The following is a 225,825-nucleotide window of genomic DNA, read 5'->3' on the forward strand; positions in this document are numbered from 1 at the left end:
TGCAGTGCATTCTATGTTCTATCAAAGATTCAGCAAAAGTAGGCTGCTAACCAGTATACACTTTCAGAATCTATAATATCACCTTTTCCATTCTAGGTGCTTTCCAGATGTGTGCACTTCAACACCCAGAATATCCTAGCCAGTAGGGCCATTGCTGAGATTTTTAAGGCTTAGAAAAGTACTTTTTTAATCTGTTCAATTGTGTCCAATTCTCGGAGAATGCCTGGACAAATCCCTGCAGTTTTCTTGGCAAGGTTTTTTCAGAAGTGGCTTGCCATTGCCTCCTTCCCAGGGCTGAGAGAGAGTGACTGGCCCAAGGTCACCCAGCTGGCTTTGTGCCTAAGGCGGGACTAGAACTCACAGTCTCCCGGTTTCTAGCCTGATGCCATAACCATTATACCAAACTGACTATCAAGAGGAGTACATAGCTGGATGCATTCTGGTTGGGAAATCTTTATTATATCAACATGGAAAGACCAAGATTGGTTGCCAGATCAAGGATTTAAAGTTCTAAACAGCATAGAGCTGAATAGTCCAAGGGAACCCTGTATCACAATCAAACTGTTCAATTATTAATATCCACAGATCCTTCAGCCCCTCAGAGAGAACTGCTTACCAAGCAAATGGGGAAAGGTTTTCTATTTTGTCATTCCTAACTTGTGGGACACACTCATTTCAGAGTCACAGATAGATTCTACTCTCTTGAATTTTAGAAAAGTACTTAAATGTCTTTTCAACCTTGCTTTTTAAATTATTTTCAGTGTTTCAATATCTTTAGGTTAGTTTTTTACTGGCTTTTATAATTTATTCTTGTTTTTTAAAACTTGTAGAATACCATATTGGTAGTTGCTTAAAAATCTGACTAAATCTTCTTTGCAAACATTCAAATGTATATTCTATGCTTTCCCTTGGTTTTTAATATTTTTCCAAGTATTCTTAAAGCACATATATACAATACCTGTAGCTCATAGACCATAGCTCTTAGACGCTCAGAAACAAAACCTGACTCATTCAAAGAATCAACATTACCTTTATGGATGCTTTCTATATTTTTGGTTTACAGGTAATCCTCGCTTAGGAACCACAACTGGGACTGGCAACTCTGCCACTAAGTACCACTAAGTCAGTAAGTGGAAAATCATGTGACTATGATGGGCTTAAAATCTCACTTCCCCTTCAGTCGTTAATTGAAACATCATGTGACCACAACTTATGATTTTACTTCTACCTTCTCTATTAACTCTGCTTGTTGCAAGCCAGTTGCGAAGCCCACAAATGGTGATCATGTGACCACAGGATGCTGCAATGGTCATAAATATGCGCCGATTGCAAAGTGCCCAAATGGCTTAAAACATTTAACCAATAGAGAAAAAGAAAATGGAAGGATAACAGAAATCTTGCGGAGATTTTTCCAAAGTCTAAGTTAGCTCTACAGGTTAAAAATGTTAAGCCAAACATGGTTTAGCATGTTAGGCCAACTCTACCTCTGGATGTTGCAACAAAGATTCTTAGGATCTCCTGATCTCTTTCGTGTCCTGATGGGTCAGAAATAGGCAATTTTAACTTTCCACACAGATACTTCAGCTCCTTTTCAGTGGCCTCTGGAGCCACTGAATTATGTGGCAAACCATGATGGAGTGATTTTGATTTCTTCTTTCACAAATAGACATTACAACAGATGGGTTAAATATTGAAGGGGTTTACTGTGCCTGTTTCACTGTGCTGGATATCCCAAAGTGAAAAAGAGCAGTTGAAAACATCCTAACTTCTTTATAACTTTGTATAAGCTATATTTAACTCAGATTGTTAGGTAATTGACTCTTCTGTTAAGAATTATTCTTAGGAAGAATGGCATATTTTCATATCACCTTGAATTTTAAAAAGTTATTAGTTGAGTTTTGCCATCATCAGCTCTTTCTATTGCCATGAAACTACCAGATAGACAATTCTGATAATTTTCAGCTAATTACAGGAGCATGTTATTCCCAGTGACTGACTATACACAAGAATTAGCTAAGCAGGCTAAACTTCCTCTTAAAATTACGTTTTCTCCTAATAGCCATATGTCAGAGTCACGGAATTTATTTAATAGAGATCCGTAAGATAGTGAATTAATTGGTATGTTTGCACAACACACTTTAACCAGATCAGTTAAAGACTTAATGGTTCTATTAACATAAAGCAATAATCTTGTGTAGTTTTAATATTTTAGTTTTTCTACTGGCATTGTATTAACCTAGCCTATTTGGTTAGTTTTGGATTTACTGTATTGTTTGAACCCAGATTGTCTTTTCCCCATAACCAGATTAAGTACAGTTGTAATTGAAATTATTCAACCCCCATTGCAAATCAGGTTGATAGTCAAAATGTACAGACTTTCAGCTGTTTGCAATGATCAAATCAAACAAAAGCAATTGAAATAGCTCAACACAACAAATGCTTCAAGTGGTGTCCCCGAAGTCAACTGAAAATGCAACTTATAATGACTTCTCCAGTCTCAAAATTATTCAACCCCTTCATGGCAAGCATCTTCTGTTACTTAGTAGAGCACCTTTTTGCTGTTATGACCTGCTGCAAATGAAATGCATAGCCAGACACCAGCTTCTGGCAACGTTCCTGAGGAATCTTAGCCCATTCCTCATGAGCAATGGCCTCCAGTTCAGTAATATTCTTGGGTTTGTGTGCTGCAACTGCCTTCTTCAAATCCCACCAGAGATTTTCTATGGGGTTCAAGTCAGGTGACTGTGATGGCCACTGTAGAATCTTCCAGGACTACTTCTGCATCCAAGCCTTAGTGGAATTACGCCACGGGTGTGATCTATCAAATTTTTAAAAAGCAATAAAATGCTTCTTTTTATGGGCCTTTGTGAAGTTGATTTAAATATAAGTTATTTTTGCAGAGTAATACTGTTATTTAGATAATAGATTTTAACAGTTGTTTTAAATGTTATAAGTCATTTGGGGTACTGAGGCTGTATATTTTAGATATGATCTTCAGTTGGATTGTAATATGTTACTGTATTTATTTCTTGGTGCTGTATTTTAAGTTGTATTGTACCTCGTTATAGATGCATGAAAAGTCAGACTACTACTACTACTACTATTTGTGGCAATGTTAGCCACAAACACTTGAAGCCATAATCTTATGCACATTTGGAGTAAGACACAATCTGATGTATTTCAGAGACACTGGTTTAGGGTTTTATCTTTCGCTTATTCCAGTGGAAGTGTGTCATATGTCGTGCTAGACATCCCTCATAAAGTCTAACCCAGTAAGAATATGAAAAAGCAGCTGTCTAGCCATCCCACTTGTTCACTTGTTAAACATCAGGACTTTTATTTCAAAGTTCTTTTTAAAATAATTGGTCAAGAATAATCTTTGTTAGGGAGATTATTTGCTAATAGTCCAGCATGGCTGATTAATAGAAACTTAAAAGCTGATGATTGGATATCCAAAGTGTGTTAACTATCAATGTATGGAGAAAGTTGCATTCTCTCTGCTGCGGATGGGGGAAGTTGGCAACCATTTCTGCAATGTGAGAAAAGAGAAAAAACTGTGAGCCTACCTTGAAGACACCATCTCTGGGGGAAAAAAATGAGATTGTACTTTGCATGGAGAACTAGCTATTGTTTACTTCTGTGTGTTACCTGTTTACATGTGTATAAATCAAATATAGTCAACCCCCCTAAGCTGTCACTATTTCCCAAAAGTAGCCAAATTTGTGTTTTACTACCTGAAATCTCCTAGCCACTTGAAAGGAGGCATGCAATAATTAATGCTGATCCTAGAACTGGCCTTGGTGGCTAGTAATTATAATTGTTAATATGATAGGAAATGGAAAGTAAATAACAATTGGGATGTAATCATATTTAATCTAACATAATTGCAATTAAATTAGATAAAATCAAATTTAGGGCTTGGCCCAGCTCTGCCCACTTTCATCCTGGGTATCCCTCTAGCTTGCTATAAAAGGCAAAAGGCAATCCTAAACCTGGAAAAAAAATAGTTCTACTCTGGCACATCTAAAGGGCTGTTCTTATATGAGCAATGTTTCTTAACTTAATCACAAGGTTAAGTTTTCTGTCTTTTCTGTCTTTCAAAGAAATCCCATAAAAATTCAGTTGGAAAGACTATGCTTCATGGAAGCTAACACCTCAGTCTCTGTGATGCAGCACCTTCAGAGTTTGTTGCAGAAGGGTTTGATGGTGTCTTCCTTCTACTGCAATCCTCTCCAGGGAAAGAGATCATTACAGATAGCATCCAAAGGTCATCTTGGCATAGGACAAGACAGACTACTAATCGGGACAAAGCTACTGAATAATAATCATTATTTACTGTCTACCATACTGTCTACCATCAGTCATAGGTACCTTCCTTTTCCCCAAAATAGAAGTGAATGTTTCTCTTTTTATTTTTATTTTGGTGGGGGAGATCTTTTGGTGCTTTAGTTTTGTTTGGGTTTTTGTATTTCTTGAATAATTAAAGGATTGGCAACATGGAGAACAAAGAAGCACAAGGGAGTTTATTTTTTAAAAAAGCAGTGTACAGTATGTTGTATAGTTTGGACTGCATATTTTGGCATAGATCATCCATACATTTACAGGATATTAAGTATTTATCTTTTTTCTAAATAGCAAAGAGCAACGTTTGGATTCTTGATGACAGTAATTTGACCTTCTTACATATGCTCCCTGTGGAAAAATCTTAACTTTTCAGTCTGTGTGCCCATCTGTTAAAATCAATTTGTGGGCCTGCTTAGCAGGCTTAGCATAAGTGCCTATGAACTTAGGAAATGCGTGCAATGTTAAAAGAGTTCAGGCCAATCTTATGTGCTATTTAAAAAACTTAAACAGATCCTGCCTTGTTCTCCAATTGGATTAAGAGGGATGTTGGGGAGAGGCAAGTTAACCTATTCTCCTGCACTGGACATTTCCACAGCTTCACCTCTAAATCCCTGTTACAAACTGGGAGGAGAATATATATTAACCTCATTGGTAGACCCCTTCTTCCATGGGACCTCTTCCACCAAGTAAAAATTTCTACATGTAAAAAACAGTTTATGGGGAAATGGAAAATATGGGAAAGGGAAAGTAACCATTACATGCAGATATAAAATTCTAAATCAAATTGGTATAGCACGACTGCGATTTGCAACTTTCTTCCGTTTTCCCCATTGACTTTGCTTGTCAAAAGCTGGCTGTGAAGATCGTAAATGGTGATCACATGACCACAGGATGCTTTGACCATCGTAAATGTGCACCGGTTCCCAAGCGCCTGAACTGCGATCAGCTGCAACGGCCGCAACTTCAAGGACCAATCATAAGTCTCATTATTCAGCACCATTGTAACTTCGAACAGTTGCTGAACAACTGTGGTTGGTAAGCAAGGGCTACCTGTATTTACAACTTTATTATCCTGAGAGATAACATCTCTGATCTATGCTCTGATTTCCAGAAAGGAGGATGCGTGGCTACATCAAGATGCTTCTGAAACTTAAATCCACTTCTCAACCTGCAATTTCTTCCTTAGATTTCCTGTTTATATGTGTTCTCATTCAGTATTCCTTAATGATAGGGGAAAAGGTGGAGGAGGGGAGGGGAGCATTCCTTCCAATATTTACTGAGATATAATAGTATTGCAGGACTGTTATAGTCATTCTCTGCTTCTGGACTTCTCAAAGGCATGATTTGGCCATTGTGTGACACAGAATGCTTGCCAAGATTGCCTTTGGTCTGATCCAACAGATTCTTTCTGTGTCCACCTGTTCTGACCAAGCAGACTGAATACAGAAGAGGTATTAATGGGTTTTATTTAATACAAATTAATGTGCAACTGCAGTGGCTGAAGTGTGTGAGCAGGAATTCAGCCAGTGTGGCTGGAGTCAAGGACTGGCGTTGTTTGAGACCAGACAGGGAGCTAGGCTGGACTGACAGACCGAGTCACCAGTGCAGGATGGTTGAAACAGCTGGACTGGAACTGACTTGCACAGCAGCAAAGCAATGGCAAGACTGAACTGGTTGGCTGGAATCACCAACAGCAAGGCAGGAGTATAACCAGACTGGAGGATTGAACTCACTCAGCAGCCAGGCAAGGAGCAGAGACAAATCAGATCGTTGGCAACAAGTAGCTCCGGAGACAGCAGCAGCGCAGTGACAGCCAGCAACTCCAGAAGCAGGAGCAGCGCAGCAGCACAGCAGGAGACGAAGTTGCTCTACCCAGCTGATGAGAGTGGATCCAGGACCAGCGGCAGCGCAGCAGCAAAGCAGGAAGCAGGAGATGTGGCTGAGAGAGATTCCGGGGAAGTGGCAGCTCGGCGGCAAGGCAGGAAGCAGGAGGTGCAGCAGAGACAGAATTCTGAGGAGAAAAGTTTTCACAGAAGGTAGGGAGGTCGGCTGAAGCAGCCTGATCTGGGAACTTGGCTGGGAGAAGAGAATGGGTGTCACCAACAACCCGTTCTCTGTGTGGGCGCCTTTTAAGGCTTGACTTTCCTGCCATTTTCAGCAGGGAGCCAATCACCTTTTGAGCTCTCTTTGCCACTCTCCACTGTCAAGCGCTGATTGGCTGCTGAGTCTCTTCATCAGAGACTCCACCAATCAGCAGCTCTGAAGGCTCTGGTTTTCGCCCCCTCACCAACTGTCATCCAGTTCTCCTCCTCCACTCCGTCTTTGGAGTCCTCAGACTCCATCTTTACACCACCTCTCTATAAAGCTAAAAGTTGGAAAGGCAGAAAAAAATCCTTATTTCCAGCTGACCAAAATAAACCTTCCTTTGTTGCCACACCATCACTGTTGGGATCAGGCATTCAATATGTAGACGACTTTCTCAAGTCTCAGCCACTGCAGCTGAAAATCCTCCATCTCTGGTACCCACTGGCTATATTTTTGACCATGAAGTTGTTACCTGGAATTGTTAGGCTTCATTATTAGCTTTTAAGAAAAGGTGATACTGGCATTTCTAACATGGCAGTCTAGGCCTCTTTTCTAACTTTAGGACAACATTTTTTCATCTGGGCCAAGGCCATTTCTTCTGGTATGTGAGAACTTGCCTTTTCAGCAACTACAAGAGGGAGAGTATTCTGGAAGTCCTTGAATACACTTGCAAGTTTTAAAAGATACAAATCCTGCTGGGAAAGGGACTAATGTAACTTGTAAATTTGCCACTTGTGGAATGTTACCTAGAATCCATGTTTTCTATTGTTCAATTCTCACATGTAATCAGTGTCTTTCATTGTTTGATTACTTGCTTTATGATGTATCACATGTACTGAATGTATCATTTGTTTCTGCACCCTATAAAAGGTCTTCACCCCTCTTAATAAATGCTTTTTGCTTTTGCCTGAATTGCTGTGTGATTCCTGTTTTCAGGTAGGCAGAAAGCCACCTTTGCAAAGGTTAAGTTGTTTCTCTCCCAAATTCAGGGAATAGGTCTTCAGCTCCACACCAAACTTGGGGTGCCTGAGTTTACGGGCAACAAAGTGACTTGAAGATTGTGAATTAAATCAGACAAGTTTTTTTCTCAGATATTCTAATCTAATCGGTACTCATGTAAGTATTACTGATCTTACAGAAACCCACATAAATTGAATTAATTGCTAGGCTGGAAAAAGAGTTTTATTGAAATAGTCTAACCCCAACCTATTCAAGTTTGAGTTACCAAAGCCAGCACTTTGAATTGTGCCCAGAAGCAACTAGTTGGTACTCATACGTAGAAGACCACTCTTCATACTTTCCTGCTGCCCACTAGCAGATGGTTGACATAAAAACCTTGTTGGATCAGGCCACAGGTCCAACTAGCCCACCATTCTGTATTACCCAGAAGTCAACTGATACACTTGAAAAGTTCATATACAGAATGGAAAGCAACAGACCTCTTCCCAAGAGCCAATATTTAAGGCATGTTGCCTAAAGTAGTAGATAGATATCTATATTAATAGTCATTGGTACTGTGATTCTCCAGGAATCTGTCCTGTCCTCTTCTAAAACTATTACTACAGCTCCTGGCAGGAAATCCCTTAGTATAATTTTTTGCTGTGTAAGAGAGACAGAAGTTCCTTCTTTTGATCTTAAATCTTTATTTCATTTCAGTAGACAATCCTGAATTGCACAAGAAAAAATAGATCTTTCATGATCTTTTTCTGCAGGCTTCATTTCCTGGCTCCCTTGAACAAGTGAAATCATAGCTCTTTATAGTTTTCTAAAAACATTAAGGAATCATTGCACAGATCAAGGAGTGCCATTCTTCCCTTCCCATTAATGTGTGTATTATCTGGTCAAAACTGGTTGTTGCAATCACTGATAGTTACAAATCAATTCTCTATATTAAGAGTGTTACCCTCCCTTAAATCTCAGCCTTCATGCTTGAAACCTGTACAATCCAGGCATCATGTACTCTTTGTGGGGGGGGGGTGTACATTTTGAACAATGTCCTTCTTTGGGGCTTCACCTTTCAGGGCCCAGAATGCCCTTCAAGTCAAGATGCTGTCGTCCCCAGTGTTACAACCCTGAGGATATGTATGTTGTATATACTACAAACATAAAATTATTGTATTGTTATGGTTTCCTCTGGGTGGAAATAATTGCCAAATGAATGTCAGTTTCTAGATTCTTTTAGTGTACGGGTAGGTAACCTGCTGGTCTAAAACTGCACATGGCCTCGCAAACAAAGAAATAAGAACTCTTGCAAAAACCCTTTCCCCTTTCCAGGAAGGGAAGCAAATGCAGGTTTGGGTGGGGAGAGAGACAGAGTGTGGTAGATGCTAGGAAGGGTTTTTCATTCTGTCCATACATGATAGAATCCGAACAGATTATTCTTACAAAAAGTGGCTCTTGACAAGGGAGAGGATGCTTGCTCCAGCAATATAGAATATTGTGTTTAGGGATTACAAATAAGGTTTCCCAGTCTTGTTACTATGCAAAATATCACCTCCCATTCTATGTGCAGGTTCTCCCCAATTCATCTTCAAGCAGATTTGCACAAAACATGGGCACTCACCAATACAAACCAGTACTGGAATAATATGGAACACAATTATTGCTTGCTTTTTTAATGATAATTTTCCTTTCAATATCAAATATATCAATATTTGCAGAGAGAACTTTCTCTGTCAGAGGGGGCAGAGGCATTTGCAGAATCCAGTGCAACATTATGCTCCACATGTACAACAATGGTTGAGCTTGGGTCACATCAGTGCAACCCTGCTTTCATCATTTGCTCCCCTCCAGATGCAACTTGACATTTAATTTGTTGGATTTCTACATTTCAAACAACTGATAAAAGCACAGATTTCAGCAATCCTTGTAAGAAGCAATTATAGAGGTAATTATTTACAGTAGTCTTCTCCATCTGTATCAGACTAAAAGGTCTCCCTTGATTCTCATGTCTTCATGGACATATCCATGTAGTTTTCTTGGCAAAATTATGGAAGTACTTTGCCACTATCTTATTGTGAGATTTAAAAAAAAAAATCTTGCAGAGTGCTGGAAAGCATTTGGCCCACACCAGGCATTTCTATAAAAATAAAATTTATTTACAGAAAACACAAAAACATATTTACAGGCTTGTGCATTCACACACATGCTCAGAAAGAACTGAGCTGCTTACTTGGCTGCAAGGCTAAAAACTAAAACAAAAGTCCTGCAAGCTGCCTTCCCCTCAGGCAATGCAACTATTAACACCTAAACTGAGACCAATTAAATTCGATCTCTTCACCCGGCCAATGCTTAAGGAAGTACTTAATTACCATGGTAGCCAAGAGTAGAAAAAAATGCCAACACTCCCCCTTTTTTTATGCTAATGAGTAAGACACAAACCAATTTTCTTTGTCAACTCTGTATGTCTTGGTAGAGCAAGAGGTTTGGTTAAAATATCAGCAATCATGTCTTTTGATTCACAATATTTTAATATTATTTCCCCTTTGGCTATCATGTCTTTGATATAGTGATATCTAATATCTACTTGTTTTGTCTTTCTTCACATATACACATGGATCTGCTTTTCCTTTTACAAAACCAAAATTCTGCAGTTTTTCATCTAATTTTTGGTTCCAAGATCTAGCAGCCTGTTTTAACCCATAGATTGACTTCTGCAGTTCACAGACCAGATTCTCCCCTTTTTCATAGCCAGGGGGTTGCTGCATGTATAATTTGTGGTCTAAATCACCATAGAGAAATGCAGTTTGAATGTCATAGTGGTGAACTGACATTCCTTTGAGTGCGATTTTTAACAGTAATCTAATTGATTCACCTTTAGTAACTGGTGCAAAAGTCTTGTCAAAGTCTAAATCTTTCCTTTGAGTGAACCCTTTTGCAACCAACCTTGCTTTATATTTTTGGATTTTGCCATCAGCATCCCTTTTCAGTTTGAAAACCCACCTACAACCTAAACAGCGTTCATTGTGAGGTAGATTTACCAGTTTCCATGTTTTATTTTCTTTCAGGGATGCTAAATCCTGTTGTGTGGCAGAATGCCAATTTTGTGCAATCTCAGGTGGTAAAGCATTCAGTTATTCTAAGGACTCAGGTTCTGTGAATATGTGAAAAGCCTTTACTGTTTCAGCCTGAAAACATGATGGAGGAACACCTTTATTACTCCTCTGAGATCTGCGAGGTAATACAGGGCTTAAATTTTGACTCCTATCTCTTTCCTAAGAAGCATCTGTCTCATTAGACAGATCTTCAGTTTACTTTTCTGGTTTAATGTCCTCATCAGGCAAAAGATTATTATCAGCAAGTCCTTGCTGTTCTGTTCTTGTCATTAAATCAACTGGAGAGCTAGAATTTAATCTCCCCCAGTTTTGTTCAGCAAAAGCAGCGCTTTTGCTAATTATTAATTTCTTGCCCACTATGAACCTGTAGCTCCTCTGGCTTTGTTCATAGCCAACAAAGATGGCTTTCTTTGTAGTGGGGCCTCCTTTCCTTCTCTGATGGTTTGGAATATGAACCCATGCAGTGCTACCAAACACTCTAAGATGGTTTACCTTTGGTTTCACACCATAAAACAAATGGAATGGAGTGTCCTGAATCACAGAGTTATACAGTCTGTTTTGCACATAACAGGCAGTGAACATTGCTTCTCCCCAGTACTTAAAAGATAAATGAGAATCTTTCAGCATGCATAATGTTCCATTTTGCAAAGTTCTGCCCTTTCTTTCAGCAACTCCATTTTGCTGAGCGGTGTAAAGGTTAGAAAGAATTTGTTCTATCCCCTTTTCAGCTAAGAACCTTTTGAATTTGTGAGAAAGGTACTCTCCTCCTCTATCACATTGGAGTGCAGATACAGGCCTTGGGAATTTTCCATTTGCCCATGTCACAAAACTTTTAAATTTCTCAAATGCTTCATATTTATACTTTTAAGATGTAAATAAATGTGTATCTTGAGAAATCATCAATGATGGTCATTGCATACCTTGCTTGTCCAAGACTTGGAGCAAAAGGACCAATAATGTCAGAGTGTACAATTTCCAAAGGTCTAGTTTTAACTCTGTCACTGTGCTTACTCACAGGAGCTTTTAGTGTTTTGCATTCTTTGCAAACTACACAGTCTAAGTATTTATCACAGGGTTTTATCTTTAGGTCAGCACACAGCTGTGGCATTTGTGCTATATACTTGAAATTAGCATGACCAAATCTCCTGTGCATCAGGTGTACACATTGGTCATGATATGGAGTGTTGCCAACTGCAGCCTTGCAGCTTGGCTTCCCTGCATTTTGCACAATGTACAAGGAGTCTTTGAAAATACCAGTAGCAGACAATTTCCCATTTTTATGTATCTCACAACCATTTTTCTTAAATGTTGTGATATACCCTAGTGCAGCTAATTGTGCCACAGATAAAAGGTTTGACTGTAAATTTGGCACATACAACACACCTTTCACAGTTTCTCCCAAGCAGGATAAATACAAGTCACCTTGTCCCATAATTTTGGTCACAGACCCATCAGCCAAAGATACACTTTGTCTTTCAGTTTTAGACAGTGACATAAAAGAGCTTTTACAATTACATAAATGACAATTGGCCCCAGAATCTAACACCCATACATCAGAATTACCCTTCTCAGCAACCTGTGCAATTTGGGTTGTCTGAAGAGCCTTCTTCTGTGTTGCCCTTGTGTTCTTCTTCTCTGTCTTTCTACTCTTGGGTCTCAAGGCACAGTCTTTCTGCAGATGTCCAACTGAACCACAGGTGACGCATTGCTGGCTGGCTAGTGCTGTGGCCTCAGCTTCCTTTCCCTTTTTTCCCCTTGTTTTCTGGTACTGCAGCTTTCCAGAAGAGATGGGGGGGGATCTTTCCTCTCTCTTCTCCCATTCAGCGAGTAAGCGCTGTGTAACATACGATGGGGTGAGTCCTGCTTCAGGCATAGCCTCCAGGGTACAAATCAGTGTGTCCCACATTTCATTCAATGAGGACAGCAGTATATATGATTTTGTGAGAGGTGTAAATTCCATTCCTCTCTCCTGCAACTCGAACAAACAGCTGCTGAATATCATGCAGGTGCTCAGGAAGGCTATCTCCTTCTGCAAGGTAGGCTTTGTACAGCTTTTTTGTCAGGGTAACTTTACTCCCTGTTGTTGCCTTTACATACAAGTCTCTCAAAGCGTCCCAAAGTTGCTTAGCAGACTGCATGCCTCTCACTTGCACTAGCTGATTATCCTCAACTCCCAGGATAATGGTGGCTCTAGCTCACTCATCCTGTCTAAGCCATTCAGCACTGGGATTTTGGGGGGTTTGCTCACCAATTGGCAGCCAAAGATTCTCTCTGCAAAGATACATTTCCATCTTCAGGGCCCAATTCAAATAGTTGGTCTCTGATAGGCACTCAAGAGGCATCGCTGAGGGCTGGGAGGTAGCCATGGCTTCTTCCTTCTTTTGCAAGTCACCTCAGCTGGCTTCTTTGTCCTGTAGACCGGTAGTTGCTGGAAAATCTCCAGGTGGCTCCAAAGAAAAATCTTCACAGGTCTTTGCTATCTGCCTTTAAATCGTGCATGAGGTGTGGAGCTGATCCTGAGAGTCCTATTGGGAACACTTTAAAATAGTTGTGTCTTTTCCTAGGCTTTCATGGCTGCACTCCACAGTCAGTTCATGATTCCAGAAAAAGACACATTTGGTTGAACATGTTCCCAACTAGTGCTATGTGCATATCCATGTAAGTTCTGAATCATACTTTGCCCTTAAAATCCAGTTTTCTGCATAGCCCTAACACATATCAACTAATAAGTTCCATTATTGGGTTGCTGTTACCTTTCTTTAAAGAAAACTCCCATCTTTCTGAAGAATATACTAAAAGAAGTTTACAACAGGAAATGAATAAAATTGTAATAGCACTTGGCAGAATGTTTGTTCAGAAGGCTTACTGATAAACAGGAGAGAATGTTGCCTGGTGTTTGTTCAACACAAGCAAATGGAGATGGCTGGGAAATCTGTATGCTTGAATGAGCAAGGTACACACCACTGATTCTGTTGAAAAGTATTGTGTTAGGGTGAGTTTGGCTGCCAGGTAGCTTTTGGGGGCAATTCAAGATGGTCATCATATTTGAAGCCCTACAAGATTGTCTGCTCTGAGATCAGTCTAATCTGGTGAGATCAGGAAGAGAAAGACCCACTGCCAAGGAAATGTCATCTTCAAGGCTTCCCCATTGAGCCTTCTTGGTAATGCCCTCACTACTCTGGAACTACCTTTCCCCAGAAATCCAGACTGCCCCTCCCTATTACGTTTTTAAAGAGCTTTGAAAACCTAGCTCTTCCAGAGAGCATTTGGGAACAAGATGGAAAGTCATGCTGCAGGTGTAGAAACATTGTGTGATGTTATGAGAACAGTTATGGATTTAGTTGTTCTGGTACTTATTGTTTTAAACTCTATTTTGAAGATAACATGTTGTAAGCCACTCAGATTCTTTGGGCTGAAGCAGCATATGAACCAGAATAAATGAATAAATAGAAGTCAGAAATGACTTGCTGTCCAAAGAAAGTTTTTGTCCAGGTTGTCACCTGAGCAAATGCTGTTTGCTCAAATCTGATGATTTGGTCATGCATGTGGGAAAACAGCTCTTAGTTTGGAAATGGAAAGTTGCTTTCTGGATTTCAAGAGTTAGATATTTAGATGATATTCTGCTTTTCTGAATTTGTGGGGGAGGGTTTTTTATATAAGTTGCATGCAGAAGGTTGAAGGTTCCATTCCTGAATTGCTTATAAGAAAGGTCAAGACCTTCTCTGCCAAAGACCAATGAGACTAGAAAATTGTTGTTGTTATTTGCTGGGCTATATGGACAAATATTTGGAGTGGTATAAAGTAGCTTCCAATGAATGGCCTATGGGACTTTCCGAATATGATGTAATGTAAAATAATGGATGCCCACTCTTGGCAAGGTTGAGGATGCCTTTATATTACTACAGAAATACACAAGAGGGTGCTCTCGAGTCATTATTAAGCAAGACATATCCATGTCTAAGCTGCCTCAATTTACATGAGCTTTTAAGAGTCAGATGCATTTACATTCCTGCATGTACATAGCATGAGACAAATGAAGGATTCCACTTAGCATATTCTTACAAGTTAAATACTATTAGTTTGACATTTGTCAAAATGAAAATCAGCTACTTTTTAGAATTTGCTTTTCTGAAGGTTTAATAGGCTCTCATTATATGAGGTTGTTGAGACATCATGGTAACTTCACAGGAGTAAAGTTCATTTATCTATCTATCTATCATATTTTTATCACCACCCATCTCCCCCACACAGGGGACCCTATTGCATTTCCTGCAGGGAAGGCATGAAAAGTACCCACCTCTTTATAGTAAAGGAGGGCGTAACTTTTTGGTAGCACCCTTAGAGTGCTCGGCTGCATGCCATGCTTCAGAAAGTGGGTTGCAGCGAGGAGAAAATGTAGTTACAGATGGTCCTTGTTTAGCAACCACATTTGGGACTGGCAATGCGGTCCTTAAGCAAAGCATTCGCTAAGTGAAACCACAGCTGTGCTTATGATCTTACCACAGATTTCCTTTGCTTTACAGACCTGTGAAGGTTGTCAATGCAAAGATTGGTCACAAAGTTTTTCATCACCGTCATAACTGTGAACGGTCGCTAAATAAGGCAGTTGCTCTAGTTGTATGTCATCTAGAGTTGTGATGGTGAATAAAGGAGCTTATAAATGATTAGATCAATAAATTAAACCACAAGTTCTTTCTTCTAGACCTGGTAGCTCTTAATATTGCATCTCTTAAGTACAGCATCATCCAACCTTCTTCCCATTTTAATGAGCTTGGCAGCTACAGACAATGGCCTTTTGAAATTTGCCAATTTGTGAATGAATTCTCCATATTTCTCCAAGGGAACAAGAATTCTCCAACCATTTCTGCACCCTTAGAGGGGCAGGAGTTCATGATGACATGTTGCAACCTGCCTCAACTTCATGCAGATTAAGCCAATCACCATGCAGAGAGAGAGATCTGTTGTCTCCATAGATGCCTGAACATCTTTAATCCTGCTGTAACTTGTCTTGTAATTAGAGTCCTTTGTATATTTTGTTGCACAACTTAGGATCCTGATCCTGCACTGCCAGTGGCCTGAAAAAGGCTTTAAAAAAACAGAAAAGGAACCTACAATGCCAGAGGCTATACAACAAATGAGTTTCCATATTCTGCTACGCCACATTTTTTTAAACTACAGTTTGAAATGTTGTACCATCTAGAGATGCACAAGGAGAGATCCACAAGCACAACAGAACTTGCTCCAAGGAGCATCACAGGTCATATAACAAGCTGTTTTTCAGACTCAAGATGGGGATGGGAGTTACAATGCAGAGCTCCCATTGCTCGTCCCAGCTTCTGCACACCAAGCAGTTCAAAAACATGCAAATGTGAGTAGATTAATTGGTACCGCTTCGGCGGGAAGGTAACGGCGTTCCGTGAGTCATGCTGGCCACATGACCCGGAAGTGTCCTATGGACAACGCCGGCTCCAAGGCTTTGAAACGGAGATGAGCACCGCCCCCTAGAGTCGGACACGACTGGACTTTACATCAAGGGAAACCTTTACCTTTACCTTTTATTGTAAACCATCATCTATGATCTCTACAAGAGGTTGCCTTCAGAAAATGATTGGAAACTGCAGTTTGCATAGTTGACTGCTTGGAGAATCCTGCCCTAATTTTACAATTTCACACTGATACTGAATTTGTATGAGGATCAAGTTAAAGTGCTGATACTGACATTTTAAATACCTAAATGTCCAAGGGAGCAGATTCTTGAAAAATATAGCTCTTTCTGTATGAGCCAAGGCCAGTGAAGACATCTTCCACTTTGAAACTGGCACACAGGTCATGGCATTTTCTCAGCCATTGTACCAACGATCTGCCCCTCCCTGCTTAGGAATCTATGCCACTGCAATATAGTGATTAAGAGCAGTAGATTAGGACTGGGTAGATGCAGATTTAAATCCCCACTTATTAATCACACTGAGTCAATCTGATCCACACATTTCAACCTGAGGCAAGGATTGTTTGCCAGGATATAATGGCTTCTTGGATTTATTTATTTATTTTATTTATAGGCTGCCCCAATCAGTACAATCCTAGGTGGCTTACAGGATACAACAATGAAGAATGAATGAATGGATGGATGAATACAACAGAAGATATCATTCACAAAGAAAATCTGGAGAAAAAACAACTATCAGTTAAACAACTGGCGCATCCTACAAGGGTTCTACCACTCATTCTAACCCAGGGCTCACTTAAACAGGGCTTGGGGAGGGCACACTTTCTTAAATAATGGTTTCTGCCTGGCTTGAAGGAAACTTGAACATTGATTGACTGATTGATTTCAAATGGATAGGTGGAAAATAACAGCTAGAAGTGCACTGTGAACGGTATTAGAGGTTTTATGGAAGCTAAAGACATTCTAATGTATTAAGGCAAAGGTGCTCAACTCAGGTCTCAGGTTCACATGTGGCCCTTAGAAAGACTTGGAAGCAGACCAGTAGAGACCTCCAAAATGGTTACCCAACTCTAATTCTAAGGAGACAATAGTGGGAAAAGTAAATACATACTGTGAGAATAATCATACCAGTTATATTTTGTCCTGACCCCAACCACTATTTTTTGTTTTAGATGGCCCAAGCATACCTTCAGTCTAGAAAAACATCGAAACAATTGTACAAAGGGATTTGGTGGGGTTGAAGCCTCGGACATCAAGCAGGAGGATCTATGGCTACTTTAATTCTGGGCTGGAGTAAAAAGGGAACAGGACATATGAAAGAGGAGACTGAAAAAAACTGCAAGTACGTGAATTAATAAAGTGGATTTTCCAATGGGAAAAAGAAGGGGAAGACAGGAAAAGAACAAAAAGCAGACTGAAAGAGGTGCAAGGGGCTAAGGACAATGGAACTGTGTGTGTGCTTTCGAGTCACTGTTGACTCTTAGAGACTGCCTGGACATGTCCCTGCAGTTTTCTTGACAAGATTTTGGAAGTGGTTTGCCATTGCCTGCTTCCTAAGGCTGAGAGAGCATGACTGGCCCAAGTTCACCCAGCTGGCTTCTTGCCTAAGGCGGGATTAGAACTCACAGTCTCCCAGTTTCTAGCCTGGTGCCCACTGCACCAGACTGGCTCTCTAAAGACAATGGAAGTGACAGAGGTGAAATCAGACAAGGACTTGGGATATGCAGTCAAGCTTTCAGCTGCTGATCTGTACTAATGCAGCTGTGGGTTTAATATTTTTCAAAGTCACATTCTTTTGAACTCAATACTTGTATTGCATGGAAGTTGATCACTGAACAATAAAAATAGATTATCTGTGCCCCTCTTATTGATGAGAAATTAGTCTTCAGCTGTGGAAAGATATGGCCCCAATTATTCAGTGGATTGAAGACCTGATATAACTTGCAACTTACAAATAGGCTGCTTGTAGATGTAGATTTCAGATATCCATGAAATATGGATGTCCTTTATTGAAACTGTTGTGTAAAATTTCACTTACATATATGCATATGAGAAGCCTTTTTATACATACATGTTATTGTTGTTGTTTTTCTTCTTTTTCTTTTTTAGCAATTTTATCTGTTTTATTAAATAAATAAAGGCAAAAATGTAGCTGCAGTGGCAAATGATACTGATCTAGTAACATGTTGGAATATTAGATACTCAATCTCGCCTCTTGGGTGCTTGTTCTCCATGTTATTGTTGTGGTGTTACATTTACTCGTTTTTAGAGTTCTGTGGCTGGAGTTGTCTTGGTGCTATTCTAGGGATAGACAAATGTGTCACAGAGAAAACCCAAGCATAAAAAGGAAAGGAAGAAGTCATATCCAGACAGAATACCAAGGTTCCTGGAGAACCTCCGCCATCACCACAGAACTAGGTCTCTCTAGGTCTCTGTCCTTGCTTGACTTTAGTTGGCTTCCCCTTATACCCAGTAGACTAACCTGGTGCCCTGTAATTTATCTGGAGGGCATCAAATTGGAGAAGGGAAATGAACATACATACTCATATGAGTTTAATAAAGTACAACTTAGGTGTATGTCTGTATTTAAGTGACCTATTTTGTCCTGATACTTTAACCATAAAAGACACAACTTTGTGTATATGGATATGTGCACTTGCTGAAGTAGTTGCTTCTGTTGCTAATTATGGAAAAAATAGCTAGATTTATACCATGGTTCCTAAAGCTGATTTTTCACTATAGAGATTCACAAGCTGGTAAACTGCTGGTTGGAATACTGTAATAGTGTCTACATGGAGCTGCTCAGACATTTCAACTAGTTTAAAACTGGACAATTGATTTCTAACTGTGTTTTATAGATGGAGCCACACTGCACTGATCTTGCATGAATTATTTTGCCTGCCAGCCCAGTTCAAGGTGCTGTTGCTCATTTTTAGAAACTATAAATCAGTAAATACCTCAAGTTGTGCCTTGGCCCATACCTTCATCCTGAAGCATTATGATCTTCAGATGAATCCCCTTTCAAGTAGCATTAACTGCGGATCTAAAATTAGGCATATCAAAGGAAAGAACCCTTTCTTTGGTGTTCCACTAAAGTTGAAGTAGATCTAACACTACAGTCTTTTTGGTGCCAAGTCAAGACATTTTATCTGCCTCAAAATTTTAAATTCACTTTCTTCCTTCTGTTCTTCCCTGTAGCTATCCGGTTTTGCTACTTTCAACCTTATTGTTATTGATGCTTGATATATTGCCCTATTTTTGTATAGTACGTTTACTTACTTACTTTCTACCTTGGAATCCACCATAATGAAGGCTGAGTAAACACTTCTATAATGAATAAATAATAAACATGAACTGATGATATTCTATTCAAATGGGTGAGACATACATTCATAAATAAATAAAATATTCTAAAGCTGTTTTCACACAACACATTAAACCATGGTTTACTGAATAAATTTGGCTGCATTATAGATCATGCTAAATGATAACCCATAGTTTACAAATGGCAGAAGTTGAGTTCACAAAGCACATTAAGGCCCAAACAAGCCACATACCTTAGTATGTTGTGTGAACCCATACAAATAATACATAAAAGGTAGAGGGTCAGTTGACTCCAAGTCCTCCTGACTTTAACCCATGCTTGTAGGCAGAAATTAACCATCAACACTTAAAGATGGGTTAGAGAAAGTAAGTGACATGCATGTCGAAGATTCAGCATCCCTGACCCTCTTTTTTTCTTTGTGAATGGGCCTGTTTGATGTTCTGACAGAGGACTGCTGTCCTTCACATGTGTTGTGGCCTTGAAGTTCCTTTGAATGAGAGAGACCAGAGACCTTTGCATTTTTTTCTTTCTTTGTAAACATACAAGCAAAAACACAACAGATGCAAATTGACTCTTATAGCAGACAGCAAAGTTGCTGACAAAGCAATAGATTTCCAGATCAGCAATACAAGTCCTCTGTTGCCTTATATCAAGAAGTCCCTAAGGCATAATAGATAATGCGCAAGGCCAGAATGACAAGACTAGAGTTACTATATCTAGGCTACAAAATTCCAGGCAATCACAAATGGCAGCAAAGAGACACAGAAAGCTGTAACTCTTTTCCGTCATGTAGTGGTCATCTGGAATTTTGCAGTCCAGATATAATAGACCTAAACAATACTTTGGAAAGCTGTAAGTAAGTGATTTGGTCTAATAATGTTTATGATGGAGTAGAAGGATTTAAATAGAAGTGCCTTAGTCTGGAGCTTGGTACTTTTCCTCCTTTTTCTTTATTTCCTAGAAACTTGACTCTTGATCATTGGAGGTCCCAGCTTTGTTCAAAAGTCTGATCGACTCAGGTTCCTGAACCTGGGCCTGTAACCTGTATTGCTACCCCGGTGTTGGTAATACATCTGTTCTGGCTGGCACTTTCTCATCTAGGTTTAGATTAAGTTGCTGCAATTCAAAATGGAGATCATGGCTTTTCCATAGCAATCCATTCTACCACTAATCCCAAGTAAAAACATTGATTACTGATTTAGAAGGTGTCCAAATTCATACTGCAGAACTCCCTTCTTTTTCACCACACCTGCAGTGTGAAGAAAATAATTCTCACCTTATCTAGATAGCAGATTGATCATGAAAGAATACATCTTATACACAAGCCTTCAATGAGGAGGTACCAATATTTCCTAGAATAGAGGTATACAACCTTCTAATAGCAATGCTTTTGAGGCAGCTAAAAAGTACAAAGTAGGCATACATGTGGGTGCAATCGGATTGATGGGAAGATTGGCTGTTTTTTTTCTTTTTATTGTGCTATGTCAATTTCCTTCAGCAAAGGATCATTACCTTGTGCTGGAGCTTGAGCACCTCAATGATGCCATGAGCTAAACCGTGAAAGGCCACCCAAGGTGGGAAGGTCATGACAGAGAGGTCAGACTAAATGCGATCCCTGGGGAAGGTAATGGCAACCCACCCCAGTATTCTTGCCGTGAAAACTAAATGGATCAGTACAACCAGAGATATGTCGGTATACCATCGGAAGATGAGACCCCCCAGGTCGGAAGATGGTCAAAATGCTACTGGGGAGGAACAGAGAATGAGTTCAACTAGCCCCAGACATGATGATGCAGCTAGCTCAAAGCCGAAAGGACAGCTAGCAGCCGACAGTGCTGGTGGTGAACGGCGAATCCGATGTTCTAAGGATCAACACACCATTGGAACCTGGAATGTAAGATCTATGAGCCAGGGCAAATTGGCTGTAGTTATTGGTGAGATGTCAAGATTAAAGATAGACATTTTGGGCGTCAGTGAACTGAAATGGACTGGAATGAGCCACTTCACATCAAATGACCACCAGATCTACTACTGTGGACAAGAGGACCACAGAAGAAATGGAGCAGCCTTCATAATTAATAGTAAAGTGGCTAAAGCAGTGCTTGGATACAATCCAAAAAATGATAGAATGATCTCAGTTCGAATTCAGGGCAAGCCAACTAACATCACAGTGATCCAAATATACGCCCCAACCACAGATGCTGAAGAAGCTGAAGTAGAGCGGTTCTATGAGGATCCGCAGCACCTACTGGACAACACGCCTAAAAGAGATGTTATTTTCATCACGGGAGACTGGAATGCTAAGGTGGGCAGTCAAATGACACCTGGAATTACAGGTAAGCATGGGCTGGGAGAACAAAACGAAGCAGGACATAGGCTGATAGAATTTTGCAAAGACAACTCACTCTGCATAACAAACACTCTCTTCCAACAGCCTAAGAGACAGCTTTATACATGGACTTCACCAGATGGACAACACCAAAATCAGATTGACTACATCCTTTGCAGCCAAAGGTGGCGGACATCTATACAGTCGGTAAAAACAAGACCTGGAGCTGACTGTAGTTCAGATCACGAACTTCTTCTTGCACAATTTAGGATCAGACTAAAGAGATTAGGGAAGACCCACAGATCAGCTAGATATGAGCTCACTAATATTCCTAAGGAATATGCAGTGGGAGTGAAGAATAGATTTAAAGGACTGGACTTAGTAGATAGGGTCCCAGAAGAACTCTGGACAGAAGTTCGCAACATGGTTCAGGAGGCGGCAACAAAATACATCCCAAAGAAAGAGAAAACCAAGAAGGCAAAATGGCTGTCTGCTGAGACACTAGAAGTAGCCCAAGAAAGAAGGAAAGCAAAAGGCAACAGCAATAGGGGGAGATATGCCCAATTAAATGCAAAATTCCAGAGGCTAGCCAGAAGAAATAAGGAATTATTTTTAAACAAGCAATGCATGGAAGTGGAAGAAGACAATAGAATAGGAAGGACGAGAGACCTCTTCCAGAAAATTAGAAACATTGGAGGTAAATTCCAGGCCAAAATGGGTATGATCAAAAACAAAGATGGCAAGGACCTAACAGAAGAAGAAGAGATCAAGAAAAGGTGGCAAGAATATACAGAAGACCTGTATAGGTAGGATAACAATATCGGGGATAGCTTTGATGGTGTAGTCAGTGAGCTAGAGCCAGACATCCTGAAGAGTGAGGTTGAATGGGCCTTAAGAAGCATTGCTAACAACCAGGCAGCAGGAGGCGACGGTATCCCAGCTGAACTGTTCAAAATCTTGCAAGATGATGCTGTCAAGGTAATGCATGCTATATGCCAGCAAATTTGGAAAACACAAGAATGGCCATCAGACTGGAAAAAATCAACTTATATCCCCATACCAAAAAAGGGGAACACTAAAGAATATTCAAACTATCGAACAGTGGCACTCATTTCACCTGCCAGTAAGGTAATGCTCAAGATCCTGCAAGGTAGACTTCAGCAATTCATGGAGCGAGAATTGCCAGATGTACAAGCTGGGTTTAGAAAAGGCAAAGGAACTAGAGACCAAATTGCCAATATCCGCTGGATAATGGAAAAGGTCAGGGAGTTTCAGAAAAACATCTATTTCTGTTTTCTTGACTATTCTAAAGCCTTTGACTGTGTGGACCATAACAAATTGTGGCAAGTTCTTAGCAGTATGGGGATACCAAGTCATCTTGTCTGCCTCCTGAGGAATCTGTATAACGACCAAGTAGCAACGGTAAGAACAGACCACGGAACAACGGACTGGTTTAAGATTGTGAAAGGAGTATGTCAGGGCTGTATACTCTCACCCTACCTATTCAACTTGTACGCAGAACACATCATGCGACAAGCTGGGCTTGAGGAATCCAAGGCTGGAGTTAAAATCACTGGAAGAAACATTAACAATCTCAGATATGCAGATGATACCACTTTGATGGCTGAAAGCGAGGAGGAAATGAGGAGCCTCAAGACGAAGGTGAAAGAAGAAAGTGCAAAAGCTGGCTTGCAGCCAAACCTCAAAAAAACCAAGATTATGGCAACCAGCTTGATTGATAACTGGCAAATAGAGGGAGAAAATGTAGAAGCAGTGAAAGACTTTGTATTTCTAGGTGCGAAGATTACTGCAGATGCTGACTGCAGTCAGGAAATCAGAAGATGTTAAATTCTTGGGAGGAGAGCAATGACAAATCTCGATAAAATAGTTAAGAGCAGAGACATCACACTGACAACAAAGGTCCGCATAGTTAAAGCAATGGTGTTCCCTGTAGTAACATATGGCTGCGAGAGCTGGACCATAAGGAAGGCTGAGAGAAGGAAGATCGATGCTTTTGAACTGTGGTGTTGGAGGAAAATTCTGAGAATGCCTGGGACTGCAAGAAGATCAAACCAGTCCATCCTCCAGGAAATAAAGCCAGACTGCTCACTTGCGGGAATGATATTAAAGGCAAAACTGAAATACTTTGGCCACATAATGAGAAGACAGGACACCCTGGAGAAGATGCTGATGCTAGGGAGAGTGGAAGGCAAAAGGAAGAGGGATCAACCAAGGGCAAGATGGATGGATGATATTCTAGAGGTGATGGATTCGTCCCTGGGGGAGCTGGGAGTGGCGACGACCAACAGGAAGCTCTGGCGTGGGCTGGTCCATGAAGTCATGAGTCAGAAGCGACTGAACGAATAAACAACAACATATCTATTTCAGGGCTAGAGTTTTCATTTTTTTTTCTACCTTTCCTACCTCAAAACAGCAGGAATTGGTGCTTTCAGTTTTCAGCAATCATGATCAGAGGTGTCTCCAAGAGTTACAAAGAAAGATTTGTGGGGGCTGCATGTTGCCACCCTTGTCTTGGAACCTTATAAAGCACACCTGGGACATGCAACAAAATATTGCTGTGTTGAATAGTCCCATTACATGCAACTCCATTCCACTTGATCTCCTGTAATATATAGTTAACATCCACTTGGATTAGTTTTAAGGAAACATCTTATACCCCTTCAGGCTTTTGTTTTCTTAAATATTTCTGTATTTTTGCAAAACTTGGGATTTTCCCAGCCTTGTTCTTGTGCATGGATGTAGCTGTTTTGGCCACATAATTAACACCTCTCATTTAGAACACTGGAGGGAGAGGCAATTCTGGCCATTGATAAAACATGTAGCATTTCAGAGTTTTTAACCCAATTCCCATATGTTACTTAGTAAAGGTAAAGGTTTCCCTTGACATTAAGTCCAGTCGTGTCCGACTCTAGGGGGCGGTGCTCATCTCCGTTTCAAGCCAAAGAGCCGGCGTTTGTCCGTAGACCCTTCCGTGGCCGGCATGACTGAATGGAATGCCGTTACCTGCCCACCGAAGTGGTACCTATTAATCTACTCACATTTGCATGTTTTCGAACTGCTAGGTTGACAGGAGCTGAGACTAGCAACGGGAGCTCACCCCGTCACGTGGATTTGAACCGCCGACCTTCCGATCAGCAAGCTCAGCAGCTCAGCGGTTTAACCCGCAGCGCCACCGCGTCCCACTCATATGTTACTTGGTCATCCTTAAAACTATCTTAGTTGGTCAATATTTCCTCGTTCCCATTGCCTAAGTAAAGGGAGAAGCTGCCTTCCTGACCTATTTTGGATATGGTACAGAGCTCATTCTTCCTCTAGCCACCACCATGCAGTAGCACTCTGGCAAACTGAAGGCTTGTTGTAAAGGTAATTTAGAAACATATCTAGTTTTTGTATTTTTCTTGGTGTGCAGAGAGAGTCAGTGTGAATGTTGCCTAATTTGTGTCAGAGTAAATCAGAATCTGTAGGACCATGTGCAGTTCTGCTGCCTCCTTATGTCATCATACCTTGAATGGCTCCTTGTATTCCCTTGAATGGTTCTGCTCAGCTGGTAATTTCAGTGGAATGCTGAAACATCTTCCTGAAAGCTCATATGTGCCAGACAGAGTATCAGGTCCTATGGCTTCCTAGAGATGACAAGGTTAGTGTCTCATCTGATATAATGGGACAGATTTTTTTTAAAGCAAACAGTATTAGCTTGGCCTTCACTGACAGCTTTTCAGACCTTGGATAAATTATTTCTTTATTGTTTCAGTGAGTCACTGAGTCATTTCCTGTCAATATTTACTAGTTTCCTTTCAATGCATTACAGAGTCTCCTCATTCATGTCAACTGCTGGCAGCCAAAGATTCTGCCCTGTTCATTATGGTCAGTGATTTGAGTCATGAGCATGATCTGGCATTCAGTGGCCAATATTCTATCAGAGTGCAGCTAGCAGAGTGCATCAGCAACTCTACTTAAAAATCAAATAAAATTGTATCCATTCCTAACACTGTTTAAACAAAAGTGTGTCATGATTTTCCCTATGCTGAATTCACAGCCAATCACATTCCTCCCTGAAATCTCTATAGTAACATGAGAAAAGCTCTGCTGGACCAAGGATCCACCTAGTGTAGCATCCTCTCTCCCATAGTAGCGAAACAGATGCTCCTGAGAAACGCATCCAGTGAATATTATTGACGAAAATTCTGCTTCTGGACAAGATGGTTCCATATAGCCATTAGACAGATAGGATACTCTGGTTATCCATTAATTTTTAAAACCTCCTTTCAAAGCCATTTATTGCTAATTCTACATTTTTTGAGCAATTTTCCTAAGTTGATTATGCATTGTGAGACAAAGGAATTCCTTGTGCATAGTCCAAATTCACTGCCAGCTAGTTAGAAGCAGGAACATATTCCTATCCACACTATGCACGCATCTCCCCAGTCATTGTCTTCTTTCCTCCCACAGCTTGAAATGCTCCCAAAACTTTAGGATCAAACCAGAACCTATGCTTGTTCAGTAAACACAGGCTTGTTGGTTTGCCTATCAAGTATGCATGTAGGTGGGTGTGCTTTAAAACACAAAAAGATGGAAGCAGCAGTACTTGCTCTCAGTACTACTGCACATACTTTGTATGTCGACAGTTCTAGACCAAATTTCCAGCATCTTTTAAATCAGGTCAGGAAATACTCCACTGTAAATCCCCAGAGAACTGCTGCTAATCCATGTTGACAGCACTGAGCTAAAGTAACCCAATGATCAGCAACTTACTTTCAGATTTTATTCCAGGGCAATAAGCCACCTTTTTTATCTGGTTCTGACTTCATAGCCAAACTGAATTTGTCTCCCTTCAGAGGGCTATGAAGGTAGGGAAGAACAGAGAAAGAATGCTCAATATTCGGAGGAGGTGCCATTACCCAGTCTCCACTTGTGAGCTAACCTTGCTTCAAAGAATATGAATCAATTATTCATTAAGTGAAAATGCAGACTTTTATTATACCAGATGTTTCTCAGGATGTTTGATGCTGCCCATTAACTCACCCTTTGGATTTAATTGCTTTAACTGATGGTTATACTCAAGGTTAAATGACTTCAAATCTTTTCTTATGTCAACACGGATCAAGGACCCACCTGATATAAGGATGAAGATCAAAGTATTGTGCTGAAGGTTTGTGGCTGAATATTGGTCAATGTCTTTCTTTTAAAAAGGAACTGTTGGAGGACAATTTAGATCAGGACCACGGCATGGTTGAATTCACACAATGCAGTATATCCTAATGCCAGGTTGAGAAAATACAACTGCTGTGTTCACATAAAGTCCGAGACTATGTTTAAGTTTCCACAACATGTTGAACTACAAACCACTTGGACCCATTTCAACCTAGTTCTGCAAATCCAGCCCATATGGAGAGATATTAAACTTTGACTCCCAAAGCCATGCCCTGATGCAAATGGAGATGTTTTCAATCAAATCTTTATTACGGTCAAAGACCAGCATACAAAGAGAGATGAAAGCCCCCTCTGTGACTTAGCATAACTGAGAGGTAGGGTGCATCATTGGAGAATCAATGTAAGATACACTTGGCCTTTGGAGGACTGTAGTTGACTGGTACAGCATCTGCCATTTATTTGCAGAAAGTTCCACATTTAATTGCAGGCATATTCAGAAAAGTCTGGAAAAGATTTCTATCACTAATTGTAGAAAAAAAAAATGCACATTTTGGGGATCAGTGCAACAATTGGCCTTTAAATGATATGCTGGGGGGGCACATTTGACTAAGTATATTTCATTTGATTGATAAATGCAGTTAATATCATATTCCATATAATTTAATCATTTCCTTTGGGGTCCTGGGGAAGTCCTGGGGTCCAAGGCTGTGAGGAGGGGACTTCAAGTTGTACATTTCAAGTGTAGTTAACATAGCCCTATTTAAAATCACTCAATCCATTTCGGGGAAGGTGGGTGCAGTGACCCACCTACAGGGCTGTGCAGAGGAGTTTTCGGAGCATCTGCAAGACAAAATCGCTTGGATCCGCTCCACGCTAGACTCCAAACTTGAGGCAGGGTCTGTGGAGATACCAAGGGATCATACTTACCATGTTATCTGGGAAGAGTTTGATCCTGTTGGACCTGAGGAAGTGGACAGGATCCTCCAGACAGTAAATGCTACCACTTGCCAATTAGATCCATGTCCCTCCTGGCTGGTGAAAGCAGCTCGGGAGGTGACATGTGGTTGGGTCCAGGCAATGGTTAATACATCCTTGAGGGAGGGGGTGTTTCCAGCTGCCTTTAAGGAGGCACTGTACAACCCCTCCTCAAGAAACCATCATTGGACCCTACTGTACTGAATAATTTTCATCCAGTCTCCCACCTCCCCTTTTTGGGGAAAGTGGTTGAGGAAGTGGTGGCATTATAACTCCAGAGGATTCTGGAGGAAACGGATTATCTAGATCCCTTTCAGTCAGGTTTCAGTCAGGCCTGGATATGGGACAGAAACGGCATTGGTCGCACTTATGGATGATCTCTGGCGGGAGTGGGATGGAGGCAGTGCATCCATCCTCACTCTTCTTGACCTCTCCGTGACTTTCAACACCATCAACCATGGTATCCTTTTGGGTTGGCTCAGGGAGTTGGGGGTGGGCGGCGTAGTTTTGTACTGGTTCACCTCCTTCCTCCAGGGCCAGTCCCAGTCGGTGGTGATAGGGAGCGAGAGATCCGACCCTTGACCTCTCCTTTGTGGGGTGCCGCAGGGTTCGGTCTTCTCTCCTTTTTAACATCTACATGAAACCGCTGGGCAAGATCATCCGTCACCACGGGATGAGGTATCATCAGTATGCCAATGATACTCAATTGTATATCTCCATCCCAGGTGAGGTAAGTGATGCTGTGACTGCCCTCTCTCGGTGCCTGGGGGCTGTGGGGGTCTGGATGGGGAACAACAGGCTTCGGCTGAACCCTAGTAAGGTGGAGTGGCTGTGGGTTAAGGGTTCCTCCGTATCCGGGACTTTGTCATCTTTAGTTCTGGATGGGGTTGCACTGCCCCAGACAGACCTGGTGCGTAATCTGGGGGTCCTCATGGACTCATGGCTCCTGCTCGAAGAGCAGGTGGCAGCTATGGCCGGAAGGGCCTTTGCACAGCTTCGTGTTGTGCACCAGTTGTGCCCTTTCCTGGATCGGGAAGCCCTTTGGACGGTCATTCATGCCCTTGTTATCTCCCATATAGACTACTGCAATGCGCTGTACATGGGGCTACCCTTGAAGAGTATCCAGAAGCTTCAGCTGGTCCAGAATGCGGCCGCGCGGGCTATTTTTGGCACCCCTAGAAGGTCGCACATAACAGCTTTGCTATGTGAGCTGCATTGGGTACCAGTTTGCTTCCGGGTCCAATTCAAAGTGTTGGTTATCACCTTTAAAGCCCTTCATGGCATGGGACCGGGTTACCTGATGGACCGCCTCTTCCCTATATCATCAGCCCGTCCCACCTGCCCATGCAGAGAGGGCACGCTGCGGACCACGTCAATAAGAGAATTCCATCTGGCGGGGTCCAAGAGGCAGGCCTTCTCAGCAGTAGCACCCGCCTTTTGGAACATCTTGCCCCCGGAGGTGAGATTAGCCCCATCGCTCCTAGCCTTCTGGAGGAAGTTGAAGACCTGGCTTGGGGCAGGGAGGAGAATAGTCATACTTGGGGCTGGCTAGTGCCTTGAAGTGCCCCTCCTACGCAGCCATCAGGATTTTATTATATTTGGTAGTTTTTAAAATTGTTTTAGTTTTAATGGGATTTTATTAGAATTTTATCGTATATTTATTCAAATATTTATTCTATATTGTAAATCGCCCCGGGGTCCCTCCGGTCGGAGGAGATGGGCGGTGACAAATTTGATAAATATATAAATAGTGAAAAATGAAACCAATGGTCTGATTGAATTAGTTCAACCACATCACCATCCATTCCATTTGCAGATCATTCCCAACAAAAAAAGCTTTCATTTTATTGTGGTGCTATTCTAGAAAGCCTTTCAAAGTATATTATCCCAATAATTCCTAATATTGTACCAAACCAGCAGAGCTGTGCTCAAGGACTTTTTGATGCTGAGCTGTGAGAAATGGAGCTTGGAAGACAGGGGCATGGCAAGCAGTTTGTCCAATGAAAAAGCAAACACCTGCAAACACAGGGTGGGTTTGTTAGGACATGAGTTTTATCTGTACCTGAGGCACAAGAGGGGATAAGAATGGCTTTCAAAAATGGCAAGGAATCCAGTTTTAGGATTTTGTGACATGTTAACGCTATTTTGCTGCCAAAGCTATGCATATAACAGCAGAGGGACAGTAAAATTGATGTATGATAAAACTCAGTACAAGACAATGCCCTATCTCTCCTTTCCAGCTGAGGCCTTGCATGTTAAGATATTCAATCATCTTGGACTTCCTGAGATGTTCAGTGTATCTACCAAACCAAGTTGAGCCTTTGCTAGATCATGCCTATGTCATGTGTTCTTCCTCTTGAGTTGTAATGTGTATACAGTCAAGGGAAAGAGACAAGAGCAGGATATTTATTTATTTATTTGTCAAATTTTGCCACCGCCCATCTCCCCCCAGAGGAGGGACTCTGGGTGGTTTACAATAAAAGTAAAAGATGTAAAATACTATAAAACCATAAATAATACATAAAATATAAATAAAATAAAATAAAATCCAGATGGCAATGAAAGTTCTAATTCAGTTTGTGAGTATATGAGGGCCATTTTAGGGCACCAGCCACCCCCAAGAATGACTACTCCCCTTCTACCCCGAGATGGCAGAGCCAGGTCTTCAACTCTTTACATATCATGCTGTAATAGGTGCACAGCAAGGGGGAAGAGACTACAGCAGTAAAATGTCCATGTTGCTGAAACTAGTCAGCAAGATGGACATGAAAATATTCATGTTAGGAGAGGGGATGTCCCAAAACACCATATCATATCAACTGCAATATGTAATCCAACCCCTACATTTTTAGCTCACTTACTTTCAAAGGCCCTTGTTAAATAATATTTAAAAGCTGAAAATATCTAAAACTAAATAAAATTGACAGGAAATAAAAGAGGCAAATATTTAAATTCTTCTTAATTCCTCTAGACTAGAGCCTCACTAACAAATCAAACCTCTAATGACACACCACTGCCCCTGCAATTCATCACTTTTAAATATTTTAGACTTCAGAACAATGCCCAGGCCCAAATGTGGGCAGATCTCTAGGGCAAAGACGTTCTGGAGCAACAGGAACTTCTCTCTGCTTGCATGGGGTAGCCTGGCTCAAAGCATATTAGTAAAAAAAGTGCTCTTCTGCTGCAGATTCATGTCAAAGATTTACACAATCTCCCTTACTATCTTGTGATCATGGCCAAGCTCTCAGATTGTCTGGGTGGTTTAGATTTGCAGGGTTTTTTTTACTTCTGTTTTGCATGTAGGCGTTAGGTGCGTGGATCTCCAGCCCTGAGGAGGGCTCCAAGTAGGAAAGAAGTATTTGAACAGAAGGCTGTGTTGTGGTCGTTTTTATTCTGTAAGGTATTCTTTTCACCAGAGACGCTCACTTTTTAGATCAGCATTTCAGATCTGTCTGTCCACTTTTTTGCATTCATTTCCGCAGTGACAAAAAAATTCTAGCTATGCTGTTTCTTAGATGCAACATCTTTTAATCTGACAGTGCATTGGTTCAAGAAAATGAACATCAATTGGTTTAGATGTGTAGTGTAGCTGGTTTTCTTTTCCAGGTGAACATGCATTCAATAATGTTTTGATTTTATTTTTATAATGTGTAATTTGCTTCAAGTATTCTGTAGATAGAAAATAAAGCAACCTACATCCCGAAGCTGTGTGCAACTAGTGCCATAAAAGTTGCTGCTGCATTGCATTTTCTTAAAAGACAGAAGAAAATTATTATACATATGGAGAGTAATCACATTCATCAAGGAAAGGACTTCCTTTGCACATAGCCTATAGGCGTTTTAGTTTGCCTTTCTGCTGCTACATTGGACTTTTTAAGTCTCCCGCTTATGCACCTTTCAGTGGCTGACCCATAGATGACTTGCTGCAAAACTACAGGGCAAATTGTGCCTATTGTTACCCCAACACCTTGTAGGCCTAGCCCACCGTGACTGATTTCCTAATGAGGTTCAAAACCACAAAAATAAATAGAAGTCTTAGTAAGAACAGCTTTAAGTGCAAGATGCCAAATAGCACATGAAGCCCAGTTAAGTCATAAAAGAAAAAAAGATCATGATACAAAGGAAACAAATAGCAGTATGTTACTCCCAAACGTTGCTTTGTTTAAGGATAAACACATCTTCAAGATGCCCCTTTGGTCTCAACCTGCACAACAGAAAAGTGATTCAGATTATGTATAAGGAAATGAAATTTATGCATTCTGAAAGGAAGTGCAGCTCACTGAATTTATGCCGCTTGTCCTTGTGCTACTTTACACATCAGTTTATGAACAAGTATTTACACCAAAGATGGACAATATATGTTACTGCTGAACTTTAAGAATACTGTATATACTCATGATATAACAAAGCAAACTGAGAAATGGCTCTATTGTGTGGCAAGTGAAGAGTTTTAATTATAATCTAAATCCAAGGTCTACCTTATGAATGTTGGCCTGAATCATGGCTTCTCATGTCCAGTGAATCAGGGAGCATGCATGTAAAATGCCACTTTGCTTCACTTTCTGGCTCACCCAGGTGGCAGAAGCAGGTATACAAGCCAAGCCACTTCTGCAAGCAGAGGCTTTGCTGCTCTTAGTTGTCTTTCATCTTCTACAGGCACTGGGGGCAGGGGAGGCTAGGTTTAGCCCATCCTACCCTATATGAAGCAGCTGCGATCCCAGTTAGGATACCAGGCATCTTGTTTTCTTTAACAAAAATGCCCAGCAGCCAGCCTTACCAAGGCTGCTGGTAATATTCTGCCATGTCATCTGGCACAACAGCTATGATTAAGTCTCTTAACAATGATTAACACTACAGATTCCTTGGTGCGTTGCATCAATGCTCCCCTGACTCATGAATTCTAGCAAACAAAATCAATGGTGAAGAATGATGTGAATTGAAATTCTGCAATTGTTTTTGTTCCCTCTGTAGGCAGGTTCTCTAGCCAGATGTTCGTAGCAGCTGCCTGGCCTAGCTTGGCTTGAGCTCAGAAATTAAGCAGGTTGGGCCTGTTTAGTACTTGGATAGGAGACCACCAGTTAATTTCAGGGCAATTGGCTTGTCTTGGAAATCGGAAACATTCCAGAAGGAAGCAATGGCAAACGTCTTCCATATTCTTGCCAAAATCTTTGCAAATATGTCACTGGGAGTGCAGCTTAACACTAGGCCATATTTTTCTTTTTAAAAGAGCTGCTGCAGCTTTTTCACTCATTGCTGCCACTTCTTGGATCATTTCCACAATAGAAAATTATAGCAGAACCCATTCCTTATAATGGCAAGAGAAAGAGTTGTTGGCATCATGATGTATTGTCTCATGCTCTTTGCTCTCTGCATTTTGTGGCTATTTGGGTAATAGAGAAAACAGAATAAGGGTATGTAAATCATGGGTCAGGGAGTAAAACTGGGGTTGCCAGACTGTTCCACCAACGCCATAAAAAATAATGAAGAAAGGCTCTTGCTTGCTCCCTTTTTATAGCATTGAGATTCCTCATAAGCAGCAAAGAGGGATAGGGAATTAATTGCAAGAGAGAGGGAGTTTACCTGATTCTTGATTCACTTCTACTGCCAAATCAGTCAGTGCATTCCAGATGTATCCCACATCTAAACAAGTCCACACTGCTGTTGGCTTGTAGACTCGTCCAGCAGAACCCTGGATGTCAAAGAAGATATGCAATTCCTGTGCTTGTCATGACTGTGCTTCATGTTGTGATGTATTTGTGTGTATGTGACAGAATGACTTACTGTTTATTAGATTTGTCTCTGGACTTTCCTCCAAGAGTTCAAGATGACTTAATGGAGGTTCCCTTCGTTTGATCCCCACAACAGCAACCTTGTGAAGCAGGTTGACTGGCTTCTGTGGCTGAGGGTGAGTCTGAATTGGATGAGTAATCATTATGACTTGGTCTATAGATTATCTTCTTTTTCTCCTTGGTGTATTTGGTCCCTTCCCAGTTTAACTTTGGCGTATCATTGGAGGAATGTTATCATTCACCACTGTAAATCCAGAGTCCATTGAAGTTGGGTGGCTATTAACAAATATGAATGAATGAATGAATGAACAAACCATAGCTGCTGGAAAAGCATGTGATTTTTCTGTTCTGTCTTTGTCTCCTTTTAAATAGCTCACAAAAGGAGTGAGTCTGAGCCTGATACTTACTCTCCTCCTTGGCCTAAACTGAGCCATACACTCAGCTAGTAACTTTGGTAACTTCTCGATTAATGCATTGACTGAAGCATTTTATTATTTATTCCAAGAGCTGGAATTAAGGGCGCTTGCCCAGCCACTATTTCACCCCTTTCCTATTTGGCAGCAGAGTTGTGCTGCTGCACTCGTCTCCTCCGCTGTCAAGGACCACCAGCATTCCTTCCAGCTGGCCAGTGGAGGGCCCAAAGAGCAGCAGCCAGCTGGCACTCTGTCCCTGCCCTTGTTCCTCTTTACCAGGTTTGCTTTTCACAGCAAAGAAACAGGGGGGAACAGCCACTGTGGGGGAGAGTGGCAAACGCATCCTTTAAAGCACCTGGGAAATAATGGCTGGAATTCCCGGTAATAGAAAACCACTTGCCCTGCAGTTCTGGAGGAAACTCTCTTCAACAGCTTTTCCTCTGGGAAGGAGCTGAACTGACAATTAATTAGCTCCTGAGTTTCCTATCGTGCCCATTGTGGGGACAAGGGGGATGGTTGAGGCAGTGCCAATCTGAGATCTGCACAGCTTATGGAAGGGGCCTAACAGGGTAGAGCTACCTTGGTGCATAGCACATGATTTTGCCACCGTAGTTCTGACAGAACAAGTTTGCTAATCTTTTGAAGTGCAAATCTGCAACTGCAAGACTTGATGACCAGAAATACAAAAGCAGGACAAGCCAAACAGGAGATGACTATTATTCTTGCATTGCTTGAAAGCTACTTCTGTCTCTTGCTTCATGCAGAACGAAGAGAAATGCAATTTCACTGCCCCAACTCACAATGCAACAATTGTACATAGATGTTTCATATTAGTGCTGAATAAAAGTAAGTGGATATATCTGGGTAGGGTAAACATGTATGTTCCTGTCTATCCCTTATATAATTAAGAGAGTCAATAAAAGCTGGGTTCACGGATCACGCTAAGCCATTGTTTGTTTTAGATATGGTTTTTTGAGTAAGCTACAATGGCTGTGATCATATGATATGCTTACCCATAATTAATCAGACTATGATCCATTAATTCAGTCCAGGTTTCTGGGTCTGTATGGCACTAAGTCATGGTAACTGTATGTGCTGTGTTCACACAACACTTGAGGCTAAATATGTCTAGTTTGCAGTTCAAGGTGTCAAGTAAACACAGTAGAAAGCTGAGTTCACAGATTATTTCACCTTATGAAGTGGAATGTAAATGTAGCAAATACATAATAAAGCTGAACAAGACATGCTGTAGCTTAATGTAGTATGTGGACTCATATCTTGCGTAGAAAGTTTGCACCTAGAAAGATGATCTTAGTGGATGCCTCCTGCCTGTAGAATTCTCTGCCCAAGAAATAAAGCAGTCCTCACAGCATCTAGTTGTAACCTTTTTTTACTGCATCCTTAAGCCAGGCTTAATGCAATATTAATTGCTTAATGCAATATTAAGATTACTCATGGAATCTCCCACTAATATTGCATAATTTCTTCTTCACTATTGTTCATACCTTTAAACAGTTTTTTGTTATTAACAGATTTTCATGATAAGAAGTGGAGCTATGCATTTAAAGTACTGCAAAGCCATGGTGCTCTCAGAAAGTTTCCAGTATTGTTGAAAATTGTGTTTTTCAAAGATTTTCCAACGGATGTTATAAAAGAAAAACTTGTCTGTTGATTTGCTATATGGCCCTGGTTTAGACTAGTCCTGTTCTTCTGTACATCACAGTTCAGTTAAAAGTTGATTGGCCAGGTAGTGTCCTGACGTCATCGTATTTACTACCTGACCCCTAATTAAATAGGATCACCCATATGGATAATTTAGAAACCTGGCCAAAATTGTCAACTTTTTGCATAAACAACCAAACTGGAAAATGTCCAGCAGATTTCTAATTTTAACTAAATTAATCAAAATAACACAGGAATGTGGCCAAAACCTTTGGGCATCCTACAGATGCTTGAACAAATAAGTTGGTATTATGTTCATATTTAGCTTCTACCCTATTTAATACCAAGCACCCACCTAACCCATATAACTCTTTTTGGAATATCAGATTTCTGGGTACAGATCTAAGCATTTGACTCTTTGTTTTTGAGCTCATTCTTTCCATCACAGGGTCCAAAGGAATGCAATCTGTCCAGATGCCAGCACTTCTTGGAAACAGGAATAGGGCAGCTTAAAGAGCTTATTCATTAAAGAGAGAGCTAGGAAGAAGTAGGAAAACAGAGGGGATCCTTAAGGCTGGCTTGGTAGGATCACATGGGTAGTGAAAATAGAAAACTACCTTATACAAGGCCAGACTATTTGTCTATCAAAGATACCGTTGGCTTCTCTGATTAGCAATGGATCTTCAGATCTTCAGGAGAGATTGTTCCTATCACAAGAACTCTAGTCCATTTTAATTGAAAATGTTGAGAAAAGAACCTGGATGTTTCACGTGCAAAAAATGAACAAAAGGCAGGATATGTCAATCTGTGACACAGATTATGCCTGCAACTGAGTTACTCCCCTTCCCTTTACTGTATATTCTATTCTTCTGCAACCTGGTACCCTCCAGATGAGTTACGACTGCAGTGCTGGCTGGGAATTTTAGGAGTTGCTGTCTTAACACATCTGGAGGGTGTCAGGTTGAGGAAAAAGACTTGCACCAATTCTAATGGCCCCAATGTAAGAGGGCTGAACTCATATCATCTACTTTTCCCCTCCTACTTCCAGACATATATTACCTTGGTAAGTATGGCAAGTACTCTGCTTTAATATATGAACTAGACCAAAATTCAATAGGTAATACAATCTTGTGGATGTGTATGACCCATTAAATTAAGGGTTTAGGACAGTAGCTTGAATCTGAGCAAGAGATGTGTGCAAAACAATATAGTCTCATAACAAGGTTAAAGTTACCACCCCTAAGAAAGCTCATCTGAAAAAAAGCTCACTAAAAACTCAATTTAAATGTTGAAGTACATTTCAGAAATTTCACTTCTATTAAAAAAGAAAGCTCCTTCACTGATTTCATCTAGACCTTTTCCCTCTCTCCTCTGCCCCAGTGGAAGAATTCCGTACTCTGTTTAATCTAAAGTCTCCTTCCAGATGTTAAAGCTTTTGAATTGTTGCTCAGCATTCCCACAAAAGCAGTTGAATTTATATCAATTTAGCTTACAGAGCATTTTCCAAATAGGTCAGAAGTGTTCAGCGTTTTCATCCTTCCCTTTTAAAAGATGCCCTAGCTATATAATTATTAAACTCCTGAAACATCTTGGCATTGAGCTAAGTACCCGACCAGAAATTTATCCTAGGTGAGTACATTGCTGTAGAGCAGTATTAAATAAGGAACGTAATAGAATATTTTGAAAAACACTTTTCTGTAAAGCAGCTCAGAACCATGTTGATTACTCCCCTCCCACCACTTTATCCTCAAAACAATCTTGCAAGATAGGTAGAAAAGAAAGAACAAGTGATCCAAAATCACACAGTGAACTTTATTTTTTGGCAGGGGACCTGTTGATCTAAGTCCCATTGTTCTTTCAAGCACTTCAGTTCCCTTTTGTAATTTTCTATAACTTGATCAAAATGTATGGACGCAAAGGTAAAACAATGATTAAAAAGGCAATATGACAATTGTGATAGGAAAATAAGTACAGTAGAGAAATTATCGGCATTAAGGCAAAGAAAAATAGGTTGGACTTGAAAGAGACAGAGGTCACTGAAAAAGAGGATTTAAGTAGAGAAGTAATTGTGGATTCATACGTTGTGCTAAGCTATACATCATAGTTAACAGACTACAGTAACTAGTCTCACAATATACTAAGCCATAAATGAAAGTGTATGTTTAATTATCAATAAAAGGGCTAAATGTATGTCAGAAAGTATGAATCAGTGTTATGTAAGTTGTTGTGGGTGTGAATGAAAGCAGAAATCTATAGTTTGGTGATAGTTGCATGTTACCCTCCAGTGAATGATGGTTAGAGAAGGACGAGAAATGAGTTTTGAGAAAATTGTGAATGCTGGGGGAGGAAAACAGAAGAGAAGGTACAGAAAGCATGTTTAAGCTATTTGGTGATCCAAGAATGAATGAGAATGGTGACTATTTGGTGAACATCTGCTTAGAAAATGTGTTTTTTTTTTTAAATTACAGTGCTTGATGCATAAATCTATTCATATGTACCCATGACAAAAGAATGAATATAAATCTGGAAAAAAATGATTGATTTGTTTATGATGAAAAAATGATAGAATTAGTGAAATATATAAAGATGATGAGAGGTTCTGAATATGGGATAGATCATTTTTTGGTAGTGTCAAGAATGGTAGAGATTAACAGAGGCAGAAAAAAAATGCAGAGTGATTTTGAAGGAAACATTGTTTTGGAACTGGATGAAGAAGGCTAAACAAGGTCCCTTCAGCAAAGTGAACTTAATTAAAAACAAAAATGGTAAATGATTTGGGATTTTAGAGATGTATATAAAATGTTACTGTTATATTAATGTAATGAAATGAATGCTGTAACTACCCAAACAAAAATGATGAAAGGGATAACATAAATGCTGTGAGAATCATGAAAAAGGGTAAGGCTGCAGGTAGATGATGTTGACTGAAGGAATGTTAAAATATAGATGTGATTTGCTTGCAAGGGCTCCCTTTTCTCGTTCTCCTAAGCAAAGGATTGAATGCAAAAACAAAGGGGGATTAAATTTGTAAGTGTGCCTGGATGGCTATTTAGTATAATTTTGATAGGAAAGATATGAGGGGGACAATGGACAACTTTTGGAAACTGCACTGTACCTTTATGCTAGATAAGGAGTGTAAAGACCAGATTTTTTTCTCTTTAGCAGGTGACTGAGAAATGTATAAATTGGGAAATAAAGTTCATTGCACTTTGCTGGTTTCCAGAACTTGTATGACAAAATGAACAGCCTTGAATTATTGAATTAAACACAGAAATTGGCTATTGAATTTGATAAGAGGTATATGATGGAAGTAAAGCAAGTCAAGGAATAAATAGAATGCTTAGCAATCAACACTGAGTAGGAAGTAAGGCAAGGATATGTGACATTCCTTTGGCTGTATTTTGGATATACATAAAAGAACTGCTAGAAATGTATGGTTGACAATGTAAATGTGGGTGTACTTCTATATGCAGATAATGTCTTGTCGGCTAAGTATTTGAATTATTTGCAGCAAATTTTAGAAACATTATATGATGCAATAAAGTGCATGAAGATGAAAATTAATGCATCTAAACCCAAGATAATTGTGTTTGAGAAGAAAAATTGAGTAACATTATTGCAAGTTATATGTAGAAGGCAGAAAACTAGAGAAAGTAGATGAATGTGTGAATATTGGTAAAATGTTGCCTGAAGATAATAGATGCAGAAATGTTATGACATGCACATTCTGGTAGAAAATGGGAAGCACGTGGTCTATTGGAAGGAAGGTTTGTCAAAATAAGTTTGGTCTAGTGGTTAAGGTTCCAGGCTAGAAACCAGGAGAGGGTGAGTTCTAGTCCTGCCTTAGGCATGAAAGCCGGCTGGAGGACCTTGGGCCAGTCACTCTCTCTCAGCCCAACTCACCTCACAGGGTTGCTGTTGTGGGGAAAATAGGAGGAGGAAGGAGTATTAGGTATGTTCCCCACCTTGAGTTATTTGTAAAATTAATAAAGGCAGGATAATTTTTTTTTAAAAAAATTAAAATTTTTAAAAATGGCACTTCTGCCCTGTCATATGGAAATGAGATATCAGGAAAAACATAAAAGTTGTGTTTCTGTGGGAATGGATTGCTTGAGAAGTGCATGTGGTAAGACAGGGGCATGAATGAATGGTTGTGGACCTAATACAAAAGAATGCGACCCGCAGAAGAGAAATGTATGGAGCTGCTTTGGTCAGAAAGAGAGAACGAATGAATATCAAATTGGAAAACTAATATAAGAAGGAAGAGGAGGTGGGTTGAAAGAATAAGACTAAGAAAGTCGTGGATGGAATCAATGAAATCCTGAAAAAGAGTTTAAAGAACAAAAGGCAATGTGGGAAGCAATTACAAACATAGCTAAGAGTGGTTTCAAAGACAGGAAGGTAGGAGAGATATTGAATGATGTTAGTGTCAACTAGATGTACAGTAGCTCTCTTTTTCCCCTTTTACATGCTTTGGTTACCATGTCTTATTCCTTTCCTGTATTTGCAATGCTGCTTACTCTAAAATGGCAGGAGTGAAATGCGAACATGTGTATGTATAAGCCACAGGTAATAGTCTATAGTGACTGGGTTGCCACATCCAAATGAACCACATTTTGGCTCAAAATATTGTATGACCTTGGCCATTCAATTGGCATTAACCATCATCCAACTACATACCCAGCAAACATGTGTCAGACTGTGGGTTGCCCAGCCCCACTTCTCCTTCCTTGGTATCTCAGGAATTTTGATGGGAAGTAGACTGGCCATCAGTTGGTGCAAGAGGGGACACCTTGTAGACCACAGAAAAGCTCACATTTCCAATTGAGTCAGAGGATCTGCGTGGGAAGAGGGTAGGCTATCTTCTCCCACTCTCACCATGTTCGTGTTTCAGCATCTTCACTGGGATGAGAGGACTGGGAGAAGTAGAGATATTGCTGCAGGGGCAGGTAAGTTTTGCGGCCACATGTGCACTCTGTGTATTTTGAGGAAGGATTTATGTCTCCCTAACCATAGGGAGCTCTAAGTCTGAGTTCACTTGATATGCAAAAGCAGAGTTAAATTGAACTAAGCAACCCACAGTTACAGATTATGTGGTGAAAGATGAAAGGTCCCCTGTGCAAGCACCAAGTCATGTCTGACACTTTGATGGGGGGACACCGCTTTCACGTTTTCTTGGCAGACTATATTATACAGATTATACAGATTACAGCCAAGGCAAAATACCTTTCTTATAATCTGGGCTTTTATCCGAGTGCAGAGAACATGCTAAAACAAACCAAAACAAGGCTTAGCATAACACAGGAAGCGAATCAGTGGCTGAGCTTATTTATCATGCTAAATCCTAAAACAAAAATAAAAAAAACCATGGCACTGTGGATTCACACATCCATCAAAGTCTAAATCAAATATACCACACTATGGTTTGATGCAACATGCGAAACCTGTCATGTTAGGAAACCTGCAAGAGAGGTAGAGAACTTGAAATAATGTAAAGGAATCCAACCATAATGCAAACAAGCTCCCTGTGACGCTGCTGCATTTTGGCAGTGCAGTGAGACTAAACTGAATTATCATATGGCAGCCTAACAACTGTTTGCAAAGAACAGATCATCAATAGAAGACAGACTTGGAGGAAAGGAAAGGAACTCACTCTTTAGTTTGAGTCACAAATTGAAGTTGCTTGATGAACCAGAGGAAGCTACTGGAGGAGGCACCCAGCAGAGGGCAACAGCAGGAGGCTTAGCGTGAATGCAAGCAGGTGGCTTAAATGCTAGTTTTCCACCAATGACCCTTTAGCCTTTGGAAGTGCTGTCAGTCCTGGCCAGCATAAATTGTTTTTGGCTAGGAATCTGCTGCTACATCAGATTTTCCTCCTATTACTAGTGCCAGCCTTTTCTTACAGAGATACAGCAGAAGCTGTCACTTTGAAGCACATAAATGGCCAAGAATGTTAATGGCCTTCTTTGTTATTTTGTTCAAACCAGGTTGGCAAGTCTTAATTTTCTAGGGCAAATCACTCTGAAAGGACACAAGTGCCAGATGTGTGTACAGAAGTGTGCAGCTGTGCTAAAGAAGTGGTATAAAAGCAAAGATTTTGGGCATGGTGGGGGAGAATTACAATAAACAAATTGTCTGGCTTAAAACAGGGCTAACAAATATTTTGAATGTGGGATGAAAGGAGCTTGTTAGTAGCTTGAGGACACCTTTGCCTGGCTGTAATGCTGAGAATGGCCAAGTTCTCAGGATTTGGGGGCAGTGCCTGCCTGTCCTGCTATTCTGAGCTTGTAAAAAACCATTTTTATGCTTCCTGAGCCTAAAGCGAAGCAGGCAGCACTTAGCTCTAGACCTTACTTCGGCACAGATCACTTTTGGATGAAATGACATTGCAATAAAATAGCAGCTACATTGAATGTGTAGAGTGCTTCTTTCCTCAGCACTGAACTATTACAAGGAGTTCTATCTTATGGTTCCACGAGATATCATCACCTTGTGCCCAGCACCTGGTGACTGTGTGGGCAAATGCTCACCATTTCAACCAGTGAATTGTGACTTTTCCAGGCGCTTTCTGATGATTTCCTTGATCCCATTCATCTGCCTTGCCCATTATTTCAGTAATGTTTCTTGAACAAGCAAACCAGAAGCGGTGGTGGTGGTGGTGGACAGCTTTATCAATTCTGTGGCCCATAAGGATGCTAGTTTTACTTAGCTCTCTTGTAGCTTCTATGGAGAGCTACCCAGCCTTAACTCAGGAAGGCTTGGAGGACTGGATTATACAAGTCACAAGGAAAACAGAACAGTTTTTTTTTCCCTAAGGCAAATCCTGTAGTACAGAGGACAATTAGCAGCGGATGAAGTTTAACCCTCCTGCCCTCATGTATATCCATTCTGCTGTTCTCCTGCAAACCAGTTTTAGTCATTTTCTGGGGCATATTCCTTAGACTTTTTACCACACAGATGATTAGCCAGGAGCCAAGTGACTGTGATGGATGTGATCCAAACTCCTATCACATGGGGACCACTTTCACACATTAAATCATAACACAGCTTGACTGACTTAGCTCTGTGTGTGACTCAGCTGTGTGACTTGTAAAGCATGGTTCATGGCTCAAAAGTATTGCATCAACTCTGGCAATTGTGGCTAAACCCCATTACTGATTGAACAGCATCCAAGTGTAAGTTTCCATATACATGTGCAGAGAATTTTCTCATAAGCATTCACAGAATGCTCATGAAGCAGAGCATTAGAGTAGTTTTGCTCATGTAACAAGCCCTAGCAATGTTCAAAATTGTTGATGTCTGCACACTGAATAAAGGCCACTTCATACATTCTTAGCATGTTTCAAGTGACCATCTGTAACCATGTACAACACATAGGTAACCGAGCAGGCATCTGTGACTGGCTGCAGATTTCTGAAGCATGTGTACTGTATGCAGGACAAATTCATACTTGCTTCTGTATAATGTGTGAAAGGCTTACCTTTCCTATCTACCTGAAGCTAAGAGTTTGTTGATGTTAACCTTTGAAGTCCTAAGAGGTTTGAAATCAGTCCAATTTAGGAAGCAGCTTCAGTCTCCATGTCCTCCTCAGCTCTAGCTGATGTATCCACAGATAAAACTGATTACTTCAGGAGCATGAGATGCAGAAATTTCTTAGTGATGACCCCACAATTCTGGAACTGGTTTTTTTTTGTAAGCTTGACTTACATTTAGCCTTTCCAAACAACCTTGAAAACTGATCTCTTTACTTGCAACATTTTCCTTAGTTTGGGCAACTCAAAACTGTTTTCTTCTGCTTGCCTCTTGTACTGAATCTTCTATATCATTTCTCTGTAAACATCATTTTTGAAGGCTTCATTCTGAATATAAATATTTTGAAATAAATAAAAGGACTTCATTTATAACTCTAGTGTGTTTTATTCAGTAAAGACAGTTCTAATCACGATTGTCACATTTTTTCCTTTTTTAAAAAAGCACATAACACACAATTTAAAAAAAAAGGAACAAAACCACACAGAAACTAGACATTAAAGAAAGTTTGTCAAAGTCATTCTTTTTATGCGATTGTCAAACCTAGCCTAAAATACAGCATAGAACCAACAATGAGAGGGTAAGGGTAATAATTCACTATAAAACAGTGAAAGAACTTTTTTTAATAAAATATAGTTCAATCCAATAGCTTTTCTACATACTATACACTATAAAAACTCTCCCACAAAAATTAGTGTCTTTAAATATACATATTTGAATCTGAACTGCACCAAGATTAAAAGCAATTTAAAATAACAGATTTTTTTTCTTTCAAACATTAACTTCACAGTATTGGTTTGAAGTAGAAGACAAATTCAGTGTTTTAAGTAAAGCCGTATTAAGGTAAAATCCTGACTCCAATGAATAAAATCAAAATGGAGCCCCAAAGTTTCCAGTTATGCTCTCTGCAAACCAGAGCAGCAGCAGCTGCATATTAAGGAACAAACCTAAGTGTACAGTGCTTGGTAATTTTCTGTGGAGTAAAGAACTGTAAAAAACAAAGAAAACATGCTCAGAACTATTGCAACGATTTAAAAAAAATCCAAAAAATGAAAAAGATCTTTAAATAAAAGTGCAATCTTTCAAAAAACAAAAGAAGTGATCAACCCAGAAATTTTGGGAAAGAGGAATAAAAGGACAACACTTCAACAAATCCCTTAGCTGGATGCATCTGCTACCTGTTCATTTTTAACTGCAGCAGAGAACATGCCTCTTTCAAAAAATTAAACTTATCTAAAAAAAACCCCCTCAAATCCAACCCACTGGTGTCCTATGGCACTTAATTTTTAAATCCTTCAACAAGTACCAAGAGAAGAGGCAAATAAGGGTCCCAATTCAGAGACCTAGGTACGTAAGTCCTTCCTTGTACTGCCCCTTTCACTGCCCCCCCAAAGCATGGCTTGCAGCACCACCGCCCTCCCCTGCAATCAAGAGAGGGGAGCTCTCGGAAGCAATCAAAACTCCATGTTGGGATGGGAATTCTTCCGCCACTCCACCCAGCGTGGGATCAGCCTAAAAAGAGCACTACATTCTGTGCACTGGTTCACGTGTTCACACATTCACTTTGTAAAACATATACAGAAATAAAATTAAAGTCACAGATTTCACACTTGTTATTCTGAAAAAAGCTCCACAGCAAGCATTCCTTAATTTAAAAAAAAATCTAATAAATACTATATCAAGTATCATCAGGAGGAAAATATATATATATATATAGATATATAACTTAAAATTTAAAAAAAGAAATAACTTAACTTGAAGGTTTTGTTCAGTGCTATTTCCAATCTGGGCCAAGGGGTGGGGTAAGGATATGAAGAAAGGACATAGTACAGTTGTCACGTGTCTTAGGAATATGGTACTTTACCATGCCTTGTTAGTAAGAATGCTTATACAGTCACCAATTATTTAGAATCAAACATTCCATAAACATCAAATTTCACACACCACAGCCACCATCAATTAAAAGAGGAATAAAAAAAGAAGCTTGCAACGTAAGTTTTTATCTGAATAAAAAGGAGTCACTTAGAACATCTCCCTCTCCAAAACAGCACTGCTATATTGCAGTTGACGTAGCAGTTATGCTTTTTCATAGCACTATTTCCTAAATATTTTGGCTATGACTCAAAGGGGAAATGCATAAAATCAGGAAGGAAAAAAAATTAAAACAGACACAACTTTGCATTAACCCTAGAGATGAAGAGGTAAGTTACTGTTTACATGCCTTTTCAGCAGTGGGATGTATTATTGCAAAAAACAAAACAAAACCTAACAATCCACAATCACAATTTTGGCTGAGCACATAAAAATCCCCTGTGGCAACATATCCAACCTCCCTTTCTGGGAATTCTAATAATCAAAGGGAAGTGCTGGACAATATTTTCTTCTGCAGTATTAATATCACCTGCCTTTCCAGAAAAACCATTTCAGTGCATCCATATTTGTTTAAAAATTCAAGAAAGGTTTTCACTTTAAGCAGCATCCAGAATTACCATAAATTTGTTTTGGCAATCCTTCTCTAGTCCCATTCACTGAACACCAACTTCTCAGAAATCTAATCAGATACACTAATTTTTTGTAAGATTTCACTTATGTAAAAATATACTTTGTGGATATCAGAAGGCGTGTTTAATAACATGACACGCAACGGAATGCCGGAATTAGGCAGAAATAAGTGAACATCCCAAATTTGTTCCAATGGTACAGCATTTCAACCTGTTTTAATCTCTCCAAAACATCACACAGCCCAAAGCATGTGGTAATGCTTTGCTTGTAGGAGTTAATCATGCAAACCAGTATCAAGTATTTGCCATTTATAAATCAGTAGCATTTTACAAGATTTGATCTATGAAAATGAACTGATATTATCAGTAAGAACAGAAAGTGTTCTAGAGCAGAGGAAGCCATTGGGCGGACTTCAGAGTGAAATTGTGAGTTTCCCTGCTGGCAGATCTGCTTCCAAGAGAACAGTTCCTGCTCCCCTTGCAGTCCTATGGAATAACTCCAGAGTTATTCCAAAAATCCACAAACCCTAGGGAATAGGTTTTGCATTATATGTGGCTGGGATAGAGCAAAGCACTTGTATGATTTTCGATTTCATGCTTAGTACAGCAAAAATTCTTAATTTAGCCTAAATAATGTTCAGTGCCAGGGAACAGCTACACTTTCTGAAGCACAACAGACTTCCCAATAATTTGAAATGCAGAAGAGATGGTTTTTGAAGCAGTAAAAAAAAAAGCTGTGTGTATATTATAACAAAGTATTTTTTTCCCTCTGAAATTATGCAGTAATAAGACTGCCATCTGGCACCTACACTTGCTCATCTGATCCTCTCGTAACTTTCTTGAGGCCCCATTCATCTGAACCCACTTTTCTTCTTCAAACCCTAGCCTGCCTCCATCAGCTGTTCCAGCCAGATGTGCTCTCTTTATGGGGTGGGCAAAGCCCAACTCCTCAGAGTTTCCAAGACACAGCACCCCTCCCCCCATCAATTGACTTCCTGCAGCAGCCACCGGCTTGCAGATGCTTTTAGAGATACCTGTGATTGGTGTCAATGGGAATAAAGTGTGTGAATGTATAAGGAAGAATATTCACCCTTAACACACAAATTATGTGTTATGTACGAATAGAAGGAAGGGCACACCAGCAACTATGCGTACTTCAGTACATTGAGAAATATGTGTTCACTGGCCTGGCTCAAATATAACCAGGCCTGTGAGGCTCAACCTGAATTATTTTGCTGGCCACTGGGGGTGGGGGAAGAGTCTAGTCTGATCCTGCACTTTTAGCAGAACTCTCACATAGGGAAGTCAGCCTAGGCATCACCACATCCTAATGACTGCAAGTCAAACTACAGCAGTAAGGGGAGGATTAATCAGAGCTGCCAATCTAAGACCAAAGTAAATAATTTTTCCACATAACTGTACTGTTGACGGTAAGTGAACACAAGTGAGGGCTCTCACATGAAACAAAGTAAGGACTAGAAAAGCAGCAGGGCTTCAAATACTACCTGTTTCCATTGACAAAGCTATTACAATATGTTTCCACCACTGAATGAAGGGTCTGCAGTACCATGTTGACTGTGAAATCTGCCTCCCATCCTAAACACCATGCCTGTCAAGTAAGTTGGAGGAGGAAGGGATCTTTTTGGAATTAGTGACTTTGAACAGTCTCAACGGGCAAAGAAAAATTCATTTCTCAAGGTCCAATCTTTAGAAAAAAAAGTGCTTTTGTTAGAAGCAAAACTAGAGGACTACACTAATAGGTACGAACATGTGGTGCTGAGTTATAATGCTTGCATGTTGCTAAGCATTCTTTCCTATGCTTCCTTCAACATGAATCCAAGTATGCACAGGTAAGCTCCTTTCACTTCATCCCTGTGATCCATTTCACAGCAAATAATTCACATCAGGGGGTTGGGGGAGCGCTTTAGCCTCAGTATACAAAAGCCAAAGTTCACATCCAAAGTTCTACACATGACAGCCAAGATGGAAGAAAATTACACACAACCAGGGCCACCAGTGAATCAGATCTGAAAGAACACAAAGGTGGAGAACAAGTATTTCTCTGCAATTCACAAGAAGTACAAGTTCAGAGACCAATTCCAAAGTACTGGCAAAGGCAAATGAATAGCAGCACTGGTGAGGCTGATGATTTGCAGGAAGAGTTTCAAAAGAACAAAACTATCACCTGCTGATAAAAGTAAGGGGAATTTTCAGCCCCACCCTACATTGATTTCAAGGCCTCTTCAAATTATAGTAAGAATTCTAGACGGTCCCCATAAGCCACATGAAATCAGATTTCTCAGACACACTTCATAAATAAAAAGTCCATCCCCGCCCCACCCCCTCTGAATTTTTTCTTGTCTGGAACAGATTAAAAACACTGACAAAAAAAAAAGCTACATCCAAAACAGGAAAGGAACTGGGGCCATTAGAACTCTGAAATTGCCTACTTGAGGCATCTGCACTGCAGATATGAGTGCTAAACTGGAGGGAAGGGAGGAGCTGTTATGCAGGCACTCTAGTCCATCTCACCCAAGGAACAGTTTTGATCAAGGTTTCTATTTTCCTCACATTTCCAACTCGGCAAGAGCACATCCACCAAGTCAGAAGCACCCCAATTAAATCAAAGAGATTAAATCAGCTTCTCTCCAAGGATTCAGATCAAGATTCACCTTACCTGTTACTCCAAAACGAACAGAACATTAAGGGTAATTGCAGGCCTACAGTAGGCCAAGGGACGTGAAGAGAATGAAGCCACTGAAGCCTTCCCTCTATGAAATGTAGAATTACATTCTCCCACCCCCTCACAATATTAATTTGCCCAAAGTGAATCAACAGAGTAAAAAAGTCCAGTAAATGGTGCATTTTCGTAGGACAACTTCTCTCAAACCACCAGTGACTTTACAAGGCCGCAGTGAAATTTACGGATGTGTCTGTACAAATCGCCTGACTGAGTGAATCGTCTCTCACACCACTTGCAGCCATGGGGCTTCTCCCTCGTGTGCACCACTGCGTGGCGGCTCAGGTTGTGAGAATACTGGAAGCTCTTCCCACACTGACCGCAGGTGTATGGTTTCTCACCCGAGTGAGTCCTCTCGTGCCTTTTCAAGGTGTACATACAGGAGAAAGTCTTGCCACAAAGCGTACAAGTAGGCACTGAACCATCGGGGGAAAGCCTGGTTCTTGAAACATCTTTATCGCGGAAATGAGAGCTGAGATGCAGCTGGAGGACATGTGGGCTAGGAAAGACTTTGCTGCAGAGCGGGCAAATACAGATGTGACCAGGAGGCATCAAGACCCCCAAGGATGGAATGTCAGAGGAATCCATGTCATCTTCACTCACCTCCCGCTCATGATCTAAGTCTTCCTCTGGCCCTTGGGAATTGCCATTCCCTGCAAACATGCTTCCCAATCCCGTCATCAGGCTCTTGGCAGAATTCCCCAAATGCTGACTTTCTAGGCACCTTGCCTCACCATCTTCTCCGTTTGACAAAGACTCTGGCTCATCCTTAATCAGGGGCTTGCTACTCTGCTGCTGGCCATTGGAAGCCAGCTGTCCAAAAACATAGGAAGGGTGGAAAGAATCCTTCCCAGCCACAGATTTGAAAGACAGGTCTAAAGCACATTCTACGCCAGATGAAGCCAAGGAGTGGTTAAGAGATCTTTGGGACAAAGGTCCCGCTGAACTACAGACATTGGCTCTTGTTTTCTCAGCTGCCGCAGCGTCCAATCCTGCTTCTGCTAATGCAGAGTTGATACTTACAAGATCAGAGGACCAGCCCAGATAACCGCTGTCCTTTTCTTTTCCAGCTGATCTTTCATATTCTGTAGCAATTAATTTTTGTTTATTCCCCGGGCTGAGCTCCCGCCCCAAGGGCACTCCTTCACTGAGGACCAGCGTGTCTTTTTCCAGAGGGATCCCACTGCCATTCATCTTTTCATCCCCGCACAACTCCTTATCTTTCAGCTTGCCCTTGCAGACTTTCACAATGTCGTACATGTGAAGGTAGCTGGCTGCAGCCAGCACATCTTCAACCGGGAGGCTGTTGAACTCCAGCTTGCCTTCGTACATGAATTCAAGCAGCAAGCCAAAGGCTGGGGCTGTCACAATGTCACTGTTCAGATGCACAATGTCCCTTTTGTCTAGCTGGTCCCTGTAGAAAAGATGGAAGTACATGCTGCAAGAAGCGAGAACAGCTCTGTGGGCTCGGAACTGAGCGTCTCCAACTAAAACAGTACAGTCACACAGGAAGCCCTGGTGACGCTGCTGACTCAGACACTGCAGCAACTGCCGGCTATGGTCTGGGAACTCCATTCTTCCTTCATAACCTGTTCAAAACAGGAAAAACTTGAATGCTACTCTAAACCACAGGGCTTCAAACCAGCTATTAATAAACAAACAGACTGGCTGGGGAGGGGCTAACTGGAACCTTGGGGATAACAGTTCACCTGTTAACTGATTGCAAATTTTATTTTATTTATTTTTTTCAAAAATGCCTCCCCACACTAGAACACCTGCTTCAAAAACAGGAAAAACTTGACTCTTAAGTAAACCAAAGCTTCTAAGGAAGTAACGCCTCCAACCTCTGCCACTCAAGGCTTTAAAAAAAGGGGGGGGGGGAGACTGACTTCAGAGTTTTATGCATTCCTGGAAGTCTTAACTCCAAGGGATCATCATAACTGCTTGATTTTAAAAAATGCATTTTACACCCCCCCACACACAAAAAATGTCATTAACTCAAGAAAGAGCGTAATTACACTGGCTTTGTTTAAACCATCACTTGCCCTTCAAAATAGAAATCATACTAACAGGAAGCATGCTTAACAATAAAATAAAACAAGAGATAAATCTGAAAGTTATTAAAAGCAAAAACACATTTTAAAAACACCCAGACCCCCCAATACTTTGCACTTCCTCCTCCACTACCTGTATTTGAGGCTCCTCTAAGGAGGGCATAATATTTCAGGGACCTTACCTTGAATAGTTGAGGAATACAGAGTGAAGGATTCATAGGGAGGAAATTAACCCCCCCCCCAAAGTTCTAGAACAGCCCAAGCTTTTTGCTTCGGGTATCCCCTCCCCCCATCACCCAAATGTTTGGGAAGAGAAGAGGCTTTCCCTAGCCAGTAACGGAAGAATGCTTGTGTGTGTGTGTGAAAAAAAGGGGGGAGAGGGGGAAAAAAGAAAGGAAAGAGCGTCTGGGAGGGAGGAGAGAGATGGGAGGAGTGCTCCGTTTGCTAATTACACCGCAAGCTGGAGAGTCAGCTGCTCTGACTTCACTGCGATGGAAATGCTACCTCCAGCTGTGCCCCTTTTAATGCCATATGTTACTTCAAATCTAGCTACCAGCCAACCACAGCTTGCTGCCTTTTAAAGTTCCAGCAACAACCCCCCCATTTATAGCCATCTATTAAATCTCAAACTTAAACCGAGCCCTTCCCTCATTCTAAATCCTGCCGCCGCGGCCCCCCTCCCTCCCTCCCTCCCACACCACCCCAGGAAAGTTGCTTAAATAACCTTATTACTAGTTACTCTTAATGGAGGACACAGCTTGACCTTTGGAGAGGTGCGCGGAGCAGCAGCAGAAGGGGGAGAGCGAAAAACAAAGTTCAGGATTCGCTGTTTGCAAACTTTTTAGGATTCTTCTTCTCTCCCCCCATTTTAAAAAGCACATTGGCCCCTAAGTCTAAGATGCCTTTGGATGCTCTTCCCCGCGATCACTCTCATACGCTCTAAAGCAGCAATAACACACACACGACCAGTTCTTTCTAACTTTGTAAGGCAATCCGTTCAGCTCCCCTTTGTGCTCAGAGGAGCCAAACGCATCCAGCAAACGGCCCAAAATAGCGCGGAAGCCGAACTCTCCGGAGGCAGCGAGCGGGATCTCAGCCGGGGAACCGAAAGGCCTCTCCCCCAGCCCCGCGAAGCCACGGCGAGGGATGGGGAAACCTGCAGCTCCTAAAACGCCGCTCGGCTACTCACCAGCCTGGCCGGGCGCTGCTCAGAGGTGCCGTTGGAGCACGGCATGTGCTCGAGTCTTTTTTCCTCCACTTCCCTGTCTCAAACTCTACGCCTTCCCCAGATGTGCTTCCCCCCTCCCTCGGCTGCTCCGTGTGCTGCTCCTTGTTGCTGGTAACCCAGCGGTAGCGCTCCTGTGTGTGTTGCGAAGCAGGTTGTTAGCCAGGGCGCTCTCGCGATACTTTCCGGGCGGGGGGGGGGTGCGCGCGCTTTCTTTTCGCTTCTCGGTCCGCACACAATAGCGATCCCAGCCGAGCTCTCGGCGCTGGTGGTGGGGAGCTGCTCGTGACGCGCCTGCGGCCGGTGTGTGCGACTCGTCAGGCTGCTCCTGGCAACCCCCCCTTTAAAAAAAAAAAAAAGAAATGTCCCCCCCTTCCCCGGCCAGCCACCCAGGGCTTCTGTTCTGGGCAGCGGCAGCTGCTGCTGTGGGTCCTCAGCTGCTTCTTTGCATTTGTAAATCCTCGTTTTTTTCCTCTTAACTCCCCCCTCCGTCCCAGTCCTAACTGGCTGCTTAAAGGGCTACAAGGAGGAAGATGTTTGTGGCCAGGGTTTTTTGCGCTCGAGGAAGCGCTATAGTTTTGTAAAAAGGACCAATTCTGAGCAACCGGGGGGGAAAAAAAGGCTGTCTATGAAAAAAAGAATCTTGCACGCATCTGCACACAGTAATGCTGCACTCAAGATTTCGGAAAGAAATGGGCTGCGTTTGTTTTCAGACGCGAAAGAGTAGGACGGCGTGGAGATGAATTCTCTCTCCTCGCCCCCCCATCCCCCCGCGCGGGGAAAGGCAAGGAAGGCGCCGCGAGAGGCAGAGAAACAAACTTAACCCAAGGAGCCTATGCTGGATTCGGGCTTGTGGTTTTCGTGTACTTTTCTCGCCGTTGCCGCTTGGCAGCTGTTGAAACTCGCGATCCGTGCGGTGTCTCAACTCGAGACCCGCCTCGTTATTGGGCCGCCCGACAACACTGGAGTCCTCTCCGCGCTTTTACGCAAGAGCCCATTGACAGACCCGTGCAAAGTCGCGCGGGCTGATCTTTATTGAGCCTTCCCAGACGAGTGCGTAGAGTGAAAGTGCAAGTGCGCGGAGTAAAGCTATCGCCCGTCGTTACTATGGCCGCTAATACGGATCTTCAAAAATCAGATGTATTGCTCAGCACCGCGACAGAGTTTTGTTCAGGGGTAAATCTAACTGAAACCAGTGAGATGAAGGCTACAATCCTATATCCTAAGAAGAATCCTCAGTGAAAACACTGGGTGATGGTTCCGAGCACGCTTACTGAGGCATCGCGCTGCAATGTTGAACGTGTGATTGCTGAAAAGAAAGCCGTCCAATTTGCTGTAATTTACACACACAATTCGGCTGCATGGATGGGATTTCATACATGATGGTGCAACCCGATATGGCGCGTGTTAACTACAATGAACAGTAATGCTACCTTGGTAAAGAATTGCTTGGAATTAAGGAACGATTCTGAGCGCAATCCCTGAGCACTTAATAGTTGGGTAACTTTTGAGTTACATGCATAGAATGGACGGATTACAATTGAGCACACAAAACACCAACCTTTCAATAATCCCTACATTTTTTTATTCTGGTTTATGAAACAGTGTTGCTTAAAAATGGCAAAACTTGTTTCTCCAAATTCTAAATTAATAATTACCTTAAGTCGCGACTTCCACGGGAATTTTAAACAAAATTAGTGTATACCTTACTTCCCATTGTCTACAGGAGCTTGACAATTGCTCCTGAAATGAACGTAAATGTCCAATCCTATCTACACGGCCAAGGGCTAGGTCCACTTACTTGGGAAGGAATGAGCCCTCTCAATTCAAATTTCGAAACACTTGATGGGGTTTTTCCCTAAAATTGCTGAGGTTCACTTGCACCTTTACTGGAGCTTGGCTGTATGCTTGCGGACGTTTATTAGAGCGTTTAAAGCACTGAATTAAGATTTACATATCCCTAAACCAGCATGTTTTCAATCTAGCAGCGAATGTGCCATTTGCAATGAACCTCGCAGGAATCTTAGTGGGCACTTCTGCTTCTAAATAGGTTCAGAATGGCTTGAGATAACTTGCGTCCTAAACGGCTTTCTTCTTCCACCACCATTACCACATAGGATGTTTTAGTGTGTTATAACCCAGGGTTATATAAATCCAAAAGCTCTGCGTGTATAATCGCGCAACTGATAAACCGAAAGGATTCTGAACTTCCCCGCCTGCAACAACTTTTACACGTGCCCATTTTGGTCCGTTTGCCCGGGAGGGTGGAGCCACTGGCGAACTAGCGCTACCATTGGCGCCTTTCAAAACGCTCGCTTGCAAATGTCTTCGTTGGTCTCCCGTAGAGGAGAGGAAACCAAGGGCGCTTCTGCCGGAAAGAGGCGCACACGCGAGTTTGCAAGGCGGACCACGTGGTTGGCATTCGGCCATGTGACTGTCATCGAGTAGGGTTAACTGACCAGTGAGTTGTGGGTTTGAGAATGATTGGTGGGGGGTGGTTGGTTTGTTTGCATAGTTATTTGTTTATTATTTCCATTTATATAGCGGCCCATATCAAATTCATAAAAAACAGCAGAAAAGCAGCATCAAGGTAAAAGCAAACTCGTCAATCACAAACTAGCATAGCCAATGCACGACTCAGCACACCTCCCGGGCCCGGTGACATCTATTTATTTACCCCACTCTTTCCTGCATGAATGTTGTAGGTTAGTTTCCGATATCCTCCCTTTCCCACTTTTTAAAATACGTATGTTTATTTTACATTACCTTGAGCATTGCTTATATTATTTGTATTTTAATTGTTCTATTGTCAAACCATTTTGAAATAGCAATAGAGTAGTAGTACTGTGTACAATTATACAGTAATAATAATTACTAAGCAGGTTTGTTTGGGTGCTGAGAATGTCTGCAAACGTTCTGATGCCGTAACCTGCCAGGTCTCTTAAATGATCAGAACAATGTTGGGACTACAAGACAGGAATTACATCCATTCTCCATCTTACCTCTTGTTCTGTAGTTAATCACCTGGATGTAAATGCTCTTTCTTTTTGCATAGAATAAAAATAAAAGGAAATAAAAACCTGCCATGTGTGGCTCAGTTTTTTCTTTTCTTTTTTTGTGCCTTCGAGTCAGTGCTGACTCCTGGAGACTGCCTTGACAAGTTCCTGCAGTTTTCTTGGCACGGTTTTTCAGAAGTGGTTTGCTGTTGCCTCCTTCCTAGGGCTGAAAGAGAGTGACTAGCCCAAAATCACCCAGCTGGCTTCGTGCCCAAGGTGGGACTAGAACTCCTGTGCCTCTGGTTTCCAGTCTGACACCTTAACCACTGCACCAAACTGGCTCTTTTTTCTGTTGTTATATCTCCGTATTAGGGAAAAGCTGCATTTGTTGAATTTCTGCCTTCTCTGCAATTTTTAAAGCTACAGTTGCCTTACCAGAAATAAAAAGATGGGAGCTTCCTTTCAAATGCAGCAAACTTGTTTTTGTCCAGTAGAACTTCCAAGATGGGAACTGGGGAGTCATCAATAGCAGATCAGGAGGGCACCAGATTGGGAATGATGCTTTACAGCAGTCCTGCACCATACCATGTTTTAGGTAGAGGATTATGCTTGGCTCTGTGGTTATGCGTGTACATGTGGAATGGCACACTTCAAAAGTTGTCAGGGTGAGTACAAAAACTACACTGATATTATATGTGTCTCTCTCCTGCGTGCTTCAAAGCAACATTGGGGCTTCAAATATGAAGTGCTGCACCCACCCCACCCCCATTAAACAATGCTATGCTGATATCTGTCTTGCAATTTCTTAAAGGTTTGCTTCCCCTGAAAAAAAAAAAAAAGGCTTGCATTTTTCTACCTTGTTTTCAGAACATTTGACATTTTCTCAAATGTGTCTTGATGGTATTTTGGGGGGAGGGTAAATAGCTCCCCACATGTCCTAATGTGAAAAAATCCAATGAGATCCCTTGTTAAGGGCCCCCTTGGGTTATAATAAATGTGGTGTAAGCCAGGGAGGTTGTAATCTGCTATAGAGATGATTGGACAGCCACACATAGTTTTTCTTCTATGAGAATTTTATTAAGTTTCAAGCAAAGATAAAAGCTACAGAAAAACAAAATACTACAAAGAAAAAAAAGAAAAAACTAAAAAAGTGTGGAAACAGGAGAATTTTTTTTTAATTACAAAAAGAGGTGACTTCCAACTTTTAACAGCCAGGATATACAACAATTTTCCATAATCAATCCCTTACTCTATATTAAACCAAAATCACATTATTTCTATAAATCATTTCCACTGGCACATCATAAAAATCACTAAATATAATTGCTTCCTCCCCTTATATTAAAAGAAAAAATATATAAGCCTCCTAATCAACTTCCCCCCCCAAAGATAACATTTATTTAATTATTTCCTTCCTACTACTACTCAGGACAGCCACACACAGTTTTGTCTACCTGAAAACTAAATAAAGGCAAAACACCACTCTTTTAAAAGAAATGTTGAACAAATTCATCACGTTGGACCAGAACTGTAAGAGATAAATCAGGACAATTTTTCTGTACACCTAGAGCAGTCTTTCTCAACCTTAGCAGCTTTAAGATGGGTGGACTTCAACTCCCAGAATTCTCCAGCCAGCCATGGAATTCTTGGAGTTGAAGTCCACACATCTGAAAGTTGCTAAGGTTGAGGAACTCTGACTTAGTAGATACAGTAACTCACCTGCGTACTCCGGTTACTCTTCAGACTGTATAAATCTTTCCCCTTTTACCTGCACTGGAATGTCAAGAGGCACATCCGTGCAGATGCTGTGGGATTCCAGCAGGAGGGAGAGAAGTCACGTGATTAGTTTTGCATGAAGAACTGGATTGGAATATCCTGAGTGCAAATTATATACTATGCCACTGAGCTACGTCCCCAATTTAAACAAGACCCTGCTCACTGAAGCATCTTTTTATTAGGTTCCCATGTACCACTACTGTTCTTAATCCATTTATTAACTGCCTACTGTACATAAAGAATTTGCTCACCATGATTTCTCTCTAGGGAAAAATGTAAGCATAGGGCTGTGAATAGGTTAAAAATCTTTTAGGTTGATTTTGAACTTGGGACATTTTACAGTATTTGTGGTTTCATTGCAAGTTTTTTTATTCAACATTTCTAGGCTCATATGGTATTATCTTTTACAAGTAGCTACAGCTTTCTGGTATCTTAAGCACCAGGAGATGTCAGAAATCTGACTAGGGACTTAAACTATGCTATGATCTTTATATTATAGCTGCAATTATATAGGGATTGAGACCAATTGTCTATAATAGGTTGAGTGAATTCATGCATTGCACTAAGCTATAATGAGGTTTGTTTGATTCTGTCCTAGCTTCTTGTGTGAATCCAATCATACCTTATGGCTTAGCAAAATGTGTGAATCTAGCCCACACAAGGGACGCAGTGGCGCTGCGGGTTAAACCGCTGAGCTGCTGAGCTTGCCGATCAGAATCCACGTGATGGGGCGAGCTCCCGTTGCTAGTCCCAGCTCCTGCCAACCTAGCAGTTCGAAAGCATGCAAATGTGAGTAGATGAACAGGTACCACTTCGGCGGGCAGGTAACAGCGTTCCGTGTAGTCATGCCGGCTGCATGACCATGGAACTGTCTATGGACAAATGCCGGCTCTTCGGCTTTGAAACAGAGATGAGCACCGCCCCCTAGAGTCAGACACGACTGGACTTAATGTCAAGGGAAACCTTTACCTTTACCTAGCCCACTCTAACTTATTCAACATTCTGTAGTTAACAAAACCAAGATTTGTAGCAGAATGCATGAAACACATTGTTATGTCTGACTAGAGATAATTAAGAGGGACTAAAAGGTGATCAGAGCCTCTTCATTATGATTTAACTTGTTTCTAGTAGCTATAAGCAGGACCCTTTATTTTGGGGGTACAGTGGTCAGAAACCGCCTTGGAGCATTCTGAAGTTTTCATTATGGTGAAGGGCTATCAGATGATTTTAATTCAAAAGAAAACTTAAATGCTTCAGATAATGTGAACAAAATATACCTCTAATCTTCTGTAAGAAAATGAAGAATATAGAATGCAATCATTGATGGGAACTTGGAAAGGGAGAATAGATTTCTCCACAGTTAGGGTAAGCCCTCAGATTTAACAGACCTTTGCTTAGCAGACTTATGCTGCAACAGACAAAATCTGTCACATACTGTATTCTACACATGCATAAAATCCTATTCAACGTTCTGCTTTAATGGGTGCCCTTTCCCCCATGAGTCAATTAAATTGAGGGTTTACTCTGCTAACATGCTGTAGAGAACCTTTTGGTGGTGAGCTGATGTAACTCCAATGTTGGAAAATAAGTCCTGCTTGAATAACAATTTCTTTAAAAATGTAAAGTACCTAATTAAAATCTGAATTAAAACACAACAGATGCTAAAACCCCACTTTGCCTGCTGGCTTTATTCCAGCTACCAAATCTCATCCCAGATTAAAAATATAAAACAAAAATCTCATAGCCCTGCTGAAACTATTTAGGCTCATGCTTTGGCAGCTCTCCAGAGAGAGATGGCTGGGTCATAAGGCATCTCTGAAGTTCTGGTTTCTGGGAGATGACTAAGAGGTCCAATGCATAGAAAACAAATTTTGGGCAAAGTTAAAACTTTAAGACAGAAAGTATTCTGTTCGTTGTGTCTAATGTGTGGTGTGCACCCGGCTAGTTACTTAGTTGGACAACACAGGAGCCATGGATAAAATTTGTTAAGGCGCTCATCCTAAATCATAATTGAACTCATGGTCTGGCTTAATGGGTAGGATAAATCATGTTTCTGTCCTGGACCTGGACCTGGACCTGGACCTGGACATTACAGTAAGAGATTCTAGCTCTAGATTGTAGAAAAGTCCACCTGAGTGTGACTAGTAGGTTTTGTTTTTGTTTTTTTAGAAAAATTCTCATGAAAAGGTGTGCTGAAAATCAGTGGCTTGTACAGCATGCTATTATGTGGAGCCTGTTCCCGTTTATATATGCTGAGCTAAAATGGTTCTTTTGCATTATAGCCTGAACCAGAAACAACCCAATCCCACTTTAGCTTCACACATTGCACAAGCTCCACTGGGTTCATCCCGCAAGTCATGGTGAATTCAGCCAAGCAATTTGCTTGTTAATTGCTTGCTATGTTTGTGAATCTAGCCAGGTGAGGCTTATTTACAAACCCATTGTTAAACACCCCAACCCTTAATAAGATGTATAAATGCAGTCTGAATTTATAATATCCTAGCTAGGATCTCAGAGTGACATGTGGGATTTCTTTCCCTCTTTTGCATTATATCCTCTCAACAACCCTGTAAAATAGGTTAGGGTGAAAGAAACTGACTTGCTTCAAACTTTGAATTAAACTACTATAGAACGCTTAGCCCATACACAGTTACTTAGGTTTTTCGCATCTCAGAAACCTACCCATGTCAACAGTGTGCTAACTGGATTGTTTCTGAAGCTTCCATCTTCCCCATCTCCCCACACAGTTTTCTTTCCTTTGTTATTGTACACAAGATTGGTTTAATAATTGCCATTGAAAGTTATAGGATGGGTATTCTACAAACACGTTAACATTCGATTGATTTATCAGTTTTAAGGTCCACCTGTTGGAAGCTGGGTTTTTGTTTGTTTACCCTTCGTCATGGAATTTAAGTTAAAGAAATAGTTAAAGAAGAAATAAAAGTGCTTTAACACCAGGGAACAACGCAAATGAATAGATAATAAAGTGTATTGATAACCTGAACAAACCCTAATGAATGAATCGTGCACATCTGTTTCTGAGAGCTCTGAAAAACCAACCAACCAAAACACAACATACTTGGACTCCAACCAATCTGAGAGCTGAGTAATCAAAAAGTGGCTACTCCAAAACTAGTGTCAATAGCAATTACAGCATCATTTTAGGAACATCTTTGCTATGTGGCTTACTCAACACATCATACTAACCCACTGTTTTACATAGCTGACTGGTTATATCTCAACTGGCTTGGATGACACATTAAACTATAGTTTTGATTATGTGCCATTAAATCAGTGTCAAATCTTAGCAACCACATAGATAGACCTCCAGGTTGATTTGTCCCCAATCTGGCCCTTCGCGTCTTCCAACAGTGGACCTATCACTGCTGTAATCAAGTCCATCCAGCTTGCTGTTAGTCATCTTCTTTTCCTTCCCATCTTGCCCAGCATTATAGACTTCTCAAAGGAGCTGGGGCTTTATATAAAATAGAAGAATTTGAACCTGGTTGTTTGTGTCTCAAGTGAAAATTCTAGATTGGTTTGTTCTATGATCCATTTATCGTCTTGGCTGTCCATGGAATTCTCAGGAGTCTTCTCCAACACTAAAGTTCAAAATCATCAATACTCTTTCCTACCTGCTTCTTCAAAGTCTCACTTTTCCTTCCAGGAAAAAATATTGCCTTCACAATTCTGATCTTAGTAGGTATAGACACATCCCAGCATCTGAATATCTTTTCCAAGGACTTAATTGCTACCCTACCAAGTGTTAGTCTGTAGCATATTTCTTGACTGTCAATAATTGATCTAAATGATAGAAGCTATCCACCACTTAAGTATTCTTCATTGTCAATTATAAGGCTAAATGCTGTACCTGTTGTCATTAGTTTGATCTTCTTTATACTTAACTTTAGTCCCCTTTATCACTGTGCCCCTTGATTTTCATTACAAGAATTTGCATATAATTTGTATTTTCAGCTCTCAGAATGGTGCAGTTTATTGATGTTTCTTCCTCCAGTTTTAAACCCACAGTTGCTTTCTTCCCATCCTGCCTCCCTCAATATATATTCAGCATATAGGTTGAATAAGAGATCCAGTTTGGTGTAGTGGTTAAAGGCACTGGACTAGAGTCTCCATCAGCAATCATATACTGCTGACACGTGGCAGTAAGCATTTACTGTATCATCTGACCATGGCCAGTCATTGGCTTCAAAAGTTTTTTTTAAGAATTGTAATGGTCTGTGGGAATGACCTTGAGAGACTGGGCCCAGAGATGCTGCCTAGGGAGTGGTCAGATAAGAGACAGCTGGATAGTGGGCAGGGCAAGAGGCTCAGAAGAGACCCTCCCTAATTTCTCTGGGATAAAGGAGACAATGGGAGAATTTTACTTTCAGACTTGCAAGATTCTGTTAATGTAGCTTTACAATAAAGTAGAATTAGCTCATCTGGTTGTGTTTCCTATCTGGTCTACCTGGTAAGGCTGACAAGAATCCAGTTCCAATTTCCAGAGAGAGGGAGAGAGAGCATATATATATATATATACTATTAAAGCATCATTTTTAAAAACTTACCTATTGGGTGGGTGTGCAAAAAGAAAAAAAAAAGACCCACTGGACTGTAGCAGCTGAAGCAGCTTTGTTTTTGCAGAGCCTATTGGTGCCTCAAGCCGGCACAGAGGATTAATCTCTCCTCTGGGTCTGAGTGTTAAGGGTAATCGTTTGTCACAGTTTAATTTGAGGATTCTTGGATTAAGGTGAACTCTTCATAGCTGTGGTCCCCAGGTTCCTCCCCTCTCACCCCATCTCCCCCAAATGCACCAGACTGGCCATTCTAGGCAGGTTTCTCATTTTCTGGAAGTAGATCTTTCAGAGTAGAAGTAGGTTCATTTGTTGTATTCATGTGAACTCTTTTTGGGGGGGGGGGACTTTAGTCTTTCTTTCATGGAATGTCATCAAGGTCTCATGGAACTGTAGAATTTCATGAAGCACATTTTGAAAAACTCTGCTCTATATCACCCTTTTAAAACCCCTCCTTTTCTGTCAGTCTGGAACCATCCGAATCTCCAGGCAGCAGCTGAGGTATTGTCACTTGGATAAACTTTTTGGAGGGGAAAATTCCTCACAATTAGAAAAATTGTGTTTCCTCTCAGCAATGCTACTTTTCTACTTCCAGGGATATGTTGTTATTTTAGGAGAGAAATATGAAACTGTAACTTTCCAATTGCAATATTAAAAAATTTAGTCCATGCTCAGGTGCTTGCCAACTCATACTGTATCATGTAGATCTACAGCTGTATTTTATATATTTTTCAGAGCAGGCCATTTGGCAAGTATATTGAGGAAGAACATTTCCATTTACAGATACTGCAAAAGTCATGATAATGTAATCCACCGTTATATATCCATCTGAACTAGCTGTTCCAGTCAAAGAATTCATGTAATCCTAGAGCAAAGGCATCTACAGGATCCAGCACTTTTGTCAAAATAGGAAAGGCCGTGCTGTGCCATTGTGATACAACTCCACCCCTTTCGTCACATGCCCTCCTATGCCAAGGCAAAAGAGAAACGGTGGGACCAGAGTGCTAATGTACTTCCTTTACCTCCCAGTGGTCACTTCTGAAGATCATTTTTCTATATGGGGTGGCCAACTGGTAGGCTGTGTACAGCCCATTTTATTTATTTATTTACCTATCTATCAAACTTTATCACTGCCCATCTCCCTTCCAAGGAGGGACTCTGAGCGGTTTACAGTAAAAACATTTTATGTCCTGCCACTGAATTGCAAACATTTAGCAGCAAATTGCAGATTTTCGGTAGTGTGCTTTTAATTATTTTTTAAATGAAGTAAGGCCTTAAAGAGATGTCTTCAGATTTTCTGTGTTCTTTGTATTCATAATGCTAATCTACATCATAATGGATGTTCAGCATTAGCCATAAGGGTTAGGACCTTTTCAGTGCTGGCATTTATAGTTGCATCATTTCTGTAGTTTGATAGCTTAGTCGTCACAATTCTTTTGGGTTTATTAGTTGACAGAATGGTTGCATGGAAAACAAGCATTAGAACATTTTAGTTTCCCATTTTTAGTTTCTTAATGTCCTTATTCACGAGTAAGTCTAATAGTGACTTCTTTCTGAGTAAATAGATACAGGATTGAATGGCTAGGAGACTAATGAATTTGTATGGCAAGAGAATCAAGTGGTAGAAAGTGAATTATTTCTTCAGCCCTTTTTCTTCTACGTTAACTTCCCCACAAACTTCTTTTTCCACAACACAGCTTCTATCACAGTTTTGAAGTGAGAAAATTATTTGTGCACATATCTTTAAAATATTTCTCCTCTGCCTTTCCATCATTTAGTTTTCAAGGTGACTGGGTAGATTTACAGTGCAATTGACAGATGTCTGTTTCATTGAATTCAGTTGGCTTAGTCATGCTGGCTGGGGATAATGAAAATTGCAGCCCAACTCATCTGCCGGGCACCTTGTTGGAAAAACTTCCTTTGGCAATAAAATGCAGAGGTATATGCCAGAAAGTAGCTCTACAAGCCCTATAACAGAGATTACAGTAATCTACATGAGTGGTGATAAGGGTATGAGTTACTGTTAGCCAAGGCTTCTGTGTTCAGGTAGGGTTGCAAAATCCCCTCCATCATGGCTTCTACCAGCTGTTCAAGCAGGAGCCGTGTCCAAGAGGAGTCCCAAGTTACAGACTTGGGATAGCACCCCCATCCAGAGTTAATACAGAGATCATCTCAGAGTCAGAGTTTTCCTAGACAGACACCTTGATACTTTTCCGAAAGTCCTTGAAGACATGGTTCTGTCAGCAGGCCTGGGATCCCCCTGCCAGGTTGAGACGGAATCAATTGAGTGGCTGATTTGATTGTGTTTATAGCCGCAAGGGGTAGGGGGTTGATGGGTTTTTTATATTGCGGATTTGAATTTTGTCAGCTGACCAGAGTCACTGTGTGTGAGTTGGGTGGCCATATACATTTATTAAATAAACCCTGTTTTGCTGATATTTATTTGAACTTGTTTCTAGCCTTCAAGAGCCTCACAGCATCCAGACTCCATGTTAGGACTTCCACAGCATCTCCAGCATAGCCTGGGCTAACAAAGTATAGTTGAGTATCATCAGCTTATGGATGATACCTCACCCCAGATGACCTCTCCTAAGAGCTTCATACGAACATTATAGAGCAGTAGGGGGAGAGCTTGATCAGACAGTGACCTGATCATGGCAGAAGACTGGTGGCAATGTTCTCATGTTCAATGTATGTGCTGTTTGCTTCACAAACAGCACATCCACAAGTCTAGGTCTGGCATGTGACCACCAATATAAGCAGAACCAAGACAACCTGTTTGCCATGGAGACTATGAAGATCTAAACTGCACATGACCCCATCCACAAGACTGGGAAGTTGAAGTCCTGCAGTACTATAAGCCTATGGGACTCTCCTATAAGCATAGCAATAAGACCCAAGAGCTCAAGAAGGGGTGCTGCTGGGCAAGATGTTGGACAGTACACCAGCAGGAGCCCTAGTCTGCCCATAGAACAAGCCACTGTCATATAACAGCATTCAGTGGCTAGGCACCAACAGAATGGCACAACTGGTCACCACCAAGATGTCACATACAACTTATCATAAGTTTGGGTAGTCTTGGAGAAATCCATTTTTAAAAAGTATGTACTGTATGTGGTCTCCAAGGACCACAGGGATGATGTGATGAGGCCAAAAATGGCTAAAAGTTTTAGGCCTGTTTTTTCACCTTTGGTTTAAACGTAGTAGTAGATTACTGTTGCCTCACTGATGCTAAAAATTGCAGGGCATCCCCACTTGTTAACCATATTGTGCAAATGCAACAACTGGCTTGGTAGGTATATATTGGTAAGCCATGATTTGTTGAATGACTGGCTTCATACATTAGACTAAGCTAAAATCAAATGTTGTGAACGAATCCTCTCTGTCTATGTTGTCTAATATTGTTTGCTCCAATTTCCATAATTCAATCCTTTACTCTGACCCTAAAAAATAAGTCACAGAACTGGAATGCCAAGGGTTGGACTTGGGACTTCCTGCATGCAAAGCCTCTGTTTTATTACTGAGCAAGAGTCCTTCCCTCTGTGGGTAAAGTATACAAAGTATTGAAAACAGAGGAGTGGTCATACAATGTTCCTCCTCTTGAGAACCACCTACCAGGAACTAAGTTCTCTTCCTTGTTGTTTACTGTGCTGGTGATGAATTTCTGTTAGACTGAGCTTTTTAACTGGGTGTTACTGTATCTTCTCCTGGACTGCCCTGCTTTTGTTTTGGTTATTTAGTTGTTTGGTTTCAAAGATTTAAAAAGCACAAACCCCTTAGAGAAGTAAATACTAGCTAGAAAGGCAGGTATCAGATTTTCCAAGGTCAAACTTAACAAGGAACCAATCACTTTTTCCCGTTGGCTTTGTGTTTTTGAAGTCAACCTGACAGTTATTTAATGGGGGAGGAGATAAAGTAGTGTGTATAAATGTTCCTGTTTTTGTCTCTGGTATGAGAAAGAGAAAACCAAAGCTGAAACCGTTTGCAGCATCATGGTAATACTGGCTATATTTATACCAGACACAAATACAAAGCCCGTATGCCTTAATGAATTCAGGAATACATTATTAAACAAACCATATTTTAGTGTAATATATATTGTGCTTTTACCTTTAAATAAGATTAACATTTAATTCTAAAAATAATATGGTTTGAAAATGATATTTTTATTTTATTTTATTTTTACTTTGCTATAGAACAATTGTAGTGTAATGAAAAATGGGTAACACATTTTATAAAAAAATAAACAATAGTCTGCAAGCAATAGTTGGGAAGCCATTGCAGGAAAATAATTTCAGTCAGTTGGTATTCAGATGACTCACCTGCAGTTTATTTATTTATTTATGCATTTATATGGCCACCCAACTCATACTATGTGACAAAAAAAGCATCAATACTTAGTACAAAGTAACATAACACATTAAAACATCCTAAACAATGAAATGGCCAACAGAACTACAAAATTCTACAATTTACCCACTCAGGGTGATGTATTTATATAACCCAGCTGTGGGGTTCACACAACACACTAGATAACAAGCTAACTGCATAGGCTGAGTTCACACAATATTCCAGGCTAAAATGGGATTGGTGAGTTTGTCAGCATAGCCTTAATGTACTTCCAAAATGGCATCAGTCACCTCTGTACAATCTTGGTTAATATATCAGCTGAGAGAATTCACGCCCATTTCATGGGCATTTTCAGTTCTACCTAATATAAGATAGCTCTGTTCACTGACTGATGACTTTTTTCCTTTTGGCTTTGCTAGGTTCTAATAGCAAGTCAAAGGATGAGTTCACTCAACACACCCAACTAAACTGTGTGTGGCTAGGTATGAGGCCCAGTGTTTCATGCAAACCCAGCCACTATGTTTAGATTACGATTCAGTGTATTGTATGAATCCAGGCAGCTGCCTTGAGTAAAATAAACTTCAGTCAGCCATGAGTAATCCATGTGAAAACAACCAGCTACTGCCATCTAATAAATCAGGAGGGATATAACCAATATGAAAGGGCTATTTCATTCTTTTTAGTGATTTAGTCTCCTGCCCTAAAATCAAATAACAATATACTGTATGTTATTGAAAGTTGAAAGTGGGCAACATGGATAGGGCAGAAACTCAATGCACTCCACCAGAGCTGCCTACAAAATATCCTTGGCATCAGCTACTCTGTTCATATTACCGATGATGAGATCCTATAAAGAAGTGAGGCCAATTAGTGGACAGCTAGGACCAATTGAACTGGAGCAGAGCTTAACACAGTGGAGGAGCTGTGCACACAGAAAAAGAATATTATCTAAATAGCTTCAAGCAGCATGTCAGAGAAACACAGGTTATTGATCTTACACACTCAGCCCTCCCAAGCATAAAGAATCACACGCTTAGACATAGCAGGTTTAAAAGTAAAGTAAAAAGAGTCTTACTGACTTTTATTCTTGGTTCGATTACATACATCTCTGGTGGAAAAATGATGTTTCTTCTGTTCTTTAACTATACTTAGTGATCTCTTAGCCCTATAGCTGCCAAGAGCTGCATGGAAGAAAGGGCTAGGCACATGGCTTTAGGCCCAAGATGGAGACAAAGGAGAGCAGCATGCTTGCTGCCTCCTCAGTAGGTGGAAGAAGGAGGAGAGAGAGAGAGAGGAAGTGGGAGTGGCAAAAAACAGTTTCCTCAATAGCACAGAGAGTTTGCATCCTAGGGCAACCATCCATATGCTAATGAGGCATGCTGGATTTGCCAGGACTTCCAACAAGAAGGAGCCCATGCAAGCTACTGGGCTTGTGATGGAGTGAAGGGTATGATTCTGGTCACATTCTGCATCTGCCAAACAGATGCCCTCCCAAGGCAGCTATGTACTGGATGCCACCTGGAGGGAAGAGAAAGGGAAGCAGACCATTCAAGACCAGATACAAAACATTTGACGAAGACCTGCAAAGCATGGGAATTACATGGGAAGAAACAAACTGCCACAGCTGATTAAAGTTTGCGGAGAGCAATAGTTGCCAATGTGCTGTGCAGACAGGCAGGCCTAAGCTAAGTCTAAGATCTAGGGCAGGTTATAAATATGGTAATTAAATGATTGTTAAACCATGTTACTTCTAAAGTAGCCATGTTACTATCAAGTGGATTTACTAACTATATAAAATGGATCTACTGTATAAGTTTCTTTGAGGGAAAAAAGAATGGGGTGGAGGGGGAGAACTGTCAATGAATTCACAAAATAAAAAAATGAACTACAGATTCCCTGAGATTCTGAATACAAAAACTGGTATTTGACTACCCTTACCCAGTAAAGCCAACTGTAAGATGTTGTGCCCTTTCTACTTATTTTTCTCCCATAGCAATTTTCATGCTTAGATGTTCATTTGTTTGCTGTTTGTGGTACCAAGATAACTGCACCTTCCCCCCTTGGAAGGCACATGCTTAGATAAGACATGGGAATTAGGAGAATTTCTAACTGTTGTCTGCTGCCCAAAGAACCACGCTATACTCAATTTGAGTAATACTAGAACTACACCAGCAGCAGGGCCATAGCATCCAGCCTACCAGGGGAAGGAACACACATACCCACCCACATGAATGAACAAGTATTAGACATGATCCTAAACATACTAGTCAGGAATTGTGCTATTATCTACTGTATGCTCAGGTGCCACCATGAAGAAGACCAAGGAAATCACACTCTTTCATCAACATCATGTACACAGGATGGCACCACCACAGCTCCTCTCTCTGTTTAGTTCCAGTTGCACAATCAGTTGTCAGTCCCAAGATACCTTCCACCTTCCCTACACTGGCTTAGAGCAAAATACATGAAGAAGAATAAGGAGCCTTTTTATAACTGAGAACTGACTTAGGAGCAGCAGGAGACCTGAGGATGGCACTTACAGCCTTCTTTGATGGGTATTCAAACCCCACTTAGATAAAGACACATTTTGCTAAGCAGCCGTTGAGAGAGCCCAAAACAGAGAACAAGGACAGCCACAACACAGTCTAGGTGTTTTCACACATTGCTATAAGTCCTGGTTTGTTGAATAAAGTAGAACTGACCAGGTTTACAAATAATGCAAAATCATAACCTATAGTTTCCAACGCACAGTGGCCAAATTCACACTTCATACCAAATTCACACTTCATAGATCAAACGCCAACAAACCACATTATAGCTTAATGCAAGATGAACAACCTGTGATGTCAAGATGGATATAGTCCCCAAACCTGTCCTGACTAAGCAAAGACCACACCGAGATGAGGAGAAAGTCTCTAGTGTTTTATTACTGCTATTGTAGACAGGAAATCCTACCAAACTGAAGAAGCGTGGGAAAACCCAGACAGATAACCCCAAAACTCAAGGCGGGTCTGTTCTGGGTTTCTTTGAATGACAGCTCAAAGTCTCCAAACTACGCATGCGTTTTCCCCCCTGGATAGGGGCCCCCTCCTGCTCACCATCTGTACTCATGACAAAACCCTTTTCCTCAGAGTCTCTTTCTACCATCTTGCCAAATGCCCCCAAATTGCAGCATTCCTTCGCAGCATTTTGAAGCTTGAGATACATAAACATTGCAGCTTAAGCCCTAAAATATGCATGATGTACTTAAAAAGAAGCAAAACAAAGAAAAACTCCATTCCCCCCCCCTCAGGAAAATCCAGGCCCCATTTTTGAGCATACAGTAATTGGCCCTGCCTGCTTTGCACCAACATCCCCTGTTTTGCAGGCCTCACCCATCCCTTCTGACTCCTCGCCCTTGACATCACTGCAGAAGGCATGGACTCAGAATATCGGAAATGGGAGGCCATGGGGATCCAAGATGGCAGGTGTGACTGCAACCGCCCAGAGTCCCCCGATGGGAGGAGATGTGCGGGGGACAAATAAATAAATAAATGATCGAAGTACACCCCTTTTTTATGTGTGTCACCAATTGCATGGTCGCAACTGCCATCATGAATTTTTTGACCCCTGATGTCCCTGCCAGGAGATAAGGTGTAAGGTCATGACTCATTTTTTGATCCCTGGAGAGAAAAATAAGTCATGGACAAAAGCTGAGGAGCTGTCAGGACTGAAGTCCTCACTGCAAGTGAGGCAGCGCTCGAAGCACTAGCTGCAGCAACTAAGTGCAGGTGAATATTTAAAAAAGAAGGTTGAATATAGAAACCATCAATGCAGAGGAAATAGGTACCATATCAGCTGGGGAACAGCTGATGATACAAAATCAAAAGACAAACAATCAACCAAACGATCAAGCAGAAAACAAAACTCTAATCAAAGAACTACCAAAGAGAAAACCACACCCCCACCGACACCGGCAGGGCAAGCTACTGTATATAAAGAGAGGGCAAAGCACTGATGACGCTACCTAGTCAGGTAATGAAACATCTGCAAGCAAACAACCAAGCTCAGAGAACACCAAGGACTCCACAAGAGTGAAGTTTGCCAGTTGTTTATATATAATAGCTTGCCCTGACAGTCTTGGTTGGGGTGTGGCTTCTTTCTTGATAGATCCTTGATTAAGGAATTCTTTCTTCCTTGATTGTTTATCTATGTGGTTTCTTGCTTATCTGGGTTTTGGCTGCTAGGGAGGATGTGGCTGGGCTGTTTGTTTCCTTCCTTGACCTTTGGTTATAGCGTTTAAATGGTATGTGGATGGTGTCTATCTCTCTGTGTCTGTTGATGGGTGATTTGTTGGAATGCCAAGCTTCTAGGAATTCCCTGGCACCTTGGGATTAGTCTTGATCTAAAATGTCAACCTTCAGCAAAGGATCGTTACCTTGTCGTGGTGCTGGAGCTTGAGCACCTCAATGATGCCATGAGCTAAACCGTGAAGGGCCACCCAAGATGGGAAGGTCATGACAGAGAGGTCAGACTAAATGCGATTCCTGGGGAAGGTAATGGCAACCCACCCCAGTATTCTTGCCGTGAAAACTAAATGGATCAGTACAACCAGAGATAGGTCAGTATACCATCGGAAGATGAGATTCCCAGGTCGGAAGATGGTCAAAAGGCTACTGGGGAGGAACAGAGGATGAGCTCAACTAGCCCCAGACGTGATGACGCAGCTAGCTCAAAGCCGGAAGGACGGCTAGCGGCCGACAGTGCTGGTGGTGAACGGCGAATCCGATGTTGTAAGGATCAACACACCATTGGAACCTGGAATGTAAGATCTATGAGCCAGGGCAAATTGGATGTGGTTATTGGTGAGATGTCAAGATTCAGGATAGACATTTTGGGCGTCAGTGAACTGCAATGGACTGGAATGGGCCACTTCACATCAAATGACCACCAGATCTACTACTGTGGACAAGAGGACCACAGAAGAAATGGAGTAGCCTTCATAATTAATAGTAAAGTGGCTAAAGCAGTGCTTGGATACAATCCAAAAAACGATAGAATGATCTCAATTCGAATTCAGGGCAAGCCATCTAACATCACAGTGATCCAAATATACGCCCCAACCACAGATGCTGAAGAAGCTGAAGTAGAGCAGTTCTATGAGGATCTGCAGCACCTACTGGACGACACGCCTAAAAGAGATGTTATTTTCATCACGGGAGACTGGAATGCTAAGGTGGGCAGTCAAATGACACCTGGAATTACAGGTAAGCATGGCCTGGGAGAACAAAACGAAGCAGGACACAGGTTGATAGAATTTTGCCAAGACAACTCAATGTGCATAACAAACACCCTCTTCCAGCAACCTAAGAGACGGCTTCCCCAGATGGACAACACTGAAATCAGATTGACTACATCCTTTGCAGCCAAAGGTGGTGGACATCTATACAGTCGGTAAAAACAAGACCTGGAGCTGACTGTAGTTCAGATCACGAACTTCTTCTTGCACAATTTAGGATCAGACTAAAGAGATTAGGGAAGACCCACAGATCAGCTAGATTGTTGTTGTTTATTTGTTTAGTCGCTTCCGACTCTTCGTGACTTCATGGACCAGCCCACGCCAGAGCTTCCTGTCGGTCGTCAACACCCCCAGCTCCCCCAGGGACAAGTCCGTCACCTCTAGAATATCATCCATCCACCTTGCCCTTGGTCGGCCCCTCTTCCTTTTGCCCTCCACTCTCCCTAGCATCAGTATCTTCTCCAGGGTGTCCTGTCTTCTCATTATGTGGCCAAAGTATTTCAGTTTGGCCTTTAATATCATTCCCTCAAGTGAGTAGTCTGGCTTTATTTCCTGGAGGATGGACTGGTTTGATCTTCTTGCAGTCCAAGGCACTCTCAGAATTTTCCTCCAACACCACAGTTCAAAAGCATCGATCTTCCTTCTCTCAGCCTTCCTTATGGTCCATCTCTCGCAGCCATATGTTACTACAGGGAACACCATTGCTTTAACTATGCGGGCCTTTGTTGTCAGTGTGATGTCTCTGCTCTTAACTATTTTATCGAGATTTGTCATTGCTCTCCTCCCAAGAATTTAACATCTTCTGATTTCCTGACTGCAGTCAGCATCTGCAGTAATCTTTGCACCTAGGAATACAAAGTCTTTCACTGCTTCTACATTTTCTCCCTCTATTTGCCAGTTATCAATCAAGCTGGTTGCCATAAACTTGGTTTTTTTGAGGTTTAGCTGCAAGCCAGCTTTTGCACTTTCTTCTTTCACCTTCATCATAAGGCTCCTCAGTTCCTCTTCACTTTCAGCCATCATCAGCTAGATAGGAGCTCACTAATATTCCTAAGGAATATGCAGTGGAGGTGAAGAATAGATTTAAAGGACTGGACTTAGTAGATAGGGTCCCGGAAGAACTCTGGACGGAAGTCCGCAACATTGTTCAGGAGGCGGCAACAAAATACATCCCAAAGAAAGAGAAAACCAAGAAGGCAAAATGGCTGTCTGCTGAGACACTAGAAGTAGCCCAAGAAAGAAGGAAAGCAAAAGGCAACAGTGATAGGGGGAGATATGCCCAATTAAATGCAAAATTCCAGAGGTTAGCCAGAAGAGATAAGGAATTATTTTTAAACAAGCAATGCGCGAAAGTGGAGGAAGACAATAGAATAGGAAGGACAAGAGACCTCTTCCAGACAATTAGAAACATCGGAGGTAAATTCCAGGCAAAAATGGGTATGATCAAAAACAAAGATGGCAAGGACCTAACAGAAGAAGAAGAGCTCAAGAAAAGGTGGCAAGAATATACAGAAGACTTGTATAGGAAAGATAACAATATCGGGGATAGCTTTGATGGTGTGGTCAGTGAGCTAGAGCCAGACATCCTGAAGAGTGAGGTTGAATGGGCCTTAAGAAGCATTGCTAATAACAAGGCAGCAGGAGACAACGGCATCCCAGCTGAACTGTTCAAAATCTTGCAAGATGATGCTGTCAAGGTAATGCATGCTATATGCCAGCAAATTTGGAAAACACAAGAATGGCCATCAGATTAGAAAAAATCAGCTTATATCCCCATACCAAAAAAGGGAAACACTAAAGAATGTTCAAACTATCGAACAGTGGCACTCATTTCACATGCCAGTAAGGTAATGCTCAAGATCCTGCAAGGTAGACTCCAGCAATTCATGGAGCGACAATTGCCAGATGTACAAGCTGGGTTTAGAAAAGGCAGAGGAACTAGGGACCAAATTGCCAATTTCTGCTGGATAATGGAAAAGGCCAGGGAGTTTCAGAAAAACATCTATTTCTGTTTTATTGACTATTCTAAAGCCTTTGACTGTGTGGACCATAACAAATTGTGGCAAGTTCTTAGCGGTATGGGGATACCAAGTCATCTTGTCTGCCTCCTGAGGAATCTGTATAACGACCAAGTAGCAACGGTAAGAACAGACCACGGAACAACGGACTGGTTTAAGATTGGGAAAGGAGTACGGCAGGGCTGTATACTCTCACCCTACCTATTCAACTTGTACGCAGAACACATCATGCGACATGCTGGGCTTGAGGAATCCAAGGCTGGAGTTAAAATCGCTGGAAGAAACATTAACAATCTCAGATATGCAGATGATACCACTTTGATGGCTGAAAGCGAAGAGGAACTGAGGAGCCTTATGATGAAGGTGAAAGAAGAAAGTGCAAAAGCTGGCTTGCAGCTAAACCTCAAAAAAACCAAGATTATGGCAACCAGCTTGATTGATAACTGGCAAATAGAGGGAGAAAATGTAGAAGCAGTGAAAGACTTTGTATTTCTAGGTGCGAAGATTACTGCAGATGCTGACTGCAGTCAGGAAATCAGAAGACGCTTAATCCTTGGGAGAAGAGCAATGACAAATCTCGATAAAATAGTTAAGAGCAGAGACATCAGACTGACAACAAAGGTCCGCATAGCTAAAGCAATGGCATTCCCCGTAGTAACATATGGCTGTGAGAGCTGGACCATAAGGAAGGCTGAGAGAAGGAAGATCGATGCTTTTGAACTGTGGTGTTGGAGGAAAATTCTGAGAGTGCCTTGGACTGCAAGAAGATCAAACCAGTCCATCCTCCAGGAAATTAAGCCAGACTGCTCACTTGAGGGAATGATATTAAAGGCAAAACTGAAATACTTTGGCCACATAATGAGAAGACAGGACACCCTGGAGAAGATGCTGATGCTAGGGAGAGTGGAGGGCAAAAGGAAGAGGGGCCGACCAAGGGCAAGGTGGATGGATGATATTCTAGAGGTGACAGACTCGTCCCTGGGGGAGCTGGGGGAGTTGACGACCGACAGGAAGCTCTGGCGTGGGCTGGTCCATGAAGTCACGAAGAGTCGGAAGTGACTGAATGAATAAACAACAACAAAAATGTCAACAGATTCCCAGTTGAAATTGTGGTTGAATTTGTATATGTGTTAAGAGAATAAGGAATTTCCATCCTGTCTTCTGACTGCCAGTTGATGTTTGTGGATGCATTCTGCCAATTTTCCACCTGTCTGCCCTACATAGTGACTGTTACAGTCTTTGCATTGTATGCTGTAGATGACTCCTGTTTTTTCTTCTTTGTTTACTGGGTCTTTGACTTTGCTTAGGAAGTTCAAGAGGGGTGTTGGTTTGTGTTCTACACTGATGTCAGGAGTGTGTTTTTGCTTGTCTGAATAATGTTCTTATGGAGCTGCTCTTGTGACAGTTGTTCTGTTCATTTGGTAGTGAAGCACTTGATTAGTGTGGGTTGTTTTTTGATAAACTTGGGTTTCCCATCTGCCATTGTTTCTTCTGCTGATGAAGATATCCAGGAATGATTGTTTATTTGTTTTCTTTTCCTCTTACAAATGTTATTCCTTTAAGTTGTTGTTGGCTGTCTCATGTGTCTCCTCTAACTCTTCTTTTTATTATGATGCATATCATAATATCATCTATGTAATGGATCCATATTTTTGGCTATATGTGTGGGAGTGTTATTCATCTAGGTGTTGCATCACAATCTCAGCTATAAATCTTAAGATGGGTAACCCCATGGGCATTCCTCTGATCTGTCTGTATGTTTGTCCACTGAACTGTAAGTGGTCAGGCAAAGGTAAGTCTCATAAGTTTGAATATTTCAATTTCTGTATGTTGGGTTTAGTGTGTATAGTAGTGCTGCAGTGGAGTCTTTGATATCCTTCATATCCATAGATTCATATCTGGATCTATGGATATGAAGAGTGCTGTAGCATCAAATGAAGTAATCATTTCATCTTTTTTCCCCTAATCTGCTCTTAATTTATTTTATTATTTTATATTATTAATGTACACAATTAACAACACAATCTTTAAATTTAAAGGAAAAAAATAACAGAAACCAAACCAAACCAAAAACCCAATCCCAAAGAAAGAAGAAAAAAGGGGGAAAACCTGCCTTATATTTTATATTTATTAATAGTCACTGGTTTACTAATAAATAAACTACTATAATATAATCAGTACAAAATAGTATAGTAAAGTATCACAAAATCTCTGCCATAGTAACACATATTGCTACATCCTTTGATAGGTAGCAAATATTGCCTTTTCCAAAACAGATACTGTAGATCACACGTTTCCAATTGCCATTCCTTAACATCTGGGATAATATCACTTTCCCAATTTCTCAATAAGATTCTTTTAGCCACCCTCCATGCTTGATACAACCATAATTCTTGATAAACAGTCAGATTCCCAAGCTTTGGTATGTAATTTAACATCACACTGACATCTTTAACATTTAAAAATTTTCCCATAAATCTACTTATGTACATTAACGCACTATTCCAAAAACATATCAGATGATCACATGACCATATTATATGGGTCGGTGAACCCTCAAATTTTTTACACCTCCAACATAAGAAAATCTGATGTCCATCCTTTCAAATATATTATTTTGTGAGTCTAATATTGTCATGAGTACTGGTGGTGAGCAGGAGGGGGCCCCTATCCAGGGGGGAAAACGCATGCGTAGTACTGAGGAGTTAAGCAGCCATTCAAAGAGACACAGATCAGACACGCCTTAACTTTTGGGGTTTATCTGTCTGGATTTTTCCCACGCTTCTTCAGTTTGTTAGGATTTTCTGTCTAATGTAGCAGTAATAAACACTAGAGACCTATTCCTTGTCTCAGCGTGGTTCCTGGCTGTTAGGACAAATATACCCCAAATACAATTTTTGATGAATCAATTTTAATCTCAGATCTGCAGAAACATTTAAACATTTTTAAGGGCATAAATCCATTGATGAGCATTATTGGCGATTCCAGTTCTTTAGTCCATATTTGTAATATCCCAGAAATGTCTACTTTTAAAATATTCTTGAACTTTGAATAGAGAGATGTTATATGTTTTACTTCTATGGAGTCCTTGGTGCTCTCTGAGCTTTGTTGTTTTCTTGCAGATGTTTCATTGCCAGGCTAGGCAACATCTTCAGTGTTTTACTTCTGTCATGGATTCCATCAAATAAGAAAGCATCTCAGGTGCTTTTGTGGTGGCCAAAGCATCTGGCCCATATTGATTTGTTACAACATGCTTAAGTTGAAGATACCACCACTGTTAAAAACTGGGAAGACCAAATTCAATTTGAAGTTGGGAAAAATCCTTAAAACAGTCATTACATAACAACTGATTTAAAGTTATGATCCTGGCTTCTGCCCAAACTTTCCAATAGAACATTTAATAATTTCATCATCATAATTAATTTATAACTTCATTTTCTTTAATTGTTAGGTCTTTCATTTTCTGAAGGCACTATAATGGTTAATTGATAGAAGGTTCACTCTTACCCATGAGATGCCCAAGTTTTTGGTGAGGTTTTTGGCTATATTGTATGTTGTGTCCCCAGTAGCAATACAGTTGGAAAGAGTGGTACATTGGTTCCTGCATTTTAGGGTATCCATAGAAGCTTGGAGGACAGGTCCATAGCATTTGGTCAGTTATTGTTCTTTTTTCTGGTTTGTTCTTTCTTGGCTAGATTGTTGAACGTTTTCTTGATTCAGTTGTCCACTTTCTATATACGGTTGGTGTTTATGGGTTTATAGATTTCTTTGTCCTTCAGAAATTAGTTTTCTCTATGTATTGTGTTCCTTAGTGGAGGTTTGCCTGCATGCAAATTCCTCCCCTGCCTTCTGAAGCATTTGATACCCATAGGTGGTTCCAATAGTGGAGAATATATGGAGGTCAGAGTTGAACTGTTAGGTTCTTGGTGTTCTCTGAGCTTGGCTGTTTTGCTACAGACATTTTACTACCTGACTAACATCATCAGGACATGGGAGAGTGAAGTTCACTGTTTTTTTACATATAGTAGCATGCCCTGCCAATCTTGGTGGAGGTGTGGTTTCTTCCTTGATAGTTCCTTGATCAGAGTGTTGTTTTTTCCCTGAGTTTTTATCTGACTCTGTTTCCCACTTATTCTAGGTTTGGTTGCTAGGAAGGATGTGCTCTGGGATGCTTAATTGTAATGTGTCATGGATTAATTCGGCAACCAAGGTAAATTGCTGTGCACTCCCAGTCATATGCTCTCAGACAAACCTACTTTCTAGGGTTGTTGTGGGGAAGATTTAAAAGGAAGAAGTGCAATGTATGCCATTTTGAGCTTCTGGAGGAAATGTAGGATATAAAAATAACAAAGCAAGTATTAAAGAGGTGGCAGATAACAGCCTCTCTCCTTCCTCTGGTTTTCCTTTCTCAGATCTGATAACTTTCATATTCTGATAATTGACTGCCAATGCTGAGCCATTAATCTTTTCTTTCCTAACAAAGGATATGATTGGGCCAGCAGGTTCAGCATTCATCTGACACCACATTAAGAGTAGATTAGAATAAAGAGCTTGTTACTACCCATATAAAGGCAGACAGAGGAAATACAAGCAAATGTCACAGTCTTGGTGCCTACTGTTAGGAATACCCTGTCTGATACTTATCCACCTGATCTCACATATGGAAATTATAATAAATTAGTATAATGCTATGGTTGAGAAGCCTCACTCTGGAGATTGCTATCCTGTCTTCAGGATTTATATTGTGAACCATTCCCTATGTATAATCAAAGATTATGCGCAGCAAAACATTGCAGAACTAAGAGAAAATTGTAAACGATTTCCAACAATGGCTGCATTTATATGACATTTCAGTTATGGCATTGTTCTAGCATCTAAACAGCTTGTTGTTAATGGCTTTTTAGAAAAATACCCAGAAATCTGAATTCATATGACAAAGCTATAGCAAGAAATCATATTTCAAATCCATGAAAGTGTAGCTTCTTTACCAACATCTCCTGGGTTTTCATGTGTTACATAAATTTATCCTGGATGATAAAATTTTCATTCTTGTCTCACTGCTTTCAGAGACATTTGAAAATGTATTTCAGGAAAACTCTGAATCAAGATGGCAAAAGTGTCTGCATTGGTATTAGCAGAAACGCAGGTGAGGTGCTCATGAGAAATTTCTCTCTCTCTTTCTAACTCTCTCAATCACCTTCAGGGAGGCACTTTTAGGCACTGAATGATTTATCTGACATTAAAATTAACTTCAGAATGGACACATGTTGTGACCTTGTTGGAGAATCAAGGCAATATTCCAGAGAATGCAACAGCCAGATGGACAGAGTCCTAAGTTTCTGCCTGTGGGAACATGGCACTCCATCTATTCCAGAACTGCTGTGGAGTCATTCCATGACTGTTTCTGCAAATCTTGGCACGGCAGTTGCCACATCTCTACTTTTCAAAATTGGTATGTTGTTCTTGTTGTTGGACTTAGAGCTTTGGGGCATAAAAAGTTCTTCTGATTATCTTTAATGGCAAAGAAGAAAACAACTTTGCTGTCATCACTGAAGACTTGGAGGAAGCCTGACCATAGTCAAAGCTGTTTCATTTATATGACAAGCCCTGCAAACATCTGGTAGAATATCTGATAACATGATTCCAGCTCCAGTGGAATTGAGCTGAAGCATCTGTTTGGGGGAAAAAGAAGTGAAAGGGATGTTTAATATAATTAAGTGTAATACATTTGTTATCCCAAATATGCTGCCCAGAGTCACTGGGAGTCAGGCAGCATATAAATTTAATACATTATTCTTAGTAGTAGTAGTAGTAGTAGTAATCTACTAAAACCCAACAGAAATAAAAATAAATAGCATGAAAGAGGATTGATAGCAAAAGCTTATACATGTCTTTTCAAAAGTACTACTAGTACTATGGTCTTAACCGTATTCCCAGACAGTGCATAATAATTCAGCACAAACAATAGAATCTTAGAACTACAGGATTCTGGTAAATGTTCACTTACAGTCTTGACAATGAAGAATGTCAAGACTCTTCATAGACTCCTAGGGCTAGAAGCAGCCTCAGCACGTAGAACACTCAGTAGTATACAGTATTCTTACTGATAATAGTATTAAAGGTAAAGGTAAAGGTTTCCCTTGACATTAAGTCCAGTCGTGTCTGACTCTAGGGGGCGGTGCTCATCTCCGTTTCAAAGCCAAAGAGCTGGCGTTTGTCCATAGACACTTCCGTGGTCATGTGGCTGGCATGACTACACGGAACGCTGTTACCTGCCCGCCAAAGCGGTACCTATTAATCTACTCACATTTGCATGTTTTCGAACTGCTAGGTTGGCAGGAACTGGGACTAGCAACGGGAGCTCACCCCGTCACGCCAATTCAAACCGCCAATCTTCTGATTGGCAAGCTCAGCAGCTCAGTGGTTTAACCCACAGCACCACCGCGTCCCTATAGTATTAAAGACAGTACTTAAATATCTCTAACAAAGCAACCCCTCTCTTCTGAGGCAGTTCCACTGTTGAAATAAATTATACTATTACTATTATTTATTGTTCAGTTTATAAGCTGCCTCAATCATCGAAATGACTCTAAGTGATATACAACATATTAAAACATTAAAACAAGAAGAAAACAGTAATAACAACAAAATAATCTATCTACAGGTAGTCTTTGACTTACGACCATTTGTTCAGCGGCCGTTCGAAGTTCCATCGGTGCTGACCGAAGGGACTTATGACCGCTCCCCAAGGTTACAGCCATTACAGCACCCCCGTGGTCACATGATCACGATCCGGGTGCTTGGCAACCTGTTCACACTCACGACCAGTTGCCAAGCACCCTGCTATCACGTGATTGCCATTTGTAACCTTCCCTGCCAGCTTTCCTAGGAAGTCAATGGGGAAGCTGGCAGGGAAGGTCGCAAGTTGCTACTGTAAGTCTCCCCCACCTGCACACCCTTTCCAACCTGCACGGCACCCCCGCGCACCCTCCCCGACCTGCATGGCACCTCTCGCGCACCCTTTCCAACCTGCGCCACACCCGACCCATGCCGCATCCCCTTTATGACCTGCACAGCTCCTCCTGTGCACCCCTTCTCACCCTCATGCACCCTCCCTGCACCCCATCACTCCCCCAATTGATCCAATTCTCTACCCTTTTATGATCATTTTGAATCCCCTTTCTGTTTTAATCATGGCTTGCCATTTGATGCCATTTGCTCCAGGGAAAAGGACTTCACAGTACTTGTCACACCCTGATAGTGAAAGCTGAATTGCTGGTAGCCCATTTCATGGCTGCCCAGTTTAAGGCTGCTGCTTTGCAACTGATTCTGGGTGGTGTTTGGATGCACTTTTTTGAGGTAAGGGCTTCATTTAATTTTTGAGAAATGTACTGTACTCTAAAAAGTAAATAGGGTCAGGACAAGTATTGTAAGTGTAAGAAATTAATCACAGTAAATCTGCTCTCTCCCTATATGTTTAATAACTTGCCTGTTCTACCACTTTAAAAAAATAGAGCAATAAATTGGGAGGAGCTCGGAAGAATGCATCCCACACTTCCAAAAGTCACATGTAACCTTGAGATCTCAGTTTCATTCTGCCAGGAATTTGCACAATTTCATTCATTAGCAATTCCAACAGATCAAACGGCTATAAAAAGTGCAGCTAAGTCATTTTTTTTGGAAAATGTGTGGTGTGTTCTCCTCAGCTTTTCCCAATGTAGCTCTAATTTTTTAAAGTGGTAGAAGATATTGGGTTCACACATGAGTTACTGGATTAGAGTGACAAAGATGTGAATGAAAAACATTCTAGATTAGAACATGAAATACAAAAAATATTTTGGAAGATGTTACTGAGGGAATTGTTTAACAAATGACTATGCAATTATTTACTTCTAGAATATAAGATAGCTTCTGAATGCCTTTTAACTAACTTATTATCAAGGTTAACAAGTGACTAGGAAAAAACACCCTGTTTAGACTGCTCTTTTTTATTATCCAAACTTATTGAATAATCAGAAAATAACAGGCAGAACAGCTGACTAACAGTTAAATTGGTCTACACCTTAATTTTAATTAGCAGCAATAATTCTAAAGTATCTAACTCAGGGTTTCTCAACCAGGGTTCCATGAAGCCCTAGGGTTCCGCAAGAGGTCACTAGGGGTTCCCTGGGAGATCACAATTTATTTAAAGAATTATTTCAAATTTGGGCAACTTGACAAGAGGCAAGTTTCATTCTTTATTTTTAGTTTAAGAACACATATATACAGGCCTACGCATGAAACAAATACCATAATTTTGTAACTTCTGGCCTCTGTTTGAGCCTGAATGTGCAGGGGTTCCCTGAGGCCTGAAAAATATTTCAACGGTTCCTTCAGGGTCAAAATGGAGAAAGGCTGATCTAAATGGTATCCTTAGCCATTTGATGGCGGGGCTGGAAATTGTATTATTTCATGATAATTATGCCTGAATTCAAACATTGTGCTAAACTTACGTTGGTTGGTTTTGTTTTGGCTTAGTGAGTTGTAAGAATCCAACCATTTATGGTTTATTCAATAAATTTTAAATAAACATGGTTGATGATGTGTGAACCCAGCCAATCTGCACATCACATTAAGCCATAAAGCATGGTTTACAGAACAGAATGCTAAGCATGCTAAGCCAAAATCAAGCCCATGAAGACGTAGGGAGTTATGTAAGTTCAACCAATATTCTTTTAGGAACTTTGGAAGAGGAGGAGAAACTTCCTCAGAAAATCTCCAAAGAAGTATTTTCAAAGAAAAAAGATATTAAATTACATGTTTCTGCTTAAGCTATGAAGCAGGCAGAGAAACTCAACTGATGCAGTTTTAATTATTGTGATGGGGAAAAGTTCTATTTTATTTATTTGATTCCACCTTTCATCTGAGTACTGTATTTCAAATAATTATACAGCTACAGATAATACGCAGACTCTCTGCCAGAAAAAATAAACAATACTTCCATGTCAACAGCCATTTGGTGTCAATGCTTCAAGCATAACTGTCCCGGAAGTTTGGTTTGTTTTAAATTTTTTACTGATTTCAAAAAACAGTTTCTCAGGTCTGCTTCAGTTAGCTACTGGCAGGCAAATCACTTGTTATGGAGTTACCACTTTAGGAGGTTTGGTTTTCTCAACACTTGGGGGGAAAAAAAGACTAGAATGCTGAGTAGCTTTTAAAGATAATACAGGAAGGGCAGTAGAAAATTCCCAAGAACTACATAAATCAAGAGGACTAATTCAGCAGAACTCAGAGTTATGATTCACCAGCTGATGAAGGAGATGCTTTTGGAATCCTACAAGAGATATACTATTTTGTTTCTGCCAGGAGGAGGTTTCGGATTTTAATTATTGTTTTTGTTATTGGTACAGACTTGTTCTGATTGGCTGTTCTACAGTGGATGCCTAAAGAGAAATCCATCACGATTTGACCAAAGGGGTGTCTCACTAGTGATCAAAAATCTTGACCCAGCCTGGCTTTACAATCTGCTGAAAACAGCTGGATTCCTAGAACAACACCTTTATTATTTTCAAGGGCAACGTATCAGGTAGGCCTGGAAACAGAGAAAATGATGGAGTGTAAGATGAGTTGGGAGAATGAGAACAACCTTGTATTACTTAGCTAGCACTCGCCTTTTAATCAAAGATCTGCTGTTGGCACAGGGACATGTGGCTGAGGTGGAACCTGGGATGGGGGAAGAGGGAGAGAAAACCAGCGATGTCATCCATAACTATGTTATATTGAATAAAGCCATAAATGAGTGGACTGACATATTCTGCTAAGTCATAGACCACTGTTTATAAACTGTAACAGCTGAGTTTTCACAACAGGCTATGCTAAAACCAAGCAAGTCACATAGTTTAATGTGGCTTGAGCACCAGTTCTTGCATTGTTTGAAAAACAAATGGATCCAGCTGAGGCAACTTGGGCTTTTCCTACCTCATTGCACCACACATTTGGTGTGTTGGGAGAAGCCAGCAAAAGGAAGATCAAGTCTGAAAATGGATTGGATCTAGCCAGAGCTGTGAAGAAAAATCATCTAGAAAAAATTCCCTTCCCAGTGGGAGAAGGGGTTGGGTAGTGACTCAGAATGTTGTCAACTGCTGTATTCTAAGCTCCCTTCCTCCAGATTGTGTAGCCCAGAGGGCATAATATGCTGCCTCCCTATGGATCCCAGTATACACATACAGACGAAAACAGAAACAGAAACAATATGAGGAGAGAGAAGACTCTCCCCAAGCAATGCATCCATCCTAATTCAAACTTCATGTACACGTACACACCCAGGAGTGACATATATATACAGTATATACTAGCCTTATTAGACTCTCATAGACAGACACAATACATAACAGAGGCAGCACACCCATGTATACATATGCACACAGACACATATTATTTCATTATACAGAATAAACTACAAATGCCTCCTATGACCCCTGCTGGTAAGAGTATTGGAAAGAATTCCAAAAGCCATGCTCTCCATGATTTCCCTACCATATTCTTGTCTAAGACAATCTGCCTCGACCTGATGTTCCTCACATCAGCTCCCAAAAGTTGTGATCTTAACCCAGAAGTCCCTAAACTTTTTTCGAGCCAGTGGGCACATAGCAATCCTGATACCTTGTTGTTCAACTTATGGACGGAATGGCTGCCTTCAGATGGCGGCTTTGCAAGTTGACCGGTTGCTCTGTACCTGTTCATCAGGGAGCAAACTGGTAAACATGTGCTCTGCTACCTTCTCAAGTTTTCCTATCAACCTGAGGTTTTCTTTATCTTTTCCTAAACAGGTAGACTTGTTAACCAAGCTAGCTATGTACCATTTCTATTTTCTAAGTTGTCTGTAGTCCCTATATGACTTTAAATGGCATTTCTGGAAATAAAAGATAATTCTGGAGGTTTGTGCTTTGCTTTGTAGTATGCCCCCCTTTCGTTTAAAGTATAATATTTTTAAAAAATCAAGCTGAGAGCAGATCAGGGGCCCTGATGGTGCCAAGTGAGTTCATGGTCATATTCTATGCATGGTTGCCACAGTGAGGATCTCGTTTCTAAAATTTCTGGAGGATACTAGGTTGAAAAAGGTTAAAGGAGAGAGAAGACAACACCTCTAATGCATGGAAATGAATTGTGCCCATTTTTCAGTACAGCAAGGCAAGAATTTTGAAAGCAGGAGACTAGTGAAAGCGTTGGCCATCTTTGTCAGTACTATTTACTCTTACTGGCAATGGTTCTCCAAGAGCTTGGGAAGAAATTTTCCCTATCAGTTATTGAAGTCTAGGTGTTGTCATCAGTGTTGATCTGGATGAATAAATTTTATTTATCAAATTTTGTCACCGCCTATCTCCCTCAAAAGAGGGTCACTGGGCAGTTTAACAATAAAGCTAAAAGATTGTTGTTGTTTATTCATTCAGTCACTTCCAACTCTTTGTGACTTCATGGACCAGCACTCGCCAGAGCTTCCTGTTGGTCGTCACCACCCCAGCTCCCCCAAGGACAAGTCCGTCACCTCTAGAATATCATCCATCCATCGTGCCCTTGGTCGGCCCCTCTTCCTTTTGCCTTCCACTCTCCCTAGCATCAGCATCTTCTCCAGGGTGTCCTGTATTTTCATTATGTGGCCAATATACTTCAGTTTTGCCTTTAATATCATTCCCTCAAGTGAGCAGTCTGGCTTTATTTCCTGGAGTACGGACTGGTTTGATCTTCTTGCAGTCCAAGGCACTCTCAGAATTTTCCTCCAACACCACAGTTCCAAAGCATCGATCTTCCTTCTCTCAGCCTTCCCTATGGTCCAGCTCTCAGAGCCATATGTTACTACTGGAATACCATTGCTTTAACTCTGCGGACCTTTGTTGTCAGTGTGATGTCTCTGCTCTTAACTATTTTATTGAGATTTGTCATTGCTCTCCTCCCAAGAATTTAACATCTTCTAATTTCCTGGCTGCAGTCAGCATCTGCAGTAATCTTCGCACCTAGAAATACAAAGTCTGTCACTGCCTCTGTTTTCTCCCTCTATTTGCCAGTTATCAGTCAAGCTGGTTGCCATAATCTTAGTTTTTTTGAGGTTTAGCTGCAAGCCAGCTTTTGCACTTCCTTCTTTCACCTTCATCATAAGGCTGCTCAGTTCCTCCTTACTTTCAGCCATCAAAGCTAAAAGATTAAAATACAATACAAACCAGATATATTACATATCGTATAAATATAAATATAAAATAGTATCCAAGATGGCGATTAAAAGTTCTGATTCAGATTTATAAATACATGGGGACCACTTTAAGGCACTAGCCACCCCCAGGATTGACTACCTCCCTTCCCGCCCCAAGCAAGATGGCAGAGCCAGGTCTTTAAATTTTTCCAGAAGGCCAGGAGAGAGGGGGCTTGCCTCACCTCTGAGGGAAGAGTGTTCCAAAGGGCGGGGGCCATGGCAGAGAAGGCCCCCTTCCTGGACCCCGCCAATCAACATTCCCTCATGGACGGTGTCTGTAACATGCCCTCTCTGCATGACCAGGTGGGACGGGTTGATGTAAGGGGAATGAAATGGTCCCTCAGGTAACCTGGCCCCATGTCATGTAGGGCTTTAAAGGTCATAACCAACACCTTGAATTGGACCCAGAAGCAGACTGGCACCCAATGCAGCTCTCACAGCAAAGGTGTTATGTACGCCATCCTTGGGACACCCAAGACTGCCTGCATAGCCGCATTTTGAACCAGCTGTAGCTTCCGAATACTCTTCAAGGGTAGCCCCATGCATTGCAGTAGTCTATATGGGAGATGACTAGGGCATGAGTGACTGACCGGAGGGCCTCTCGATCCAGGAAAGGGCGTAACTGGCGCACAACACAAAGTTGAGCAAAAGCCCTCCTGGCCACAACTGCCACCTGCTCTTTGAGCAGGAATTGTGAGTCCAGGAGGACCCCCAGATTCCACACTGGGTCTGTCTGGGGCAGTGCAACCCCATCCAGAACTAGAGATGGTAAATTCCCAGATACAGAGGAGCCCCCAATCCACAGCCACTCCATCTTACCAGGGTTCAGCTGAAGCCTGTTGTTCCCCATCCAGACCCCCACAGCCTCCAGGCAGCGAGAGAGGGTGGTCACAGTGTCATTTACATCACCCAGGACAGAGATGTATAGTTGGGTATCATCAGCATATTGATGATACCTCATCCCGTGGTGACGGATGATCTCGCCCAGTGGTTTCATGTAGATGTTAAAAAGGAGTGAGGAGAGTACCGAACCCTGCGGCACCCCACAAAGGAGGAGCTGTGGGCCGGAACTCTTGCTCCCTATCACCACCGATTGGGACTGGCCCTGGAGGAAGCAGGTGAACCAGTGCAAAACCATGCCGCCCACCCCCCACTCCCTGAGCCAACCCAAAAGGATACCATGGTCGATGATATCGAAAGCTGCTGAGAAGTCAAGAAGAGCAAGGATAGATGCACTGCCCCCATCCCGCTCCTGCCACAGATCATCCATAAGTGCAACCAATGCTGTTTCCATCCCATATCTGGGCCTGAAATCTGACTGGAAGGGGTCTAGATAATCTGTTTCATCCAGAATCCTCTGGAGTTGAAACGGGACCACTTGCTCAACCACCTTCTTTAAAAAGGGAAGGTGGGAGACCAAATGGAAATTGTCCAGCACGTTAGGGTCCAGCAATGGTTTCTTGAGGACGGCCACCAGTGCCTATTAAAAGCAGCCGGAAACACCCCCTCTCCCAAGGATGAATTCGCCATTGCCTGGACCCAACCACACGTCACCTCCTGAGCTGCCTTCACCAGCCAGGAGGGGCATGGATCTAATTGACAGGTGGTGGCATTTACAGTCTAGAGGACCCTGTCCACTTCCTTGGGACCAACAGGATCGAACTGTTCCCAGATAATCAGGTAAGTACATTCCCCAGGAATCTCCACAGACCATGTCTCATGCTTGGGGTCCAACTTGGGATGGATCTAAGCAATTTTATCCTGCAGATGCCCAGAAACCTCCTCTGCATGGCCCTGAAGGTGGGTCACTGGGGCCACCTTTCCCAAAAGGGTTTGAGTGACCTTAAACAGGGCTGCTGGGTGGCATTCTGTGGATACAATAAGAGTGGAGAAATATTGACGTTTCGCCGCTCTTACAGCCACAAGGTAGGCCTTAATAGCAGCTCTAGCTTGTGTTCGGTCAGGTTCGGTCCTTGTTTTCCTCCAGCGGTGCTCTAGACATCTCTTAATCCTCTTCAGAACCCTCAGCTCCTTCATAAACCACGGTGAGTATCGGGTTCGATGGGGCAAGAAAGTTTGCATGGGTGCAATCCTGTCCAAGGCCCCAGTTGCCTCCCTGTTCCAGGTGGCAGCCAGGTACTCCACTGGACCATGCAGCAGCTCCTTGGGTATAGCCCTCAGCTCCCTTTGGAACCCCATTGGGTCCATCATTCATCAGGGGTGGACCAATTGAATGGGTCCTGCCTCCCTGCAGAGGGGGCAGTATAGGAGAAACTCAAGGCCACCAGGGTGTGATCTGACCATGACAGAGGGGACAGATGTAACTCTTGCTTCAGATCACATTGCCACTGCTCTGACAAGAAAACCAAGTCCAGAGTGTGGCTACTGTCCCAAGTTGGGTGCCGAATAATCTGGGACAGGCCCATGGCCACCATGGTAGCTATGAACTCCTGAGCCACCTCTGAGGCATGCCCTAGGGATGGCAGATTGAAGTCCCCCAGAACCATAAGTCTGGGGAACTCCACCACCAACCCCGAGACGGCCTCCAGTAGCTCAGGCAGGATGATTGCTACACAACAGGGAGGCTGGTACAGCAGCAACACTCCCAACTGTTCTCAGGAGCCCAACTTGAGAAACAGGGTCTCACAACCAGCCACTTGTGGAGCAGTGCCCCTGAAGGCCACTAGAGATTCCCAGATGACAACAGCCAAACCCTCCTCCCCTGGCCTGGGGTCTCGGCTGGTGCCATACCGTAAATTATTTCGCTAAGCAATGTGTTACCAAGAATTAATTAATTTTTTTTTTAAATTACCCCAATTGTTAGGATTCTCAGCAGTGGACAGCAAACCAAACACAGAAGAATAACTTAATATAACATCATCATTAAAACAAACATAAAATAAGCTGTGGTTGCCCAACAACCATACTACAGGCCAAAGCCACATTGGAATAATACATTTGGAACAAAGTGACAGCTTTTTCTTTTAGTATTACAGGCTGAGAATTCTGGAATTCTAGTCCAAACATCTGGAGGAGCTGACCTTTTTCAAAAAAATAAACAATCTGTACCCCTTGCCTTTAACAGCAGCCTGTCATGCAGATGGTAAACAGGCTGTATGCACATAAAGGAACACAATAATGGGCAGCCTCTGGTGGTCCTGATGATGCTGAACTGCAGTTCCCCAGAGCCCCAGCCAGCATGCCCAGGGTGGGAGATGCTGAAAGTTGATAGATGAAAACATCTGGAAGGTCATCCGTTTCCCACCCATCTGGCTGAAAATGTTATGGGAGCTGAAGCCCGGCCTGTCTGCAGCATACTAGGTTGGGAGACGCTCTTCTGATGAGAAGCAGCTTTATTTGGCTTATCACATGCAGTGATTGTACCTGGCCTGGATGGGATTTTTATAGACACAAACAGCGTTTTGTTCTGTTACATGCAGGGTCACCATGAGTTGTAAACAACTCGAAGGCAACTAACAACAGTAACAAAATTTCAATAACAACAAAATACAAAGAATAATGATTTATAAAATGTATTTTAAAAGACCTAGGGTCACATATACTAGGAAATTATTGGATATTTTTGTTGAGTAAGTTTCATTAAGTCTCTAAAACAGTATTATAGTTTGTATGTGCCTTTTCAGAAATGTAACCCTTTACAAGCACATCTCTTTCATGTTGGGTGGCACACCCAGAATTATGGCAACAACTTATTTGAATTATTATACAGATTGTTCAATTTGCAGTTGCCCCCAGTATTAGTATAACCCAACGTAAGTCAAATATCATAAGCTTAGATAAAAGTTGGACATTAATAACTGCTGAAAATTACATAAATGAAAAACTGGAAAAAATGCTTGGCCCTCTACAACTCATGAAAGGTTGTTGAAATGCCAGGCTCTACAACTCATGAAAGGTTGTTGAAATGCCAGGCTGAAATGGATGTAGTACAGGTAGTCCTCATTTAGCAACCACATTTGGGACTGGCAACTTGGTTGTCAAGCGAAGCAGCTTCTAAGTGCAACTGCAACTGTGCTTATGATCTTACTTCAGCTTTCTTTTGCTTTACAGACCTGCGAAGGTCATAAATGCAAGGACTGGTCACAAAGTTACTTTTTAATCACTGTTGTAACTGCAAATGGTCGCTAAATAAGGCAGTCGCTAAACAAGGACTACTTTAAAATACATTACCTGAAAACATTCAATGAAAAATGCAAAATCTTTATTCACTATATATTGAACTATATATAGTATTCTTGTAGCAACATTCTGACTGCACTCATTCATGGCTGACTAGCATCCGGTCATGTATGCACTCAGCTAAGTTGTTTATGTTGTTCTTTTAAGCTGATCGGAGAGATATCATAGGTAGGTTCTCATAATTTTCCTGTAGGCAGTATTTTCCCATAGGAGAGAAACGGGGGTAAAGTTGAGCTGGCAAGTAGGAGGAGATTGATGAAGATTTAACAAAGTCTTCTGGGAACAGGAAAAAGAGATGGAGGAGCCATAATGGCTGGCAAGCCAAAATGGATTCTATACATTGTTGGCTACTGAAGCTCATGGTATAATATGGAGAACAGCCCTGAAAAAGAGGAGAGGTCATAATGGGACAAATCTACCCAGTGTAGATAGCCTCTGTCAGAGACTATAGATGGGCATAGAAGAGAGGAAGACGGAACAAATTCTACCAGCCAATGAGAGAGCCAAAGCTAGCTTGAGAGAGAATGCCAGCTAGAATGATTATTTCTAGGAAATAGGAAGGGAATTTAGGCACAGAAATAGCAATATATATGGTTGATTGTTTGTGTTTGTTTTTCTGTTGTATGCTGCCCAGAGTCACATTGTTTGAGATGGGTGGCCTTACAAACATAGTAAATAAATACATACTGTACATTTAATCAACAATGTAGGTTGCATACACACACCCACACAGTAGGAAAGTAGCTTTAAAATGCCTAGCCAGACTCAAGCCTCTACTTCAGTTTGGAGGGAGTTTGAAGGAAAGTAATTTGGCTTATCTTGCTGTAAATAAATCTTGTCTTGATGCTTGTATGGCAGGAACTGAAGTTAAAAGAAAACTTGTTGTGCTAATAAAAAGGAAAAAAAAGAGGTGTCTTAGATGATGTGTCCTAGATCAAACCTATGAACTACAATTATTATTTGTGACATTGCTGTTCACTGGAATAATGAACACTCCATTTAGGAAGACATTTTATTATGTTTTATGATAACTGTATTAGCTATGTTTTATGTCTTCTTCTTGTTATTGTTCTTTTTATTACAAATGAAAATCTTAATTATGGGATCATGACTTTTTTATGGCTCTAACAACAGAATGTTAACTTCTTATACAGCGAGCAAAATTATGTATGTAAATATTTATTTACATATTTCAAGAACTTCTGTGCTGCTTTTCAAAACATTGATCTTCCTGAAGGCAACATATATGCTGTAAAGCCTTTGTAAAATTAACAACAATATCTAAACTATTACAGTTAGAAGAACAATTTCACTTTGGACCTAAAATCCTGAAACAAATGTTTAAAGCCCTTTTAGATAAAAAGCAGTTTTAAAATGCAGCAGCCCTTTTTAACTAAAGGCAGATTGAAATAAAAACGTATTTTTTACAAAAGCAAAGCAACTATGCTTTATTTTTGCCTAACCTCCCCCATTCCAAATGTACTTCTTAGAGATGAATGCAAAGCCTCTAAGGCTTATATTTGCAGTAGGTTAATTTGTCAGTGAAGACAATATTTCAAATGATGTGCTCCTGAATAATTAAGTTTTTACAAAAAAATATTAGTAAAAACTCTTCATTTAAATTGGAATATTATCCTTACTACTAAAGCTCACTGATGTACTTCCTCTAGTCTTCCATCTTTTACTGGCCAACATAATAAGTGTGTTTGCATGATACGTAAAGCCATGCAATTTGAAATTAAAGTTGGTTTCTGATTTTGAATTCCAGTTAGTATTCAAAGGAAATGGCAGCCACATACGTTGAATAGCATGCTAATCTTCAACTAAGCCAAACAATCTGCCAGTCACCTGGGACAGATAGGAAGTTATTCAGGTGGGATTAACATGGTGATGAAGGAACCCATTAATAGAATTTTCCCATTAACTAACAACTGTGGTTTAGCAGTGTGTAAAAACACCCATTTGTATAATCCTGGTTAACATGTTCTAAACCATGGTTTACAAATCACAATGGACGAATTTGCACAATGTGACAAGCCAAAATTCAACAATCCATTTTATGGCTTAGCCCAATCTGTGAACACAGACAGTGCCCTAAAAACACATTGTGCAAAACAAACCTCTGGAGATCATGCACAGTTTTGTTATGGAGAGCTTGGATTCAGTACAGGAAAGCTTATTTTAATAAGACAAAGGGCACTGAATATTCCTTGACCATGCCTGCTAAAACAAAGAAAACCCAGCCAGCTTCAGCTGAACTTGGACATAAGAGCACTTCACATCTCAGAATAAATAAATCAAGAAGAACATTTGGAAAGCATATTTCAACAAAGAAAAGGAGTTAGCACGTAGTAACAGTGGACCTCCTCCACAAAGGATTGTTTGGCTTAGTTGAAGATTAGCATGCTATTCAACGTATGTAGCTGCCATTTCCTTTGGATACTAACTGGATTTCAAAGATACTATCAAGATGATCAGGAGAGAAGATTTTATAATCAAGATTCTAAAAATGCTTGCTACAAATACAAGTCTCCACCTTGCCTTCAATATGCACTTGAAGATGCTTAGCAAACAGACTTTGACAAGCACATTTCTTCCATAAAACATAGAAGACCATCTCCTGAATGGAAGTAAATGGAAATCAAACATGGCAAATTTTTCTAGTAGTTTGTGTTATAAATATATAGTTTTCCCATTTGTTTAGGTAGTTTCCCTGCAGAAGTTTTCATTGTGAAGATGGTTTTGAACATGATGTATTAAATAAATGACAATTGTATGACAATACACTAAACCATAAACCATGGTTTACAATCAATAACAGCTAGGTTTGCACATGTTAAAATGAAAGCCAAATAAACTGCATTTAATATGATGTGCTAATAACAGCAGAGCCTCTGGGAGGAGCTGGGGAGGAGAAGGCCTACCTCTTTCGATGTGCACTGTGACACTGCACATATGTATGAAAGAGATAGTGCTTATGGCATGAAAACATAATGCTGCTGGTTATTTTGACAAAAGAAGCAAGATCCTGCGGATACCCATGACAGTAGCATGGGGAGGGATGTCAAAAAGTGAAGATGCCAGACGCAACCTTGCAACTGAAGTCCCACCCCTCAATGTTGCATGCATGTACAAAGAGATAGGGCTTCAAGCATACGGTTCTAACTGTCATCTTGACTCCCCTCCTTTCATTTAAGAGATCCTGGGAATTTTTATAACATCCTCAGAATAGAACAAAATGTGCCAGTTATGACAGCCTTGCTTCAATTTGTTGTTTATTCGTTCAGTCACTCCCAACTCGTGACTTCATAGATAAGCCCATTCCAGAGCTTCCTGTTGGTCGTCGCCACCCCCAGCTCTCCCAAGGTTGAGTCCATCACCTCTAGAATATCATCCATCCATCTTGCCCTTGGTCGGCCCCTCTTCCTTTTGCCTTCCACTCTCCCTAGCATCAGCATCTTCTCCAGGGTGTCCTGTATTTTCATTATGTGGCCAATATACTTCAGTTTTGCCTTTAATATCATTCCCTCAAGTGAGCAGTCTGGCTTTATTTCCTGGAGTACGGACAGGTTTGATCTTCTTGCAGTCCAAGGCACTCTCAGAATTTTCCTCCAATACCACAGTTCCTTCGCTCAGCCTTCCCAGCTCTTGCAGCCATTATGTTACTATGGGGAATACCATTGCTTTAACTATGCGGACCTTTGTTGTCAGCATGATGTCTTTGCTCTTAACTATTTTATTGAGATTTGTCATTGCTCTCCTCCCAAGAATTAAACGTCTTCTGATTTCCTGGCTGCAGTCAGCATCTGCAGTAATCTTTGCACCTAGAAATACAAAGTCTTTCACTGCCTCTACGTTTTCTCCCTCTATTTGCCAGTTATCAATCAAGCTGGTTGCCATAATCTTGGTTTTTTGAGGTTTAACTGCAAGCCAGCTTTTGCACTTACTTCTTTCACCTTCATCATAAGGCTCCCCAGTTCCTCCCCGCTTTCAGCCATCAAAAGTGGTGTCATCTGCAAATCTGAGATTGTTAATGATTCTTCCAGCGATCTTAACCCCAGCCTTGGATTCATCCAGCCCAGCACGTCGCATGATGTGTTCTGCGTACAAGTTGAATAGGTAGGGTGAGAGTATACAACCCTGCTGCACTCCTTTCCCAATCTTAAACCAGTCCGTTCCGTGGTCTGTTCTTACGGTTGCCACTTGTTCATCATACAGGTTCCTCAGGAGGCAGACAAGATGACTTGGTATCCCCATACCACCAAGAACTTGCCACAATTTGTTATGGTCCACACAGTCAAAGGCTTTAGAATAGTCAATAAAACAGAAATAGATGTTTTTCTGAGACTCCCTGGCCTTTTCCATTATCCAGCAGATATTGGCAATTTGGTCCCTAGTTCCTCTGCCTTTTCTAAACCCAGCTTGTACATCTGGCAATTGTCGCTCCATGAATTGCTGGAGTCTACCTTGCAGGATCTTGAGCATTACCTTACTGGCATGTGAAATAAGTGCCACTGTTCGATAGTTTGAGCATTTTTTAGTGTTTCCCTTTTTTGGTATGGGGATATAAGCTGATTTTTTCCAATCTGATGGCCATTCTTGTGTTTTCCAAATCTGCTGGCATATGGCATGCATCACCTTGACAGCATCATCTTGCAAGATTTTAAACAGTTCAGCTGGGATGCCATCATCTCCTGCTGCCTTGTTATTAGCAATGCTTCTTAAGGCCCAAACAACCTCACTCTTCAGGATGTCTGCCTCTAACTCAGTGACCACACCGTCAAAGCTATCCCTGTTATTATTATCCTTCCTATACAGGTCTTCTGTATATTCTTGCCACCTTTTCTTGATCTCTTCTTCTTCTGTTAGGTCCTTGCCATCTTTGTTTTTGATCATACCCATTTTTGCCTGGAATTTACCTCCGATGTTTCTAATTTTCTGGAAGAGGTCTCTTGTCCTTCCTATTCTATTGTCTTCTTCCACTTCCACGCATTGCTTGTTTAAAAATAATTCCTTATCTCTTCTGGCTAGCCTCTGGAATTTTGCATTTAATTGGGCATATCTCCCCCTATTGCTGTTGCCTTTTGCTTTCCTTCTTTCTTGGGCTACTTCTAGTGTCTCAGCAGACAGCCATTTTGCCTTCTTGGTTTTCTTGTTCTTTGGGATGTATTTTGTTGCCGCCTCCTGAAGAATGTTGCGAACTTCTGTCCATAGTTCTTCCAGGACCCTATCTACTAAATCTAGTCCCTTAAATCTATTCTTCATCTCCACTGCATATTCATTAGGAATATTAGTGAGCTCATATCTAACTGATCTGTGGGTCTTCCCTAATCTCTTTAGTCTGATCCCAAATTGTGCAATAAGAAGTTCGTGATCTGAACTACAGTCAGCTCCAGGTCTTTTTACCGACTGTATAGATGTCTATACTTGCTTCAATATTTTTATTCAAATGAGGGGAGATTAAAATACAGGTTTTTAATGAAAAAAATTGCATCTCAAATTTTATATAATTCGAATTACATTTGTCAACAATAACATAATCCAATTGCTGGTTACATTTTTAAGAACACTTATAAATGTTCCAAGTTGTGTTCCAAATTCTGTTATTGTCCTGGAAACTGGGCAATGCCCTTTGAAAACAAAAAACTTGGCTAAGTACTGTTACATTTTGGTTTCAAATATATGTTTTCAAAAACAAGGAAGGACTGCTATGGGAAATCCCAAAAGATTCTTAATACAGATGCATAGTTTAAATAGGTGACCCTCAAGGTTGGTATTGATCCTGATTGTTTTCCAGGGATATGACATCAGCATTTTATTAAACAAAAATTATGGGATAACTCAGTACAGGAATTAATGGCAAAAGCCATTAATATGTTAAAATTTTACTCACAGATAAAAATCCTAAAATTACATTGGCAACAGCCAAGTTTTAACTATAGCTATAAAAACAAGGTCTTTAGTAACACATTGGTAAGTTCAAGTTTTAAATGTTTTACATAATATTTAACAATTTATTTTATTTGTTAAACTGTTTGATCTAATTTATTTTTATCTAATTTATCTAACTTACATATTTATATGTATTTATATGTATATTTATATTGTTTTATTTCTCTATTTTTAATTGTAAACCGCCCAGAGTCATCATTATGAGATGGGCTGTAAAGAAATATGACAAATAAATAAATAAATCTAATGCCAGACTTTTAGATTATATGTGTACTTTGCTATTTGGGTCTTTTGGCTATAAATGCAACTATATATGTGTGTGTCAATTTTCTAATTCTTGTATTAGCAGTTGTTAACTTTGTTAAGTTTCAAATATGCTATTTTAGTTTAAGAAAGAGCTTGGGAAACACACCATGCTAAGCTATAACGTGGTTTGTCTGTTTGAGATTTAGTATGTTGTGCAAACCGAGCTAGTGTCATTTGTAAACCATGGCTTAGTGATATACAGTATGTAAGCCCAACCCATTGTGGTCTATTTACTAAATCATGTTTATCAAAATTAGGCTTAAGGCAAGTCAGTGAAACTTAACAAGGATGAATTTTAAGTGTAGTTTTCTTGCAATTAATGTATTCTTTTGGTGTGCATACTAATACTCAGGAACATGAGTATGAATGAGACCAGCTGATTGCACAATATCATCTTCTAGAAGTACTCCTAGTGTTTTCTCAGCAAACAGTTCACAGACTTCACAGGTGCATTGCCTTGAATCCTGAGGTTTCATGTGGAACTAGTTTGCATTGGCACTTACTAAGTCATGTTGTGCCTAAGTCTAGTGTGATAACTGAACCTAGACCATGTGTTAAATTAAGTTGAAGAAGCATCATAGTTTGAAATCAATGCTTATCATAGGTTACTCATCTAAGCCATAGCATGATATAATTTATTATTGATTCTAATTAATGCTCCATATGGGATGCTGCAAAGCTGTAAAGAGGGGCTACCCTGTCCAAAATAGATTGGCTATAGCTGTTTTTTCAAATAACTGTAATTATGCAAGGAGTGGAATAACAGGGCTGTGTAAATATTTGATTCAGAGATTTGATTCAAAAGTGACTCACTGGGTTCAGAAACTGAACTGAGTTTCCAAATCAAAATAGATGCCTCCAAACTAGATACTTCTGCATATGCACAAAATGTTTTCCTCCCAAATCCTATGAAAAATCTGAATCCAACTGACTTGATCTGATAATTCAGCTCCAAAATAGTTTTTTTTCCACATAGATTAATGAAAAGGAATAGATTAACACAAAGATTAATGAAATGGTGGGGGGGAGAGAATGCTTATCCTTCCTTTATTCAGTCCACTGTGCACCCCCTCTGGGTTGTGAAGCAGTTTCTACCCAAAAAAGAAAAGATTTTGATTTCTAACCAAAAAAGATTGCACATGGTTTTGGTTTTCCATGTTATGGCATTATAATGATAGGTAAGTAAATCTGTAGCAGATTTGCTTTAATATATTGTGAATATGTACTCAGTTTATGACTATGTACCCCCCCAGTATTATATCTTATCCAGTATGCCATGATTAAATGCTTGACTTTGCCCAGTGTGTAAACCAGGCCCAGTGCACAACAAGCTGAGGCAAAACTAACGCTAATGGGAAGATGTGGGCCACCATTTTGCCCTCTCCCATGAAATCCCATAACTACAATTTGTAGCTTTTTTAATACCCAATACGCCCCTGAAGTCAGGTTATCCATTATCTCTGGTGTTTATGCATGTACTGTATATATGTATTTGATTTATATAGCTGCCCATCTCACATACATAACTCTGGGAGGCTTACAATAAAATAGATTAAAATAAAATACATAATATAAATTTTAGATTTATATTCCACCTTTTCTTTGGGACAAAAATCAGTGTATAGATGCTTCTCATTAGATTTACATTCTGACTTACTTGTAGTAGTTGCAAGCAGCATATGTATCACTCCCTCCTCAAACTTTCCCCACAGCAATCCTGTGGAGGAGACTGGGCAGGCAGAAAGAAAGAAGTCACTTAATGAGATTTTCTAACTAATGTATTGATTAAATGTATATGCCACCTGACTCCCAGTGACTCTGGGCAGTGTACAAATTGTTGAAAAAATATTAAAACAAGAAAACAACACAAAACAAAAAAGAACAAAGATAGCAGACATAAACCCAGATGAGAACAAAGAAAAGAAGAAACAGGGGCTTCAATCACACCAAAGGCCTGGGCAAAGAGCCTGGTCCTCAGGGCCCTTCGAAACACCAGCAGGGTGGGGGCCATTCAGATCTTGCGGGGATAGGCACACTTCTGGGGTCCCAATAGATGGCATTACTTAATTGAAGGAACCTGGAGTATGCCAACCCTGCCAGATCGGATTGGTCAGGCATATGTTATGGGAGACAGGCGGTCCCTCAAATAACAGATTCTATTGCTGGAGGTGGATTTAAATCTGGATTTCTCTACTCCTTGTCCAACACTTTAACCCAGTGTTTCTCAACTTTGGTAACTTTAAGATGTGTGGACTTCAACTCCCAGAATTCCCTAGCTGGCATCCCCCAGCTGGCTGGGGAATTCTGGGAGTTGAAGTCCACACCTTAAAGTTGCCAAAGTTGAGAAACACTGTTTTAACCCAAGGATTTTCAAATTGTGTGGAACCTGTTAGTTTAAAAAAAAAATTCCTGGAACCCCCAACCAGGAGGCCAAGCTCTAGTGGTAGAAAATTGGCTACATTCAAGCGAACATTTTCTTCCCTAGCCTCTCACAGAACCCCATTAATTTCTTGCAGAATCCTACGTTCTACAGAACATAGTTTGAAAAACCCTGCTTTTACCAATTGCCATACTGGTTGTCTGGTTAGCATGAATTGAAGCAAAAAAACAAAGTTAAAAGTTGGCTTCAAATTCTGGTGTTCACTGGAAATAGTGGCTGGTCTGAGATCGCACCTCACCAGAGAAAAGCCACAGAACCTCACAGAATGGAGGGTTAAGATGGCTGCCCACTGGTTCTCATTCACCATGTGAGCTAAGTCAGTAAAGAGAGAAGTCTTTTTCTACTGAGGAAAAATTTAGGAGGAATCTGGTAGTACCTTTTCAAATTAAATTTGTTGGTTTGAAAAGATGCTGCCAGACTCCTGACTACCACAGACTAACAGGGCTCGTACAATGCTAGGTTGGGAGGAAATTAACCCCAGCCTGGGTAAACTACTGGAAAGAGAGCTCTATGATGCTCCAAAAAGTGACTGATAAGGAATAACAATTCTGGTTGAATTCTGTCCCTTCTTAAATCAAGAAGCACAAGAGCCTTTTTTGTAAGGAGAACATGTTTGGCTAACATTGGATGGGAAGAAAGCCAGGGATTGAGCCATATCGGTTTCATAAAACTCCCCATTTCTCCATCATCTCATGATTTTTCCTCCTCTCTCTCCAAGTATTACTGCTTGCTCTATTAAGCATTGCAAGTATTGCTGCACTCCAAGTATTACTGCTGTATGCTCTTTTGATGTTTTTATCACTTTGAACACAGCTGTGAAACTTTATCCCAACATTGTATATTTTTAAAATGTCTTAAAAAAAAAACACTGACTAGCTTCACACATGCCAAGTGAGTTTACTTAACTATGATTTACCAAATAAACCACAATTGGCTAATTTGGTAAAACATGCTAAGACCAAGCCAAACAAATTCCGCTTAAGTACTGTAAAAGATTTAAGGCAATATATGAACTTAGCGGAATAGTTTACTCCGATATATGTTAAGGTCCTGCATGAATCTTGCACAAGCGGCTTGGGTCTTTTTTCCCCTTTCCCATGTTTTTATAAAAATGTTATTTTCATACTGTTGCATTTTAATTTATCTAATGCAAACTGTTTTGAGATTTTTAGTAATGGGAAGCGATCTAAAAATACGGAGGAAATCCCATGAAATTCTCTGCGATTTATTCCCACTCAGCCTACTTAACACAGGAACTAGGTCTGCAGGTCTCTTCGCCAAAGGAAGCCCCATTGAGTTCAACGCCTAGGTAAACGTACCGAGGACGCAGCCTCCGAAAGGCAAAGCAGCGCCGTACGAACAGAGGATGCCAAGAAAAGGAGCGCGTTGGTAAACTGGGAGGCGGGAGGGAAGTGGGCGAGAGTTTCCTGAAGGATGTTTCCGAGTCTGTACGTTTGCGTGGGAGGCTGCCGTTTGTTATTATTTATTTTAAAAAATTGAATGGAAACAAGGAGAGGAGCATGCCGGGCGATAGGACCCCGCGGGCGTTCCGGGGAAGAGACAGAGAGAGTGTGTGCGCGAGTGAGTCAAAGAAGGGAAAGGAAGGGAAGCTGGAGGAACTGGGAACGGCAGCAGCTACGCTCCAAGCCCACAACGCCCAGCTTGCCTCGTTTCTCTTGTTCAAAGGCAGCCCGGGCAGAGGGAAGGAGCCCGGGCGCCTCCAGCCGCTGGCAACCTTCTGCGCCTCCATTCATAACCGATGCAGGCGGGGAGCTCCATGGGCTGATTCCCTGGGAGACCAGCAGCACCAGCAGCAGGCGGAGGCGCCTGCAACAGCTCGCCTAGGCCTCGGCTCCGGCCAGCGGCTTTAACTGCAGCCTTCCAGGCCATGTAAGTGATTCCCCGCGCCGTTCCCAGGTTAGAGATGGGGAGGAAGCAGCTATGGGGCCTGCTCTGCCTTTCGGCTGCCCTTGCCGGCGCATTGTCTGGAGCGCCCGGCCGCGCTGCACCTCTTTCTGCTCGCTCGCTGCGTCTTGTGGCTGTTGGTTTGGCAGATCTCTCGTTGTAAAAGTGACTCTCCCGCTCACAGGCCTGGCTGGATTCAATTCTTCATTCCTCCCCCCGTCGTCCCCCCCCGCACCTTTCAGTTCATTGCAGTGGCGGCGGCGGCGGCTGCTGCTTTCTGCAGATGCAGCTGGGCGCCAGGCTTTTGGAATGGTTTGCCCCGAAAAGCGAGAGGAAAACGAGGAGCGCTGGCTCGGTGTCCCTAGGTGGGTGCGCGCGATAAGCCTTTCGCCCCACTCCCTGCCCTGTTCGGCTTCTCTCCGTTTGTTTCCTTTTCCATCTCCCTTTTTCTCTGGGACCAGGGGTGACTCGGGACAATTTTGACCAAGTCCGAGGGAAGAGAGTAGCTGAGAGAATTTCCGTAGCGGGATCTGGTTTTGCAGACAATCGGATGCGAAGAATTGTCGCTCCGCTGGCTCCCCTCCCCTTTTCTCTGCGGTGTTTGTTTACCTCTGGCTTCCCCATTTGCTGGCCACAGCTGTTTGAGCAGGAAAGAGACAGGATCTCGGCTCGTCTTCCTTCTTTACTTCCTAGGTAGCCGAGGCTCTGCCTGCTCAGCAGCGATGAAGGAGGGAGCTTTACAGGAGCATCCAGTATTTCTTTTCCTTCCCCCGCCATTCAGCGCTATAAAGCCCCTCGGCTCTCCGTTCTCATTAGACGCGTCATCCCCTTGGGTTTGATTCGTCGATCCGATCTGGGTAAAAGACACGCGGTGGATTCACACGTTATGCTTCTAAGATGCATACCCAAACAAAGTAACTGGTGAATGAGGCAAAGCCGTATGTCACGCCAGGACGCATATTGGATAGCCATAATAGTCTGCCTCTACTCAAGTGGAGCTGTGCTCAGTTGCATGCCCGAGCCTGTGGCCCTGTGTAAACGCCCCTTAAGTTAACTCTCTGGAGGGAGTAGAATAACTAGGTATCCCTTGTCTTAGTATTATGGAGGAGTTTAAAGTTTGATCAATTTACTTTTTAAAATAAAACGAAAACTGTTTTTTTAAAAAACCACATTCTTAGGGGAATTCTGTGTATGCATATCTTGGACAGAATGTTAGAATTCGTGGTTCTAATGTCCTGAAAATGCCCCATTGATTTGAACAGTAACCATGAAGTCATAAGATTGTACAGTCTCTGCATTACAACATGTTCAGACTGTAAAGGTTCATAAACATCAATAGTAGCTGCGTAGGAGGGCAGTGTTTGTATGAGAGGCTAACCCTCTACAGTAGGCTAATGTTCACCCATCATGTACTGTAGTCCCTTAACCAGAGGCTGCGTGCCATGTGAACTTGAAACAGCCACCAATGAAAGTGTGCAGGAACTGGAATTTGAAATGGAGGTTAGCTATTGATTGCAAATTCCAGTTCCTGCCGTTTATGACACATGTGTAGCCTTATTTAAATGGCAGAGAACACTGTGAACCTATGCAGACGCATCCAGTTTTCTTACTGTGGACAATCTTGACAGACTTGAGATATGTTTTTGTGATGATAGAGGTAACATCTGAAAGGCCTGCCTGGGGGCAGACTGTGGTTCCAGTGACTGCTGGCAAAGGGGTCACAGTGATGCCAGGAAAAGCTGCCACTTCTGCCTGAGACTTCTTTAACATGAGAACCATTTGGGGTTCATAGGTTGTGCTAATCCATGGTTTGTCGCACACATCATAATTGGCTGGATTCACACAGTATAACATCCTGAAGCCTAAACAATAGATGTGCAACTCCTGTTAGCTGAAGGCTAACACCAGGCTTTGCATGGCATGTTAAGAGCTGCATTCCAAAAAGGGGTGGGTCTGAGTCCCGTTTTGGTGGGGATGTGGGAGTTTGAAAGCTTAAAATGGACACCATAAGCATCTGCTACATTTAGGGCATCCATTTTGCCCTTTACAGGCTCTAAAATCATCCCAAAAAGGAAAAGAAAAACCCCCACGTGGTTTGGATGTCACCCTTTTTGCACCTCTGCCCTAAAGCAGGATATACAGGCAACAGCGGCTGGGTTCATACATCATGTTATGAACCAAAGCCAGATCAACTATATGATGCCTTATCATTTCATGTAAACCTAGCTTGGTGTGTCAAACTAGGATCAAGGAAATCAGGGTCCAGGTTCTTTTTGGGAAGTTCTTTGTATGGCACCAGTTACCATTTTTCAGTTTGTTTTCACAGGTTGGTTTGAGGAAAAGGGACATGCATGTTCTTCCTATTGTAGCCTCGGAGGAAGAATAGAATAAAGGAAATTACACCTGTCTATCTGAGTACATGCCAGGAAGTGAACAGAGCAACTTTCAGGAAGCAAGAACTTCAATGTGAGGATAGGGTCCAGTTGCAGTCAAATTTTTGTTTGTGTAATTCATCCCCACCCTTGTCTTTGCTCTGAATGTACCCAAAAAGCAAGTCTCCTTTTACACTGGATCTTTTTCCTTTCATTTTTTTTTCAAGGCTGTCCAGGTTAATTATCACCAGTGTATTTGTTTACAGGTAAATGCACTTGATAGGCTCTGTTGCTATTACGACTGAGCTGTTGACTTTCTACTCGTATCCACAATATTTTCATTTAGTTATCTTGGACCAGTGGAGTTCTTAATGTTTTAAACCTTTGTGCCAGAAATGATTGCTATTGGGGGAGATGAATTGCTTCAGAGATAATATGCATTAGTGGAGGAGAAGCTGTATGAGATAAACATTTAAACCAAAGTAAACTGAAGTCTTTCTCATCTACCTGTATCAAACTTATATTCTGCTTTGCTTCTGAGTGCTCAGAATGGTATACTTAAAATTTGGTTTTCATTTATTCTTGCAACAACTCTTTGAGGTAGGTTGGTAGAAGGAAAATAGCACAAGATGAATTTTATATCCAGCCAAGGACAAACTGCTCTGCAGGTTATCTGACACATGAATCAAATCCACCTAGGGTGAAGAAAAACTGCATGGTGCCATGGAAAATTGGCACATACTTAAGATTTTGTGCTTGAACAACAAATGTGCAGTAACAACACATGGTGCCTTTTTCTTTATTATGTGGAGAATGTGCTTTAAAATACAGTGAATTAACCCTTGACCTTCTCTTTTCTGTATTTTCAAATTGTGTAAGATTCCATCATGCCCAGCAAAATGAATTGGTAGGATTCTAATGGAACATTTTCCCATGCTATGTGTGACTCAAGTCTCATGCACAAAAGAGTAATTTATTCTCCATTATGCAGGGGAGCAATCAATGAACTGACAAGGGATTTACTTTTGCAATCCCCAAGTCAGGGAGGAGAATAGGGAAGTCCTTGCACATTTCAAGCTCTTTCTGGGCATCTGACAAAGTTGCACATTCTTCTTTGGAAAGAACCCATTGTTCATTGATAGAGCATATGGTATATTTGTAGAAGGTACCAGGTTAAATCCTTGCACCCCAGATAAAAGATCCAAATAGGTGAGCTGATGGTGATCTGCATAACAAGTGATTAAAGAGTAGGATTGGGGCAGGAAGGGTGACTTTGGGCCAGTCTCTCCATTAGCTGCTATGCATCAGAAGTTCCTAGGTTCAAACCTTGGCAAATTTAGGGTAGCCTGGGAAGATGAAACCCTGCAGAGGCTATGCCTATCTACTCTTCGGTTGATGGACCAGTGGTCCAAATCTGAAGTGGGTGCCTTCATGCTGCTCTTCTACCAGCCAAGCCTAAAGTTCTGAGGTTGCAGAATGGCACATTCTGAAATATGCCATGGCATATCTGCAATACCTCCAGAGGCCCACTGCAGTGCTGGCATGATAATTGTGAGTGGTCATGTGCAGGAATTGCCTTTGCAGTGCTTGGTAGTTTGCAAAAATTTCTAGGGATGCAACTTATTCTGACTTTACGTAAGTATGTGATAATATTGACGAAGTCAGAATATTCTTACATATAAGTGTATTTCAGTTGGTATTCCTATGCCTAAATCTGCTTTATTTTTTCATTCATTCATTCTGTATGGCCTCCGATCTCACTTAAGTGGCTCTGGGCAGCTCACAACATTTAAACCATTTTGTACGTTTATATTCTTCCTACAAGATGCACATTACTTTTCTTAAAAGTTATGGCTTCACCATATCTGTTTCTCTGGTGTGACCACGTCTGACCTTAAATTCATTGTCAATCTGGCCTCTTCTTTTTGTTCTTGCCCTCATTTCATGAAGAGTTATCCTAAAAGGCCCAACCTGGTGCAGGATTCAGTAATGAAGCATTAAAATGGTCATCACGCTGGACAACAGGCATAGATTTGTGTGTATCATATCCCTAACTACACCCACATATTTTTTCAAAAAATCCTACCTGTGTCAAAATGGCATATATACCCCACATGCAGGGATGAGTATTTTTGCACAGGACAGCATTTAAAAATAATACACACACTTGCAGTCTGAAATGGTGAGTGCAAGATTGTCCCAGCTTCTGCTATTACATTTTCTGTAATATGGACCCTTTTAAATGTCAAATATTAAATGCAACTATAGCTGAACAGTCTAATTCAGGAATAGTTTTGGTTGCATGTTTCAGTTAGCTTGCTGGAGCCATACGTGTACAATAGTGGTTACCTGTATTCTGAATTGTCATTACCATATGCAAACTTTTTTCTGATTTTAGCTTCAGATATGGAATTGATAGGGGCCACTGATGCCCTGTATTTTGAGATATCCTTTAGTTGCTGATTTTAAATATGGGACATGACTTGGCAAAAAAGACAGTAGAATTCAAGGTATGAGGCTTTAGATTTCATTATCTGTCCTCCCCATTCACCATACCCTCAATAATTTGAATATAATGGGCTTCTGGTGGGAATGGTGGACTGAATGGCTGTGCCTGCTGGTTCAGCAGGCAAAGCTGACAACGTGGTAACTTCTTTCCGGCTCAGGCACGTTTTTCCTGAAGCCCAGAAACGTTCTCCGGATCAAGGAGAATACCTGGAATCATCCCAACTGTCCTCCGGACAGCTGCTTGAAGCCAGAAGATCTCAAACATCATTTCACCTTTGAATGGTAAGAGCCAGCTGGGAGGTGGGGACTTCATCACTTTCCAGGCTGTGCTGTAGCCTTAAGTGGACACTAAGACTGGCCACCCCATTTCTAAATCACCAGTTTGTATTTTTTTTTAAGTATATGTATCCCAAGAGAGGCTTTCTACAGTGAGAAGAAGCTGTTTCTCTTGGTACTTAATGTTATTTTGGGGATTACTTTTTTTAAAAAAAATTAAATTTTGTTTTCCTTCCAAAGGAAATTCCAGAGATTGAGAAAAAACAGTTGTCTTCCTGTTGTTATTTTTGTATTAAATTTGAAGCACTTTCCTACAAGTTGAATCAGCTGATTTGAACCTTCAGCTTTCTGTGTTCCCTTTCCCTTGAGAACGGTCTACTATCTCACTCTCACTTTATGAGAACACACTTTGGAACTCTTCCATATCTTTGACTTTTGCTGGTTAAACTCCTAGGTGGTGCCATAATCTACTGCCTGAGAGATGGAGGATTTCAAACAGATTCTTTCTGACTTTCACCAGGATTAACAGATTTCTTCTGACTTCTATCAAGCTTTTATGCAAGATATCCAGGACATTGTGGAAACTATGAGATCTAAAATGTACCGTCAGGTTGGGGATGTGGTGGATGAAATTGAGGAATTTAAGAGCGATAGAAAGGGGTTTTTTTAAGACTGAGATTGGGATTCTTATCAAGATGCTGGATAAAGATTGGATAATGGAGTTGGAGAAATCTAAGGGAGAGAGCAATCTGCAAGGCATAAGTAAAATCGATCTCCTGGTGGAATGCCATGAAAAGAACCTGGAATCTTTGAGGGGGGCAGTTGGGCTGTGTGATTTTTTTAAGAGGAAAGCACGTTGTGGGGCTATGTAACTGCTCTGGTTTATTTTGAAGTGGGATAAGGGTTAAAGAATGTTCATCTGGTTTGCTCGAAGGATTTGATGTTATTCCCTTTTAAAGATATGGAATTACTGTTTTGAACTGTCTTTGTTTTTTGGGTTTATTAAGATTGGGATTATTAAAATTGTACTATTAAGTATAATAGCAGACAACGTATGTGCTTTTTAATTTGATTCTTATAGTAGTAGATAGAAATGTATAGAATAGTGGTAGGAAGGGAATAATTGGATATGTTTTATCTTTTGGAGGGGAGAAAGATGTTTAGGAGGTTTATATGAACTTTTTTTCTTTTCATATAAGAGGGAGGAGTAACTGTACTTAGTGATTTTTATTATGTGTTAAAGTGGAATGATGTATAGAAATGTGGTGTTTTGGTTTAATATAGAGTAAGAGATTGATTATGGAAATTTTGTATATTCTTGCTGTTAAAAGTTGGAAGCCGCATCTTTAGTAAATTTGAAAAAAAAATTCTTGTACTTCTGCACTTTTTAAGTTTTTTTTCTTTCTTTGTAGTTTTTTCTTTTTCTTTCTCTTTTTGTAGTTTTTCTTCTCCTCCTGAAACTTAATAAAATTTACTATAAAAAAAATTGAATATAGTCACAAATCATTTAGAGTTCAGCAGATCTGGCTTAGCTTACTCCATAGGTTGTCAACCAGAAGCAAGAGCAATATTTATTTATTTGTTGTATTTATATCTCTCTCTGTGAGCTCAGGAAGGCTTACATGGGGGTCTTTATCTTTGCAGTCATGTGGGTAGGTTGGAAGAAAGAGTGAACTCTGTAGACAAGTGGAGATTTTATCACAGCCTCCTTGGTTTACAGTACCATAACCATCTTTTTCTACTGGCTCTCTGCACAGTGATGACTATGATGAGTTGTGGCTGGTGGTTTATTTAGAGAAAGTGATGTTTCTGTAAAGTATAGGAAGAGGGGCTATACTAAAGACTGTAACACAGTATATATTTATGTGTATGAAAGTTACTTGTCAACAGTGTTTTTACTTAGTTACAGTCCTGTTCACATTTTGAGGCATGAAATGAAAGGAATGCCCACTTTTGTAATAGTTCCCTGCTAATCACCTGGAGGAAATTCTTGCTTGCAACCTCGGGCTGTTTGGAACTGTTGTAATGAAGAAAGAAGATGACTTGGAATTTCTCTTATTACTATTTGTACAGGGGACATTTGGTGGGAGCGGAGGGTATTTTTTATGTTTGATAGGCGTGAAGGTGATGCCTAGGAATTATATCAATTGCCATATTTAATTGTTTGGACTTTATAGCTCAAACAAGCCTAAGAACAATCCAGCAGTTTCAATGAAGTTTGGTTCCTTGGACGCCAGCCCCATGAGGCTCGTATGAGACACACAGATAGGAGCTACTCTTCCAGTTAATATTTATTCAGCCATGGAACTGTGCCCACTGTACAGGGTGGAGGGAATGGGCAGGTGGTGGTGTTCCCTTACTACAAGAACACTTTCCCCTGGAAGCCAGGAACCCTAAATTAAGCTGTAAAAGCCAAGTCTCGCTTTTATAGGCATTTCTACTTGTACTTTCTCATTTTCTTTGAAAGGCTCCAGTCGACCCAGCAGAATATGTAAGTAGTGGGTCTAGCTGAGGGATTAAACACACAGAAGGATTCGACTGAAAGATCACGTTTCAACCTAAAAGATCCAGTCACTGTTCAGGGGGAAATCCTCTTTCTGAGACTCTGGAGCAGTGTTTGTCAACCTTGGCAATTTTTAAGGCATGTGAGCTTCAACTCCCAGAATTCCCCAACCAGTCATGCTGGCTGGGCAATTTTGGGAGTTGAAGTCCACATGTCTTAAAATTGCCAAGGTTGACAAACACTGCTCTGGAGAACAGCTGTCAGTCAGTCTGGACAATACTGAATCCCAAACTCTCTGTCTTTGAACATTTGCTGGGCACCTTCCACAATTAGATTTGATGATTCTAGAGAGGCTGGAATCATTGGTTTAGAATGGTGATGGAATCTTCTTCACAGAAGATTTTCAAATGAGGACTAGGTAGCTACCTTTGGGGGATGGTTTAATAGAGAAAAAGATTTATTTCTTAGGGTTTTTTTTAATTTAACATATTTATATGGCTGCCCATTTACTTAAGGCACTCTGGGCAACAAACAAAAGCAAAATGAAATCATGATCCATAGCATAAAAAGTAGCAAATTATGGTCCCCAAAGAAGAAATCTAATAACAGATACAGCTGCATCTATATCAGAGCTCCATTAGCACCCTGGCCCCAGTGCTTGAGGAATAGCCAAAGGTCTTCGTGGCCTTCCAGAAGATCAGTAGCGTTGGGGTCATCTGTGTCTCAGCGGGAAGGCTGTTCCACAAGATGGGTGCCATGACAGAGAAGGCATGCTTCCTAGGGTCCCACAGTGACACTGCTTCACTGATGGGGCACGGAGTTTGCCCACTCTGCCTGATCTGGTAGGATGGTAGAAATCACTGGGGAGAGGTGGTTCTGCAATTGACGTAGATGATCTACAGCATACCTTTCAACTCATGCCTTCTATGATTACTTAAGATGCATCTTTCTACCTTGGTTTTTTATTTCTTTTGTTGTGTTTGCTGCCTTTGTGTAGGGTTTTATAATGTGTGTTTTAAATTTGCCTGTATTTAATTTTAGTTCTGTAATCTTTCATTTTTCTGATGAAGAGCTATACAAACTGAATTAATAAAAAAGTAATTAGTATAGTCTTCCCATGCAAATGACAAAATGAGAAGGAGTCTCTTGCTTTGGAACTCACATTTTAAGTGACTGTTGATGGAGAGCAGCATTTTGTGACAGTAACCAATTAGTTAATTTACAGGAGTGTCCCATGGGCAATCCATTTAGGGGGATTTCTTACCTCTTGTTTATGTGGAGGGCATTGAAACTCTTCACTGAAACTCCTGCACTATAGCCATGTTTACATGAGAAGCTTAATAAGAAGCCACAGCAAGCTGTACCTTACATTTGTTGTGAAGACATTCAGGAAAAAGGATCTAGCATTCTGGCAGGTTTAAACAGCACCCCCCCCCCCCATGCATATCTTTCCAGCTGAAAGATCAAGTAAAAATAATTCATAGGGAATTAAGAATGGTGCTGCTACTTCTTGATATCTCATATGTTGAGACTTTGTTTTCAGTTCTTTAAGCCATAAACCATGTTTTGCAAATCATAGTGCCTGGGTTCAAATAGGGTACAAAACCTGTATATAATAAACCACGCTATACCATTCTGTACATTACACTATACCACCTGTACAACTACAACTTCCATCATCCTTCATTGTTGGCCATGCTTCCTTAGATATGCTGGGAGTTGTCATTTGAAGGTCAAAGGTGGCCTACTGCTGGTTTAATATCTATGATTCTGCAAAGATGACTAGATAAACTCCATTTATGCCATCCTAAACAAAAAGGAGATAAGAGTGAGATTTGAGTCAAGTAATGTTGAGGGCCCCAGATTTCTCCATTCAAAAAGTTCATGTGAAATTAGACAGGAACAAATTTCCCCTGATTTTATTGTGAAATTATGATAGTTTAATAAAGAGAATAGGCTCTATGAATCAGTGATCTGATTCAATAGGAGGCACCATCTACAGCAGATGGCAGCACCTAATGATTGTGCTGATGATGGAAAAACCTAAACAGGATCAAAAAGGGTTAGTACTTGGCTAGGAGACCACTAGAGAGTCCCAGGGCTATAGACTAGATGAGGAAGTTGAAAAAAATATCTTGAAAGAAGGCAGTGGTAAACCACTTCTGTACTGTTGCCAAGAAAACTACCTGGACTTGTCTGTGTAGATCTAGGAGTCAAGCTTTTTGCAGGTTTTGTGCAGTTTTAATGATGTAAATGGGAGTAGGAGGCCTTTGGGAGGCAAACCACCTCTACTCCCATTTCTACCACTCCGTTTCTCAAAATGAAAAACAAAAATCAAGCAACTGGATTTTTGTGGCACAATTTGGAACCATGGGGTGGGGAGCTAGTTAAGGTTTATTCTTAAATTTGCCAAAGAAAAACACTAAAAAATGCATTTTGTGGAAGAGTTCCATGTTGGCTATTGGTTGCCCCATCTCCCTGTAGCTCAGCTTCGGATTTTTTCCCCCTCCTTTCTCTGAGATCTTCTAAAAATGGAGTGGGGGGGGGAAATCAGGGACAGCTAAAGGGCAAAAAGTGTTTGATTAGATTATATTGTGCTTTAAGGGTAGATTTCATATAAATCTAAACAAGGCTGAAGCAAGTTTCTATCACTTTTGATTTTTTTTTTTTTTTAGTAAAAGACTGTGGTTCTAGAATAGAATTTTCTCTTCAAAAAATGGCAGGCTCTTGGCAGGATGGGTAGGAAATTTCTTCTTCGTTTATTTCACAGCCACCCCAGTCACAGACTCAAGGTATGAAAATACATAGAATGATACACTCCCACATAAAATTATAAACTAGGAACCCAGCACTGAATAAAAGTAATAGCCACCAAGTCTAGCTGTGCTTCTGAAACCTGATGCAAGAGGACTGTCTTCACCTTTTTCCTGAAAGACAATAGAGAGGGGGCCACCCTGACTTGTGGGGGAGTGTCCACAGGGCCTGGGTAGCCATTGAAAAGGTGCTACCCAACCCCCCCCCAAAAAAACTTGGAGGATAAGAAGGAGAAGTAGACCTTACCAGGCTAAATATACAGGAGAAACAAATTCTACTTGGAACAGTCCAAAGACGACAAGGACCTAAGCCACGAAGGACTTTATAGGTCAGATAACACTCTGACCTGTACTTCGAAACCTATTGGCAACCAGTGCAGCCTCCACAGTATAACCGTTATTCTGCTAAAATGGCTGTTGCCCATCAGCAAGTGGGCAGCTGCATTTTGAACCAGTTGTAGCTTCCAAGCAGTCTTCAGAGGCAGCTCCACGAAGACCACATTGCAGGAATCCAGTGGGAGGTGATAAGGATGTGAGTGATTGTCTTCAGGGTATCTTACTTGAAAAACAGTTGCATCTGGCACGCCTGCTGTTACTCAGAAACCTGAAGTCTAAGAGAAGCCCCCATCACACATTTGCTCATTCTAAAGAGCAAGAGTTGGGATTAATGTGGAGCCAGAGGATTTTGGGATAACAGCCACTTGGTTTTCTTGAAATGAAATTTCACCTTGTTTCATCCCACCCAGTCTCGCATCTTCCAAACATTAGGTTAGGAACTTCACTGCATCTCCTGCTCAGCTCAGGGTGGAGATATGCTTCATCCTGAACTGATGGTGCCTCCTGGGAGAGAACATGGCTGGCTGGTTGAAATATGACATAGGAGCACACAATACTGTTATGTTTTATTTATATTTGTAACTTTATTATATTGAGCTTTCACGTGCATTTTAAAAATGTAGAGCACCTTTGCAATCCTGCTACTTAAGGGGCACTTTCTAAAACACAGATTTTTTTTTTTTGTCTTTCAGAATGTTGGATAGCATGCATATGCTATATGAACCCAGCCAATCTTATAAATCATGTTCACACATTAGCTAAGAGGTAAACAATTTGCAGCCTTTAAATAGTTTTATTGTCATCTTCCTTTTGACTGAAACAGTTTGAGATAACAATGCAGGAAAATGCAATATAAGCCTCAGAATAGGCTTAATACTGTACAGTTTTTGAAAAATAAAATACCCCCGATGCTATTCACCCTAAATTCCAGACAAAAATGGAAAAATCCCAGCTACCCCATCTGCTTTGCATTGCAGCTCTTTGCTCTTGCCTTAACCCTAGGTGTGCTCCCCAGCCAAATCATCCTGTGGCATTCCTGGTTCAGCAGGCTTTCTGATTTAGCCAGTTCTGACTTACTATAAAAGATTGATTTACTGGACTGACTGAAGAGAGATGTGACCGTTAATCTCAACTATCCATTAAATACACAAGCACCTCGTTTGCAAAAATTTATACTGTTTGCTTAGAATCTGTGTGGATGTTGTAAAGGTAAATTTAACTTTCTCATATAGACTATATGAAATGTAACGGACTTCTCTGTTATTTGGGAGGGAAAGTCTAAATAGAAATTTTGACCTTTGCATCTAAAGTCCATTAAACTGAGGATTTGCTGTATCCAATAAACTAGCCTTATCCAAAGATAATGTCCTCCAGATACCTAATTTTCAACTCCCAGAATTCCCAATAAAGACAATGTTGACCACAAGTTTTGTGCGTTGGTACATATATCTGGAGGATGCCCAGGATTGGGAAGACTACAATACTACATTTAAATAAAGCAAGTCTTACCATGTTTATCACATTAAGCCATAGTTTGCATGACCTTAGAAGCTACAGAAGCTGAGTTTACACAGCATTCTAAACAAAACATGCTGTGACTTAGTACAAAGCATACCCAGAACCATCTCCATCTTTGCAAGAGCTAGGTTTGATTTGCAGAATACAGGGGCCTGCTGAGAATGCAAATGTTTCCCACCCAGGCAAGTTTTATGAAGCACCCTGCTTAGTGTTTGTATTGTTGCTCCTTTACATGCACTTTGCAGAAAGCATGGTGGGAACAACAGATTGGAAAGATGTGTTGCTGAATACAAAGTTATTTTGGATTTTTGGATTTTTTGCATATCTTTGCCACAGAATGTTATCAGACCTTTATGTGGCTCTTGCTAATACATAAAGGGAGTCTGAGTGAACAAACAACACTGGAGTTTGATGCTTATTTAATTTATTTCATAAAGTCATCCATCATGTGATATGCCAGTTCAAAAAATAATTGCCTCAGGTCAGTCAATTCAATTAAGGGATAACTAAAGCCAGTTGAATGAATACTTCATTAAAGAACCAGGGCTGACTTTGGCCAGCCCTGCCAAATATAAATCTCACAATGATGTTCTCATCACTGATTTTAAAGAGATTGCTGAAGATCTCCATAAAATGTTATTGATGCCTATCAGTCTGGAGAAGGTTACAAACCCATTTCTAAAGCTCTGGGGGTCCATCCTTCTACAGTCAGAGATGCAATCTTGAAACAGAGAAGATTTTGGACAATAGCGAATCTTCCTAAGAGTGGCTGCCATACCACAACGGCTCCCAGAGCCCAGCAGAAATTGTCCAGGAAGTTACAAAGAACCCAGTACAACTTCTAGGGATCTGCTGGTGTCTCTCACTTTGGCTAAAGTTAGTGTTTGTGACTCCACTATCAGAAAAGTCCTGAATAAAAGTTGGATTCCCATGAGAGTAGCAAAATGTAAGATGAAGCCGTTGCACACCAAGAAGAACTTAGTTTTTCCAAAAAGCACCCAGATAACCCTCCAGATTTATGGAGGAATGTTCTATGGAAAGATGAGCTGGAAGCAGAACTTTGGGGGCTAATGATGGTGTTCTATTTGGTGGAAACCAAAGATTACATTCTACAATAAGAACCTCATACCATCTGTCAAGTGTGGCTGTAGTATCATGAGGATGCTTTGTTGCCATAAGACCTGAACAACTGGCAAGATGGAAAGATTCGACACCACTCACTATGGAGGAATGGTTGGTGACATTGACAGATCTTGCTGAGATGGATAAACTAAATTCTTTGATTAGGGAAACGACAATATATACATTTATTAGTGACTGGAAACCCCTTATGGACTTTTTGTGTAAAAATGAAAAAAATGAACTTGTGATTTATGGCTTTGATGATTAGACAGGATAGATTATAGAAAGAAGGGAATCATGATGTAACTTTAGAAAGAGAGGTTAAAATAAAATTGCACTTGGAGCTGCTGTGAAAAATATCGGAAGCCAATTTTTTGTATCTTTTGTATCTTTTCCTTTTTTTTCTTTTCTTGCACTTTTAGCTTTCTCTTTGATTTCTTTCTTTTTCTTCTCTCTCTCTCTATACACACACACACACACACAGACTTGAACAACTGACAATCATTGAAGGAAGCATGCATTTTACTTTGTACAGTATTGGAAAATTCTAAAAGTATCAGACCCTCTGTCCATCAGTTGAAACTAAAACTTAAGTGGATCCTGCAGCAAGATAGTGATTGCAAACATAGTAAGTCTACAGGAAAATGGATGATGAAGAAAAAATGCAGTATTTTGGAATGGCCAAGCCGATGTACTAAACCTCATCAAGATATTGCAGGACCTAAAACAAGCAGTTAATGCTAGATGCGGAATTGAAGCACCTTGCCATGGAAGAACGGCCCAAAATACCTGCAGAGCAATGTGAGAGACGGATCACCAATCAGAAGAAGAATTTGGTTGTACTGTTCTTACTGCAAATAAAGATAGTATAGCCATTTACTAAGGAAGTGATTACATTTTTGCGCCGGCATATCACACACTGAATTAGTTTATGAAACAAACGCAGTACGCACCAAGCTCTGATGGTGTTCGTTTATTCAAACTCCCCTTGTATATCAGCAGGACCCACATGGAGCTCTGAAAACATTCATTGGCAGTAGTATGTAAAAATTAGGAAATCCAAAAGTGGGTGAATACGTTTTCACAGAATTGTATAGGTGTTCTTGGGAAACTTAGGAGGCTTTAAGAAAATAAAAATAGATCTGTTCCCAGCATATAACAGGATGTATCTTGTCGAGACCTTGCATCTGTTTGTTTGTTTGTTTGTTCACTTATTACTTACTTACAGGCTACATTTCCAATTTACAGTACAGTTTCCTTGATCTAAAGGGATGTTGACAATGTGTTACTTTCTCATCAAAATTACAGTTTGGGTATGACTGTGGCTTGAATATTATGGTGAATGCATAAATAAATGTAACTTCATTAAGACAGAAGTGCTGCTGAACATCTGATGTACTTTTATTAAACTACAGAGCGGCGTATTTCTGGTACTGTATAAATTTTCATAGAAGTTTCACATCTTTGCACTTTGATCTACTTTTACTGCCCTATCACGTGGCCACTAGCTAAGAAAACAAGCTATGGTCACCTTGAATGCCCCCTGTTCACAACAACTCTAGGAATTATTCCCCAAACGAAGTCATCTATATCCCATTTTATTTACTGGTTTATTTTATAATTGGTTCCATCACTCGTCCAGCAAAACTGTTATCTTTATTTTTGATAAATGATGGCAGGGATGAAAACTTTCTCTAGTAGTTTGGGCTATTTGGGGAACATGTTACGTGCTTTCAGGGCCAGATTTAAGTTTTGCATAGTTGCATATTAACAAACATGCCCCATTATAATCTATTCAGAATAAATCATTGTTGATCTCTGTGTTATGTTGCTTCTATGACATTGTTTCTCTGACTCCGTTCCTTCCTGAATGTGAGCTATTTTGACCGCTGCGTGCTATTTAATTTAGAGCAAAGGTATTCAGAATTTGTTTTTCTCTCCTGTGTGGAGTTAAACTTTGTAGGATGTGGAAGACGAATGGTGCAATCCAGCGCACATGTATTCAGACCTAAAATCCACTGAGTTCCGTAGCATCTTTGCAAATCTGCATATTAGATTGCCGTCTCACCTTCCTAGTCTTTGCTGCTTTTTCCTCGGCTTTGCTCTGTAAAGGGAACTCTGATACTGACATGTGAACATAGAAATCAAAAATGAGACTTAACGTTCAGAGAATTGTTAATGTTGAAAACTCAGTGAATTGGGTCGTTTCTTAGCTATCAGGATTGTGACAAGCTTGGGCAGACATCATTTAATAAAATCCTAGTATATTGAGGAAATTATTGGCTTTGTACATGGGACACATTAATCCTGACTGTAGAAAAACAGCAATAAGTCCCACTAAATTTCTGTCATCGTGCGATATGATTCACCTGTTCAAAGTTGCTTGTGTTATACTTAATGTACCCTACCCTTGTATAATAGGCTTGTGTTACTGACTGGAGATGTGAAGGCTTAGATGGTGGGTGGGTTTTTATTTCGGCGCAACTAAGCAACTGCGTTTTTGCGTTATTCCACTTCTCAAAATTGTTGAATTGTTGGAAAAACAGTGGCAGGGTATCATCCCAAGCCTGGAAGGTCAGGGCTGAGTTAAACTATTAGATACAAAGTGTCCCTTGCAATTAAAGTTGCAAGTGTTCTGTTGCAATCAAGGTTGAGAATCAATCACAGGTAGACCTAGTTTAGTTAGCTCTCCAAGTTTCTCTGCTGGGAAACTGCTCTGCACTATTCCGTATGTCTGCTTTATTGTTGGCTAAGGGCTGCAGTAAATGTGACATCTCCAGAGGACAAGGTTGAAGTTCTTAGCCTTTTTCAGAATTACTGTTTTTAGTTTTTTTATTAAAAGAGAAATAGGTATGTTACTCTCTCATGGGATTATCATCTTGACGTGGTAGAGAGTGGCCAATAGCTTCAGTGACTCTGAGAACCCTGCACATTGGAGTATGTGATCTTGAGAGGGTCGCTCTTGCAGGGAAGGCCGAAAGGGGAGGAGTGAAGCTAAAACTAATCAACAGCAGCAGTGAGAGCAGTTGAGACCCTGCAGATAGGAGGAAATCAGGAGAAGGAACTCCAGTATCTGACTGGATACAAGTCAGAGGCAAACCATTTCTGCCTTGTTGCCAAGAAAGCTATGAGGACAAGGTTCTGTGGACTTTTAGGTGCGTATAGCTGCCAGATCAAGTAAGAAAGCACTTTGCTAGTACTGGGGAAGAGCATCAAACTGTGCTTGGCTATAACCCCCAAATGACAGAATCATATCTATTAGAATTAGTAGATTTCTAGTAAACATCAGTTACACAAATGTATGCGTCTACTACAGATACAGTGGTAGAAGACATAAAGGAATTCTACACCAAACTACAAAAAGAGCTAAATATAACATATAGTAGTACTAATGGATAATTGGAATGCCAAAGGTAGAGAAATAGAAGAACCTGGAATTAGGTTAGGATTGCATAAAAGCAATCACAAGAAATAGAGTTTTGAGAAGAAAATTCTTGGTTCATTGTGATTACCTGCTTCAAGCAACATAAACGCAAACTCTGCACATGGATATCACCAGATTCCCAGCATTAGAATCAAACAAATTACATAATAGGGCTGCACAGCACTTCAGATTTGATTCCAAAAAGATGCTCTGTGGAGCACATGGCAACATAGCACCTGACTCAGCTCTTTAAAGCAGCTGCCATGCAATACTGGGGGGAAAATGCAGCTGTTTTAAAGAGTTTCAGGCAAATGCCACTGCATGTTCCAAACACATTTTTGTAACTGAGTGTGATACATTGCACAGCCCTTGCACATAAGAGTAAATATATGATGGAAAAGTACAATCCATTCAGTCAGAACATTATTAAGGGCAGAGGTATGCCAGCAGAATTTGGCCTGGACAAGATACAGTTCAGAATATAAGGCCAATGTAAGAAACAGACTCACTATACGTAATAACTTGTGCAAAACAAAGAACTGAGAGAGTTTAGAAAGAGAAGACACAGTGAGAAATCTGGGTTAATATTCAGTATTAAGAAGAGAAAGCTACAGATAGTCCTCGGCTTACATCTATATGTTAAGTGACTATTCAAAGTTCTGATGGTGCTGAAAAAATTGACTTACGACTGGTCCTCAAAGTTTTGGCCTTCACAGCATCCCTGTGGTCACATGATCACAATGCAGGTGCTTGAGTGGCCAGCTTGCGATTACAACATCACAGCAAACCATGTCACGCAATCGCCATTTGTGACCTTCCCTGTCAGATTCCCACAAGCAAAGTCAATGGGGAAGCCGGCAGGGAAGGTTGCAAGTCACCCCAGTAAGTTGCTCCCGCAATTTTTTCTCCCAAGGAGCCCACTACAGAGTATGACATCCCAGGAATCTCGTACTCTATAGCTCCACCCACCCACCTGCAGTTCGTAGAGTGCATCCACCTGCAGTACCTGCCCCAACCTCCACTGACCCACCCACTGACCCTCCCAGGCTCCCTAGCGCCTCCCCATGGCAGTCCCCCACGGCACCCATGCACCCCTCCATGCTCCTTACCTCGGTCTCCTGCCTCTTCCCACTTAATGAGCCACTAATCCTGGGGTTACTACAGCAACTGGGACTGCCAGGATTGCCATCACTAAGAGATGCAGTCACATGACATCATGCTTTACAGCTGCTGCAATTGCCATTGTAACCCAAGGACTACCTGTAATGTCAACCGGCATGCTTAGCAGATTTACAATTAATAGTGAAGAAATGAAAGTGGTAAGTAGATTTATTTTCTTGAACCCAAGAAATAAATAACTATGGACTGTGTGCTGAAGAAGTAGATACATTCTGGGAGGAAAGTAATGACCAACTTGGACAAAATTATGAAGGAAAAGGATGTTTTTGTGACTGCAAAGTTCATATTTAAAGCAGTAGTTCCAGTGTTAATGTACAGCTCTCAAAGCTGGATATTGAGCAAGAACAAGAGAAAGAAACAGACTCCTTGAATTAACAGATTTGGGCACAGGTACATTGTACAGAGTACAATGGACAGCAAAACGATCTAGTGAAATAGCAGAGCTAATAAACTCTAACTACACCCTTAAAATGGTGGTCAACAGGTAGAAATATGCTTAGGGTCTGTGATGCAAGTAGATGATGGATTAGAAAAAACTAAATGTAGCAAGGTTGAAGGAAGTAGAGGAAAGGAAAGATAATGGGAAAGATGATTAGGCAGGATCGAAAAGATCACTGAAATCTCTTTGGATTATCAAAGACCAAAGCACTGCCAACTACTTATGGTGAAATTTAGTGGTGCAGTTTGAAGATGCCACAACTAAGCCACGTATAGCCTACGGTTTGTGGATTGCTTCCCTATGGTTATACTAGTTTTTGGATGCCTCTAGATAAACTGATTTAACTAGTTGCTGAGTGGACTCGGTTGAAAAACATGACTGGAAGCCATGGCTATATTTACAATTGTGAAGTACTGCCTGATACTGCAGTCATCAGATGAGAAGTACATCCTGTGTGAGCCAGTGCAAGGCAGCTTTAGAAAACACTGAGTGGGGGAATGCTAAAAACTAAGGATATGAAAAATCCTTCAGCTTCAGCTACAATGCTGTGTTTAGAAGTGGGGGTTTGCTCTCTTGATAATAGACTTTTGTTTCATTTCCTTGATAAATTTGCATAGATTTACATTCACTTGTGCTAACCAGCAGCAGGTAAGACATTTCCTTAAAGGAAAAGTAACTACAGTGAGAAGTTGGTTGCTAAGGTGCTAAGTTTTTGTTTTGTTCTGAGTGTTTTTCCTAATTAATAAATAACAGGAAAAGATACAGCTTTCTCTGAACTGCTGTTTTTGAACTCAGTGAATAGCAGCTTTTTATCTGAATAGAAACTTCCATATTGCTGTTTCTTTGTTTAACTATTACTTCCAAAAGAAAGAAGCCCTACCTTGTTGACATTTTCAGCCATAGTGGGCTAGGAGTGAGCAGCTTTTTCCTAGGCTGGTTTTAGTTTCATTGTTGTACAGTTAGTCCTCACTTAATGACCATTCAGTCAATGACCGTTCAAAGTTATGACGATGCTGAACGAATGGTATTTATTCCCAGTCCTTGAAATTATGGCTATTGCAGCACCCCTGCGGTCACATTATCAAAATTTGGGCACTTGGCAGCCCATCCACATTTATGACTGCAGGGTGCACTTCAGCTTCCCCCCATCTGCCTGTTTCCCCCGATCTCTGCCCTTTTGGCTGCCCTGCATTCCGCCACCCCTGCCACTCCCAGCTGACCTTTGCTGTCTTCTTCCTCCCACTGCTGATGAGGCATGCCCGCCATGGCCCTTCATGAGGCCATCTTCCTGAGGCCTTGCCTGGCTTTCTTGAAGTTGCACAAGGCCTCAGGAAGGCCTCTTGTGGCCAGCAGCTGCCTCACAAAGGGCCAGGTCGGGCACACCTCGTCAGCTGCAGGAGAAGGAAGACAGCAAAGGTCAGCTGGGGACGGCAGAACGCAGGGTGGCTTGCACACCCTCCTGCCCCTGGTAGTAGCCACCCCCAGCCTGGCTGCGCTCATATGGCTGTGCTTGTGCCGGGCCATGGCAGCCACTTATCTGCCTGCTGGCCTGCTTGTGAGCCACCCAGGACTCGCAACTTCCTGTTGGCTTCCCCATTGACTTTGCTTGTTGGAAGCTGGCAGGAAGTCACAAGGAAGTCCTTGCTTAACGACCGCAAACCTCGCTTAACAACAGCAACGGGGACTGCTGAGATTGCTGTCACTAAGCTATGTGGTTATGTGACATCATGCTTTAAGACCGCATCACTTAGTGAGGGAAATTCCAGTCTCAATTACCATTGTTAACCGAGGACTCATTATGGTACCCGTTATGATCATGGAAGTCATGATCAATATGTGATGAGATTTTTTAACTTGAATGGATGTTATCAGTCCCGCTGATACAAAACTTATATTAACCATACTGCTTTTTCCATTTTCCTCATCATTGCCCCAGGATGCTCTCTATTAATCCATCCTAAGATAAAGATGCCCTCAAATTGAGCTCAACTTGTCTCTTTTTCTGCACAAGTGGATTTCTTTATTTATGAAGTATTAGGTTGCAGTCATGCATCATTTTTATTTTCTAGCAATGTCTGTGGAGCCTGTAAAGTTGATAGCAAAGACTGATGGTGTGTTTTGAAGTATGCCAACTTCCTGTTTGATATTTATTTATTAGAAAACTTTCAAAAATTTCTTCTGGGATAAGGAGCCTGGCAGGTGCACTTACATTCATGCTGACTGATTCTGGAGGTTTTTACTTAATCATAGTGTCCCATTGTATCTGAACTGAGAAACAATAAATATCAGATTCAGAACCAGCTCTCATATTAAACCATAGTCTGAAATTGGTGTAAGGTTGAAGCTTATTTTAAACCTGATATCTGCCTTCCAGAAGACTTCCAGAATTAATTGCAATGCACCGAGAAGCAAAGAAGGAAGGACAGGGCTGTGTGTGTAAACATAAAGTGTGTACATATCTTGTACAAGCTTAATAAATTAAAATGGTTATTTGAACTGTGTGTATATCTGCTTCATTTGGCATTGTGAAGGCTTGATTTTGAATCTTCCCTCTCCTATCAGATCACCCTGTGACTGTCAGCAAGTTGTCTCTTGTCAGCCTCAGCCACCTATGTACAATATTTGAAAATAAAGCTCAACTTTAAATTGAGTTAGAGTTTTGAAGACAGTCCAGCTTCTCGTGGTAGTTCTTACAGTAAGATCTCATTGTTAGTTCTCTGCTCTTTTCTCTCATATATATGTATCCTATTTCACAAACATTTGATTCTATTGATTTGATTATGTTCTATCAAGTTGTTGTGAACTTTTAGTGATCACATAGATAAGATTTTCTTCATGGCAATCTGTCCTCAACCTGTTCTTCAGATCCTCTAATGGTGCATTCATCAGTGCTGTAAGTGAGTCCATCCACCTTGCTGGTGGTGGTCCTGTTCTCTTTCCTTCCACCTTTCCCAGCATTAAAGCCTTCTCCAGAGACCTACTGTAGGTCTTTGCATAATGTATCCAAAGTAGGACACTGGTCATTTTTGCCTCAAGTGAGAATTCTGGGTTGATTTTTATGCTGATCCATTTGTTTGTTTTCTTGGCTGTCCACGGTATTCTCAGGAGCTTTCTTCAACATGAAAGTTCAAAAGTGTCAATAGTCTTCTTATCCTGCTTCTTCAAAGACCAATTTCCTCTTTCATAGAGCATCACAGGGAATACCATTTATTAGATTCTATAGCTCTTCAATAATCACTGGGTTCATGCATTTTACTAAACCAATGTTATAAAAGTTTTTCTGGGCTGAGGATCTTACTTGTCCTTTGAGTAGTGTGCTGGGGGCAGTAATCCCAAGAATAAATCCAAAGGTGTTCTTACTAGGTTTCAAATTTTTGGATATAGTCTGACATCACATTCATTTTGTCTTCCCAAGGCTCTATTTACAACCTTACTGATATTAAACCAAAGCATAGGATAAGCACCAAACAATGAATGTCCATTCCAACATACTATGTTTTTAGCACAGAGAGGTTGAAACTCAGCTGTGGCTACACATTCTCTGTCATATACAATAGTCTCAAAAATATTATTTATTGATTTAAGCACACCTTAAGATTGTGTATTATTAATTTAACATTCTATAAAACTACAACCTATTGATGAGTTAAAATAGGATATTCCAACTCATATTCCAAATAACTTGCAAGTTTCCTATATTTATCTTAATACAACTTTCCAGTGGTAAAAAATGCAGATTTAGAAATTTACCAAAAAATTTCCTAATAATATTAATAATTCAGGAGTTTCAGATGCAGCTAATACAGCAGCCCAAGGTCTTTTAATTAAACAGATTGTCATCTAGCAGGCTTAGGAAATCCACACAGTTTTTGCAAAACTTCAGGTATTTTAAAAGTCTGATCAACAAAACTGATTCAAAATATTGAAACCTTTTTTGCCAATGAACTCCAGAAGAATTTACCAACAATTTTCAGAACTGGGTTGTCCTATAACTCTTTTTTTTAAAGAAATGCACAGTGTATACATCTGAAATGTTCACCAAAGCTGCTACTATTCATAATTTCTTAGCTGTTCTTACCCTTTTTCTTCCTAAAGTCTGCTCTTAAACGTATTCCAGAAAATGCGGCTTCCTTTGACTTTTACTATGTGGCCCTTGGAAACTAGTTGGAAAATGGGCCAAAAGTATTCAGGTGCCATTGTAATTACTCTAGTATTGGACTTCTCTGGAACAGAATCCAGCCAGTCTTACCTTTAAACTTAGAGATTCTTAGTGACTCATAGTATATTCTTTGTCTAGCTGTACCAAATATGTGAGTTTGTAGTTAATTTCTGACAATTCAATCAAATTGTTATAGTTAAAATATATTCCATATAAAGAAAAAAAAACTATTTCCACTAGGCAGAAAGCATTGGGGGTTGGATTTTAGTTTAACCATTTTGCCAACGGTCTAGCTTTTTACAACACAGAGTCTGTTGCACACAAAGTCTGTTATATCAAAGCCTGGTAAAATTGAGGTCAGTGTCCAAAGCAAGAAGTGGGGAGTAGTGAGAGCAACAGCAACAAACATGTAATTTCCCCTGTCCAAATAAACAGACCCAGTTGGCTGGATTCACACAATTCTAAGCTATTTACCATGGATTATAAACTACAGTGGCTGGGCTCCCATGCTGCATTGAGCTAAAAGCAAAAAAACCTCTTGGACCAAGCAGATGAATCTTATCTTTCTTTTATGTTCCACAGAGACACCAATATTCGCTTGCAGGTTTTCATGAATTTATCTGAGTCCAAGGGTGGGGCAAATTTCTGCATCCGGTGGCTGGGCCCTGTTTTTTTCTGTAAAGTAATCCTGTCCATAAGGCTGGGGTGAATAGAAGAAGACTGAGACTTAGAAAGCTCTCTGGCCTAGGTTTTACAGGCAGATGCAGCCATGACAGTTTTCAGTGTGAGATACGAGTCAACATCTAAAGTGCCAAAACAGCTGAATAGTACAGAATGTTTAAGAAATAAACTAAAATATAAATACTGGTCTTCAGTTAAAAATGTAGCGCTGAGGAAATCTGCATCTCGATAATACGCCACAGTTCATGATCTTACTGAGATTTCTTTCTTTTCGTCCAGGTGATACAGCATCTAACTACTAAAATCATTTCCATATTTGCTGATCCCATGAATGTGTGGGGATCCTTAAATAATCAGTGTCACTCCCTTTGCTGTGGTTTCTTTTTCTTCCAGTTGTGTGTTTTGCTGTGTTCAGCATGTGTTTTCAAGCAAAATAAACATCTTATATTTGTATTTTTACCTGCCTTTTGTTTGCTGCAGACTGATGGTGTGCTGTGTTTTCTCCTTTTGTTAGGAGTACCTGAAGAAAAGAAATCGAGGAGGAGGAGTCGAATTGTTTTATCTGCAGCGAAGTGGTGGGACTTTTGGCACCTAACACAGCAGAGATTCTGCCATTATGAATGAAGTAGCAATAGTGAAGGAGGGATGGCTGCACAAAAGGGGTAAGCCAGTTCACCTACGTGCAGGTAGCATCTTTGTCATCTGTCCCTTCGTTCTTCTTATTCAGGGAAGTCCAGGGACTCTCAAAAAAGTCAAGAGTGTGGTTGCAACTGCACAGTCAAAGCCCTGCCCCTTCTTACATGTGTTGCATGTAAAAAAGGAGCGGGGCTTTGATTGTGCAGCCATGACCACCCTCATGACTTTCCTGATTTCCCCCTTCCACCCCCATGGATCCCACCCTACTTTTAATCACTTTAACTTGCCTTTTTGTCACATTTTGTAAGCTGTCTTAAACACCCAGTGATGGAGAAACAGTAGGAATAAAAGCAGTGAGTGAAATTCAGTTAAAAGCCACTAAAACAAATAATAAAAAAACCAGCATAAAAGTGCTCTGTTACATTTTAATAGCCTGATGAAATAGTAAAATACCAGGCTTCAGAAGCCAAAGTGGGGTACTCCTGAAGCTGTTTAGATATATGCACCCCCAAGTAGGGAATGTTAGCCAAGTGGAGAGAGCAGGGGTATTTGCCTTTTTTGTTACACTTGGAAGAAAATTGTGTGCTGTTAACACTACTGTAATAAACAGTTTACATCTATTAAAGGTGGCGGCCACAGATGTATGAGTGAGGTTTCCTGTTTTGTGCAAGATTTTTTCTGGAAAACAAAGTAATGGTAGAGGTGGGAGTGCTAATATTTTGTGGGCTTCTAAAGCAGAGCTCAGTGATTTTTTTAAATCAAAGGATGCATTTGAAGTTTTGAGAGCATCATGCTCATTCTTGCAAATTGACTAGTCACAAAAAACCCATTTAGCAGCAAGCAAGCTTGTGACATTGCTCCATGCCACCCCTTTAGCCCTCCAGATGGTTCTCCAACACCCCAGAACTTTCTTTTGCCTTTCTTTTCTTGAACACATGGGTGTACTTCCAAGCAACACATTAGGCTATAGTCACTCTTTTTTATTTTCAAAGTATCCCTAAGGTGCTATGTAGGACCTAGAGGCCCTCTTAGAAATAAAGATTATGTTGGTGGCTATAGTCACTCTTATAGTCACTCTTTGCTTTGCAGCATGACAGCTTCCCATTTATTAGTAGAATCTTTTAAAGAGTGGCATTTTGAGGGAGGAGGAGACCTGATGAACAAGGAAGGACATAGGGGCAATGGCAACATGATCTGAGGTTGGGGGATGTTAACATCACTCCCTTGCCATGGACAGATCACTCCCTTGGCCCTAGAATTCTCTGTAGCCACCCCCCTACTGCAGGGAGGTAGGGCCTGTTCAATCAGCCTGGTCCAGGTGACTGATGAATGCACTAAGGTTTCAGAGGGAGTTTGGGGTTATTCCTGAGGTGCCTGGCCCGACCGAGGTCTTGGTTGCAGCTTGGAATGAGCATGTGACAAAGGCCTTGTACTGGATCACACCTGTGTGAACTCTCTGACTGTGGATCCCATAGAGCTCCCTGGTTTACAGAGTAGCTCAGGAGACGAGACACCACAAAAGATCCCTACAGTGCTGCTCTAATAAGGCCAGGAGTGAAGACGACCAAGCACAAGTGAGAGCCTTTGTTAGGACTTACCTTGTGGTGGTAAGAGCAGTGAAGAAGAGCCTACTTCTCCGCTCTTATGGCATCCATAGGTAGCTGGCCAGCAACCCTGTTTTGGGTGACCATGTCCCTTCTGGATAAGGAGGGAGTGGGGGAGCCCCTGCATGGCTTCTCTGGGCATCTGTTCGACAAAGACATTTGGATTAGCTCTGAGTTAGACTCTGACTAGGCAGGTCCCTTGGAGATGCCCAAGGCACATTTTAGCCCCGTTGTCTAGGAAAGGTTCAGGGCAGTTGATTCTGAGGAAGTTAGCCATTTCTGTCCCTTGCCCAAGCCTGAATTCTGACTGCAAGGCATCCAGAAAATCTGTTTTGTCTAATATCTTCTGAAACAACCCTGCTACCTTCACCAAAACCTAGAAAGAGAAGTATGGACGTTGATTGAAAGTTGTTGAAGTTGTTGTGTCTAGAAATGGCTTCTTCGGAAGGGGGTGCAGTAGCCCCTCCATCAAGGTGGCTGGCACCATAGCATCTCATAATGAAGCACTGATTACCTCCCAAATCCAGCTGCATTTACCCTTCCCAGCTGCACAAATGAGTAAGATGGGGCATGGATCAAATGTAGGGGTGGCAGAACTCATGCCTATCCATTTCCTTGGTTTCTATATGCTTAAAAGAACGCCAGAATTCCAGATCGTCTTGCAAGACATTGTCCCAGTTACCTTGCCAGATACAGTGTATGTGGAGTCAAGCTCAAAGCAAATACAGGTTTTTTTGTCTGCAAAAAACCCTTTCAAATGTGTTACAGCAGCTTGCAGGAGAGTTTTCACAGAGCTGCTGGATATGAGTCCACAGACACAATAAGGTCAGAATTATTGTCATGCTATACTCCCAGACATGGGCACACTACTATGATTGGTTGAGTTCATTCTCCATCATGGCTCTAGGCACTGCTTTACTTGCTTCATCTCTTGCTGTTGTCTCTGTGTGCCAGAGATCAGAGATACATGCCAAAGCTGCCTGCAGATTTGCTGGGGAATTGCCTAAGTGCCTTTGAAAGCCTAAAGGGTCCATTAGGCACCTGGGCCTGACCATCTTAACCAGTCCTCATGCAAAGGTTTAGCATGAAATCCAGCAGAACTGAAAGCAAAGGGACTCCACCATCAACCTTGCAATAAAATCCAGGAACTGAAGGAGGGCTGCTGCCAGACAGTGGGGCAGCTGGTTCACCAACAGCTGCCCCATCTTGTCTCTAAAGCTCGGTGTTATGTACAGGCCCAATCACTCTTTCTTACTTAGTGACGAAGTGGCCAAGGGGCAGGTGTTCATGTCATGTCCTTCCTTGTTCTACTATCTCCAGCAGATGATCTCCCTGGCTTTTACGGCCTCACTTAACCCCTAAGGGAAGATACTACAATAGATATTCCAATAAGACTCCTCCCGTGGCCTTTTTGAGATGGGGAAGAATGAGCACCCAGGGTGCTTCACTGCGATGACAAGATACATAACTGAAAACATAACAGCAGTGGCACCCTGCGCCACCTCTGACAATGAAGTAACTCAAAAACATCACGAAGGAATATTTGAAAGCAATTCCCAAACACCCTACAAAGGAGGAAGAGAAAAACAGAAGCATCTTTTGCAGAGGATGAAAACATTTGAGAACTTGCAAAGCATACCTTCCACAAGATTATATAGGTCATACTGAGAATTAGTTAATCTTCAGGGTTGAGAAGGGACTTAAACCCAGATCTGGTCCTAATCCAGCATTCTCTGTACTAAACGACATTGTTTTTTCTCAGCTTGACTTGCTGAGGATTGTAACCTGGTTTTGCTTTTATTTTTGTTTGTGTTTTTGTGAGGGTGCCTTTTTAATAGTGTCTTTCCGTTCACAGCAGTGGCAGTTTAAAAATATACTGACAATGGAGAGGAAAAAAAGTGGCTTTGAAAGATTTTAAGTAAACTAACCACAGGATGTTTCCAAAACCAGTGTCTGATACTGTGAGCTTGTGAAACATGTTCAGGCTATAATTACAACAAGAGAGGCCTATGAAAAGAAAATCTACAGAAAAAATGTATATATTTCTTAAAATTTTCTCTTCATTTTTTAAAAGGAAATGAAAACCTGCAGAACTTTTTTTGGTAGATTCCCCATGCTTCCTTGAATTTATTTCCTATTCAATGCATAGGAAATAAATTCCTATTTATTTAATTATTCAATTAGGTGAATTCTAGCATGTGAATGGATGCTAAGTCTGAATTTTAAGTTTTCCTTAGTGGTTCACAGATAACTTTTATATTTAAATAGGATAAGGGATATTATCATATGCTAGCAAAATAATGCTTAGGATTATCCAATGCAAATTAGAGCCTTACACGGAAAGGGAGATATCAGGTGTTCAAGCTGGCTTTAGAAAAGGAAGAACATGAGACATTAAAGCTGATGCATGTTGGATAACTGAGAAATACAAATAACACCAAAAAGAAGTTGGTATGTGCTTTATTGATTATAGAAAGGCCTTAAATGGGAGGGGAATAGTCATTCTTGGGGATGGCTGGTATCCTAGAATGGCCCCTAGATTCATGGACTGAAGTAGAAACTTAATCCCATCTGGATTTTATTGCATTTTATATTTTTATCTTCTATTTATATCTATATGTAATGTATTATTTATAGGTTGGATTGAATTGTAAATTTTATTTCTATTGTAAACCACTCAGGGAGGAGATGGGCAGTGATAAAAATTTGATAAATAAATAAATTGTATCAGTTATGTCAAGCTATGGAATATGTGTAATAAAATGGGAATCCCAGACCATCTCATTGCCCTAATGAGAAACCTATACACAGGTCAGGAAGCCACAATAGGACCAGAACAGGGAGAAACAAACTGCCTCCAGGTTGGCAAAAGAGTGGAGACAAAACTGGGTACTCTCCTCTTATTTATTCAACCTATACTCAGAATATATATTATGGGAAACTGGATTAAAAGAACATGAGTGTGGATTAAAAATTGGAAAAGAACAAACAATCTGCGCTATGCTGATAACACTACTATGATAGCTGAAAATGCAAATGATCTGCAAGTCCTAGTAATGTAAGTCAAGGACGACGTAAAGTCCAGTCGTGTCCGACTCTAGGGGGCGGTGCTCATCTCCGTTTCAAAGCCTTGGAGCCAGCGTTGTCCATAGGACACTTCCGGGTCATGTGGCCAGCATGACTCACGGAACGCCGTTACCTTCCCGCCGAAGCGGTACCAATTAATCTACTCACATTTGCATGTTTTCGAACTGCTTGGTGTGCAGAAGCTGGGACGAGCAACGGGAGCTCACCCCGCCGCGCGGTTTCGAACCGCCGACCTTCCGATCGACAGCTCAGCGGTTTAACCCGCAGCGCCACCGCGTCCCTGTCAAGGAACACAGTGAAAAAATGGGACTAAAATTAAATATAAAGAAGACCAAACTGATGACAATAGGTACAGCAACCAACCTTAGAATTGACGATGAAGACGCTGAAGTGGTAAAATGCTTCTGCCTTTTAGGATCAATTATCAACAGTGAGGGAACCAGCATCAAGTAATACACCACAGACTAGTACTTGGTAGAATAGCAGTTATGGCCTTGGAAAAAATGCTCAGATGCCTGAAACTGTCCATAGTTACAAAGATCAGATTGTGCAAGAAATAGTTTTCCCTGTGATACTGTATGGAAGGGAAAGTTGGTCTTTGAAGAGGCAGAATAGAAAGCGTATTGATGCTTTTGAACTTTGGGGTTAGAGAAGTCTTTTGAGAGTACCACGGATAATGGAGAAAACAAACAAATGGATCATTGAACAAATCAACCCAGAGTTCTCATTCAAGACACAAATGACCAGTCTAAAATTATCATACTTCAGATACATTACTCAAAGACCTGGCTCTCTGAAAAAGCCTATAATGCTGGGAAAAGTGGAAGGAAAGAGAAGAAGAGGACAACTAGCAGCAAGATGGTTGGATTTTGTTACAGCAGCAATGGGTGCCTCATTGGAAGACCTGCTGAACCAGATTGGGGATAGATCCTCCTGGAGAAAATCTATCTGCATGGTCACTAAGGGTTGACACTGATTTGATGGCACTTAATTAACCAATCAGAAGGATCTTCATGTTGTCTTCTGAACACTGTAGTACAATGGTGGCTTAAATTTAGCTCTTTCATTCAGCTAGAGCTATGTAAATATAGTGATGGTTTACGAGCAGCTCAAATTCTAAAACACTTAGGCATTTCTAGTACCAGCTTATGTGCACAATGCCTTGCATAGGGTGGGCAATGTGACTGCCTCTGGATGTTTTGAAGTACAGCTATCACCATCCCTGACCACCAGCTGTGGTGGCTGAGGCACATGGGAATTGCAGTGTTGTGTAGTAGTTAAAGATTAGGGAGACCCACATTCCCATCCATCTTCAGCCATTGAAACTCACTGGGGGACAAGCCAGTCACTCTTTTTCGGCGCAGCCTACTTCACAGATTCTTGTTATAGGATAAAATAAAGAGAGGTATCCATATAAGACACCTTGACAATCTGTTAGAAAAGGCAGGGTATAAATCTAAAATGCTTGGAGGATGCCACATTGTCTATATTTGATGCAGGTCATGTATGTTAGTACAAACAGAAACAAATCTGCAAATCAAACTAATTGTTCTGTACTTTAAAGGCCAGTTCTTGGTAAATTGCCTTCCCAATACAGAATTGAGGAACTGCTATGAGCATCAGGCAAGGTCCTGATGCGTGTGCTGCAGCTTTGAGGTGAGGGGTGTTACCCCAGCATAAGATTTCCTGAAAAAGTGAAACATGTCCTAATAACATACACATATATATTTTCTATGATTTGGATTTTATCTGTATTTTAGTATGCACTGCTTTGAAAAATAGAAACAGGGTGGGTATATATAGACAATAAATACATTTCTGAATGAAAGAAATAAAGTATTTAAACAACACTGTATATCTTAACCCATTTTTAACATACTATTCCAAAAATCTAGGCTAGCATTTTAGAAAGCATGATTCCTTGATGTTTATGCTGCTTTTTACAAGGCTTCCTGTATAGGGCTTTCTCTTAGAAGTTCAGTATTGCAATTTTGCATTAAGGAGTTAAATAGAGGCTCTGTTTGTGTCTCTTAAGAGCCATTTATTTGGGCATTCAAATTAATTAAATTCAGGACTTCTAGTGATGACTATGCTTGGCAATTGCCTGATGTCCACTGCAGGGATGCAAATTTTCTACAAAGCTAGGAACAGTGGGTGGGTTGAACATCTAAATATATTGCAGAACTTCGTGTGTGGCAGTATAAGAAGTTTCCACTGTGGCCTCCTATATGCCTTTTGCCTGCACTAAATGGGGAAATGAAATGAGACTCCTTCCTCTGTGTCTGTCTTGGTAGTTCCTGGCAATGCCATGAGTCAGTCACTTAAAGGAAGTGCTACTTCCAGGACAGCAGATGTTTTGCTTGTGGAAAAGCTAGTCATCTCTCTGACCTCAAGCCAGCAGTTTGCAGATCTTATGAATGAACTGTTCAGCTTTCAATGGACCTTGAGTAGCCTTGTGACTCTTATTGCAGTGACTTGGGGTTGCAACAGCAGCAGCAGCCGTTACAACTGACTTCCTCTGTTTCTCATGTTTTATAGACAAGGCCTGAAAGCATGCGGCATATGTTCTGTAGTATAAGGAAAGCAAGGGAGCAGTGTTTTTGTGGTTGCTAAGAGTGAGGAAGTTTGGTACATGGTAGGAGAAGGACTATTTCTCTATCCCTGTATTTATCCCCCAAAATCTCATGGAGTTTGATGGTGGGGATCAATGCATTCAGCTTACACTTTGTATCTTAAAACATTTTTATGCAAGTCCCTGTTTTGTTTCTTGGATTTTTAAATGGTACTTCTTGAGACAATTGCTATTGAATTATCTTACCTACTATTGGGGGGTGGGGGGGAGTGACCAACTGATTAGATTTTTTTTTAATATGTTACTTTAACATTTTTTTATTTCCTTTTAAAAAAATATTATCTTTCTAATTCACTGAAGTGTAACAAATCCAAAACAAAAAAATAAAAGCCAGCTTAAAACATTGAAACAATAACAGCAGTAAAAAGTGCAGACGGCTCAGTGTGCTTTGTATGTTTCTGTTCTTCAGTGGGGAGGGAGGGAGGGAGGGAGGTCATCATGAGGTTACTGCAAAAGGCTAAATGTCTTATGCAAGAAGACTCCTGGATATCCTTAATTCTGAGACTGCATTTTCAAATTTTGGGTGGTTTGGCAGAAGCTAGATGTAAGCTTTTCCAACTCAGGCTAGTTCACCAGTGATTCCTGGAGAGGAATGATTTCTCCATGGTGATGAAACTTTTGTTTCATCCAGTTAACTGCTGTAATGTAAGTGACTTGGAATTCTGTCTCTAAGATATTGACTGTCAAAGACCACATATGGTGTCCAAAACCATTTGCAGGAGGTTCTTTGGTTCCCAGTTGGCTTTTAAACCCAATTTATTTGACATTCATAGACTTAATTATATTGGTTGCAGGACTCTTCACTCCCATATGAATTTGCTGGTGCTTCTGCTTTGTATGTTGTCCTTGCCTGAAGTATGCCAACACAGGCCTTGTTTTGAAGTCGTACCATAATTGTGCAATTCAATCCTGGGAAAGTTTGTTTTGCTTCTTTTTTCATTTTTCAGGTCAAAGTGATTCTCATCCAGAATATTTTTTTGAAGTTCTCTTTTCTGAGAACTGAGGGAAGCTGGAATTGTGTTTTATATTCTGTTAATATGTGTTGTACAGATTTGCTTATATATGGCTTGCAAGACACCTTGGTTAGATTTTTTTAAGGTGAGCTTCAAAACATACTGCACTGCAGATTTGCCACAAATGTTAAGAACACAGCGCTGTAACGATTAGGGAAGTGCTTGAATAGAGAAGTAAATATGGAAAGCATTTTAAGAACTTGAAAGTAGTTATAGGAGACTAAGAAAGCCAGTTTTATTGTTATGCTGTTTTATAAGAGAAAGATGCAAGGAAATCCAGCTGTTACTCAGCTTGTAGCAAGTGTAGTCAAAGCTCAGATGAACTGACTAATTATCCAAAGTTCACTGTGTAGCCACACTGACTCACAAAGGGAATAAGTGGAAGAACTCCTGAGGCTTGTTGTAGAGGTAAGCCATTCTAACATTGGTCTGTGAGATAAGATGAGACTGGGTTGGTTTGGTATGGGGAAGATGGTTGTATTGTCTTCCCCATAGAGTCTTAGTTTGTCAATTTCTTGTACTTTTTAATCACTGTGATAAAACCTATTGGCTGGAGGTGTTGAGGATGATTTCAAAACCTCTGGAACACTTGAGTTGATAGTGTGTTGATTTGATGATCAGGTTTTGTTTCCAAATAGTCCTCCACATATATTTGGGCACAATCTCAATTATCCTTGGCCCAATACAACTGAAATGCAGCCGATTGTGGGAGACTAATACAAAAAGTAAATATTGCCCATTGGAAAACATCTCAGTAGTTAATAAGAATAGATTGCACTTTAGGCTAATACAGGCATTATCCTTTTGTGAATAATCAACACACAATGAAGGAAATGAAACAGAGTGTACATGCTCTGTTTCCTTATCACCTCCATTAATTGGACGGACAACTTAAGAATTAAGGAGTCTTTTCTACCTGCATATGCACAGATAGACAATGATTCTTACTTGTCCCTCAAATCCACAAAAGAATTGCTGAATGAAGATTCTCACAAGCTCTGTCCTTACTTGTTCATATCTCACAGAAGAAAAATGCCCAAATAGGATTTGTGTATGTTCTGAGATAGTGGAGGGAGGGAGGGAGAGATTCCCACCTTCATTTTTATGTGTATGACCTAAACAATGCCATGCAAACCACAATTCAGCATGACGTATCATGCTTTGCTAAGAAATTATTAGAGACCAGTATTTGTAAAAACATGTATCCATTTCTTTCTTATAAATCTCCATTTCAGTAATAGGTATTTGTCAGGGTCAGTCTCGCTTCGCAATAAGACACAGACTCACTTAATGGGTATTAAGGATTTCTGGTTTATTGGAATGATGGCTGACAGAACGAAAAACGGGAACGGGGGTGGTGATGTGGAGGTGCCCCTTTTATACCCTCTTGTAGTGCCCCGGGCTCCTCCACCCTGCATTGTCCCGATCCCTCTTGATGGGACCCTTGATGGCTGCCTGGGCGTTTTCCCGGTGTCTTCCTTTGTCCCCCGGATTCGGTTGTGTCCTCCAGGGCACCAGGTGCGGCTTATCTCCGTTCTTCCGACGTCCTTCTTTTCAGCTGTCTATGGGTCCATGGGTATGGGTGCTTTTGGGTGCTTGTGTTAATCCCTGGTTTAATTATCTCCTTCCTCTATTTCTTAATGATCATGATCTACGTTGTGAGGCTCTTTGTGCCTTGCAACGAGGCCATGACATATTGAACAGTAAATAGGCATAGTTTTTATTGTGAACCGCCCAGGGTCCCCCGTGTGGGGGAGATGGGTGGTGATAAAAATTTGATAAATAAATAAATAAACTAATAGAGAGATGAACTCAATTCATACCTAGTGTGCCCTATCTTAGCCACAGTCAGGAGCTTTTTAGTAGCAAGTGAAATTGTATTGGTTCCTTATGTCACCTGATTTCTATTGAGGTTGACACTATATGAGCTCCATTGGCCACTCAGTAGAAGTGATGGATTATAGCATGGAGCAGTTAGTAGTGTCATCATCCAGCAACTTGCTTTATTAGTATAAAGAACAAGAATATCTGGGTTGTAGTGCTAGAATTTTCTTAGATTCCTGTGACTTCTACATTTGAAAGTGGCAGGTGTGATACAGCAGATAATTAAATGTCATAGTGATTAGGCTGAGAGAGAGATTCCTTTTTGTATCTCTAATAACAAATGGGATATATAGCAAAATGTAGTGTAGAGTTACTGTTTTACAATTGCCAGCCAGTTTTTCAACCAAATTTAATTTTATTCTGCCAACAAATAATTAAAACTGTGGAGTCCTTAGTGCTCTCTGAACTTGGTTGTTTGCTTGCAGACATTTCATTATCCAACTAGGTAACATCATCAGTGCTAGTGAGTGGGGGGTTTGTTCCCTGTTTATATGCAGTTAACTTGCCCTGCCAGTGTTGGTGGGGGTGTGGTTTTCTCCTTGGTAGTTCCTTGATTGGGGTATTGTTTTCTGCTTGATTGTTTGTCTGGTGCTAATCCCTGCTTGGCTGGATGTTGGCTGCTGAAGGGGATGTGTTCTGGTCTACACTCACTAGCACTGATGATGTTACCTAGTCAGGTAATGAAATGTCTGCAAGCAAACAACCAAGCTCAGAGAAAACCAAGGACTCCACAGTTCAACCCTGAGCTACTTACATTCTCTTCTGTTAGATAATTAAAGGCTGTAAAAAGCTGGCTGTTCCCTCAAGCATTGGCACAGGGTAAAGCTGAGCTTGGGGATTGTATTGGAGAGTGGTTGAGGTGCCAGGTTCTGATTTGGGGGGGGTTGTTGTTATGAGCCAACCAGAGTTGTGCTATATAAGGCGGCCAGCCATTGTAAGTCTTTTAAATAAATAAATAATAAATAAATCTGAGAGTGCTCAGTCCTTGCTGAAAATAAGCCTGCAGTGCTAAATGAATTACATAAATCTAAATTTGAAGTTATAAATGCACCTATTATCTCTCAACCTTTTTTCCCAGTATGGATTTAATGGCATTATGTTTGCTTACCTATAGTCTATACAGAAATAACACCAGAGTGTTATGAAAACCAAAGAATAGGTTTTGCTATAGTCATTTGCCCTGTGTTATAACAGTGATAATATTTTTATAGTCCAAAAGATCTAGAACATAGTCAAATAGCATAGGAACTTCTTGAAGTTAAACAGCTGTAGGTTTGGATAGCAGATCAGCTGGGCACTTGATATCTACTGCTTGGGACTCTCTACAGTAGAAAAGTAGATTATGGATATTATAAATGCTTTTGAAAAGCAGTATTTTGTAGACAGGTGTTAAGGGAGAGCAGTCTAGTGCAGCTTTCCAAATCTGGACATCAGATACATGAATTTAATCTTCTACACATTTTGTGTTGTGCTTGCTGGGAAATTCTGGGAAATGAAGTCCACAGAGCTGGAAGGTTCCCAAACTGGGGGAGATTATGTGAGTGAAACCAATTTTTCAGTAGAAGACTTTTTAAATTGGGATTGATTTGGAGAATGGGCGGAGTAGTTCTTGGTTCACTGTAATCAAGTATAGAGACACATCCAATTCCAGGGTCTGCTCCCAATTTCTAAGTTGCATCTAGAAAATTAGTAGTGATAAATTCCAGTTTTTGGAGAAGCTCCAATGGCTTCCAAGAAGGCCAGGGATTATCCAAGACGTTGTTTGGGATGCTCTGCTTTAGACAGTGGAAACAGGTATGTGCATTCTAAATAATGGTGCTGCTTCCAGTGTGCATAATGATTTGCTCTTTGATTGGCTTGCTTCTTGAAGTTAGCTTTGTGTTGTGGCCTCAGTCATATTTCTGTGGCTTAGTTAAATGTTCTGAATGACTATAAGTAAGCCGGGAATTCTTTGCAATCATCCAGATTGAAATTTACGTCAATTTCTTTCTTTATTCCAAGGATGGCAATACAACACAGGTTTAGAGCAGAGGCAGACAAGTGGGGCGGAGGGAACAACAAGCAAAACTGGTGCATTAATATTCTGGTGGGCTTAACATAACATTTTTTAAAAAATAATTCTTCCACAAAACTGTTCTGAAGGCTGGAATTTTGGCCTTGTCCATTCTGATGATGTCATTTCGCTATTGTTCTCAGAGGCTAAGAAATAGATGTGCTTTAAAAAGTATACTCCCTTGGCCTTAGGTGGAAATAGATATAAGAATCAATGGTTTAGCCTGGCCATTTAGCATAGTAGCTACTAAGCAAGGATTAGCCCCTTTCCTCATCCAGTCCTCTAACTTAATAAAGATAAAACTATCATTTGGAGCAAAGTAAAGGGAGGAGTGGGGATGTTCATTTTGTAAGGAAAAAAATTAAGCAAACTGTGCAGCATAATAGGCTTTTGTGATGCTAAAAAATGCACTGTGCCAAAGTTATGGTAAGAATTTTGTAGGTTTTCTAGCTGCTGGAATAGTTCCTTCCTCTGTTAGAAGTTTTTCCAGCATTAAAACAGAAGAATGGAATAGCATGTTTTTCTTTTTTAATACAAAAAAAAAGCAAATGACAATGCAAACATTCAGTGCTAAAATGAAGCTGGCCATTCATATGATGTTGCTAATTTGAACATAAACATGCTGCTAATGGTCTTGGTCTCGTAGTATAATTTTTCTGTATTTCCTGCAGCATTAAAGAAAAAAGCCTATTATTTTTCTTGGAGCAGCAGAGTTAGCCTGATCTTATGAATGCTGGATGTAAAACTGAATGCAAAAGGTTTAATAAACAAACTCTCAACTGTATTCTGTCTGAATATTTTTGCAGAAATGGAGAATGCATTAAAATTACTTCTAGTGGCAGCTGCCTCTTTTGACAAGTATAGACTGTCATACAGTAAACTTTATCTCTCTCTAGTTTTAGTCATTACATTTTTAATAATTAATAACTTACCATTTGCCTATTTGACCCTAGAGCTAGCTTTCAGTATTTTTAAAATGCTTTCTGTATGTTGACATCAAATCTCAATGAAAGTTATTAATACAAATTACTGAAGTTATAAGCTGCCATAAAACTTCAATAAATAAATATTTCAATCTGGCATCTAGATTTTTATTTTATTTTATATTTTCAAAGCCAGTCAAGGAGAAGGAATTGCCCCAATAAGAAGCCACCTTAAAAAGGTCTCATCCCGTATAGTTCTTAAGGGACTCTCTCCTGGTTCTCTCTTTCCTTTATACACTTAAATTGTACATGAAATCCTTTTAGATGCACTTCATCTTATTTTGAAGCCCAATAACATATTTCCATGCGTGCTTGTAGTCCTCCTTTGCTTTCTTCCCAGAATACTTGGTTAGCCTTCTCATTCTTGTGAACGCTGTAGAAGGTAGCTGGTATGTGTTGGTCAGGGGCTGTTTCCCCTGGGGTTTGATAACTGAGACAGAAATACCCATTCCTGGATTCAAGTTGGAAACATACTTCAGCTTCCCCAGAAAAAGACTTATCCAGTCACTTCCGAGGACCAGGACCACAGATATTTGCAAACATGGAAGATCCTCATTAATGTTGACCCCAGCCACCTCACGCTCTCCATTAAATCAGGAGTGGGATTGTGCTTTTTGGATAAGAATGAGATCCTCTGAAATTCTCCTATGCTTCTCAGCACTGGCAAAGCTTCATCAAGACAATTTCAGTGTGTTCTTATTCTGCTCTCAGGAAAATGTCACTGCTCATAGTCTGCTAGGAAGGTGTGAGGGCTGAACCCAGCAAGGCAGGAAATAAAGAGTCTGAGATCTGACAAGACTGTTATGAAAACACTGTGCAGGTGCCCTCAACATCCAAGGTTGAGAAACGTGCGTGAAAAGTCCATTACTATGTAAGGGAGGGAGAAAGACATAGAGTTTAAACCCTGCAGCTGACATGTAAATATGGCTAGATTCTTACAGTCTGCAGTAGCTGATCTTAGTCATTATGAGAGCATCTTTCACATCTGCAGTAAAAGCAGCATCTGAACCTTGCCCTTGAATCTGTTGAGTTCATGAGAGATTTATTGCTGGGCCTAGGGTGAAGCTTTGACAGAAGCAGAGATGGGATCAGTGCTGTGCCCTTCAACTAAGCTTTGTTGTTCAAGGCATCATTTAACCCCTTTAGCAGCAGACCTGTGTGTAATAGGCACAGTGAGCCTTAAAGTGTGTATGAATGAGTGGGGGATTGATGAGTTTTCCTATTTTAAAAGTGAACTAAATAGAGCCTGCTTCATGTGATGCCCTCTTGATGTATTTTGGAGTTGCCATAGTTACACAGCATTTTTTCTGCACCAGTGCCAATTGTCGAAGAAACTACTTCCTCACAAACTTGCCCTCTGGTAGCTCAACCTGGTGAGCGATTTGTTCCATAGCTTGGATAGACAGGGTGTAACTTTGGAAGGATTTCTTGTGGTCCCAAAGTCTTCATTTTTCTATGCTCCATTTTAGATAAAATGGCCTACAGCCGGTTGTGGTGGTTCAGAAATGCACATTTGTGTTGGGTATCTGTACGTATCTTTGATATTATACTACTCTCTGCTACTGTTTCATCATGGATTTCTGTGATGGAATACAAGCTGGTGCAAGCACTGGTGGTGAGCAGTGCACAATCCATTCCTGTTTATGTTCATACCTGGCCACTGTTGATTGAAACATGTTTCCTCAATGGATTTTTTTGTCCCCAAAGATAGATAATATTAATGAACTATAAGTGGAGCAATAAGTCTTAGGCAAAACCATGGCCATATGTAGTTAAAATGCCTTTGCAGAGCTTGGAATTAACTCTTGGGGAAGAGTTGGATTTTTCTTAAGGCCCTTTGAGTCAGAATTTTGCAGGCCTAATGGGACCAAACTGAGATCTCTGTTTAATAATTTAGGTGGTATTGGTATTTGTTTCTTGCAACACAGTCAATGGAGCCTTTAAGCATCTTGAAGATGCTTAACAGATGTATTATTGCATACATTTAATGGACTGCAATCCATTGCAACAAAGAGTTGTGATGAAATGGGCTATTATTTAATTATTATTTCAATTTATGCCCTTCATTTATAAAATAATGGATAAAAATACTAAACATCATCAATATCATATATTCTCATGGATAAGCCAAGAATATTAGGTGCCAAAATACATCCAAAAAATTGGGTTCAGCTTATCTGCAGATGGACTTACAGTATCTGCAAGTATAGGGCAGGATAATAATAAATAAATGAATAAATAAATATATGGTAATACTTTTTTGAAGTACTTGTATTTCCAGTACATATATTCTTATATATCATGTATAAGCCAATCTGTGGATAAGCTGACCCTCAAAAATTTAACTAAAATACCATGAAAAATGCGGGTAGGCTTATCTGTGGGTGGTGCATTTTTTGTGGTATTTTGGTTAAAAAATTGAGGATCAGCTTATCCACGGATGGGCTTATATGTGAATATATACTCTTATACAGACTCTCCTAAGTTAGTGAACATACCGGCTAGCAGGAAATTATCCCCTAATTATAGTGCTGCTGTGATCGGTGGATGGTTTGGATAGATGGTTCGATCTGTCTCTCAAAATTCACTCCAGGCTTTGCTCCCCTGCTTAAACTGAGCAAGCCCACTGCTGACTTAGTTTTTTCTGGTTAGGTGTTCTTTTTAACTAATTTTGTGAGTAGAATAATTTGATTTTCTGGAATGAGGTTCTCCCCCAAATTTGAACAGCTCCCACCCTACTGGTATTTTGAAGAGTCCTCAAGACCTGGCTTTTGCCCAGGCTTTTGGCGAGGATGACTGATGCCCCTTCCTTCCTTTTTGTTCCTCTCCAGGTTTGTTTCCTTTGTCATCGTTGTTCTGTCTTGTGCTGTTTTTTGTGGATTTTGTATTGTTTTTTGTTCTTAAAAGTTTTTAACAAATGTAAAAACACCCAGTTGCAGGGAATCAGGCAGCATAGGCTAGAAACTGGGAGACTGTGAGTTCTAGTCCTGCCTTAGGCGTGAAAGCCAGCTGTGTGACCTTGGGCCAGCCACACACACTCAGCCCAACTCACCTTGTTGTTGTGGGGAAAATAGGAGGAGGAAGGAGTATTATGTATGTTCCCCACCTTGAGTTATTTATAAAAATAATAAAGGTGGGATAGAAAATAAAATAAAATAAATAATGCAAGGACAGGTCTTACATTGAAGAAACTTCAGAGAGTGTGTGTTTTCTGTAGGAAATCTTGTCTTTCATCTCATAATACTGATATATCCCTCACCACAAGATATAACTTGGTGCTGTTCTAAACAGTTAAACCAGCTTGAACAATGCTGGCAGCTTCAAAACACCATTACTTTTTATGATTATATTTATACACATTTGTGTGGTGGTGTTTCCCATCCTTGGTGCTTGTACATTGGCACCCTTCTTTTAGAGGAAGGTCAAGGAGACAGAGTGGGGAGAAGGAAGCTGGGTCAAGGTTGGGTTTTTAAACATGATCAAGGCCGGATATAAAACCAGAAGATCTGGCAACTCATGGTTTCCATTTTGCACAGAATAGCCAATAATAGTGTGCAAAACATTTTGAGGTCCAAATGTTTTGACCTCAGAAGACTTATTACAATTTCACCAAAAGTGGCTCAGTGTTGGAATGAGCCATTCCAACATCTGTTGTGCAGTTGGAGCGTCTTTTCTCAAAACCAGAATGGGGCATTTGGGGGTCAGAACTTTTGACCCCAAGACATTATATCTGCTTCTGCTATCCACTACCATCAGATTTGAAAAGAAGTAAAACAAAAATCACACACGTTTTTCAGTCTCATTGTTTTTACTTGACTCAGTAGTCAGCAGTCCTGGTGGTTTGTGTTAATTGGGATTAGATTCCATTTGAACGGACGATAATGAACATCAAATATTGGCATGCATTGGACTGTTTGTGATTTTAATACTTTGTGTAGTCTTCAAATGGAATTACAATGTGTTTCTGTACCTGGATGCATTTGCTTATTAGGTTTTGGTGGGGTGTCAGGTCTTTGATAGGGAATAGGGGTAGTGAGAATTTCCATCCTCCTGTGTAAAAATGTCTTGCTCTGTAGGTTGCCTCGGCCATTTCAGTGACAATATCATGAGTGCAAAGGAATGCCCTAGTGAGCTAAGTGAAATTCAGGGCATGCCCCGTGAGTACCAGAATGGTTATCTGCTGGGCACCTGTGCAACGGCTGTGGATACAAGCTCTGGGTTCCGTCTTAGCTTTCAAGTATTGGTCTATAAACAGAGAACTCCTTTAAAGATGCAACTTCCCTACTTCACAAACTAAAGTCTTTGGGTTGTTTGGCGAAAGAATAGGCATTATTCTCTCCTAACCCTCCTTCCCTCACCCTCCAGATGCTTCAAGGCATAATGTAATCCTTTTCATCCTTTAGAATTGCAAAGATAAAGCTGGAACTGGTCGGGATGCCTCATCAACATCTGCTTTTTCTGCCGATTGCATCAACCTCATTCTCTTCCAAACTGTAATTTTCACTGTAATGATGGATTATGTTTGTCATACTTGATAGAAATCTGGCTTTTGCATTTTGGTTCTCCCCCTTTTTTCCCCTTCATCTCCCCAACCCGCCCACTGTCCTCATTTCTTTTTCTTTTTTAAGTAATAATAAAACCAATTCTCTTGCTTAAGACTTGAGAAGTCAAATAAATCTGAATTGAAGCTCAACTCACACAAGAAAAACTGCTCTTTAATTTTGGGATTGTCTGATGAGACTCGCGTCTTAGCTATTTATTTGTTGTTCCTTCTCTTTTAACGATGTTGCAGTCGTAAGGCACTGTTTTGCTAAATGTTGTGTAAAAAGTAAATTGTGCCATAGCAGATGTTGGTATTTGGGTGGCTGTCTGTACAACAGGGGGATGGCCACAGTCATCTCTGTCAGCTGTCTTCAGGCTCCACAGGCCTGCTGTGTGGTTACTTTGGTGTGTAAAAACAGCTCATTTCACAACTGGGGAAGCTTAGCATTATGCTTGGCATCAAGCCATTCCGCCGAGTTTAACACAAGTGTTTATCCAGCAATTTTCTTAACACTGGTAGCTCCACAATAATGTGTATTAAACTTCAATAAGGAAGTGAAGAGAATGAGAGTAAAGGCTGTTTCTTTTTTGTTTGCTTGCTTGTTTGCATCTCATTGTTTTCTTTTTTTTTTTTCAAGAAAACTGGTCATGGTGTTGAATCCCTTCTCTTTGTTTGCTCACTGGGAAACATTCCTCTACCATCCTGCACAACCTGCAGTCTTGAGGCCTCCATTGCAGCTCCTCACATTCCCCCAGACTCTGGTGTGTGCCAGCAACAAATGTCCACACCGCCATCATCTCTTTATATGAAGTGTAGGGGTGAATGGGAAAGCATGTGCATGAGAAAATGATTATATTTGAAATAATTGAATCTGGCTTTGTGTGTCTGTGTGCACATGGATGCCTTTTTAAAAGAAATTAACAGTTAACTAATTTAATTATAAATATTTTAAAAAGCAACACTGGGAGGGGGTCAGCTTTGAAGTGGGCAGTGGCCTGAGAAAGTAAATTAAAACATGAAACAATTTTTTCCACTAAATTGTGCTCACCTGTGGCTCTAAAATTCTTGCTTAAATATTAGGCTGCACGTTTTATGGAGATTTGATTGAGGCTTCTATTCTAATTGCTAAAATCTCATGGGATTAATTAGATGACAGCCCTCCTCTTTAGGCCCTTGGGTTTGCTGTTGCTAAGCGGGAGGCTGGAATGTCTGCTTATTTTACATCTATCATTTGCAGTCCTCCCAAGCTGGCATGGATGGCCTTAAGAATTGCTTTGGTGAATGCTCAGTATGTGGCTGGGCTGAGCTAGCTTGTCTATGAAGTTGATTGCAAGAGAGTTTTCCCAAGGGTGGCTCTCCAATGACTCTGGACTCTCAATCCCATCAGCCCCATCTGAAGTTGATGGGAGTTAGAAGTTAATTGCCTCTGAAGATTCCCCACTTCTTCCTTATCTCCCTTACCTGACGGAGCTTATGGGAGAGATCCTTCTGCTGTGTGAAATCCTAGTACCTTCCTAGTACCTCTGATACAGTATCTGCCTCTTGTTAGATGCTGAGCAAAAGGAAGTTGCAGGGAAGGGGAAAGTACTTAAAATTAGTGTCTCTCTTCACAGAGGGATATGAGAGCTGTGGGCAGGTTTAAAAGCATTAGAATATCAAACAAAAATGAACAGAATTAAATAATACATTTATGTATTATATTTGACTTATATGGCTGCCCATCTCACCATAGCAACTCTGAGCAGCTAACGTAAGATCAAATACAGATAGAACAATAAAAAGAAAAACATGTAATAAAAAAGCATAAAATAGCAATCAAGAACAACCGATCAACAGTAAATAAACAAAGCCTGACCTCTGTACCTTGAAAACGGTCAGGTCTCAGGAGCTTTCTGAAAGGCCAGAGGGTGGTGTGGTGTTGCAGAGGGCAGGTGCCATGACGGAAAAGGACCACCTCCTGGGTCCCTCTAGATGCCTACCCTTTATCAGTGGGACCCAGGGCATGCCCCTCCTGTTGGACCTGATGGGGGCAGGGAGAAACAAATGGAAAAAGGGAGTCTGTCAAATACATTTTGGTGGGCAGAAGTGGAGTCATCAGATACCAGATTTAAAATTATGCAATAATGCTGTGTTTCTCAACCTCAGCAACATTAAGCTGTGTGGACTTCAGCTCCCAGAATTCCCCAGCCAGCCATGGGTATTGCAGGATTGTTGCTTTTGTGTGCCTCTCATCAAGTTGAAGTCCACACGGCTTAAAGTTGCTGAAGTTGAAAAAAACTGCAGTAGTGAATTCCTCCATTTTTACCAAGTCATACTTAACACTTCTTGAGTTACAGATGTCTTTAGTTTCTGCTAGTTACTGTATTGTATGGATGGAATAAGGTTCCTAAGGAAAAGAAAACAAAGCCCTCAGTGATTGAATTTTCCCTTCCCAGAGATGAGTGTGGTTGTCTGTACCGCGTGCCAGATTTTACACAACCAAGTCTTTAAGATGGTAGCAGTGCAGTTCTCTCTGCTCTTGCTAGCAAAATTCTTGCTGCAGTCAGCAGACAGGTTTCCATACGTCCTTTTTCCTCTTCGTGCTTCCCAGAAGTATGGGAGAACTGATGTTTAAAGGAAGGAATGCTATATATTCATGGCTTCTGGTCCCAGCAGTGGCAGCAGGTGCTGCCAGAAAAATGACATCATATGTGTGTGTGTGTGTGTGCTCGCGGAGTAGGCCATTGTGGGGCGGGGGCTCCCTTTACATCCATTCTCTCTTCCTTTTTCAGTATCCAAAGCAGGAATTGTGGTGCAGCTGATCCCAGCTGGAGAGTATCTTAGTTAATCTCTATTAGGCTTATTTTCTCCCCCACTCCCCAACACCCTTCCCTCCGCTGCCTTGAAGTTGCTGGCACTAGCGAGATTCTCCAGGGTGGCCTCTGTCAGCTTGACCTTTGCAGCAGCAGCAGCAGCAGCAGCCGCAAGACTTAGCAGCTGCAACTGGGGAAGGCAGGAACAGATCAGAAGCAATGAGAAGTTGGGGGGGGGGGCGGAATTGAGCTGCATAGCCGCAACTCCTTTTTTCCTCTTGCCTTTCCTTTCTTCCTTTGCAAAATTCCCAGCATTTAGTCTGTTACTCTTACTTTATTATTCGTTTTTTAACATGGGTAAATTATTAGTATTTCTACAGTAGTGTGGCTAAAACCACTGGAGAGGACGATGATGTCAGTTGATAGAAGTGGGGCCCAACAGAGGAATTTGTTAAGGGTTAATCTTCAACATTATACCTTTCTTATGTAGTAAATTTATGTCGGATCTTTCTTGATTCATGGGATATCCACCAAGATGAAATACATAAGGGTCAGGAAGTGCAATTCTCGGGTGTTCTCCCATTTTGACACTAATCAGATCTTGACCAGTGTAGCTTCAGCAAACTGGTTTCATAAGGGTAAGTCTCGCCAGATCATTTCTGCCCAAAGTTGTGTACAACCTAAATTTGGATCCGTGGATGGTGAAAAGCAAATTGAGAGTATAATGGATAAGTGCAATTGAACTGGCTTCATTTTAGCACTGCAAACATAACTAAGACTTCTTCCTCCAGATAGAGTGAGTTATAACTCCCATAATGCACAACCAGTTTATGATATTCTGCCTTACCTTGATGTCAGGGCTTAATACCTTGGAATGTGACACTCAGCTCATATTTTAAAATAACAAAAATGGAGAGCTATTAAAAGGCAGTAGAAGCTTTTCCTAATATGTTCATGCTTAATAAGACTTCATTTGCATCTTTTTCCATCAGAGGCAGCTGTAGGTTAAAGAGTAGTTTGAGTAAGCTGTGCCAAAGGAGATCATCAGGGATTTTGTATGCTGATTAATTCTCTTTTGTTCCTTTGGGAATATCTTGCATTAGTGAAAATTAATTGCTGTAAGCAATACAGTGGACGGTTTGTTTGCTTGTTTGTTTGGACCTGCTAAACTATCCTTTCTCAGCCTAGTGCCTTCCAGGTGTGCTAGACTACCATGGCCATGCTGGCTGAGAGAGATGTAAATTGTAGTCCAGCGCATCCAGAGAGTGCCAAAAGACTATTAAGAACAAATAAAAATAAAAACCTGTGCATACTACCTAGATTGCTACAAAACAAAAAGATTTGACCAGGTAAATTAGAATTGAGAACTTTTGCTTTACGTTTTCCCCACCTCTTGCTCAAACGTAAAACTTTGAAGGGAAGAATTTGTATTTAATTAAATATTCTACTTTAGTTGGGTAATTTCTACAGAGCTTTTCCTTGCAATTTAAATCTTGTAAGTATTACGGTTAAGAGTTTTCAAAGTTCCAGGTGTTTTGTAATTCTCTATAAAATCTCTTTGTGATTCTCTACAAAACACTTGTGGTGTTTCTCTTGTGCACTGAAGGGTAAGGAGTTGGAAACTACCCTTGTTCCTCTGGTGTAGGAGGGGGGGGAATAATGTTAGGAATTATGAGAATTAAAGCTCATCACATCTGGAGGGCTCTGGGTTGGGGAAGGTTTGTCTAATCAACTGGCCAGTTATCCCATTCTGACGTGCAGATGTGTGCTGGGGCCAGATAGGTAAAATCCTCTGTTTTTTAATGAGGTTGTTTTTAGATACAGTGCAAAACTTTCTCTCTCCCCCATCTGTGTTTTTTATGAATGTTGCTCTGAACATGAGACTATTTAATCATTCCTTACACTCCCCGCCTTCAAATTCCCTGAAGATATGATAATGAAGCAGGTGCCAGATATATTGTTAGTTCTCTGCTGGCCATGAGAAACAGCAGTCAATTCAGAGTAACACAGGAAGCAGAGGCCGTTCGTAACCTGTTGCCATTCCTGTCAATCATTGCCATGTGGGTTGAACTGCAGGAGGGAAGGGGAGATTGAGAAAGGGGTTGGGGTTCTGTCCTATCCAGTAGCATGTGGAAGAAGGCGGGGGCAGATCTGCTTTTCTGTTAATTTGGCCTTCCTTGGAGTAGTCGGCCATCAGAACAGGCTTCCATATGTGGTCAAGGGAAGCTAAGCTGCCAGAGCGAGGGGTCTGGGTGCAGACCGTCTGCTGACTTGGGCTTGACCTCTCCTATTGGGGAGCGTCTTGGATGGCTGGCTGTCTCTGCAGGCTTATTGAAATGCAGAGCACAGTCTAGGCTCCTGCAGCTGTCTGTTGGAGGCAGAGTCTGAATGTGCATCCCAAAGAATGACTGGGCATGGAAAAATAACAAAATACTCTGCAGGATTGTTGCTTTTGTGTGCCTCCTGTCAAGGGGCAACCCAGAACTCTTCATCTCTTCAGAAGCATATTTGCGGCAACATTAGCATATTTTGGATTTTGCACTCACATTCCCTCTCCTTCCCCCCCCTTTCCTTTCCTTTCCTTTCCTTTCCTTTCCTTTTCTCTCTCCCTCTCCCTCTCTGCCCCATCCCACAAAATTGTGCTGAATAGATTCCTCGACTGGAATTTCTCCCTCTTTTTCCAGCTGTTCTGATAATCCAAAAGGGGCAATGAGCTCTTGGCGCATTCTAGGGCTTCTAGGATAGGGAAATAAAAGGAGAAGTGTGATGGCAGTTGGACCCTTTTTAAAATAAAAATGGGTCAGTTTTGCAACAGTTAGCTAAGAAATCTAATCTGGGAATTAGAAACCCCTAGTTCAGATCTCCTCTCTGCTGTGAATGAAGAGCCAACTTAGACTCAACAGTAACAGCCAAGTTGAGGTGAGAGTCTGATTGAGCCTTTCCCAACCTGGTTCCTTCCAGATGTGAAGACTGTCACAGCTGGATGGCACTACAGTGTGGGAGGCTGATCTAATCCTCATATTTGAAAGAGGTAAGTGAAAGGCGTTGATCTCTATCTTCCTTGCCTTTCTATGCTCTATTCTTTAGAATGTCTTCCACCCGGCCAACTGGAATCAAGCCATGCGGTGATTATGAGCAGGGGGTGGGGGATGTTACAGTTTTTATGCACATGTTAAATGCAAAACCTAGAATTCCTTTTCTGCACAAGTGTGTAAGTTCTCTTGGGCAGGATAGAATGGTAGCTTCACTTGTGTCAGCATCCAGGTTTCCACTGCAGAAAACAAACACTTCTGAGACGTCTGCTCCACCTGCCCCAGCAATTATCTCACTCCAAAGTAGTGGTGAATCTGGGACTGAAACATTGCATACCATACAACACCCGTATTGCCTAAATAATACCAGTCTGTTAAGGACAGGGCCCCATCAGCCAACATTTCTTGGTAATTTAAAGCTTAAGTGAACATGTAACACCCTTTATAGAATGTTTTATGCCTTTCTTTAATCAAAGGAATTATTATTTTAGTGGTTTTATGATTCTAGAATTAATACACGAACTATTTAGTACCACTTATTTCTTTGTTCTTTTGTCATTAGGCTTTAAATGTATATAATTCTAACTATATCAGAAATTATGGATAAGGACTGAATTGTAGTTGTTTGTAGTTGTTTCTTCATAGCTATCTATGTTGTGTTGTTCTAAGTGGTTTAGAAAAGGCATGCATAGGTCCCAAGTCTTGCTGATTTTGAATGCATTTGTGAATCAATCTGTGTCTGAGTTTGTGCATGAGTTTTAGTTCCCCACAACCTATATGCAAAATGAATTTAAATGGAAATAATAAATAACTTGATGCCAACCTGTATTGGAATCAATATTTGAATATTCCACAGTTTTATGAGATTTCTGGATTCAGTACTTTGAAAAGAATTAAGTAAGTGCGGCTGTGGATTCAGTGGCTGGGGTACTATGGAGTGTTTTTCTAGTTGCTCAGAAGTCTAAATACAGTAGACTCTCAGTTAACCGGAACTCAAGCAGCCAGCACAAAAATTGAACTGGAAAAAAGCCAGCACTCTCAAACAACCGGCATACAATTCTGTATCTCTCTGCTGCCATCTAGTGGGTATTGGGGTTTAATAGTAACTCTCAAGCAACCAGAAACTACATTTATCAGGCATCTACCAATCCCCATGGGTGCCGGTTAACTGAGAGTTTACTGTAACTGTCAGCATGCATGAGACAGTGGGGAGGAAAATCAGCTATAAGGTAATCCTATACATGAATGCCTGTGTGTGAAAGAAAAGAGTTTGTAATGGGGACATCTCAGTCAGAAACATACCAGAGAGCAAGGAGCAATTTTCAAATTTTTACTGGCTGTCACTTAGCATTTATATAGCACTTTTTTCTGAATCCTCAAGTTAGTTCACACATAATGCTTAATAGCAACCATGTAAAAAGTCTATTGTTGTTGTTATTACGACAAGTAGGGCATGGGATGGGGGCAGTTTTGCGTAAAGCTGCTCAGCATGTTTCAAGATAATGCTGAGATTTCCTTACAGAAAATTCTGGCTATTCCTGATGGGGCATAGTGTGCCAAAGCGATGTGCTTCCAAATAGAATTGCTATGCAGAGGCATGCAAAACGTTTTGCAACTGAAGGGTTCCAACTTTGGTATATCTTGTTCCAACCTTGAAATGTTTTGCAGACTTCTATGGGATCTTCAGGGTTGCTGTGTGGACTACAATGCTATGAGGACTACTAGTGCTTTAAATTTCTGCTGAGATATTTAAAAAGTCCTTCCAAGATAATGGTAATGTTGTTACGTTGCTATTTCTTAATTGCAGTCTGATATGAATTGGAGACCGATGTTCAAATAAGCTTGATGCGGCAAGAAGCTTGCAGCAGTTGGTAAATAAAGATGGATTTCCTTTTGTTCTGCTGGTGCTTTGCTCTTCATTATTCTCTACTTACTTCCCAGGGAGTGGCAGCTGTTTCTGATGTTCAGCACTCGATCAGTTGTAGACAGCTCCCGATTTGGTGAATACACTGGTGGGAAGTTGGGTGAAAGACACCATAATGCAGCTCTCTGCAGAATTAACTTTTCATGAAACAAAAGGGTTCTGAAACAGAAATATTTCCTGTTCTGAAATATTTAAAAGCATATACTCTATTTTTGTTGATTTTTTTTAAAGAACATCTTACTAGGATAGCTTTTCTTTTCTTTTCTTTTTTTGGTTGGCATTGTAAGATGGTACAAACGTGAAATTTTAATGTGCTGTGCATGGGGTAGATACAACAATGGACATGAAGCCTTTATACATGAAAAACCATTATGAAATTTTGTTCAGTGTTTGGAAACTGCTTTGGGGCAACTGATGGAAGAGTTTAAATTGTCTGCTTAAAAGCAGGCAGTTTGGAAGAGGAATAGATTTCAAACAAGCATTTTATAATTTTGAATTGTTAATCCAAGTATCCTAGTTTTTTGTTGTTGTTTATTCGTTTAGTCGCTTCCGACTCTTCGTGACTTCATGGACCAGCCCACGCCAGAGCTTCCTGTCGGTCGTCAACATCCCCAGCTCCCCCAGGGACAAGTCCGTCACCTCTAGAATATCATCCATCCATCTTGCCCTTGGTCGGCCCCTCTTCCTTTTGCCTTCCACTCTCCCTAGCATCAGCATCTTCTCCAGGGTGTCCTGTCTTCTCATTATGTGGCCAAAGTATTTCAGTTTTGCCTTTAATATCATTCCCTCAAGTGAGCAGTCTGGCTTTATTTCCTGGAGGATGGACTGGTTTGATCTTCTTGCAGTCCAAGGCACTCTCAGAATTTTCCTCCAACACCACAGTTCAAAAGCATCGATCTTCCTTCTCTCAGCCTTCCTTATGGTCCAGCTCTCGCAGCCATATGTTACTACAGGGAACACCATTGCTTTAACTATGCAGGCCTTTGTTGTCAGTGTGATGTCTCTGCTCTTAACTATTTTATCGAGATTTGTCATTGCTCTTCTCCCAAGGATTAAGCGTCTTCTGATTTCCTGACTGCAGTCAGCATCTGCAGTAATCTTTGCACCTAGGAATACAAAGTCTTTCACTGCTTCTACATTTTCTCCCTCTATTTGCCAGTTATCAATCAAGCTGGTTGCCATAATCTTGGTTTTTTTGAGGTTTAGCTGCAAGCCAGCTTTTGCACTTTCTTCTTTCACCTTCATCATAAGGCTCCTCAGTTCCTCTTCACTTTCAGCCATCAAAGTGGTATCATCTGCATATCTGAGATTGTTAATGTTTCTTCCAGAGATTTTAACTCCAGCCTTGGATTCCTCAAGGCCAGCTTGTCGCATGATGTGTTCTGCATACAAGTTGAATAGGTAGGGTGAGAGTATACAGCCCTGCCATACTCCTTTCCCAATCTTAAACCAGTCCGTTGTTCCGTGGTCTGTTCTTACTGTTGCTACTTGGTTGTTATACAGATTCTTCAGGAGGCATACAAGATGACTTGGTATCCCCATACCACTAAGAACTTGCCACAATTTGTTATGGTCCACACAGTCAAAGGCTTTAGAATAGTCAATAAAACAGAAATAGATGTTTTTCTGAAACTCCCTGGCTTTTTCCATTATCCTAGTTTAGTGAACCTTTTGATTGAGAACATAAGCCAAGATGTTATAGATAAAACTCTGAATCATTCAGTAAAACTATATTTTACTTAATAAACTGTTCAACTTTACTGGCAGTTTATATTGATTTTCTTTGTAGATGTAAAATAATCAAGAACTGCTACATCCATCAGTAGAACTGATTCTTGATTATCTGGGGATTTAATGAGGTGGCTACATTGCATGTAACATCTAATGCTCTCCCTAGCCCTTTTGTTTTTTCATAATAGCATTAATTTTTTAATTGTAGAATGTTTTTGTAATTACTGTTTTTTATAGTATTACTGTATACCACCCAGAGTCATGTTTCTGTGAGATGGGCGCCATATAAATATGGCAAATAAATAAATGAATCTTCCGATTCTTCCTCAAAACCTACTTTCTCCATATTGCCTCAGATACATCGTCTTAATCCTTCCTTACTCTGGTGACCAGAATTTAATATATAAATGTGTATAAAGTCTGATTTTGATTATATACTTACTGGTATGTAAAAGAAACATAGCTCTGTATGTTTCCCATATGTACTGGGAGCTATATAAATCTCCATGTGCCTGAGTATACTTAGAGTATATACACCTACCTTTGCAATTTCAAAACATTCAAAACCCATTTGTTTTGATTGGGCCTAACTATTCTCACAAACCCTATGGAATAACATCTGTCTTGCATGCCTTAAGATAGCTGGGAACTCAGATATAGGATACCTAAGCACACAGGCACAATCTATCCAGTGTTAAGTACAGGTAGTCCTCATTTAGTGACCACATTTGGGACCGGCAGCTCTGTTAAGTGAAGCAGTCGCTAAGTGGGAATTCACTGTGCTTTCCTTTCCCCCACTCCCTTGCCCTTTGGAATGCTTACCTGGGTGGTGGGATAGCCAGCCTGCAGCTGCTGCCTATAACTGACAAGACTAATCAGTTTCACACCTTCTGTTTTTGTTTGCTTCCTAACAGTTTTACCTCAGATTCCCTTTTACCCCTGCCCTTTGGAATGCTCACCTGTGGTGGATGCCAGTGAGGGAACTGGTTCCCAGAGTGCAAGAGCATTCCAGACTGTTAAGCGGCTTCACAGCCCAGACCAGATGGCTGGGAAGGTTAAGAAGTTCAAGGCAGCCCCTCCTTAGAGCCCTTTTGGGTTATTTCCTTTAGTGTAGTGCACTAGCCTCAGTTTGGCAAGATTCTGTCTGTAGGATAGGAGCAATAAAGAACTAGAGTTGGAATACCATCTCAGCAGGGTTTCTATCCCCAACTACCTGACATCACCCCGGTGCTGGGCTAATTAGCAAGAAGGGAATTCACGTCTGTATTTACGTTCATTGGAGAAGAAGAGATTACAAGAGAGTAAGCAGGCACACAGTGGGGAATACATTGGGCTGTTTGCATAGCGTTCTCAGGGCTGCCAGAGCCACCACATTCCTTTCCCCATTGTATTCCCCATTGTGTGCTTGCTGACTCTCTTGTAATCCTTTCCTCTCCAATCTCTTTGCTCTGTGAGGAGGGAAGGAAAAAAAAACAGATCAGGCACAGGAGTTTGCCTAAAGAGATGCTTGTTTTCTTTCTCCCCCATCCCCAGAGCAGAGACATTGCTTAAACAAGCAAGGGGGGAAAGTAAAAAGAAAAAAACAAGTGATCTCAGGGCTGCTAGTGCCAGCACATTGCTTTCAATGTGTATTCCTCCTTGTGTGCCTGCTTACTCTCTTATAATCTGTCTCCAATTTCTCTGTGAGGAGGAAAAAAACCAATGGGTTAGACACAGGGCAATGCGTACTGACTGTAATGGCGATCACATGACTGAGGGATGCTGTGAAGGTCGTAAATGCACAAGTTATTTTTCAGCACTGTCATAACTTTGAATGGTCACTGCACAAAGCAGTCAGCAAGTGAGGTCTACCTGTATTTGTAATAAAGTTCCATTGATTTCAGCAGCAGAGTTAACTCCTGTCTTTAAGTCTGTTGGAATTGAAGGCATTTTAAATTACTTAACACTGTTTGGATTGTATTCAGAAAATGCATTTGCACTCAGATCTTAATGCATTTTCCTTGTCCTGGAATATTCATTTTATGTCTAAGTGAATGCAGGAGGTAATTATAACAGGGCCATTACAAAAAATAGACTGTGGCTCTGTATTAGAATTTATGCCGTTCATCAAACGATCCTGGGCTGAAACCCAGAGAGCTAAATTAGTGAAGACAATACAAGTTAAATAGATTTGACCACATATCAGGCAATGTCCTGCCTTTCAGATAATACATTTGATCTCTACATTATTGCTAATGTGAGAATCTAACATCAAGCATAATCGCATCCAGATTCAGAATATATCCCTGTTTAATGTGGCAGTTTCGTTTGGTTAGTGGAGTGTCAGCATTTCTTGTGGTAAAGATATAAAATTGTGATTGACAGATACATTGTAGAGGAGGAGGAAGGGGTATTAGGTATGTTCGCCACCTTGAGTTATTTATAAAAATAACAAAGGCAGGATAGAAAATAAGGAAGTAAGTATCTATGCATACCTGTCTGGCACTAGTCAAAGCTTTTCCCAAAAACTTTGGGAAAACATTGGTGTACTAATAGTGTGAAATTGTTCTTAGAACCTGAAGAGCTGCCATTGACTAGATATGACTTGCTTGTCCATCTAGCTAAGTAATATTTCTTCTGTTGAGGGCAGCCCATCAAGGTGTTAAGCAAAGATTATTCCCATCATCTCTCTGATGCTTTTTAAACAGAACTCACGATAGTCTGAGATCTTTGAATGCAAATTATGTGTTGCACCATCGAGCTGTGGTCCCTCCCATAATGTAAACTCAACTTTTGAGTCATTTTCCAGAATGTGAAAAAGAATCAGCCTCACCACATGGAAGTTCCATTTAAAGCAACAAAACATCCTTTTCGTCCTGTGATACTTTTGCATACTGAAGTTGCTTCGTGAGTGTATTAAGGGAAAAGGGGGAAAGTAGATGCGTTTGAAACTGGCTGACATATTCATCCTATAACCCTTACAGTATAGTGGCCCGAATCCAAAGATGTGGTATGTATGTCTGGGGAAGAATTACTCATGTAAGTCAACTGCTGGTTTTAAAATTAATAGCTTTTCTTTGGTTTGGTTTGGTTTGGTTTGGTTTGGTTTGGTTTGGTTTGGTTTGGTTTGGTTTGGTTTGGTTTGGTTTTGCTTTGTTTTTCCTTCCTTCAGCAGTAAGAACTGCTATATTGAAGGTAGCAAGCCTTGACCATTCATTATATAATTATACTTGTTGAAACATCATTATGTTATTACATCAGCCATCCCTAACCTAGTGTACTTCCAACTCTAGTTCCCATAATCTCCTGTCATTATGGCAGTGTTGACTTGGAATTATTGGAAATACAATCCAACTCATCTGAAGTACATCAGGGCCAAGAGGATTGTCAAAATAATACGCTAGACTGAATAGGCTACCTGAGAACTCCTCTTAATATTTTTATGCTTCTTAGGTAGGCTTCAAAAGATGACTTCTTGCAGCTTTGTTGGTAGACATTGTATTCAAGTATTAAACCACAATTGAATTGTGAAAATGTGATTGTTCAATATGTCTGTGTAAGTACCGTAGCACTGTTCTTTTAAATGAAAAAAAAGTAAATGCTATGCTTGAGCCAGGGTTCTGATTTAGTAAGCTGTAACCAACTTTTTAAGAGGATTGTGAATGCATGTGAGCAAAATTATGGATGTCATTTACACAGTAATACTGCATCAAGTAAAAACGAGTTACCCTGCATTGCAGATGTGGCCAAAATTAGTATAGTTCTTGTGCCTCTTCAAGGTGGAATCTTTTGACTCTGCCCTATCTGCAGTTAAAGCTTATACTGTACTAATTTTTAAAAACAGAAAGAAAGTGGTTTGTTTGTCATACAAAGAATTTGTAACCAAAAAATAATGGCTTTTGCTCTCTAGCTGAAGAAGGAAAGCAGCTTGGGATTGTAAGAGAAAGCTGTACAGTATTGAGACTAGGAAAACATTCAAGTAAGGCACCTTTTGTAGATTTGTGGGCTGCAATGAGAAATTGTATAGCAAGGTACCGGGATAGAATGTGTTCTCAGGATGAAATTTGGCCTTGAAATATAAAATGAACCCAACTTTCTGCATACTTCTGCTTCTGATTGTTAATGCATACCTTTTCCTCTCAAAATGCTAGAGAAAGTTTAAGTGTGTTAAGGGGAAGTCTCACTTTTTTTGTGATAGTATGTATGGATTGGCCTGCTCTGTGCTGCATATACAGTTTCTATATGGAGGATATGTGCTAAATTTCAGCAATCTATTGTGGAAGCACCACTGCGAATAATATTATCTGTGGTATAATCTATAAGAAACAGAGGAAAACATTTTGGGTAACTATAATTAGGCATTCATAATCTTCACCTTCTTTTTGCTTTGCTTGCTTGTTCTCAGGTTGGAACATAGTACCGATGTGGTTGCTTTAAGATTTAAAATTAAAAGTGGTTTTTTTTTTCTGAATACAGGTGGTTATTGGGAGGGTGTTCCACTTCTCTTTTCCTCTGAGAGTATTTATGACAAGAAGAGGAACTTAAGGGTATATTTGTATTTCATCTTTGTTCAAGAGTCGTTAGACCCCGACACACACACACACACACACACACACCCGTAAAGCTGACAACATCTTAAGTCAGACTGAGCAATTGAAAAGGCTTTGCATTTTTCTTTGTGAATAATTTCCCCTCTTTGGGTATACAGGATGGGCAACCTTCAGAACTTTGCTATACCTTTAATGTCGTTCCTTGGTTGTCAATAGATTCTTAAACAAATTAGTGTGACAACATTTGGTTTTCTAAGCTTCCACTATTCATGAATGCAAAAGTATTTTGTGAATATTGCCTGGAAGCAGAGATGCAAATTTAAAAAAATATATATCCACAAGGCATTTTATAAAGTAAATTTATTCAGAACATCACTCTGTAAGTTTCGCTTTCCTCTCATTCTGCTCGCTCATAAATATTTCCATGTTCCACTCCAGTAATTGGAATAGATGTGGTGCAGCAGAGCGAACCTTGGGGTACAAACTCTATGCCAAGAAGAGGGAATGAATGGTGTGCTGGGACCTAGAGGAAATCAGAACTGTTAAAAAGTCAGATGCCCCCACTGAATTGCTCTGGGTGATAATACTGGGCCCAACAAGTAATTTAGTTATGAGATCATGTAATTGATCCCCATACCAGAACATTCAGGTGACCTTGAGAACAGAGAATGAAATCTCAAAGATATGCAAGGTAGATCTGAAGGATGCCTACCCCTGCCAAAAGTGAAACTAATCAAAGAGGGGAGGCAATTCTGGATTTAATCCTGTACAACTCTTAGGATTTATCATGGAAAGTAGGAGTTGTTGAACTGATTCCAAACAATGCCCACAGAGCTATCAGGTTTCAGTTGCATGTGGGTGGAAAATTCCCAGGAATTCCAGCGAGTCACAATTGACTTCAAAACAAAGCTTCTCAAAATTAAGACAAATAGTAAAAAGGAAATTGAAAAGGAAAGGTATCTTCTCCAAAATTCTTGGAAGATTACATAAAAATTCACATGGAATTTGTCTGATAGTTTACTTACAGGGTTTATACGTTGCTCTAATTAGACTAATTCTGAATAGCATTGAAATAACTTAGGTTACAGCAAGCAAGATAAATACAACACCAATCTCTTACTGCATTAGGGGGCTGTCACCCAGCAACCTTATTTATGGAGATAAGCTCCCTTTTGGGGAGTGAGCAACATGGAGAACTTCCACCTGACCACTGTGACCATTTTGCATAGCATTTCACTAGTGTGTCACTCAGATTCAATTTCTTAACTCTGCATAGGCAGAAACCTTGGTGGTAACTGGGCCAACATTCTGCAAAGATATCTGGGTCTCTTCCTGGTCTGTTATCTCCAAGGAGGTGGATAGGATGTTGTCTAGGCTGTCATCTCCCACTGTCTGGACCCCTACCCACACTGGCTTTTGCCTGGAATGGTGAGCACCTGGATCTGGGAGACTGTCAATGCTTTTTGCAGGTGGGGAGTCCATAGCAGTCTTGAAGAAGACTATGGAGCATCCCCTGGAGTCTGCCCTGCAACAATTTCCATCCAGTCTCTAACCGCCCCTTTCTAGGGAAGGTTATTGAGACAGTGGTGGTGGACCTGCTTCTCAGCATCCTAGATGACATGGATTATCAGGACCCTTTTTAATTAGAGTTCAGGGCCAGATATGGGACAGAGACATCATTGCTCATCTCTTGGATGACCTTTGTGGGGGACTTGGATGGATGTAGTACACTCCTCCTTGTCCTTTTGGATTTCTCATCAGCTTTCAGTACCATTGACCATGGTGTTTTACTGGGCCGCCTATGGAGGTTGGGGATTGGAGACATTGTTTTCAATGAGTTTTTGTCCTAACAACCAGGAAACACACTGAGACAATGAACTGGTCTCTAATATTTATTGCTAGCACTTAACAGGAATCCTAACAAACTGAAGAAGCGTGGGAAAACCCAGACATATAACCCCCAAGGGTTAAGGCGGTCCCGATCTGTGTCTCTTTGAATGGCTGACCAATTCCTCAGTGCTACGCATGCGCTTGACAGTCTGGATGGGAGCCCCCTGCTCGCCATCCTTACTCATGACAGTTTTCTTCTAAGAGCCTTGAAACTTGTGATCTTTAAATTTCAACATCTATACACATGGGATATGATCAGTGGAACTTATTCTGTAGCAGTCCTAAATACACTAACTCAACCCTAGGAAGGAGGCAATGACAAACCATTTCCATGTGGACTTGACTATGCAAAATGACTCTAAGGCAACTTAAAAAAAAATTACTCCCCTTATAGTCTTGCTATTTACCACAGTCCATCTATTTGTTTCCTTTCAAGATATCCTTTTTCACCTATTAAAGTCATAATTTTATTTTAAATCAAGAGTGGTTTTGGTTGAATATTGGTGAATATGTGTGAATGGAATATTAATTTAAAATAACTGGATTAATTGCACTAAAAAAAAAGAGGTTTCCCTAATAGGCATAGCAGCGGACTTTTCAGCTTTTCTGATTCTTTGAGATTTGAGAAAATCTGAGATTTTCTGCCTCTACAAGAGTCATTTAACAAATAAAATTATATAGCTAGGAATGAAGATGTATCTCTCATCTCCGCAAGGAATTTTGTTCTCAGTCTTTCCTATGATATGCTTTGTGAGATTCAGACAAATGAAACTTTGCTGTGTGTAATTGTAGCTAAGAGCAACTTACAAAGAAAACTAATGTGATACTCAAGCCAGCTGGTTCTCTGTATTTTGGGGGCGGGGGGAGACAGGAAGGTCAGCATTGATGAAGAGGAAGTGGCCTTACAGCAGGTGGAAGAAGTGGTGGCAGACTGTGCTGCAGAGGGAAGGGAGGTCTGTGAGATGGGGAGAGGGAGAGAGTCCATCTGTAGGGGAGTGTCTAGGGCACAGTCCGTATTCCCAGGGGAGACATTTCTTGGAAGAAGATAGAACAGCTGGAGTTGTGAGATGGAGACAGGCAAGAAACAAATGTGATAGAAGTCCCAGTTCTGAAGCTCATAAATAAATGTTAAGTTGGGCAATAACCATTCCAATCAATCAGTGGCAGATTTTTGTTTGTTTGTTTGTTTAGGGATGGCAAGTAGAATATTTTGCCTGGGTTGTGAGTAAATAACTCGTCCCTGTGGCTTGAATAGACAATGGGTTGCATTTTTTAAAAAAATTAAAATTGCCTGCAATGCTGCATTTTTTTTATGCTCACTGCCATTTTGTTCATTTTTATAGCATGTAAAGAATAGAATCTTTTTCTTCACCTTGAGAAAGTACTTAACAGGTCTCCTTTGTCTCCAGAAAGTACCTAAAGGTTCCCTTTATCTCCAGGTGTCTCTTCCTTGTCCCCTAAATGATCCTGTTTTATTCATATAACAACCATAACAACTACTTGCTTAGAGTTCCGGGAGAGAAGTGAGTGCTTTGGGAATAACTGGTACTTTCCACTGGGTTTGACTCGTTGATAAATAATTACTCTGGGTAATGTAAAATTTATGTTGGTTGATTTCATTCCACGTGTGAAGTATTTACTCACTGATGAATATACCAGCTGCTGCACAGTAGTTCTTGTGCAGTTGTTCCTAGAAAAATAAGGAATGAAATATGAAATGATGGTTCAACAGAAATTGGTTACTAGAGAAACCCTCTGTTGAGCAAGTAGGGAAATTGTATTTGGGCCAGTTGTTAAACTTGTTTTGTTCATCTATTTTTTCCTTCTATTAACATGTATAAACACACACACAGATATAGCAAGTAACAATACAATGGAGATTTCAATATCAAGTAATTTAGCCTAAGACCAAAACCCTTATTTTATAAGAAATACCTTGATGTATGCTCTTCCTTTATCTCTTTCCTTTCCAATAAAAAAGCCAAATAATCATAAGACTCCTAATACTGATACCTTATACTGTAATTAATAATGATAGACTATCCAGTTTTCCCTCTCTGTTTTATATCTAATACTCTTAAGATATCTAAATAATAGAACGTTAAGAATTTAAGTATGCTGTATTATATAAATATTGTTGTATTGAAATAACATAATGTATCAAGATTTATACTATCACAATAAAAAGGGGAAAAAATAACCATTAGAATAATGAGTAGGAATTAGAGTTTGTATTTTTGCTTTTTATGATATTTTTTATAAAGCTTTTATATTTTTATCCACTGCTATATTTACTGTTTTTATCTGATTGTTGTACGCCACCCAGGGTCACCTCTGGTGAGATGGGCGGCTATATAGATTGGATAGATAAACAATTAAATAAGAATTAAATATCTGAAAGACCGTGTGTGTGTGTGTGTGTGTGTGTGTGTGTGTTTGTGTTTTAATGGACTTGTGATCTTTGCCTTTGTCTTGTGGTTGGGATAGATTTTGATACTGTAATGGCCAAGAGGTCTGCTGTAGCAAAGGGGACTATATGAATGCAAGTGCTGTATGTTTTAGTTCACTCTGCTGTTTGTTCCTTGTTAAAGGCTGACTGTTTTAAATATCTCTAATCACAATGGGCTGGAAATGTGATTTTATTTTATAGGAAAGCAGTTTTTCAGGGCTAGATCTGCAAAGCAGGATGAGATTACATAGGTACATGAAATAATACTGTACAAGGTATCTGTGTTCCAGTGAACCGTCTCTGTATTTACTGCTTGGTCAGTTAATGACCCTGGGTTCTGTACTGAAACAGAAAATAACAGTAAGGTACCTATAGCATCCTTCAGTATTTCCAAAGGATGGCCTTGCTTCTTCACAAAAGGCCCTTCCCCAAGTACATCAGTCTAGATCAGGAAGTGCGTTTAATTGCTTGTTCTTTAAAAAAGAAAAAAACAGCAATCAGCATTAAGATAAGCATGCTTTTTAAAAAGAGAAGCTTAATGAGTAGTTTTGCCTCAAAAGGTCAGGTTTGTTGGTTTATTTGCTTAAATAAGACTGTTGCTTTGAGAAAACAGCAGGCTAATTAGTGACACAACCCATTGTTTTAAAATACTTGCTCTGCAAAATGTAAATGTAAAAAAAAAACAACTTGTCAGAATGAAAAATGACAATAACAGAAAAATAATATGTAGGACATCTGTTTTGACTTTTCTTTTTTGAGGTTACCCAGGATTTTTAAAATGCATTCCAGGAAAATATTACAGAATTCAAACTCTAAATTGCAAGCAGATTAAAAAGTGAAACAAAGCTATGTTAACATTTTACAGAATCAGTAGTTAATGCTGTTATAAACTGTTAAAGCCTTATCTGGTATAAAATTGCTTTTCATTTCTACTGCAATGCAAAAATAGTGCATTAAATAGCAATGGAAGTAATGTATCTGGGCATGTCAAAGAAGCACTGAAGATTTTATTTGAAAGTGATGGTTTCTTCTTCTTCCTAGTGTTATTCCCACGCTATAGCAAGGTCTGCTTGTCGGCATATCCGTCTCCATTTGACTCGATCCAAGGCATCTTCAGGGGTGACATTCACGCATTCCATGTCCTCCTTAATGCAGTCCATCCACCATTTCTTGGGTCTACCACAGGGTCGCTGGCCACCAGGGTCCAGGCGCATGGCTGTTCTCGCCACCAAGTCTTCTTTGCCGTGTACGACATGTTCATACCATCTAAGCCTGCCTTCCCACAGTTTTGCCACGATTGGCGCAACTCCCAGTCGTTGGACATCTTCATTCATGGCGTGGTCAAATCATGTTAGTCCAAGGCACCATGGGAGCATTCGCATTTCCATCACGTGCAGGGCCTGCTCGTGCTTTGCTGTCACTGGGCAGCACTCCGATCCATAGAGGGCGACTGGGTGCACTACTGTTCTGTAGACCTTTGACTTGAGGCGTAGGGGCATCCAACGATCACACAGGACTCCAGTCACCTGGCGCCACTTCATCCAGGTGGCGTTGATACGGGCATGGGCATCCGGAAAGCTATCGCTGTCGCCGCATATGTGGGAGCCAAAGTACTTGAATTGCTCTCCTTTCTTCGAGTCTTCTCCACCAATGCTGATGGTTCCATTGGTTTGGGGGCTGCATTCCATATATTCCGTTTTGATGTTCAGTCGAAGTCCAAATTTGCCGAGCCATTCATTCCATTGCTGCATTTGCTCTTGGAGGCCTTCACATTGTTCATTCAGCAAGAAGATGTCAGCATAGAGGAGTGACCATGGATGAGGCAATTGGAGGTCAAGTGTCACAGTGTCCATGCAAAGGACGAATAGTAGGGGTGAAAGCGCCGATCCTTGATGTACTCTGACATTGATGGCGAAGAGAGGCGATGTTCCCACTGCACATCGGACCATGCTGGTGACGCTACGGTACAGTAGTTGAATCCACCCAACATAGGCTTTGGGGACATTATGAGATTGTAGGTCATGCCAGATGAGTTTGTGTGGGACACGATCGAAGGCCTTTTCCAGGTCAAGGAATCCCATGTGGATGGGCTTGATCTTCTCACGGTGCTTCTCCAAAAGCAGCTGAGCAGCATGAATGGTGTCTGTGTTCCACTCCCTTTGACAAAGCCATTGGTTCGGAGTGATGGAGACAATCTTGCAGAGCCTGGCATCAATAACCCGTTCAAATATTTTCATGGTGTGACACAGCAGCCGGATCGGCCGATAATTCAAGCATTTGGTCACGTCACCCTTGCCCTTCCAAATTGGTACCATGGTACTGGTTGTTCAAGCTGCTGGGGCTGCACCCTCATCGATGATTTGGTTAAAGAGGACAGCGAGAATCGTGGCACCTTGGCAGCCAAGGAAAGTTTGAAAGTTATGCATTCCAGTTGCTAAATCAGTACCGGGTGTATCTTGTGATAAACTAATGACTTTTGTGCCGGCCTAGCTACATGGCTCTGCCAGCAGAATAACTGCTGAAGGCATTGCTCATTAGATGGGAGAGACAGTAGTGGAAGAAAAGCAAGATTTCAAGGTCTCACTTTTCCCTCTCTCCCAGTTTGGGTAGTGTATGTGCAGCATATATTGGTGCATTTGATATTTCATTTACAGAAGCTTTCTCGCTATATTCCTATAGTTGCATGAATATGAGTGACACTTGTAGCAAACAGTTGTAATAGAGTATATGGTACTCCTGCTCTGAATGTCAGCTAGCCAGTGATGCTTCCTGCTAAGATATTCCATTCCATCTCCCTAAGATTGGGGATCATTCTAACTCAGCCTTTCTCAACTTTTTGACCATGGAGGAACCCTTGAAATGTTTTTCAGGCCTCGGGGAACCCCTGCACATTCAGGCTCAAATATAGGCCAGAAGTTACAAAATTATTATATTGGTTTCATGGATAGGCCTGTATATATGCATTAACAGGGTTCTTAAACTAAAAATAAAGAATGAAACTTACCTCTTTAATATGAAGTTGCCGGAATTTGAAATAATTATTTAAAGAGATCATGTTCTCCCAGGGAACCACTAGTGACCTCTTGCGGAACCCTAGGGCTCCGCGGAACCCTGGTTGAGAAACCCTGTTCTAACCTCACCTCTAGCTGCAGGAATCAGTGTCCCTGTCTGCTCAGGATGAAGTTCTCCATTAGCTATTTTGGAGGTGAGAGTCCTCATAAGTTGTTTTGTAATTCTATAAATCTTGTGGCCCTCACCATATACTGTATATGGTGCCATATCGCCTACATAAAGATATGCACTCAGGGAAGGAGGTCATTCCTAATACATGGGCTAGAATTTCACTCAAAAGGTGGTTCTGTCTAGAAACAGGGATGGATAAACATTTTGCTCTTAAAGAATTCAATTTTTTTTCTTGCTTTATGTAAAACAAGTATGTAAAGGTTCTTTCTCAAGTGACATTCTGCCTCAATGGTAATTTTTTTTAAAAAAATGAAATAAATACAATCTTTGACCACATACAGAGTACTGTAAATAATACTTTTCTGCAAGAAGCTAAAGAAAGTATGCTTTCCCTTTTGAAGCTGACATTTATAATTATGGTAGGAAATGTATTTTATTTGCTATCATGGAGTTTGTGTTGAATGGAAAATCAGATGTGCTCATTATTGTTTTTTATGTTATGCATCAGTTTGTTTATTTGTCTATTAAAAAGGTAAGATACTTCCATAGCCATTCCATGCAGTTTCTGAATTACTAAAGTTTGGGAATTAGTCAACATTGTCATAACAAGAGGATAAATCCCAACTTTGGGGTCGAATTCTGAAATGTTAGAAGGGGGAAAGGAAAAGGGAGAGGCAGAAGATTTGGATGTCAATTTCAAAAGATTTTATTGATTAGAGCACTGCCAAAAATGCTTTCTATTTTAGCTTGCTGGGGGGTGGTCAAAATGAATACTTTTTATATGTACAGTGACCATATTTTCTTGGAAAAAATAAAGGACAAACCTGAAAAAGGGGCGAATCTGAAAGAGGTTCATAAGGATAAAAAATTTAATTGTTTATGTTTATAACTTCGCTTTACAGAAGAAAATTCAAGAGCAAAACCAAGAAAAACTTTAGAAAAAGGCATATTCTAATAAAGATATCTAAAAAGCATAAAAAGCTGTTATAAGAAGCAAGTATTAAAAAGGATTTCTGCAATCAGACTGTGCATTAAGTGGTACCATTTGTATGGTAAAAGTTAAATGACCAAGAAAAATGACAAAAGTGAGTTTTTGAAAAACAAATCTAAAGGACAGCTTTCTGAAATAAAGGGCTGTCCTTTATAATAAAGGATGGACTGTCACTGTATTTATATATAGTAGTAATATTGGGATGGAGAAAATATCCCAAATTATGAATCATTCTTAATTTTGGTTCTTCTTTTCCCCATCTCAGGAGAATACATTAAAACATGGAGGCCAAGGTACTTTCTGTTGAAGAACGATGGAACTTTTATTGGCTATAAGGAGCGACCTCAAGATGTGGACCAGCGAGAATCCCCCTTAAATAATTTTTCAGTGGCTCGTAAGTACTTCACAACAGACTTCTACATCTGTCCCTAACTAATTGCACCTTTTTGAAACATGATTTAGCTACTTAGATCATTTTTCCGCTAACATGGATGTATGACATACTTGTTTATGTATAAGCATTCATGTATGTTCTGTATATGTTCATGGCCAAACCATACTCCAAAACAAAAGACACCCCCCCCAAATGAATAGTGTTTGAAATAATTAGTACTGGTTAAAATTAATTACCTCTAAAAGAAGCTAACCAGGTTATAAAAGTGCACATGCACAAACAAATCATTCTCACACAGAACATGCAAGTACATATTTGTACTCATCCTTCTTCCCTCCATCCTCCAGAAGCAGCCAAAGAAAGAAAAGATGGGGAAGGGAGGGGAGGGGAGGAGGCTGCATTGGAAAGAGAAGAAAAGAAAATAAAGAAGGGGGGTTGAGCTGCTTCCATCACTCCTGTCTCACAGAAAGTTAAGGTTTTACTAAAATGTGTGTGGAAACCAGAGACAGGAGACTCTCCATCGAAGGACTCCATATTCAGTTTTTGGAAGTCCTTACTTTTATTGAGACCAAGCTCTGTTCTGCCTCTCTTTTGTGAATGTAGGAACATATCCTCCACTTCAAAGATAAATGGGGTTGGGGAGGGAGTTGTTTTCCTTTCAGGTAAAATACAATAGCTGAATGACAATACAGTTATGCCATATATACTAATCATTACTTTCTCTAGTCATTATATGATGAAAATGACCCTTCCTGCTTAAGAGGAAAGTTTAGCAAGCTTGGGGGTTTGCAGAAAAAAAAATGCAGAAATACACAAAATGGGAGTGGAAACGAGGGAGAAAACCCTCAAAGCAGTCCATGATAGCAGAACCTGCTTATTGGCCCAGGAAGCACACTGCCTGGGAAGAGGAAAGATATGGCTAGCAAAATGGAGTGGCGTATTCTGTCATAGGATGATACTGCCTGGAATCCTGAACAGAAGCATTTTTCAGGTTCTGTTTGCATCTTATATCAGGGTTTCTCAACCTTATCAACTTTAAGATGGTGGACTTCAACTCCCAGAATTCCCTAGCCAGCTTGCTGGGTGGCAAATTCTGGGAGTTGAAGTCCACACATCTTCAAGTTGCTAAGGTTGAGAAACCTGTCTTCTATGCTGTAAAACCCTGTGTAAAAAATAAAACAGAGTTTAAAAAAACAAATCCAGCAACACTTAAGCAATTGTTACACAGCTCAGAAACTGTATGGCTAACAACATCTAGGTCAAGTGACCATTATTTAAAAAGAAACTGAAACAGGTAGAAAGGTGTAAACTATTTAGCAAAGTGGGTATTGTACATTTGTTATTAACATAAAGCTTCCTCCATCTTATACTCCCCTTTGCTCACTTACTTTTATTTTTTGCTGCATTTTATTTTGCCTCCTTTTTCTGGAGCTGCTCTCCAATTTGTAATATAGCCACAAACAACCTACGTCCTGTATGGTGAGGATAGGCATAGGAGATGTTTTTGAAGCACCATAGCCAGTAGTCCTGAAATTCCATCATTCCTTTGTCCTTCTGAAAGTCATGTCCTCTGTCTTAGTATTTCAGCTGTCCTTTCCCTCAGTCTCCTAGAAAGTCATTTACAGACAAAAGGAGATGGAAGGTTATTTTCCTGACATTTATCAGTCCATGGGTGATGCCATCAAAGGCAAAGAGAGGCATTGGACACCTCCATCATGTCTTGTGAAATCTGACCTTTTTCTTGTTTTAAGTGCTTGGAGCAGAGTAAATATTTTGACATTCTAGGAAGATACTAGGATAATGTAGGGTGCCTCTCAACCACATAATGGCAATTTGCATCTGAATGCATTCGAACCCTGTTCACCTCCTCCTTATTTTTGAAAGACCCAGCCACCGTGAACAAATTGGACTTTAGAGTTCTCCTAACAATAGACATTTTAAACACTTGAACTTCCTCATTTTGGTGAGGAAATGTGTTTGGGGAGGAAGGAGCAATTAATCATAAATAGGAATTAATGTTATTTTTACCTGGTTTAGTTCACCTGGTTTAATTCTGTTTTGGAGAATGAGGAATTGGCTTTTTGAGTTTATTAATGTAGATACTACAGGACAACTTAATGAGAAAAGTACATCCCACAGACTTAAGAATGTTTATTTCATGGAGTCCTTGGTGTTCTCCGAGCTTGGTTATTGCTTGCAGACATTACATTACCTGACCGGGTAACATCATCAGTGCTGATGATCAGTGATGATTGATGATCAGTGATGATCATTGGCACTGATGATGTTACCTACTCAGGTAATGAAACATCTGCAAGCAAATAACCAAGCTCAGAGAGCACCAAGGACTCCACAGTTCAACCTGAGCTACATCTATTCTCTTCTATTGGAATGTCTATTTCTCTCAAGTCCAGGTATCAGCACTTGCAGTTCATAGGCAATGTAGGAACATTGCAAGTTTTTATTTATTTGTTTGTTTGTTTAATTTATATCACCACCCATCTCCCCCAACAGGGGACTTTGGGCGGTTTACAATAAAAGATAATAAAAACATATAAAACTAAAGTTACAATCTAGGAATGTAAATAGAATAAATAGATATAAAACCCAAGAGGAGCTGGAATCCCAATCCCAATCCCCCCATAGTAGGGGGTGCTATGTGCCAACCATCCCCAGGTGGAGCTGTTACCTTTCCCATCCCAAGCAAGGTGGCAGAACCAGGTCTTCAAATTCTTCCGGAAGGCCGGGAGCGAGGAAACCTGTCTCAATTCCGGGGGCAAGATGTTCCAAAGGGCGGGTGCCACTGCAGAGAAGGCATGCCTCCTGGACCCCGCTAGATGCAATTCCTTTGCTGATGGGGTCCATAGCATGCCCTCTCTGCCCAACCGGGTGGGACGGGACGATGTAATGGGGATGAGATGGTCCCTCAGGTACCCTGGCCCCATGCCATGTAGGGCTTTAAAGGTGATAACCAACACCTTGAATTGGACCTGGAAGTAAACTGGTATCCAATGCAGCTTGTGTAACAGCGGTGTCACATGTGCCATTTTTACAGCACCAATAACTGTCCGCAGCCGCATTCTGGACCAGCTGGAGCTTCTGGATACTCTTCAAGGGTAACCTTTTGTTGTACCAGAAAATTGTTCCATCTAATCTTTTGTTCCTGACATTGGATGGCAGTGATTCTCCAGAGGTTCAGGCAAGGGTTTTCCATCTCTCCTTGAAGATCCAAGACATTTACACCTTTCTGTGTGTAAAGCAGGCGGTGTACCATGAGCCATGGTGCCTCCAAGCACCCCAGCAGCGTTAAATGTTGTTGCACCATACAGTCCCCAGCTGTGGTTTAGGTGAGAATTATGATCTGGGAAGCATGATTAGCTTCTGGTGCTCTTAAAACATAGGACAAGGTATGCATCAGGCTTGTAGAAATGTTTCTCCTTGTCATTTAAACTACAGGGTCTACCAACTGAAGCTAATTGTGAAACAGTAGCTCTGGAGTTGTTACTTCTTCAGGATTAAATAAAGGCAGGGTTCACATGTTAGCTATTTTTTGCTTAATCTGAGTTCATTTAATAAGCCACAATTTCTGGGTTCATACATCTCACTAAGCCATTTGACAGTGTTCGTATAAGATGAAATGCCAACCAGACAATAACAACTGTTCCACTCCTGTTATATACAGATTATGGGGTAGTGCAAAGTCTGCCTTTTTTAAATTATTCTTAATGTATTGTTGCTATCAAGGACAGGGAGTCAGGAACTCTAGTGGTCTGCTGGAAATAACTAAAAGATCTGTCTGTCTTCTTGGCCTATACCTGTTCAGCCCTTCTAAAACACACTCCTGCATTCTGTACTTTCTGTCAAATTGCTGCATGACCTTATTAGAGTTCCTCCTGTTTAGGCATCAGTCCACCTACATAGTCCTTGTCTTTGGCAGAGTATTTGCTGATCACCTTCTGCCTCTCCTTGCCTGTATATTGTGTGCTACCTGAGGCCTGCCTCTCTAATTTTTGCTGTTTTATGTGTCAGTCAAAATACTGCACATTTTAAGTCTGCCCAGGTTCTCAGGGATGGATTGCTGTTTTTTTCTCCTCAGGACAAATCTTTGGAATGTTACATTATCTCTTATTACTACTTGTAGAGGTAAATCTCCTTTGAATTCAGCTTATAATACACCTAGTGACTTAATGGACACGTCTGTTTCTTGGCAACACTGGAGAAGTGGCTTGCTGTTATCCTTTTTCAGGATTTTTGTTTTGCTTCCTAGCCTGACCACAGCTCTCAAATTTCTTGGTGGTCTCCCATTCATCTACTAACCAGGTCAGACCCAGCTTAGCTTTGTGAGCTCAGTCAAGATTGGCTAATTGTTTCTGCTGCACCCTTTGTTTTGCATGGGGAAAGAATCATATTATGCATACTGAATAGTAGAATTTGACCAGACTTAACCAGATAACAGGATTGTTATGTATGACACTTAGATGTGATAGTGGACCAGAACTGCTTTCCAGAAGGTCCCCTTCCCCTTTCCCAAACATAGCATCTAAATATTTTGTGATGTCATTAACTCCTTGGAAGGTAGTGCTCTTTACATACACTTAAATCTTGTTGCCCCATCTTGAATTAAAATCAGCAGGATTGTTCATATGACTTTGGGTTATTGCTCAGTCACTGTAGGTTAAAGATGCATATGATCTTGTTGACTAGGTGCCCAAGTATTTGGAATCTATTAAGACTCAGGAATTGTGATTTTGCAGGCATGGGAACTGACTGAAAGATTTATTATGGCATACTGGAAGAAGAAATCTATACCTCATTTGCAGATATTGCCTGTGTTGTTTACCTACATTTGAATTAGTGTTGTTTTCCCCCACAAGTTGTCGGGAAGAAGATTTTTGGGTAATAGGGTCACCTGTTTTAGTTTCGTTTTTTAAACAGTTTCCCAGGCCTTTTAAAATTCTCCTTTTCCTTTGCTTATGAGAATTAAATTTGAATCAGACTATATTGTTAAGACTGTTCTATGTATGCTTTTTTCTCTATTAAGTAGCTTGATTAAATTAAAATAAGCATTTTTTAAAGACTCCCATGTAGGCAGTAAGTCTTCTGGACAGAAATCATATTGTTTGTATTTTCTGTTCCACATCCATCCTGTTTTGCCGTACAATTTTGGTGATATCTAGCACCTAGCCACAGCAGCCTGAAGCTGTTTTTCCATAAAATCATGGAGCTGCAGAATACCTGAGTGGTTCAGCTAAGCCAGTGTTTCTCAACCTTGGCAACTTTAAGAAGTGTTGACTTCAGCTTCCAGAATTCCCCAGCCAGCAAGGCTGGGTGGGGAATTCTGGGAGTTGAAGTCCACACATCTTAAAGTTTCCAAGGTTGAGAAACACTGAGCTAAGCAGTAGCTGATCGGGTGATGGTTTTGCAGCTGCAGGATTGGTCCTACCCAAGTAGACATATTTCAGATCCAGTCTTAGAAAGTTTGAAAATTGTAGGAAGCTATTCCTGTGGGTCTTCCTTTTCCAGCAGTTCTCTTCAGCTTAATACATTTGTAAACCTGTTTATTGTAAATATGAAAAAGGGTATTTGGCACTGTTCCCAGCCTGCACTCACTTGGGGTTTATGTTTGGCCATAACTCTGCTTTTAGATTAGTGAAGATGTAACTCCACGCTCTTTAAATAATAGCTTTTCCTATTTGTGAGCTTTTTTCCCCTATTTTTTGTTTGTTTGATATAAGTTAGAAGTGAGGAAATTAATTAATTAATTACCACGAGTCTCAGCGACTTAATGGAGTTGAGGATGGTGGGGCAAGAAGCAATTTTGGTGAAATATACTGCGATTTTTTTTTCTTTAAAGTATTCTACAAGATTTTGTTTTCAGTTAAATCTTGCTTCCCTTCTTGATGTGTTCCATAATGATTGAGCAGGGTAATTAGACAGCATATTGTTCACTAAACAAAACATTTCTCTGTGACATACTTGAATTATAGTGGTTATTAACTGACAAATCTCTTATTATTCATCTTGCTGTGTGCTTTTAAAGATTGCTAGATCAGCAAGCTTAACAAATATCAATGGGACAGTGCTGATTTAGAGGAAACATGTCGATTTTAATTGGTCGTGTTCCATTGCTTGTAGCATACAGCAATAATAAAATGTCACACTTGAGGTCAAAATAATTTTAACTCTCTTACAACATTTCCTCTTCTAGTCTTCTCTTGTTAGACTGCTCAAAGAAAGGCTGCAAATGGGCCGGGATGGGGTCAACAGTTGCCAGGGGAGGAGGGAATCATTTTTGGCCTAACGTCTCTGGCCCATACCAGATAAGTATTCATCTAGTCCTGGTTCTTGGTTGATACATTAACACCTGTCCTTGCTCCTGGGAAATATAAATCCATAAATCAAGTCAAGCAACAGAGACAAGGAATTGTTTTCATGCATTGTTCCAGCTAAATTCCTCCCAAAGTAGAATTTGGTGATAGATTTAGAACTCTGTCATCATGTTATTAAAGAATAGGATTCCAACAAGTCAGGACTGAAAAAAGAAGGTCCAGGCCCTCTTTTTGCCTTCTTCTCCTTCTCGCTGAGGAGGCTGAGCCTTCAGAGAGTATACTGTAGATGCAACTACATGTGCTGGTTGTGTGGCAGTAAGAAAAGTACTGTCTCTATGTCCTCTGATTTGGATTTCATTTGGATGATAGAATTTCCCCAAAATATCTGATACACAGCAGCAACTATTGAACATATGAGCCTGAAGGTTTCATGTGATCATCTTAGGTAATCCATGCCATCTTTCTCCTGTGTTAGCTATTAACAATCTAATACCCTTGAATTGTATTGGACTGTAACTCCTATAATCTCTTCTCATTGGCCAGGCTGATTCAGGGTTATAGGATATGTAGTCCAAAACCTTTTGAGGGTACCACAATATACATGCTTTATATGTTTCTTTGCAATGAAGTTTCCTTACATGTCTGGCCTAGCATTTGCTCAGTAATAGGAAACACAATGACTCTTTGTGGTTTCTGTGCATCCCACTTATGGGTCTTCCGGCTATACAGTACTGACTGTTTTTCTAGAAAGTCCAAAGCTGAGCATTTTGACAGAACTGTACCTTCTAATGCACACGCCTTTCTTCAAGGCATTCCCCTGCTTCAGTTCTTCTTCTGCCACATCGGCAATGTTTTGTAGTGCCTTGGGCACTGCTGAGCATTCAGCAATTGGCATCCTGTTACTTCATTCTTCCTGGTTGCCATTCTGTCCTTGAATCCTATTTTCTTAGCATTTTTATTTTCCTTGGGTGGTTTTTGTTGAGGCTTTCCTCTTGACCTGTGGCCTCAAGGCTGTTCTTTTGCACATGTGTGAACTGCACGAATAAGCCCCATGGCAGCAGCTGAGGATATTCTCTGGCCCTCTCCTATCTCAGAGAAGGCTATCAAGTTGCCACTTGTGCTCATTGTCACATCTTTACCTTACAAGTCTGTCATAATCACTTCTCAAGGTTTCATGCTTCATTTTGGAAGCAGGTGCTTTATGCTGTGACTCCAACCATACCATGTCCTCGGCTTCAAATTGTTCTGGCAAGATTGTTTGAAGCAAGATTGGCATCAGATTGTTCTGGCTTTTCCGTAAATAGGTCACTGGACAGAATCTGTAAAAGGCGGCTTCTTTAGATCTGGGAGCAATGAAAGAGTGGTAGGCAAGCTGGTAGTTCCCTGATGTTTTTGAATGCAACTCTTACAGTTGCTGAAGCATATTGACATTATATTCCCAATGTTCTGGATAATGCCAGGTTATCTACTCTGGCAGAATTATTTTATGAATCAGGGTTCAGTTTAAGAAGCGATGCCCATGGCCACAGAATTAACACAACTATCAACAGTTACACTTCCCACTTTGTTGGGATGGTGACTTTTTTTTTAATGGGGTTTTTGTGCACTTCTCTTGGTAAAACTTCTTTTCTTTAGTTGTTTAATGCACTCTTTCCTTTTAAACCTAATTGGATTCTTTTAGTTGGATACAGAGTAACCTTGGCATGCCTTGAATGAAAAACTACATCTTCATGTCATTAAAAAAAACCCCAAAGTACTCTTTGAGGGGCTTCACAGTTCAGCAGTAAATGAAGCATAAATATATGGCCTCAAATGCAGCAGCTAAGAAAGGGAGAAAGGGAGGGTGGAGGAAAGAAATTCAGCCAGTGATGATAAATATTTAATCTTGTTTTAAGTGTGCAAATTGGAAGCTTTTAGTTTTAAAAGCAAGCATGAACTTTGAGTTGCTGCCTTAATAATACCAGAGTATAAACACGAAAAGCATCCAAAAAGCTAATGATTGCAACTGAAGTGTGCTACATTTTCTTGATGGTAGGCTCTATCTATCTATCTATCTATCTATCTATCTATCTATCTATCTATCTATCTATCTATCTATCTATCCATCCATCCATCCATCCATCCATCCATCCATCCATCCATCCATCCATCCATCCATCCATCCATCTATCTATCAAATTTTGCTACCGCCCATCTCCCCCAAAAGAGGGACTCTGGGCAGTTTATGTCCCCATTATTACTATTGGACTTCAGTAAGCAGGTCTGCTTTAGCATTTGGTATTAAAATTAAAAAGAGGCTTTTTTAGCTCTTGAGCTTGACACAGACAATTAAGAGTATGTGAGCAATGCCTCCTAAAATTTCAGAAACAGAATGGTATTAGACGATGACATCTCAGTGAAATGCTTGGCTTCTTGTTGCTTGGCTTCTGACTACAGGTAGTCCTCAAAGTTGTGACACTGCTGAACAAGGGGTACTTACAACCGGCCCTCAAGGTTCTGTTTGTTGCGGCACTCATGCGGTCATGTGATCATAATTTGGGTGCTTGGCAACTGGCTTGCACTTAATGACAGTTGCAGCATCCCACAACCACGTGATCGCCATTTGTGACCTTCCCTGTCAGCTTCCCACAAGCAAAGTCAACGGGGAAGCCAGCAGGGAAGGTCGCAAGTCACTGTGGTAATTCCCCCACCCCTCTGCCGCCTTGTGTACTGCACCATGCCCTCCTTCCCTGGGCCTCCCTGCACTCAACACACCTTGCGCTCTCCTTCTCTGGGCCTCCCTGCTTTGCATACATGCACCCAAGCCCCCCTTCCGTTGGCTTCCTTGCCCTCAGTTAATTGTTCGTAACTTGAGGACTCCCTGTGGTAGAGTTAGGATGAATTAGGAAAGCTGTAAAAAGTGCAGTATAAAATGTCAGTGAGCTGAAATCTGTGCAGATTTCAGAAATCAGTTCTTGGCGCAGGACTGAGGTTACATGAAGGCAGTTGTGCTTCCCACAAAGTAAGAAGGTTATTTGGCAGCTATTCATTCTGGTCAGAAATACGGGGCAATTTCTCATACTCTTTAATTTTATTTGCTTAGTGAAATGTGCACAACATACTGGGTTGATTCGGGGCCAGGTGAAAGTGCTGATGGCCTTCCATATCACCATGCCACCATTTAAAGTGAGGTCCCACTTTAGTCTGTTCTGTTAGTTTCTCTCCTGAAGAACTATTTGCGGAGATTTCCATGCCTGATTAATCACAACGGTTTGCTGGATAAGAAGAAAGACAAATGATTATTTAAACCTGCTTACATACCATGACTTTCTTCCCTCAATCTGCGGTAGAGTGCCAGTTGATGAAGACAGAGAGACCTAAACCAAACACATTCATCATCAGATGCCTCCAGTGGACCACAGTAATTGAAAGAACATTTCATGTGGAGACTCCAGAGGAGCGGTATGTTTCTTTCAGCCTTAAATACAAAAACAACTTGCAAAAGCAGATGTAAATGTTCAGCATTATTAGAGAGCTCCATCTTCTCAAATGCTTTTTTTTTTTATTGGTTTGGTGCTGTGGGCTTTACAGTCTCATTTCCCATGAAATTCACTTTTATCAGATTGGATGGGGGTGGAATAGGGAACTCTTACAGAAGGAACCTCTTGTGAGTGTACTTCCCTACTAAAAGTGCTCACTGCATACATGCGTAACAAAGTCTTGTATTTCTACCTTTCCCAACTAAATAGCTTTCCAGTATGTTGGACTGAAATTTCTGTCATCCGCTACCAACCAGGTGCCTTATGTAATAACCATAAGAACACATTTTTCTCTAGCCTAGAGTTTAAAATACCTTAGGAAGAAAAATGGTGATTCCTAACAGTATTCCTGTTTTCTAAAATTTCGAACGTGACTTAAGCCCAATTATTTTTTTGGAAAGTAAGCTTGGAAGTAAGCTTTGCATCCTTCCCCACCTTTAAAAAAAAATCACACATCACAATGAAATCATTTTTATTTTTGTCTTAGGGAAGAATGGACAAAAGCCATCCAAACAGTAGCAGACAGCCTTAAGAAGCAAGAGGAAGATATCATGGATTTTCCATCTGGTTCCCCCAGTGATAATTCAGGTGCTGAAGAAATGGAAATTTCTATGACAAAACCAAAACACAAAGTAGTAAGTATTATCTCAGTCTCACACACACTCCACCCATATGAATTCCATATGGCTTTGGTGTCATAAGCTGCCTTTTTCAGTTTGGTATCCTCAGTTTCCAAAATTCTCAACCAGCATGTAGTCTCAGTGCCTCTAGAGAGTACCAAATTGGGAAGGCCACCATAGAGTATCTTTTGCAGCATTGTGTTCTGCAAATTAATTTTGATTTTGGGGCTTTGAAACTGCTACAGGAAAGCCTGGGGTACCTTGCAAGCTTTAGAGGAGTTTCTTGGTGAAAAGTTCACTAAAGGAGTTAAATTTTTCTGAGAGATAGTGTCAGGACCCTGTAGATGTCAGAGACAAATTGGGTGGCTGGATACTTACTAACAAGATTTTAGAACAGGCAGGGAAGTATGAAGAAGGCAGAGACTGGATTAGGCTTACCCATCCTTGCATTTTAGACGTATGGGTTAATATAAATTAAGTTGTAATCTGTAGCTTATCAAGGGTACCAGATTTGTTGTAGTTACTGCAGCAAAATTAAGATGGTGGCTGTTATGTACTTAAGTCAGCATCCTATGAGAAGTTCTCAAAATCTTAGATTCTGATGTAGGAGAGTTGTACTTAATCTTCTTATAATCCTTTAGAAAAGTTTAATTCATATCCTTAGATCAGTGTTTCTCAACCTCAGCAACTTTAAGCTGTGTGAACTTCAACTCCCAGAATTCCCCAGCCATTAGAATTCTGGGAGTTGAACTCCACACAGCTTAAAGTTGCTGAGGCTGAGAAACACTGCCTTAGATAGTGAGATATGTTGAAACAGTTGTTCACTGAGAGGATAATTCTGGAATATAACTGGTAAGGAATTTCTTTACATCTCCATATAAATGCATAGGATGTCTGGGTTCATTCATTCTGTTAAGCCATAATTTATTCAGTTTACTTTTGGTTTTAGCATAATTGTGAACTCAGCCACTATGATTTACCCTTCTTTTGAAAATCTGGATTCATATGATAAGAGAACTGGCAGATCTGTCGAAGTTGTCAGTTATTTCCCTTCCTTTATTTTTAATTGGCCTGTAACATTTTAACCTGTCTTCAACAGACTATGAATGAATTTGAGTATCTTAAGCTGCTGGGAAAAGGTACTTTTGGAAAGGTCATCCTGGTGAAAGAGAAAGCAACTGGACGCTATTATGCTATGAAAATTCTGAAGAAGGAAGTAATTGTTGCGAAGGTAAGGATGTCATGGTTTACCACTTCTGCTTTCTAGAGCAGTAGGGATGCTGAATCTGTCAGGATCGCTTTTTTCCTCAAACCTGAGGTTTTTAAATCTCAAGATATGTTTCAACTCATTTATGAAGTTATTTGCAATTTTTGATAAACTCTTAGTGAAAAAAAAATTAAATTTTCAGAGAATTGAGATCTGTTTTTTCATAGTATGACATTAAGCCATAGATTAGTACCACCCGGACAAGCCTCAGCCTCTCCTCCTCCTCCTCCCTCATGCATTCCCTCCTTCGTGGCAATCCACAGTTTACCTTAATATCAGAGTTAGGCAAGCTGTAGTTTGTGTAATTATAGTTGGCAATGAAGAGAATCAGGGAATGGCATTGGGGATGTGGGTATCTGTTCTGTTCTCTGAAAATTGCTGCAGAACAGAGTGTAACTGAAATCAGTCAATTAATAAAACTTGAGATTGTCAGCTTGAACTCTATGAGCTAAATTCATGCATAAAACTAAGCCAGTGAGGTTGCTTTGGTTCTGGCTCTGTGTGGTATCTGAACCCAACCACAGTGGTGTGTAACCCATACTTTATGGATTGGCATTATATGTGAGTTAGACAACTATTGTTTCTTCAACCTGAATTGATCTGTGGTTATCAAATCTGATGTGGAAACCCAGCCATGGTGCCAAGAGAGAAAGAAAGGAAGAAGGAAAGAAAGACTGAATAAATCTGATGTATCATAGTCTTTTTTGAAGAGATTTCCTGGTGTTAGGGTTTCCTGTAGTTGTTTCATTTTGGCTAGAGTTGGCTGGTATAGCATGGATTAAAAAAATCTGTCCTTAAAAGTTAAATTGATTATAGTATGGTGAATGTGTGCCCTTCTAGATGTTATTGAACTCCAGCTCCAATTGATCCTAGCCAGCCCAGTCAATGACAAGGAATGGCAGAAGATGTAATGCATCTTGACTTCAGCAAAGAATTTGACAAAGCATAACATACTGATTAGCAAGCTAGTTAAGTGTAGGCTAGATGGCATGACAGTTAAGTGGATACATAGCTATTTCAAAAATCATACTCAGAGTTCTCATCAGCTCTGCAGTTGAAGTATCAAGTGAGCTGCTACTAGTTCAGCCTGGATCCTGCACTCTACAATATTGATTACTTGGATGAAGAAGGGCAAGGAATGCTTATCAAATTTATGGAATAGCTGATGCTTTAGAAGGCAGAAATAAAATTCAAAATGATCTTACAGAACTGGGCTCAGGCTAAGGCAAATGCAAGTTTCCTCACTTAGAAAATGGAAATACAGAAGAACCGAATGCAGGATACCTAGCTTGGCAATATTACTTCTGAAATATTTGAAATTTGTGGTAGTAGTTGACTGCAAACTGAACATGAAACAGCCATGAGACTCAGCTACAAAAAGGCAAATGAGGTTTTAAGGTGCATCAACAGAACCGTAGTTTCTAAATAATGGGAAATCATAGTTCCACTTTATTCTGTACTGGTCAGTTCCTACCCCAGAAGTATTCTCTCCAGTTCTGGGCACCACACTTTAGGGATTCAGACAAACTGGGGAAAAGGTTAAGGGAACGGCTGTGAGGATGATCAGGGGACTAGGAACAGAGTCCAGGGAAGAGAGATTCAAAGGTCTGAAAATAGCGTTTGGAAAATATTTGTAGCTCAGGGTTGAACTGTGGAGTCTTTGGTGCTCTCTGAGCCTTGGGCAGACAGGGGCATGCAATACCACTCTTCCCCTTCCTGACATGATGTTGCACAGAAGATCATGGCCTATTCTTCATCAGTCCAGAGTGCAGGACATAGAATTATAGATTTAAGTTACTTTCAAGTAACTTTACAACAAGTAACTTTACCTTCGCAACAATTACTTCCTTCTTCAAAATTCCAAGCAGGTAAATTCCTAAGGGAAATTCCAATGAAATATTAGAAAAAGTCTTCTGACAATAGCAGTAACGCTTCAGCAGTGGTGCCAGTTATTCTGAGAGTGGTGGGTCTCCTTCCCTGAATGTATTTACATGTAGGATAGAGAGCCATCTGGCAGAGATGCTTGGATTTGGGTTTCTGAACAGAGCAGGAGATTGGACTCAGAGGCCTAAGTGGGCCCTTCCAAATTGATGATTCTGTGAGATGCAGTCTGGTAGGACACCACATTTCTCAGACCTGTACTATATAAAGTGGCTTTTAAAAGCTCTGCTTAATTTTCTAGGGAATTTAGGAAGGCTGTTTTATTTATTCCTTGGTCAAAAGTAGTACTGTATTTATAGTTTTTTTTTAATAAGTAAAGCTGAATTGTCACAAATTGTTACTATTTGGGTTGTCCTGCAGGATGAAGTGGCACATACTCTGACAGAAAACCGGGTTTTGCAGAATTCTAGGCATCCATTTTTAACAGTAAGCATTCTTTCTGTAATTTTCTCTTTCTTAAAGTCTCCTATGAATGAATAGAGATGGTTACCTCTGTGTTTGTTCTCATTAACAAAAGCAGATTAGAGGCATATGTTTTTCCAAACTGGATGAAATATGTGATAAGCAACCTGATCCAGTTGATGTAGTATAACTTAGAGTCAATTTGTGAGCAAACAGTTGCTTTTACTATGCCAACTTGTAAAGGGAAGAACATCATCCAACACACAATTATAATATAGAATTTCTCATCTGAAGAGGTACAGATGAGCAACTTGGTGGTTCTAAAACTTGGGAAGGTGTTAGATAAAACTATTAGTGCCTGCTCATCATGATGATTGAATATTATTTCTAGTTTCAGAGGCAGTTTGTTTTTAGCACAGCCTTGGAAATAAGCTTATAAAATGTATAACCTGCCTAAAGTTTAGTACATAAATAAGCAGTGCCCTGGTGGGTTGGACCTCTGACCCATCTAGTCCAGCAGTCTGTTCTCACAGTGGCAACCAACTGCACAAGGAAGCCCACTAGTCTCCAGCAGATGGCCTTCAGAAGTAGTAACCCTGCCATCAAGTCTAACAGCCACTGATCCCGATGATTTCCATGAATTTGTCCAACCCTTTTTTGAATCCAGACAAGTCGGTAGGCAGCACATATATCGTACTTTTCTTACTCTTCCATACCCTTTCTGGCATGCAGTTCCTTACAAGCACTTACAAACAGTTGTTTGTCACCCTTCTGTGGGAAATACCAGAATGCTCATAATTACCCCAATAATCATGTAAGTGGTTTCTCAGAGATACCAAAATTGCTCTAGTGTACACATTTTTTGGAAAAAACTTCTGGCAGAGCATTTCAAAATTCACACGAACATGTTTGTTTTTAAAAATCCAATTTTGATTGAGCCCAGTCTACTTTTTAAAATCATCTTCCGTCCATCTTTTTTTCATTTGGAAAGTGCCTAATTCCTCACCAGGTCTCTTCATGTCTGAGAGATAGTCTTGTAATTGTGCTTGATCACCTGGCAGTAGTGTTGCAGCACTCATCCTAACTATAGGGAAAAGAAAGGTCACCTCAATTGTCCTCCCAGCTGAAGGACTCTTGTTCTGAAGCTTACCCTTTACTGTAGAGTCCCCAGTTCAAAAATGTTGGTGGCAATTGCTTTAACATTAGATAGATAGATAGATAGATAGATAGATAGATAGATAGATAGATAGATAGATAGATAGATAGATAGATAGATATGCACATGCGGCTGGATATTTCTTGATGTGTGTGTGAGAGAGAGAGACTGGTGCCAAACTGTAGCACCAGGCTCTGGATGTTGGAAGAGCTTACATCTAGCCCAAACCTACAGGTCTTACTTTATCATCCTTGCTTGTCAGAAGAGGGGCTATCAATGTAGGATAAATGTTGTTTTCAGTAAAGTTGTTCTGTGACTGTTCTTCAGCCTAAATAGAGATTCACTGGAACAGAAATACCTGTCTTAAGCCGTTCACTCATCTGGTTCGATATCAGCTATGCCAATTGAAAGCAGATCTTCAGACATTCAGAAAGTAGACTCTCCCAGCCTTACTCAAGATGCCATGGGTCATATTTGGGACCTTCTGTATTTTTTAAAATTCAGCAACAGTTTGGTAGCCAGGGCTATGCATGATAAGAATGCTCTATTCTTTAATGTAAGCTTGGCTACCATTAGGTTTTGTCTGGAGCTGATCCTCATTGTATCCAGTTAATAGTGCCTGCTTATTAAATCCCCTTCTAGAACATTAGTACGCACCTGAGAACTCTGGGAACTCAGTGGTCATGAATAATTCTTCAATTCCTACTGTTAGTTTTCTACCTGCAGAATGAGTATTATAATAGTTTATGAAAATAGTGGAGAAAAGAGAAGGTTGTTGAGAAGGTGTTGGGCTGCTCTTACAAAGAATCCAGGAGAAGGAGGATTATCTGGACCATTTCATTCAGGATTTGGGCCTTGGTATGTGCTCAGTCCTTTTCTACAAGAAGCTGCTTAAAGAGGCACAGATTGAAGTATACTTAGTTGTATGTGTCCATCCTGGGCCAGGCAGAAAGTGTAGTGGAAGTCTGACCTGATGTCTGGAAATTGTCCGGGTCAGCATGAGGAAAAACAGGCTTAAGCTGAAACCTAGCAAATTGGAGTAGCTGTGGAGGAGAAAGCCAACTGATTCCAGAGACAGTACATCATTAACTCTGGATTCTCCCCTGGGCAAATCAGGTTTGCAGTTTGGAGCTGTTTCTGCTCAAACAGCAGATAGAAATTGGGGCCAAGAGGACCTTATCTTGTGTGCCAGGTGTGGCCATTCCTGGAATAGGAGGCTTTGCTCATGGTCACTCATCTTGTCACCCAGCCTATTGCAACTTGCTCTACATAGGGCTGTCCTTGAAGACCACTCAGAACCTTCAGCTGGTTCAGCATGTGGTGACCCAGGTTGCTACAGCTGCTCCAAAGTTCAGTCATGTAATCATGCCTCCCTCTTGTGGAACACATAGCCCTGGACATTTGGACCATCTCCTCTTTAGTTGGTTTTCGAAGAGCAGTGAAAACGTGGTTCTTCAGGAGAGCATTTGAAGCTAAAGAGTTTTTTTATGACTCCTGAATGGTTGCGCATCAGATTAGCAGCTATTAGTGGATGTATTTGTTTTGGTTTGGTTTGAATCTTGTGTTCTGTTAATTCTGTAAGCCACTCAGAGCTAGTGGGAATTGAGAAGCATAGAAACCAAAGCAAATAAATAAGGGAAAAGTAGTTTGGATAAAGGGTACTTTTGACTTTATTAACGTTTGAAGTCAAAAGTCCTTTTGATCCCATCTTCAATAAGAGAACCAGGTGATTCATGATCAGCTAATGGATCTCCAGCAGGACTTGCCAGAGTTGCGGAAAAAAAAGTTCTTGCTCTGCATCCAGAAAATGGTGTCTTATACAATCCATTATTATTTATGGATATGTTTATTTTTATCTAAGGCCAAAGTTGTGACTCCTCTGGCTCTGAAACCCCAGCTGTAACTTCTGGGCTGCAGCCCAAGCAAAACAAAACAGAGAGCATGTCAAACCAAGCTGGCACTTCTTGCACTGCAAAAATGTGCATGACGCGTGGAGGCACCACCACTTGGGGGCTTCCCATTCAGAAGCAGTGCATTTCTGGTTGCTGGGGGCAAAGCATTAGTGGAAGGGAGAACAGTTGCTGGATGGAGCTTTAGATCAGACATAGTAGGGCTCTTTCATTTGTTTGCTTATTTATTTGTTTGTTCAATTTATATAGCTGCCAATCTCACACACATGACTTTGGGCAGCTCACAAAAGAAAAATATTAAAAATAACCAGAATCTTACAGCAAAAACCACTAAAACACATTAAAATTAATAAAACTTTATTAATAAAGGCTATATAAATGTGATTAAATAAATAAATAATAAAAACGATAGTTATCAGGATGACTTCTTTGGTGCACAATTTTGGAAACAGAATTGGGCATAACCTTCAATATCGGTCTTCTCAATGAAATACTGCAACATCACTCTTGCACCTATCTTATCTCTGCTTCTCCAGCTTAACTGAATGTAGTTGGTAAATTGTAAAGTATTCACCTGGAATTTTCTTTAAAAAGAAATGTCCAAGATAAATAAAGTAATGTCTACTTTATTTTGCTTTACATTTATTATTTATTTATCTATCTGTCAAATTTGTCACCGCCCATCTCCTCCAACCGGAGGGACTCTGGGCGGTTTACAATATAAAACAATATATAATAAAATTCCAATAAAATCCCTCTAAAACAATTTGTCAACTACCCCATCTAATAAAATCCAGATGGCTGTGATCTCCTTCATTCACTATGTAGGAGGGGCACTTCAAGGCACTAGCCAACCCCAAGTATGGTGATTCTCCTCCCTGCCCCAAGCCCGGTGGCAGAGCCAGGTCTTCAACTTCCTCCGGAAGGCTAGGAGCGATGCGGCTAATCTCACCTCCGGGGGCAAGATGTTCCAGAGGGCGGGCGCTACTGCTGAAAAGGCTCGCCTCCTGGACCCCGCCAGATGGAAGTCTCTTATCGATGGGTTCCATAGCATGCCGTCTCTGCATGATTGGATGGGATGGGCTGATGATGCAGGGAAGAGGCGGTCCCTCAGGTAACCCGGTCCCACGCCATGTAGAGCTTTAAAGGTGATAACCAACACCTTGAATTGGACCCGGAAGCAAACTGGTATCCAGTGCAGCTCACATAGCAAAGGTGTTATGTGCACCCATCTAGGGGCGCCAAAAGTAGTCCACGTGGCCGCATTCTGAACCTGCTGAAGCTTCCAGATACTCTTCAAGGGTAGCCCCATGTAGAGCACATTGTAGTAGTCTATATAGGAGATAACAAGGGCATGAGTGACTGTCCGAAGGGCCTCCCGATCCAGGAAAGGGCATAACTGGTGCACAACACAAAGCTGTGCAAAGGCCCTTCTGGCCACGGCTGCCACCTGCTCTTTGAGCAGGAGCCGTGAGTCCATGAGGACCCCCAGGTTACGCACCGGGTCTGTCTGGGGCAGTGCAACCCCATCCAGAACTAAAGATGACAGAGTCCCGGATACGGAGGAACCCTTAACCCACAGCCACTCCGTCTTACTAGGGTTCAGCCGAAGCCTGTTGTTCCCCATCCAGACCCCCACAGCCCCCAGGCACTGAGAGAGGGCAGTCACAGCATCACTTACCTCACCTGGGATGGAGATATACAATTGAGTATCATCGGCATACTGATGATACCTCACCCCGTGGTGACGGATGATCTCGCCCAGTGGTTTCATGTAGATGTTGAATACGAGAGGAGAGAGGACCGAACCCTGTGGCACCCCACAAAGGAGGGGTCAAGGGTCGGATCTCCCACTCCCTATCACCACTGATTGGGACCGGCCCTGGAGGAAGGAGGTGAACCAGCGCAGAACCACGCCGCCCACCTACAACTCCCTGAGCCGACCCAAAAGGATACCATGGTCGATGGTATCGAAAGCCGCAGTATACATTATACTTTTGCTTTTGCTATCACTGCTACCCTTATTCATCAATATGCATATAGCAGAAGCATCAGACGGAAAAATTAAATTAGGGAGAATACTGCACCCTATCAAACATAGTTAAAGATGTTTCATTCCAATACAGAGTAAACAGCGATCATCTTTGACATTGTTCTTTTGCATTGCAAACTCTTCCACAGATCTTGTTATCTCAGTTTGGCACTGTATTGTTGTCCCAGTTCAGTACAGTCTTAAAGACTGTGCCAGAGAGGAATTCTGGATCTGCATAAAAAGCAAGAAAAAAAGAGGAGATTTGCAGTTAAAACAGGAATACTCATAGCTTGTACTAAAAGTGTAGTTGTTCACTTTAGAAAAGAGGCAGGGGTTCATTCAGCAGAGAGGGACTCATCGTTTTCTGGTATAGCACACTTGATTTGTGAGTTCTCAGGGCAAAAGTCCAACCCTAGTCATCTCTTGGTTGGTTATAAAGAGGAACAGATGATGTAAAACTAAGTTTTTGTGTACTCTTTTTTTATAGGCATTGAAATACTCCTTTCAGACGCATGATCGTTTGTGTTTTGTTATGGAATATGCTAATGGAGGGGAGGTAAGAATCATGTTCCTAAAGATCAAATGCGGTTAAGTGTTCTGAAATTTATGCCATTTTAATGGTTGGGAAACTTCTCAATTTGTCTATTAGCCTCTTTAAATAGCTTGCTAAGATCAGGCCTTTGATTAATGGCAGAGCAGAAGCTTCCTATGTGTAAGGAGGCAGTTTTACTTCTTGGCATTTCCATCTTAAATGATCTAAGTGTAGAAAAAGCCAGAGACCTTGGAAAGCGAAAACAATAAAAGTGGATTATATGAACTAGATCAGTTCATATAATCCACTTTTATTATATGAACAACCCCAGCAACTTTAAGATGTGTAGACTTCAACTCCCAGAATTCCCTAGCCAACATGCTGGCTGGGGAATTCTGGGAGTGTAAAGTTGCTGAGGTTGAGAAGCCCTGAATTTGATGGAACGGTGACACTGCCTGATGTAAAGCAGCTTCAATTAAGTCAGTGTCTCTTGCTAAAGCCGGGGTGGGCAGCTCCCCAACTCCATTTTCATCTCTCTGAAACTTTCTACCATCATGTCCCAGAAGTTCTAAGGAAAAGCATGGTTTTGGTGGTACCTTTTTCCTAATAGTTTTTTGAAAAACAAGTAATATTCCATTCTGGTAGGCTTAATGCATCGATTCTGCTTGTCAGCTCCCCCCCCCCACACTTCTCTAGTAAGTTCTCTGCAACACATGTCCTTGTGACTTCTAGAGGCTGCTCCCCCCCCCCCCAACTTATAGCACCCAGCTACAAAAAGAGTTGCAAAAGTACAACAAGGACTGTAATTCTGAGTGTAATTATCAGGAAGGAAGTCCTGCTAACTTTCTAGGCAGCAATTAGAAAAACTACTCTTGATTTATGTTTGCTCCACGGAATGAGACTGAAAATAACAGATTGATTATTTCAGACACTTTCTCCCCTGCCCTCTTTCTTTCTTTCTCTCTCTCTCTCTCTGGTTCTCCCCATCCGCCCACCCCATCCCAAATCTCTGCACTGAACAGTTAGCACAGCAGGGAGGGGCTACAGTTTCTTGTTCTGTAAAAGTAGGTGCAGGCAATCTTTCAGGCTAAATCAAAGTATATGTTGCATCAGCTGCTGTCACGTTTTTGGTAGATTCTCTGTGGCAAGCCCTGGGTATTCTGTGGGGGAAAGGGACATCCTGTGCTGGTGGAAAGCTTTACAGTACACCTAGAGCTCATGGAGCATTGCATCCCAAGTCAGTATTTGTAAAAGAGAACTATATTTGCTAATAAAGCCAATAAACTTTAGGCAAAGTAAGTAGTGAAAAATTCATAGAACAGTGCTAAAAATTACTTAAGAAATAACAAAACCTGAAGGAAATATACAAAGCAGAAACATGACATAAAGGACAGCATGATAAAAGCAGGCGCGTGTTCATTCTTTTCACTGGCATCACTTTATAGACATTGCATAAATTTCTTTTCATGTGTAATTATTTCTTTTCATGTGTAATTACTTCTTTTCATGTGTAATTATTTCTTTTCATATGTAATTATTTTTTACTGGGGCAGAATTTTGATTTCTACAAATTTCTATAAAGTCAAACTACATAATTCTGTTTTGGAGTTAACCAACATGTGTTTTAATCTGAAAACCCCAAGTATCCTTGCAGTTGAGGAAAAGTAGCCTAGTAGAAAGTTAAGTTATATGAGATCCTTCTAGCAAAATACTGTATGCTTTGATTGACATGATCTCAGTAGGAATTTGGGTTTGAAGACACCTCTCCTGATACCTGTTATTTGACCTCTTTAATTGGAGTTACTGGGAATTGAACCCAGACTATCTGCTTGCACATTTTGTCTTCTACCATTAAACTCTGCTTCCTCCATGATTATCAGTACAGAATAAATACAATAAAATGCCAGCTAAGGAGCATTTTTCTTTTCAGCTATTCTTCCATCTATCACGAGAACGTGTTTTTTCTGAAGACCGTGCCAGGTTCTACGGCGCTGAAATTGTATCAGCATTGGACTACCTACATTCAGAGAAAAATGTGGTATATAGAGACTTAAAGGTATGTAGATCGAAGGCAGAGTGGTGCTAAATCTGTTAATGAGTCTTGGAATATTATTTTGATCAACGATTTCCCCATCTCTTTGGATAAGGCAGGTGTCCTCTCCTCACTTGTCAAGGATACATTCACAAAAATAGCTTCCATTGGAGGGTGTGGCAAATCATCCAAGCCAAGTTGATGAAGTTGTAACAAGCAATTTTCTTTAACCCCCCCTCCCCAATGCGCTCTGACTTTTTTTCTGGGCTGGTGGCCCCACTTTCATAAGGGCTGTAGTTATCTATCATTTTATTTTCTAAGCATGCTCTTGGGGCCCATGCAGGCCCTAGAGGCATTTTTGGAAAGAAAGATGCTGGTATTTTGCTTTGCAGCATGCTATAGCTTCCCATTTTGTAAATTTTTTCATTGTAAGAATCTAGATTTTAATTGTGTATGTGCGTCTGAGTCAATCTTAACTCCTGGTGACTACCTGGACAGTTTTGTTTCCAAAACCATTTTTGGAAGTGGTTTGCCATTGTCTTCTTCCAAGGCTGAGAGAGTGACTGCTCCAAAGTCACCAACTGGCTTCTGTTTCTAAGGCAGGAGTAGAACTCATGGTCTCCTAGTTTCTAGTGTAGTGCTTTAACCACTACACCAAACTGGCTGTCTTATTTTATTTATAATAACCTAGATAAAATTAAGTCAGCCTTCAAGTACAATAAAATCCTGATGGTACATGCAGGCTTCCCACACTGAATACATGGAGCAGTCCTAAATGCTTCTTGAAAGTATTAAATTGGGGAAGGCTGGATAATACAAATATTTAAAGAAGTGCATTTCTGGGTGTTGGAATCTGCTGGTGTTTGCATAAGGTTATAGGCTGGCTGATTTCAAATCTAGGGCGAGTGGGTTGATTTCCCTCCTTTTAGGTTAGGGATGGAATTAATTTTCTATTTAACATCGTTTTTCCAGCAAACAAATAGTCACTTCACCCTCTGCTTATCAACAGCACTGTATAGCATGTGAAAAAAGTTTCTGTGTTGTTGAGACCCCTCTGATCAGTCTTTCCAAGCCTTTTGTCCTCCAGGTGTATCAGACTATAGCTCCCATGTTCTTGGCCATAGTGACTGGGAATGATAGGTCTTGAAGTCATCATACCTGGAGGGCTCAGAGTTGGGGAAGGGAGTTTTCAATAATAGATCATGCTTATTTTTAGTTGAGTTGTCATGTTAAAAAAAAGTTTTAATCACTGCTATTTAAGTAAAAATATATTTTTGTAAGAATAGAAATAAATTCTTCAGTAAAATCAAAAGATCCCGTTCAGTTGTAGAAATACCTCTTTAATATGTTCTTTTTCACTTTGTACTGTATTGTGGAAAGAAATCAAATTGAAAATCTTCCTCAGAATAAAATAAATCAAAGTGCCCTGAACTTTTAAATTTGGTCTCATCAGTTAATTATATTGGTTGACTCACTGATCACATTTCTGATATCACTTGCAACCTCCCCCCCCCCTTTTTTTTTAATAAAGTGCTAATCCATATATTAACATGCCTAATAAATTCAGGTAATCAGTAGTAGGAGAGACATTCCTCTGTTCAAAACTCTGGAGAGTTGCGGCCAGTCTGAATAGGCAGCAACAGGTAAAGGTAATGACTCCTTTGAGTTGAGCCCGATACTGATGGCTATGTGAAGACATTGCTAAAAGTTTTTGGTGGTAGTACAGAGATTATTGGCCACTGCCTTCTTCCAGATTTTTTTTCCCTTTTATTTCCCAGTCTAGTCTGCAGCTCAAGAATTCCCTGGAGATCTCCCATCCAAATACTAACCAGGTCTGGCCCTCTTTAGCTTCTGAGTTCTGATAAGGTTGATCAGATGTTGCCATCTATTGAGAAGGACTGTTGTAGGGTATACTATCATTTTTTCATCCTTATAGAACTCAGCATAATCATCATCATGCTGCATGTTGGTCAGTTACTGAGCGCTTACCAGTTTCTAATGAAGTATTAAGTTGGGCTGGGTTAGGAAATGAAGTAAGTGAAAGTGGTTGGATGAACCGGTAATCTCGGTGAGAGCTTGGTTGCCATTTGGCTACTTTTGTGGACAAAGAAAAAGTGCTGCTCCCTCTTGCTAAGCTGCAGAGCCAGTCTGCATGATTGAACCTGAGCTAATCAACAGAATATTGTAGCAGAAATTTCTCAATTAGCAGTGAAAACTTCACTTAAGTACACTGAAGAGTTTTGATGGCCTGTACTTTCAAGGTCTTTAACCTTTTCATGGTTACAGAGCAAATTGTAATATTCTTGAGCGAGTTTCAACATTTTATTTTGTCTAGCCCTGATTTCCCACTTTATATAGATAGTTCAGATCTTAGCAGGAATATGGAAGGCCTATTCATATGTACCCAGTCAATGAAACCATATTAATTTACAGGAAAGGTATCCCCTACTGTATTATCAAGCAAATTTTTATCATGTTTAATTGATATCGAAGTGAAACATGTATTTTAACTAAATGCTTTAAAATTATTTTACTTGGCTTTTAATGTATTTTGTTAATTTATTTACATTAGTTTGTTTATTGGCTTTTTTATATCACCAGATATTCATACTTCTTGGCAGTTTGTTTAACGTTTTATTATGTTCGCTATTGAATTGTTTAGAATTTTTGTATAGGTTCTTCTATAAAAAGACAGCATAGAAGTAATACATATAAAAAGTCTATCTAGCATGCACTGTCTTTCAAAGATAAGTCCTCTTCTATATCTGAAAGGGAGAATGAATCCTCTTCTAAGTTGATGCTTGGCTGGTAATGTACATAATAATTATTGTTATTATTTATTAAATTTCTGTGCTGCCTGACTCCCAGTGACTCTGGAGAGTTAGAATTAGGGCATTTACATCTCCTACAAGGTACTTTTTATGACTCTTTCACAATGGATCAATTCTTTAGGAAAAACTATTTTCTAGAAGATATGCCTGGGTTCCTCTTGTGCAGCATATAGGTGAGGCAATAGAAACAAGTGATTGGTCTGACATTTCTTTACTCCCCTCACTCCCCAGTAGCTCATTCTCCCTGTTTTCCCCAGCTTGAATATCTGCTATTTGCATGAGGATTGCTTTACTCTGGGGGAAATAAAACAGGGCAGAGTTAGTCTCCAATCTCCATTATTCATCATCCTGGAAGGAATCATGCAGTCCTGTGATTCTCTGTTTCAGCAACTTTGAAGCAGGTGATGTAAGCAGGGATGCTCAGTGCCTTGTGTAATTTGTCCTTTATAATATAATCCAGAAAATTCTCAGTCCACTCTTAATTTCTTTACAGACTTATATAGCAATAAGTCACTATTCTTCTAATTTCCAAATCCCATATTTGCAACATATGGGGATAATACTGGTTTTCTTGATAAGATCATTGTAAATCTGGTATTTCCAGATGTTTTGGGATTGCAATTCCCAGAATTCTGTAAAATACCTGGAGAATATCTGCTGAAAAATGCTGTGATAAAGTTGTCGTAGTAATGTTTAGAAATGCTGAAAATTACTGTGGAGAGGTTATAACTTACCCTGAATATCCAGTCTACCACCTAGTTACCACATTTTTGGAGAGCTATAAAAACATGAGTCTTCAGAAGGCATTTGGGGGCCAGTTTGGTGTAGTGGTTAAGGCATCAGGCTAGAAACTGGGAGACGGTGAATTCTAGTCCCACCTTACACACAAAGTCAGCTGGGTGACCTTGAGCCAGTCCCTCCCTCTCAGCCCTAGGAAAGAGGCAATGGCAAACCACTTCTGAAAAACCTTGCCAAGAAAACTGCAGGGACTAGTCCAGGCAGTTGCCAGGAGTCAACACTGACAAAGACACACATACGTGCATGAACGTGCACACACACACATACACACACAGCACATTGGACTGATTGGTTATGGTTATATTAATTGGTTTTTGTTTTAATATTCTGATACTAATGCTGTAGGCTGCTCAGAATCTCTGGAAATGAAGCAGCATAAAAGTTGTAGTAATAAATATATAGTTGAAGGAGAGGTGCAAGTGTAGCAGTGAGGAAAAAAGAAAGTTCTTTTTTAAAAAGTCATTTTAGGACTCTTTTACAAATATATTGAAGTTTCTCAGTACTTATCAAGACGATTTCTTGTCTGGCTTTTTTGTTTTTATTTAAGTTGGAAAACTTGATGCTGGATAAAGATGGGCACATAAAAATAACGGACTTTGGGTTATGTAAAGAAGGGATCAAGGATGGAGCAACAATGAAGACGTTCTGTGGCACGCCAGAATACCTTGCGCCAGAGGTACCTTTCATAGTATCCTTACTGTGTGTCACAAGCGATGCTTTCCTTCACCGAAAATAGATGCTAAAGTGTTTCCTAGAATGTTATTGTGCAAAAGTTAAGTAAGTGTTGTGAGTGTTCATGTGTTCTGGTTTCTATGTTGCCTTGACCAACAAATTCAGCCTCCAGTTGAATTTGATTGGCTCTCTCGCTACCTGTCTTCTGCAAACAGCCTATCTTTAAATTTTAAATTTTTATCATGGATGTTTTAATTGTATATGTCTTATTTCTGTGAATTGCTGAGAGTCCTTAATTGGATTATAGTGGGATATAAATGTAATGAATTAATCACTTTGAAATATGAAAAACAGATTTTGCTTTTCCTGTAACTCTGTCTTTAAGTTAGGGTTTCCCATAAGAAAGAATGATAGCCATTTAATTGCATGTGAGAAAGTATAGAGTTGAGGATGAAAGCAGAGAAAGCATCCTTTCTGTGATTATCTTGGGTTGCCTTAATGGGCATAGTTCGATATGTCGCTGTTGTATTCTAATTTGAAGTGTGCTACCTAGACATGTAGATGAAAGCTAAATGGAAGGCCATTAAGAATTCAGCTTGGCTTTATTGAATTTGCATTGCCCAAATCTTGGGAACTAGTAGAGTTTGGTGTAGTGGTTAAGGTGCTGGCCTAGAAACCAGGAGACTCTGAGTTGTAGGTCTCCCTTAGGAGGCAGGAGTATTAGGTATGTTTGCCACCCTTGAGTTGAATGAATGAATGAGAGTATATAGGTTCATAACTGCAGCAGGATTAAGTGGTGAAAGTGCCACAATAGTGGCCTTCAAAGAAATGGTCTAATCCAATGTTTCTCTACCTCAGCAACATTAAGATGTACAGACTTTAACTCCCAGAATTCCCCAGGCAGCATGCTCTGGGAGATGAAGTCCACACATCTTAAAGTTGCTGAGGTGGAAAACACTGGTCTAATCTACTTTTAGTAGTTGCCAGGAGTCAAATCAATCTTTATTAGCCTCATAGACCAGCATATTGCCAGGAGTCAGAGGTGACTAGAAGGCACAAAAAAAAAAAAAAGAAAATCCACCACCTCCCTAGTGGCTGTCAATATGTATTACGGCAATGAATTACATAAGCAAAATTAATTTTGCACCATGAGTTCAAACCAAGTATTTCAAACCCTCTTTGTGACTGATGACTCCAGAAGTTATGAGAAGAGCCATGTAATGTATATATTAAGCAAGCTGTATAGTTCCAGCACTAGCCCAAATTATTTATATAGTATATTTTTATCTCATCCCTCCTCCTAGGGAAATAAGACATTGTACATGACTTTTTTCTATGCTCATTTTGTCCTCATAGTAACCCTGTAGATAAGATGGAGACTGTCCCTAGGCTTCTCTTGGGGAGCTGTCTTTTATGCCCAGGTCTCTCCAAATCCAGCTCCAGTTTCCTCCAAGCTCTTGTCTTCCAGATGTTTTGAACTATAGTCCCCACAACTGTCTGTGCTGAGTTAAGGGTGACAAGAATTACATCTTCTGTATCTGGAAAAAAACAGATTTGGGGAAAGCCTACTCTGTTTCAGTCCACAGGGCGCTCTGACTTTGTCAGGTGGAGTTATGACCTGCTTACATCGATGTAGAAACAGTTACCTGGATAGTATAGGGGGCATGTTTTGAATTCTCAGAGAATACCAAATAACTTGGATTTGGGGACAATATCTCATTTTTTTGGTGCATGTCAGACTTCTGTTAGTCATCATGTTAGTGGGTTGGCTTTCAAACCAGCTGATGAGCATGTACAAGCAAATGTCCCACATCCAGGAAGTCACTTAACCTTTTTTAAAAAGAGGAAAATGAAGCTTGCCTTGTTGTCATCTGTTTGTAATTGGAACCTGGCCTCCGAGCTTGTTTGCACAGTTGCTGCATAGTTGTTTTAGGGTCATGCTGGAATTTGGTACATAGAAGGCTGTGGCTGTGCCATGTCAGCTTTGATGTGTCAGATGTATTGGTCACCAAGGTGTTTACAGCTGTTGTGCCTCCTCTTGTAAATTCCAACCATGCAGCTGTTCAATGTTGTTGGCTCCCAACTTGACCAGCCAGTTATTTTAAGTAAAATGACCTTTTTTATCCTCTTACTTTCCATTTATTTCCCCAGTTATAAAACATGAGAGGAAATTAATATTCCTACTACTATACGAAGATTCCCCGCCCCCCCTTCATTTGTGTTCCAAACTCTGACAGGCTTAAAATAGCATCTTGATGTAGAACTGTCAAAGCTATGCTTTTTCTTTATAAGTCTTAGCTTCCCAGTACTTATGAGAACTCTCCTGACATGTGGGCTGATGACAGTTTTCCAACCTAACAACTTTAATCCTCTGCAAGGGAGCATTGCCCAGGGTGGATCTGGTCTTCCAGATTGAAGGCCCTGACCATCTTTATCTTAAAATACCACCAATACAGTTTGAACAAATAAAAGCATTAAAACCTACTTTCCACTTAGGAGGCTCAACAAAATAGTTCTGCATGTCCAAATCTCCTTCGCTTGGCAGTATCTAGATGTACTAAACGTGAAGCCAGTGAGATGTTAAAAGCATACACTTGTAGAGGATGCTATTTGGAGCTGTTCTTGGTCACTGAAGTATTTGTTCCTCTAGATATGAAGCAATACTAGACTACAGTACTAATGAGAGAGTGGATAAGATGATCTAACACGGTGTCTTCGGTGGAGTCAGTGCATGAAATTCTTTTTTAATAAGGCTGCATTTCCTTCCCGTGGATGCCCATATCCATGTATACGAGGGCTTCTTTCCCTCCCTCTGGCTACTACTGCTGATCATTGAAATAAACTGTGCAGCTGTTTGCTTAGTGTTTAGGATAGTTTATTTTGGTGCATGCATGTCTTTTTAACAAACTGTTAAATGGTTGCATTTTTTAAAAACCGAGGAAGAACACTTCTTTTCTCAAAAACAATCCCAGAAATTCATGCATCCTAAGACACTTTACACATTTGGGAGAAATGTGATTTTGTAAAAACTTGTTAAATGGCCTTGTAAAAAGCATTGGGTCTTGTAAAAAAACAGAACAGGAGGGAGAAATAAGCAGTCAAAAAAGGTGATAAAGTGCTGTGTCTCCTGCATTAGCAAAATCCTGCCCTGATTTGAGTTCTGTCCAAGGAGACTAAATGTTCTCCTGGGGGAAGGGTGCCACTGGTTGAGCAGGGGTCACCTGGCATGCTGCACAATCCCACACAGGGAGCTTGACACCCCTCCTCCCTGTTCCCGAATTGCTCATAGAGGCTGATGAGCCTGGCTCCTGGAATCCTAGCAGATGAAGCAGCTGTGTTGGGCTTCTACATATATGGGGCAGCTGCAGAGCCAGCTGTCGCTTGGTGTGAATCATACAGCAGAAGATGCTGTAAATAGACCTGCGTGGGGTAATCCAATACCTGGCAGCCTTTGGTTTTTCTCTGCAGGCCATCTTCTAGGTTCCAATATTTTTTTCCCTCCAAAGCAAAGTAGTAAACAGTTAGCAGGCACTGAGGAGCGAATAAGCAGAGAGAAGAACAATCTTCCATGTTGTTTTATCTTAGCTCTTGATGCCTTCAGCTTCTTTCGTTTATGAGATCTTCATTATGACCATGGTGTTGGAGTTGTATTGCTTATGTTGTTATGCTTGAATGTGCCTTTGCCAGTTAGACAGCAGCCAACAGTTATAAATTGATCAGAAGTTGCAGAATTCCAATTTGTATTATGCCCAGGTAGCAGAAATTGTAGAAGTTCAACAACTTCTCATGGGGATCACAGATTTCCCACCCTTGAAATAACAGGTCTGTTGCAGAGGTCTTACAGCAGCCTCTCCCCAACTTGATGCCTCCAAATTGCAATACCCATCATTGATAACCAGCACAATCTGTGCTGCTCTCTAGAAATGATGTGAATTGTAGTCCAAAATGTCTGAAGGACATTTCCTAAAAGAGGAAGGTAGGTAGCTTTCCAAGAGGCTATAGTAGCTGAAATGATGTAGCTGTGCTGGCTAAGGACAATATGAGTTGTACTTCATCATGCATGCCTGAGGAATGCTGTTCAGTAGTTTTTCCTTTAAGTTGTCAGCTTGTTATAGGAAACAACTCCATTTTACTTGGTTTGTGAAAAGCTTGCCATTGATCTAGAACTCTTGACATTGTCTACATTTGCAGGTGCTGGAGGATAATGACTATGGCCGTGCAGTGGATTGGTGGGGCTTAGGAGTTGTCATGTATGAAATGATGTGTGGACGGCTCCCCTTCTATAACCAGGACCACGAGAAGCTCTTTGAGCTCATCCTAATGGAAGAGATTAGATTTCCACGCACGTTGTCACCTGAAGCAAAGTCTCTTCTGTCAGGTTTGCTGAAGAAGGATCCAAAGCAAAGGTAAGGGTTTAATTTGTTGGACCTGAATGCTTCCCAGATTCTTGAGTGACCGGTCAGGTGTCTTCTGTATGTTTTGCATTATTCCATTCATTGTGATTTTGGTTTCTCAGTACATCCAATTCTGTTATTTCTGTTCCTTGTTTATCATTTAGCTGTTTTTAGCTGTTTTATGTCCCACATTCTCTCTCTCTCTCTCTCTACACACACACACACACACACACACAGTGTGTGTGTAGTATATCATGTTTGTGTGTATGGATACACACATGCACATGGATACATATTTGAATAGCTCCATTTTTATACATAGTGGGGAACAGAACCTCTTAGAGCAAACGAAGATGCTTTTCCCATAAAATATCATCTGTACTGTGTGTTTCATTTCAAGTTCAGTATTTGGCTTTGTCTCAATGCTGTCTCTTAATTATGGTGTAGAGGTAGCTGCATCCTAAAGAAACCATTGCTGTGAGTACTCTTCATTATTTTTGGAGCATAAACAGTAAAGGATGTCTCAGTCATCTCTCTCCTTGATATAGAACAAAAAGTTTTCTATTTTGAGGGGTGATTATGGGCCACGGTGAGTGGGGCAGTGAGGCAGTGATGTTACCCAGGTGGGAAGAATGGTTTTTCAAAAGACTGATAGTCTGTGGGTGGCTGTTTGGTTTTTTTGGTCACGTTTACATGTCTTTTTTGTGGTTTGCTTTGAGTTTTAGTAGCATGAGCTCAAGACTTTCAGGAAGTTCCTAACAAGTAAAAAGGCCTGAGTTCGAACTTCCATTTCTTCATTATTTCTTAGTAAAGTGGTACTTTTATTGTGAATGAAAGTATGCCATTAGAAACGCTTCAGAGTAAATGAATTTAAAATAAATGCACTGTACTAAGTGTTGGTGATCTTCACCCTCCACAGGTTAGGTGGTGGACCAGATGATGCAAAGGAGATTATGCAGCACAAATTTTTTGCTGGCATCGTTTGGCAAGATGTATATGAGAAAAAGGTATTTATAGTTTTTAAGATGGGGTTTTTAGATTGTGTAAAAGACTTTCAAATTCTGTGCCATCTAGCACAGAGGAGTTTGAGAGCACAGGTATATTCACATTCCTAAAATAAAAGTATTTTTATCATTCTACCATTTAAAAAAAAATCTCTTGCACATAAAAGCTAAACTTTCACTGCACCTTGAAATTTTGTATACATGAAGTGACATGGTGCAGATTAGATCATCTTCGATATGGTCTGAAGTACCTATCTGTACTTTGTACATCTGTACATAGTGGAGATTGAGTGATTGGTTACAGTTGCTTTTATGCCACTTCAATTAGGAAAAAAAGAATTTAAGCAGCTTACAAAACTGTATACAGTAAACAATTGCTTTCCTTCTGTGCTTCTTTCAACCTTTCTTCTCTTGCAGTCCTTTTTTAAAATTTTCCTGAATACAGCACAGTCAGCAAAAGGTTCCTGTAAAGGAGCTTAGAAGTGCAGGGTCCCAGCCTGTCCCCCTTTTTGCGAAGGTTGCATTGCAAGATTTGTTCTATCCCTGGCCGCTTCTCTCTCTCTCTCCTCCTGCACAACCCGTGTCCTTCCGAGAGCACCTCTCTGCTGCCCCTTAGTGGCACTGCGCATAAATGATACTAGCTACTGCACTGAACTGCACCGTTTTGCTGATTGAGATGGATTTCTTGGCTCAGGTATTGAAGGCTTTGATGCAGAGGCCTTGAAGCTGATTTTTTCATTTATCTTTTATTGAATGTTGAGGTCAGCATGAACACTTCCAAGCATGTTGTCATTCAGGTTAATTAAAAGAGCCTAATGCATTAGGATGAAAAAGATGCTTGTAGGTAAATTTACCACTACTTGGCAACATGTTTCCACTTTTCTCCTTTTAAGTTCATAAACTTGCCCAGAGGTTAACTTTCTTTTCTCCACCATTTCCTCCATTCCTCTTGCAATGGAACTTGAAAGAGGGAAAATGAAGAAGGGAAAGGGCTAGCCACATTGTCTGATTAGCACACTTTTCTGTTAATGCCCCAAGACATCTCTGAAAAGCTTGTCCTTGCTTTGTGGTTTTAAATATGTTTATATTCTAAACCTGTTCCCTTTATACGTTGGGTTGGGATTTCTTCTGACTCTGGTTCTGTTGGGGAAGGAGGACTGGCATTCAAGTATCATGTAATGATCTCCCAATTCTGTGTGTCTTCATATAGCAGAAGGACCTCCCAATTTAACTATATTTTCCCCCAAGCATCTAAATGGCATCATTAATCTCATTGCTGCTACGGCTGTTTTGGACAGTCATTTTCCCCTCAGGGTTTGGGCTTCACTGCTGGTTTAAATCCCAAAGTGCTAACTGCATTACGTATATAAAAGGCATTTTCTATTTTCCTCAACAGGCATTGTTTGTCTGCCTTGTGGTTAATGTATGCTCTGCATTGGAATCAAGGTTTTAGCAATCTTATCTTCAGTTTGCTGATAACTTATTATGAATGTAGATTCTATATCTCCAGTTCTCCATAGGAGAACATATCCAGCATTTTTATAAGTACAAAAGGTATTGAAGATGGATCCAGCCACAAAACTGTAATGGCAGATTTGGGTGGTTGTAGATAATTTTTCTACTAGAATGTATTTCTTATGAAACCTGAATGGACCATCTTCTTCTACATACAACTTTATGCAGTTCTTACGCAAAGATTATCAGCCTAGACTCATGATCACAGGAGGTGCAGTTCTCCCACAAGTTTTTGTTGTTGTTTATTCATTTAGTCGCTTCCGACTCTTCGTGACTTCATGGACCAGCCCACGCCAGAGCTTCCGGTCGGTCGTCAACACCCCCAGCTCCCCCAGGGACAAGTCCGTCACCTCTAGAATATCATCCATCCATCTTGCCCTTGGTCGGCCCCTCTTCCTTTTGCCTTCCACTCTCCCTAGCATCAGCATCTTCTCCAGGGTGTCCTGTCTTCTCATTATGTGGCCAAAGTATTTCAGTTTTGCCTTGAATATCATTCCCTCAAGTGAGCAGTCTGGCTTTATTTCCTGGAGGATGGACTGGTTTGATCTTCTTGCAGTCCAGGGCACTCTCAGGATTTTCCTCCAACACCACAGTTCAAAAGCATCACAAGTTTTTACTTCTGTCAATTTCGAATCTGGATGAATCTGTCAACCGTCTACTTTTAGTTTTTGCAATTATTAGATTTTTAAACTTTTTTTAAGTTAGCTTGTAAATGTTTGGATGCATTTTACATGCATTTCTCCTAGCACACATGTGTGTTTACAGTACATATTTTGTACATTATTCTTGCTTTGTATAATATTTTGCTATGCAATTCTCCCTAAAGTGTTTTTTTTTCTTTTTTTTTTAAATTATGATTTAATTTGTGATATCACAAAATCCAAAGAAATGTGAATACTGAAGGATTGCTTTTTGAGTTGCCTGTTAGAGAAAATATGTATTGGGTAGGTTCACAGTACAGTATGAAAATCCAACACATTTCTCCCCATTGCTATTTCTTTGTGCTACTTTGCAGCCATGGCACAATGTTTAAGCTCCTGTTTTACCTACAGATGATCCCAGATTAGAATTCCTGGCTTAAATGGGTGCTAAAATTGGGGAAAAGAAATGCCTGAGGATTGCTGTTGGACTAGATCTATCAGTGGTTTGGCTCAGCATAAAGGCATTTCATATGAATCTTCTGAAAATCAGTTTTACTGGGATGTGACACATCCACTAAAGCATCAAAAGAGTAAATTGGCCTCTTGCTTTATAAAACTAACCGTACTCCTGCTTTTCCTGTTTTGTGTTTGGGTGTGCTACTGCCTCTTAATCCTGCATGTAACTTGGTCCTCAAAACGTTTGACCTCCCTTGCATGATGCCTTTAAAAAAAAAAAAAAAAGCTGTGAATATTTCTGGTGCTCTACAACATGCTGCCAGCCATCCTTAATTTATCTCATGTTCTCAGCCACCCATCCAAAAAAGTTCAACACATCAAAGCAATCATTTAAAAAGTGAACATGATTGAATCAGGTGCCAAACCTTACTATTCTGCTAGGTTGAAGCTTCAGAATGAACTAGCAGTTCCCACTCAGCCCCCAAATGGAGGGGGAAACAAAACCCTACCCTGGAGGATGGTGAATTTTAATTTGGGAATGAAAAGCTAAATTTATTTATTTCCTCAACCTTCTACCCTGCACCGATGAAACTGGACTCTTGAGTTTCAAACCATTAAATGCTTACTGCTGTTGAAAAAAAGACTATCTGGAAAAGTCTGGGCCATTCCCCACTGCAGAATTAAAATGCTACCCACCCATTCTTGAGTGGGCAGAAAACTATACCAGTGTAAAATTTGTTGTCCCTGCCGCCAATCTCTATTCTGCCACTATTGCAATTGCTGTGACTCACTGAAGAAGGATGCTGGCTTTGCTGTTCTCTCTCTTATGTCCAGCTGGCAGGAATAAATCTGCCAGTCACAGCCCTGCAGAAGGCATGAGGTGGTCTGGCTGCAGGACATGATCACTCTAGGCTTTCTTTCTCAGCTCCTTCTCCTCTACCCCACCCTGTCATAACGCAGACTGAGTAACGGGTTTAAAAAACACCAGCAGAGCAAAGTCATGGAGGGAGCTGAGTCACTAGGATTTTGATGCCCTTCCTTTCCTTTCTTTTTTATCGGCAAGAGACGCCAACTTCAGATCCCTGTATGCCGTGTTTGGGAGCAGTAAGGGTGGGGTAGAGTAGACCAGTCTCTGCACTTCAGCTATTTCAGCCTGGTGCTAAACCAGTAAAGCCATGGAGTTAAAACACAGAGTAGTTCTGATGGTTCTGTGCTAACCGTCCACCAGTGCAGAGCTGCTGTCTCCCGTTCTTCAGGGAGAAAACAGCAGAATGACAGCCAAACCACCACCCGATGCTGCCAGAACATTAACTCTTCAGCTCGTCAGTCAAGAAGTATTATCATCTTCTTTAGTTCCTCAAATAAAGCATACTTTATTCTGGTAAATCTGTAAATGAATGAGTTAACATACTTCAGACGCACAATTCAACAACCCTATTTTAAAGGTAGAAAAATGAATATTGAACTAAAATAATGCAATGTTTAGGTTGTGTCTTTTATACCTTACTTTCTGGAAGAATTATGGGTGATTTTACAGATAGTAGGCATGAAGGTCAAAGAGATACTTGAAAAGATTGTGTGTGGGCCTCCTGGACAAATAAGTATCTTTTTGCATAATGGCAAAAAAAAAAAAAAAATACTAAGACCCGATTTGCAAAATAAAGCATTTCCTTTTTATATTTTTATAACAGACTGTTATCAGGGGCAATATCTTATCCTACCCATGCATGTAATACTTATTTCTTCACAGAAGGTCATTTGACCTAATCAGCACAGTTCCCAACCTGCTGTGCTATGTCTCCATATTATCATTGCAAGATATCTTAAGGCAGAGGTTTTCAAACATTTTCAAGCCACTGAACCTGTTAAAAAAAAAAAATCCCAGAACCCCCTGATCTGTAGAATGGCAGCCATACTGGTTTTTTACTGGAGAACAAGCCACATCTTTTCTGCTGTATCCCAGAAAACTGCTATAGACACCTTTGGTTGTGTTCAAGTTACTTTTTTCCCCCCTTAGTCTTCCATGAGACCCCATCAAGTTCTCTGGGAACCCTAGGGCCTTTTTAGCCTAAATCTTGAGTCAGGATAAAATTAGGGAAGTTCTTGTTCCTTTTTTGCTCACCAGTGAGTGCCTTGCACCAGTTGACCATGTCTCCACTTTTTATCTCACACTTTGTTTACTGCCAAATGGCTTAGGGTTTTCAGTCGATGGTTGACAGCCACCTCTGAATTTATGTACTCACACCATAATCACAAAAAGGATATTGCACTAATTGGTTATGTCCTTAGTGAGCAAAAACTTTTTGGGCATGAGATTTTAACACTAGTGGCAGGCAAAAAAGGAACAAGAGCCAAGGGAAGTTTAGGTGCACCAACCTGCAGTCTTTGAAGAGAGGCTGGGATGCATGTCTGTAGACTGAAGATACAAGGCAAGCATCTTCAAGGTGTGTTGAGACTAAAACTGCCAGCCAGCACTAGAAGGCCCTGTGCTTGGGAGGAGTCGCTTTCCATTTAATTACTTCAGTCTGGCTTGTAAGAGGGTTATAATATTATTATTCCTCTATAAAAATTTAACTGAAATTTAGGCTGAATTGGCTTGAGCACTGATGAGTTCATGCAGTATGGCATTAGGGATCTGGGTGGGTTTGAAGTTGGAATGGGAACATTCCCGTTCCTGTCTTTCATTTTAAAAAGAAAATGAAAATATTTTACTGCCACAAATAAAGGTTGCTGAGATTCCCCTCTTCTTATAACTCAGTTCCAGGTTTTATTTCTTTTTACAGCTGGTACCTCCATTTAAACCCCAGGTGACGTCTGAAACAGATACACGCTATTTTGATGAAGAATTCACAGCACAGATGATCACTATCACCCCCCCTGACCAAGGTAATACTGCTTGAAGGTGCTTTAGTTGGACAACAGGGCACATGGCTTGACTGAAAGCTTAATAAACTCTTACCTGGCACTCTGGATAAGACATGGCTCTGGGCAAGATGCTCCAGTGCTCTCAGTGTAAGGTGTCTTTTCACAACACACCAGTTGTTTTTTTTTAACTAATAAGACTTTTAAGTGCAGCAGCTGAGCCCCTATCATCTAGTACTGGAGGGTTTTCTTAAAAACAGGTTTAAACTACTTGTGGGCTGCAGGAAGTGTCCCTTTTTGACAAACCCTAAAAGCCTCAAGATTTGCCAACCAGCAGCATCACCATTTCCTGCCTAATTTCAGCAGAAAATGACAGAAAATAAATGTTAAGTATTCCTTTTCCTATGGACAAAAAACTCATGCCATACTTTTAGTTATATAAAAATGCCACAGCCATACTGACAGCAATTGATTTAATTTTTTTAAAATTTATCCTTCTAGCCTCAGAAGGATTGCGCCCCCCACCCCCCACCATTGTCAGTAGATGAATGCTCTTTCTTTACCTTTTTCAGGCCCATGTAACAAGACTGCAGTCTTAAATACACCACTGGCAATACATTAATCCTATAAACTTTTGTTGTTTAACAGTCTTTTTTTTCCACTTTGTATTTAGTGAGGCAGATGGAGGATCTCCAATGGAGAATTCATAGCTACCTCACTAAACTACAGTATCCAGGAAACCCACAGTTATTAAAATGACAAAGAGTTAACAGACGTTTTGTGGTTAGAGATTCTTCCTAGAAGGTAGTTGTTACTGGAAGACTAGTCCATAGGGTAAAAGTTTGGAGTTCTCTGATTCTGTCTCCAAAACCCTCTAGGCTGCACACTGTAGCGCCACCTTCTGCCTTGATGTAGTGGCTTGGTAGTTTCTGCTGCCACTATCCATCGACTTTTACCTTAACTCCAGCATTCGTGATAGAGAAGGCTCTGACAGCCTATGCATCTTACTGACAAAAGAGAAAACATCTGGTAGAAATTAAATAAATTCTATCAGACTACCTCCTGGCCCTGTAGCATTAAAGGATATGACCGGGGAAATCATTTCCCCCCTCTGACAGATGAATCAATCTCACAAAGAATAAATAGAATTAAAATTTATTTCTAAAGAAAGGAAAAAAGAAAAGGTAAAAATCCCTAGTCAGCTTTCATATAAAACATTCACTGGCAGGGGGGATAAAAATAGAGAGTTGTTCAAATCACAGATTGTGAATTAAAAGGATCTCCCATAAAAAACTATAAAGGACAGTATAAGCCTTTGAGCGGATCACATAATGCTACTGATCTGCTATCAATATAGAAGTAACTCTTATGTAAAGTTTTTATAAAGCATAATATGCACAGAACATAAATACTGGAAATAATAAAGCATCAGCTAGCAGACCCAGAAAAAAAATTAATTTAATGCAGTTCGTAGCTACATTTTTCTTGTTCCTCTGGGGATCAGATGGGCCTTGGAACAAATGTTACCTCTAGACCAGTTTGTTTCTTGGAGATCCTTCTTTGTGCAAATGCCAGCTTAAAGCTGAAGCTAAGGGTTAAATCCCACTTATTTCCAACCTCTCCAGCAACTTTGGTTTGTTTATAAACATTTTAAAATTTGACTAGTAGAAAGAGGAGGTTTTGGGGGAATCTGCTTGTTGTATAGATGCTAAACCTGAGACAAAAATTTATATCCTCTCTCTGGAAACAGTTGTCAGACTTGTGAGAATACTAGTGGCATTACAACTTTAGTGTCCCTAATTAACTACAGTGCTATATCCTTAACTAGTTGGAAAGACTTCTGTGTCAGATTTACAGTTATCAAGACCAAAGCACTTTTATTTATGTAGGACTTTTTGTTTAAGGATATAAACACTGGGATTCCTATCCACTGACTTCTTACACCATTAGCAATTTTTTTGGACACAGCAAGACACATTTAAACCACAAACGTTGCTAATACACAAATAGCACATGAATGCAACAGAGGCATGATAAACTGCCGTGGGTAGGATGCAGACAGTGCATGATTAATATAGCATAAACGAGTTCATGTTCAGAATTTGGGAGGGAGATTGCTCTTGAGTACCAACCTGATTTTTTAAAAGAATTATTGAAATTTTAAAAATAAATAAGCAGTTGATAAAGCTGCAAAATCCATGGCCAGCCTGTAGCATTATAGCTGTTTGAAAAAATGCCTTGGAGTCCCACTGAACTGGTAGAGAACACCCTGGTTTACTTTCTGGTAAATGGATGTTTTGTGAGTAGCCACGCCACCGTGGAAGTGATTTTGCAAACAGGCAAGTCTCTCACGGTGTCCAGTGTGTGTGTGCCCAAGATCTCTCAGAATTCCAAGTGTATCCTAGCTGAAAATGTCTACCTCCCCTGCTATCATGCAAACATACTTTTCATACTACAGTAGATACCTTTTAACAATACTTTCATTCTGTTTCCAGATGACAGCATGGATTGTGTTGATAATGAACGGAGGCCACACTTCCCTCAGTTCTCTTACTCCGCCAGTGGAACAGCTTAATGTTTCACTTGTCCATTAACTTCAACCAATCAGACTGCATTTTGGGGACCTTTAATTTCAATGGACACTAGAGAACTCTCTACGATACATGAATTACAAACTATGTTTGTATTACGGTTTAGTTGAATTTGTAGGAAGCCTCACAGGCTGTGTATTTAAAACAATCCTGTTGAATTTTTGAGTCAGAATCTCCGCAATTTTGAGAAGGAAGATAAGAAACCGTTCTTAAAACATTATTAAAAATAAAAAAAAAAAGCTTTTTCTTCTGGAGAAAAAAAAGAAAATTTTAGGTTTTTAAGAACATGCACCAAAACAGTTTTCTTTCAAAAAGTCCAAGACTTGCAACAAAACAGCAGCGTTGGCCGTTTAAAAAAACAAAAAACCACAACCCTGATTTATTTATTTCATACTGGTCATTATGTGTAAGTAGAGAAGCTGCACTCTGAACAATTAGATTTATTTAGGAGGAGAGGCAGACTTAGATAGTGCAATAATTAGAGCAGCAACAAAAAACGAACAAACTCTGGGCCATTAAGGCCACAACAAATCTGCTGGCAACTCTAGGAACCCTTTTATAGGAATGGTGTGTAGGACTTCAGAGAGAGAGAGAGAGTCGAGAAGAAAATGATGTTAGCACAACTGCCTGTACACATTACATATCAAACAGGGCTGAATGGTCTGTTTTTAAATGACACAACGTTTCACTGAAGACGGCACATTAGTTATACTGCATTCTTGTCCCAGCATGTCTCTGGGAAGGTACACTTTAGAGAAACAAATCAACTTTACCTATTCCAACTGAAAATGCTTTAAAGTTGCAAAAATTGACCAAGGGAGAGGGCAGGATTTGTACACATTAAAAAACAAACCACACACAATATTCTTAAGTGATGAAACATCTATCTTACTGAGCAAAATCTGGAGAGTCGTATTTTTGGCAGTGAAGTGATTGGTCCTGTTCATATATGTTCACATCTTTTCCCAGCCTGATGCCTTCCAGAAGGGGGTCACAGCTCCAAATATTTCTGTGCCAGCGTGGGCTTTCAGCTGGCACAGAATTCTGCAATGCGTAATCCTGATACATCTGGAGGGCACCAGATTGCAGCAGCAGGTTTTAGAGAGGCATTAACATGGCAAGATACTGCGCACATTGAGATCCCGTCCATCTGTTTTCCTCTCTTCAGTGTACATTTTTAAAGGTTATGGGGCGGGGGGAGGGCAAGCTGGATGGTGCCACCTATGTATGGAAGAAGTCTCCATCAGTGGTTGCAATGGCTACATGTAAAAAATAATAATTAGGGTGAAACTTTATACAATCAAGATTTTTCCCCTCTCATTCCTTTTTTTATCTTGTCACTTCATTTTGTATTTTCACAGCCACCTCATTCTGAATTTGCCAAACAAAGTTGTCTTTTTGCTTTTTGACACAGGCCAGGATTTTAAGCTCTCGTACTGTGAATGAGTTTATTCAGTTGTGGCTTTATGTTCTTTTAGACACACTTGTGTTTCTATTCTCTTACCTGTTTTAAAAAAACGACCTATACTGCAGTTCTTTAACTTTTTTTTTTTTATTTGAAAGGGAATGTATTTAAAATACCCTCTACTTTCCCTTTACACAAAATTCCATTGTTGTGTGTGTTGTATTTTTTAACAACATTCAATTCTAGTATTTTTACTTATGATATGAAAGTTTCCCTCAAAAGTACTTCAATAAAATGTGCTTTAACAAGTTAGTTTTGTCTTGGTTTTGGTAGAATGCACAGGGGACTAAAAAAGCAAAATGGATGCAGACTTTTCTGTCCTATGTGATCCTCTCAATAGCAAGTCAAGGCTGATTAGTAGCCATTACAGTTACTTGTTTAAAAAGATGATGTACTGTGTATTACCCATTAGCAGAGGTTTAAGGTGGAAAGAGGAGTGGACAGGAAAGAAGTAGGGGAGGGTTCAGTTTGTTGGGTTATAGGAGTACTCTGAATTTGGTAACATCTTCAGTCCTATGATCTTGACAAAGTGAACTTGATTTCATTTAAAATGTATGAAGGTTATCTCTATATTGTCAGCTGCAAGAAGAATTTGCTGAAGGCCATTTAGTAACAGCCACAGAAACAAACTCCTGGCTTCATACCTTGCTCTGTAAATTAAGTTTGCACATTTCTTTTCAACAGCAGGAAGTTCAATAATTTGCAGAAGGCACAAGCTTTGGACCCTCAATAATTTAACAGGAATAGAATAGCGAGCAAGACAAAAAAGAATGATCTTCAATTATCTTCATGTTAATTGCCAGTTGCTCAGCTTCAGTGGTCTCATGCTCCAAAACCATGTGTAGCCTTTATAACTGCTGGACTACAGACCTCATCCTTGGCCAGAAATTTACTCCTGGCTGTGCATGAGAGTTTATTGACTTACTAATCAACTGTATATCCTGCTGCAATCAGAAGATTCTTGATGGCTGACAGTAATGATTTTAAAACATGCCAAAAGAAAAGGTTGCAGTCTAGCACCTGTTGTTGCTAACTGTAGGTTGTCTTTGGCCGTGCCTTTGTATACTTTGTCGGCTAGAAGCAGACTGTGGTGTTTGAATCTCTGATTCTGTTACAACTCATGCACTGATTTGTCCAGCTGAAGTCAGTCTGGTCCCACCTTCTATCCCACCTGCTATTTTGCACCAGTCTGGTCCCACAAGCTTGAAATCTACCTCCCCTTCTTTTACATTACTTTTTAAGTCACCCACACACCATGCCCAATATGACAAGTGGTAATACTTTGCAAAGAATCTTCTTAACCAAGACATTTTTCAATGAACTCTGCTTAATTTGATGTTAAAGAGCCAAGAAAGAGAGGGCAGAGTACATTTCCATGGGAGTGAGTTGCAAAATCTTGGTTTTGCTCTTAAAAAGTCCCTGTCCCAGGTAGCTCGCCTCCAAATGTCAACTTGAAACATCCCCAATGAAGATTTTAAGTAATACTAAGTGTACGAGGGAGGAAGTGGTTTTATCACTGGATTGACTTCCAAGTTGGAGCTCTGCAGGGCAAAGTATTACTTGGTGGGTCTTCTGTCAGCCAGCCTTGGAAAGCTAATCTCGATGCAGTAGTTGTGCACGGAGCAGCTTGATCTAGTTTTACATTTTTCCCAGTGCTGAAAGTTGATGGGAAGGACATTTGGGGAAAATAAAACAAAAGGGTGGATAGATTAAGCTTCCAGGTGTTTCTCGGTATGCTCAGTCAGAAGAAAAGAGTGAAGAGGCAGCTCAAGGCCAAGCATTGGCAGTAGACCCTGTCGCTGTGGAACTGCCAGGACTGCCGGATGCTGATGTCAGCTCTAACACCTAAACTGTCATAGTTGTTGCAAGCAGAAACCATGGTTTGAGCTTTGTTTTCTTTTGGCTTGGTTTACGTGGAATAAACCAGGACTCTCAAAGTGGTTGAATTTATATAATTATAACAAGCACAAAAATACAGCACAAAGAAAATAAAAGGAATGTTCAGCTGTCATTGGAAAGGCATCCAGAGATGTTACAAGCAAATCATTCAGGGAAGGAGTGGTCAGGATGTGGGGCAAGAGGAATACCATAATAGACAAGGACTCCTCATAAGCCACCACATGCCAGACTTCAGGATGATGAGACAGAGCCTTCATGGCCAATCTTAAGAAGCAGGATTGTGTGGAGCTTGGCTGCTCTTTAGCTACCTTGATCCTAAGCTGTGTAGGCTTTATAAATTAGAAACATGACAGTTAATAAAGATGCCGCCCTATTTTGCATTAACTGTCACTTCCAAACACTTTCAAAAGAAGCCCCACATAGAGATTTCAGCTGATTAGGGCACAATACACATGGGTAAGGTAAAACTGGCTAGGTTGAAAAGAAAAAAGCGTACAGCTCATTGCCCTGGTCCAGTAAGCGGTTTGGGTGAAGCTGGAAAACCCAGAAGGCTGAACCATGACATGGGCAGAGCGATAGGTGGCTTGGGTTGAGAGAGAGGGACTGGCCAAAGTCACCCAGCTGGCTTTTATGCCTAAGGCAGGACTAGAACTCACAATTTCCCCATTTGAAATGTGTCTTCCTCATTAAAAACTTTTTGCTCATTTTCATAGATTGGTATTAGAACTTGGTGAATACCCTTATTGCCACAGTCCTGACTTTTATCAATAAACAAGACCAGAGAGCAGAGTGAAGCACCCAAGTCTAATGAATATAATCTCCCAGGCTGAGAATGAATTTTCCACAACCAGGAACTTTTAAAAACAAAATCCTAGAGCCCAGAAACTCACCTGGTAAGAAATCATGGAGAAGACATCCGATGGTGGATTCCACTTCCATCTCCAACTGTCTTTCTGGCATGATCCAGAGCAAGACAAAACATGGGAGAAAAAAAGGTGGTTGTTTTTTTTTATCATTTAAGGCTAACCCTCATACTCAGTATGATTTAGTCTGAATCACTGAAAAACGACACTCAAAGAATATATCCCAATGAGGGGAGCTACAGGTCCATGGGAATCAATGCAACTTAGCTGCCTCCCCAGCCCACAGTGATTCTAGATCTCAAAATTTGCCCCAAAAGCAGAAGTGCATCTAAGAAGTCTGAAACTGGACATACAATCCCCACTTACAATTTGAAGTCCTTCTCATCCCTATCCACAAGGAAGAAGAATGCGGAACCGACTCCTAGGGTATCTCAACCAGCCGTAGAACAGAGAAGGGCATGGAATTTGGAGGGCACCAAGGGACCCATCATCAGACACAATGGTGCCCATGGGCCTTGTAGTGAGTCTTTCAAATGATCCAGCAGTAGTTATTACAGGGAAGGAGGATGAATTCAAAACAGCTACACACACCTAGAAAATGTATCCTCTCCCTCACTTTCTCCTAATCAATGACCTGGTAGAAGGTCAGCTGGCTATAGAACAAAATTTAATAGGTTGAACCTAAATTTGGGGAAGATTGTTAGGCTGCACTCAGAACATACAGGAATAGTTAAGACGCATGCAAACATTTGTGCATAATGTCTTTCCTTCATCTCCAATTACTGTCATTTGCAGTTAGGCTATAGAAGAATGGCATGTATGATGTAGAGAAAAACTCAGAAAGCAAAGTTTAGTTTCTTCTCCCTTAACAAGACAGGTAATTTTAGGATTTTGCCTACCAGTGCACCGAAAAGGATAATTGGCACACCCTCTTTGCTGCCACAATTGAGCTGAAAATGTGGCTTTCAAACACCCATCTTCTTTATGTCAGAGATAGCTCAAATCTAAATGGTATGGAAAGAGATGTAAGATAGAATGAGAATGGTGAAGGCCAAGCACCCTTTTCTCTTCCATTATTTATTTATTTATTTATTTATTATTTAAATTTATATCACATTTATTTATGTGTTCCTACTTCCTATTTTACAGCGGTATGAATGGTATTACCTCTTTCCAAGTTGTTTTGCATTTCTCATTAAATGCTTACGTTCAAGATGACTGAATATCTTATGTTAAATAAAGCTCAAAAATTTTTACAAGTAATGTTTCAGATTTGGCCTCTGTCTTGCTGTTGCTTAAATTATATAAATTCTTTGCCATGTATAAATTCAAATCATAGCTAGGGAAGCTGAAAGTGTTTGAAATGGGAATATCATTTTATGAAGAATAGTCACTTTAACTGCAGCTATTCTATTTAAAAAATGGTAATAAAGATGCTGTCATCCCTGAAGTTCTACTATGATCTTTTTCAGAAGAGGATCATAATCAAATTTAAGCAATAAACTCATACGTTATTTGGAACTCAGACATATACAGTAGGGATTTGTTGAGTTAGCACTAGACTCTTAATTTGAATATTTGAAAAATATTATTCCTCCTTGATTTTAAGTATGGGAATCATGGCACTCTGCTGAACTGGAACCGAAATATTAGCACCCAATGAAAAATGGATGGAAAAGATGTTGTAAATGCTTACTGAAAAGTTCTAAGGCTGTAGGTGTAGATGGTGTAACTGGAGAAATGTTGAAATATGAATATGCTTTGCTTACAGAATAGCTGTGTGACTTGTTTAATGTGCTTGAAGACTGTATCTAGGCCTGAGAATTGGAAGGTGGCCATTACAGTTTCCTTACACAGAGGGAAATGTACAGTACCAAGAGTCAGTTGAAAACCTACAGGGGGATTAGCCAGTTAAATGCACCTAGGAATGTATATGGCAGAATTCTGGCTAAAAGGGTACATAGGTACATCTTTTATATGGAAGTGAGAGTTAGGTATATTGAGAGAAAAATAAAAGGCTGAATGCAGTGGGAATGTGTTTATTTATTTATTTCTCAAATTTTTGCCACCATCCATCTCCACCCAAAGAGGGACTTTGAGCAGTTATTTAAGAAGCATGTGGCAAAACTAGGAGAGAGAAAATGAGGGAGGAAAGGAAGGAAGGGAAGAAAATGAACTGGATACAAATGTGAATAATGGCTGGTATAAAATAAGTACACAGAGCTTCTTTGATCATATAGAAAAAATGTAAGAGGAACAAACGGCAAAACCAGTACCTAGAATGAGAAGTCCTTATTTATACTGCCTATACCTGGATTTTGCCTTGCCTTCTCTGTTGCTGTCCTAACATTGGCTTCTGGTGGTATGCAGCCTTGGGAAGTTGGCCTGGTGTTTGCCATACCATTTTTTTTTTTTTTTTAACAAACCCTATTCCTGGAATTTAAAGGAACAGGTGCAGAATAAAGCCATTCTCTGGACTTAAATTGTTTTCAGTGTTTGCTTGCTACCAAAACCTTAACACTAGCTACATGTTTTGCTGCCTCTTCCAGTCAACTAGAGGGCAGCACCACAGCTTGTATTTCAACAACCACAATCCTTTACTATCTACAAATTGATGTTCAATTTGGTGGCTTGAGTGCAAAGAATTTTTGTGAGATTGGGGATGTTGGAAGCAGGTGGGTGGGATGATGGAGCAAAATTGGTCAGCTTGGGATTTTTTCCCAGTCTGTGGGAAAGCCTGAGGATGGGGTGAGATAAATGTATTTTTTTCCCATGGGTATGCATTAGTGGATTGTGTTTCTCATTGCAGCTGGTTCTGCAAATACTTCTCTGCTAAGTTTCAACTACTTTTTCACCTCAGCCAGAAATATTTTTCAATTATCTCCCTTGCTAAGAATGATGGTTAACATTCACAATCCTGGACATCCACTGATAGTGGATTAAGAGAGCCAGTTTGGTCTAGGTGTTAAGGTGCTGGGCTAGAAACCAGGAGGCTGTGAGTTCTAGTCCTGCCTTAGGCATGAAAGCAATTTAAATGGTACATGGTTGAGCAGTGATCCCCAAGTGCTACTGTCTGGAAACAGTCCTACAGGAATAAATGTAACACCCTATCAGCGTACAATCAACTCCCGTGCAGGGAGACCATTACTGATGGCATTGAAAGCAGGTAAGAGATCCCCTCCCTATTCCCACCCCAAATCAGTTGGGTTATATGGCCTCTCTCTTCCAGTTCAGATCACCCAATAAATTCTACTGTTGACGCTGACTCTGATCAAACTGAATTTATTACAGTTTCTAAGTATTGTCATGTCACAATGAAGTCTTGTATTTCCACACTCAAGAACTTTGCAGATATGAAACAATATTTGAGGAGGATACAGTAATTCAGCCCTCAGAAAGACAGTATTAAGAATGCCAAGAATATTCTGATGCAATACTGGTTGGGATACAATGAAACAAGCAAACATTTTTTTGAATGTAGGATTTGTAGTACTGATTTCACATTCAATTTTAAGTGGTAATGATCTTAAAATATGGGAAAACTGTAATCATACCAACCTATATGTCCTTGTAAGTTAATTTTACATATCACACACATTAGCAGACATTATTTTAAAGGCCTGGGTCAATTATGTAACATGGTAAAAAGAGAGACTGTGTTTGGTTTAACCTATCTGAAAATTGTGGATCTGTATGGCAAGTTCCCTTGTTGCCATTTAGCTTAATACAGAAAGACATGCATCATTTTGTTTAATTTTTTTCATAGAAAGAAATACTTTTAACTTCTTAAATATGATAGTGAGTCTTTTTCACAGGGAAGAATTAAAATATAATCTTGAGAGCCAGTTTTTTTTAAAAAAAAGATGAATTAGCAGATTACAGGTAAACCAAGAACTATTAGCAATTAGAAACCAAATCTATAAATAGTCTTACTTTATTAGATACTGCAAAAACAATATATTCAAGTATGTTCAAGTAAGCACAACCTGCTTACTCACTAAGACATTTGTTCACTCTCCAACCCCTAATCCCCTGCAGATGCAACAAATATACTCTACTGGATCTCCAAGCTCTACAAAGCAAATCTGAGGGTTTGTGTGTGGATACTAAGAATCCGTTCCATATCCTCTACAAGGGATATAAGATTCACATTTTATCAAGCCACACAAAAATCAGGACTTATCAAATATAAAATATTTATTACATTAAACTACGGTTACAGAAATATACAATATTTAGAAAAAGGCACTCCAATATCTCAAACAACCCAATTATTTAAAAGCAATAATTTCTTTACAGCATCTAGTGATAACCAGTCTCTAAAAACAGCTGTTTATTCTTTGTACACTGAGCAGCCACTGCAAAAGATTTGATCTCCAATATCTTCTGATCTAAAAAAAAAAAAAAGATAAAAGTGAGTTCAATGTATCTTTCTGATTAGTAAGTTCTAAGAGAACACTAATTTCTTTTGTGGTTCTTCCACATGCAACAATGCTTTGTGACAAATTAAGCTGTGAGAAATAAAAATGTAAGAACTGCCTTACTAAATTCAAGTAAGATCCAACTACGCAATCCTGGCATAAAGGATTGATTTAGCTCTAGTAATTAATTCAGCCATGACTAACAGTCTCCAGTGTTACTGAATTCAAGTAATAAATCAGTGTGCAAAATATTCCCTTCTGTCAAGAATCAACAATGAATTTAATTTCTGGGTATCAGTTCTTAAAATTGTTAATGGTAAAACTGTCTGCAGCCTCAGTTTATCTCCCACCACCTTTAGTAACCTCTCCATCCAATTTATGTCATGTTGTAACTACAGACCCCTCCAGAATATACTATAACAGTTCAATACAACCAAAGGAAATTAAGGTTCATTTGGATAGGTACTTACTCTATAACTGAGCATAAGGAACAAACAATGGTACGGCAACAGCTGCAGAGTTTGCTGCAGTTCTGGCATATGTATTGATCACACTGTGTGCAAACGTCTTTGATGTCAACTGTTCTTATACAGGAGGAACAGGCCTTTGACACTCCTACTGGAAAAGCTGTGTACAAACAAACAGATTGTTAGATTAGATTTCAGCATGTTTGCCATAAACAAACATCTTCTTTATAAAATAAATAATCTTCAAGATTGCTTTGTACAAAATCAGATTATTTGAACTATCTAGTACAAAATCATCTATATTGATCAAAATAGATTATCCAGTATTTTAGATAAGGTAGCTGTTAATGCCACTGGAAAGTACCAGGAACTGAGCCTGGGACTTTTTATATGCAAACCAGGTTGTACTATTTTTCATACACTTCTACAGTTTCATTATACCTGATAAGATCCTTTAAATGCATTTTCAGGCTTTGTCTTGCATTCACCCAATGAATACAACATTGCATTTAACTTTTACACGATATATTCAAAAATCTATTTGCAGCAATACAATATCCTATATACATGCAAAACTTCATGTACTGGGAACAAGTCTTGCTGCAATTTGTCTTCTCTTTAAAGGAAAGGTAGCTAGATGTATCCACAAGCACAGGAGAGTCTATTTTTTCAAACACACTTCATTAGAAACCAACTAATTAAAAACCTCACTGCAAGAATTTGTTCTTTGTCATTACACATTACAGATATTGCTACCCTGAGTATAAAGACACATTCAATTCAGCACAACTTGGTAATATATTCTTCTAGTACAAACTATTGGTCTTGGAGTGTGCTTGGAAAATACAACAGATTAGCAGTTGTGAGAGGAAGAAATAAATTGTGCATGGCAACTGAAAAAGAAATTCACAGGCCGGGTGGCTATCTTTAGAGTTTCTGTAGCTGTATCATTTCTGCACTGCATAAATGAGATGACTTTTAAGGCCCTTTCCAACTCTATGATTTTATATTCCAAAAAAACATGTTGCAAAAAAGTTAATGCCACAGAGCACACAATGTAATTCTAGACAACTGGAAAAAAAACCATAATAATACCACATTCTTAAGAATGGAAAACTAATAGTACATAGGCACTTGGCAGCTAACCAACCACGCTTACCCATTTCGCTTGCACAGGGCTGTCGAAGTTTTCCATCCTGTCCAATTAACATTTGTCCATTACATCTGTGCCAAGAACAAATTTCTGATCTGTCTATAAGTGGTTCCGGATACTGTGCAATTAGATATGTTCTCATTGCACTTCCATTGCAGGCATTGTTCATGTATGTTTGAGCACCTTTGAAGAGCAGTTGTTTGGTTTTCTCTGTGATATGAACAAGAGCAAAGATGAGAATGTTATGAATGATATTCTGAGATAACTGTACATCTCCAGAATGACACTACTGTGCATCATCCAATTTAGGTCTATTGCCTCTCAGCTGCAAAACCTCAGACAACCCCTAGGTGGCAGCAAAGATTATTTCAGTTACTCTTTGCTGCCTTCTGGTGGCTGTCTGGATTTTTGCAGCCCAAATACTGTATGTTACCCCCACACACACACCTAACCAAGAAAGAAAATTGTTAACAACTTCCAAAAGTTTCTCCTTCCCGCAAGGAAGTTCTAGTTTTTTTAAAAAAATTATTTATCCAATTTGTCCCTTCCCATCTCCTCCCATCAAGGGACTCTGGGCAGTTTACAGTAATCAATTAAAACAATAATAATACAAGGAATAAAATATACAATATAAAATTACAGCAATTAATAATATAAAGAGTAAATATAAAGAGTAAAAAATAAGAAGTCCAAGTGGCAAAAGACTCTAAAACAGTCCAAGTGTGGGAGGAGTGGTCTATAGCAGCCATCCCCATGTAGATCTATTCCCCTCTCCGCCCCAAGCGAGGTGGCAGAACCAGGTCTTCAGACTCCTCCGAAAGGCCAGGAGCAATGGGACCAATCTCACCTCCAGGGGCAGCATGTTCCACAGGGTGGGCGCCACTGCAGAGAAGGCCCACTTCCTGGACCCCACCAAATGAAGTTGTCTTAGAGATGGGGTCCACAGCATGCCCTCTCTGCACGATCGGGTGGGACGGGCTGATGTAATGGGGAGGAGGCGGTCCCTCAGGTAACCTGGCCCCATGCCATGTAGGGCTTTAAAGGTGATAACCAACACCTTAAATTGGACCCAGAAGCAGACTGGTACCCAATGCAGCTTGCGCAGCAGCGGTGTTACATGTGCCCTTCTAGGGGCACCAAAAACAGCTCATGCGGCTGCATTCTGGAGCAGCTGAAGCTTCCGGATACTTTTCAAGGGTAGCCTCATGTAGAGTGCATTGCAATAGTCTATATGAGAGATAATAAGGGTATGAGTGACTGTTCAAAGGGCCTCCCGATCCAGGAAAGGGTGTAACTGGTGCACAGCACGTAACTGTGCAAAGGCTCTCCTGGCCATGGCTGCCACCTGCTCTTCAAGCAGGAGCCATGAGTCCTGGAGGACCCCCAGATTACACACTGGGTCTGTCTGGGGCAGTGCAACCCCATCCAGAACCAGAGATGATAATGTCCCAGATACGGAAGAACCATTAACCCACAGCCACTCCGTCTTACCAGGGTTCAGTTGAAGCCTGTTGTTCCCCATCCTGACCCCCACAGCCCCCAGACACCGTGAGAGGGCAGTCACAGCATCACTTACCTCACCCGGGATGGAGATGTACAATCGAGTATCATCAGCCTACTGATGATACCTCACCCTGTGGTGATGGATGATCTCACCCAGCGGTTTCACATAGATGTTGAAAAGGAGCGGAGAGAGTACTGAACCCTGCGGCACCCCACAAAGAAGGGGCCGAGGATTGGATCTCTCACTCCCTATCACCACCGACTGGGACTGGCCCTGGAGGAAGGAGGTGAACCAGTGTAAGACTACGCCACCCACCCGCAACTCCCTGAGCCAACCCAAAAGGATACCATGGTCAATGGTATCGAAAGCCGCTGAGAGATCAAGGAGAGCGAGGATGGATGCACTGCCTCCATCCCGCTCCCGCCAGAGATCATCCATAAGTGTGACCAATACAGTTTCTGTCCCATATCCTGGCCTGAAACCTGACTGGAAGGGATCCAGTTAATCTGTTTCCTCCAGGACCCTCTGGAGCTGCAAAGCCACCACTTTCTCAACCACCTTCCCCAAAAAGGGAAGGTGGGAGACTGGACGAAAATTGTCCAGAACAGTAGGGTCCAGCGATGGCTTCTTGAGGAGGGGGTGCACTAACGCCTCTTTAAAGGTAGCCGGGAACACCCCCTCTCCCAAGGATGTATTAACTATCGCCTGGACCCAACCACATGTCACCTCCTGGGCTGCTTTTACCAGCCAGGAGGGGCATGGGTCTAGATGACACGTGGTGGCATTTACTGTCCATAGGATCCTGTCCACTTCCTCAGGTCCAACAGGATCAAACTGGTCCCAGATAATTGAGTAAGCCCATTCCCCTGGTATCTCTCCAGACCAAGCCTCATGCCTGGAGTCTAACTTGGAGTGGATCCGAGAGATTTTGTCCTGCAGATGCTCAGCAAATCCTCTGCACAGCTCTGTAGGTGTGTCACTGAGCCCACCCTCCCCAAAAGGGATCAAGTGATCTTAAACAGGGCCGTTGGGCAGCATTTTGTGGACGCAATAGGAGCGGAGAAGTATTGACGCTTTGCCGCTTTTATCGCCACAAGGTAGGCCTTAATAGTGGCTCTAACCTGTGTTCGGTCGAATTCAGTCTTTGTCTTCCTCCAGCGGCGCTCTAGGTGTCTCTTAATCCTCTTCAAAACCCTCACCTCCTCTGTAAACCATGGGGAGTGTCGGGTTTGATGGGACAAGAGAGGCCACACAGGCACGATCCTGTCCAAGGCCCCAGCCGCCTCCCTATTCCAGGCTGCAGCTAGGGCCTCCGCTGGACCGTGCAGCAGATCACTGGGTATAACCCCCAGTTCCCTCTGAAACCCTACTGGGTCCATCAGTCGCCGGGGGTGGACCAATCGAATGGGTCCTGCCTCCCTGCGGAGGGGGGTGGCATAAGAGAATCTCAGGGCCACCAGGGTGTGATCTGACCATGACAAAGGGGACAGCTGTAACTCCCCCCTCAGATCACATTGCGACTGCTCCAACAAGAAAACCAAGTCCGGGGTGAGGCCACTGTCTTGAGTCGGGTCCCAAATTATCTGGGACAGGCCCATGGCTGCCATGGTAGTCATGAACTCCCGAGCTGTCTCCGAGGCATGCCTCAGGGATGGCAGGTTGAAGTCTCCCAGAACCATGAGCCTGGGGAACTCCACCGCCAGCTCTGAGACGGCCTTGAGCAGCTCAGGCAGGTAGGTTGCCACGCAGCAGGGAGGCTGGTACAGTAGCAATACTCCCAACTGTTCTCGGGAACCCAACTTGAAAAACAGGGTCTCACAACTGGCCACTTGCGGAACAGCGCCCCTGAAGGCCACAAGAGACTCTTGGATGACAACAGCCACCCCTCCTCCCCTGTCCTGGGATTTCGGCTGGTGCCATACCATAAACCCAGCCAGGCACATTTCCAAAAGGGGCACCCCCCCTTCAGGGCCCAGCCAGGTCTCGGTAATACATGCCAGGTCTGCCCCCTCCTCAGTGATCAAGTCGCATATGGGGGGGCTTGTTATTAACTGACCTGGCATTAAAAAGCAACAGCCGGGAACCAGGGCCCCTATGGATCTGCCCACCAGGACCTGGGTCTGAGCACAGAGGGCCAGAACATGCCACTGGTAACAAACACTAGGGGCGACTTCCCTGAAGATTGCCCGCCCTCCAGCTCCCACCATAACATCCCCTACCCATCACCACTTCAATGTGCCCCGCCCTATAGCCCCCAGTGACTTATAGACAAATCAAGAACGTATGACCTACCTAATACCAAGTCATATTGGTTCACTAAGTTCAGAATTATGTATGCTGATTAAATTCTAAATACCTCAGTTCAAGCTGGTTTGATATATTATTAGCTATCACAGTACCACAGTGGCAGTAGTTAAACAGGAAACATCTCATGTGCAACATCACACACAAGACTTATCTTCTGCATTTTCTACTACCTATAAAACTCTTCATTATGAGAGCAACTAGGTAATTTTTCATCTACTGCTTATTACAGGACAAGGTAGTAGAGAAGATGACCTTACAGGACAGCACGTACATACACAACTCATCTTTGTTTCTGAGCAGTTACATACATTTATTGAAATTAGCGTAGCTATCAGTTATGACTGCATTTAGTGTATGTACTCATGAGTGACCAAAACATAAAAGAGTTAAGTCTCCTGCATGCCATACAGTCTGAAATCTGCAACTGATCTTTGCCAACACTGACATCTAACATGTTTTAAGTAAATTATGAACAATTTCAGAATCTGTTTTAGGAAAAAAGAACTCTATACCAAAAGTAGATATATCTATATAGACAGATAGAGCTGTGTACGGAGAAGGGAAACTATTCATTTTTTTTTCACGTGTTCCACTGCAAAGATGGGTGTTAGTTCCCAAAATGAAATGCTATGCTATTCTTGTACACTTGTTTTTCCCCAGAGGGTGGTGGTGGTATTAAATCCATGAAGTCAAGAGACTGGGAAACCTGCCTGCTGTGAGCCAACTACACGCATTTATATGGTTTTTTTTAGTTAGCTTAAGAGCTGAGGGAGATCCAGTTTGGTGTAGTGGTTGAGGCATCAGGCTAGAAACCAGGAGACCATGAGTTTTAGTCCCACCTTAGGCACAATTGGAAATCGCGTAACTGAGCGCACTCTGCTTTCGGGGGAACAAACTCAAGTTCTGAAATCAAGGGTGCTTGGGGGAAGCAAGGGTGACCTCGGGCCAGTCACTCACTCTCAGCCCTGGGAAGGAGGAAATGGCAAACCACTTCTGAAAAACCTTGCCAAGAAAACTGCAGGGACTTGTCCAGGCAGTCTCCGAGAATTGGACGGGATTGAACAAATTAAAAAAAAATACGCTAAGTATACACAGATGCTGAACAGAGCGAAATACAATGGAGACTCAACTATTTAAGTCTTTTAAGCCAACAAGAATATAAAATAGCCTTGAAGATGAAGCACGAAACACTGGAGACGGTAACTACACGCAAACTGGAAATCGCGTAACTGAGCGCACTCTGCTTTCGGGGGAACAAACTCAAGTTCTGAAATCAAGGGTGCTTGGGGGAGGCAAGAAAACAAAAGACACGGGCTCCTTTGACAAATTAAAAATGACTCCCATCTTTCTATCAAACGGCTTGTGTCTCCGTCGCCTTCGAATGCGACGCACATCGGCCAAAAGAGCACCTCTGAGAATACACAGAGCGCTTTTCTTCTCACACGCCAGTTCAGCGGCCGGAAACTCGGCACCTCCGTGTTAACAGGAAACGGGAGAGGGGAGAGGTTCGCTTTCTTCCTCCGAACAGCCGCCGTTCCAGAGGCCGGGAGGGAGACAGGCGCGTTCCGCTCACTCCGGAGCAGAAAGGCCCCGCAGGGGCGAAGGGGAAACGCGCCCTCAGCAACGGAAGGAAACTCCGGTTCTCGCGAGGACAAGCCCCCTCGAGCGGTTTCTCTGGCCGCCCCTCCCCCTCCGCCGGATCCCTCACCGAAGATCTCGCGCCGGTACCGCTCGCCCATGACGCCCTGGCTCAGCTCCCTCAGCCGCACGCGCGTCTTCAGCTGCACGGGGGAGGAGTCCGCGAACGGGCAGGAGCGCTTCGGCATCCCTTTCCCACTACGCTAGCCCGTGCAACGAGCGGCCCAGGCGCGCGTAGCTCCGGGTTGGCGGAACTGTTATCACCAACGTTTAAGCTAGTCGTGCCCTCCTGCGCGGGAAAAGGACCTCGAAGCGTAAACAAGCCTCCGGAGGAAGCCGCTGCTCAGCCCGCCTGCTTGCTCACCCGCCTTTACGTCATCGGACCCTCGGCCAGTCAGGAAGCGAGGTGAGGACCGGGGAAGAGAGGTCGCTGGGAGTCTGCTGGCGGGCATTCGCATTGGCGGAGAGAGACGTAACGGCGGCGGGGTGGATGGGCTCGGTGGCGAAAGGGTCCGCGGGCGAGGATTAAAGCGTTCAGGCGACAGCGTGTAGATCGCTTTTAAGTCATTGGGGTCTACGTCATTCCATGATCACCAAATATAGTAAATTCTACTATGTATTCTCACACGAAGTGTTGTGTATACGTGGCGGTATTCGCGGTATAGCTGTTCTTGAATAAACCTGGTTTAGGATCCGAGTGTTGGAGTCAGACCCCATTAAAACCACAAATGATATGGGCATTTACTAGGTTTACTCGACCACAGCCTTATGCAAACTTCACTGAGGAGGACATTTTTTTGAAAGCGGTGGGATTCATCTACTATGAAATGGATATCGCGTTGCACAATAAAATTATTTTTCATGGTGATAGGTTTTTCCCAGTCTCAAATTCGGGAGGAGGAAGGAGGTGAACTGAAGCCCAGGGTTAAGAATGAAATGTGGCTTTAAGGACAAATGTGAACAATTCCTGCTCTATATCTGTCCCACAGGCTTTGAAGAATGGGCATCTCGGCTGCAGTTTGTACCAAGCCTGGGCAATGCAAAAATCCAACATACTGTTTGTTGTGCATATTAATGATTTTTTATCTAAAAGTTACACAACTATACCACAAATGCCGCCATGCATACACAACACTTCGTGTGAGAACACAGTAGAATTTACTATATTTGGTGATCATGGAAGATTTTGGCCATATCTAATATTTTTTAAAATGTTATTACAGTATCATCATCATCATCATCTACATTTACAAACGTAAATCCCTATGGATTCTCAGCAGTATACAGACAAGATACCTATAATTTAAAAACTAAGAAATAATATACAGTAAAAAGTAAACAGATGAAAAGCTGGTCCAGATTGATGCAGCATTTGTACTTATGGATGTACCTCAGTATGCACATGTAACACTGCTACTGTGAGAACTGTATTGGTTACCATTGGGCTTCCAAGTGCAATTCAAGGTACTGGAAGTCACCTGCAAAACCCTGTATGACAAAGGGCCAGGATATTAGTGGGCCATCTATCTCGTATTATCTCTGCCTGCCTAACAAGATCTGACAGGTTGGCATGCTCTAGGTCCTGTCTATCAGTGTCATTTTATGGGACCTAGGAAGCATGTCTTATCTGTCACTGTGCTTGCTCTGTGGAACAGCACCCCCCCTCCCACCCTTCCAGCTCTGGATGGCTCAGACCCTGCTGGCTTTTTTAACACAACCAGATGTTGTGTGGGCCACTACTATGTGATATATAGGTTACTGTCCTGGTGCTGTTTCTTTGCTGATTTTTATGTATTCTGATGTTATTAACTGTTGGCTGCCCGGAGAATGAGTGAACCGATTAATAAATGTAACGTGACTGCAGCACTCTTGAAAACAAACAGATAAGCTACAGGTTTAACACAAATTCTGCTGGGAGAGAATTTGAAATCAGATAGAATATATAAGTACATAGAATACATAAATTGACCATGCATGTTCTTATAGACAATTCCAATAAGAATCTGTTGGTTACTTGAAGGTAAATTTTGGCTTACGTTGCTTTCAAATTGAGCCCAATTCCTGCTGATTTCAGACCAGATTGACTAAATATTACCACCTAACCAAAATCAGAGGGAAAGCAGGGAGCAACCGGCAATAACACATTTCCTTTGGTGGTGCTTCCTGTTCATGTTACTCTTCGTTTCCAGCATAAGATTAGTATATGCTTTGCATCTATATGCTGCTGAATTTTATTCTCATATAGTCTCTTACATACTTGTGTGCCTTTTAGTGATACACTTAAAAGAAGGCTAAATTAAATCATTAACTTTTCAAGTCAGCTACCCCAAGCACTGTATCAAATTTAACATTATTTTGCATACAAAAATGGGGTCTTGTATTAGTATCACAGTATCTTATTACTGGAAGAACAAAGATGACGGAGTTATGTCTGAGTGCTATGAAGAATTTGGCAAGTGCAGGGAAAACGCTAATAGAAGGGTGATCTGGACTAAACAGTATGTAAAGTGACGCTTTAGAGATGAGACTAAGGTTGTAATTTCTGAACTTTTAGATGTGTTATAAAAACAAGGAACCTTTTCAGATTCGTGTAAAATCTGGCATTACCACTTCTGTATTAATGCCAGAAGTGATTTTCAGTTTCCTAGGATTCAGAACAAAGAGACAAAATCTTACTTTTTCATAAGGTTTTATTGAGCAAATAAAAGAGCTATAGGATAAATACAGCTCCATTTACAATATACAAAATAGACAAGAGAACAGTTTTAGTGCATTTGTTGAGCATAGGGTTTACACTTGCTGTATCAAGAATTGTGCGGCAGAGCGCATCATAAAAACCTTAGGCCCAAAACCTGACCTATTCTTGCTTGATGTACAATTAAGACATTTTCAGTGTCTTACCATGCTGTTCCCCACACTGAGGCATAATACATTTTAGATAAGAACTGCATTTAATCAGTGTACTAAAGTTGTACTAAATTACTACAGTCAAATTTCACATGAAACTTCAGTATAGTAGGAAACAGTCAAAATACAATATATATTCCTCATGAAGAATGAACTATAACATAATTCCTTATTAAATATTTAATCTAATTCAGTGCTATTTTATGGGAACAAAGATTTCCATTAAAATATGCCAAAGTTAATAGTCTCTATGGATATCAGTTTAAACAAGTGCAAACTAAGAGGCCTAAAGAAGATCCACTGAACTGAATGGGAGCTACCAAAGGGTTTTTGGACAGCTCCCATTCATATAGGTGGAAACTGTGTGGAAATATTTGCCAATGGTTTGTGGCTGCTAAAGAATTTAAACTGCCTGCGTGCAGGACAGTAAGGGATTATAGCTGGCTTTGCATGCAACAGATACTCACCTGAGAGAAAATACACAGTTGGGCAGTGAAAAAATGTCAAGCTGAGCAAAAAGTTAGCAAAGACATTTCAGCTACAAAGCTAGACTTTCTGAAGTGGTACAGAGAGCCAGTCATTAAATGTAGTGAGCAAGTAACTGTTAATGTATTATGGATCTGTAATGTAGGGAAAAGGCCACTTTGGTAAACTTTGGTCAGATCATATGTGCAGAGATATGGTAGGTTGAGGGAAAAGTCTTGAATAATTTCTGACAGGACTAAAACCTGTCTGAAATGCAAACCGATTAACGGTGTTCTTTCTAGAGCTGCAGCAATAAAAATCATTTTTAAAAAGCCATTTACAAAAAATTAATCTCATTGAGTCAGCACTGCCTATGCAAGAGAATGTATTTTCAGAAGATAAGACAAAGCATACAGGATTCTTGTTAAACAACGCATAGGATATTTTAGGGCATGATATTGCAGCAAACACCAAGAATTCTGTGGCACCCTAAAGAGCAGTATGTTTCTTGGGCCAGAAGGATGGGTCACTTTCTCTGTATGAGGTAGGTAAGCAAGTATTATATATCATGCCAGTGTTGGGAAAAGTGAGGCAGAGGTATTGACCAAGCATAGGCATCAAATACAAGTCATGATGACATAATGCATGTCATAACATCACTATGCAAATTATGCTAGTTATATAATGTGTATCATTGTACTATGACATTATGACCTCACTTTCCCCTTCCTCCCAGTGGATGCCCATCTGGCCATGAGAAAGAGGTATACAAAACTGTTACTGACCTGCAGGGGCCTTCCAGTCCCTCATCCACACCCACATCCACACCCACACTGGGAACCTTGTTGGTTAAAATAAGCATACCTTTGCATGAGTAGAAGAACTTCTCTAGATCTTGATCATTAATTTTAAAGCATTGGTCTTAATCTAACACACCCAAGCACACTGCTTTTTGGTGGGCTTAAACTGTAATCATTAAGTAAAATTAAGCACAACAGTTAAAGTCAAGGAGAGTATTGTGCTTCGCAGAAAGTATAACACTATGAGAAGAATTAGATACCCAAATGAAGTGTCCTGTGGCCAACTCCCCTTCCCCCCAAATCCTCAGGAGAAACCAAATGAATGCAACAAATTTTGGATATTATCTCCAAAATATTGTTAAGCTAATGATAAACCTCTTAGCTTCAATCAGAGAAGGACTACCAAACATATCTTCATTTTTAAGTATCCATTTTCATCCATTAATGTGGCTGCAAATGGATCAAACAACCCTATGACATCTGTTAATATTATCTCCATATTACAACTAGGAGAGGGGGATTGAAGCTGAAGAAGAAGCAGTTGTTTAAGTCATCTAGTACATTAACAGAAAATGTGAAGTTCAGACTTAGGTTTTTCTGAGCCTATCTTCATAAAGTTTGAGATCCAAAACAAAAAAAAACAAAATAAAGGTTTTAGTAGTCTTTACAAGCATGTTACCTCTGCTTGAAATACATTGCTCCTGATCCCACTTGAGCATGTTCATACAGAGCTTCCACGTGTACAAAAAAATGTTAGTGAAAGCTTTTCAGACAGCAAAAATATAGGTAGTCCTCATTTAGTGACTGCCTCATACAGTGACTGTTCACAGTTACAACGGTGATGAAAAAGTAATTTTGCAACCAATCGTCCTATTTACATCCTTTGCAGGTCTGTAAAGCGAAGGAAATTGAAGTAAGATTGTAAGCACAGTCATGGTTTCACTTAATGACCGAGTTGCCGGTCCCAATTGTGGTCGTTTAAGGAGAACTACCTGTATGTCTAGCTATTATCAATATTCTGAAGAGGAGAGCTAAATCGCCACAGAGTTATGTATATATCTATATACATAAATGTTCCCATAAAGCCATCTTTTGGAAACAAAATAAAATTTCAGCAGAGCCCCCACATACTGCACAGGTTTTTTTTGGAATATGCATAACCTGAGCCTCATACTGGGCACATTGGATTAAAACAATCTATTTCATAGAAACAGAAAAAAACTATAAGCTTTGTTCTTACATACAAAATATTACATAAACAATATCTGTTTCTGAAATGCTGCCAAGTAAGGCAAGATGAAACTATGAAATATGGCTGCTATACATTAGAAGGAGCTGAAAGCTCTAAATTCATTTCTGATTAGTTCCAATTTCTCCCAAAATAAACATACAAGAAAAGGAAAGAGGACTTCCATCATCTTTTCGATTTCTAGGAAAGGAACAAGTTCCCAGTAAATTAGGAACAAAGTATTCCAGAAAAGTTGGATTTTATAGTACATTATCGGATATGTATGTGAGAACTACAAAGAAAAACATGGTAGAACACTTGGCCATGTGGAACCTGTTCTCTCTCACTCCCTCAAACTCTTTAGACATTTTAAAACCTGTACTCTCTTGTGTAACATCTCAACTAAGGGACTGGTATGCACTTAGCATACACAATCAGTGCCCAGGGTATGAGCATCCATATGGGAACTGCTGTTAAGTACTACAATGATTGTGGCCCTACTACTAACTAGCAAAACAGACAGATGATGTGGCAGTACCCAAAGTGACAATTTTTCAAATCCCAACCAAGTGTACTAACAAGTGTGAAATTTATTTATTTATAGCATTAATATGGCCACCCAACTCAGACAGCATGACTCTGGGTGGCTGACAAAAATCAGCAAACAGCAAATGCAAAAGAAAACAACATATACTATACCCCTTTTCGAAAATGCTTTCCCTTTTTCATTTCCCAGCTGCCTTTGTTATTGAAAACAGTGATCTTAAAAGAGCAGCATTTGGCACTCTGCAGCATGTTTCCCATTTCAGTGAATAATTCCCCATTTAAAAGAAGGGGTACATCGTAATAGATCGAGAGCGAG

The 225,825-nt window shown here is 40.7% G+C and overlaps 3 protein-coding genes and 1 long non-coding RNA gene across 5 annotated transcripts; 1 reads left to right on the top strand and 3 right to left on the bottom strand.

Annotated features, from left to right (window-relative positions):
- Nucleotides 1-43,492: 43,492 nt before the first annotated feature.
- On the bottom strand, nucleotides 43,493-51,797 carry ZBTB42 (zinc finger and BTB domain containing 42). Its single transcript, XM_063290406.1, has 2 exons — nucleotides 51,610-51,797; nucleotides 43,493-49,955 (listed from the first exon to the last, which is right to left on the bottom strand). Exon 2 carries the CDS (start codon nucleotides 49,939-49,941, stop codon nucleotides 48,511-48,513), a length of 1,431 nt encoding a protein of 476 aa, XP_063146476.1. The 5' UTR covers nucleotides 49,942-49,955; nucleotides 51,610-51,797; the 3' UTR covers nucleotides 43,493-48,510.
- Nucleotides 51,798-77,848: 26,051 nt separating this feature from the next.
- Nucleotides 77,849-78,741, bottom strand: LOC134490667 (uncharacterized). Its single transcript, XR_010067237.1, has 2 exons — nucleotides 78,645-78,741; nucleotides 77,849-78,309 (listed from the first exon to the last, which is right to left on the bottom strand). It is a non-coding gene; the product is annotated as an uncharacterized LOC134490667 (long non-coding RNA).
- Nucleotides 78,742-99,325: 20,584 nt separating this feature from the next.
- On the top strand, nucleotides 99,326-205,563 carry AKT1 (AKT serine/threonine kinase 1). 2 transcript variants are annotated; one of them, XM_063290407.1, is made up of 14 exons: nucleotides 99,326-99,648; nucleotides 123,508-123,655; nucleotides 164,215-164,343; nucleotides 174,002-174,113; nucleotides 174,678-174,825; nucleotides 175,910-176,041; nucleotides 178,379-178,444; nucleotides 184,006-184,074; nucleotides 185,981-186,106; nucleotides 190,259-190,387; nucleotides 194,575-194,789; nucleotides 195,697-195,784; nucleotides 201,177-201,279; nucleotides 203,751-205,563. In XM_063290407.1, the coding sequence occupies exons 2-14, from the start codon at nucleotides 123,610-123,612 to the stop codon at nucleotides 203,828-203,830; spliced, it is 1,443 nt and encodes a 480-aa protein (XP_063146477.1). In that variant the 5' UTR covers nucleotides 99,326-99,648; nucleotides 123,508-123,609; the 3' UTR covers nucleotides 203,831-205,563. The 2 variants fall into 2 exon arrangements, with proteins under 2 accessions (XP_063146477.1, XP_063146478.1); XM_063290408.1 differs by lacking the exons at nucleotides 99,326-99,648; nucleotides 123,508-123,655 and adding an exon at nucleotides 132,274-132,373.
- Nucleotides 205,564-211,933: 6,370 nt separating this feature from the next.
- Nucleotides 211,934-219,953, bottom strand: SIVA1 (SIVA1 apoptosis inducing factor). Its single transcript, XM_063290409.1, has 4 exons — nucleotides 219,634-219,953; nucleotides 214,121-214,324; nucleotides 212,965-213,121; nucleotides 211,934-212,464 (listed from the first exon to the last, which is right to left on the bottom strand). Exons 1-4 carry the CDS (start codon nucleotides 219,749-219,751, stop codon nucleotides 212,407-212,409), a joined length of 537 nt encoding a protein of 178 aa, XP_063146479.1. The 5' UTR covers nucleotides 219,752-219,953; the 3' UTR covers nucleotides 211,934-212,406.
- Nucleotides 219,954-225,825: the final 5,872 nt, after the last annotated feature.

This window comes from Candoia aspera, chromosome 1 (genome assembly GCF_035149785.1).
Source record: "Candoia aspera isolate rCanAsp1 chromosome 1, rCanAsp1.hap2, whole genome shotgun sequence".
Lineage (NCBI taxonomy): Eukaryota > Metazoa > Chordata > Lepidosauria > Squamata > Boidae > Candoia > Candoia aspera.

Coding starts and splice junctions, on each gene's coding strand:
- AKT1 (XM_063290407.1), top strand. CDS start 123,610: ATGAATGAAGTAGCAATAGTGAAGGAGGGATGGCTGCACAAAAGGG. Junction 174,826..175,909: donor CAAAACCAAAACACAAAGTA/GTAAGTATTATC, acceptor TGTCTTCAACAG/ACTATGAATGAATTTGAGTA. Junction 194,790..195,696: donor AAGAAGGATCCAAAGCAAAG/GTAAGGGTTTAA, acceptor CACCCTCCACAG/GTTAGGTGGTGGACCAGATG.
- ZBTB42 (XM_063290406.1), bottom strand. CDS start 49,941: ATGGAGTTCCCAGACCATAGCCGGCAGTTGCTGCAGTGTCTGAGTCAG.
- SIVA1 (XM_063290409.1), bottom strand. CDS start 219,751: ATGCCGAAGCGCTCCTGCCCGTTCGCGGACTCCTCCCCCGTGCAGCTG. Junction 214,325..219,633: donor GTACCGGCGCGAGATCTTCG/GTGAGGGATCCG, acceptor TTCATATCACAG/AGAAAACCAAACAACTGCTC. Junction 213,122..214,120: donor GCCCTGTGCAAGCGAAATGG/GTAAGCGTGGTT, acceptor GTTTGTACACAG/CTTTTCCAGTAGGAGTGTCA.